At 46.2% G+C, this 288,358-nt stretch overlaps 2 protein-coding genes and 1 long non-coding RNA gene across 11 annotated transcripts in view; 2 read left to right on the top strand and 1 right to left on the bottom strand.

Annotated features, from left to right (window-relative positions):
• The window catches only part of LOC144136632 (uncharacterized), a 176,446-nt gene extending 100,558 nt beyond the window's left edge, over positions 1 to 75,888 (top strand). The window contains exons 2-3 of the long non-coding RNA XR_013315648.1: positions 34,502 to 34,684; positions 75,846 to 75,888. This is a non-coding gene — a long non-coding RNA (uncharacterized LOC144136632). The remainder of the gene's footprint in view (positions 1 to 34,501; positions 34,685 to 75,845) is intronic.
• Positions 75,889 to 167,353: 91,465 nt separating this feature from the next.
• Positions 167,354 to 230,156, bottom strand: LOC144114045 (uncharacterized). 2 transcript variants are annotated; one of them, XM_077647488.1, is made up of 10 exons: positions 229,692 to 230,156; positions 228,760 to 228,983; positions 226,040 to 226,158; positions 217,280 to 217,449; positions 212,202 to 212,441; positions 206,978 to 207,050; positions 201,924 to 202,126; positions 194,810 to 195,061; positions 190,416 to 190,666; positions 167,354 to 170,992 (listed from the first exon to the last, which is right to left on the bottom strand). In XM_077647488.1, the coding sequence occupies exons 1-10, from the start codon at positions 229,705 to 229,707 to the stop codon at positions 170,636 to 170,638; spliced, it is 1,905 nt and encodes a 634-aa protein (XP_077503614.1). In that variant the 5' UTR covers positions 229,708 to 230,156; the 3' UTR covers positions 167,354 to 170,635. The 2 variants fall into 2 exon arrangements, with proteins under 2 accessions (XP_077503614.1, XP_077503615.1); XM_077647489.1 differs by having other exon boundaries at positions 167,354 to 170,986.
• Positions 230,157 to 230,174: 18 nt separating this feature from the next.
• LOC144114046 (solute carrier family 66 member 2) lies at positions 230,175 to 280,281 on the top strand. 8 transcript variants are annotated; one of them, XR_013310945.1, is made up of 7 exons: positions 230,175 to 230,288; positions 238,638 to 238,911; positions 247,994 to 248,130; positions 259,181 to 259,249; positions 267,736 to 267,952; positions 271,646 to 271,763; positions 277,575 to 277,712. XR_013310945.1 is itself a non-coding variant. In XM_077647491.1 (7 exons), the coding sequence occupies exons 3-7, from the start codon at positions 238,673 to 238,675 to the stop codon at positions 277,771 to 277,773; spliced, it is 861 nt and encodes a 286-aa protein (XP_077503617.1). In that variant the 5' UTR covers positions 230,192 to 230,288; positions 233,536 to 233,787; positions 238,638 to 238,672; the 3' UTR covers positions 277,774 to 280,281. The 8 variants fall into 8 exon arrangements, 7 of the variants coding, with proteins under 7 accessions (XP_077503621.1, XP_077503616.1, XP_077503623.1 ...); XM_077647491.1 differs by lacking the exon at positions 271,646 to 271,763 and adding an exon at positions 233,536 to 233,787 and having other exon boundaries at positions 230,192 to 230,288; positions 277,575 to 280,281; XM_077647495.1 differs by lacking the exon at positions 271,646 to 271,763 and having other exon boundaries at positions 277,708 to 280,281.
• The last annotated feature ends 8,077 nt before the right edge of the window (positions 280,282 to 288,358 follow it).

Below are 288,358 nucleotides of genomic sequence, written 5' to 3'. Positions count from 1 at the left end.
TCGCCAGCTTACAACTTGTTATTGTGCCCAGCACAGTTTTTTTTTCGCTAAGTAAAGGCTTCAACTTGAATCCTGAAAACTGCGGTAGTGCAAATTGTTATATGAATGTTTTACGTGCATTTTCTACGTTATTAAATTGTTTCGTAATGTTAGGATACTAATTGCAGCCCTTTGATTTAAAAATTCAGGGGGCACTTTGTTGACCTGAAGTGCCGTGAGGCGAAAGCCTTTAGCGCGGTGTTGCCGCTTGTGTCACTGATGTGTGTTTAAGATGTTAATTAAGTACACAATTGTTTGGAAATCTTAAATGTTGGAGACACTGTAGGGCATTTGGGAGGCATCCATCTGATTCAACGCCTTTCTGCAAATATTCTCCAGCGTCTTAGACAAGGAGAACTACATATGCGTTGGCAGGAAGATTTGCTTGACTGTGTCTTCCCTGAGCCAATATATCGGTCTCTGTATAGTGGAGGCCAAGGAGGAAATGTTTGAAAAAGGGTAAGTAAAATGGTAGTGCCAGCGGGTGTGAAGCCGTTTTTCTTCAAGTTGCACACGGGTACGTTGCCGATTAAAACATGGATGGAGGAGAAGGGATTGTTTTTACCATGGGGTGCTGACTGGTTGTTATGTCAGAAACCAGAGTCAATAGAACATGTCTTTATTGATTGCTGGGATGTGCTGCTCTTTTGGGACGTGCTCCAGCGTACAGTAAAGAAAGACTTACCCTTGACGCCGTATGGGATACGATTCCTGGACGTTGAGCCGGATCTTTATAAATACGATGTAATTTTCCTTCTTGGCCTGCACAGCCTTTGGCGAAGCAGGATGGCTGTACGACACTGCGATGAAGATGCGCGGTCTGTCCGAAATTACTTCAAAGAAAACATATTTAAGCTGCGTGAAGTGTACAAGGAACTGTTCTGGAGCTGAAGTTATCGAGTTGATGGGAGAGTTGTGTTGTTTGAAACAGTTTTGATTTTCTCACGTGAGTGAAACTTATGTCCGCTCTTGATGTTTGAGAATGTAGCGCAGAACATGTTTGTGATCTGTTGTAAACTGTCGAAACAGGCAATAAAGACAAGAAAGCAGGAAGTAGCGTAGTCGTTAGAACGCTCAGCTGCGGAACGAAAGTATGGTGGTTTCAATCCCATCGTGCAAAAAGACTTTTTTTTTTCTTATCGAGTCGAAGAGTGTACGGGCGGGCGGGCGGACGGACGGACACTACGAGTATGAGCCATTAAAGGCTTTCGCCTTAATATCGAACGATTGTGATTGACGTTCACGAGTGAATGCTCTTGAGTTTCGGTTTCAAAATTTGTTTTCGATCATGGTTTCGGGCTGCTTAAGTGGATTTAGCTATGGGATCAAGGCACTTAAAGCAAAGAGCCGCATGCGACAAAGAGCCACTCGCGCTCTCCTGCACCGCGATGCCACCTTCGTGCGTTGTATCAAAGGTAAAAGCTCCAAAAGAGTCGGACATCTCGCATCACCTGTGAGTAAACGTGCTGAATGATACATCTGCAGATTTAACGCACGAAAGGTTTTACCTGTTGTTAAATGTGCAGAGTACACAAAGGTGCCACTTATAAAGGCTAATGGGTGATTGCGCTCTAGAGTACGTCAAACGGCTGTTACGATCGTTCGTGATGATGCTGCGAGCGTTGCTACGGTCGAATAACCCTGTTATGAGCTCGCCCCACGCCAGAAAAGACATGCGATCCTCGTCTTTGGCGAAAGAGAAAGATAAAAAGAGAGCGTGAGGCCCGAGGCAGCTCGTGAAACCTTCGAAATTTACTATAACAAAACGCTGACCATCTAAAATGAACCAGGCAGAGCCTCTTATGGGTACATCGGAGCCATTTCCGTTGGGTATTGTGTTCATCCTTTTGCGCCAAAGGAAAAACAAAGAAGAGGACATGCATATTCCTGCGCGCTCAACGGACGAAATGCACTCCCAGCGCGTCATAGCCGCGGTACTCGTCTTAAAATAACAATTTAGAAGAAACAAGGCCCCATGTTAAGTTACAGTAGGCCAACAGCTACGCTGCATGTCGCCATCTTCCAACCAAGTACGTTGCCAGGTTTCAACTCAGTTCTTTGCGCAGATTTAGCAAGCGTCTAAACAGCTGGTAACACACAAACCTTTGGATCATGGCGGCGTTCATGCGTTGCCGATTGGCTTGCACAGGCTCAATGCGCAGCTTTCCTTCTATAGTCTGTATATTAACTCTCAGTATATTAACAGTATATTAATAGTGAGTATATTAACTCTAGAGGCTGTGCCTGTACTTAGAGGGAAAAAAGTCATTAAACGAGCAGCACATGCAATTTGCAGAAGCTGTTGGCAGCCTCTTTGTACAAAATGTGCACTTCAACGCTTCACATACGAATCATATACAGCGTATTTTTTAGTGTGATCTCTATTAATACCGAAGGCTGAAGGCGAGGCGAGGAGTCAGTCTGGATGAAGTCGGTGCCAGAGACGATGGAACGCTGCATAAAATACGTCTGGTAGTCATTTATGTAGTCCACACTTAATCACAGTTTCACACAGACCTGATTGGTCTCGCATAAGTTCCAGTGCTGCACGTTATTTATCTAGAACAACAATTTATTAGATATGGGTCAGCTTGTACATATTGCAAAAACCAGCGTTCTCTAGCATAATACAAAACTAGTATGTTCTTCGTGCCGGTTTGTACAGAAAGACTGGCGCTCCGTGAGATGCAAAGGAGTTGCACTGGGGGGACACTAGTTGCGCTGGCATTATGGTGGGCCACACTGGAACTAACTTCCCCACGTTGGATGAGCAACCGGTAGCACTGGAAACTACTGTAACAAGCCCTGTATGCACTGGAACCCCACTGGGCTCAGTATAGTGTCGGGAAAAGCCGGAAGTCCAGAAACGCGGAACGAAAGACACTGGGAAAACGAAAGATTTTAAGCATGAAAAGCTTTTATCTCCAATTCCCGGCATATTCCAGGAAAAATTGGCCGGAAACTACAGCGAACATAAAGCCAAACTAATTCGAAAACTTGCGAACTTTTTTCTTTAGAATGGTAGCCAGCAGAAAAAAACTTAAACCCCGAGCAGGGATGGAACCGGTGCCGGCGCCAGCAGAGCAGCTTTTTTTCTTTCTGATTCCCTGTGGCGTACACCAATCGCAAATCCGGAACAACACTCCGAATCTGCGAAGGAGCAACATACAAGTCGCGGTCCAATACGAATTCAGGACCTGAGCCCGATGCGTCCACTGAAACACGAACTCGCTTCGGATCACAGACTGTAATACGCCATTAGGCCACTCGACGATCGCCGCGCCTTTTCGCGCGGTGTGTTCTAACAAGTAGCATATCGCACTACGTGATGTAAATAGACCGGATTCTTCCGAGCAGCGCGACATAGAAGCGCTATTCGTTTTTCCCACCTGTACTCTATCAAATGCGGTTCATGCATGTGAGCACCTGCTCGGAACACAATTTTTCATTATTGCTGCAATGCCCGAGTGGCCTAACGTGTCATTCTTGCAAGCTACTGAGTGTGAGCTGGTGTGGGTTCGAATCAAACTGAGGGTACTTAAGAATATTTTCTGGATCGCAAATGCCTATTTTTCAGACTGAAATTCGCGTCGGTTTCGGCTTACAGTTCTGCCTTAAGTTTTGGCTCCAGTTTTGCTGTGGTTTCTGAGAAATTTTCAGCTGCGATTGTCGAGTATGATAGCTATAAGCGTTTTGCTTAAAAGGAGTTTTTATTCTGACTATATTCCTGCAGTGCTTGAAAGTAATGAGCAATTGACATTCTTCCCGCAAGGAATTCGCCATCGGCAGTTCCTGAACACAAATTCCCTCACCTCACTACTTTTAAACTAGGATAGCGGCATTACATGCACGTGGTTTCGATACCCGACACTGCCCGAAATACTATATAGCTGTGAGTCGGTAAACCGTGGCTCCGAACTGTCAGTAAATTGCAAATATATGGCGGGACGGGGTCGTTTGCCGGATTGCTCCCGGCGTGAGGCCATTGTAAGTCCCCAAGGTCAGGCTGCGCTGAACTACAACTAAGAGTGGTTGAAAATGGCAGCGAGACGTCTGGAAAAATTGGAAAAAGCAGGGACAGCTGAGCTGAATGACGCTCTGAGGAACGGATACTTCGTTGACTTTGGAATTAGTTCGGTTTTTTCCTTTTTGCCATAATGTATGCTGAGACGAAATTAAGGCATGCTCGTTCATCGCCAGGGGACGGCCATGCTGATATTCCTGATATTGTAATGCCAACGACACCATGGTGACGCTTACGCTTTTTGTGGGCTATGATATAGCGCCGTAGTGGTTACCAATTTTAATGGCCGCCAGATTGGATTCGAGAAACCGAAACTATGTCGCCATTTCGTCCCCTGGCGTCATACTCACATAGTTCCACCTCTATCCACCATATTGAACCGTGACGTCATCATTGGCACGCTGCAGGGGGTGTTTCTACAATGCTATTCTAGATGATGCTACAAGTCTCAATGCGAGATGCGCTGTTTTCTAGTTGCAGCCACAGATGGCGCTTTGATCTCAGGGGGGTAGGAGACCTCACGAAATCTCTTAACGTGATGAGTAGTTGCTGCCACAGATGGCGGTGTGATCAAGGGTTGTAGCAGACCCCACGAAATCTCGAAACGTGATGAGTAAGAGCTAACGCTCTTAAAAAAGGTACGGGAAAATGAACAAATACGAAGAGTGAGCTTGCAGTCATAGGAAGCATTCAAACAAGCACTTGATTAAGGAGATTACCCATTAAGATTTCAATAATAAAATTGACCTCAATAAAGACTGCACTATGCCTAACACACAAATAGAAATAGCAGCTGAGCATGCGAGATTTTGCAAAGAGAGAAGACCATGACATGGGACATACAGCACTCTCTTCTCTGATCTATCATAATAAAAGGGCAGTTACACGCCATCATAACACCTACAAAATTGAATGTGTGCAAACTCCTTTTCATTCATAGTTGTGACTGCTCAGTAACATGTAAGTAGCGCAAACGCTCAAGGCAGAATGTACTTCGTATTTGTAAGAGATAGGGCTATAGATATATTTCATAATAGCGTTTCTTCACCACGAACACAGATAATTATCATGCACTGTTTCACTGAACACAGTCAGCACTAAGCACAATAATTTTGTCCTACTGCAGGTGCCAAGAAACTGGCACAATTCCCTACGGAATACGCGCTTTCGTACAAACTACCAAGCGACCATCCGAAAGTCACATCAGACACCTCCCACACAGACGTTAAAAGATGCCTTTCTGACTGGTATAGGCACTCAGTGACAACCGGATGCCACAGTACCAAAGCGTCTGTAACACCCTACCGTTGCAATGTGATGCCAGCGAAGCAGTTCTCACTTTGACGCTACCCCACGAAGCATCAGTTCTTCGCGTGCCATGCCGTCTCAAACCACGTATCGTCTTTTCTAAGGCAGAATCGTCAAAACCGTATGACGGAAACTGTGGCTGATATGGCAGAAAGAAACGCGCACACGTAGTCGACGAGAACGCAGCACCAGAAGAAAAAGTAACCAAGCACTTGAAATTAACGCTGATGAAGGCGAACAGCCGCACGCAACAAAGTCACGAGATGAAGAGATACGCCGGCTAAGACCGGCAGCTAGCGACAAGTAAACTGAAGAATAGTGAAGTGAAATGGCATAAGGGCATGAGCCGCTGCCCATTGCTGCTAGGGAACGCGAACATAAATATTTTTTTTTATAAAAGCGCGTTGTATTTTCCAACATTTTTTAAAACAAGTAACTAAAATCATCACCCTATCATCAGCAGTCTTCACATCTCACATTTACGACCTTTACGCTACAAATGTTTTGTGATCAACTGGGACAGTTTTCGCTCCTGTCTGGACAATCTCTCCTCAGATTCTTCGCCAATCCTTGTTGAGCGCATACAAACAGCGGTCAGCAGTGCTACAGCTACCACAGGGACTGATGTTGGTCGACCGGCACCACACCTCGGCCTTCTTAGCTTGTGGGTGGCACGCCGTCAAGCCGAGCTGGCTGCTACGCGAGACCCTACTTCGTCGCAGGCACGTACGCGATTGCACTATCTTACACCTAAGGCAGGCAAATATGAACGCGACCTCTCACGACGGCAGTGGCATGCGTGGTGCGAACAACTTTCAGCAAAATCCTCGAATGTCTCTCTCTGGCGAACATTCCGTACAATGGAACGCGGTCGTCGTTCGACTGACGCAGCGGTAACCGCATGCCTCGCGGCTAACTTGCCGCCAGATGATTTCGCCAAAGAAGCAGCGCAAGTTTTTTTTCCAAAATACGATGCTGTGCCTTCTTCAGCCGCTAATTTAAATATGACAAGTATCCCAGCGCAAGTATATCAAATGCCGTCTGATGTCGACGCAGATGGCATTGCATGTCCGTTCTTTATGCCTGAGTTGCTGGCTGCAATAGATGATGCGAAAAGGAAAACAGCGCCCGGCCCGGACAATATTCAGTACGAGGTGTACAAGAACCTGAGTAGCGCTGCACTCCCTCAATTACTAGACACCATAAACAAAGTATGGCTGGATGACGTCGTTCCCGAGAGCTGGAAATCCGCTGTCGTAATCCCGATCCCGAAAACAGGAAAGCCTCCGACGGACCTTGGAAACTTACGATCTATCTCCTTAACTCCTACGCTGTGCAAGCTGGCGGAGAAAATGCGAGCCACACGATTGTCATGGTGGCTAGAGCAGCACGGTTTTTATCACCCAGCAAAAATCGGCTTTCGTCCATATATTGGTACAGAGGACGAGTTGGCTGTCTTGGCATCTGAAGTTTTGTCACCTACCGGCAGCCGTAATGTGCGTAGTGTTTTAGCAATGAACGTTGAAAAGGCATATGACAACATCAGTCATGCAGCCATTCTGAATTACATTGACATGCTTCATCTCCCTCTGAGAGTGCGCCAACCGCTGGGGACGCCGTAGAACTTGCTGCAAGTCCAATCCGTCTTTGTCTATCAGGCACCCCACTACAGGAAAGTTCGAGCGTAAAAATCCTTGGCTTAACGATTCACCAATAAAGATCAGCCACTGCAAAAAGAAAGTAACTAAAATAGTATTTTAAATGGTTATAAAATAAATGTATAAGCAGTTATTTTTCTTTATTTGTCAACTCATTACATTTTGGCGCTCCAGCTCCGCAGCCCTAAATCATTCTTGGTTCCAGATCGCATTCGAGCGCCTCTTTAGCGACCTAACTAAACTGACCTTGTGTTATTTCTTGAATGTGGCAAACCAACTACCCCTTGACCTTGCTCTGTTGCTTTCCCGATGATTACGTATAAGATGGCATCATGAGAACGCACTGATGCCGAATGACACAGAAATGTGGCTTAGAAAAAGTGGATGCTGATGACGGAAATTTTTCTGTGCGTGTTCATCGGGGCGTTCCCCAATAACAGTTCGCTTGACTCTCCTTACATTTGTACGCCTGGCAGGTACATCATCATCGTCATCACAATTAACCTAACTAAATCTACTGAAGGCCAAAGACCTATCGCACTGACCTCCAATTAACCCTGTCCTGCGCCAGCTGCGACCATGCTGTCCATGCAAACTTCCTAATCTTATCCGTCCACCTGAGTCTCTGTCGCTCCCTGCTATGTTTGCCTTTCCTTGTAATCCACTCCGTTGCCCTAAGTGACCATCGGTTATCTGCTCTTCGCATGACATGCCATGCACATGCCCATGTCTTCTTGATTTCAGCTAAACGTACACATCCCGCTTGTTTCTTGAACCCGTCTGCTCTCTTCCTCGCTCTAGACGTTGAACCTATCTTTTCCTTCAGCATAGCTCACTGCGCTATCCTCACTTCAATTTCAAGCTTTTTCGTTAGTGTCCACGTTTCTGCCCCATAGGTGTGTACCGGCGAGATACAACTATAGGCTTTCCTCTTATGGTAAGCTGCTATTTATGACCGGAGAGTACCGGCCCAATGCACTCCAGGAAGTTTTGCTTATCCTAACTATATATACCTTCCTACGGTAGTCCGGACCTGCAGTCAGCACTTGCCCTGGATAGATGATACCCTTACCACTCTCAGTAACTACTCGGCCTATTGTAAACAGTTGGTCCCTTCCCAAAAAATCTGGTGAGGACAAAAATAGTTCTAAACCACGGGACGGAACTCGTAATACACATGCAAGACTAATTTTGTCAAGTGTGTGACATGGGAAAACTTTCGAAACATCAGTGAAGGCGATTTACACACAAACGCCTGAAGATGCTACAGCTATCCATGCTCGTGGCTCCGAGTTTTGATAAAATCTGTATGGACTAACTAGGATGGAAGTTGCCGAGTGGGACTTGTGATTGGCGATATAAAACGGAGAGCGGCGTTCAATACAGACTAATGGGAGGTCACCACTTTCAGCTGTAGTCGCGCACAAACTTCGAGTATTTAAACAGCTGCACTTGAGGCTACTGGAGGACATCGTATCCCAGCCTAACAAATGAAAAAAAAGGCGAAAGCCCTAATTGTTATTTGAGTAAAAAAAACACGAAAAGTTGAATTAACAGTCTTCTTTTAGCCGAGGTATGTTTGTACCGCATGCAGGCAATACAAAGGAAGCATGACGAGAACGGAATTCATTGTTGCGAAAGTGCATTTAACAAGTAGGCGACTTCACAGACGGGCACTGAATGCAGCAAAACATTAAATAGAATGGCAGAAGCCATGGGCCCTTGTGCAGGAGGAGGGGAGGGGGGATAGGGGGCGCTGCTTCGAGTAAATCTTATTACATCCTATATACACGGTTCGTGGCCTGGTCACCTGCAAATTTTCTCAACTTTGCATTGTCTCTCGTGACGAGTTTTTGTTTCAGCCCGCGACGATGCAAGCATGCTTTCAAAGTGGAGGTCTTCCGAGGTCGAGTTCCGTGCCATGGCGCTGGGCCTGTGCTGGCTTACTTCTTGGTTGCCGCCTGGAATTGAGCGAGCCCCGTGACGGCGCAGTGCCGCGCATCGGTCGAGTCCCCGCGGCGCTCGACAGGCGCCGGTCGACTCCGCCGATTCATTCGCCGATTGCCCGAGTCCTGGAGGAAAGCGGCCATATCGATTAACAATTAGGGTCCCGGGTCCAGCCGTCAAGAGAGCGGCCGTCTTAACGAGCCCCGGCGAGCGCGGAGAAAGGGTGCGCACGCACACGCGTGGTCCACCGCGGCACGCGCTCTTCTTGCCGGACATCGGGCCACATGCGCTGGCTGCACGCACTGACGGCGTCTCGCTCAACGGACGTCGGCCACCTTTCCCGAGAAAGGGGACCCTCAGTTCCTGCTTTGCGCTGCCTCTTTCGTCCCTGCATAGTTGAGACATATTCGACCGGGGTGAGCTTTCAGCAGATGCATTTCGCAATGCAAACAGGGGCACACATGTGCATTCAATGGGCAAGGTGTGCCTTGCCGTCAAGACGGTCCGTGAATTTGGTGGAAGTATGGCTAGACTGGTGAAACAATCTAATCTGACATACGTACTCTCAGTACACAGATCGGACTTGATAGAGAATGTCGGGTGGGCCGAAGACGGCAACAAAAACACTCGTACGTGTTGCATCAGATTTGCCTTCTTCCTTGCGACATTGTGCAAGGAAGGTTGAAAAAGGCCTACTGCCGTTGATCCACAAGAAAAAAAATGCGAGGGAAGCTTACTGTGCGAGGCAGCTAGGAGAAAAAGCAAGGTGTCTTATTATTATTTTTTAGGGGTGGCGAAAAGAACGAAAAGTGTACAAAAAGAAAGTAGAAGAAAGGGCGCCATTGATGGAGGCCAAGCCAACCATAGTCGTGCTACCGCTTGCGTCATGCCGAGGTCTTAGGTTCACCCCCCCCCCCCCCCCCCCCCATGTCGCGTTGTCTTTTTGCCGTAGTTTTACTTATTGTAGCTAGAGCTCTCCGCTTGCTCCCACGCACGCGCATACACGTACACATGTACGCCTATGCATGCAAGAATACCTTAGCTTCGTGCTTCATTTGAGTACTGTATTGTGCTTGTACACAGTATTCGTCATCTATGGATGTTGACTTTTTTCCTCGAAATGCTTCGCAAACCACGTATTTCTCTAGTTTGACTTAAGCGGCACTGAGACAGTTGTAAATAAATGTAGTGAGAGATTCGGTCTGTTATCTCTCAAGGAATAATCGATTGCAATGAAAAGTGATCATTGTAGTTGTATATGAAAGACGGCGATATAAATATGGCTCCACAAATCTTGGCCACTGCAACGCACACCAAGTTTTTGAAGAGGTTCATTCAGTATGAAGAGTATCAGTTATGAATATCATGCCGCGCAAATGAACTCGCCAACTAAAGTCCAACAGACATTTTGGAGCTTGAAGAGGCTGAAGACGGCATCGGGTTCTTTGGCTTAGCTAGTTTGTAGCCTGTTTATTTTATAATTTCCACGGAGTGTTCTCATTACTTAGGAATGTTATGGCAAAACATTCCTAAATAATTACAAAAAAAGGTTACGAACGAGCCAAGACAGTGTACGTCATGCTGTCTTCAACCTGCTTCAACATCAATGCGAACATAGCCACTTAATATTGCAACCGGAATGATCACGACAAAAATAATAATGGTGAATTTGTAAACGAAGGGAAGTGAGAACAGTGGAGAATAATAAGACGGCAACGCGGCGGAGCGAATACTAAGGCTCCTTTTCATCAGAGGCAACCAAAACCAGGGGCGAATTTATGAGTCGCTCGTGGAAGGGGTGGTAGGGAATTAGGCGGGCTGGGTGGGGGGGGGGGGGGGGGGGCGGTACCAGTTGAACCATGTATTTCTTCTACTTTTCTGGTCGAAATTATGGGGTTCGGCATGGTTTTCTAATGTAAAATTTCTCCCTTGAGGTGGGGGGAACCACCTCCATCAGCCCCCCACCCCCTCAAATCCACTCCTGATCAAAACTTCTGAATTGAAGCTTAAACACACTATTAGGCAAGACAAGGATGGAATTTCTTCTGACTTAAGCTTGGCTGACGACGTTAGACACAGTTCAAATGTTTTTGTGCTTCCAAAGCTCCAAACCCTTTGTGTGTACCAGACACAGGATACAAGAAGCTTGAGCATTGAATTTTTCGAGCAGAAAGTCAACCAAGCTAAAGATTTCATTCTAACAACATCCGGAAAGAGTGAGTAAGAATATATTTAAACGCACAAGAAGCATGCTGTTGATAGGTATACCAATAGACGACTATGTCACTTAGAATTTTTCGAGAAGCATGTCAGAACCTTTACAGCGGTCATTTCACCTATTAAATCGGAAATTTGGGCTAGTTGGAACTTATCAAACGAGTTCATAAATACTAGCGCTTATTTAAAATCATGAGACAAAAAGACCCCATACGCACAGAACAGAGTCTGTCGCGTGTGTATGAGATCTTTTTGTGCCGTATCATTTAACCAGCGCTGAAACTTAGTTTGACCTACTGTCACGATTTGTGCACTAGTGTCTAATTTGCGACCTAAAGCACTGCTTCGACCTAAAATGTAATTAATCATCAGTTATCATAATCGCCATCCAAGTAAATTATCACTGTAGGAAAATGTTCATCAGTGGTCCCCAGTTAACCTTCTCCTGCTCCAACAGCAGTGACCATATCTCAGTGAATTTCATAACCTCACTTGTGAGTAATTACCTGGTCCAGGCACGTATCCAAGGTGGGAGGGAGCGAGGGAGGAAACCCACCCCCTTCCCCCGAAATCAAGTTCTCCCCTCCCCCTTAAAAAATGACCTTGGTGCCTCCATGCAGCAAAAAAAAAAAATCATGGATACGTGGCTGCCCTGCCCTTTGCATTGAATGTTATGCCTTTGTAAATTTCATCCTCTGTGTCAGCAAGAACATCAACTCGCGTTTGATCTCAGTCCATGTTGCCGTCTTTCTGTCTCTTATCGCCACGCCTATATTTTCCTTTCCAACGCTTCTGTGCATTCCTTAGTCTTACTTTAACCTTGCTAATTCGGCAACTTATCGGCGGCTATATAGTCGGCCTTGTATGAGTACCAGTGTAGTCCGCAAATACACTTATCCTGTATTAGCCAGCTGTGCTGCTATACTGAGGAGCTGTACTAGATGGTAACCAAACTGGATAGAACAGCAAATCTAAGTGAGACCATTATAAATCGTGACAGTATTGGCAATATGTTCTGGTCACAGTGTCAGAAGATTATGCATAGTGTTTCCCAGGTACTACGAAAAGAAAAGAAGGAGAAGAACAAAGAAAACATATTTTCCAAAGGCAATCTCCACTTTCAAATGAAAACGTCGGCTGTCACTTCAAATGAGAACCCATCTGACGACAACTAATATCCATGAAAGTTGGCGATGTGTTGCCAATGGCAAAAGATACGACATAGGCAAAACACAGGTACGACATCAAGAACCTAACAAACGCGTAAACTCGTGATCTTATGTAAAAGAACAAAGCCAGCGGCAACATCATGGTGTGTCGTGCCTTTTGTAATGCCGTGAGAGATGTAATATAGATATGACCTAGCATCCAGCTCTGCTTGATCAATACCGATAAATATACCGCTAAAATATGAATAACCCTAAGCTGAACAGTCAACAAGATATCTTATCTTTTTAAACACCTCTGCAAGCACTCGCTCAGTAGACCCCCTCCCCCCCACACACACACACACACACAGAATTTCCTTGAACAATTCTTCCTTACATACTGCAGCAATTAATACAGTATAAGTGCTTTGGATCGTGAGATAAAAGCGCCCGAAATCTCTTTGAATGAACCAGTGTACAAGGCGACGTCTCGTCACACCCACAAAAACTTCATTTGCTGTGCGTCACAGGTTACTTTCTGAAGGCGCGAGAGCTGCGGCAAAACAGAAAGCCTTCCTTTCGACAAGATGACCGACTGGTGGACAAAGTAACAACAACGAAGGCCTTCCCTGCAGGAAGTGCCCGGCAAAAATAAAAGAACTAGATGGCAGCTGGAAGCCGAGGGGCAACCGAGAATGAGCGAGGACCGTCCAATAACAACAGTGGCGAGGCCTGTTTTCAAATTGATGAAAGACACCTTATTGCCCGTCGCGGCTAACAAATGCCCCGTCCACTGAAATGTGGCGGGCCGATAGAAAACCAAAGAAAGCATTCCAGGCACAAAAGAATGGGCAGCAATCAAAAGATTCGACGAGGGGAGGAGGGCCGAGCACTAAAGGCCGAGGCGCTTTTTCGACGCCAAGAGTCGCGCTGCCGTTCCTTCTTCTTCCGCGTAGAGGAACGGCGGCAAAGAATTTGGCGCTCTGCGTTACTGCACACGCCGGCCGCGGCTCGCCACCGGACCAACGCGCGGCCCGGGCCGCGGCGGCACTGGCGTTGTTTTTGTCGCGCCGCGTCCAACCGTTCTCTCCCTCTCTTTTCTCTCTTTTCTTCCGGTGCTTTTGTGTGCCCTCTGCGCCGTTTGAAGCTTCCTATTATTCTCGCCGAACCGCTCATGATGTCGCGCGTTGTTCTATGGCGGCCGAAGTGAGGGTTCTTAGGTGACCACGATCTTTTGTCGTCCATCCCAACAGTATGCCACATATTGGCTCCAGGGCAAGGAGCGCACGCGGGTGTGTCCCGAAGGAAGCGAGGCGATAACGTGGAAGAAAAGAGCAGCTGGGGCCAGGCAGTTCCCGGAGACTGAATGCACACGCGTCCGAGAGGTGCCATGGCAGCAGGGGCCACGTGATCGCTCCGCATGTGGGCTATTAGCCGTGTCGCTCTCGAGACCGGTTTTGATGGAAGATTTCGGTGGTACTTCGTCGCCCTCCAGAATCGGGATGAAGGGTGATGGGTTTCACTCTTGTCCCCTTTCCTTTTCGTATATATGTCCTACTTATAGTCATCTCTGGTAAACAATTGACGGTGTCACACTCCACCTTTGCCAACAACAGCCAACAACAGCAAGCTATTTAGCCAAATTTTCAACATCCCGGATACCAACGATGCCACAGTACATGTAAGCTGTAACCGTTACTGTAATTCCTTATATGTCCCCACCCTGTTGAGTACAGAGCGCATCATAAGCGGAATGAGCTCAACGAACAGGCATGGAAGGAAAGACATCAAGTTAATGCTACACACAGCGCTGAGGAGTCCTAAAGCTCTTGCGCTTGATGGCAAGAATAAAAATAATTAAGGCTGCGCTCCTCCATGAGCATAAACCTAGTTGCAAGAATTATTTCAGGTCTTTTTTTTTTATCAAAGATGCCACTTCTTTTCTTTCGCAGAAAAATAACCGGAGAAGGAGGACACAAGAAAAAAGCGCAGGTGTTCACCTCGAGTAGCCAATTTTTAACACAACCTTTTCACTTAGCAGTCACAAAGGGACAAAAGGCACAATGAAGAACGCTGTGCATTATGAAGCACCCTGAAGGAGGAAAAGACTTCCACCTGTCCAATTCTTTCTATTCCCCTTTTTAGGCACGTGCAACATGATTCCATAGCTTTCCCGACTACCTACTGGCCATATTCATTACTCATTTTGACATCGAATATCCTTCGGCTTAGAAAAGCATAAAAAAAAAACCAAGACTCCTGGCATGGTGGCATCGCACTATGTGTGATCATAACAGATCCATGTCCATGTAAGATGGCCCGCTACTGTGCCCACGCGAGGATAGGGGAAATCAGTAAAATGTTTGTGCGCGTGTGTGTGCGTGTGTGTGTGTGCGTCTGTCTGTCTATGCGCGCGCGCGCGGGCACGCGCAATGGCGACCTGTATTCTTATGTAGAACTTCTTGCTGGGGGAGTTGGTGCACAGCTTTATAGGGATGGCGTTGGCGTTGCGCACACGACAAGACGTACACAGGAAAGAGCAGAAGATGACAGATAGAGCGCAAAGATAGAGCGATTTGCGCTCTATCTGTCATCTTCTGCTCTTTCCTGTGTACGTCTTGTCGTGTGCGCAACGCCATCCCAAGAAAGTTGTATCCTTATATCTTGACAGATCATGAGATGAATATATTCATTTTCAAAAAGTGTTCAACCTATTTGTACAGCACAAATAAAAAGCTCGACAAACTGTTTCTGCAACTAAAGAAGCATTGCTCAAGTATTCACTTGAGCAAGCCGGATTGAACTTAAGCGGAACAATTTTTTATTTGCCGAGCTCTTACAACTGCAGTCCACACAAACCAAATGAGAGAGAGAGAATACGTATGAAAATAATAGGGTTAAAACCTGTAACGAGGAAGCCATCTTGGTTTCTTTTTCGTGTTGCTTGTGTGCTTTTACCGTACGTTTGTATCATTTGAATATAATTTACGCGCGTTAAAATTTGTTTTCACTACAAAAACACATGCGAAAATTTACGCCTGTCATCTAGGTGGAAGCAGAGACCAGATGACCTGCTCTCCCAAAGCACCAGGTTTGCGAGTTGACAGCACCTCAGGACAACGACTTTCTGAAACCAAGAATCTAATATTGTTAAGGCGAAAAAAAAGCGTAAAAGGGAACCTAGGATGTCGAAAAACAGATAGCGTTTATTGCAGCCATCACCACCGACCGAGGCGGGGTGGTAGCTTGTAACGCTTTCCCAGTTGGCTGAGAAATGCGGCAGCAGCCGAGTTTGATTAGAGGCGAAGGTCATCACTCACGTTGTCCGCCCGAGGGCGTTATTGGACAGCCGATGCCCAGGAAGAGTCTACGAACGGCAGCGCCGGACAGCGTCGGGCCTTGCAAGTATGTACAAAAGAAAACCACAGAGGTGGCGGTATGCTTTGGGGGAATCCAGCGTTGGCCGCGGCTAGCAAAGCTTGTGGGATTCGCACACTCCTGTCGCCTCTTAGTGCTCCCCGTCCGTTTGATGTAGCCCGTTGTTCCTTCGGAGGTGCGGACTGGGCCTTTTTAGTTTTAGTTTTTGGCAGCCCACTCTTCTATCTTCGTTTTATTTGACTTTCAAGTCTGGGAGGCTGTAAGACCAAGCGAGGAAATGAAAAGGAATGGACGGAATAGATGAAACATAGGCTTACGTGGCTTCGGCACCAAGTTTATTAAGCAGAAGCCAGGTACAAAAAAAAAGTCAATGTTTTCTACTTCTGTAAGCACCATTCAAACCGGACTTCTAGATCGTAGCCAATTAAAATAAATATCTTCAAAGGACTCTTAAACACTTGTGACAAAAAGTCGGTTTGCATTTGATGTTGAATGGCACTCCTTCGCAAATCACTTCGAGCAAAAATTTTCAAAATTTTATAGAAGCGGAGTTGTCGGGAATTAAAATTCACCCTTCGTGCTGTTCGCATCTTTTCTTCTCCTCGCGTAGTCCTAGCTTCTGAACAGGTCCTGCTAAGTGAAACGTCATTGTTGGCGTAATCATGTCGTCCTGCTTTTCTCAGGTTTTTACTGTTTATTTATCTTGCGACCCCGTCATTGCCCGGGCCGCCGATGCTGCGTGGACGCACTTTGACAGCTCGTTATTCTGCTCTTTTTTTTAGCTGCAGTTGTTGGATGACGTTCATGCCTGCAGGCGTCTGACGAATAGCCGTTTCAAAATCCATGCCCGTGGACAAATCAAACGAAGAGGGCGCGCGTTTTAAAAAATCGATGGAAAGAGCTAGCCAATTTTCCTGCGCAATCCTGCGTACTCCACGTCGGTTGGGAGGAGGGGGGATATTTGGCTGAGATATCCATGACAATACGATCTAGCGCTTGGGCGAGTTTATTTACAACGTTCGAAAATTGTAGAAGGGTTCTTTATCGATTTTTGATGCATAGGACAGAGCTATTCGTAAGGTTGACAGCGTAGGCGTAATGCCCGAATACTGAAATGTAAGAGTAGGTTTCATCTACGCATTGGTTCACCGTCATCCTCATAAACGCCTGCAACGCACATCCTCCGCCGAAACAAACTTTTTTCTGCGGTCGTTTTGTGAGAAACAAAAGCGCGAAACATTTACGGCTGGTGTTCTTACTAGCAAACTGATGTCGGCACATAGTTCCTACACTCGTTCTCAGATGAGCGCCCTCGTACAATAGCGTCGGAAACCCCATGTAAGCGTAAGCTTTCTGTTTTCTTGTTCTTTTTTTCGAGAGGGGGGGAGGGGAGGTAGGAGGCTGCTGTGCACTGAGTGGAGGTGCAGGAATTTAGCGGCTTTCAGGACAAAAAAAAAAAAAAGTGAGACCCTCTAGGTGGCCTCCAAGCGACCTTGTTAAAATTAAAAAAAAAACAACAACAGGGAATGTGTGAGACTTTACATCTTTCCCCACCTCTCAAATTTGCCGTTTTAGTGGGCATGGATCCATCTATGTGATCCAATTTTGCGTATAACGCAAAGAAAGAAATAAAGAAGTAAAGAAAGAAAGATTATCGTAATATAGCCACCTCCCATGCATAGCTGTGGTCTGCCTCGCGAAGGCGAGAAGGGAAGGGTTGAAATTCAGCGCCTAAGTTAGTAAGGACAACCATGCTGCTTTAGTATGTTGCTTTAAGTTTCAGGGTTGTATAATTGTGGAAGTGTTGCTGTTTTTATTTGCATTGAGTGTGCGAGCGTTATTATGCAAGCAATGCGATGAATAAACCTGTGGTCCATCTTCAAATTACCTGTTGCTACTAACTTAAAGGGTAACTGAAGTAAAATAGGAGTTTGGCCTGCATCGATAGGGTACCGCGTTCTAATAACTAAAAGACCTCTCTCAGCGGAAATTGGGTGTTTATAAGCTAGGAAATACCAGAGAACGAAGTACAGGTGTCGCCACCACCGGGCGATTTCGCAAGTGAAATGCCTGCGTGGACAGAATTATTTTTTTTTAGCGCGGATACCAGAGGCTACGCTGCACTGCCATTGACTTCAAAGCGCTATCAACCCGTTCTTTCCTGTAAGGATGTCAAGAGTTTGAAGCGACTGACGGGAAAAATTTTAAATCCAGTTTTCTTGGCGATAAATGAGACTTTTTCTGCTGAAAAAAACATCAGCATTGCCAGAAAGAACCAAGGAATCAATTTTTGACTGAGAACAGTAACTCGTTGGAGTTTTCCTCAGTGTCCCTTCAAGACAAACGCGAGCCTGCTTGTTATTGGCTGATATCAGTTCCGTACCTCTACGTTAGTGTTCAGTTACAGTTCTATGCAAAGCTTCTGAGGTCATGTCTTTGCAACAGAAATACTAATTTGTCGTTTGACTGGTATAACTTGTCTAGCTTAATAATATCTGACCGTTTTCTTTGCCCGAAACTATCAAGCGTCGACGGCGCACCCTCATCGATGTAATATTATTATTTCTTCTCTCGTTTATGCGAATTCCTTGCTCCAGGTCAGTTCGCTAATTCTTCTTTGGCTCGGAGATATGGAGAAAAAGTTTCAAACTCAGCCCGTACCTCTTCAACATCGGTGCGGTGCTTGGCTGCGCTTTTCAGGCGAAGTAAATAAATAAAATGCTCAAATTTGTTCTTCATTGAGTACATTGTAGTCTTGCGGCTGTACTTATTATGCCGTACTTAGTGGCATAAAACGCGTGAGCTGAAACCACCTCGCGCTTCTTGAGGGCACTTTCAAGTAACCATACGAGTATGCCTTAGCAGCGCGCAGAAGTAATGGAAATGGAGATAACGCAAAAAAAAAAGAACGATCTGGGCTTTTCAAAATTCACGAGACGGCAGCGCTATGCTGGCAAATGCAGGCTTATTGCGCATCATGGCTGGCGCTGTTTCAAATGCACAAATTATGCTGCGGCCTGCCGCCGCGCGGGACGCGAACTCGGGCGCCAGCCGGCCTCCCACAGCCAGCAGGCGGCCGCGTTCGATCGGCAGGCGACGACGCCGTATTTCATGCTCGAAAAAGTAATCCCTTATTTGCCTCTGTCTCATCGGCGACTTCACGCCCGCTGCTGTGCTGCTTCTATAAGCAGACAGCGCGCCCGCTTAGAATACGGCGGCACGCGTGGAGTCGGGACAAAAGGAGGGGAAAGAGGATGCCGGCGAGAAGGAGAAATATGGTGCCGCGGTGACGGCAGCGCGCGAAGAAGTCGCACGCCCGACGAGGGAGGACTCGAAAATGGAAAAGTGGGTGTTCCGCAGTTGGTTCGGCTCGTCGCGTGCCATTGTTTCGCGCTGGCTGATTTGTTTGCCCGTCTCCTCGGCGAGGACAGGCTTGCAGATTCGCCCGGGACGGAAGGGCTGGGCCACTGCCGCTGCCGAAATCTGCATACATATAAATATTTCGCGGGGCGCGGGCATTGATTTGCGGAGCCGGTCGACGCCGCCGCCGACGGAACGGGGCTGGGTTTTCCCTGCGGGCGCGTCCGCAGATGCCAAGACGCGGGGAGGCGCACGAGGAAATAAAAGGAGAGCGGAGAAGGAACCGCCACGCCACTTGGGTAGTGAGTTTGCAGCACTCCGAAGTCGTTTAATAGAGGCACCATGCGGAGGCAATATGTAATCCTCAACAGAAGCAGCTTGGAGGCAGGGACCAATGAGATGAGACGTCTTCAGGCGCCCCCGTTAGGGCGCCGGAAATGAATGTCTCTGAAGAAGGTGCTTCCTGTGAGAAACCGCCGAGTGTGTCGCTTCCCGCTCTCGGGCATCATTTTTAATTAACCGAAGTTTTGCGAGTAGGCGACTCGACTTCCTGAGCTGCTTTGCTGATCTGTAAAGGAGGTGAGCTGCCCGTAGACGCGCTCACAAATGCGCGTTGCACGCGAAGCAACGTCCTCCCGTTTCTGCCTACGACTGAGGGGCACTCGGTTGATTGAAGAAACATATTAGGGTACCTTCTCAAAAAGATTAAATGTTCTCATTAGTCGAACACAAACAATTCGTTCTAGTTTTACTAAACCGAACTATAAACTCTTTTGTTTGTTTTTTAGTGCTGAAAAAAACTTGTGGCCGTCAGAGCTTCCACAGCGGCGATGCAGAAAAATGCACGGCATATAAGCACCAGAGGCTGAAGCATGCGTAGTAATAAAAAAAGATCACAATCTAGTTTTTTTTTACAGCGACAGCTGTTAACTGCATATATGCAGCGCTCTGCTATTTTTTATTTTGCATAATTTGTTCATGCCCTTCCTTATGTGAGGTAAGAGAAAACCTTGATAGCTTTCTTGTAAAACCTGTGCGTTCTTCGCGCAAGGTCTCTAATACCCAGCGCGTCCCGCAAACTTCCACATAGCTTGTACCATACTTCTTATGAAAGCTGGATTGCTCCAGCAGCATAGCAACACCAACACTAATTATTACTGCCGCTCCTTTTCCAACACGTCGCCTACACATGTTTTATCAGTTTTGTATATCCATGTGATCACCCCATCGTTCGTTTATCAACTTTTCAGTAGAGTAACAAACTTTCTATTTCAGTGAAAAAAAATATCACGAAATGGTATAGGTGCCAAGATTGTGCATCAGCGTGAAGGAATACACGCACGTTGGTAGAAAAAAAAATTGAGGTATCTTTCCTTGCGTTGTTTAGCCCGTCAGATTTCACCTTAGTTTCCGGTGCTGTGGGCGGTGCAAAAAGTATCTACAAAAGCGTGCAGTCAACCTCTAAGGCACCTATAGTACTTTCCGGGATGACCGTCAGAAAAGGGGAAGATAGTGACATCCGGAACTTCTTGGTTAGAGCTAGATTTGGACATGAACCTCGATTTCGATGCGCAAGCTAGCAAATAAATTGCCTTGTTTATTAACCAGGGCGCCAAGAAGGAAATCTTTGGCTGACATAGAATGCGGGTTACCAAGTTACGCCACGAGTACTAAGAAAATCAAGGCATAAACATCCCAGAGAGCAAGGCGTGCCGGAATAACTATCTACTGGCTATTCCAAAATGGTGAATATACAGGTCGAGACACGAACAGACATTATAGCTATTGAGTACCTGCCACGGTGGCTTAAGTCTTAAGGTATTACAGCGTTCGGCAGCTGAGACCAACAGCGCGGAATCGAATCTCGGCCAAGCCGCTGCGGTGACTCAGTGGTTATGGCGCTCGGCTGCCGGCCCGAAAGACGCGGGTTCGATCCCGGCCGCGGCGGTCGAATCTCGATGGAGGCAAAATTCTAGAGGCCCGTGCACTGTGTGATGTCAGTGAACGTTAAAGAACCCCAGGTGGTCGAAATTTCCGGAGCCCTTCACTACGGCGTCCCTCATAGCCCAAGTAGCTTTAGGACGTTAAACCCCTATAAACCAAACCAAACCGAATCTCGGCCACGGCGTCCACATTTCGATGAAGGCAAAATGCAAGAGACTCCCGTGTGCTAGGCCTTGTTGGTGCATGGTAAGGAACCCTACTGTGCCTAAATTCATCCGGAGCCTCCCTTACAGCGTCCCTCATAGCACATGCGCGGCCTAGCCCCACATAGCACGTCAAGCCCCACATACCAAATATCAGCTTTCGAATCTTCACCACAAGCTGGAGACACAACAGCTCAGCCCCTACACAGCACACGCACAGTACAAGAGAATCGATATAGGCAGTGATTAGCGAGCATGCATGTTGCTGCGCACTAACTGAAGGAAGCGTCTTGGAGTGTGTGCAGAGGAGGACAATGAAAAGCTTTTGTGCAGAAAAAAAAACAATTACGATAGTCGGTAATCGACACTCAGCCTGTCCTAACCTTAAAAGAGACGCGCACTGCCAGCATGACGATGCGGAGGAACTGTACCAATAGGACATTTCATTTGAGAGGCACCGTTACCCCAATCGAGTTACTTTCACATTGCATCGGCATAAAAATAGCGATTACGCCCTATTCTAAATGTAAACACTGTTATCTCTTCTCTTTTTTTTTTCCTGCTTACCATGTTTAGGAAGGCAGGCAGGTCTGTGCAGAGTGGCTGGCTTACACTCAAAGCGAGGTGTCGCAAAATTTTTCGCAAGAAACACGAACTAGATTTGGTAAAATGCTGAATACAAACACACAAACGCAGGTACGCACACACAGTTTTTGGTTGCTCACTCGTGCTGTCACCGAATAAATCCTTTGCTCCACCGCTGTAACTCTTCTCGGTGCTCCCGCGCCAACAGCAAGTTTTAATTCCAAATCTGGGCTGGGAGCTTAGAGTGGAGAGAATGTAATGAGTTGCTACCAGTTAACTTCCTGGACAGACGCTGCTTTATTTTCGTTTTATTTAATTAAGGAATGGTTCCGTGCACTGCGCACTCATTTGAAAACGATTTCGCTGGAGCCCAGCGCTACTGATCCGGAGTTCCCGGGTTCGAACCCGACCGCGGCGGCTGCGTTTTTATGGAGGAAAAACGCTAAGGCGCCCGTGTGCTGTGCGATGTCCGTGCACGTTAAAGATCCCCAGGTGGTCGGAATTATTCCGGAGCCCTCCACTACGGCACCTCTTTCTTCATTTCTTCTTTTACTCCCTCCTTTATCCCTTCCCTTACGGCGCGGTTCAGGTGTCCGCCGATAGATGAGGCAGATACTGCGTCATTTCTTTTCCCCCAAAACCGATTATTATTATTATTATTATTATTATTATTATTATTATTATTATTATTATTATTATTATTATTATTATTATTATTATTATTATTATTATTATTATTATTATTATTATTATTATTATTATTATTAGCCCAGCGCAGCTCGCGGCCTATAGGGCCGACTAAACGGTACGTCACGTCGCCGTTGCACGGGAGGAGTAGGGCCAAGATTTACGAAGCTGAGCGTTCGCCCCGGCGTCTGGACAGGGACGCGCATTCATCAGTGCGCGTCGAGCGCAGGCGGCCAGCGCGGGGTCCGCTTGTCATTCTCCCATTGACGGACGTCGTTCTGGTCGGCGACCACTGACCCCCGCCGGCCGACCCCGCGCCGAGCCTGACCCTGCCCGAGGCAATGGGCCGTGCGATCAGGGCCCGCACTCAACACAGCCCGGGTTCGCTGCTCAAGTGCCGCCGGGAACAGGCTCGTAAAAGGGGCCCCTTGTCGCGGCCCTCCTTGCAGGTGATTCACCCCGTGCGTCCGCCGGCTGCCCGGTTCCCAAGAGGAGCGCCCCGGGGACACAACCGGTCCACTTTGGGCCCGCTGTCCGCCGCACGCCTCGGACGCCCGGCCGGCCTGGGAGACGCGCCCTGATCTTCGCGGTGGTCATTACACGCGCCGGGGAAGAACTCGGGCGCAGTGGACGCAGCAGCATCCCAACGATGTGCTTGCATGGCAGTCTGTATCTATACAGCCCGCTTGGTCGCATGCGAGTTTGGTCTGCTCATGACTTAAAACCTTAAATAGCAGTGCGACATGATTCCGCTGATCCTAGGCTTACAGAGCAAGCTACGATTATCCCCTTAGAGTTACGTCCAAGAAGCGGGTGGTTCGACAATGCGGAATTCCTCGCATAGCGATGACTTCGTAAGTTACTTCAGCCGAGGCGAAATTATTTATCCTCCCGTAAGTGCATTTCATGATTGTACAGAGCACGAGCGGTGAGCTATCATTATAGCCACCGAGCCGATAACCCTAATCATGACAGCCAAACCGAAAAGTCCTGGTCGATCACAGACGTAAAACGATTTTGTAAATACAGTACCAGGTCTTCAACAAAGCAGCCACACTGTTACGTGCAGCAAAGTTATTATGCCAGAACTGCATCTGAAATCCGGCTCCTGCTTATATCTCCTGGCACACGGTTATTCGCAAGGTAGAGGAAGCATTCCAAGTCACTGTCGTCCATGTTGTCAGTTAGCAATTCTGTCCACACGTTCTCTCTTCCTTCGCATGGCGCCATCCAAGTGTTCGAATAAATAACACTACGACTCAAGGAAATTTCATAACCAATCGTTTTTCGACGTGGTGGCGCAAAAGTATCCGGATGTGAAACACAAAGCGCGGATGAAGGATTTGACGGAGTCAAACCTTCCACCCGCCAATACCGTCGGGCCGACAAAGGCCGTTCACGTGGATGGCGCCCACAGCAGCGGAGAGGGAGCGGTGGAGGGCGGGAAGAGCAAGTTATACACGACGACGCGAGAAACTAGCCGGGACGTGCGTCGCTAATAACTGCAGCAAAGTTTGGACGAAACTTTCCCGCATTCGCGGCGCCGCGTATCGGCCGCTATGATCAAGATATTAGAGCCGCCGAGTCGTCGTAAAGCCTCGCGCCGCGTGACGGTGCGCTCTTCTCTCCCGGGGTGGCATACGCGCCGAGGCACACGACGCACGGAGCAGACGCGCGCCCCCTAAATCCTGAGCATTATTATCGTCCCCGTATCGGAAGCTGGAAATCCGGCGACAACATGCAAATGAGGGCCCCATCCCCGCGCCACCGGGAAGAACTCGTTACAAGCGCCGATGCGTCGCAGCAGCGCGCAGGGCGCGACCCGGTCTCCCCCGCCCGCCAACGAGGGCGACGGCGCTCGGAGCGCTTACAGCGGCGGCGCGTCTGGCGAAGGACGCTAAATCCCAGGCACTCATAATTTATATGCCGTTCGAGGGTCGCCGTCGAGATAATGGGCCTCTATGGGGGATTCGTTTTGCCCGACGCGTGTCCGAGCCCCGAAATCGGCCCCGATAAGCAAGAATCTCGCGGGGAGACTGCGACGCGGGCCCTCGCCAAAAATGCATAGCGCGCCCGATAGCGCCGCCACGCCGCGGCTCGGCTTGTCGCTGGAGAGTAACGGGCTGGGGAAAACAAGCCCCCCCCCCCCCCCCCCCCCCCCCCCCATCCCGGCATGGGAGCAGAGAATTCCTCCGAATGCAAAACTCCCTTTCCTTTCTCCTTCTCGTCGTCTTCTCTGCTCTTTTCCCTGCTTTTTTTTTTCGGAACTTTTTTCGTTTTCCTTCCTTCACGAAAAGCCAGTAAAGAAGCGACAAAAATCGCTCCACATTTACACAACAAACGTGCACAAAAGTGGGGGAAGGATGATGTTAATTCGTCGGCAAGATGGGGCCGTCGAAGTCGTTATGGGACGCGTTATGCCCTGCGTCGCTTTACTTGCCCCCCCCCCTCCCCCTGTTTCGACGGGTGCGCGCCTGTGCGTCGTGCGCCAGAGGTGCTGTGCACGTTCAAGCGGGTTCGCAGGCCCTGGTGATTGAAATTAAGAAAGAACACGGGAAATTTATTATGCAAAGGCCAATTTTAAAGCGCGGGGTACTATATGGGCGCGGTTCTTCACAGGTATATAGTGCATGTGGACGTACGCCATGAGCGGGGATGATATCATTGTCGCGTATTGTAACAGGAATGATAATTACTCCTCTTCGGGCTGTACATTCTGCTTTCCCACTCTTAAAACAGGTACCGGCTGGTTCGCGTCAGCGACTGTAGTGGAGCAGTAAATTTACCACGCTTTCTCATAAAGGAAGGGGAAGTGTTTTACGGTCGTCAATAAGTCCCATTCTGCAGTTTTACTCATTGCCTATGCAAATGACTTACTGTCCTGGCCGTCACGACCTCCATCATTGTATGGCTACAGTGAGGCTATGTTCCCAAAGATGTAGCACCGTCGTGTTTCTCCAGCGAGAGCTAACGGAATTGAGCTGATGCATTCTGCCAGAGAGCAAATACACGGCTGAGCGGCAGCTTTGGGCATGAAAGGACAACCGACACGATCGATTAGCTTGAGACTAGCAGAACTCACATTGAAAATTTGTAACGCAAGCTATCAGGCACGCGTGTGCGATCTTTAAGAGCATTTAAATGTAACGACAGCTTGCACATGCGAACTTTAAATGAGGCTAGACTTTCCGCATCTATCATGAAAAACTGTCGAGTCACAAAAAAGGAACCAAGTGAGAGTAAAGTGAAAAAGAATAGAAGCGTGTGCATGGCCGTTGTTCGTAATTACGGTTGTCGTATTGCGTGCACAACTGTCTGTTGTTGCCAGGAAGAAAGAAAAGGAAAGTGCGCAGGCCTGCCCACTGGCTCAAGTCTAGCCACAATCGCTACCACGTGCAGATAGTAGGAGAGTAGAAAGATGGGTTAGAAAGACAGGATAGAAAAGACGCGCGGTATAATGACCCAGACCGATCCTGGAGGCAGTGCAATACCGGGCCAACCGGTGGCGGAAGTGAAGCATCCTTCAAACTCCCCGCCACATTTCCAAAAACGAGTCCAATTGGACTCGTAACAGATACTCTACAGGGTCCGGACATTCACACAACTTCCTCTGTTGATTTTTTTTTTTTTGCTACCCTTGGCGCATGTTAACTGAAGCACCCAGAATAATCCACAGCTTCCTCAGTCGATTATTCAGGGTGCTTCAGTTAACATGCGCCAAGGGTAGCAAAAAAAAAAGGTACATGTTGAAAGAATAAAAATGTACCACTATTTTTGGCGGTTGCTTAGGTCTAGCGTCCTTTTATTTTAGTTTCTATTTATTAAGTTGAACCTAAATGATCATACACTTCTGAAGCGCTACAGATACGAAAAAAAACAGGCTTGAAAGCAGACCGTCAAAAGTGACCCCCAATGCAGCAATCAAAAAAGAAAAAGCTTGGTGGTGGTGGTAGTGGTTTTATTAAAAATAATAGTAAAAAGGAAGGAAAAGATTTTTGCTAGCCCCGGCATCTGCCATCGATACTGAAGCACCTGAGCTGGGGCAGCGGAAATAAAGGACAGCAGGCAGAATGGAGAAATGAAATGAAAGAGGTGAGGGGACAGGAATAGAGGACAGGAGGAGAAGTAATATGTACAAACTATTTACACAATAAGTAATGTGTCCAGGTTGTGCGCGTGATTAGTTCATTTAAGAGGAATTAAATCACACACGCGCACAGCACTGTGTAGGTTACAACTGGAGTGGGGCGTCCAGTTATTAATCGTTCAAGGTAGAACTCGCGGAGCGTTCGGTCACTCGTGTAACTACCTGACGGAGAACAGACGGGACGTCAAGCCCGTGTGTTCGAGGAATGCACAGAGGCTCACCAAAGTTCGCTCACGAGTGCGCGCACTGCCCTTAAAACGATATTTTCTGCGCTCTGAAGGAGCTACAAAAAATGAAAAAAAAGGAACACGATAACGGATGCTCTCGCGCTGACACAACTACGGTCACGCATAACTTCACGCGCTACGTCAACGGCTAACACACGAGCCCTGCTAGGCGTATGATTATAGGAACACGTGATCCTGCCGTAACCACTTCGTATTTCGTGCACATTCTTAAGGGCATTAAAAGCAACTCTGCAGTAAAACTTGCGCAACAATATTTACATTAATTGTGGTATGTTATGACGCCCCTCCAAGACTTCCAAATGCAAGCTTTTGGCTGGTATCCAGCGATTTAAAACTTAATAAGTTTTAATGCGTTGGCATTAGTATTGCCATCATCGCAAAAATTGACAACGACGTGTGAAGCCTCGAGTGAAAATGAAAAGGAAAGGAAAGGCGCGATTCCCCGTGAGTTCCCTTCTCGGGGGAGATCGCAGCCGCGCCTTGAGGGAAAGGATGAAGGAGGGAATGAAATATGGAAGAGAGAACGAAAATCGGCTTTGAAGAAAGGAAAAGCGCAGTGGTATATAATATAATTGGTTTTGGGGGGAAAGGAAATGGCGCAGTATCTGTCTCATATATCGTTGGACACCTGAACCGCACCGTAAGGGAAGGGATAAAGGAGGGAGTGAAAGAAGAAAGGAAGAAGAGGTGCCGTAGTGGGGGGCTCCGGAATAATTTCGACCATCTGGGGATCTTTAACGTGCTCTGACATCGCACAGCACACGGGCGCCTTAGCGTTTTGCCTCCATAAAAACGCAGCCGCCACGGTCGGGTTCGAACCCGGGAACTCCGAAAGCGCAGTAACGGTCTCATTTCTCGGTCGTGGAGATGAGGAAAGTGGATAGGAGGGTGGAGCTCTAATGTGCTAGCATTAGTTGGGTCAATATGGGCAAAACCCGGTGTTGTTGGCGGTTTGAAAACTCGGTGTAAAAGAGTGAAAAGCTCCGAACCACCACCAAAGAGAAAAACTGATGGAGAGTGTACATATGATTTGAGCTAACTGCGCAACATGAAAACAAATCAACCGTCATATCGAAACTTTAATTGTCGTTGGTGTGAGGGAATTCAGTTCAACACAAATCGGTAACACAGTCGGAGTCGCAATGCTAACTACACCCCTCCGCATCAATCGCATTAATCGTCTGTCACTATTGCTGCCTGTTAAAACCATCGGCTCGCGATAGCTTCACACTTTTGTCGTCACCGATTCAGACTCGATTTTAATAGTTTTTATTTTCTCAAAAGAGAAATTCACCACGTGGAGGTTATGTGGCTACTCTGTGTCTACTCTCTACGTCCGTGTCTACTTGAAAAGAAAAAAAAGGTTTTTGATGGAAGGAAATGGCGCAGTAATTGTCTGACATATCCCGGTGGACACCCGAACCGCGCCGTAAGGGAAGGGAGGAAGGTGGTAGTGAAAGCATTTCTTGTTTTGTGAGATCAAATTCCGCCTGTCCTAAGCTACACGTGATGCAGTATGCGTACAACGTCGACTTTACAGCGAATATAATGCTTGCTTGGTTCACGTTGCAAAAGAAATAACTAAATAAAAAAGAAAAAGCTATTTTGCATCCAATCGTTACACTTATGGTTCTTCCGTGTACTCTTGCATATGCGTAGAATGTGTTCTTGATCCCCCCCCACAATCTCCCCCGTACAAGCGTTTTATAACATTGCTGGTGTTAGGGCAGATAAAAATATATATGTACATAAATTAATCAACTTCCACATAATTTCACAATTGTCTTCAGTGGCAGCGCAGGTAGAAAGAAGGGAGGGGATAGGACACAAGAGTAAAGAGCGCTGACTTCCAAATCTAGTGTCCTCTTGTGTACTCTTGTGTCCTATCCCGTCCCTTTTTTCTACCTGCGCTGCCACTGAAGTCATGTTTAACCAACTAGCCCAACAAGCATCAACCCACAATTGTAGAACTCTTTTCAGCGTAGCAAAAAAAAGTCGCAGAAAATTCAAAAGGTCTGTTTAACGTCCCAAAGCGACTCAGGCTATGACGTACGCCGTAGCGAAGGGATCCGAAAAATTCGATCACCTGGGGTTCTTTAACGTGCACTGACATCGTACAGTACACGGTCCTCTGGAATTTCGCCTCCAACGAAATTCGACCGCCACGGCAGGGTTGGAACCCGCGCGTTTCGGGTTAGCGGCCGAGCGCCGTAACCACTGAGCCACCGCGGAGGCCCAAGAGGCCGTTCTTGGCAGTAGTAGTGTGATGCGGAGCCTACTCTCTCGTTTGATACCACTTAGCAGGCGCGAAAGGTGCGAAGTGGCGGCTTCAAAATAAAAGTAAATTACAAACATAGCAAATGATAACCAAGGTAACTAAATTTAAAGCTCATATTTAATGAAAACACGAAACAGTTTAATGAGCCCACTTTTGCGACACCAGTTGCAGATAGATAAGCTAGAAATTACTTCACGTTTTCGTGTGAAAATGTAAAGTAAGTTTTTAAAGTGAAGTAGGTTTCCGTATATATTTTGGCGTTAAGAACAAAGAAATATATGCATTATTAAATAAGGTACCGCATTTCTTATGTAAATTATTCTGATGCCTAGCAGACGATTGGGACTGTAAGTTATTTTCAAGAATGTGATCGACGAGAAAATGACACATCTTGGCTGTAAATCGCATGTTATTGGCCCGCGCTACAGCTGAAAGCACGGATGTACTCATATTTTTACATAGTGTAGGTTTATAACAACGGGCGTCATACCTTGTAGTCTGTATTTCAAATCGGCTTGAGAACGTAAGCAGCTGCTGACGAAGCATGTTGATGGATTCGTTATAGGCGAGAGGGGCAAGTGTATTTTGGGGCTCGTAAAGGCATAAATCTCTTTAATGACAACTGATATCTGCTTTGAGCCATTGTGGTACAACCCTCTTAGATTCTGCAACATTTTTCAATTAGCGAGAGGAGGCAAGGAAGATGAAGCTTGCATCTTTCAGATTCATACATCAGACAGAAGCCCATCTCGGAAGTGCACATTCATTGCTATTCACTATAGAGTAGTGGTTTGGGCTATTTGGTGAAGCATAATAAAAGGTGCTCACGAGGTGGAACTTTGCAGGCACGTAACCCGTTCTCCCACACACCTAATAATCGTCCCTGTTGCCTTTAGTTATAGTTGTTTATCATTCCTTCTTCATTACCTCAATGAAATTATTTTTCTGCTCAAGTAGCGATTAGACTGAAAAGAACCTTGGTAAACTTTAAAATCACAGTGTGCCCCTAAATAGAGAAAGAATTTAAAAAAAAAACATTACACCTCTTCACAATGCGAGCCTCTTGATGCGTTTGCGTGCGCGTACGTGTGTGTGGGCGCGAAAAGCACATCTGCAAATGTGCTTTTTTTGTAGTTCCATGCTTCGCGTTTCATTACATTTGTTTCACAAAATGTCTTCTCGAAAAACAAGGCGACGTAGGCGCACAAATAATAAAAGAAGCTGGTGTACAACGTTTGAATTTCAATAGACGTGTAAGCGCTGAACTAACTTCACGTGTAATAGCTACAAACACTCGAATGGACGCATCACTTCTACGTCCTTCGCGCAGGCATCCCGCAGCAGCCGCCAAGCGTAGGACCACGAGCATAGATGGACGCCGCGGTGGAACGAAGACTGCCCAGCGCGAGAAAGGCCAATTGCATTAGGCAAGAAAACAGAGCCGTAGCAGACGGGCCGGACAAAAAACAGCCCCTCGGGCAGACTGGGGAAACCCCTTTTTGGACGCCAGCGAGGGGACAGCGGCAGCGTTGGCGTTCCGCGATGCAGAACACGACGCGCCGACGAGCGAGCACTTGTGTGAATCACCTTCCTGAATCAACAGCAATTGAAGCGCGCCTCCGGAGTCCCGCAGAGCCGCGCCAGTCGGCGGACGTCCCCGCGCTCGCTGCTCCCAGAGGAACGCCGAGCGGCCCCGGCAGGCGAACCCCCGCGACCCGACCCACGACCCCGACCTGGGGTTACGGCTACATAATAGCATAACTCGGTCCGCTAGATATGTAAATAATAAAACCCCTCGGGATCCGCTTCCCGGCGAGCGTGTCGCGGCCCCCTCTTGCAGTGGCCGCCATAACTGAGTTTCATAGCGACGGGGACACGAAATGAGATTGGCCGTGTTATTATAACTTTATCAAACGGCTCCTCTAATGGAGAAAACGGAGGCGGGTTGGCAGGTTGCCCCGGCACTCTCTCCCCCTCGCTACTAGTATGGATAAATGCGGCGCCCTCTACCTCCGGCATCGTGTGCCCCCATTCTGCGAGCTCCGATTCTCAGGTTCGTGGCCCCCCTCTTTCCGGCGGCTGCACGTAACTGGCGTTGTAAACAAGTGATGAGATTTCGCACTATGCTCGCGACCATCCATCTCAGTTAATGACAAGGAACGAACGCAGTTGCCGTACGTCCTGCAATTCGAGGAAGTCCACTCCCCGTTGCCACACGTCTGGCATCGTGCCGACTGTCGCAGTGGCAGTTGGGCACCGTGAAGGATGGCCAAACCGGTAACGTTCACGTTCTTTAAACTACGTAAACTTATGCTTTGGTATCGTCCGTCCAGACTACCCCTGCGCGCACGTTTCTGCACGAGTACAGAGAAACTCAAGCACTGTGTGCCCCGGAAGAAACTCCCGAAATTTCCCACCTCCTACGGGCAGTACCGCAGGGTAGCTTGTAGTTCTTGGCGTGAAAAATGCATGCCCAGAGGCAAGCACTCATTAGCCTATTTTGTAACCACCTTATTTTGCGTGTCGCGTAAACAGCGCAGTTCTTTATGCGTGTACTTCACGTTACTCTGCAGACTGTGGAATCTAGATTAAGACACAACGCCAAATTTCAAGTCTCGTTTACAGCCCAACGGAGAAGAATACGCCTCGGAATAAAAGCAACACACTCGAGAGCGGAAAGCTTGAACAGCAAACAGCACTACGGCAGAGAGGCTGGCACACGCGCAAGAAGCCTAGTTTCAAGGATAACGTGCCTGGCGGGCCACTCGCAAGCTCTGCCCCCCCCCCCCCCCACACACACACACACACACGCAATGACAGGCTGGGAGCTGCCAGACAGTACTGCGTACGAACGAAGAGAGCGACCGAGCAAAAAGAGCATGCGCGTGGCGCGGAATGCATTATACGGATTGAAATATTTGGTCGCATGCGCCTTCTTAAAGGGAAGAGAGAATTTCCATTTTTATGAGCAGCAGCAGACCTCACTCGGGGCGCATGCAGTCACCAATTCGTGTTCCGGCACGAGCCCGGAAAGCGATTATACTCGCGTAATCCGGGCCCGCGTCAGAGCAACGATGCTTCTTGCCTGTGCGGGTGGCCACAAATGCATGCATATTCGCAGCAGCTCCATGACTTTCCACTCTTTGATGATTGCACATCACTACACTAATAAAACTGGCTTTCCGCGAATATCACGGACAGCGCATATCTAATACTCCTTGAGCGGCATGTAACCGCTATAAGAACGGATCACCTCGTAACGGGAGAAAATGAAGCCCGATGGGCGCAACTAAGAAACAAAGTGAACCGAACCAAGGAGCATCTGTCAAAATCGAACAGTGGCTTGATATTTGTTGTTCAGGTACACGTGCTTCGGCGGCAGCACATACGCTTGTTCCGACGGTTTCACTTCATATTATTACCTAACAAGACCATCTTGACTCCACCCCCTAGCTTTGAGAGGAAGAAACTCGCAGTTGTATAAATAACAGCCGGATTTATAAACCGACTTCTTTCGGAATGAGTAAATGACGGGAAATGTTCGCGGGCCGCTTGTTTCGTGGCTGATATGAAAGCTACTCAAGCCGGTGGCGAACAATGGATTTAGACTCTTAAGCTCTTGTAAGCAGACAATCACTCTAAGTCCCGATTTCTCTGTCGTAGCTTGTGGGGGTAACCAGTGGAAAGGCGAGCACCCATACTAAGACAACCCTCGGCTTTTTCATGGTTTTAGGTTGGAAGCCAAAATGCGGCCTAGAATCATGAAAACGTATGAGAGTTTCGCTGCAGTTTGACTAGAAGTGAAGGGAACTTTCGACCAATAATTGTGTCTCTTAGAGCACCAACCATAATTACAAAAAAAAAACAGGAACATTTCTGCAGTTGGTAAACCGAGACTCTCTTCATCATATGCGGCAGCGTTTCTTAGCAACCAACTACGTTCGCTAGAAGAAAAAACAAACATCAGGAGCAGGAGAAACTGCTTTTACGTAAAGCCATTCGCGTCATCAGCGAGCGTTGTCATGTAATTTATTGGATCTTTGCTCATACTGTCTTCTCTTTTCCACCGTCATGCATACCCGCAGTCCCAATCTTGTCTTTTGAACGTCCACGTAACGACTCTTTGCTTTCGATTCACATAAGGCAGGGGAGCGTGCTTTATTCCCAGCGGATTTTGACGTCAAAGTGACGTTAGAGATCCGTTAGAGGACTGTGCAAGAGTCCCCCCTCGGTGTACGCAAACGCAGCAAGCCGTCATCTTGTGTTCCTTCTCGGGGATCTCAGCTCTGATGTGACGCTGCGAAATACGAGGCGGACTAACATGATGCAACTGTCCTCTTGGGCAATGCCGTCAGCAACCACCACTGAAGTCTTTACTGGTTCCCCTGTCGAGTGTATGTAAAACTAAAGATTCGCGCAGAATCGTCACGCGCATTGCTGCATAAAGCTTATGAATGTCATTCGCTTACATACCGTACAAAGGAAGCATGAGGGGCAAACATCAAGGATTAGAAAAGACGCGTCACGTAAACGTGCAACAAGAAAGGCTTAGGCAGGTCGGATTGAGGTGGTGGGGGGGGGGGGGGGACCTCCCTCCCAAGCGAGATATTTTAAATAGCAAATTCAAGCTGAGCGTCACTTTTTTTGTGCGAAAAATATCCAAGAAATACATGAAACTAGACACGGAAAAAAAACAGAGAGAGAAATGACACGAGGCTACAGGTGCAGTAGTCTTCGCGAGCAAGTGCATGTCGTTTCTGTCTTTTTTCTCCAGCGTCTAGTATTGTTCTGAAGTCAGCGCACTCATGTGTTAATATTGCTATTACTAATGGCTAGCTACAAATCTCTAATTGGAACCAAATACCCATCCCTAATAGTTAAGACGCTAACTATTAGAATTGAATTAACCGCGTTATCATGATTCACTTCTTTCTGACGTTCGCCAGCACTGATTTTAATATGCCGCAAAGGCCATGCCGGAGCCCTCCGCTACGGCACCTCTTTCTACCTTTCTTCTTTCACTCCCTCATTTATCCCTTCCCTTACGGCGCGGTTCAGGTGTCCGACGATATATGAGACAGATACTGCGCATTTCCATTCCCCCCCCCCCCCCCAAACAATTATTATTATTATTATTAAAGGCCATCTTATTACCTGAAAACGACTATCTTACACAACTTATTTGTGGGCTTGTTTGAAACACTGCAGGTATATCGTGTTTTCTTATGCTTTTTATTTCCACCGGGAAAAACTAATGCGTCACTGACTGTTGTGTACATATGGTACACTTCTCGCTTAGTTTCTCTGAATAATTTGTTTTTTTTTCTCAGAATGGATGTCATATATCAAGAGGTGCTCGCAGTCACCAGTAATAAAACGTAAATGACAAGCTTCATAGGGAAGCATTTAGCGACTGGCGACTTGCCACTGACAAGGAATGTACAAACGATATTTTGCCATGCCGTATTTTCTGGACATCCGCCTCACACCGCGAACAGTGGACGAAAGAAGCCGTAAGTAAAAGTAGTCATTATCAAAATCAATACCTCCTTCATAAATGCTTTTGTAGTGCCATAAGATTATGATTTTATCAGCCAGTAAGGCGATAAAATTCTTAGCAATTTATGCTTGATTGCCTCTTCATACACCTGCTGTAAAAGACTTTTGCAGTTCCAGCAACTCCCATATCAGGCCGCTTACACTACCCGCTAATCGATGAAAATGCCCAGATTGCAAACTTCAGTGCTCGTGACCGGTGCTAGGCCTTAGCAGTTGCAGACTTTCCTTTCATAAGGTAGCACGTTTCAGATTTTTGGTTTTGGCGTCAACTTGAAGCAGCAATTAAACGGTAACTGAAAATTTCAGCTGTTCCTTTCCTGAAATGTCTTCGGAACTGTCTCGCATGTCTGTGCACACGTTAAAGACGTGCAAAGGACTGAGTACCAGACCACACGCGTGCGCCCCTAGGTGTAGTCGCTTGGGTTGAGTTCACTGTGCTGCATTTAACGCGATAGCGTTAAGGAGCTCGTGTCGCCCAAAAGCCGGTGTCGTCAGCGACGGCCGTGAGCGAAAACTCTCCCTCCTCCTCCTCGCAATGTACGCCACTGCCCCAACAGGTAGCGCGCGACGGCAGCGCAAGGAAAGGAAGGGACGTCTGTCACATATCTCGGTGGGCAACCCGAACCGCGCCGTAAGGAAAGGAAAATGAAATGAAAATTGATTTTAAGGAAAGGAAGTGACGCGTCTGACATATCTCTCGTTCGGGCGCAGTGGGGCCGTGCGGGCACGCAGGATTCACGCGGTGAGCGGCGAACAACGCAGCGCGCATCCAAAGCGCGTTCACCACGAAGCGTGCGGCTTGCTGCCCGTTAGTTCGGCGCGGAAGCTATGCTGGCGTTCGTGGCATTGGGTTTGTCGGGAACGATGTGCCGACGAACTGCAACTTGAGTCCCGCGCGTTTTGGCAAGGCGCCTGGCAGCGCTTCTACGTGGTTTGCCGCTCCGCGCGTCCGTTTCACCGTACGTGGCAAAGCGATTTGTTTAACGGGCAAGGCGCCGCGCCGAACGGGCGATGGCGTTCCGTGGACTCCATGGCAGTGCTGCAACACGCTGTCGCGTTCCACTCTAAAAGGCGAAGCTTAAGCGTCCTCCAATTTTTTTAAAATTAGGTTGAGAATAAGAACGTTCTAAGTGTTCAGATTGTTAAACTTTTATTACGCAGGTGTACCATATGATTGTAATGCGAGCAATCAGTCCAAGTCGCTTTTGCCATGATCACCTTACGAGGCTAGTGTCACAAGTACGCCACGTCAGTGCAAATTGAAAACTCCTGCAGACGCCTGTTTCTTTGTTTTGGTGAAAAAAAAAAGCGTAAGTCGAAAGAAAGAAACCAAAGTGCGAGCCTATTCTTGTATTCTTGCTTCTACCCAAAGAAAAAAAGAAGGCGCACGTGCGCTACTAGGCTTCTTTCTCAACATTCTAAAGCTTCGCTTCTGCTGATGGCAAATTAACTGAAGGTATGTGTTAAGAATGAGTACGAAAAGCTAAAATGATTATAAACCAAACATTTTGATGAAAATAGGAAAATAGGAAGTATTAACGCAAATTAATCATTTTTAATTCGTCTGCGTCTTTTTATACCTCTTGTTACTTTCACTAGGTGCAAGAAAACCACAAACATTCATCACACAAAAGTAATAGTTTTTGCTACCAAGCAGCAAGACATCTATCCACAAAATAAGGTCAGGATTTTCCCTCTTTTTTTGCCTTATCTGTTTTTAATCCTCGCCTGTTCCTAAAACAAACCAACAACTCACTAAATCCGACTACTTGTCAGCTACAATGTTACACGGTCTTTTTCTGGCTGACTCTCGGCTTTCCGCTGAAAGTCCATTATCACTCCGTAAGCTTCTGTACGTACGTTATCGGGCCTTAAGTAAAGCAGAGCCCTACGCTTCGCATGGGGCGTGTTTGGTGGGTGCTCTCATTTGTGGCACTCGATTCGGAGGCCACTCGAAAGACCGGAGGTGTTGAACCACTCTGCACATGCCCAACGGTTGGCTGTGCTGTGCATCGAACCGAGCCGATCTGCTCGAGCCAAGTCTCGGACTGCGCCCTCTTCGGCAGCGTCGCGTCGGAGGCCGGTGCAGGGCCGTGACTCGCGGCCGCATGAAGTGGCCAGGCCGCAGTCCTTCGAGGGGCACCCTTCGACGTCACTGCTGAGGAAAGCGAGGAAGAAAGCAGAGTAGGCGTTAGGTGTTCGGAAAGCTCCCAATCGGAGAGCGCCGTCCCGACCGGCACGAGTGACCGGCGGACTGCGACTGGCCATTGGCCGGCCGCGCCCGGGGCGAGGGCGCCAGCCGGGGAGGGCAACCCGTTGACGCGCTCTTTCCCGTCCCCCGCTTCCTGCACTTCTTCGCCTCGGAGTATCGCTCACTTTCTCCTGGCGGGGACGCCGTTCCTTCTCTCCGCGTCTTTCAGCCGCCCCTTCCTCGCTTTGCCGCGCTTTTTCCTTTTCCGACTGTTTCCTCTGCTTTTGTTTTATAGGCGCCGTCTTTTGTGCGTTGCGGTGCCAGATCTCAGCCGGCCAGGCCTCCGCCAGCTCTCGCTGCTTTCCATCTTTTCTGCAATCTCCTTCTACATTCGGCAGGTCCTCCAGAATGAGGAGAGCAGGTCGCAAGGTTGTGTTGTTCTCCCTTCCGCAGCTCTCCTTGCCACCAAACTTCGTCCATGCAAGGATGCTTTGATACCTCCTCCTTCGTGTTGCCGCTGTCTCCTTTTCCTTTCGCTCGCGCTTCCCCTCGTGCTCGCACTTCGCAACTCCTTCGCCTTGGAACAATGAAAAGAGGACATACCGCACGAACGCTCCTGCAGCAAGCAGAAACTATGCCCACGGCGGTGGCTGGGTAACACAGACAAGGACGCAGCGGCCACTTCTGCCTGCTGAAGGAATGGGAAAAAGAACACAAAAAAAACCATTGGCGAGCTGAACAATAAGTACGACCAAGTTTGTCTATCAAATTATACGGTGATGACAGCTGTGCGTATTAAGGCAAACGCAACGCACGTACTGTCGAGGGCGTGATGGTGCGGAGTGGCAGACGACATTACAGTCGTTGGTTCATTTTTTTTGCAAGCCCCCGATAAGTTTCAGAAACAAAATCACCTTACTCTCTTGTGCTCCTGACACTTCCTTGCCTGTCTCATTTACTGTCTTCCCTGCCGGTCATCACGTCGGGTGCTTTTAAACAACCGATAATGCGGTAACAGCGGACATTATTGAAATACAAAAGTTGTTGCGCGTCCGAACGGCTCGTTAATACATGATTGCGCCTCCTCCAGATCATTATTTGGGATGATTTCTGCAATTAGCACCAGGCTCAGTTACCTGTCACATTATTTTTCCAGATTTTTTCTCGTTTTGCGCTCCCTCGATGTGTCCTTCGTGCCCTTTTTGCACACCTCCCTCGAGATGGACGCTCTTCCGCTTAGTTTTGCTTCCACTGCCTCGCTTTACCCTCGTCCAGCCCCTCTTTGTCGCTGGCCATCTCTGTCCTCTTCGAATCTGTAGGTCCCCTCCGTTCCGGCTCTCCGGAATCAATCTCTCCAGAGACACTAAATAAATTGATAAGAGGGCAGCTGGAAAATTGGCCCCGGTCCCCCGCTGCTAATCTCGAACGGAAAGGTCAATAATGGCGCCGCTCGCTGCCCACTGTCCGAGATCAGGGAAAAATAATAATGATAAAAAAAAAAACGGGGGACCGGCGAACCACCGTCCCGGCGTCTCCCTCCGCGGTTTCCCGCCCTGTGCGTCCAGCTCGCCGCTGCGAGCTGTTCGTCAAAGCGGGCGGCCCTACGAGGCGCACTCGGGGCCCGTCCAGCCAGCAGTACTTACACGCTTGCTGTTCACTTAAATGGCCAGTTTGCTTTGATCGGGGAATCGCAAGCGGGCCTTGCATTCTGCCCTTCCTCGACTCGGCTGTTTTTGCACCCATCGTCGCCGCGGAGTTTAAAATGTTTGGCGCCAAACGGCTGCTGCTTGGGCCGTATTGTTCTTGAAGGACGGCGGTAATGAGACCGGCTGGAAATAAGCCGATCGGGCGCCAAAATTGTGTGTTGTGCGTGCGTGCGTGCGTGCGTGCGTGCGTGCGTGAGGGGGGAGAGGGTTGTCGTGAAACGTTGTAGCGAAGCGCGAGGAAAAGAACCTTACTTCCGGGTGCACGTGCATCTCGAAAACTGAAGAAAAGCTGAACCTTCTCTCTTATGTGCATTAGCTGCAATGTACCTTGATGAAGAGCACCTAATGAAGGTTTACTTCTGTGCAGAGATTACGGCATGACTGTAAGCAAAGCGCTCTTAGTTAGCGCTGGTCACCTGTTCTACTTTGACCCCGCGTGCTTGTCGCAAATATTGATTATGCGGCCCCTTTATAGTTCGGGAGCACGGCACAGGCTACAAGAAACTGCAAATATAAACGTAGGAGCCCGACTGCGGTAATTTTTGGGGAATATTCGGAAATAAGACATTCTTTCTCTTCAGTAACCTGCAGGGCTATTGTCTTAATGGACACTGGCTATCTGGAGTTAGCTCTGAGGCGAGTGAACGCCATGACATAAGAAATAAATGTTAGGGCAGATATACTAGATTCTTCAGGCTTACTTCTTGATACGGCTGTTTATAGGAAGATATGGGCACAACCACCACCCAACACAAGAAGTGAGACCATGGAACAGTACGGATCGAAACTGGGTAGCCTGCCTTATACGTCTATTTCGTATTGCATTGAAAACTGCAAAGGCCTGAAGGCTTGGAACTAGTAACCATGATGACAGACTGGTCGATTCGATACCGGTGCATAGTAAAACAGCCCCAAGGATGCCATGAGGCCGGCTGAAAAGAGGCACAGCGCGTCCGGTCATGTTAATGGTGTCGTTGATTATTTGGAGCCATTTTACTGTGGCGTGATCCCACTGCTTTCTTCAAAAGGAAGACATGCCTAACTGATTACCTGCTCGACACAAAAGTGACCTCGCAGGCTTCTCAGTTTGTCCGTGTAGGGAATTGAAGGAAATAATGTTTTTATTTCATATAAGCGCATAAGAATTTAGAGGTTTTTCTCACTAACATGAAAACTAAGTATATATATCTGCGCTGCAGCTCTTCTGGCAGTGTACTGTGCACGAACTTCATACCCTACGCATTTAGCCACGCAGTACAGAAATAATAAGATGGCTACTTTTAATTATTCAGCGTTATTTAAATGGTGCATTTAAGTAACGCCAGCCAAGTATATTAACCTGCGTGTGCAGTAAGTCCCGTCTGCGTACCTTTCTTATTCCCCTGGCGCAACACAGTGTGCTCAGCTGAAAGGAGGAGAAGTTCCGAGTCTAATGTCAACTCAACAAGGCACGAAAAAAAAACTTAAGGGACAAAAATTGAGTCTGAAACTTAGTTTGATGCGCCGGGCTTCACATGCCACAGGTTTGTACCTTGCGAGAATGTTTGATAAGCTAGGAAAACCTAACAGCATTAACCGGCAGCACGAAATGTTTTCAGTTTCCCAAGCACGCCTTTGTTCGCTTAAGCAAACAAATATATCTAAATTATCGCCAGCAAGAGAAAACATTCTCGCTGCACCAGTCAACGCAAAGTTTGGCCGAGAAAGCAACCTCTGCCTTCTGCCGCTACAGACGATGCCTGCCATCAACTTTCTGCGGGACGTCGCCTGCTTCGCCTACAGAAAACATCTAACGACGTTAACTGTTTACGCAAGATGTCGGCACCTCCCCACGCATGACAACGTGCCTTGCCTGCACAATGCTGTTTCCCTACCGCCCGCGGAAACTTGGCTACAACTCTTGTTGCTTAAAAAAAAAAACCTCCCCAAGCCTTTGCTTTGTTTACGGGAGCGGCAGCCACAGAAAAAGCGGGCGCCTACTTAGACATGTAAATAAGAGAGAGGCTCGGAAATCTAATTGCACGCAGCCACTCGGTGAACCTTGGCCCTAACTCCCGGTTTCTTGCGCGCCCCAAGGTTTCGCCGGTAGTCGTTGCGGCACTCAGCCGCGGCGGAAGGCGAAGTAGCTGGCTCTCTAAAGACTCCCGCGTCCCTTGAAGTCTCGACCTGGGCGCGGAGAGGGTAGACCGCCCTCTTCCAGGCCCGCCACACGTGTGCCGCCGCGGGCTCCGAGGAATCGGCTTAGCGCCGCCTTGCTGTTGCTAGCAGGCAAGCCTCGCTTAAGGATCCCGCGGATTAGGAAGATGCGGGCTCGGCTGGAGCACTTGCCGAGCACCGCCGGACGCACACTGCGGGCGCCGCAGCCGTCCCGCATCTCTCAGCGACGCACTTCACGAAGCGCTGTGCTTTCATTTGTGCCACGGAAATGTACGGAGATGTTTATGGTGGGGAAATATCTGCAGCGCCTTGTTCAAACAGGTGTGCTGCAAAAATGTGGTCCCTGGCACAGTAGAGGTTCCTTCGTATGCTTTGAATCCGTTGATAGTTTTAGTAAAATGGCTATCTGCACACATTCAAACAACCACACATTTTCTGGAAAATTTAATTTCACTTAAAAAACACTAAACAATTGCTATACTCTTAATTTTAAACTAAGCTGTTAAACATAAATTATGCTCTGAAAAAGCTCTGAGAGTCGAGGTTAGAAACAATGCTATTTTTTTTAACTTCGCTTTTCCTAAGCTGTTTGTATTAGCTTTGCCGCAGTACACTATTGCTTAACAGGTAGAGCACGCTCTACAGGGGAGAAAGGGTCAGATGATGGATGTAAGCAAACGCTTGCCAATTTCTTCCTCAAGACGAGAGCCTAAATTATGAGGAGTGTAAGGGTGTCAGAAAAAGGGCGAGAGAGAAAAGAACTGTTCCTACAATGAAATAACACTACAATGAAATGATGTTATTAAAGAAGCGTGCAGGCTCGTCTAAAATATTTAGCAAGAAATTTGCGTTGTTATTCTTAAGTCACTATTTAAGAACATTTTAAAATCTTACGGACATCTCAAACAGAGATGTTAGTCATCTGCTACTGTCCGCGGTTCGTTATCGTGCTGTTTGAGGGCTGACTTCAATGTAAACCTATCTTGGGTGTCTAATTTCAACGGCAGTATTTGCGAGGAAACGTAACCCACGAGGCAGCGTGTCGGACTGCACGAAAAACTTGCGCGATTCGGGGAAATACCCAGCGGATAGAGCGCTTTTTGGTGAATGCCCAGCTTCACAGCCCACATTTATTGTGGCGTTTTAGAAAGATAGCCTCAAAATGACGCAGCATACTTTGTCACACTCTTCTTCAAAGCACTCGCAGAATGTTAACAAGCAGCCGCCTCCATGGGTACTCTGTGAAACGAAAAAAAATATTACTGAAAGTTTTTTCGCATGTGTTTCTGTAGGCCATGCTCCCGTTCCGTACTCCCCAGCCTGGAGTCGTTCCCATGCGCAGGTGTTTTAAATAGACATCGCCTTCGAAATGACGTTGCATACTTTCCGAACCGGTTCTAGGATGAATTTTCTTGTTCTTCACGAAGCGACGACATCATAGGTGCACTTCGAGATAAGAAAACTGCTTTGAAAGCTTTTCCTTTTATGTGTTTCTATGGGCGATAAGCATACTTTTTACACCCAGTCGGAAACGCCTGCCGCGAGCTCCCTGTATTTTTGTAAATGTCTATAAAAGCAAAGGTGTTAAAATAACTGAGCGGCAGTATGGCCTCGAAGAGGGGCTTTGCACGCATAATTACGTAACAGTACCATTACTAGCTTCATAGCCGTTGCAGCCAGTGCACTGCGATAAAGGTGTGTGATGGTAACTTAATTTAGTGTGTTCAGAAGTCAAAATTTTTAGTCGTTATTACTCGTCCATTCTTTGCATAATTTCCACATTACTACTGACCACTTTTTCGGTTCCGGTTAGGACTGTCAGCACCTCCACATTAAACAGGAATAATTAATATTAGTGCGCTAGCCAGAAAAGCTATAGAATGGCTCGTATTTGTAAAACCTGTGAACCTCATTGTTTGAGTGCACAAAGCTTTTCGCATGTAAGTCAAGTTTGGAAATGGTGGGTGGTCGTGTGCTGGCCAGTAAGGGTTTTGAAGCAATAGAAAATACTGTGAGAGAGAGAGGAAGAGGGGATGGAAAAGGGGAGAGGGTTAACCGGCAAAAGTAAAGGCCGAAGAGGAAACCCGGTTTCCTTCACCTTTACATCCCCTCACCCTTTCCCCCTGATTGGCATTAGAAAAAGCGCAAGAGATGAGGACAAGGAAACAAATAACACCAGAGCTGCCTTGCTCAAAAGTCAGCGCTCGTGTTGACCGTTTTCTATTTTGTCCTCGTCTGCAGTGCTGCTTTTTATATTGCTACAAATGAACCAGCTTGCCCAAACTGCCACTCTTCACAAGTATGGATTGTTATTGAGGCTATTGCCAGTCAAGGACTTATATACCTATGCAAAGCGTCGTGAATCAAGCCGCATGCTTTTTCCTTTCGTCAGCTGGCAAGCTTGGTGGTCAGGAAAGGGGGTAAGCTGAAGGGTAAAGGGTTTACCATTGGATGCTATCTTTAAGAGGAGTTATGAAAAACTGGAAATCTTACACGTGCCTAGCATTTACACAGTGTAATTAATTGTCTGTTCTCCTTAGTGAAGGTGTACCTTCCACGTAGACGAAATAGCCAAGAAATGAGGAAGAAGAGGAAATTAAAAGATTTATTGAGGGGCAGCGCGCTTCTCGGGTGAAAGGAAAAGCACTGCTTTAGGACGGTTCCCGGATTTCACGATATACACAGGAGCACAATAGTGTTGATTGTGTTCAGGTACGAGTGCAGGGCAGCAACGGCACAAAATCTGCCGATTTACCGGACAAATTGAGATGCGTACGGAACATAAAGCATTTGCTGGTCTTAACAATGTGCCGGACCATCTACAGCTAACCTACGGAAATGCCCTTCATACCAAACCAACAAGCGAAATCTCTCTAGGTGGTTTGAACCATGACGTGATTCTATTTATGCTCGCACTCTCAGGGTTTTGACGCAAGTCAGGTCGGGCTTTCATCAAAACCTTAAGTGGAGTGACAGATGATGTTGCCCCTTTTTGGGAAGTCGCGTGGTTGGAACCGAATCACCACTCGATTACTACGGATGCTAGACGTTAGAGAAAGGGCTTTGACTCTTTGCTTACCAGTGCCGGTCCTCGAAATAGCAATAAAAAATTTGGCACTTTCACTGAACCTTTATGGCCCATGCGGTTTATCCATAGAAAAAAAAGCAGAACGTAGAGGATGGCCACATCTTACGAGTCCTGGCCTTCACACTAGAGTATCCATGATGAAGCGCTATCATAATGAGCCGCGTCTTCGTTCGAGCCACTCAACAAGCACCGCGTAGCAAAGTAAGCTCGCAGCGTAGAATAAATGGCCCAGAAATGAAGAAAACGCCGACAGAGAAAAGAACTAAAAAAAGTAAAAAACGGGCAATGCAGCACAGCCACGCGTCGTGGAGTTTTACAAGAAGAGGTAATCTATCAGGATCCTGCGACCATTATGCGCGCGAGCGCGGCGGGCGCCCGCTCGCAGCGCGGGAGCAAAGCGCGGGCTCCGGAGTATGGGGAATTGTATGAAATGAATGAGGCTAGAAGAGAAAAGCGAGCGTCAATATTCTATCGCGCGCGCACGCGCGCACTCTCTCTCTCTCGAGCTTCCTGGTGAACAATGGATCGGGTTGGATCGGGCTCCTTTCGCTCGGCAAGCAGCGCACAAGACTCGTTCGGTGGCGAATCAGCGTAGACGTCGTGCGAGGTTATTACCTGCCCCGGCATACGCGGGGGCGCGGGACCCCATTGTGCGGCCCGAGTGAGAGCGCAGCGGCGCCCACTTCGGCCCTGAAACGCACCACGTCTTGCAACGCCCGCTGAAGAACGTGTGCTCAGAGACGTAGCATTCTATTTTTGCGTCGTCTTCCCTTTATTATCTTTTAAGCATGTCTGCTGCTGCCGCGTGCCCAAGCGCGGAGATTTAGTTTACGTGTCGCGTTCTTGTGTCCTGTAGTATCTAAATTTTTATGCGCCCACGCTTGCGTTAATTTAGAGTTGCGTTCATTTACCTACACTACTTCGAAACCGGTCTTCAGAGTTTCAATGCTCCTCCAAGGCTATTTCGAATGGAAGCACCTAAAGTCAACTGAAAGAATATTTTTCCGGAGCAGTTTCTGTGTTTTTATGCTTGGAGACAAAATGTTTTTTCTAGTATCAATATATGGGGGATAGCGCAACACGCACGTACGAGGGCAGTTTATTTTGCATGGCGGCTGCGGATAAGCTCGCGTAGGCGCCACATTTCGCCAGTACATTCGGAAAGCGCCGAGTTCACGGTTAGAAAGAGGTGAAAAGAATGTTAGAGCTACGGTGACGGTTGACGATACGCTTGTCACGGGGCTTTACCCTACTAGTCTAATCAGTTGTAAAAAAAAAAAGAGCAGTATTGATATATCAACGCGGTACAGCGTAGTATACGCTTATTCAATGCTGAAAAAAAAAAGGAAGTGTGTCATCTTTAATTCCTTATTTTCTAGTATAAATCTGTTTTGGGAAGATGCACAACGTAGGGTAATGCACTCTGCGTGAAGTGGGGGCGGGGGCAGATTTACGCGTAATTTTGGTAACAGAATGCGCCTTCTTTTTTGCCTGGTAACACGCGAACAATATTTGAACGACTTTTCAAGACTGCACTTTTCGATTGTTAAACAGTACATAAACTGACTTTTCTCTGCTCACTTCTGGAGTAGCAGATAATTATCCGGCATTTACGTGGTAGAAGGAATATCTCGGCAGAACTATTTCTGCTTTCCCGTTAAGTATCTCATCTCTGTACAGTAGCGCACTGGCGCATAAAGAAAGAAGCAGTTGAGTGCTACAAGACAGATCGGCCCCAGTCATTGTCGACTGTTTCGTGACGCACTGCTAACTTATGCATTGCATAACATCGCTGATAATATGACCGTGTGTAACGCAAATGTACAAATCGAGCGTATCACGCAAGTGACAAAAAGCAGGGTCTGCTATTAAGCCAGAATGAAGCGCGAACACTAAAACGTGTGACTTTATATGCAGTCAGCGCAGGCACGTAGCCCGAAATTTTTTCCTGGAGGGGCTCAAGGTAATTTCTTCTAGCAGGCGGGAGGGGGGGGGGGATGATGGGCCCCTTTGGGCGTCCTCTTGGACGGATGGACGGACGGACGGACGGACGGATGGATGGATGGACGGACGGACAGACGGACGGACGGACGGACGGACGGACGGACAGACAGACAGACAGACAGACAGACAGACAGACAGACAGACAGACAGACAGACGGACGGACGGACGGACGGACGGACGGACGGACGGACGGACGGATGGATGGACGGATGGACGGATGGACGGATGGACGGATGGATGGATGGATGGATGGATGGATGGATGGATGGATGGATGGATGGATGGATGGATGGATGGATGGATGGATGGATAAGGCTGAACCCTTTAAATCGGTCGGTGGCTCAAGCCACCTCGCCGTGACTTATGAAATGCATGCCTAAGTCAGCGCCACCTAGCGAGCAATCATGAGCACGAGGCTGCTTGGCCGTAGCTCCGAGTACCAGCGTTCTCTGTTGACGCCACTATCCTAGTAGCTGCTAAGCCACGACTCGTTTTCAGGCACACTGACAGCCTTTTCCTGTGGCGATGAGGCGCTAACAGGCTTCCTTGCTGCTGCTGTTGCTAGTACGGTAGCGCAAGCCGAAAATCCAAAAACTATCAAGTGTTCACGCTCTGCTGCGTAACGAGCTAAATTCGGCGAAAGCTGCTACCATGCTGCTGGTTGGATTTTGCTAATGAACTGCAGTGAAGTCTAAGATCTACCGACATTGTGGCAAACTGGGTTACCACAACGATCGCAACGGGCGCACGGTCACGTGCCTGGCGCTGGTCACATATGCGGGGCAGGTCACGTGACAGTCACGTGTTGGTCACGTGACCGGACTTTGTCGATCTGTGCGCTGACCGCCAACATTCGACGGGAAGGGCTCCTCACAACAACTTTCATTGAAAAACAAAAATCTGCCGGCACCCAAAAACGCACCATCACCATCAACAGCTTGGCAAGGACGAGCGCCTATCCTACGTTCAGTGCCCGAACGTGCTGAGAGGACGGCTCCGCTGCGGCGTTGCTAATTCACCGAGGAACGGCCAGGTAATATTACGGCTGGAAGCGAACCCTGTCGCCTATGGGTGCTCGCTAGATAGCGCCGACTGAGCCGAAAGCCACACGCTCCGCCATTCGCGTTTCATTCTAGCCCGATAGCACAGAAGTATGTTGAAGACTGATTCGCTTCTATAAAGCGATCACTAATAATAATAGTAATAATTGGTTTTTGGGAAAAGGAAATGGCGCAGTATCTGTCTCATATATCTTTGGACACCTGAAACGCGCCGTAAGGGAAGGGATAAAGGAGGGAGTGAAAGAAGAAAGGAAGAATAGGTGCCGTAGTGGAGGGCTCCGGAATAATTTCGACCACCTGGGGATCTTTAACGTGCACTGACATCGCACAGCACACGGGCGCCTTAGCGTTTTTCCTCCATAAAAACGCAGCCGCCGCGGTCGGGTTCGAACCCGGGAACTCCGGATCAGTAGTCGAGCGCCCTAACCACTGAGCCACCGCGGCGGGGCGATCACTACGTCAAATCCATATTTAGCGCTGCATTCATGGCGTAGCATTGTCAGGAGACGCAAAGCAGATTTTGCTTACGTAGTTGACGCATAGCTAAAGTTGACTTCAAATTTTGATGTCCTTCTCCTTACTGCAGAAATTGGCTTGAGAACGGTGTTGAATCAAGTATAAGTATAAACATTGATTTGATTTGATTTGATAGGCAAACTTGTTTGCACAGACAAAGCTGTACTAAACGGTCGTAGTTTTAAACCGAGCTTAGTGGCGGAATCTATGCGACCAGACGAGGCGAAAATTGATCTTCATTGAAATCTTATACGAAAAAAAATGATTCATTGATATGCGATAGCGCATGCAATGACATTGAATACCCTAGAGCCCATTTCACGCATTACACGGAAAGGAATGGCGCTGCTCTAAAAGGAGCTCAACGTCCAGGAACGTATGATGAGGAGTCTAAAGCACTGGGTGCGATCCTTTCTTCATCACACCCAATGAACAGAGCCTTTGTTTCTCATTGTTTTTTTGCAGAGAGGGTTCTGGTACTAAATATGGCTACGTCTTCATTTATTCTGGGCGCTGTGACGCACTACCAACCATCGTAGGAATGAAGGCCTCGTTCTTTGCTTGCGGCCAATTAAGCTGCGACCCCACTTCCTCCTCCCTCTTTCACAGTAGTCTTTTTCTAAGGTGCTGCGCCCATTCTATCGTATTTCATTGAGTAGCAGCCATATTTCTTCCCGCTTTTAAAGTTTTTTTTTTATTTTCTTCCCAAAGCCCAAAACCCACAAAACACTTTTTACTGCTTACGCTTTTGTATTGACTATACCAGCACCATGCTTCATACCATCTTTACGCTTTCCCACAAGTTAGAAAGTGGAGTACCCACATTTTTCTGGAATTGAAAGAACGTGCAGTCAGTGCTTATTTTTATTAAATGTAAGCATGCGCGAGAAAAATAAAAGTATTCGTAAAGCATTGCAGCCTGCTGTCATTTTTATAGTGTTCAATGGTCAGCAGCTATTCTGCGCATTCGTGATAATAATAATAATAATAATTGATTTTTGGGGAAAGGAAATGGCGCAGTATCTGTCTCATATATTGTTGGACACCCGAACCACGTGAGCAAAAAAAAAATGGGGCCTTCTTAACCGAATTCTGAGTGAAGAAAATGCGATAGCATTTATTCTAAAGTCCTCTACAGTTTAATAATTCTCTAATGTTCTTGCGACTTTCCCGCCGAAACTGCGGTTGGAACTGGTTCTGTTGCCCTTATATGCTATGCATGAGTCATCACCTTCTATAATGTTCGAGTACCTTTCATTGGATCATCATATGAAATTATGCTAATCCGACCCACTAATCCACATTAATTCATTTTCTGGGGTGGGCCTACTCCTAAGATTTTAGGGGTCCTTAGGAACCTTTGTTGGCAGCCTTAATTGCTACCGCGTAAAAAAAAAATAATTCGCAAGTGAGCCTTCGAACTGTATGTGTTATGCGTACATAAAGAAAAAGACTTCGAGGAAAGTTAATGAAACGTGGAACTTGAGCGGCTTTCGGCGTTCACAGGTTATGTATTGTAGTCCGGTAATAATGATGTGCATCCAGGATCACTGAACAACCCTGCAGCGTTCTGCGCCACTAAAGCTCCTCTACCCTGCACCACTGAAGTTTTATAGCGTCGGAGAAGTTGCTCGCTGGCTGCGGCTAATCAAAGGCTAAATCCTCACAGCTGTTCGCATAAAAAAAAGAGAGATCAATGCGATTGATGCGGAGGGGTATGCGTTAGCATTGCGATTCCGACTGTGTGACCGATTGGTGTTAAAGAACTGAGTCCACTCAGATCAACTAAAACTAAAGTTTCAATTTGAGATTTCATTTATTTGCATGTTGTTCTGTTAGCCCAAATAAGGTGTCCAGTAGCCATAAGTTTTAAGCGCTAAAGATCAGTGTTGAAACACGCCTTCTAAGAGAGAGATTTGTTGAAGTGCGTTCAAGAATTTTTTTTTTTCAATCTGATAGAAATTTTTCCAAGCCGTAAGGCGCCATTGCAGAGATATAGCATAGCGCGATCCGCTACCGTGATCCGCTACCGCTGAAACCGAGCTGCGCCCATGCAGTGGCAGGGGTGAGCCTCTCGGGGCCATCTGCGCATGCGCAGCTGACGCATCTAAGAACCTGTTCGCGGATCGCGTTAAGCTTAATATCTCTTATGTGCCTGTCGCTGCTGAAAAATTTTTAACTTACAATAGGTTTTGTATGCTTCGTAAATCGCATTATGCATCACGCTCAACCTTGTTTCAGTGAGCTTCAGCTACGACGTCGTAGGAACATTGATGAATACGTGGCGTTACGTGTGTGCTCGTACGAACACAAGAAAATAATGACGGATACTAAATATTTTAGCCATTTTTCTTAATTTACTGCGCCCCTTGTCACGAAAAGCGGCTGGCCTTCATGGACATCCACCATCATCGAGTATTTTGGCGGAAAATACGAATTAAAGATCCTGTAAAAACAAAATTATCCTCGAGAAAGCTACAGAAACGCTTCTACACTTATTTATTTTTTTTTACCTGGGAGATGCGAAAAAATCCCTATGTATACAATGAAATTTGTACGCTAAACGCTCGCAACAAATTTTCAGCACAGTTGAGTTTCAGCACAGTTGAGGCAGAAATTTACAAAATATTCATATCTTGAAAGCCGTACGTGACACCGGGCATCAAATTAACATATGTGGGTGCAGTAATTATGAGGCTTCTGGCCCGAAAGACGCGGTTTCGATCCCGGCCGCGGCGGTCGAATTTCGATGGAGGCGAAATTCTAGAGGCCCGTGTACTGTGCGCTGTCAGTGCACGTTAAAGAACACCAGGTGGTCGAAATTTCCGGAGCCCTCCACTACGGCGTCTCTCATAGCCTGAGTTGCTTTGGGACGTTAAACCCTATAAACCAAACTAAACCAAACATTTTTCTCAAAACCTGCATCTCGGTTTTCATTCGGCATGAAATCACGCAAACTTTCCGTGGGCCAGCAAACGTTGTTGCTGCATTATAGAAGGTACCAGTTTCCGATACGCGCGTGGACTGTCCCGGAGATCATCCAATTTGAAGCTGTGCGACATTTGTTCCTTACCTTCATCTTGTCTTTCTTTTTTTCGGCCGCGTGCTGGCGAAAAGAATCCCTCCCGGCGTAGGCGGGCCAATCAATACCCGTCAGTTAAAGCGAAGGCTTTTAAAAGCCGTTTAATCTGGCGGTGGCGGCGGCCGGCCGCGGGGCGCGCTGCGCGGACGCCTTGGGGGTGCCTGGGAGCGGGGTGAGTCGTCAAGGTGCCGCCCTCCGACAACTGTTTGCCTTGCAACTTTGAGCGGACACAGGCGCGCGTGACAGGCGAGCGCATCTCCTCGGGAGTGGGGAGGAGGGGTCCTCTCCACCTGGCGTCTAATTATGCTTCGTTAGGCATCCATATTTAAAGCGGCCGGCCTGTCTATCGGCCGTAATGGGGACAGACAGCCGAGCCCACGCGCTTCGGTCCCGCTGAATTATCCAGCGAGGCTCGGACAAAGAGCCTTCTTGATTGTCTCCTGCCAGTCAGCAGCGCTTTCCGACCCAGGGCCTGTTTTACTTTGCTCGGACGTCCATGTCCATGACCACCGCAGGTCTCTTGATTGCGTGGATGCCTTGTGGCGGCCGCAGGCGTCCCCGCTGGACGGTCGGCATCGCGCCGTGGAGCTCTCTGCTGCCGCGTTCGGCAGCACGCTTTTGTTTGGAGCGCGCACCCAGGGACCGGACCGTGTTGGGCAGTTCGTTTCCCTCGTTTACTCTTTTTTTCTCTGCCTCTTTTGTGAGCCATCGAGTTTCAACAAAACGCAGAGAGGCTTTGTGAATAGCCCCGACGAATACGGAGATGGGCTGAGAAGTGCGTTTGTACAAGAGCGTCGACAGGCCGCGCTGTTTCAAAAGGCGTCACAAAGAGTTCCGCCGAAAGACAGCCGCTGAGCCGACGCTCATCTAATTTTAACTCCTCCGGCAGGACATCAGCACACGTCGCGCAGATCCGCTTGCCGTGACGAGGTTCAGGTGATTGGTTATTTTTCTGCGGGCCGGTATTATGCGCGGCCGCGATCGATAGGTGTTCCTTTCGTTCCTCCCGCGTAGCATACGCTCTACGGACGACAGCGCGCGTCCCGGCGGTGCTTGCGCGCGGTAACACTGCGCCTCGGACTCTCCCTCCCGGTCCCGTGCCTCGGCCCGGTATGAAGTGTCCGGCGGCCACGCGCCGCTCACACCTCCCCGACGTCAGAGCGCGCGGGCCGCACTCATTGGCTCGTCGGCGGCAATCTCGCCGCTCGGCCGCAGATGCGCGCGCGCGATGCCACCTATTGCGACACGGGGGAAGAAGGGCCACGCGTCCGGCGGACAACAAAAGATCGGGCCACAGATAAACGAGGGACGCATCTAATGAGGCGACCCCGTTTAATTGCGATTATAAATAATGTCTGACACAGCTGTGCGCTTCCTTCCCCCAAGTAGGCCTGGTGCCAGGGCATGCACTGAGCTGCTGTTCATTACCAGGACATCGCAAACAAACGACGCGGCCGTTCCGGTCCATTTTTCTCGGGCGCCCCGTGAGTTACCGCGCGGCGTAGCCGAGCGGGGCTCCTCTGGAGGGCGGCGGGGCCTCTCCTCCGGGAGGCACCCTCCCTTCGCCCGCCGATGGTCTGCTGACGTTGGGGTGGCCGAATTTATTTCCGGCAATCATTCCGCTGCTGATATCGGGTAACTCGTGCTCGGAGCAAAAGTAACGACAACGCGCTAGAGCCGAGAGCAAAGTTGGGCCCCAGGGCGTGACGCAAGCAAAAAGGAAATCCATCTACAAACCATAAGCAGGTTTTGTAATCTTAGCCTCATGTCGAATCGAAGAAAAAGAAAGACAGTTACAAAGATTTTGTCCTCATTCGCGATTTTAACGCAAAGCGCGGAATGTGAACGGCCATTGGAAGCGTTCCATTCGATTTGAAAAAAAAAAAAAAAACCCTAGTGGTGGCTGCAGCTCTTCGTAGCTCTGCTGCTGATCCAAGGTTGCGGGTTCGAATCACAGCCGCAGCGGCCGTATTTTGATGGAGGCTAAATGCAAACATGCCCCTGAACTACGCAATGTCAATACTGAATGATACTGAATGATGTATTTTCGAGCTCTTTTTTCAAGTGGTGAAACTACGGATTTCCCTCAACTGGCTCATAACAACTTCCTCCCAATGTACCCTGTAGTCATGCGTCCTGACGGTATAGTTAAAATAATTGATAATCTTAAGATATCCTCCAGTACTGATGTTGATTGCATTACTACAAAGTTCCTGAAAAGAACTAAAATGTACTCATCTCTTGCCTTCACTAAAATATCTCAGCAATCATTGGAAAACGGTGAACTACCGGCCGATTGGAAGCTAGGTAAGGTGGTTACTGTGCATGCATAAATCTGGTAATAAACATTCGCCTTTTAACTACCGGCCCATATTTATTACCAGCATTCCATGCAAAATCTTAGAGCACAAACTCTTTTTACATGTTGTCACTTTCCTAGAATCAAACTCGTTTTTTCATCCTTCTCAGCACGGTTTTAGGAAATCCTATTCATGCGAAACACAGGTACTCTTATTCACGCACAAGCTTCACGCAATTTTAGACTGCCGCTCGATCGCCGACTGCATCTTTCTAGATTTCGCGATGGCATTTCATAAGGTTTCCCATCATCTTTTGTTAGTAAAACTGCGCCCATGGTAAAATTAGACACTAACATTCTAAAATGGCTCGAAGTTTTTCTTACCCATCGCCAGCAATTTGTTGCCGTCAAGAACGTTAATTCCACCATTCACCCTGTTCTTTCCGATGGGCTTGTGTGCCCCTGCTTTTTCTTACATTTATCAAAGACTTACCCAGTAACCTTTCTTCTTCTGTACATCTTTTTGCCGATGACTGCTTCCTTTTTCGGGAAATAACAAATGATAGTGACAAGCACATGATTCAGTCTGACCTTAACGCTATCTCAACATGGTGCCAAACTTGGAATATGAATTTAAATGTTGAAAAGTGCAAACTTATGCGCATTTATCGTGTTAATAGGGAATTGCCCGTATATACTCTTAATGATGTGTTACTTGATCCAGTTACAAGATATAAGTACCTCGAAATTCATATTACGTCTAACCTTAGCTGGCATGCGCACATTGAGCACATCACTAACAAAGCTAATCGCATGCTCGGATATCTGAGACGTAACTTTCACGCAGCCCGAACACCAAACTTCTACTCTATACCATACTCGTACGTTCACAACTAGAATATGCTTCATCAATCTGGGACCCTGGTGTTAAGAGTTTGATCGACTTACTGGAGATAGTACAACACAAATCAGTGCGGTTTAGTCTCTCTGACTTTCGGCGTACATCAAGCGTAACCGCTATGCAGACTACCCTGGGCCTAACTTCACTTGCATCACGACGCAAAATTGCATGCATGTGCCTTTTTCACAAAATATTTCATCATGAGTCTATTCGCTATGAGTTACTTCTTCCCCCTTCATATACTTCACGCCGCACAGGTCACATACATAAGGTAGGCATTTTTACAGGCAAAACTAAAACATTCTCGGATTCTTCTATTCCTCGCACGTCATACGACTGGAACCACCTTCCTTCCTCAGTTGCCACAATTCCTGACACTGTATTGTTTTGGTCTGCTGTTACTGCTTCTATTGAATGATATATTGTATATATTCTAACTTATCTATGTTTCGGTAATTTATTGCTCTCTGTTCTTGTTTGTATTTTCAATGTTATTATGTATTACCCACTCCCCTCTCTAATGCTTTGCCCTGAGGGAAAAATAAATAAATACGTGTTAAAGAACCCCATGCGGTGGAAATTAATCCAGAGCCCTCGAACTACGCCGACCATCATATCCACGTGCTTCTTCGGGACATTAAACGCCACATAACTTACCATAACACAACATAATAGAGACTTTTTGAACATATACAGCCACGGTGGCTCAGTGGTTACGGCGATCGGCTGCTCGCCCGAAAGACGCGGGCTCGATCCTGGTCGCGGCGGACGCATTTCGATGGAGGCGAAATGATAGACGCCCGTGCACTGTGCGATGTCAGTGCACGTTAGAGGGCTCGAAGCGGTCGAGATTGCCCGGAGCCCTCCACTACGGCGGCGTCCCTCATAGCCTGAGTCGTTTTGGGATTTTAAACCCCATAAACCAGAGAATAATATAAGCTTCAGTTTCTTTTCCTTATTGCTTGTCACGGCAACACAACAAAACAGAAATATTGTCTTTAGCAGCTAATTTCAGCATCTGCATTTTATACAGTAGTGCACCATCCTCAGAGACCAAAATATATTACAACAAAGCTTCCTATCTCTCTGCTCTCTCTCTCTCGTGCGCCAAAACCTTTCTGGAGCTTTGTACCTCTTGTTCGGGGAGACTATGTTGTGGCAAAAAGATTCGCGACAAATTAATCTCAAACGCGTTGGACGCTTAAGCATCAACAGTAACGAATACGAGAAAGAAGTGCATGTACATTTTAATTCGCTGAATTCTTCCACATTATTTTTATTCGATTTTTTAAAACTTGTTTTATTTCGCAATATATACCAGATTTCACAGTGAACTGAACTGTTCCGACATGTGACCATTCTACAGGCGAGCAGTGAGATTAAAGCAGCTTCATATTCGATGGTTCATCTCATATTCTTTTTTATACAGTTTATTGGCTCACGAAATTCCAGTTTGTGACTGTGCTGCGATAGTGGCCAGAACTCGAGCTATAGTAAATCATTGTAGAAAATGAAACGATCGTTATAGCCAATATGCATCCGCCAATCTGAAGCGCGCTTACTTGATCTTTCTCTGTCCGTCTGCTAGTTAATGAGAATAACAAATGTCCAGCAAGCGAGAAATTTTCAGAATTGTACATTTTGTCTAGTTCTCAATTGGCCCACTCAGCCTGTTCCAGGACACCACATTTTAATTTTATGGTATCATGTTCATCGTATGCCACTGAAGGGAAACTTGTTCCGGCTGGCGATTCTTAACAAGGTGAGATATCTATATTAACGCTGGGAAATGGCATTGGCGACACTTTCTTTTTTTTTTAGCAGATTCTCGCGAAGTGAATGAAGCGTGTGTGTGTGTGTGAGTGTGAGAATGGGCATGTATGATTGCCAGAAAGAAAAGAAACTTGAACATTAAACTCACATATTTTGCACCTAACTATGGTGACGCTGATTATAAGGAGCCATTTGGTACCCAGCACCGCCAGTCTAAAATTAAGTTCTTGTTATCCTTTCTGCTGTCGTATATATTGCGTCGTTTCAGCTTCACGAGTAAATTACACAGCGTCGATCGCGTGTGTTGCCAGTCAGCAAATTTTATCCGCCGATGCTACACGCGATGGCTTGGCTTTGATGGAGGCGAAATGCAAAGACACCAGAGTGCTTTGCGATTTTAAGGGACGTTAAAAACTCCATCCGTTCAAAATTATCCGAGAGCGCTCCGCTACGGCGACTCTTCCGTGGCCTCATGCATGCTTCATGCATAGACTTCGCTTTGGCGTCGCTTTCACACGAAACTACTTATATTTAATTGGACGAGCGGACACCCCAGACTGTTCCACTTGTTGCATGGCTGAGACTGTCGAGCATGCGCTAGTGGCCTGTCCGTTATATGCGCGCCAAGGACTAACTTTGGCTGCTTTCATGAACCGTATGGACAGCAGGCCACTCCCGTAGGACTTACTGCTAGGTGCTTGGCCGCAGAGTTGGCAAGCAGCCCAGCCAATGCGAGTGTTTTCACGTTTTTTGAGTGACATGGGCCTCGACTCGCGGTTGTGATGCCATCGAATGTGTGCGCACAGAATTCCATCCCTCTTACCATATCGTCACCCATCATGACCCCCTTTCTTCTCCACCTCCCCTTCCCCAGTGCAGTAGCAGGACAGATATCAATATTTCTGGTCGACCTCTTTGCCTTCATCTATCTATCTATCTATCTATCTATCTATCTATCTATCTATCTATCTATCTATCTATCTATCTATCTATCTATCTATCTATCTATCTATCTATCTATCTATCTATCTATCTATCTATCTATCTATCTATCTATCTATCTATCTATCTATCTATCTATCTATCTATCTATCTATCTATCTATCTATCTATCTATCTATCTATCTATCTATCTATCTATCTATCTATCTATCTATCTATCTATCTATCTATCTATCTATCTATCTATCTATCTATCTATCTATCTATCTATCTATCTATCTATCTATCTATCTATCTATCTATCTATCTATCTATCTATCTATCTATCTATCTATCTATCTATCTATCTATCTATCTATCTATCTATCTATCTATCTATCTATCTATCTATCTATCTATCTATCTATCTATCTATCTATCTATCTATCTATCTATCTATCTATCTATCTATCTATCTATCTATCTATCTATCTATCTATCTATCTATCTATCTATCTATCTATCTATCTATCTATCTATCTATCTATCTATCTATCTATCTATCTATCTATCTATCTATCTATCTATCTATCTATCTATCTATCTATCTATCTATCTATCTATCTATCTATCTATCTATCTATCTATCTATCTATCTATCTATCTATCTATCTATCTATCTATCTATCTATCTATCTATCTATCTATCTATCTATCTATCTATCTATCTATCTATCTATCTATCTATCTATCTATCTATCTATCTATCTATCTATCTATCTATCTATCTATCTATCTATCTATCTATCTATCTATCTATCTATCTATCTATCTATCTATCTATCTATCTATCTATCTATCTATCTATCTATCTATCTATCTATCTATCTATCTATCTATCTATCTATCTATCTATCTATCTATCTATCTATCTATCTATCTATCTATCTATCTATCTATCTATCTATCTATCTATCTATCTATCTATCTATCTATCTATCTATCTATCTATCTATCTATCTATCTATCTATCTATCTATCTATCTATCTATCTATCTATCTATCTATCTATCTATCTATCTATCTATCTATCTATCTATCTATCTATCTATCTATCTATCTATCTATCTATCTATCTATCTATCTATCTATCTATCTATCTATCTATCTATCTATCTATCTATCTATCTATCTATCTATCTATCTATCTATCTATCTATCTATCTATCTATCTATCTATCTATCTATCTATCTATCTATCTATCTATCTATCTATCTATCTATCTATCTATCTATCTATCTATCTATCTATCTATCTATCTATCTATCTATCTATCTATCTATCTATCTATCTATCTATCTATCTATCTATCTATCTATCTATCTATCTATCTATCTATCTATCTATCTATCTATCTATCTATCTATCTATCTATCTATCTATCTATCTATCTATCTATCTATCTATCTATCTATCTATCTATCTATCTATCTATCTATCTATCTATCTATCTATCTATCTATCTATCTATCTATCTATCTATCTATCTATCTATCTATCTATCTATCTATCTATCTATCTATCTATCTATCTATCTATCTATCTATCTATCTATCTATCTATCTATCTATCTATCTATCTATCTATCTATCTATCTATCTATCTATCTATCTATCTATCTATCTATCTGTCTGTCTGTCTGTCTGTCTGTCTGTCTGTCTGTCTGTCTCTCTGTCTGTCTATCTATCTATCTATCTATCTATCTATCTATCTATCTATCTATCTATCTATCTATCTATCTATCTATCTATCTATCTATCTATCTATCTATCTATCTATCTATCTATCTATCTATCTATCTTTTCTGGGTCATTCCATTCCTCCTTCATCACTCCACTCACGACGCGGTTGCGGTGTTCGTCGTGAGCGAAAAAATTACTGCGTCATCGTTTTCCTTTTCAATGCGTTAGCATTACAGCCCCACCTTGAAGAAAAAGTCGTTATCCGGCGTAGCGTTGCGTACACCCATTACCACATGCCAGCCACTTGGCATGGTTGGCAAAGTAGAGAGAGAAACCCCTCTCCACCTTTAGGGGATAGGAAGGAGAGGCCGGAAGGTGGCTGCCTTGGGAAGATACCACAGAGTGGCTCCGCAGGCGGAGGAGGTTCTGACGCGGGCGGAGGAATACACAACCTGAGGTTGGCAGTTTGCTCACAGCCTGCTCACCGGATTGCCCACCATGGTAGGTGGCACTTAATGACCGATCGCGAGAGGTTGCTTGGAAAGAGAAACCTGAGTTTCACAAGCCCCTCCGGTGGCTTTGTTTGAAATAGCCACCTGCCGGGGCAACGGCGTATCGCTCAACCGCTGCACCACTGCGCCAGGAGGGGTATGGGGACTCTCCGCGATCACATACCCAATAATTCTGTACAAAAGCAGTTTTGAGCGGGAAAGCGTTTATGAATGCAATTTTTTCAAGTAAGATTTCGCTATCACAGCCAATATACACGCGGATCGGCCGACGGCAGTCTTGCATTTTTTTCTATTAACGTTTTGCTATCATCAAAAGCGGTTCCCATTGGTTTTCTATGGCAGTCTTAACTGTTCGATCGATGGAGACACTTTAAAAGAAATATTTTTCTGCATATCAGAAGAATGGACCATTACCTTCAATATTTCCATAAGAGCATCTTACAATTTTCTAATTTCCCAAATTTTTATCCTAGAATGTTGGACATTGAATGCAAAGTAGAGAATGACCAATGACGCATATATGGGCATGTATGCAGAAGCTAGGGGGCATAGAAGTACTCTCGTGGGGGAGATCTCTATTCCTGTCGCATTGTACTATTACGGTTAGGTTAAGCGTTAAGTGATGGTGAAAGAAAGAATAGTGTCCGTGTCTGCGAAGGGATACGCAAGAGGGCCCTAGGCCGCTGATGGGATCCACTAAAGCTTCACGTGATACCTCTCAAGCGGATCTTAAATGATCGTAATATCTTTGCTTACAGTTTCCACAAGAATACCGCACGTCCAAGCGTGCCCTCTGCGCTAACGCAGAATCGACTTGGAAGCTGACGCCATGGTTGTTCATCTGTAACTTAGCCCTGAAACGCATATCGACGCACAAAATATTTCTGAGAAATAACTAGACACCGTGTAGTGCTTGAGCATAGGCTGTCCAAAGTGGGTTCATGATGAATGAACGATGGAAAAGGTCGGGGGAGGCGGGGGGGGGGGGGGGTTATTGGTGTATTGGACAATGTGCGCACGAGTGCTTGCGCCGTACACCAAGAGCGAATTAGTGTTTTGGCGCTTTTTTAAAGCAACCCAGCAAAAAGCATTCCAAACAAAGTTGAAACTCTGATAAGTTGCAAGACTATGCGTAAATTTTAAAAAAAAATCAGTAGCCGAGTGCAACGCTCACAGAAGACTACAGCAAGGTTCTAACATTGAATAGCATAAGAAAAAAAGAACTCCCGAGTCTTTCTTCAGATATGCATATGCGTGAAATTTACTTTCGCCACACCAGCCCCCTGACATCCGCCCCAGTGGCGCACAGCAGCGGAGCGCCGGGCAGAAAAGAAACCATTTGGCCCGCGCCACCCCCGGCACAATCGAGTCGCTCTCCTCCGAGCCATCCAACTTATTCATTTCTGGCCCAGAAGGAAAAGGAGGCAGGCAGGCCGTCATCGCGAATGGCCACTGAATCACGGTAATGCAATTACTCAAGATGAACTGTCCCCCTCCTCAATATGCCGCGCGCCTTTCCTCGCGGCCCACAATGCCACCCCTCCCTCCCTTCCCATCGGGCAGTCGAGTGAAAAACCTGTGCTGGAAGCCCGAGAGAGGCGACACAGGGGCCAGCGGCGGCGGCCGGGATCTCGGCGCATCCATTCCCCGGAGGAGAAAGCCCGCGTGGTGCGCGCGGGCGTTCGATCATAATATCCGGAACCGCCCTGTGATTTGAAATTGAAATGAGCCGCGCGCTCTGCTCCGATGCTCCGGGGGAGCGGAAGACAATGAACGGACTCTCCAACTATGGAGCGCCGCCAAGCGGAAGCGAATGTCCATGTCGGCGGCGGAGTTCCCCCAACACGAGCGGGCCGCGCGCGCGAACGCCAGCCCGCGTTGTCCCGTTGCAGGGGTCCGGACAAATAAACAGGGCGAGCAGCGTTCGCGCCGCGCCCGCCAGAGGCTTCTACTCGCCGTTGGGACCCGTGGTGGAAGCGTCAGTGGACCTGGTTCGGAAACACGCTCATGAGGCATCTGCGTGTCCGAGCGCATCGAGAATTCACGGGAGCCTCCTGGTGGCCTCGCTGTGAAGGTGTCCTACATTTCCAACACCTTCTGTTACACCTCAAGTGCTGGCTCATTTCCAGTACCGACCCACGCTGCCCTTACTCAAAATAGTCTGCTCGAATAAAAGGGGAAGCCCTTGATAATCTTCAGCGTAAAGTGTGTGTCTGAGGCTGCGCTTGCACTTAAACGCTGCACCAGGAACATATATATGTTTCGCTCGCATGAAAAGCACGAGCAGCGGCCAAATAAAAGTAAGGGGGAGGCGGATGACATAAATACGAAACATTATTCGGACAACTGTGATTTCGACGCAAATAAAACGGAGAACAAACATGCAAAATCATTCGGTGAAAAATTTTCAAGTGGGCCGAGAATGCAATTCGCAATATTTTGAAGACACCTGTTTCAGGTCGACATTTTCAGGAGTGACCATTCTACCTCCCCTCGTGTGCAGCTCAAATAGCCGTGAACCCCTACGTATAGTTGTAATCTCAAATTTACCTGACCTTGTGATGCTCTAGCTCGAAATTGTATCTTATGTCCATTCAGGAATGATATTAGCCAACGTACGCGCGTGCTAGATGATTACGACGAACGCAAGATGGCTTCGGCGAATATTTTGTTGCAAACCTTGAGTAAATAACTGTTATATGCTAGTACTGAAGAATGCGGTACATTGTAAAGGGAGCCCGATTCCGTGTTCACTAGGATATGCGGTAAACACCACGAAGACGTCTTACGGGAATGTTTAGTGACGGTGTAACGTAACAAATGCGACGCTAAAGTCAGTCCGCGTCCTTCAGATATAATTGCGCTTGGAACTTGGAAACCTCCAGTTCTTTTTTTTTTCTGCAGACAGCAGGGCGAGAGATCTCCGCAATCTTTCTACAGCTTCCTTCCCTTTTTCTCCCTCTCTTCCTTGTTCTTGCCTTGCCCAGTTTTACTTCCTCGCCTTGTGGGCTGTGCCTGCACCGGCCCTGTCCCGTTCCTTCCTACACCGCGGCCAGTGGTGGGAAATGATCAATCTCGACAACGGTTTTTGTTTCCCCTTCTCTCGACCGCCGTCCCTCTTCGGCCTCCGCCTTCGCTTCCTTTTCATCTCTTTTCTTCACTCCTGCCACCGCCTTTCATTTCGTCGCTGGAGTCTCAGCGCTGCGCAGCGGGGCATCGCGCCTATAATTTCCGCCCAGACTCGGCTCGGGGTCCCAGGTTGGCCGAGCGGCGACTTCAGGAACTGCATCTTCATCCAGCCGCGCCGCCGACGCTCGCTGAGCTTCGCAGCTGCGGGGCCGCTTTCATTTCCGCCCCCGCCTGGCGGGCGCCCCACGGCCGCCTTCCGATTGTCGCTGCTGCAGCGTCCATAAGGAGTCGTTTACGCCGCCGCCGACGTCATCCCGCGCGGGGGCCGAGAAAGCGCGCCAGCGCCGCACGCGGACGGGACGCGCGCCCGCCTCGGCCGGCTGCTAATTTGTGCCACGGCTTAGCCGTGCTAGGAGCGGAAACAGAGCGCGTGCTTGGAGCCGCCGATCGGAACCGGGAATGAATTCCTGGGAAAAACACGCACGCACGCCCAAAAAACAGAGAGAAAGAAAGTTATTTGTAATTTGGCGTGCACAGGCCGGACTATGATTGAAGTTCATTAAAACGTCTAGGTGGCAACCTGTACTCCCGGTTATCTTAAGTGAACCTGTTTCCTTGGCGAGCAACTGGCTAGAGATATTATAGTTTGGGGTGTGCAAATATTCGAAAATTTTCAACACGAATCCAACACTATTCCTCAATACTTGTAATCATTTTGGAAGCTCAGATTCCGTAAGTTTTTCGAATATTTCAAAGGACACGAATACTCACACAACTCTAATACCCAATGGGGCGTAGAAAAGTGTGTGTGTGTGTGTGTGGGGGGGGGGGGGGGGGGTCCGTGCACCCCTCTGTAGGTGCGAAAATTTTACATTTATTTTTACATGACACGATATCTACCGCTGACAGCGTAGGATCTTTTATTATTCCCATTACTGTAATCATATTGAAGTGCTTCAACAAGAAATATTTTCTTCAGCGCAACAGGGTGTTTGCAGTTCCGCTAGGTCACCGTGCTCTCGTAAAGATGGGCTATGTTTCAGCCTGTTAACTTACTGATTCGAACAAAGTTCACTCCTAATTAAAGTTAAATTTTCCAACGAGCATCTCCATCTTCCAACAGGCATCTCCATTTTCAACATACACGCTATTCTTATTTACTGCATCTGTGTTTAATTATTCTACATTCAATTCGATATTGGAAGACAGTTTTTCGCATTGCAAAAATCTGATACTCGCACACCCCTAAAGTCAATGGCTTTCAAGGAATTAATTTTGCATCTTTAAGACCGCTCAGCGCTACTAGGAAGATTCTAAGTGTAAGGAAGCCCACCTACGATGATCATTTAAGAAATTATTCAGCAAAAAATGACCTCAATAAATAACTTACAGTAAATACGTAGTTGCGTAGCGCATCGCATGTGCAGTCCGCCAACCCGCATAGGCCAAGCATTTCTTCATATTTTTTGCTGCGTTGGAATGTGACTATCCGCGAGTGCTTAAAAATTCAAGAACTGTGCCAGTAAACTTTTAGCAAGGGAATAAGCTTTTACAGCATGTTCTTTAAAACTCCTTTTGGCGTAATTCACAACTACAGATTTCACTTTTTCAGAGCGAACCGTAACCAGATCGTTAATGTGAGACGCGAGGCGCGTCTAATAAACTGTGAGTTATTGCTTCCTTGATTTTTTCAAGCGAATTTCAAGCGCATTAAGTGGCATCACAAAATTATGTGCTTCTTTTGTGCACATATACAAGGAATAATTTCGTCCTAAAAGGACTAATGAATTTAGCTCACCAATTATTCGGTAATTATGCAAATGAAACAAGCATGAAAACATACTTTATAACAACTTTGCGAAATTACAAATTACTTTTGAATTAGTATCTAAACAAAGATAATAGATGTGATTAACTTCAATCATGGTTTAATTACTTATTTATTAGCCCTGAGGGCTGTACATGCACTGCAGAGGGGAGTGGGTTAAACAAAATGCAAACAAACAACATGAAAGTGTCAGTGACAGAGAGCATTCTTCCTATTTGTACAGTGTTGGCTAACTTTATCAAAAATAAATATTTCCAATAGGACAATTCCAACTTAAATGTGGGGCCAAGGGGCCACCATAAATGCGCATGAATGGCCCACGCTCATGAGTTCCTCAGACTTGTAGGGTATGCATGCAATGAAAGTATTCGATATACGATCCCTATCTAATCTGCTAAGCGTTGCTTGAAAAACAAACCATCTAAAAAGCACGAAAAATGGTCTGGTCATATTGCTTATTTCAAGCGATTCAGGTTCCCTTCCTACAAAGTGATTCAATACACTGCAGCAAGAGCGATAAGAGCCGGCATCTGTACTTTCGATAAAACCTAAGTCTGCGGTGGAGCTCCGCCCACAGCCGTTCCCGCCTCCAGTTGTTATTCTGCGGTACACAGATAGCCTGCTGTTAAAGATTGTCTTGTTACCTAAAACAAAAAGCTAATCGCAAGATGAAATTACAAGCGCAAGAATTTTTAGGCTTTCGCTTAATCAACAGAATAGAACAATCAGCTGCTATTTTTTTTTTAACTTGATGCCGTGCCACAGACAAAAATCTCAAATTAAGCCCGCATAGCGCATCTTGTGGAGTCCCCTCCTGAGAATCTGTGACGGAAGACTTCAGGCACTGGTGACGAGATCCGCTGCCGAATTCTCAAGCCCAACCATGGAGTGTTTTGGGGGCAAGCTCGAAATTAGACGCGAAGGTTGCGAGTTTCATGGAGCTAAACCAACTCGACCAGCTGCTAGGGGCTGAAATCACAGCACCGTTTGTGCTTACGTTCAGCTCGTGCGGGATCGGCTTTCGGGAGCCAGCCAACCACAGTGCCCGTTGAGAGGACAGCCGATGCATCGGGCGGTCGCAAAGCTCTCTTGCCAACGAAGTTCTTTAGAATCGGGCTCAGGTGTATGCTTTTTCTTCTCGTTCCCGGGAATAAGTGTACAGTCGGATGATATAAAAAAAAAAGAACAAATTCGCTCTCACCGAGCTTCAGGCAACTGGAGGCTTTTTGTTCGTCAAAGATCTCTCCTAGTTGCGAAAATGGCTTTACACTTTTCTTCATCGCTCGTCGCAGAAAACGTGCAGCTTCCCAGGTTAACAGTGCCGACGCCCTTGCATTCTTGCTTCTGTTCAGTCACAGCCTGTTTTCGAACTTCCTTCTATCCGCTTCTCTTTCCTCTCCGGTACCCTTTCCCCAATAGCTGGTGGTCAACTGCATGCCTCCTGTGGTTAGGATTGAGCCTTTTTTTTCCTTTCGCTGTTCTGCTCTGGCCTCCAATGTTCTCGAAGTATTTAATTCACTTATCTATTCCCCGGCGAGAAGAGGTAAATGATTGGAATTCAATGAATGGGGCCACGAATGCCAGGAAGTTCCAGCTCAGCGCCCTGTTAATGCCGATCGAAATGAAGCCAGAAGCTCTCAGCGCATGAGTCGCTAAGTATTCCGGAAATCAACGCCACTCAGTAATAGCGCAGTAACAAGATTTATTTCAGCATTTTAAAGCAACGAAGAACTAAAGAAGCACGCACATACTGTTTATTACAAACTGAGGAAGGTGTTTGAGCGCCCCACATCGCTTACCCCCGCGAAAGCAACGGCAAGGCAGCAGCGGCCGCAGCTCAGTGACGTATGCACCTGCGCGCAGCGCGCCTGGTTAACGAGCTCGGCCGCAGTATGCGAGTGGCGCAGACAGCGTGCGTGCCCCCGGCGCGTGCGCTGGGGGCCACCGCTCACCGGAGCCCGGCGTCGGGATGCGAGCCCGGACCGTGGCGACAAACCGTCCCTCCAAGGAGCGGAGGGAGAAAGGGGAGAACGCGGCTGTTCATTTGCGGTGACCACGCCTACCGAGTCCGGCTCGTCCAATTAGAGCCGTCCTCCCGATTTCCTTTCCTTTAATCTCCCCCTTCGCCGTCTCCCTCCTCAATCCATCTACTCGCGTCCCCTCGCCCCTTCCGCCCACCGCGGCCGAAACCAAAGAGAGAAAATAAGCCCGGCATCTCTACTAGAACACATCTCGTCCATCCAGCGCGGCAGACAAAAAGTTAATTACCAGGGTCCATTAAAAGTTGCGGGCCCCTCCAGCCCCGGAGACCAATTGCCGGCAAAACTTATCATAAAACAGACGAGGGGCCATGCGTAAAGAGAGAGCAGGGTGCGTTCACTTTAACACCGTCCGCCTTCTCGCCCTCAAAACCGAAGCGTCGTTAGGGCCCCGGCTGTAACCGGCGCTTATATCTATGTCCCTCCCTTCGGCGTCTTTGCTTTTTGATAATGGGCGCGCATCGCGGGGCCCTTCGGACATCGATCGGCGCCCGACGACTGATGATGCTCGTCGCGATGCCCCTCGGGCTGCCTGTGTGTTTACGCGCCTCCTCGGGCCGGGGCCGCAATTAAACACCCCTCTCCGGATCGGGACCCACCTCGCAGGGCCCATAACGGCTCCGGTTGTTTTCGCAGCGCGCTAACCCATTGGCCCGTAAAAGGTGCGCGCAGATAACGGTCCGTCTGTCCGGGCCACCGGCGGCCCGATAACGGCGGCGGCCCTCCCCCTTATCCGTGCCCCCCATTCACTGGCCCGGCCCAGAAGATCGTGCTTTTAATTTGTGGCTTGTCTCTCCGCGGTGCGCAACTTTTCTCCCCCTGGCTGGCCGAATTCCCCCCCCCCCCCTCCCGTTCACTGCAGGAAAAAAAAAGGAAACGTCTTGAGGGAGCACTTGGCCACGCGAGTGTTCCCGCCCGTTTGCCTGCGCAATGCGTGAGCGACGGCCACCGTGGCGCATCTCGTCAGCTGCCCAGCCGAACGGTTGCGAAAAATGCTGCGAGGTGCCTCGGCTGTTTAATAGCCGCGTGCATATTATTACCTACCCACCAGATGGTTGCTCCCCTCCGGAACAGCAACTGGTTCGAAAGACATCAGTATATTTTGCAAAGCCGGAACTGTCAACAGGCTACGACAACTTCGTAATTTTGTTTCCCTATACACTCTGCACTGTAGCACTCAACGCTACTAAAGAACAAAGTAATAACATGCTGGCGTTGCCAAAGCAAGAAGTGACACGATTTGTACGAGCAACACAAATATGCGCAGGTTCTTTTTTTTTAGGATTTCATTCAACATGAAAAATTATGCTGTCAAGATTATCCAAGATAAGGTCTCTAGTGCGTCAGAAGTCATAAATAAAAATATCCACACTATAGTAGAATACAAGTCAAGACGCAGCGGCATATTCCCCTCGAGGGCGGCCCTCCAGCCAATGATATCAACCGATTGTCATGATGTCGCTGTTAATCCCATTTCACGTATCGATGCACTTGAAAGTCACTTGAGATTTCATGCTAGGGGATTAGCAGCGATGCAATAGGAACCGGTCGACGCCACTGGCTGGAGTGCATTCTTTGATGGGTATTCGCCGCTGCATTCTTGAGTTGTACCCGACTAAAGAGAGAGAGAGAGAGAGAGAAGTGGTAGAGGAAAGGCAGGGAGGTTAAACAGTAAAATGTTCCGGTTGGCTACCCTGCACTGGGGGAGAGGGATGAGGGGGGCATAAAAGAATAAGAAGTAGAGAAATGTGGTACGTAGCAAGCACGACAGGCGATGAAATAAGCACTGTAAGTCACAGGCCACCACAGCTGTAGCCTGCACACCTTGAGGGCTGCCGACAGCTGCGACCTGAGTAGAACAGATCAAAGGCTCCCCATCACAAGGCAGCGCAGACGTTTCAGTGTCAAGAAAGGCTGCTTGCCGTTGAGGCTGATAATGTTGATGACAACGTATGCATCGGACTTCTCGGAAAGATGAGGCTGGAGGATGCGTTGTGCCAGCTATTGGACAGCTGCAAGCACTGGATTCAACAAATCCAGCATCTGCAGTGCATTCTGTGCAGCTGGCATGTGCATGCTGGAAAGCAGCACACGCATGGCATTCAAGATTGGCCTTAGCATTGCAATTACTTGCTTGTCTGCGACCTGGTCCGGTTTCTGACCTACTACCCAACCAGCAGTAGGCTCAACAAACTGGATGCGCGGTGCAGGGGTGGGTGCTGTGTGCTTCAGGAGCGATGGCCAAGTCACTTGCCGGTCCCGGTCTTGGACCGGAGTTGTGACTTGTGTTTGATTAGCAATGGGCTCGGGACTCTGGGTACGCAACACCTGCTTGGTCACTGCGGGTATGTGTAGCTCAGGCAGGGATGGCCAAGGCCCGTCTGCGACAACCGTCTGTGCCTCGCCAGTCATATGGCTCCCAATCCTTAAAGTAGTATGCGGCGGGGGAGGACAAGTTGCGGAAATTCTTGGACGATCCTTTTCAATGCTCGCTGCACTTTCAGAAGGTCTGTGACGAGGGCGACGACGACGTCGCACCTTAGCGGCAGCTTCTCTGTGCGTGGAATTCCCTCTTGTCATTTGTTTAAGTATCGCCCTTTCCCTTTTCAAGCGAGGATAATTTTTTGAGGCAGCGTCATAAGGGCCGCGACAATTGGCACACGTAAGGGCTGTTGCCCGGCAAGAATCGCCGCTGTGTGGCTGAGTACACCGTGGGTATACGATGGGGAAATTGCACACACTACTCACGTGTCCTATCTTCATGCATTTCCGGCACTGGAGAGGCTTCGGGACGAAAGGCCTAACAGCATGCCGAAAGTGCCCAACCTTCACGTACGTTGGAATGCAGTCCCCTTGGAAGGTCAACTTGACGCACTTTGTCCTTCCAAGACGCTGAGCTTGCAGTATGGCTACACCGTCGGTAGCTGGTTGAGTCAAAATGGGCAGATCAGAGTCATGGATGGCTATGTTGACGTCGCGAATGACGCCTGCCGTAGTGCCACTGCCTAGAAGGACATGGGAACGAACGGTGATGCCGCCGAGCGTTCTGATGTTGCTTAAGTTCTCAAGCGTGTTCCGGTCCATGACGTCAATGGCGACGACAATCCTAAAGCGAATCACCCTCACATCTTTAATTGCTCTCGGGACGCGGGCTTCCAGTAACGCAGACGTGGCTTGCCTATTGATGTGGTTGATATTGTCGGTGGGAGCTTCTGTAACAAGTAGGACAGTATGTGCCGATGATCCCCGCTCCGTAGCAATCGTGGACGTACTCGACGACGACGAGTCGTCACCTTTTTGCAGTCTCCGCTTGGCCTCCTTGCTTACTACTCTGATGAAGCCGTCGTCAGCCAAAGAGTCATCACTGGTGGCCGAGTACACCACGGTGGCCTGGCTGCTTGCGTCATTCGGGATGCCAAGACGTTTCCTCTGGGCGGGAGCGGCTAACCGAGTGGACTGAAGTTCAACAGCGTCCACTTCCATCACCGTCACCGAAAAAGAAACAGTGGTTTCATTATAATGTCGTAAATCAGGAAAAAACTGAAGAGGCGAAGGGACGGCGTTCTGGTCTAGAGCCACTTCATCGTATTCTTCCCTAGTGCACTAGGGGTACCCGACTAAAGTTTTTGAAGGTATAATGAATAACTAATAGCCACTGCTATTATGTCCACAGATCAGGAACGGCTCACAAAGTCGGATAGCCGGAAAAAACGGACTTACCCAGGACCGCAGCGATACTCTGAATCGCTTCTGACGAAGGATCGCTTAGTGTTGAACTTGACGCTGGTTAGAGCGTACGAGCTTCACTCTTCACTTCGGAGTGAAACTCTAACCACCTTTGCACGCTGAGTGTTCAAAACTGGGTTTGCCCCCGAAAGGGCACAGCGGGATTTGCGGAGCCTCCTCCAAGCACACACCCCTGAAAAAGACGGGCGCCGGGCCGGGGGTGCCTTGTACCCATTTTTACAGTTGGGTGTCCTGCGATGGGTTTCGAACCAACCACCTCCCGCAGCCGAAGCGGACGCCCAGACCACTAAGCCACTCTTCATGAATTGTCAATGGCTGTGTAACTGGCTGCAAGATTCACAGAAAAGAACTATGCTTACTCATTTAGTGTCATTGACACAGCTAATGATGCCGGGCTATGCGACGCCGCGGTTGCACGAACGAGACGCATGATGGCGTTGTTTCAGTGCGTACGACTAGCCTCAAAGCAAAAATGGGGAAGAAAAACATTATTTTTTGTGTGTGCAGAATGTGTGCTCTCATACCGCCGTCCTTCAAGAACAATGCGGCCCAAGCAGCAGCCGTTTGGCGCCAGAAATTTTAGCGCTGCGGTGACGACGGGTGCAAAAACAGCTTAGTCGAGGAAGGGCAGAATGCAAGGCCCGCTTGTGATTCCCCGATCAAAGCAAACTGGCCACTTAGCGCGCGCGCTCGCTCTCTCTCTCTCTCTCTCACACACACACACACACACACACACACACACACACACACACACACACACACACACACACACACACACACACACACACACACACACACACACACACACACACACACACACACACACACACACACACACACACACACACACACACACACACACACACACACACACACACACACACACACACACACACACACACACACACACACACACACACGCACGCACGCACGCACGCACGCACGCACGCACGCACGCACGCACGCACGCACGCACGCACGCACGCACGCACACACACACACACACACACACACACACACACACACACACACACACACACACACACACACACACACACACACACACACACACACACACACACACACACACACACACACACACACACACACACACACACACACACACACACACACACACACACACACACACACACACACACACACACACACACACACACACACACACACACACACACACACACACACACACACACACACAGAGGAAAAGTTGAACCCCTTCTCTTCGCCCTTCGATATGTCGTTCGGCAAGGCTTTTTAGGTGGCTACAAATCGGAGAGATTTAGAGGATGCTTTCCCAGGAAGGGCTCAAGATGGCGGCGCGCGGAGTATCGCGATTAGAAGCCTGGTGCTCACTGCTGAAAAGAAAAAAAAAAGAACACTGATGCCGTCTAGGAGCGGCGAGTACCGTGCGCTGTCGCCGTGCGTATCCGATGGTCCCGCGCCAGCAGAGCGCGATCCATGTGGAAGCGATGCGCTTGCGCGGTATAACTGCAGCGTGCGCCGAGCGGCGGCGCCCGCAGGAGAAAATGACGCCCACGTCGGCGTCCTCGGGGAATTCGCCGGCGGCCATCCACTTTGGGGAGTTTGCGTCTCGCACTCGTTAGGGTCGTTATCGGCCGAGCCCTCGTTCCCGCGCTCCGCCGGCATCGGAGCCACGTCTCAGGCCAGCGGGCGCGAGGCGCGCGCGCCCCACCGAACGAACGCGCTGTCACGGGTAGAGCCAACTTTTAATTATTCTTCAATTAGCCTAACGAGCCTGCTCCGTCCCCAGCCTGCATCGGCGACGGCGAAGCGAGGCCCCGTTTTTGGTGAGCCAGGAACGGGGGCGGAGGGCAAAACCCGAAAATTACCTCCGCCAAAGTTTTGATCCCCCACGGGGAGAAATATCCTCTCCCGACTCCGCAAGCCAGCGCCGCTCGCTCTCGCTTGGTTTTTTTCCTCCAGCGCACCCTCCCGGCCTTTGTTTCCTTCTTCCTTCGTTTTTTACTCCCCCTTCTCTCCCTCAGTCGTCGTTAATTTTGCACTTTCCTGCCGCAGGAATTCAGAGTCTAAAAAAACGTCAACAGCCTTCGATACGTTCAGCTTTTCAGCCTTCGTATGAGTTGCACTTTGCGCTTGGTAGGGAAGAAGGTAATTTGCGGCCCCCCTCCACCACCAGCGCCTTTCGCGCCACCCTCCTCGCTTCCTGTTTTTCGTTTTTTTTGCATGTTTCCGCTTTCAGCGGTGAAGTAAATGGAAAGATGCGTCTCCCCTTAGAGCCGAGCTCCTCCGGTGCGCCGTAGGTAGTTGAAATCCTTTGATGTGTGTTCACAAAAGAAAGCATCGTCATGCAATGGTAAATTTATTAGGCATGTTGGTTTCTGGTAGTGGAAATTTAAGGGAACACTTGCAGAATCGCGACCCGTTGATAAACGAGGAAAGTAGTAAAAATAAATTGATAATTTATTTTTCCTCTTTAGGTTAAAGGGAGTTCTTTATACACATTAATTCTTGAAAATCTTAGTCGCATCACAGAGAAATGAGCTTGAAAACATATTCAACACGTGTGTGCGTGCCTGAGTGCGTGTTTAATATTCAACGGAATGTCAAAATATTTAGAGTTCAGTACTAGTTGGGAGCCCGTATATACAAACATGATTCGGTGAATATTTTTTTAATAAGAAAATTTTAATAGCGCTGCCGAATAGGCGTACAGCGGTCTTCAAATGAATGTAGCTTCTTAGCAAGTAAGAACGAAATTCAGTGAGGGGACGACACCCTTGCAAGCACTACGTCATAAGTATGATAGTAAAAACACGTTGCTTACTTCGCTGAGTATACGTATAATTAAAACAAACTCCTGTTTGAGACCAGTGCTCAAATTTCAACCCATTGGAAATTAGGGCATCAACCGAACTTACTGCGCAAACCCACAAATGCGGGCACACGGTAGCAAAAAGCCAAACTTTTTAATGCAAAACCATTACTAATCCCTTTACAAGAAAATCGAGCCGCGCGTGTGTGTGTGTGTACTTGCAGATGGTACGGAAAATCCTAGCGATGGCAAGAAAAATAGGGTGACGTCATCAAGGGGCCATATGCGCCACTTCAGACAATCCTATATATGTTGTTCGTCTTTATTATACCCAGAAATTCTGGACAAATGCATTTTTGAGCAGGAATCCGTTTATGAACGCAATTTTTTTCATATAATGTAAGGTTTCACTATAACAATCAATATATTCGCAGATCACCCGACGACCGTCTTCTATTTTTTTCTATTCACGTTTTTGCTTTCGTCAAAAGCGTTCCACATTGGTTTTCAATGCCAGCCTAAACTGTTCGAAGCGATCGCTGGAAACACTTTAAGAGAAAGATCTTGCTACATATCAGTATAATGTACCATTACCTTCAATATTTCCATAACAGTGTGTTATAAATTTCAAATTTTCAAAATTTTTGCCCAAGAAAGCTGGACTTGTCGTACCAAAATGGTGACGCAACCGCCTGGCGTACAACGTTCCTGGTACTTTCGTGCGATTTCTCGTTGCATATTGCTGATATGTGCGAGTCAAGTTAGAGGCTAGCTTGCCACAGGGATTCGAACCGACGACACATGCACCTTCAGTTGTATGCCTTCCAAGACTTTCGTATCAAATTTTAGATGCAACCGTTCGTCGTACGGCGTTCCGGGTGGTGTCATACGCACGCGTGTGTGTGTGGGCGTCCCAAACAACCAAACGTCTACGTCTTGCGTCCACGACTTGCAAATTCGGCCAATATCGTCACCGTGCAGCGAAAGGATCCAATACGGAAACACCTAAAATCATAGAAAAGAAGTTCAATGCATGCACAAACATTACCAGTAATCAATGCACCCAGGGACTGTAAAGCTTCAGCATTCCCACACATAAGCAGTCTAATGTGTTTCTGCCGAATTTTAACAGCTTGAGACAGCAACAGTGTAAGGTTCATGAAAGACTGAATACCAGAAATGTGCAAGTTTATCTCAGCTGCTCAGAAATATAAAAAAACATAATTAAGCACTCGAACTTAACGTGCAGGTTGCAAAAGTCTTAGAACGGCGGAGATATGGAGTCGATTTCATCAGGGTTTCGAAGCCAGCATCTTAGACCACTTGGCTTCAGCCGTAGCAGCTATATCCCTACGGAATCAAAAGGGCAGAACAGTCTGGGGCAAGCAAAGCTATAAAAAAAAGTAGCAGAATTCTTAGAGAAACAAAAGTGTGAACTCGTGGGGAATGCGACGACTAGCATGAACATATGGCGTCGCTAGAGCTCACGCGTATTCAAACGCGTCGGAGGATGACAATGTTCTGGCTGGGAGCCGCATGATGTACGCCGGCGCAACTGAACAGGCGTTTTGGCTCCCTTAAACCAGAGTTCGGTGCCCTGAGGTCAGCGTGATACGCTGGCCATCGACATCACCATGCCGCTGGCGTTTCTTGCTGCGATTAGCTGCAGATTACGGCGCACCCTGTCACCAACTTTTCTTGAACAGTGATAGTGAAGCCCGAACGTAATTCGATTCTGGCTTGGATCCCACGGCGCAGCAAGAACTGCCAGCTGCGTCTCTGTCGGTGGCTTTCCTACCTGAAGTGTCCTTAGTAATGGGTCGTCACTTTATTTCAGCGTCATGAACAAAAAAAAATAATTTAGAATATTCGTGGCGCTGCAGGATTGCTAGCAAAAAGCCAGCAATGGCTTGACAAAGGCCATCACTCCGTTCACAAGGCAGAAGCAACAATGGATTTTAAAAAAAGCCTTATATACAAGCTTCATGAGTATAGTGACAACATGTAAGTAAAAAATAGAGTTATATAACAAACCTCAATATGTAATACGACTGCGCTGCTGGGCACCACCACCTTGAAGCTTCATACCGACCCCACAGCTAAAACAATGATGATGTCCAATGAAAGACTACTTAGAGGCTCGCGCAGAATTTCAAGCTTCTCACCTGCTACTTAGTGTCTGAGAGACCTTTTAATTTGTGTGATCTCGCTTTAAATTTATGCCTTGTAATAACATGAGCTGTGGTAGAGCGCTAGGTGTAAGATAGCCTTTCCATTATATTCTGTACGCCGTTCATGATTTACCAACGTGTCAACGTGCCAACTAGTCTCTCCTCTTCCCGGGCATTCTGCTTAGCGGTACAATCGCTTATAAATTGCACGTTATCCTTGTAGCTTTGTTACACCCGCTGTTTTCTACGTCTGCTTGAAAAAAGTTTCAATGATATTTATTAGTTAACGTTTCGAGTGGGTTGCCTGGTGGCAACTCGTACGCGCATAATCGCCCTGGCCGCTGGTGTCGAACATAGCATGTTTTTTTAAAGTGACCTATCGAGATTAAACCTCGCGCAATTAAAGGTAGTATGTGTGGGTTTTTTCAAAACTTGTCAGGCCCACGAGGTTCACGGTTGAGCTGTGTAGAAGGGCACTTACGGCAACCCTGCAGCACTGGAGGGCAAACGGAGCTCAGGAGCTTACCACTGCATGGGTTGCCAGTAAGCCCTGTATGTTTGGACACTTTGATAAAGGCTGTACGCCTATAGACGTATGGAATTTTGTGGAGTGATGCTTGTGTCCGTGCATACTGGATTGATGCTTTTTGCCTGGGCGAGGAGTACCCATAATGTTTACGTTCTTCTTCCCTTTTTTAAATCAGCATGCTTTAGGCCTGAGACACACTTCGCTGCTACGATGGTTCTATGCGAAGGTGTTACATCAAAACATTGCCTTTCTAATGCACTCTCTCAATGAAGGCATCCGTATCACAGCGCTGATCGTATACGCCATAGAAGGAATCAAGTAGCGATGCTACGCGAACAACTTGGCAGATCAACTTTGGTGTCCCTTCCAGCCTTGCGGCATCATGATGCAGCCATTCTGCGGCATACAGTGGCACTACCTCCGCCACTGTAGAAACTGGCAGACACAACACTGGAAGCTTCTGCGCTGTTCCATGCAAAAGCCGCCAAAGTGCTTACCTGTTTTGCTTACATGACCACGCAGCATCTGCTCATGAATGTATAGCTCCTTCAGAGGACACACCCGATGTGTATCTTTCTGCGCTTTCAGCAAACCTACACTATGTGTCATAAACGTTCATTTGTAGATATTTACGCAAACGCTGTGCTCATTTCTGCTGCTCTGCCACATTTGAAAAGACGTCGCATTTTTCTCGCGTTCGGAGTCTGGTCTTTACCGCTAAAATGTGGAAGTTCGTTTGACTGGAGACGAACTCCATCTAAAGACCATCTGAAGCTCTTACGAATAGCCAGACGCTTGTTAAACGCTGTTTTATACTAATGACTTAGACGGGCGTGCGATTTTTCATTTTCTGCAACAAAAATCATGGAATCATGGATTTAACAGCCCAAAAAATTTTGCAGAGATGTCCTGCCGTTGACTTCAAGGTCAAGGGGCCTAAACAACCACCTGTGAGTGCGTGAATCACTATACTTACAAGTTAATTTCTCAGCTCCTTCATCTTTTCATATGAGGTGTAGGCGAATCGCGCGTAGTGCTAGTTAGATTTCTCGACCGCCCCCCCCTCCTCTCTCTCTCTGTTTTCCCCTTCTTACACTTGTTCTCGATCAGTTCGTGAACGCTATACGTCAGACAGAAGAGTTTCTACTCACTGCATTTGTAACAGCAGTGTGTAAACAGCAAGAACTAGTATCAAAAAAGCGCTAAGCTTGCCACAGTCATACACCAAAAAAGTAATTTTCTGCCGCTGTCCTTGGAAAGTTTGGTGTGTTAACCTGACATTACTGACTATGCACAATCAATGGCTGCGCTTACATGAAAAGCTGCCATTACCGGAAAAACTAAAATAACTTATGGTGTTAATTATTATCCTAAGGCGGGAATATTTTCAAATTATCAATTTTTTGCAAGAAACATGTCAAGCTTCCACAGAAAAAATTAGCGGCTTCTTTGCATAATGTTTCTGTAATTTCTGCGGCATAATCATATATCCACGCTGTGATAAAAAACTGCTCGCAAGGTCGTCTCAATTATACGCGTTTTGATTGATTCCTGTCATATAAAGCGTTACATTAAAAATAGCATTTTAAGCACTTTAAAGCACTGAAGAAATCAAACGAAATACACACTCACTGGAGGCGCACAAGAGCTACTTTAAAACATAGTGTTTATTTTAGAAACTTCTTTCTGCATTCATTTCGTATGCCTGCCTTTGTATATTCCTAACACATGATTTTTGAGGTTTTAGCACAATTGGCTCCCTATTATATGACATTGCACCTTGTATACGAGGAATTTAACTGTGTTCTGGGCGCGTCCGCACATGTGGGCGCAGCGCCTGGAGGGGTTCAAAAAACGCGCCTATCTCTTTATTTTTTATTATACACGTACGAATTTAGTCACTCCTGGTCTCATTCCTGCGTGTGCAATTTATTTAACTGGGTATTTAAGATAGCAGTTGCCTGTTATAGATCAACTTCGAGGTATCAAGGACCTGCATAACCAGGACTTTAAGACGTATTAGTTCACTTGAGACAGGTTAAACTGGAAGCATAAGGAAAAACTTCAAACTACTCTACATTTGGTTGTCTCCTGTCAGTTTGTTCATCATCAACCTCGTTTCCATTCTTCGCCCACTTCTCAAAGCTTGTCATCCTCAACTGCTACTGTTAAATTCTTTTCATCACCACATCGCAGAAACATGAATGGATCAAGCTTGCTTAATTTTTCTCTTAACTTCAGGCCTGCGCAAGCGGTCGTAACAAAAATGCAGGAGAATGATTTCAACGTAATCGGCCCAACGTTTCTTGCAAAAAGAAATAATCTGCGTGGCTCAAGCATCGCTTTTATTCTGAATACGTTTTGCTGTACAATGCTTTCCGTTGACTGTGATATGATTACTGCCGAAAATGATTCCTGTTCCTGCGCACTTTTCTTTGTCCGGGAACAGATCACCGAAAGGATTTTTTTCCCGGGGCTTGCTGTTGCATTGCCTCGAAGAGAGAGAGAGAGAGAGATAAAACTTTATAAGCTTTTTAAATGTTTGACGAGTCAGGTGGACGGACTTCTCAGGACTCCGGTGGCTTGCGCTGATGTCTGGACCCGTCGCATGGTCTGTCGTTGTTCCTCCAGACCATTGCTGGTGAGGACTGCCTCCCACTGCTCGTGTGATGTTTTGTGCTGTTGCTAGGTGGGGTGGTTTTCTCACGCAACGTACTCCACGAAATGTGGGATACTGTGGGCTTACCACCGCTCCAGGGACAGATAGGGTGATATCTATGATGAGGCTGTACAAGTACAGGTTAGAGAAGGTGTTTGTCTATATTCGCCTCCAGAATGTTGCTTCTTCTGTTCCGAGTTCAGTAAGGGGAGGGGGATATTTCCTTCGGTTCAGTCTTAGAAATTCTAGCCGTGCTCCACAGTTTAGTGGTAGAGGGGTGGGGTACGGGTAAAGATCCGCTCGATTTGTTGGCTCGGGAGCTAGATCGTTTGCCGCCATATTGCCTTCAAGCCCTTCATGGCCCGGAGTCCACGTAATGCTATGGGAGTGGTGTAAAGTGGGTGAAAGCCAAGATGGTATGCGCAGGGCTGCCGTCGTTTTTAGAACTTGCCCTGTAGTATAATATTGACAGGCTCGCTTCGAATCAGTTAGTATATGAACTGATTTATCCGCCAGATCACAATGCCTTATGGCGAGGGCGATTGTGGAGCCTTCCGCCGAGGAAGGAACCTCAGCCTGGAGTGATGCAGTTGTCAGTAGTAACTAGTTGTGGGCAAGTGCGAGTGCGACGAAGATGGTTTCAGTGTATGCTGCCACATCTACATGAACTGCTTCGTGATCTGACTCTAGGCGCCGGCGTAGACGAGCGACCCTAGCCGTCCTTCTGCCTTTGTAGATTTCTAGATGCGTGTGATTTGGGAGCATTAATGTAAAAATTTCGTGAATTGCTATCACGAACCACACTTTCGTGAAAACGGCTTTATTAATTTTGCTTCTGGCGTTCAATAAGCCACGAACATTCGAGCGTATCACATGGAAAACAAATAATACAGTATCCGTTGCCATTTCCTTTCCATTAACAAAGCTGCATTTGGAACACTGACCTACATGGGCAGCTGAAGAATTCGGTAGTTTCGTGTTGTGGCAAAGACAAGCACACCAAAATAAGAAGAGGTTCACTCTTGTAGTTACCAGGTGATCTGGTGCGACCTAAAACTCATCTTCCAAAAAGAATTACATAAAACAAAGGATACATCCTCGAAAGAACTATAGGACAGGATTGAAGATCCGCACAGCACGCAACTAGAAAAAACTGTTAGGCAGAATCATAAAATAATAATAATTTTTATTTTCATCAACCAGCGCAATACATTAGAAACAGGCCGGTCTGAGGCTTTAGTTGGCTTGTGTGACCGCGCTTTAAGAGGCATAAAACACATTGTGATGGAAATGCATGAATCCATGGGCGTATTAACAAAGCAAATAAAATAATAAAAACATAATAATTACGAGGAATAATAATATTAATGTTTATTTTACCACCATGAAAGTGCCTGCCTAGTTCTGACAAAAGGCGTTCGCTTGTTACCACGTCCCTGTGAATAGCGATGCATGCATGCATGCTTTAAGGACAATTTTTTTGAACATATTACAGAAAAGAGAAAACAAGGAAAGGCTTCGAGTCATTTTCGCGAGCTTCGCGCGACTGCACATTTTTCACCTTGCAACCTGATGCAATTAGTGCGAAAAACAAGGCATGCTTGAAAATCTTCGACATATACGCGGCTCGTAGGCGTGACGAGGAATTTTTTGCTCTTAACTCTGCTTGCTCGTTATAAAAGGCTACCTCCTATTTTGTAGAAAATCATGCGGCTCGGTTGAACTAAAACCACTTGGGATTTTTCACTCCACAAACCAAATTAATGAATCGGTGCAATGCGCCCAAAACATGGAAATCTAATCTATCACTCAAATAGAAGCAGAAACCGATGCAGACCTTTCAAATACCTCGTACCGCCGTGCTATAGTGATTTTTTTTAATTCACGGAAAATGCATGAATGAAGTAGCCAAGCAACACTGCCTCTCTTTTCAATATGTTGTAGCCTGCCAGAGTGGTCTGTCTGGCAGTTATTGTACCTACTGGTCAGTTCTCGGAGCTTCACGGTAAATGAAATATGCACGCCGCATAGGCAGACCAGATTTGCAACCTTTAAAGCGCGCGTCATGTGTGGCCACCGCTTAAACATCTTAATGCTTCATCACATGGAATCATTCGCACTGCCAAGTTTTAACTTCTGCAGCAGCCTGAGTACTGTAATGCTTACTAGAAACGAGATTAGTAGCAGAAAAAAAAAAGTTCGGAAAACTACAGCCCGCCGCAGTTTATTCACCTTTACCAAGGTTACGCAATAGCAAATTTCGAAAAACTATTTTTTTGTGAACTTTCATCTCGATGTGATCTTTATGAATCCGATTAAAACAAGGTGACCTCGTAAACCGTACGAAAAAAAAAATAGACAGCGCCTCTCTACAAAGATTGCCTCTTATCTCCGTGGCTTACCGAGTGTTCGGGCCGCATATCATGCAGCCTGCCAGTCATAAACGAATACCATTACGCTACAAAAAAATAAAGTAAAAGCGCACGCTGGCGTTTAATCGTCTGCCCTCCCATGAACAAGCTAAAGTAACAAAGTAACACAGTCAAACTGTGCTTCCGCTTCAGGTGCACCCGCAGAGGGAAGAAAGAGCAGTCGGCAGAGAGGGGAACCAGTGTTTATGACAGCGGCCCCTTTCCCTCGGTCATGTTCGCGAGGCCAGGCGCTGGCAGCGCAGGGGTACCGCGCGCGGTCGCAGCGCGAAGAGGCGCACCGGGCGGCGGCAGGCGCATGCGGCGCCAGGCGGCGGCACGCCCCTGCCTCTCGCCCGTCGCATCCGTCATCGCCGGCGAGAGCAAAATCGAGGCGGAGCCCGCCTTCATAACCGCTAGGAACAAAGCCCTGCGCTCCGTTATGTCTCCCCTCGGAGTCGCGATCGAGCCTTTCCATTGGCCCACGACCGCGCACGTGATGCGCTCCGACCAATAAGGAAGGAGAGCACCATATCGGCGATTAATAAAGGCTGCTCGCTCCCCCTTACGGCGATAGCGACCGCCGCATCAACCGACGGAGCCGCGAAAAGCCCTCGAGTGGAAAGCGAGAAAGGGCGGGTAATAGTCAAGGAGCGTGCGAAACACGGACAGACGCATCGGGAGACCGACCTCACCTGATGGCTGGGCGCTCCGGCGCAGCGGCTGCGTCGCTTGTCTGCAGAATCCGTCTTCATCTTCCTCGATGTCATTTCTCTGTCCGTTCGACGATGGTTTTCTGCAGCGCGGCACATCACTTGCGACGACCACCGTCCTTCGAGCGCAGTTTCATACCTCCAAATTAAGAGCGCAGAGCAGTTTGTTTCTGCTTGCGGCGGAGACGCCAGTGTTATCTTTCATCCACGAATAATTCATCTGTCGGACATCCGCAACCTTCACGCGAGGCGCGTCGAGACCCGGTGAGGCGAGCGGCACCGGCATGTCACGAGGCGCGGTTTCCCCCCGGCAAACTCCGCTCCACCCCGGCATCGCCAGCAGCGAGGCGACTCGGACTCAACACGGTCATTGGAGTTTAAACCCCGGGGCGCGGCACTAGCGGCCTCGCAGTGCCCGGGTGACCAGTTTAGCTTTTAACAGATCCCTTTGCCAGTCGCACTCCAGCCGGCCTCCTCTCCCCGACGCTCCGCCCAAGAAACAGCACTTTCAAAGAGGAAGTGAACGAACGAACACCCCAACTAGTCGGCCGGTCTACTTTCTTCAAGCGCGCCTCTTTTAGTGAACTTTTGTCCTTTTGTAGCTACTTGCTGCTCCTTTCGTTCTATCGCCCTGTTCCATCCCTCGCTCCTCTCAGCCGCCCTTTTACTTTTCCTGTTCCCTCTTTCCTTTTCTCCTTCGTTTCATCCAAGCTCCTCTGTTTTCACTCTTTGTTGCTCCTTTTTTTATCTCCCCTGTCCTCTGTGCTCCCAGCGCCGCTCGTTCGTTCTATCTAGTCTCCCCCTTGTTGTTTATTTTTTTTTCACTTTCACTTTGTTTTCTCGCTGAGCCTTTCTCCAGGCTTTGCTAGTCATTCGGGTTTCTCATTGTCTCGCAGCTTCACCCGCCGCAGCGACGCACTGGCTAAGGCGTACCATGAGGACTCGGGTTCGACCCCGGGCGCTGCGGCTGAGATCAGAGTGGAAAGAATGCAATAGCGTCATGAGCTCAATTTCTCAACACTTGAAGAAAAAAAAAGAACAAGTGGCGCAAATAAACGCGGAATTCTATACTACGGCGTCTTTTTTGCTTTCACTGTCGCTCTTCAACGGACTGATGGTTTTTCGTTGCTTTGAATGCACTTCTCAAGCCGCCTTTTGGATAATCTGTGAAGGTTAGAGAACACACACAAATTATGCACAAGCTTTACTCCTTTTACTTCAGGCCTTTCGCTTACCGCCGCACTGACCACCGGTGTTTATGAAAGGCATGACAATAATCTTTGCACCATTTCTGGAGATACTTTTTTAGTATTGTGTACAATAACGGGCGATAAAACAAAGTAGCTGAATTCCCAAAAAGTAACTTTATAGTAAGACTCTACTAACGTTGAAATCTTAGCAAGCGCAAGAGAACGAATGTACAAAAACAATGTCTTTATTGACGAGAAAATGTGCCTCGCTAGGCAGTGCATTCTTTGTTTTTCACTGCGTATCTTTTCTCGATGCAGCCGATAATTAAAATATATTTAACTGTAAAGACATGCCTGTTACTGCATGCGCAAGCGCATTTAACGAAGTGTAAGTAGAGCTATTGATTTTTAAAATGCTCTGGTCTTCGTCCATTCTAAAGGGCTTAAAATATTTGAATAAGTTCATATGGGAGACGAATTAATATTGCTCATTACTGGCTCCGAAAGCTAACAGTTTGAACATGATTCCTGTAAATGAATAACCGAAGATTTGACATCCACATTTCCCTTATGGAAAGACAACTTTACATCGTATATTGGCCTTACTCGAAGCTACGCGTAAGGTACTGATAATATAATAAACAGGATTTAACGCCTTTTTCCTTCCAGGGTAAAAAGGTCTGCTTGGGGAAATTAAGGAAAAAAAACTTTTAAATGCACTGGTCTGCTCCGCGTGTTTATTCTGTCGACTGTACTCTGTTTCATGCACTGATACCTTTCTTTGAAGTTGCGAGAAAGGTACCTGTAGCCAGAAACATTCGTTTGAGTAATTCTCGAAGAGTAGAGTTTTTACAGCCTGCTCTTTGTAGTGGAAGAGAAGTGCTCAGCTTATGAAGTGGGTATCCGCTACGTAAATTTAGGATGTCCTTCATAAGCTCACTGAGCTTTCTCTCAAGCTGATACTTTCACCGACTGGCTCGGAGTAAAAGGGAGGGTGAGGAGAGTGCAGGGTAGCATTGTAGCGCGACTGGCGCTCGACAAGACGTGCCCGGTGTCGCGCCGCGTTTGAGGCACACTTGAACCACTCGCTTTGAGAGTGCGTTAGGCGAGCGGGCTCCTGGGCGAAGACATGCCAGTGCCATTCAGAGCAAGACGGCAAAGGGCGCCCTCTTCTGTAAAGCTTGTTTTTCTGCGCACGTACCCTTGCTGCGGGAAGGCCGAACGCAGTGGGGCCAGCGCGCCCGCCGGCGCGAGTGCTCCCCCCTCGCTCCGGCGTCGGATCGCTAGCGGGGAAAGCCTCCCTTTCAGGCGGCCCGCATCGCCGCGCTTGCAGCGCTCCGGGGCCAAGTCCATTGTAGTCGAGCCGCCTGCCTCGATGTGTTTGCTGCTGCCCGACTGCCTGTTGTCGAGATCAAGCGAAAGCTTTCTGTGCCAGTCCCGTGACGGTTACCGCTCCTGAACAGCTTGCTTTTATCCTGCCCTGGCTGTGTTGGTTTTTCATTTCCCTTCCGCACCCTCTGTGCTTCCCTCCCGTCACCTCTTTTATCTTTCTGCAGTTTGGGTGCTTGCCACTCCTGCCGAAAAGGAGCTGTCGTTATCGGAAGGAAAGAGGCTGCTTAGCACGTCTTTTGTAACGCTTTCTGAGCCTTTAAGACAGACGCAACCTCCCAGTATAGCCGTCTTTGCGCGACCGTAGTCCAGATTATCGCACAAGTATTGAACCGGGTGGAAAACGACGAATCTACGCACAATCTCACAAATGCGTACGGGAATGTAGCTAGCACTGACTACGCTATTACTAACAGCATGAGTCGGCTTGTGAAGCTTCCACTTAAAACATTGCTCATCGGTACTGACTTTTTCCTCACTAGCCAAGACTCTTGCGTGAGTTTTCAAATTAAGAATCTGGGCGTCCACTCGGGTCGGCTCTCTGCGCGCAGGTTCAGAGATTTTGTGTTCTGTATAATCCCCTTGAGATATGTTAGTTTATATGCAGCGATGAGATTGGTAAGACATCTTGTTATTTTATTGCCACCGCACAAATGAATATTTTCTTGGTGGCAGTGGAACCTCTGCTGCAACTCAGCTAATTAGATGTGTGCCTCACAAAAAATGCAAACCACACAACAAAAACGCAGCTTTGTTATCATCTTAGTGCAGTGTAGCCTGATGCTGTTTCTGTATCAAGCTCTATGAAGAGTAGCTCGTGCATCATAGGAGACAGACGGCGCGCTGGAAACACCGCACTAGCCTGGTGGGGCCTTAGGCGGGACAGCTTTATTTTTTACGTTAAAGATAAGCAGGGACTCTTGTCGTGCGCTCGTGTTGGAGCAGACACAAATGGGTCAGTTATTACTTCAAAAGCTGCTCTGGCCAGCATTTCTGATTCAGTACTTAACATCGCGCAGCTGTAGCGTTCTTCTCTAGTTATTTACTTCTGAGGATTTGCGGAGCAAAATATGAAAATTTGAACCATTCCGTGGAGTTGAACAAAACTTTCGGGGTTCGTTTGTATTAGAGTCATATTCACTTCGCCTAAGTTTCGTTATCCTTGCGAAGTTTTGAAGGAAGGTTATAAATTGTGGAATAGGAAGCTAACTGTACCTAACTAAAGAAACTGTCGTTCTAAAACGAAAAGAAATTATCTCATTTTTATGTTATAGGTTAGTTTACAAAGGCTCCTAGTATTCAAATGGGAAAATAATGTGCCAATTTATAACAATTAAATACAAACTCTGTCCCATTCAAATGCTTACTTTTCTTTCGGAGTCTGACTATACTTAGGAAACAGTTTATAGTGAAGTAGAAAAGCGGTCAAAATTTAAAAACAAATTAAGCCCGAAGTTGAATTCCTCACACAGTCTTGGCCCAGAAAGCAGGCTAACTGGAGTGTTCGTTGGCCCCTGTAGGACTTATAGTTTTTCTAGACTGGTGGTTTAGCGCGAGCACACAAAATGTTAAAAAAAGACTAAGGGTGTCTGGAGACTACAATGTCAATTGAACAACTAATCTTTTCAAGAAAAGTTAAAAATTCTGCTTTAGAGTTATTCTTAAATTCAAGAATTTTTTCAAAACCTTCAATAAGTTTCTATTGTCCAAATTTTCTTTTGGACACGCTTTATTATATCAGGTGCTACGTTTTATTTAATGCAGATTTTCCATTAAAGTGCTGTAACAGATAAAAAGCGCTGTTTTTGTGGTTTGGTTTTCTAGTCAGGCGAACAGATTATTGAAGCATATTTCTGAAAAATAACTGTCAGCACGTCCCGATTAACCTCCCTGTAAAACTGCGGCGATCAGTCTGTATAGAATGAAATGAAAACCACCAATTTTATGCAGCAGCCGTCATGCATGTTAGAAAATGCGAAAACGGCTCCTTCAAACGAGGAAATTCATTCCTGAACAGTTCTTTGCAAACGTAGTAAGCGGGTTGGTTGGTTGGTTTTGGGGGGAAAGGAAATGGCGCAGTATCTGTCTCATATATCGTTGGACACCTGAACCGCGCCGTAAGGGAAGGCATAAAGGAGGGAGTGAAAGAAGAAAGGAAGAGAGAGGTGCCGTAGTGGAGGGCTCCGGAATAATTTAGACCACCTGGGGATCTTTAACGTGCACTGACATCGCACAGCACACGGGCGCCTTAGCGTTTTTCCTCCATAAACGCAGCCGCCGCGGTCGGGCTCGAACCCGGGAACTCCGGATCAGTAGTCGAGCGCCCTAACCACTGAGCCACCGCGGCGGGGTAAGCGGGTTTCGACAAGTTCGTTCTTGAGCAGTTTTTTCTTTGGCGCGCCATCAGTGCTTCAGTAAACTCAAATTTACCGCTTTTGCACTGCCTCGTCCAGAATGAAGCTTTTTTGGGCATGCAGGTTCTTGAGTGGTTGAATAAATAATTGCGACTATATGCTGAGAAGGCTTTTTTGTCCCTCATCTTTTTGTCACCTCTCCTTAATTGCTTACTATATGCTCCTGTGGCCGCATACTTTAGCTTGAATTTAATAATAAAGAAGACCAACCATGCACCCTTTTTTAATTACTAAAACATCGGCTCATCCCTCGATTAGGAAATTGTTGTTTCGGTCTTTTATTCTTCGCCGAGACTGCAGCATGTGTGCATTGAATGCACTTCCTATTATTTTCGGGTACATGCCCCATCCTCTGAGTTATTCACCTCTGCCAGCGTCATATTAGATACGGATATCAACATTTATATGCGTAGCCTAAATGTTGGAAGCAGTTGTAGCCAACTTAATCACTTGCAGGTTATTGCGAAAAGGTTCAGGTCGAAGCTTATGTTTATCTCTAAAGCCATAACTCGATGGCCACATCCTAGGAGCACGGACGGAGCGCCTACGTGCACGGGCGTACGCTGGAGCCTGTCTGCGCATGTGCAAGGCACGACGCGCGATCAGGCGCGGAGCTCTCGGAGACTTTTTTTTCATGGCTTGGAGTTCTTTCAGATTCCCCCCACGTTTCTTTAAACGGCCCCCAAACCCCTTTTGTTCACACCTTGAAATTCTTTCCGTCAGCTTGAGAGGGGGAAAGAGCCAGCACCAGGAGCATGGAGGTGCATGCCCCTTTTGGACGCCCGTCGCTGCGCAGCGCGCAGGCGCGCAGGCGCTCCGCACATACGCGAGGAAGTGTCCATGGAGTTTCCGCTTTAAGGCTGGTTCACATGCAAGCGACTGAGCGATTCAGCGGCGCGTCGCAGCAGAAGCTTCTAACTTGTCGGAACCTCGCCGCTCATCGCCGCGACGACTCAAAACAGGTTTTTCCGCCGCGGCGGCTGGATTCGCTAGCATTTTCGCTTGCATGTGACACAGGCTTTAGCGTCCGGATACCGTCGGCCCGCGGTACGCGCATAATTCGCGTCGGAGCAGCGGGAGCCCCTCATCCATCACACCTTAAGGCGCCGGCGGCTACCTTCTTCAGGCCGCGCCTAACAATGATTAATGGCCGCCCATCTCCGGAGTCCCGGCAGCGAACAGCCGACGACCATAGCGCGCCTCCTACCGACGGAATCGAAAATAGAAAAAAAAGGGTAGAAACCGTGAGGCCGTCGCTATAGATTGAGCCCTGCCACCAGCACTCAAAATTTTCGACCTTTTTTGCCGCTCTCATGAGGGTGAAAAAAGAGAGACTCTTGCAAGAAAATGAGAATTTATAATGATATTAATGAAGCTCGAAGATGACACATGTGAGCGAATGATTTATTTTACTTCTTTTTCTAGAATTTTAATCGAAATAGATGTCAAAATAGCGCTGCGCTTTATATAGAGATAAATGCTTTTTCTTCAGACAAAATTTTTCACGTTGATGTTCTCAGCATATAAGCTCACAGTCAGTAGCCCAGAAATGCACTAGTTAAGCATCGGCAGCAGTTTTTAAAAAAAAACAAATAAAGGATAGTATCAAGCGGCGCTTGCGGAAGAATATATCGTAAAGTGTCCGTATTCACAGCAGTCTTGATTCGCAGCTGTGTCACACGCACGCAGCGCCGAATTTATAGAAGAGACGGGAGGGCAATTATCTGCACGAAAACCAGAGGGACGCCATTATATATATATATATATATATATATATATATATATATATATATATATATATATATATATATATATATATATATATATATATATATATATATATATATATATATATTACGAAAAAAAATCGAGAAATGCACCGCGCCTTGGGACAGCTCTCCGCTTCTGCTCATTCGTCCGTTTCAAGAGTTGCCTTTAAGCCCGCCCCAGCTTGTAGGCCTGAACTATGTACGGTGCACAACACAGAATTAATAATAGCAGGTATTCAGAACTGGTTCGCGCACCGTTTACATGCACTTTTATAAAATCATCTTCAGTATATTTGCAAGCACGCAAATCTTCAAGCATGAACAAGAGCAGGTTGGTGTACACCGCATTGAATTTGCCTGATAATTTTGACAGGTCTCACCATTATCGACGTGATCAGTTATGGAAGGGAAAAGAATGTCGCGCCAAAAAAAGAAAAGCTCAGAAATTAGCCGGGAGTAAAAAGTCGTTATCCTCACTGCCATGATGTAAGTACGCTCGGGGACTACCAAAATTTTCGCCACAATGTTGATTTAGGAGAAGTATCCTTTCAACGCGCCAAATGAAGTTTCGTCCTTCTACATCGAACTTTCTGCACCAGTCTTTCGCTCTTTTGCTGTGCGAAAGGAACAATGTAGAAAGTTCATAAACCTTTTAACTAGGACTCTGCATGAATTAAACTCTCAGACGCTCCGTTTTAAAGAAAGCGATGAAAAACTGTGGAACTGAACCGTGCCCTAATAAATAGAGTGAATTAACTCAGATTTGCGAAAGCGAAATCATTGATGAGTTCAGGAGAGCGTAAATTTCCTTGAGCACATTTTAACCCCTAATTCTTTAAAAGCCGTGCGACGGCGTCAGAATCGAAGAAGCGCTTTGCATGACCTGAAGGAATAAGCGAGTATTAACAAATTCCGCAAGGCGAAGAATTTTTCCGCGACTCTCCCGGAAGAAGGCGGTAATGGTGCAAGTAAGCACAACACACCGGCAGATTAGGCGCCCCTTGAGTGTAGAGAAGTGACGGGCTAAAAAATGAGTTCATTTCGGGAAGCCCAACTCGGATCAGCGGCTCGGAATGCGACAGCGGGGCCGAATAGGGTTCCAGCGAAATTCGTTCCTTCTTGATGACGCAACCGCTCTGCGGACTTCACAAAGTTCACTGGAGTGCACACAGCAAGCACGAAGCAGACAAGAGAGAAAGCGTGGCAGCAAATGCCTTTTCACCTCAGCACTCCTGTTTCGATTCCGGGACTCTGTCTTTTCTGTTTTCTTAACGTACAATCTGCGTGCTTGCGATTCGCTGCCAGCAGTCTTGAAGTATGCAAAAGAGAAGACAATGCCAGGTGGAGGGTGATATTAGCACTCCAGCTGCTGTGTGAAACATATATGGTAAGAAGCAAGACGTACACTCAAAGACGCAGGAAAGGTGGCATGGCTGTGAAACAAATGTTGCAGTTGCTCTCTTCTTTTTTTTTTTAGCTAAACAAATTCTCCAGCCCGTGTCATTAACCAGCTCCGTAGCTGACATCTAAGAGAAATAAATGTTACCACACGCCTCTGATGCTTCCAAAGGAAAGAATACACATTTGGAAAATTGTTTTAGTGACGATTTTACTTTTGGGAACGATAATTTTCACCGTGATGCCTGGAGCGGTAGCGGTGGTGGGCGTTGGGGAGCCGAGAAGTAGCGGAGATGTCAGAGCTGGGAGAAAGAATGCGAAAAATCGAATGCGCACAAAAAAAAGTGAAGAAACGAAAGTGGCATTGCTGATCAGTTCAAATTTAGTTTTTATTTTGGCTAGATCGGAGTTTAAACTATGTATGACAAAGTGAGAAAATTACGTGTTTGCGCACATGGAAGCGTTAAGGCTGAACATCACCAAATTGTACGCCAAGAAAATGAAATGTTATCTATCCTTCTAGTTTCTATGTTGTAAAATATGGCGGCTGAGACAGAAATTTACGGCAACTGCATTTTCGAAAATAGTGGTGCCGTGTTGCAACGGCAAAAGCAAAACCAGCTTCAAAGGCTAAGAAGGCTCAGAAAGCTATACTATATGCATGTAAGTTCGATCAGCGGGATAATGCCCAAAGCACCGGCCAATGCTATTTACTGACACGTGGCTGATACTACGTACAAACAGCATGGCAAATACTGGTTCTGTCCCGGTTGTCTCCACTGAACAAAAGCGACCGTGTTCAGCAAAAGAGATTGAGTTTATATCAGATGCAGTCACATGCATTGCTTAATCTCTCTCCCTAGGGGCAGAATTTCATGTTGCAGGTAAGAAACATGCGACGACTATTATTAAGGCCGTCCTCGTATTTTCGGATGCAGTGTTAAATGTCAGCTTAGAATTTGACACGGCAGGTATAGTAGTAATAGCTTGTGAACAAAGGGCGAGATTCACACATCTATCGCGGAAGAGCGCAGTTAATGGCTGGTCGCAGCCTTTCTTGTTGGCTTCTGGGAGTGGTCTGCGCCCATGTGCGGATCAGCCACGGAACGCTCTTGCGCAAAAAAAAAAAAAAACAGTTATGCGGCTTGGGGCCTGCGGCCGTATTGTGTAAACATTACATTCTCGGTTCATGGTCTGTCGTTTTGCGTCTGCTTCATTTTCGCTAATGGCCCATCTACTGCAATGCAAGCATGCAACAAATGTGAGTAACCACAGCGTTATCACTACATCACTGTGAACAATAACAGAGAATAAGACAACACTTTCTCCTCAGTAGGGAACATTCAAAAGTCTATGGTGGTACATCTTTTATTTTTCGTTATAGATTTTTTTTCATTTGCGCACGGCGCATTTTTATTGGTGCAATAAAAAATATCAAAATAGCAAAAGCAGCTTGGGAGAAATGTAGCGGTGATAATGCGCGCAGCAAATATTTCCTTAGCGCCTGGCCGAATTGACGGAGTCTCTGCTCGAGACCCCGCCGACGAGTTACTGTCACCCTTCTAAAAGTAGCTGCGTGCTTAAAAGGAATCTGCAAAAACAGGCGCATTCCTGGGTTCCATCTGGAGACGAAGAACCCCTTGGCGAGTTTATTCCTTCTTTCTTTAGCACAAGTGAGCTTCAGATCGAGTTGAAAGGAAAACGAAGAAAACGCTTGGCTGATTCCAAAATTGTGCATTGTTCTCACGTGGTTCTTTGGCTTCTCGACCTCAACTCCCGATAGGTATTTGGGGCTCGAACCGAAGTTCTCTGCGTGTTTTGCGGCCGTCCGCAAAAACCTGTACTTTTGTGACGCATTGTCAGCGCTACGAAGTACTGGATATGCGTTCGCTTGTTTTGCTGAATATTAATTTCTCCAAAGTTGCTTCCGAAACTGCAAGATATTTCCGCCTGTAACTCACATGCAATTTTAATTAACTGCGCAGGCTTTTTTATGGGGGTTTAACGTCCCGAAGCGACTCAGGCTATGAGGGACGCCGTAGTGAAAGGCTCCGGAAATTTTGACCACCTGGGGTTTTTTAACGTGCACTGACATCGCACAGTACACGGGCCTCTAGAATTTCGCCTATATCGAATGCAACCACCGCGGTCGGGATCGAACCCGCGTCTTTCAGGTCAGCAGCCGAGCGCCATAACCACTGAGCCACCGCGGCGGATAACTGCGCAGCTGTTTATCTTTTGCAGCACCCAGTTTTACAGAGAGAGTGGCAACTTGCGCGTTACAGCTTGGTTTTTAACAGGAAAAAAAATACTTTTTTTTTGAAGATGTGAAAGGCTCGGGATAAATAAATAAAAATCACGGGCTGAAAATTTGCCGATCCTGCCATTTTTCATGACGACTCTTACTCCTCCACCTGTTGGCGCCTGTGCGCCAGTAGATGCCTAACATGTCACGTTAGCACCGCCGCTTCAAACTCGCAGTTAATTCGGTCACAAGTGCGACGACGATTGTATCGCTAAACAACGAATGGATGAAGCTATTCGGGGAATCCTTATTGCCAGCAGTACATCCCAATATACGCTCGCAACCTCCTGATCAGGAGGCTCAGTCATCTGGTGTCCCTGACAGCGAGTAAATGAATAAAATAGGCAATTTCAATTAAGAGAGAAAAAGGCAAACACGTGATCTTGTAAAAAAAAAAACAGACACGATAGTCATATTGCAAGTGGCCTTGTTCTGCATACAGGCGCACATCGCGTTCGATTTATTTTTTTTCGCTCTCATTTTTCATGGCAAATGGCCACTGACCTGCGCCAAATTTATTTCCCTTCTTAGACGTGCGTTCCTGATGTACAGTGTTGGTCAAAACTCGTCAGGACAAATCGTTCGCATTTAGGTCGCCAGGTGAAGCACGTGTACGAAACCTTTCAGACGAAAAGATCTTGAAAGGTGAGGATGATGGTTCTCCTTACATCGTGGCAGACAGATAGATCTTCACGAGCGCCATAAACGCTCCACTACAAGGCTGAAAACCAAGCCATGTGGCATGCATACTTTTGACCGGAGCTGTACGCTAGTGTTCGTATGTTGGCAACCTTGGCGGCAGCGGCCTTCTAAATCCAGCTCGTCAGCTGCTGCCCAGACCGAAGTCTTCCCTAGCACGCTTCCGTGATGGCCAGCTAATATTAACAGCAGCTCGTCCTGCGTGCGCACGAGCCTCGGCGGTCCGGGCCGGCAACCGGAGGCGCTTCGCGCCGGGATCCCTCGGCGGCCAAGCGCGGGCGTGAACTTGAGACGCGGACGGCGAAAGCGTGTCCAGAGGCGGCCGGTTCTCACCAGTGCCGCGTGTGCGGACGGAAGGGGGCAATCTCGCCGTTGAGTCAGCTCTCTCCCGCCCACAGGGGTTCCCATTCCGCCATTGTGCCGCGACCAACATGGCCGCCCATGGAGTGCGATGGCCGGCCGTCAAGTGGCGCGGGATTTGGTCGCCGGTGTCCCGGCGTCGTCCATGTGTCCCCGGTGGGGACTGATTAGTAGGGTTGGGCCGCAGGCGGATTGATGGCGGCGCTGTTACTGCACCCGTCCCCCCCTCTTTCCATTCCTCCCTCGCTTTTGTGCCGCGCGGTGACGACGTCGCGGACCCCGTCCGCGACATTTGATGGACGGTCCGGGTTAATCTTCCCGCGCGTGTTCACCGCTGCGGGTCCGCAGAGCACGCGCGCTCGCCACCGCGTTCCCCTCCCCCCTTCAGTCGGGCTCCCCGCGAAAAATGGTGCACGCACGTCGGCTCCGCCTCGCGCCGCCGGGACACACGCTCGGGTCGGTACCTCGGCTGTAAAAATGTGCCTCTTCTCAGCTCGGCGCTTCCGAGGTTGCCGCAGACGCTGCCCGCTCACCCGGCAGTGCGCATGCGTACGTGATATAAAGTGAGAAAGCACGGAAGGCCCACACGGCTGCGCGGGTGAAGTACTGCGCCGAAGTGTGAGGCGCGGCGCGGTCAGAACGCGGCGAAATCTCTCTGAAATAGAGCCTCCTGGACCACAACTGTTGTCTGTGCTTGTAAAAGCAGGCAGTGCGGCAGGAAGTGTTGATGCTAATTTTCCAGTGTGCTAAAACTTCGCATTAAACAAATAAAACACAACTAATAGCCAAATGCGCTTCCCAAACAAATGTAAAGTCATATAGCATTAAAATCATACCGCTGCGAGAGCAGCGCATAATTTCCACAGTTACCTTTCCACAGTTACTCTTTCTTTCCTCTTAGTTTCCACTGCATCTTTGGCTGCAAGTCGGACTTGTGACAGTTCTTTTTTTTGTCATTTTTTATCTAGATAAGCCCATCAACTACACACCCCACCATCTCTTTTTTTTTTTTTTGCTGAATGCGTCTCCTCAGGCTAAGAGCGGCTTTTTGTGCAGATGTAGTAAAAAGTTCCCACAGAGGCAAACGAAGGAGACCTTTTTGATTGTATCCCAAGGCGGAGATGACGTTTGCGGCGCAACGAATCAGCGTCTAGCACTGCTACCTTGATCCCCGCGCTAATGCATCATATGTAAAAGCGATGCTCCTGTTGTTGCAGCCATCAACGTGCTCTCTGATGGCACTCCTCTCGGTTTGGCGTCATCGGTGGCTGCTGGGTGACAATAGCTGTTATTAGACTTTCTCCTCACGTCACATGGAGTGCAGCAGCAAGAGTTTTGTAACGTCCATCTCAGCGGGCCGTTCTTACAACACCCTCCCGCAGCAGCCATCACTTCATAATAGAGGGCCCGAGTCGGTAAAAGAAGCATGATGCAGCATCCCCCCCCTCCCCCCTCCATCCTTTCCCACTCAGATGCTGTCCTCTCATGTCACGAAATAATGCGTTTTGTAAGCGGAGGGGTCGCCTCTTCTCCGGTCGGCCGCCGGTGTCCTGTGTCCGGCCGAGATGACCCGAGCTCGGGTTGCGAGCTCAATCTCGCTGCTTTGCAAAAGCTCGCCGATTCCCGGGGCTTCCGCGCCGGCTGCTGATCCGATTTCAAGGCTAAGAACATTCAATCGGCCGACGCGTCGTGCTCAAGCTTCGGCCAGGAGACACTTGGCCCGGCCTGGAGTGGGAGCGCGCACTTGGGCAGTGTGTATGATAACCTGCCAGCCCCCCCCCCCCCCCTTCCCTTGCTGAATAAATGAGAGCAGCGAGTCCAGTCAGAAAGTCTTTGCTGGATAAATTACTGTCTAGGGATGCCGCCTCAGAAAGACCTCAACAGAAATGTCTTTACTTTTATCCGGCATTGTCCTCCATTCCAGAGATTACGGACTGGCAGTAGGACAGTACAGTATTGACGTTGCTCCCCTCACGTTTGGAAACACTTTTGTCTTCTACGCGCATGAGGATAATCGTAGAATCCACGCGCGAAGAATCGTAGATAGTCGTAGAATTCACACGCAGGTACTGCTAAACGCATGCTATTGTAAACATAACGCCGGCTCCAGATTTGGAGGAACGACAGGACGAATTGGGCAGAAAGTCGCGGCGTTCAATACAAAGCAATGCGTACAAAGTTGTATCAGTGATTTTAATTAGAAGTTCAAGAAAAGGCGCAATTTATTAATTCGAGACTAGCTTCCTATTCAGCAATCATCATGTTGCTTTGCTTGTTCTAGCTGTTTTCGTTCGGTGGCTGTCTAGCCATCAAAGGCAGGAAGCTCGACTTTCACTTGGCGGGTAAATCTCGGCTGGCCAAAGCCAGCCGCTGACGCAGTCTGATCATTACGTGTGTTCAGCCGCCGCAGTGGCTCAGTGGTTATGGTGCTCGGCTGCTGACCCGAAAGTAGGGGTTCGATTCCGGCCGTGGTAATCGCCTTTCAATGGATGCGAAATGCTAGAGGCCCGCGTAATGTGTGATGTCAGTGCGCGTTAAAGAACCCCAGGTGGTCGAAGTTATCCGGGGTCCCCACTACAGCGTCCCTCACAGCCTGAGTCACTTTGGGACGTTAAACCCCCATAAAAACAAACCAAATCAAACCAAACCATTACGTGTGTTCAACGACGGCGTCCTTCCAGGAAACACCGAATCAGCCCTGACACGTGTAGCCAGCTTTAGTCTGAGACTTGACAGGAAACCCAACCTCCAGTGCGCGTAACACCGTGTGGCATTTATGTTCCACGTTAACGAATGCAAGCGCCCTCTTTGCATTGGGCAGCGGTGATGTTCACTCAAAGTGTATGAGTAGGAGGGCTTGCGTTTCGAACTTCGTGCCATTTGAGCACGCCCTAGCAACGACACGGAAATACTGCACACTTTTTAAATGGGCCAGCATTTATTGCTGCCATCCTGCGCTGAACAATGTTGCGGAGTGCATCTGAAAACGGAAGGCACGGCGCGTGCGTAACGGGCCTGACCCCGCTACTGAGGCAAGTGCGCACGGTAGGGCATGAACTACGGAGGAAAGAAACGCACAAAAATGGGTTCTCATGCAGGCCCATTGCAGGAGGCAGTAATGTAGTCAATAGGTGCGGGCTTGAGCGAATCACTGTGTGTATAGTACAAGACTGGGAGGACGGACGTCTACGCCTGTGCTCGTCAGCGGGACTGTCGGACCCCTTGGTGACCTGCAATCAGACGAAAACTACAGTTCGAAGCTCTCCCTGGTGGCTCTGATTAAAGCAGGGACCGTTCGCAAGAGACAGTTGCGACGTAGGACGAAGTCTTATAATCGACGACACACTCATCGGCTTGTAATTCGTCGTGCTCTCACGTGCCACGAGCCTGAAGCGACCCTTCAGCCGAGCATGTCTATCCGATTTTTAGGTTTCACTTCACTAAGAAATTCATGAGATTCTTTTAAGCGGACTCCAGCAGTCGCGCGGTGAGTGAAAAGGTTGCGAAATTTACCGAAAATAGCCCGCACTGCTCGAAAGAGGTGAGCTTCCACTTGCAACGCTGGACACGCACAGCTTAAGTTCACATAGCAAACGCGTGGCCTGCGAGGTCACTCGCACCAAAGCATGTGTCCTGCGCTCCAGCGACGCCTGGGGCACCGACGGAAGTCATCACCGGCCGCTGACACTTGTCGTCCCATAGCCAAGAGGTTACAGTGCCGCCACCGGGCCACGTGCGCGGCGGTAGCCTCCGCGTTGAATGCGGGAGATTTTATTCTTTCCCCAAATTTGAATGGTTGTTTTTAGCACCTCTTTTAATTGCTTAGCGTTTGTGGTCGGAAACATCACGGTGCTAAAAGTGCTTGTACTAAACACATCTGATTTTTCTGACATCGGTATGTTTCAGGTACGCATGTGAGCATGAACCGGTTGGAACCGATATTGTCCGCAATTTTTTCACTCCTCGGCTGAACCGGAGACTAACCGTTGCCGCTAGACCGTAATAAACATTCTGGTTCGACGTCTGTTCAAAAACTTCTTTACGGTGTTTTTTTTTCACCGTTCAGCTAAAAAATATCGTAATTACTCGCAAAATGAAAGCCTTTTTTTTCTTCCAAAAAACATCGGTGAAATTGTGGGGGGTGCGTTCAATACGCGGTGAAAATATTAGAAAAAATATGAAGCGGTAAAAACGAGACAAAAAGTAAGCTGGGGTAGTAATACTTCATCCAGCATCTCCTAAATAAAACAAGCAGTGCTCGCCAACACGGTGTACGTGCTCGAGAATATAGTAAACAATGTTTATATTAAGCTTGCAAGTGTAACTCGCGCAGCAGCCATGAATGCTGTACAAAAATAGCACATTAAACCTAACCATACCGCAACTAACAAAACTCAGCACGAAGCACAACCGCGACAAATTGCTATAATCCTTAATATGGCAGACCGAACATAGATATCCTTTGTGACCAGGCGTGGTTTCTATTGAATCTCGGATTCATCCTGGAACATTCTTATTGGTTGTTCGTTAAGTAGTGTCAGTTAGAGAGTCTTGAAATTCAACAGATTAAGCATTATAGTATTGCGTAGTTTTGTCGTCGTTAAAAAACGATGTTGCTAGCATTCACTAACATCATCGGTAAACTCAAAGAGGGAAAATGTATTTTTGGACAGCCAGAGTGGCGAGTGCATTCATTACGCTAGTAAGTACGCTATATTCGAATTATTTACTGTATATGGCACTAAGCTACTTGATACTCAGATATCCTCTTTGGATTGACTGATGGCCGCATTGGATTGCTTCAGAATGACTCGTAGCATCACCGTCATTTTTTAAATTTGTGGTATTGAACACTTCTGTCGGGTTAAGTGATACGGGTTACCTGCAGCATTCGCCGGAAGCGCTTCAGAACTGGGGCACCTCGACAAATCGAGGCATCAGCGTGGCGATGTGAAGCGCATGAACTTCAGCGTTCTCACTAGTGGGGAGCAAAAGAGCGTGTCCACGAAGCGAGAGCAGAAAACAGTATGTTCCTAATGTGCTCGAGTGAGCCGCGGCGGTGTTTGATATAGTGATACAGTATACGTGTTTAGCATCCAGCATGGGGGCCTTAGCGATAGCGCCGGAATAAATGAACATGAAAGCAAAAATTCTTGGAGAGACAAAGTTTTTTCTCTCCGTCTTTTCTCGTCGTCCTATACCGTGCATGCATTATTAGCGAATAAAGTTTCAGAGCTTTCCTCGAACCGGCCTTCATTCATGCTGCAATGAATGTCGGACGCATAAATGTCGACCTTCATTCATGCTGTCTGCCGCTGAAACGACAACGTGATGCAAGCAATGGGCGGAAATGTGGACCTCCGAGCAATACTCGCGTAGCTACTACACGTGCGAAACGGAGCCACGCACACGTCCGTGGCGTTTATATGAAAGATCGGCGCATCCAAGAGGACCTCCGGTTGGGAAACGGGCTTCCCGAAGACAAAGTGCAAATCCGGGGCCGTCTGGTAAACGACGTCAAGAATCAAGAAGAACTGGAATGCATCCGGCTTCCGCTGCTGCTGACCGCCTCTTCAAGGAAGCGGGGCCCGTTTGGGTTTCGTTTTCTGTGTTGCGCGTTCGTTTTTCTCCTTCTTCCACCCAGCCTCGAGTGTCCGTTGTAGGCGCCGCGTCGCTCGCAGCTCCTCCACTCGTCTCGGAGCATCGCATGCCGCGCCTGCTGCATTCGGAACGGCGAGAAACACGAACAGCAGCGAGAGATAGCAAAAAGAAAAGAAAAACAGAATGCCTGTCCTTTCGAGAGCGACGGTTCCCTGGGGATGCACAGCACCGGATGCACTCTCTGACAGAAAGGGAGAAGGACCTCGTTGGTCAGTCTCCGAGCGCTGCTGACCTCTCGCAGTCACCTGCAGACCAGTTGTCATGGCAACGTGCCTTCGCTTTTCCAGCAAACCGCTCCCGAGGGCTTGCTTCACTGTCAGGCCGTCAGTCGCATGCGCCTGGGTCCGGTTTTGTCGCACGGCGCCCAAGCATGAGTCGCTGCATTAGCAGCGCGGCAGAAGGCGGCCGTCGGAAGACGACTTTCCGTCCGCGCGTCCTCGTCCACCCCCCGAATCGCCGGTGCGACAACAAAACCAATCGGCAAATAGACCGAGCAGCGCAGCAGCTGGCGTGCCAGTTAATTAATGACACCGCTTCAGTATGAGGACAAACAGACAGTCACTTCAATGTGTGCGCCTGCTTTTGGGCCCGAGAGGTTACTGAGTGTATCATAAGTGTGTATCATCTTCCGAGAGCACTAAGATGCAAACCTAAGGGTGAACCAGCCTTAAGTGAAGCGATCGCCATTTCAGAAAAAGGCAAGGTGCAAGTTTTAACAAGAGCTTGGTCTTGAAGTCTACGACGTGCTCAACGTTACCTATAGTGGCTGAAGAGCGTGTAGCAAATGTTTTCTTTGTCTTCTTTTTAAAGCCTTAGCTGCTAAGAAAGCAGTTTACAAAGGTTGCACAATTGTAACTACTGGAGTATACGGACACGCGTCCATGCTTTTAAGCATAAGCGAAAAGTCCAGTGCGCCTTTCTCACAATCTCTTTGGTATGGGGAAATAAAAATACTAATTTATTTCCCCGTATCAAAGCGACATCTAGAGCCATATTTTGTAAGAATTATTTTCCAATCCGTCCCTTCGTTCTTTGCCATTGGTCATCCCCGCCTTTGGTAACGGAGCCAACGAATGACGTTGCTCGCTAACTGTCAGCAAAATATTTACAAAATACGGCCTTGGGGCCGTATTTTGCAAAGGAAACGCGCGTACTTCCATACACAAGGAACGCTCATCCGGTAGAGAGGTGAAATAAGCGTCTATTTTAAAAGCTCATGGACGAAGAGCAAACGCATTTGGAAACAATGTTCTCATTGTATGATGTTCTCAAGACGGACTTGCATAAACAGACATTTGTCGTCGAACTCATCTGAGCAACTTTTTAAAAAAATTGATGCACGAAAATTGAAGTGGCCTGTATTTTACAAATTACCGCGTTATAATGACAAACACCCTACTTCCCCTGAAAACGAACCTTCTACAGGCAGAAAGTGTAAAAAAAAGAAGCAAATACAGGTATCGCTACCTCTGGCCTTTTTCTCAAGCAGACTGCGGCGCGTTCTAACAATTTAAACGCGAATCTCTGAGGCTAGGCGACACCGCCAATTACTTGGAAACGGTGATCACAGAGTCCTTTTCGGTCTTTACGTCACCATTTTGAATCAAGTTGTGAGAAAATTTTAACACAGAATTTCCTCAGCGCCGATTTCTTGTTCCGCTGTCGGAGAAACGTGAGCATATCCAGAAAGGTACAATCGATTTTTACTGATAACAAAAATTGGATGTAATTCTTCTCAGTGTCCATTTAAAGTGAACTAAGGGCACTGTAGGAAAATCCGGAAAACCTCGATCAACCTATTCGGACCCTGTTACGTGTTACGTGCACTGGCTTGGGGATAAAGAATGCATGTGTAGGAACTGCTGCGTAAGTGCCGTCGAAAGGATATATAGACCGAGCATTCAAGGAGAAGGTGTTCTACAAAACGGTCTACTGTTTCCCCGCGACCGTAATGACGAAATGTCCATTTCGCAGTACAACACAAGAGGCCTGGCACACAGCCACATAAAGAAGAAGAGGATGCAGATAAACGTCCTAGGCGCTGTTTAGCTCTAGGTTTTATGAGAACCCAACAAAGGGATGGGTGCTGCACAAAAGCGGGAATCCTTTTTGTCAATGACATATTTATTTATTTCTTGCAAAGGGGAGAGGTTCCGCATGAAGGAGAGACTCGCGTGATTTTACAGTTTTACAGGGCATTTGCCGTGTCTATAAAAGAAGCGGCAAAGCGCCTATTTCATAACGGACAACTCGTTTTTCACATTCGGCTGCCTCCTGTTCTACAGGCGTCGTTATTTTTGTTCTGCTTGCTTCTGTACTCCAGTATAGCACGAAAAGGGCTTGGTAGTTTGTTCTTCGCACTATGCCAACTTTACTTTGACGCTGTCTGTCTCGAATCCTGCAGAGACAATCATGAACAACGCGGACAGCCTTCGCGGCTGTCTCTGTACTCACGCGGTCAACTCTAAGAAGAATGCGAGAGTCCAGTTGCGGTTTCCAGGGCAGTGTGGAAAAGTGCAAAATCGGATCATTGGAATGCCGATCAATCAGCTTAAGTGAAACGTACTTGTAGGTTGTTACCTGAAAATACTTAACCAACTTGGGCTTACAGGGCGACAATGTCGTTAAGCCGTTCTTACCCTCAAAGCATTCATGCAGTGCAACCAAGGCAACAAGCGGCGGGAGCCAATTAGGAATGCGAGCGCGTAAATTTGCCGCGGTCCTCCGTGGTGTCACTCCAAGCATGTGTGGTCTGCTCACATGGGCTTCATGGACATGACGCAGTAAACGTGCAGTGCTTCCGGGGCACAGCCGATGGCAAAAACGTTTGTAACAACTGGTCAATATGGATAGTAAATGCACTCGCATTGCCGTGTTGAACAGCAGCAAGCTTGCGGGGGCTGAAGGACGCGCGCTGTGATCGTTAAATGAAATTAAATCTGTTACATTTAGAAATGCAGAAGAGGGGACACAATGAAAAAAGCTGCCAGCCGCAGCTTGAAAAACCCCCTGTGTCCATTAGTCGCATGGCAGCCGTGGTTGAGCACTAGCAGGTTGGTACGAGGGATTTGCACACAAAAAGCAAGTTATCAGAACATAATAATTACACACAGCATAGAATAATCACGTTTTAGAAAAATAAAGAAACACTGCATGAAACTCGCAAAAACAAGACAACCATAATGCAAGACAAAAGAATTAAAGCGTTGCCGTTTCGTCAAAGAGGCAAAGTACGGCAGCTAGTTCTCTGCTTGACAGTAAAGTACCTGTTTTCCTCGCTGTTTTTCAAAAGGTGTCCAACATAAGCAAATATGCGAACGAACTGTAGTTGTGAAAAAAGACAGGTCTTGGAAGGCTGAGGTGTGCTCATTTTCCGTCGCAATTCTCGCAGTGGCAGAGACGCCAGTCGCGGTGGAGAGTACGTTTTGAAATATCAGGTACATCTTCTCATGATTCCAACGGCTGAATGCTGCAATTCTCGACGATGTACTGCATCTTCATCCGTTTTACGCATGAAAGGATTAAAGTCGACAAACTGAAAGCTGTCACAGCCGTGAAATAATGTTGTGCAAGATTATAGCGCGTTCATCTCACATACGTTCCTAAATAATCATGGTTAGCGAGCGAAAAAAAGACGAAGACGTCTTCGTCTTTTCTGCGCTCGTTAACCATGAATACGTACCAACTAGCCCCATGTCACCAAGGCAACAACAACTAGCCCAACTACTTACCTTAACGAAGTTCCTAAATAAAACTACATAATGTGAAGATAAATATAACTTCGAAGTTCTGAACTTAGTTGGATCGCTACGCAGTCCTGCTGCGCTTAGATAGATTTGTGTACAGAAATATTCTCTTTACGGTTTGTAAGAAATTATTATTGGCGTGCTACACGCGCTAGTTGAGACGTACACAGACAGACTGTGCATGAAATTGGCTAAAATGTGCTATCTATGCATGACAAAATACAGATGTGTGAACAGTGAATGCTTCAATAAAAAACGCGATGAACTTCATGAAACTATAGCCCCGCGCAGTGTTACCTGTTGACCTATACCGCCGCCATGATAATGAAGGATATTACACCTAATAAGTATTTAAGGCTAGGGTTAAAAAGACGTTTAGGTTTCGGTAAGAAGGAATACTATGCAGGCCAGAAAGTCTCGGAGCGCAATTCTTTCCAGAAATGACGATATTGACCAACCATGTGAGTTATAATCTGGCATTCCACCTTGTACTGCAGTCAAAAAAGACATATATTCGCGACATACCGCTGATATTTTTCGTCTTCAACATCATCTGACGTGCACAGCAAATTGTACAATCACTCTTGACGACAGAAAGCTCCATCTAGCCAACAGAGCGTTGCGACTTTCGAAATCAACTGTAGCGCGCCTTGTAACCGAATGTAAGTTTTTAAGGAGGTGAATTCAAAGCTTTGAACTGAGCGGAAAAACACCTATCTCTGCAGCACAAAATCTACTTACGCAAAAATATTCCGTACCCTTGAGGGGGAGTTCTGCCATTTCACCCTTTCGTGCTTTAGATGCGCTCTGGAAAAGGAGATGTTTTGCGGGAACGAAGCCGCCCGCGCTGAGCCACAACATCAGCATCTTAGTCTTAAAGTGAAATGGCTTCTTTCGGTGCTTCGCCGCATTTTCGCTTCACGTTAGCGCCGTCTTTTCGCCCACGGGGAGTGTACGCGACAGCCCCTGCCTGCGGGTATTCGTTCTGCAAGCACCGCATTTCTGCGGTGGCGGAGTTGATACTGATCCGAAGGTCTTCTAAAGGGCCAAACTATTCTTCTTTGGTCCTGCTATCGCGACATTTCCAAGTGCCGTCGTCCCAATAATTACCACTGTCGCTACATACGCAGGGGAGTCATGCAGTGCAGTTGCATATTAAAAAATGCTTTGGCATCATCGTCACTTGCTGCGCAGTTAGCGCATAAAATAAGTTGCTTTTTTCATCGAGCCCTCGCTGAAACTGGATAAACACATATAAAGCGGTAAAAACTTGTTCGAACCAACATTTTGTTTTCCTTTTGCCTCTTTACAGAACCTCAATCGCAGCAGCGTGAACGAGTGAAACTAGAACCTCAAAGTTTTTTTTTGTTAATTCGACACTTAAGCTCAGGTAACAGAACGCCTTATTAGGAAACATTAAAGCCCCAGTCCCATGATGAGAAGAAAAGGCACAACCGCTAAGTTGGTCATTAAGTAGTACGTAAGTAACACACGCAAGTATAACTTGGAGAGAAGAGAGGGAGCACTAAAGCACCCAAGGACTCATGAACGAAGAAAAAAAAAAGAGAAGTGCACGCTGGCAAAAGTTAGATGCACGCACGTAGTAAAAGAAAAAAGGTGCCAGTGTTCTTAGTAAGCTTCATACGATAGTTAAGGTAGCTTATGAATTGTGCAATAGCAAAACCAAACCAGGGTGCTTCTAAAAATTGCATCAGGAAAACGAAAATCTTGTTTGGAAGAAAAGCCTAAAAGCATTGCAAAGGAAGAAGAGGGAAAGTGGAAGTAAAGTAAGAGAGAGAGGAAGAGGAAAGGTTGGGGAAGCTTAACTAGTGGTCCGGTTAGCCACCCTGCTCCGGGGAAGGGGAAGAGGAGACTAAAGAGGAGAGATAAAAGGCGAGCCTGCCGTAAGAGCTAAGCACGTCAGTCAAGCATATTCGCGCGGTAAAGTCCTGGCAAACCTTCAAGGCTAACAGTGCCTGGCAAGCATTCAGGCCTGACGATCGATGTGGTCACCGTCCAGGGGTTTTTCTCTAAATCAGCGGACGAGGACCAGGCGTTCTACAGAGCCCAGCACTACGCTTGCCTTTCAGCTTTAAACGTAGGGCCTTTACAAAGCGGGTGTCCTACTGTCTCATCGCAGCCACATTTGGCACAGGGAGGGCTTTAGGCTATGCCAAATAAGGAATAATTAGTATTTTATGAAAGCAACACCAAATCGCAGGCGACATAGCAAAGTTCTTTCACGTCGCGGTAGACAAGGCTGAAGAGAGAACTACAGGCGAGAATTTTACAGCGACCGCAGTTAGGAGCCCATTCCTTGGTTCCACGTCGTAGTAGCAGCATGTCGTCGGCGAAACCAGTGGGTCCGTTGCCATGGTAACCCCTCGGAGGGTGGCTACCCTGGAAGGAGGAAGAGAGTTACCGCGGAAGGAGGAGGGTATGGCGAGAGTGCGAACCGTGCGGAAGGTGGTGGAGGAGGGTACATGTGATGAGAGCGGAGGGATCCCCAGCCGGTGGATAGATATCGTGTAAGGAAGAGAGTATGGCGAGAGCGTAAGAAGGCGTAGCCGGGGGGCGGTTGCCACGGAGGGTACTCATTCTGGAAGGAAAAGGAGGGTTACCGTGGAATGAGGAGGGTATGGCTAGAGCGCAGAAGGCCGTAACCAAAGGGTGGTTACCGCAAGAAAAATCCGGAAGGTGGTTACCCTGGAAGGGGGAGGAGGTTGGTTACTGCGGAAGGATGAAGGTGTGGTGAGACCGTATAATTGCGTAACCAGAGGGTGGTTAATAAGGGAACCATCCGTAGGATGGTTACTGTGGAAGGAGCAGGGAGTGTATGGCAAGAATGGAGGAATGTGGCACGGTCCATCTGCGGCGGCTGCTGCGAAACGCACCGCCCGAGTAGAGCGTCATCGGTGGCGTCGCGTGCCGAGAGCGGCGGAATGGGGAGGAGAGCTAGTAAAAAAAGCGAGCATGTGTTGAAAACTAAAAGTAGCGCTCTAGAGCTATCCGGATATGAAATGGCTGACATCTTCTCTGCCACAACACATCATAAAATATAAATACTTTGACAGCTGTCACTGAATCTCGCATTACACAGTGGTAACCATTCTGTAAATTTTTATTTATTTATTTTCACATACCTCAGCCTCGCATGAGGCTATGGCAGGGGGAGATAATAGATACTATAATACCAAAAGGAAACGCGCAGTAAAAACATGTCGGCTACAAATTGCAAAATCTGAAAATTTTTCGAAAGCAAAGCGTAAGTAAGGGTAGGAAATAAATTCCAAATTTGTATAGAGCGCAGAAGAAAACCGTGTTTGAACAACTCATCATGATCACCAGCCTGTATACGCCCACTGCAGGAGATAGGCCTCTTTCATATCCCTCCAATTAACGCCCTGCTATGCCACCTGCGGCCACCTTATCCCTGCAGACTTCTAATGTCCTTCGCCCACCTGACTTTCTGCCGCCCCCTGGTTATCTAGCATTCGCATAACACACCCTCCCCATGTCCATTTCTTCTTCTTGAACTCGACTAAGATGTCATTAACTAGCAATTTTTTTGTGACCCAACCTGCTCTCTCCTGTCTCAACGTTACGCTTATAATCTTCCTTTCCATCGCTAGCTCCGTCGTCCAAAATTTAAGTTCAACCATTTACGTTAACCCCATAGGTGAGTACCGGTAAGATACTGGTAAACGCCATTCTCGACCCGAGAGTACCCGCACAATTACACTCCACCCCATTTTTGATGCGATAGCATTAGAGGTCCTGTTCCGCCGTCACCATTGTCTGTCAGTGTCACGAAAAAGCGCCATTGGTCGAGACAGTGGTGACGTAGAATGAAAAGTAGTTCCGCTTAAAAGAGGCGGTCAAGCGGAATCAAACCACTGTTCTTTGGGTCGTGAGCGGGGCACGCTACCTCTACATGAATGAGGACGCTATTGCATTGTGTACTCGCGAGGTCGTCCAGTTTTATTCTCCTCGTCATTTCACTCTCTTGGTCCGGACCTGTGGTCACTACCTAAGTAGATGTGCAGAGAACATGTCAGTACGAGGACTAAAAGGGGAAATGTTTAGTTGATGATCATTCTTAATGAGGACGGTTAAACGTTTAAATAGTTTCCAAGTGACTCAAATCGCAGAGAGTTAATTAACGTGTGCAAGGACTTTAAACATTCATGGCGAATGTGCGAGGAAAGTGGAATTAACCCCAGATCAGACAGAGAAGGCAAAAAAAAAAAACTGTCATATCGTTCAGGGAATGGAGGCGTGAATTGCTACACCCCGCCTCCGGACGTTACTGATAAATGTGGCGGTTAAGCATACAGTTATATACCACAGAAATCCGCAGAGTCTTTGAAAGTCACTCGTTGACCGAACACGTAAAGCCAAACGAATTGGCGCCGAACTGGCTCTCAATAAACGCCCGAGTGGCGCAATCTTACAGTTCGCCTGTCTCATTCGCCCGGTGGCTGGTGGCTTCGACTTCGCGAGCGCGCACTTCTTGATCCTGGTGCCGTTGTCATCATCTCGGCACCGCCAGCTCACACGTATGGAGCCCCTCGACGTTGAATTCTTCGCTATGCTTCGCGGGCGTTCAGCTCCTGATCTTCGCGTATTCGTCGCTTGCGCTTTCGATTGTGATAGTGGTGACGTTCGCGAATTTATCCTAGTACGGCTTCGAGCGACCAATGTTCTTTGCCGCAGTAGCGAATGGAAAGAGCCATGCGCCACGAGCCGTGCAGAACGTGACAGTAACCTCATAGAAGCTCAATTCTCCAGACGAGATGAAACTACCACTTATTCCACTAACAGCTGGCGCTGCAAACATGACCCATGTTCCATGCGGCAAGTGTGAGCTCCCGCGCAAACATGCGTGGCCTATCCGGTGCGCCAACCATCGAGACAGGGGTGGTTGCACAAAGACTTCTACTGTGAGCACATCGGGCATTCTCGTTGGCGTGAAGGTTTCCTGTGATGAAGCAATCTAGCGGCACCCATTGAAAAAGTTGGTCTAAGTTGCGCCCTTTCACGATGGTACTAGGTTAAAGTTCTCGGATTTCGGAGACAAGTCGTTCATGCGATCCCCGGCGAGGTGAAGCTTGTAGACCTTGGAAGGCCACTTGAGAGTAATAAAAATTAGACCATCGCTGAGGGTCTTCTTGGCTACCGAACTGAATAGCAATGCAAAGAGCAGCGAGTTCAGCACCTGTCGATGTCTGCTAAGGTGACAAAATCTCTTCACCTGCGGCAACGGCATTGTGTTTGGAAGGATAGTAACTTTTTTATGCTTAGCGCGTCGCGACGCCAGAAAAAAAAAAACGCCCGAATGAAAGTTAAAGCAGTTTTGACTTGCAAGAAAGATGCTAGTATTAAGGATCTCGAAAATTACTCACTGTCCTGTCGTAACTGCAAATATAGATCAGAGCAAAGTAAGCCGAAAGAACAGGCTTGGTTTGGGAAGGGTTGCTAAACAGCAGTTCACATTCACGTAGTAAATCACGCACAGAGAAATTTGAGAAAGCAAGGGGTCACTACACAGGCTATTTTAGCGAAGGTGAATCACAACTTCTAAAAATACGTTTTTGAGGTCTCCTTCGGTACACATTTAATACTGTTTTGTTTCGGAAATGTTTTTATGTAATGTAATGCGTTCCAATTTGACGGTGTAATTTCTGATACCTATGGATGACAGAACTTTAAACAGCTAATTCGCATTTGATGCTGTTAATTCGAGAGCCAACATGCCGGATCACCTTGAACCCTTAAATGATGTTCGAAAGGCAAGCACCACACCCTAAATGATAAGAGACGTGTCCAAGCGACGTATGTAATACAAGGTATTCGCAAAGCCCTCGAAGGTAACAAAATTCGATTGAAGCCGTGTCGCTGGCCTTTTGCGCTGTCTCCAAAGTTTTTTGAAAATGAGAGCGGAGAGTTTGAGGCGCGTGATCGCGTGACGAAAACTCAGTGTGACAGCAGTGCGTCGCCGGTGTCAGTGTTATGCAAATTCCCGCTGCACGGGAACACCCGTGCACTTACCCGCCGGTAGCCGTGAATGTCAGCGCGTGTATCCTTCCGTCGATGTGGAGAGGCAGCCACGCGTGGTCTGGCTTCTCAGGCAGATCGCCCCCTAAGAAGAGAGCTTCTAATTTCCCGTTTCCTCATCCTTGTCCAGATTTTTTTTTCCTTCCGTGTAAGTTCATTGCGCTTCAAAGGCATACCTACCCTTCTACCGCTGTCCGTCGACACCAACGGGGCGGCGTTGAGATTCGAGTTGGCTCACTGCGGCCGTCTACGGTTGGCTGTCCTCTGTCGAGTATGTAGTCCATGCACCACTACTGGTATAACAGTCAGCGCCGCGCTGCTAGGTAGACTGACTGATCAAGATTCTCCGGTCTTTGTATTCTGGCCGCGTGTTTGGGATTTTTTTTTGCGTGCGCATGTGTGTGTGTGTGTGCGTGCGTGCGTGTGTGCGTGTGCGTGCGGGCGTGCGTGCGTGCGTGCGTGCGTGCGTGTGTGTGTGTGTGTGTGTGTGTGTGTGTGTGTGTGTGTGTGTGTGTGTGTGTGTGTGTGTGTGTGTGTGTGTGTGTGTGTGTGTGTGTGTGTGTGTGTGTGTGTGTGTGTGTGTGTGTGTGTGTGTGTGTGTGTGTGTGTGTGTGTGTGTGTGTGTCGCGCGCGCGCAGCTGCGAAGGAAGTTGGTAGCCCCGGTCGAGGAATCTCCGCTCCAGCTGAAATAAATCAAAATTCCATGACAATTTCCATCAAAGGACCATATATAGACTTGCCTTGGGGCCTCATACCGCATACATAACTATTTAATTTGGACCTGATTAACACTCCAACCGTATCATTTAAGCTAGATTATGCCGGAGTCAGCCATAAAAACTGCAAGATATTACTCATGTCTGTATGAGTTCTTGGAGGTTCATGCACCTGTGTGCAATTTTGAACAAATAGCATACAGTTAATCAAACTGCAGTCTTGATTACCGGCGCGCTATTTGTCCAAAGCATGGTCCCGACAATGAACCGAAAATCAGGGCACAGCACTTTATCGTGCCAGATGCGTAGAAGAGGCAGGAGCTCATTTGAAATTCTCCCGGACTTCCACGAAACTGCCACTACTTGACACGGGCCGCGTCAAACCACTCAAGTAAAAGCGCGAGGTGTCTCCAAAGTCATTGCCTACTGCCTACTGGACTCCTCTGTCGAAGAAAATTTCAAGCTCTCCGAGCAAGACCCTCTTGTTAAATCGTTGCCACTATCCCTTTCAGAACCTGATTTTCTTCGTTATTGTTTTTTTTTCTAGCGCAAATCTTCTCTGACTACCCTTCGCAATGCTTTACAAGCCAGGAAACCGTCTTTTACACCACGGGTGTACCTTTTCGACCTCAAAGAGGAAGGTTGCCTTCTGCACCCGAGTGCGCCACCCTGCGCGACGCTGACAGGATCCACCCATGGCAGCGGCACTGGGCGCAGGGAGCTAGCTTGGGGGAAGGGGGGGGGGGGGGGATCCCACTGCGAGGCCCCTAGCGAGCGTGTGTCCCCGCGGCTCATCGCACGCGCTCAGGGGGAGATTCAATCTGGCCGGCAGATGGGGCGACGGGGGGTGCGCGTCGTTGGCCGAGGTTAAACGAGGTTAATGGGATCAGCGCCGTGAAATCGGTCGCTGCGTGCACCGCGACGCGGCTCGTGGGCGGCCCGGCCGGAATGCGCGCTGCTCATTTGCATGGCGACACGCGCCTCAAAATCACCGCCACCGAGGAGGGCCTCGAGGTGGCGCGCGACCATCGCTCATGGCCGCTCTCTCGGTCACGCGCCCATGGCTGCCGCCGCTCGGTGGCGCTGGCTGGGGGAAGAGGAGGGGGGTTAAGCAGTCCCTTCTCTCTCTCGCGCTTATAGTTATATTCTCTCTCCTTTTTTTATTATCTTCGCCTGAGCGTCTGGAATTCTCGGGGTGGCGAGCAGGGACGCATATTGAGCTACTCCCGACCCCGAGCATCAGCTTCTTTCAGCACTGCAGGAGCCGTTCTCCCTCCTTGCAGTGAGGGGAAATATAGCGGCAGGGGGCCCAACTGTCAGGAGTAACCATCCGAAATTTAATCACGAAAAACACGACGCAGTTCCGCTGTCGAATATGACACGACCGGGATCCCTGCAGGAGAAAAGTTCCGGGTGCTCGTCTCTAAATTTTGTGTCTATTCTTTTAATGTCAAACACGCATATTGTAAGAACTGGGTACGCTCAGTCAAAAAAGTGTGTGCGCGCGCATGTGTGTGCGTGTGTGTGTGTGCGTGCGTGCGTGTGGTGTGTGTGTGTGCGCGCGTGTGTGTGCGTGTGTGCGTGCGTGTGTGTGTGTGTGTGTGTGTGTGTGTGTGTGTGTGTGTGTGTGTGTGTGTGTGTGTGTGTGTGTGTGTGTGTGTGTGTGTGTGTGTGTGTGTGTGCGTGTGTGTGTGTGTGTGTGTGTGTGTGTGTGTGTGTGTGTGTGTGTGTGTGTGCGCGCGCGCGCGTGTAAAGAGGGGGCGGCCATATAAAGGTGCCAAAAACACCTAAAGAATGGGTAGCGCAAAAATGTAAGTGACTAAATAACGACTTTTTCCTACAACTGGTGGCATGAACTTATACTGTCGCGCAATAACTGAATACGTTTAGTATGCCTAGCTTTTCAGACAATAATGCAAATGCTTTTTCTGACGTGAATACGTAATGAGGAATTTGTGTCTAATAGTGGCGCCGGCATATCCTTGTGACACAACCAGACGAAAACGCCCAAGAAGTGACAGATTTAGATGGAAATCATCATCATCAGACTGACTACGCCTATTGCAGGACAAAGGCCTCTCCCCAGTTAGCCCTGTCCTTCTTGATCTGCTTAAACTTCTTAATCTCATCCGCTCACCTAAGTTTCTGCTGCCCCCTGCTACGCTTTCCTTAACTTGGGATCCAGTCTGTTACCCTTAAGGACCATCGGTTATCTTGCCTTCGCATTAACGTGCACTGACATCGCGCAGCCCACGGGCGTCTTAGCGTTTTTCCTCCATAAAAACGCGGCCGCCGCGGTCGGGTTTGAACCAGGGAACTCCAGATCAGTAGTCGAGCGCCCTAACCACTGAGCCACCGCGGCGGGTCGCTTTTCGTTAGCATCCACGTTTCTGCCCCATAGGTGGGTACCGGTAAGATACAGCTGTTATATACTTTTCCTTTGACAGATATTGGTAAACTGCAATTCATAGAGAACCATAGGAGAGAAACATGAGACAAACTAACACCCGGCCGTCAGTCTCCAGCGGCTGCGGACGAATTGACCAAAGCGGTGGTCAGACCTGTGACGCAGCGGAGGGAGCTAAGAATCTCTGGCGCGCCAGACAGGCTGACACTGGAAAGTGAACCTGGCAACTTTTAACGCTAGAATTTTATCCAGCTGAGGCAAGCCTAGCAGTAATGTTGGAGGAGCTAGCTGGTAATAAATCGGATGTCATGGGGCTTAGTAAGGTTAAAAGGGCGGCCCCAAGCTATGCTATCGTGGCCTAGCGGACAGACGAGAACTAGGTGTGGGATTCCTGATCAATAAGGACATAGCTTGTAAAATGGAGGAATTCTATAGCATTAGCGAGAGTGTGGCAGTTATAGTAATTAAGCTTCACAAAAGGTACGAACTGAAGATGGTACTTACCTCTGCGCCTTCATTGTCATCAAGTCCAGTAAGCCGAAAGCTTCTATGAAGACACGGAATTGACAATGAGTAAAGTAAAAAAAATGGCTCCCAATTTACCTAGCTAAGCTTAATGCGACTTAGGTGCGCTGGCACATTTGCCCTTGTTCAGATTGGTTCCTCTTTTTCAATGAGTTTGAAAATTCAGGTTGCACCCAAATGTTCTTGCAGTCATTCCTCTACTTTCCTCTTGTGACAAGCCACCTGAGCTACTCGTTGCGACTCAAGTGGCCATTCCCTCTGTTCGGCAGTCTCTGAAGCCGGTTGTGCACCCCCCTTCACTGCACCTTCCTCCTCCATTATTCGCTTCTTTCCTGCTCTTCGCGTTTCTCGCTCTTCATCTGTTTCCGTATCCCGTTTAGCCAGGTTATACTGTCTTCACCGCTCTGCTTCGGCCTGTCGCCTCGCTATATAAACTGGATTGGTTAACTCACGTTGGCGCTCTCTTCTTTTGCGTTACTATTCAGCTCGACGGGCATATCGTTCGGCTTCGGAATCTGTCGAGGGACCGGCTTCATCCATGATTTACCTTTTGCTGCGCTGCACGTTCCTCCCGCGACTTCATCCTTCGCCTCTTCTTTCTGGCATCTGCATGTATACGCAACCGCGTTTCTGGCTCTTCTTCTTCGCACCCTCTCTCCACTGGGCTGCAGCTGGCACGACGCCATCCCCCCATTAGCTGCAGCTGGCGTGACGCTCCTCCGAGCTTGCTCGAGTTACTCCGCGGCTTCATCCGCAGACAGGACGGCTTTTTCGCTAGCGAGGCATCTAATGCTGACGCACTAAAACACAGTACACTGTACCGATGGGCGCATTCAAAGCCAAGGTAGGAAAGAAGCAGGCAGGAGACCAGGCAGACTGGAAAAGATGCTAGGAATAGCAAAGAGAGTTATTATTAGAGTTCGCAGAACGAAATAATTTACGGACCATGACTACATTCTTCCTAAAACGGGAGAAACGCAAGTGGACGTGGAAGAGCCTGAATGGCAAGACTAAAAATAAAATAGAATCCCTATTGTGCGCGCATCCTGGCACCGCTCACGATGTGAAGGTACGTGGAAAGGTGAGATGTGGTGACCATGGGAGGGCAAGGTCTCGAATCAGCCTATACTTGAAAAGAGGACGGAAGAAACTAGTAAAGAAGACTCCCATCAACGAATTAGTGGTAAACTGGAAAATAGAGGAAATCAGGATCTCGCTGCAGTACGAATATTCCGCTTTAACCCAGGATGGCAACATTAGTGTTCGAGCAGTGAATGATAGTCTCACAGATATCATTACGGAGTGCGCAATAGGAGCAGAGGGTAGGGTACCTACAGAGGACATATACTGGCAAGCTCTCGCCGGAGACGAAAAACCTGATAGGAAACGCCAAAGCATGAAAGCCTATAATTCCATAGATAGAACAGAACCGGAATTACTGTCAAAGCAAATCAATAAGCGTAACATGACCGACATGAAGTATAATATGGACAGAATCGAGCATGCTCTCAAGAACGGAGGTAGCCTAAATGCGCTAAAGAGGAAACTAGGCATAGGCAGAAATCAGATGTGCGCACTGAGAGACGAGAGTGCAGTGTCATTACCAGTCTGGATAAGATGATTTAAGTATCCGGGGAATTATGCACAGATATATACAATAGCCGAAATAATCAGAACGATAATAACGGAGATAGTGGTGTGGATGAATTGGACAGCCTGCCGTTAACGAAGGAGCAAGCAAAGAAAATGTTGCACGCAATTCAAAGGGGAAAGCGGCTGATGAGGGTCAGGTAGCTGGAGATATTTTGACAGACGGTGGAGAGATCTTGTTAGAAAAACTTGCCACCTTGTATATGCATGCTTCTTGACCTCGAAAGTACCGAGATCGTGGAAAACCGCTAACATCATCTTAATTCATGAGAAGGGGGACGCCCAAGGACCTAAAAAATTATACACCGATCAACTTACTGTCCATTGCCTTCAAGGCATTCACCAAGGTAATTGCTAATAGCATAAGGCGAACCTTAGACTTCAATCAATCAGAGGACCAGAAATATAAGTCGCTGATCGAACAGTGGAAACATGAGCAAATCGGAGGAGGACAGCGAGACCAAATTTGGTAGTGAAAAAAAAAAGGGCAGTGAAGCAGCCGTCCACTCATGACACGTGTGTTGCGTGCAGAGACTTGATCCGACCGCTGCGTTTTAATGGAAGGATGCATTTGACGGCTGCATTTTCACCACTCTTTGCTCGCAGATTTCTATCCGTCCGCCCGTCCATCCACACCACGAGAAAATTTCGGACAAAATTAACACATGCGGAAAAGTACAGGTTTGATTAAGATTCGAAGCCGCGTCTTTTAGGCGCCAGTACACGAAGCGACACGAGCTGACAGCGTTGCTACTCTTTTCGCATGGCATGCAGGTCGTAGGAGCTTATTCAAAGGGAACTTGCGCATGTAATTGCTTGAAATCAGTACGAAATGAACAGCAGAAGCGTTGCTGAATGCTGGCGTGAATTTCGTGCGCAGCGAAGCTCAAGAAGGAAACGAATATTATATAAAGACCACCGTACGAGAGAGAAATTTTATCCGCTTATGAATGCACAGTACCCTCACGGGATTACCAAAGAGAGACTCATTGAGAATGTTTCACGTTTCTCACAGCGAAAGCCGCATCTGCGACGGCCCCAAAAAAGCTTCGGGCGCCAGCCAGCGCACTCTGGCCGTGCTTCGCGCTACGTGCCACCTTCGTTGTCACCGGGTAGGATGCGCGGTAGATGCCGTGAAAACGCCGGCCACAGATTTCGCAGGTCGCGCAGTGTGGCGCGTTTTGCAGCGTGATCGCTCCGAATCTGTTAAGGGAATGCTAAACAGAATACTGAAGCAGCACGTGGATATGTGTGCACGCTCGTAGAACATGCCGAACATTAAAATTCATAGCATATCTATATGCTTGCCCTCAGATGACATGCTAATATCGGCGTTTATTAGTCTCCAAAAGGTCGTTTCATCATTGTTCTGTTCTTTGTGACGTTAGAAGTAAGTAGCAATTAGCGACTTTTAGAATAGGGAGGCCCTGTTTAGGGCATAGGGGAAGAGCAGGGGGCCAGTGCGCAGGCGCAGGACAGTAACGCCCCTCCCTCCGGTTATTGTCCTGCGCCTGCGCGCTGGCCCCCCGCTATTCCCCTATGCCCCTAACTGATAGCGTCACCCTGTTTTAAAAGTCCCTATTAAGTATGGAAGACTTAAGGCGCCCTATTCGAGCGTCTCAACGAAAAACTGAGTCATTGGAAAAATGCTGTCACACTTGCCACCATCCTAATATTAAATGTCAGTGTTTTTCTCGTCTGCCTGACGATTTGTGGCTGTTTCCTGGTGCCCTGCAGTGAGTGAGCAAAAATGAATGCTCGCGAGGACGGGGCAATTGGCTGACCCCCAGAGTCAGCATAACTCCTCTTAATCGCCACGGTGGCACTCTTCTTCCGCCCAGCTTCCGGGGTGGGGAAAACAAACCGTTCTGCATGAACCCTGCAACTTCCGGCTGCCGCCGGAAGAAACCCCCTTCAGCGCCCCGCTGAGCGGAAGCAATTGCTACGAAATGCGCTTTTCCCTTGGCTTCTTTCTTTTCTAGCAACACGCGTGCTGCCATCTTTGAACGGCCTGGCAAGATGGGCCTGTAGCCTCACCAGGCACCCCTGGCCGCCCCATCTGCCGACCCTAATCCGAAATACGCGGATCAAGCCCTGGCGCGCGACCCATTGCATTTCGGTTAATGAATTTATCGCGACCCAGCGGGGCATCCGAAGCGGTGGGCACGGCGGGCCGTTAAAAGGAGAACAGCCTTCCAGACCGTCGGCGATGTGTCCTTGTTTTCTGCCTTTCTGATTAACATACGGCTCCGCCTAGACTACGACTTGGCTACGACTTGTCTGACTGCTAGGGCGGATTGAGCGGTCGACTAGATCGGGAACTGAAAGCGACAACTTTTTGCTTGATTGCGCGGCACGAGCCGGGGCGCCAGTCGCGCGCCATTTCGCTCCGGGACAGAAGTGGAATAAGGCGGGCGTCTTCAGCCCGACGTGGTTTTACGGCCGCTGTGGCGCAGACCACACATCTTCTAATTAGGCCTAGCCTACCGTTACGACCGGCCAAGGCTAACGGCTTTCCTGGGGAGGCATGCGGGAACACAAAACGACCCGTCAACCGCTCAACCAACCACGCGACCGCTCCATCTGACGTGTGTCGTCGTTAGTGGGCCCCTGACCAATGGGCTCGTGCAAACAACCCTTCCAAGACGATGGGGGAAAACAAAGCGGGAGCTGTAATAAAAAGGAATAAAACGCCGCGACCGCCTCGTGTGCCTGTCACTGGCGCCCGCGGCCATGAAGTGTGCGGCGAATAAATTACGAGGCGCCGAAACGACTTTTATCGCTCGACGCTGCGCGTTTTGCCTATGTCGCAGCACGCAGTCAGACGGCGTGAAAGGTTGAAATCCTCCCTACATCGTGAGCCCGCAAAGATATTCTCGACTGCTTCAGTGGCAAGACAGAATGACAACACACAAAATACAGCGGGGATCAAGTATTGACAAATCGGTCTTATCCCGTTATCTGCTCTGTGAGTTAACCGTGGTGGTTGGTGGTACATATAAGATATGCTACCACCAACCGATTCAAATCAATGGCGCAAATCATAGAGTTTCTCAATATCATTCTATCGATGTTTCGAATGTTTCTATCTGTTTCGAATGTTTCTATCGTGTCATCTTCATGCCTTCTTCCTTAACTATTCTGCAAGAAACCGCGCCAGACTGGGGGCCGAATCACGGATCGCTTTAAGTATCAAAACAGTCTAAAAAAGCTCTCAACTCCCTGCTCCTATTGGTCGGCCGTGACCAGCGGACATATTGATTTTTTTTTTTGCGTTCACGGCAACGGTTTACGCCGTGAACGTGGTAGAACTGGATGTTGCACACCTAATTATGAGACTTTTTTGCTAGCGAAAACAATTGTCTCAATCGTTTGAAAGCGTAGATGGTGGCAGTATACTATGCTACACACCGGTTGCGTCGGCGCGAGCAACGGCGTAGGACGGTGCACGAAGACGCTTTTGACTTGGCCCCAGAAGGAGACTGCGCAGTGGCTGTGCGAGGAACTCGCCGATGAATTGGAAGGTTTGCAGGCGAGTGTGCTGTCAGTGCGGCGGCAGGTGCTGTAAAATGCCAAGGCATACAAAGAAGAACGACTAGTCTATTCGTCTTTCTAATAATTCCCTTGTGTATGTCTTCATCATTTGGTAACCAGTTTTCCACGGTTTCCTGTGCAACTAACAATCAGCAAGCCCCTATCTTGCCCTCTTAATTTATCATGACTCATGTAGGTTTTAAAACTTCGTCTGGAATTTCACAAGGTGTTTTGACAACGGCTGCCTTAGACAAGTATTATAGCTCTTATCGTGTAACATATTAGTTTCCTACGTAACGTTAAGATATACATATACCGCTTCCTCAAGGATAAGTCGTATTCAAATCTGCTGCAATCCATGGGTATTTCGACCAGACAACATGAAAACATGCAAGCTATCGCTTGCAGCTTTCCACATCCACAATTGGCACCGCGTCGTCTGGCGATCGTGACGTTTAAACAACTGCAGGCGTGAAGCAGGATATGTGTGCTTTGCGGCATAGCACTGATGCGCGGCGGTTCAGTCCTCCTCCTCCTCTGAATCAGCTCGCACGTGTTCACGGCGTCGCAGCTCACAGTGTCGCATTGTGTTCCAACCACGCGTTCTGGTGACCATTCATTTAAGGCAGGGATCTTTTCTGAAGAGATAACCCGCTTTCCTCCATCTGCACCTTCACTCCGCCACCGATGACCCTGCTCCAGAAAGGAAGCAGTCAATCACAAATTCCCTTGCAACGTTAATACGATAACTCAATCAGTGAGCGGTAATAAAAGACGAGAATGTTAAGGTACGCTTAACCTACAGCAAAAGCACGGCCGATCCCACGAACTGGAGGAAATCAGTTTGATAAAATTTCGCATCCAAACGCGACTGCCGCGGCCAGGACTGCCTTAGCGTTGCGTGCGGGTTGAGTGCAGGACCCGACTAGAAAGTGCTGTGCACGACGAGGGACGCACGTCTGATTCGTAGCGCTATTCTGCGTCGTGGACTGTCCCTTTCAATCCCTTCTTCCCGGCACAGTCCACGACCCGCTTGCACGAAGCAAATTAGGCAGTCTAGCTCCCACTACAGCCTTATTCGCAGTTCGGACGACGGTGCTAAAAGTGGTTTAGACCCACCGCTGGATTTGAGGAAGGGAAAGGCGCACAACTGGATCCCTTTGCCGATGGACAACTCAACCGCGCCATGAGATAAAATTACGAACGCTAGCTGGAAACACGCTTTTAGTCGGAGTACGTGCTTTTCTCTCACGGCGTGGTTGAGGTGTCCGCCGGTAAAGTGTAACGCGTGATTCTGCGTGGTGTGACATTGACTCTGCCGTTGTACCCGTTATGCTTGGCTCTTTCACTGAGCTATTACAGTTTTCGCAGCAATAGCAAACACCTTTGTTATGTGGCGGACCGCTTAAACGCGTAACACTTAATGAGACATTATTTTCAACAAGAGCTGCAAGCACATTTTGATGACGCACAGATCCGAAACTAAATAGCAGACAAGAGCAGCCTCACTGAGAATAACCAATACCTTTCCTGAATAAGGCCTAGAGAAGAAAGAATAAAATCGGCGAAATAAAAAAGCATGACCGAAATGAACATAGACTCTCCGTGCCCTGAACGTAATACGTTCCGCAAAACCATGTAGCAGTTCACATTGAGTACAGATTTTCTTTGCATTAGCCAAGCAGCCGTCGTTTCGGCGTTCTGAATGTTGCTTTGAGAAAACGATAAATTGGGCGTTAGTAGAAACTTCGTAAACTTCAAAAGTTCTCAGCCAGATCAATTCCTGTTGTCATTGTTCAAAGTTACAAAGGCGTGTTCATCACCCCGCGAACAACCACATAATCACTTCGATCTGTGTCACCCGTCCCTAGCCACATTTGCTTTTGCGTTGTATTAATAACTATTGCAAGTGATGCATTCAACTGCAATTAAAGAACAGCTGTAGTAGTAGAACACTTTATTTCAGAGCATAGCTCAAGGGCTCAAAGTGTGCTTCGCTAGCCACATAAGGTAGAGCTGATCCTCTTCACGAGAAGAAGCCAGCGAGGTATTAACTTTATCCTTATTTTAGAGGTAACCTGGTAGTAATTCCATTAGTTTTTAGCAGCACGAAAGCTGAAATACTGGCGATTACTGTAGAATTAATTACAAAGAAATTCAGTGCAATTTCATAGCAATGTAAGTGCGTATAGTAGTTAATCGTATAAGTAATGTATGCAGTAAATTGTAATGCAATTTGAGTGCCCTCTGTCACCACCAAAGAAAAAACAAGAACTTATATAATCTGCATTTCTTTAACGGCATCTTTACCTGTACGGCCACTGATGTTCCACGCCGTAACCGAAAATTCCTTCAATTAGACCTAAAAATCCCTATTTAAAGCCCTTTTTCTTTACACAAGGTCGAAAATTCCGTCGGTTTGGAAAGAAGTGAGACAATTCAGGTGTTTTTTAAGTTACCTGAAACATCGCCAAAATTCCTCTTTCGCCAAATTTTAATCTCAAATTCCACGCACGAAATATCGCTGTTGACGAAACGTAGTGCCCATCGAGGTTTTCGTATCCTGGATAACGAGCTTAAGGTACTAGCTTATGCGGATGATCTATGGTTCGTATCGTGAGAATCTAAACCAGCTGAATATGCCGGTGTTGCAGGGGCGTGTGTGCCACGCAAGAGCCTTGGCGTTCCATTAGGCGCATACAAGAATAGTGTACACTTTTGGTAAGACCGCATATCGACTCCACAGCGTCATGCTCAGACTTTTGTCCCACATGATCTGTCAATATTCGGCAGAGCCCGCCTGTAACTTGTTTCTTGCAACAAAAACTGTACTAAGTTTTGCAGATTATTCATTGTTAAAGGCTGTATGTTCACCGCTTTCACAGATTATTCGCGATTTGTGTTAGGGGTTTGCCCTTTGAGCCGATGAGATCTTCTTATCTTTTCAGACCTTTTACCAATGATATCCTTAGTTTAATCTATGTTTACGTGCGGCAGATTGTTTCCGCTTTTGTGTTTACCCGATATTTCTTGCCTTCTTGCAGACGAGTTTAGTTAATGCCTTGGCCACTCTGTTTCTTAAAACGTTTGTGACCGTCCTTATGCATGAGATGTATTTTGTTGTACGCTTTCTAGTGATCCGCTTTTCGACTTAATGTTTCCGCCGTGGCCCAGTGGTGATGGCGCTCGGTTGCTGACCCGAAAGACGCGGGTTCGACCACGGCCGCGGCGGTCGCACTTCGATGGCGACGAAATTCGAGAGGCCCGTGTACTGTGCGATGTCAGTGCACGTTAAAGAACACCAAGTGGCCAAAATTTCCGGAACCCTCTACAACAGCGTGCCTCATAGCCCGAGTCGCTTTCGGACGTTAAGCCCCATAAACCAAACCACTTAATTTTCAGGTTTAGTGCAGCGAAAATGGTCGTACAAAGGCATAGTTTGAATGTTACTCCATTCGCACATTTACCTGTCAATGCACTTCAGATTGCCGGGACATGATGTACTTGTAAGGGAGCGAAGAGTGTCACTTTCACCGTTCAAAAGGATTTTCATCTACAAGCAGCACACTGTGACATGTCCGTGAAGACATGGCTCCAGAAAAAGGACATTTTTGTGTCGTCGGTAAATTGCCGTCTCTGCGACGCTCTAGAGACATTTGAGCATTGCTTCGTCAGTTGTTTAAAAAACGCTGATGAAATAACTCGTGTAACGGAACGGCATTGTTAATTTGTTGTTGCAACAAAATTCCATTTGTGCCAAATGATTGTTGATCTTTGCGAACTGTATGACCAGACTTCAAACCAGACCAGTTTAAATTCAGGGGCACTGAGGACATATTGAAGTCGGTCTGTATCGATAGGGTCGGCATTCTGATCACAAAGAGACCACCCTCACCAGGGACCTCGGAACAGGAGGGGGGGGGGGGGAGGGGGGGGGGGCGGCGGTCGCCTCCCAACATTTTTCCAGAGGGGGCAGCGCTCCCCCCCCCCCGCCCCCCCCCCCCCGTCTCCAATTGCTTGCACTTGGATCGGAAGATTTCTGACAATCGAAACACTTCAGTTCTAGGACTCTTTTAATGCAAAGTACAGTGAGGCTGAGCTACTTGGCTTCGTAGCCAGTTGTAAAGCATTTCGTATATGAGTAACCTAAACCAGTCATGTCCCAACAAAAGTCGACTGTCTGACCCGTGTACATAATCATGATTACCAGAATTTAAACAAACTATGCACAAACTTCTTTAATCAATTGATCACTCCTCTTGTGTACATTTATAAAGCTGCCCATTTCAGTTCGTTTGATATTGCCATGAATCTTTGCACCGTTTGATCATTCGCATTCAAAACCGCCGGCACATGGCGTTATCACTTTGTTTTGTAATGCTAGGTACAACCAGACTTATCTCTATTGATCAGTGGCCCCGTGCAAATGCTTCCACATTTTTCCAGATTGTTGTAGTTGCTTTTGGTTCTTTACCTAGAAGGTTCCTTGCCAGCTTTAAATTGAGCGCGGCCAAGAACTGCAGGCGTTCACTTCGATGACCGCTGAACATACCTGTGGCCAACGCCGCCACTGGGCCATTCAGTTTTTAGTGGGCGCGAGTCAGCCCCTTAAACAGGTTCTTTTGGAAGCCTTTTAGTTGTCTTCCTGACTCCGCTAGGATGTCGACACCCCAACGTGGCAGTTTAGATTAACCGTTGAACATTGAAAAATAAAAAAATAATAAAAATGAAATTTGTTATGTAATTGTGCATTAAATAAATAAATAACAAAATAAGCTCGAAGTCTTGCCCCCCCTCCCCCCCCTCCACACACACACACTAAAAAAAAAAGATCCGGAGTCCCGGACCCTCACCGAAAATGGAGCTTTTATAAGCTATAGGAAAGACCAAAAAGAACGAAATACAGGTGTCGCAATCTCTGAGCGAATTTTGCAACTAAAATGCATGCGTCGCCACCGATTTTGGTGGCGCAGGTCCCAGAGGCCTGGCTACACCGCCATTCACTTCAAAATGGCGGCAACCAATCCTTTTCGGTACAGACGTCACGAGTTGGAGTCGAGTGCCGGGAAAAAATTTTTTTTGAATTTTCTCAGCCATAAATGCGTTTATCGCTCCCGGGCGAACGTAAACACGCTCGTTATTTTCCTGTCTGCTTCACGTAAGGCAATTTTTCTGCACATTGCTCGTTACAAGGTTATCAGGGTGGTTTGATATTATAGGTCGACGTGTTCTGTAACTGTCCCTTTTATTTTTACCTTAACTGCCAATACCAATTTACGAGGCCACTTACTCGGTTTTGATACTGCCGGTCGGTGCGTCTTGCGCTTTTATTACGCGCGAATTCTGTCCGCTGTCAGTTCATATGCGTAACAACTGCAGGCAGATGGGCGTAAAACTGAAGCTGCAATTCGAGTGTGTCATTTATGAATCGATCTCGTCTCAAAGAACTTTTCAGAAGGTAACAACACCGTGACAACTAGACGGAATACAGAGCCGAGATGTGTTAAACACTGACGCTGACCTGCAATTAGTTTGTTAAGCGGAAAATCAGTCAACATATAGGGCAACAGACTTCTGCTTTGCAGAAAAGAAAAGACTAGCATAGACTCGGTAGACAACTAGCCTGCCTCCAATAAACTGAAAATAGTACACCTCAGCAAAGGGGTTCGTGCTACTTCCTGCACTCTGGCTCGTCGAGTGGCATTGAAATTATAAGTATAGCCCGAGCAGGATTTTTTTACTAGGTAGAAGCTAAAGTGCCACACAGTGCCCGGCGAAAAGGTGGTTAGAGGCGACCCAGAAGAAAAAACAATGCGCCACTGCAAGGAGTTGAATCCGGTTATAACTTGATCAGGACACAGGATGAAAAGTGCACGCGCGCCTTTTCTTTTAAAGCGATGTTTATTGCCTCAGGGCATGTAATGATGGATGATGAGGAAACTTGAATAAATGAAAAGAGGTTCGCTGTTCTGACGAAGTCAAGCTGAGTTTGACCTGGCAGCTCCTTGCCTGCCAACATTTTTGTGCCGCGTGGCTTCAGGTCGTAATGACCGCGAACGAAGCCAACTTCACCAACAACAAACTTGAAATCATCTCACACCGTCTTTCCTGTGCAGGTACTCTGGCAGTGGAGCCACTTTCCAGATTCCTGCCGCGCGGTGTCAGCGATATCACTCTTCCATCGATCTGGGAGCGCGTGCCCGAGGGCTCCCCGAGATTAATCCTCTTTTCTTAACGGGCGCCGAAGGCATCCCGTGCGGCTCGGGCACGAAAGGGGTTCGCGCCTCCGCCGCCACAGCTCGGGGCGGGCAAGGGTTGGATGGGCGACTGTTCAAGGGTTCCTTTGGGAGAATCAGGGGCACGCAGCTGTAACCCCGGCAGCCACGCTTCCGAGCAGTTGGGCCCTGTTTTAATTCGGCAGCTTAGCGCCGGGCCGGAACTCGCCGGCCAGTCGGAACGGTTCGGTCCTCGTCGGGGAGCCTCCAATTAGCAGCGCCACCTCGCCGCGGTTAGCCGCGCGGCTTCTGTGAGCTGCCATACAATCCTCCCGGACCTGACCGGACTTTTGCAGGGCCTGCGGGAAAATCTCCTGGAGATAGGAATGCGGACCGGCTCCTGCGGCCGGCTCGGATTAGGGCTGCGAGCTAACAAGGATAGTTTCCAACCTGCCGAATAATATCTCTTCCCGGCAACAGCGTACTCTCTGCGGCATCGGTACAGGTCAAGTTTTCCTTTCCCGCTTCACTGGGGAGTTGGGCCGGGAAAAGCCGGGGCGTTGAGAGCGAATTACTACTTTCGAAACGAGCTGCTGGCCTGGCATGCTATAGCCTGCTCCCCTCTGCAGCGTCGGAGTGCCTGGCAAAAAAGGAAAAAGATAAAGCACGAAATGTAAGCGTATATACGTAAAGCAATACGATGGACTCTAAAGAAACAGTTCATCCTTCGTGCTCAGCCTCGACAAATCCTTTGCTTCATTTTTCTTGCGCGGTGAGGGATGTGGCGTCATTATTGAAGATTATAAGCTCCCACTGTACCACAAAACACCGTGAAGCATTAATTCGCAATGTTTCAATGACGGTGTTAAACGAAGTTTACTAAGACGAGCCGCACCTGCGCTTCGGCCGACAACCGTTCGTCTGGATGTAAATATCTCGGTGTTGATATCACTGTCAGCGAGCAAGTTCTGTCCTCTCGTAGCCCTTGAGCTGTTAATAGGCAGTTTTAGCATAGCTGGACAGGCGTCCGGTAACAACGGCGACGCGCTGACGTTGCTACCGTTGCCAGGCTTGCCTAGCCACATTTGCCGTACGGTACCAGTTGCCGTAGTTGTGTTTACCGTACTGTGGGGCTAAAACTCTCCAACAGACGTTTTTAACGTACCGGGGACGTATGCGCAGTGATATGGTTGGGACCATGGTGGAGTCACTGTGCGTGCGCAGCCGGCGTCAGGTAAACCGGTACGCGTCTCCGCTAATACGTCCCCGGTACGCTAAAAACGTCTGATAAAGCAGAACGATTGCTACTGCTATAAGATGCTGAGCGAGATGAGCTGAGACGAAAGCCCGCCAATCTTAGACAGCACACGCATGTACAGCCGCGAGTTAAAAAAATATTAGCACTAGTGACGTGCCACTGGGGTGGCATATAGCAACACTCGGCCCTGCGGTTACGAGCACGTCGATAACAAAAGTTCCGGGCGTGTTCGCAAAGAACGGCGCCACGCCAGCCCGGCGGTGCGATTATGGCTGCTCCGGTGACGTCACAGTGGTAATCTTTTTCACTCTCGACTGTGCCACCGATTACGCCAAAAAATACGCATTCTGCGAACTCGAATGAAACGAGAGGCAACGTATCTTAGCACGTACAAAAAGAGGCAACGTTTATTCCATAAAACGCCGCTAAAAACACACGCTTCATAAATAAATTCATTTCAGTCGCGCTCGCTCACTACTCGCTGCCGGCGTATGCGCTATCTTCCGAAACAGCCCGCTTGGTTGCCTCTACCAAAGACCGCCACCTTCTGTGCCGCGCTGCAAATCGAACGAAACATCAGATAACACGACATTCCAACTCTAGATTCCCGAGATGATTTTATCGTTTTCGAGCTGCCTACCCTTATACTGGTGGTGGTGATGGCAAAACTTTACTGTCATCAAGACAAGGATGGTGAGGGGTTTGGGGTCGTCTTGAAATAAATTTCGTGGGCCCTCACGACGGCGCCAGGTGGCGGTAAGTCCGTGCTTCCGGGCGACATCTGGGGTCCAGCTCACTGCGCGGAGTTCTTTCTCCGGATTCGAGCTGAGCAACACTGTCTTCCACTGATTGTGGCTAGAGAGTTGGAGTCCCTGAGGGGGTAAGCCCCTAGGGCACTCGCACAGCATATGATTTAGATTAGCTTTAAAATGATAGCAAAGCATGCAGCGGGATTGATACACCACGAGGTAGTATATGATGGAATATTTATTTATTTATTTATTTATTTATTTATTTATTTATTGTACCCTTAGGGCAAAAGGCATTACAGAGGGGAGTGGGTTAATCAGGATAAACAACAATGAATAGAATACAGTGAAAATAAATATTACAAAATAAATTTCCTCCAGAATAAAACAAACAACAACATCCAGAAAATGTAAATAGTATAAAAATAATGTACACAATACAGTGGAAGCAGATATAACACACAATCAAATTTCTGCACAGTAAACAATATTAGCTACAGCGTCGTGAAAGATTTTGTCAACAATGGCTTCAATATCGGGGAGAAGGCGGTCCCATTGCACAGATGTGTGGGGAAGATATGCCTGAAAAGAAGATTTGGTGTGGCATGTTGGCATGCCAACCTTGTGGCGGAGATCAATGCGACGTGAAATGTATTCGGGGGGTGACATGAAATAGTCGTGAAGCGCAACGTGATGACATAGGTTGTGAAATAGTGTTAGGCGAAACATTTTGCGGCGAGATTGTAACGGTGGGAGTGACACGTTAGATTTCATGGTTGTGATGCTTGCCGTACGGTTGTAATTTGAAAGAATGAAGCGAACGGAATTTTAGACTAATTATTAATAATAATAATAATAATAATAATAATAATAATAATAATAATAATAATAATAATAATAATAATAATAATAGCTTTATTTCCATCAAAACGATGGAGGGGCCGTGGGTAAAAGCTGCTGAACAGCTTGACTAGAGCCCACGGTCCCCTTTACAAGGCAGTACAGGAGCATACATGAAACATACAGGAATACAAACATGCAGAAACGCAAAATTGATTCGATTTAATGTATCACAAGGAAATCAATATTAGAATTGTTCAAAAACATGACATATCACGTGGCGCAGTTCACGAACTGTAGTGCGACCTAAATCAATTCCACATTTATTCAGATCATTAAGAAGTTTAGGCAAAATGTACGATAGTGTACCCATAGAATAGTTAGCACGGGGAGTGACCACCTTCCAGTATTCAGACTGACGTATAGTGTAGGATGTAGGCTTTATTTCTAGCTTGGCTAGGTTGCGAAAGAAGTTTCGATTTTCTTTTAATTCGTACTTAAAGGCAACAATTAGTCTATAGCTAAACAATTTCCAGACAGGCATTATATCTGCTTTAATGAACAGAGCATGTGTATGAGAATTGTAGGGGACATCAAAAATAAGCCTAATTATCTTTTTTTGTAGGACGTACACCTTTGTTAAGTTTGTTACTGTGGTAGATCCCCATACCAAAAAGCAGTAAGAGAGGTGAGAGTAAAAAAGAGAATTATATATCAGCTTTTTTACGCTGAAAGGTAATATAGACCTACATCTGGATAAAATACCAACGACACTTGACAATTTAGTGCAAACAGAATCTACATGAATATCCCACAGCATACTTTGCGAAAACGTGACCCCAAGAATTTTATTACTACTTACTATTTCTATTTTTCTGGTGCCATAGATAAGATCTACGTTCATATTTACCTGCTTTGATTTCGGTCTAAATAGCACAGCCTTAGTTTTATTGGTGTTAACTTCTAACTGATTTGCTACAGACCATTCCAGAAGTTTTACAAGGGCGGAGTTTGCTATATAGCTGATTTGATCACAGTCTGTAGCGGAAAAAAATATGCTGGCATCGTCGGCGTACAATATATATTTGGCTTCAGCGCATGTATTTACCAGATCATTTATGTAGATATTAAAAAGAAAAGGTCCAAGAATGCTGCCTTGAGGCACTCCTCTTGCAAGGAATATACAAGGTTGTCATGCATAGGGTCCCATATTGATGCTGCGTATTCTAGTTTAGGACGTATGAGTGTTTTATAGAGTATAAGTTTGAGGGATGAGGGAGCGGCAGAGAAACTGCGACGTAAGTATGCTAACATGCGGTTAGCGTTATTAATCACGTAGTCAATATGAATAGACCATGTTAAGTTTTGAGTGATATGAATTCCTAGGTACTTGTATGTTTTTATCCAATCAAGAGTAGTGCTATCAAGATAATATAAAGGAAGAGCGTTAGATGTCCGGGAAACACGCAAAACTTTACGTTTTTTAGTGTTTAATTCCATATTCCATGTAGTGCACCAGTTTGACACCAAATTAAGGTCTGACTGGAGAGTGTCAGCATCGTTGACGTTGTTTATTTCCCGAATATTACACAACCGTCAGCAAAAAGGTGAATGTTAGAAGATATGGCAGAAGGAAGGTCATTAATATAGATTAAGAATAGGAGTGGTCCAAGGACCGATCCCTGTGAAACACCAGATAGTACGTTAGCAATTGGTGAATTAGTGTTATTAGCATGCACAAATTGCCAGCGGTTTAGAAGGAAGGATTTAATCCATTGGAAGACGTTTGGATCGAGATTAAGACGGCTCAGTTTATGTAGTAGCCAATTATGGCATACTTTATCAAAGCCTTTGGAAAAGTCCAAAAAAATGCAGTCAGCGCAAGATGAGTTGTCAAGTATGCGGTATAACTTATCAGTAAAGGCAAGTAATTGAGTTTCACAGGAGTATGTTTGACGAAAACCATGTTGCGCAGGCGTGAAAAATGAATTCTAATCGAGAAAGGTAACGAAATTCTTGAAAATGATATGTTCTAGTAATTTGCAGCATGTGCTGGTGAGCGAAATGGGACGAAAGTTTTGAGGGGAGTGCTTACCACCGGACTTGTGCAATGGAACCACCTTCCCAATTTTCCAGTCGTTAGGAAGGCTTGCTGTGCCGAGTGACTGTTTTAAAAGTTTGGTTAGTATAACTGAACTATAAGCACAAGTATTTTTTAGGAATTTAGCACTAATCTCAGGGGAAGAATCATTTTTCAAAGATTCAATTAATTTGGCTACACCAGGTGGATCGACAGTTATAGGTGACATTTTCGGGAACTTGTGGTGCGGTATGAATGGAAGATTAACGCTTGAAATGGAGGATAAGCTTTCATCGAATGTGTCATTCAGCACGGAAGCACAAATGTCATTGGGGATAAGTTTACCGGAGGCGTCTTGTAGTCTAATTAATGGGTCGTTCGCAGGATGTATAACGCGCCAAAATTTTCTAACACTCGTTTTCAAAATAGTTGGTAATGTGCAGACAAAAAGTTATTCTTTGCAAGTTTAATCGCGTTGACGTAAGCGCCGGAAGAAGACTTGTACTTCGCCCATCGCGCATTAGATCGTGAAAGCTTCGCGCGGCGGTATAGACGTTTCTTTTTGTTAGATAATCGTCTGATGTGAGAGTTGTGCCATTGTGCTTGTGGATTAGAGGTGGCGATGCGCTTTGGGATATACTTATCAGTTAGTTCGTGAACCTTCGTTTTGAATGATATCCAGATATCCTCGACAGAGCAGAAGTCTGAGTTTGCAATAAAGTAATCAAGAAATGTGCCCAGTTCATTGTTAATAGCGGTAAAGTTGGCGCGTTTGTAATCTAGTATGATTTTTTTCTTTTATTCACTTTTGGACGTGGTATATTAATGCAAAAATTGAGCAGAACGTGATCGCTGATGCCTGAAAGATATGTTATGTCAGTAGCTAACTCTGGATTAGTTGCTAGAATTAGATCGAGAGTGTTCGAAGCGTTATTTAGCGTCCTAGTAGCTTTTGTAACTAATTGAATTAGCGAAAATGTGGTGCATAGTTCTAAGAATTCTTTAGCTTGATGCGAAGGGGGAGATGAAGAAGGCGGCTGAGCAGTCCATAAAATAGTTGGGAAATTAAAGTCCCCAAGTAGAAAAAGCGGTGATGAAGGACATCGTGCGCGAACAAGATTTATAGCGTCGTGAAGTTCGTTAGTGAATGTAGACGAATAAAGAGAACGGTAACCGACGCCAATAACCAATTTGAGATGACCTATCCCTATTGACGCAAAAATTAATTCTAGTTCACTGAAGACTTGGATACATGAAGATGGAATGTCTTTGGAAATGGCAAGTAAAGCACCGCCGCCACGTTTTGCTGTTCTATCGCAACGATATACCGAATAGCAATGAGCGTTGCGGAAGATTACGGAATCAGACGCATGCGGTGGGAGCCAGGTTTCCGTTAGCGCAATAATATCAGCTGAGCATGTGTCTATGGCAGAAGATAAAGAAGTATGCTTGTTAAGTGGGCTCCTGACGTTAGTATAAAGAACTGATATCGACGATGACAACTGTACACTACCCCTTGCGATTCCCTACGGTGCAGCGGAAGATCCAGCTACGGAATCCAATGCAGACGATTCCAATGCAGACGATTCGCCACGTGCCACGATTTCTTCAACAGTGTCCGTGGTAGAGTTATACATGAAGCATTTTTTATTGATGTGCCGCTTCTTAAATCGTATCTTAAAAGAGCGAGGACCAGCGCGATTATATTTGAATTCAAAAAAGTTTTTTTTCGAGCGTGGCGCGTAGCAGGTGAGAAATCTTCACTGATAGTGATGTTATCTGTTTTATATGGTTACAAAAGGTTAATATCTTGTCTTTCATTTTAGTGTCCGAAAATTTAGCTATGATTGATATATGATTGATGATTGATATATATATAGGTGTTCGGGAAAGTATGGATTTATAATGCCTCCAGGCAACTTGCTCCGACTTGGTTAGAGATTTATGCGCGGGGGGGGGGGGGGGGGGGGTATATTTTAATCTTTTATTTCAGTAATGGAGTGTGATAACATGAAACGTGACCATGGGCTCTCCCGTCGATCGCAGGCCGGGTCACCCACTACACGGTCGTTATACCGAAACAAGCGTCTGTTAAAAGTCATATCCGAGCGCGGTGCGCGGTAAACGGTAGCGGTGGCGCTACGCTAAAGATCACAATCTTTATCTCTCACACGGGCCGCCGCAGTGCCTCAGTGGTTATTGTGTTCGGCTGCTAACACGAAAGATGCGGGCTCAATTTCAGTCGCGGCGGTCGCATTTCGATGGAGGGGAAACGCTAAAGGCCGTTGTAATGTGCGATGTCAGTGCGCGTTAAAGAACCCCAGGTGATCGTCCAAATTATTCGAAGCCTTCCACTACGGCGTCCCTCATAGCCTGAGTCGCTTTGGGACGTGAAATCCCATAAATCCAAACAATCTCTCTCTCTCTCTCTCTCTCACACACACACACACACACACACACACACACACACACACACACACACACACACACACACACACACACACACACACACACACACACACACACACACACACACACACACACACACACACACACACACGAAATTATGTGAAAGTTGTTCCAGATCCAGAGCCCCGCCGCGGTGGCTCAGTGGTTAGGGCGCTCGACTACTGATCCGGAGTTCCCGGGTTCGAACCCGACCGCGGCGGCTGCGTTTTTATGGAGGAAAAACGCTAAGGCGCGCGTGTGCTGTGCGATGTCAGTGCACGTTAAAGATCCCCAGGTGGTCGAAATTATTCCGGAGCCTTCCACTACGGCAACTCTTCTTCCTTTCTTCTTTCACTCCCTCCTTTATCCCTTCCCTTACGGCGCGGTTCAGGTGTCCAACGATATGAGACAGATACTGCGCCATTTCCTTCCCCCCAAAACCAATTAATAATTATTATTATTATTAATAATAATAATAATAATAATAATAATAATAATAATAATAATAATAATAATAATAATAATAATAATAATAATAATAATAATAATAATAATAATAATAATAATAATATTAATAATAATAATAATAAGATCCAGATTCTGTCCAGAAAGGGCGCAGGTGCATTAGAAAAAGAGAAATAGAGACGTGAGCTTCCGTAGTGTGCCCTTCACTCATTGACCCTGAGAACTGTTCTCGCCTTGACACTGTCCCACATTGCAGTAGAATTTATACTTCGGAAGGAACTTTCCTAGAGCATTTGTTGTGGCCAGGAATTCGCATGCTCGAGGCGTATGGTCGCTCTACATGCCATGCCTGCTTTCGCCGCAAACACGCCGGAATTACCTAGACGCTGCCACGAATGGAGACGTCCTTGTAAAATGGGGACCCCCGTACTTGACGGTATTAAGTAACAGCATTTCCCAAACCGCCAAACTGAAAGAGCCCCGAGATGTGGCCGTGCAGCAGCGAACCATATGAAAAGGCCTCTCTACTGGAAAAGAAGAACATGTTGCCGCGTTATGATATGAAAGTGCCTTTTTTCAACGGATAAAGTGAAGCATAGCTACGTTGACTCTAGTGTACTGGAGGCATAGTTAAAAACTCAAATTTCATGGAGGCTACTGAGAACTACGGCTTGTTGTAGTGCTTGTTTCCCAAACGAAAGAAGTACGTCAGCTGACGCATTTGACGCTGCCGGCGCTGATGACACCATTGACCCACGTGTGGAGGAATTCGTGACTTTTATCGTGCTGACAAAGTCAACAACAAATGTTCTGTGAGCTGCTGGCACGATGGCGAAAGTCTTGCATTTCTGCTGGCCAACACCTCAAGTTAAAATAGGGTTGAAGGGGCGTTTGTAACACAATCCTGAGCCTTTCTCCTCGTCCATTCTGTTACTGAGCGTACAGAAAAGCAACATAAATGTCGTCTGTGTTTTTTTAGGTAAGGTGGCGGTGTCTATATTCTTGTAAAAGAGAATGTTATCTGTGATATTGAAGAACGTTTCTGTGCTGTCACACCTGATTTTGAGGTGCTTACTCTACGCCATCTTGATAATCTGTTTTGCGTGGTGTACAGGCCACCGTCTGGTACTTTTAGCCGATTTTTGGCCTTCTTAGATGAAGTTTTCGAATATGTTGTGGAACAGAAAGTGAATATCTTTTTGGGTGGAGACCTGAACGTGAACATGCTTATACCTACGCCTAACCAAAATGAACTCAGCCTTACTCTTTCTGCATATGGGCTGTCCAATGTTATCACTTATCCAACACGGATAACAGAACAAAGCTCTACTTTATTGGATGTATTTATTACTAATATTAGTACTGACACAATATTCGCTGGAACTACGTATACTAGCATGAGCGACCATCTGGGAATTTTTCTATTGGTAGATAGGCCCTTTCCGATCAAGTGGAATAGAGAGCAAACTACTTATCGCCAAGTAATTAATCCTGCTCGCCTTGAGTCATTCCGGTGCGCAGTTGAACAGCAAACATGGAATTCCGTCTACACATGGAGTGATAGTAATACTGCATATTCAAAATTTATAAGCATATTTAAAGATATATACCACCTACATTTTCCGTTAGTACAAGTGAAGGAACCGAAGAAAGCGCGAAAACCCTGGTTAACGCGAGAGTTGTTGAATATGATTAAGCATAAAAATGCGTTATTTGCCAAATTTGTAAGAACAAAAGATTTAGCAATACTTGCACAGCTTAAGACCCATCGAAATAAAGTTACATCTAAACTAAAGCAGGCTAAAGATTCTTTCTTAATAAACGTGTTCCGTGATGAATACGCACAACGTCCAGATATTGTATGGCGCAATTTGAACTTGTTGTTGCATCCCAGCATTAATGCATCTACACTTGATGCCATTACGCATGACGGAAAGCTACTCTCCGGTAGTTCTTTGGCCGATTCTTTTAACCGTTTCTTTATTGAACAAAGTAGTGTAATTAACCAGAATGTGAGTATCTGCCGAAATTACGCTCAGTACGTACAAGGAAACGATAGTACGCAGTCCCTCTTTTTAGCCCCAACTGATTCAGCCGAAGTTTTCGCTTGCATAAATAACATCAAAAATAGCAAATCACAGGACTCGAATGGTATGCAAATACTGCCTGTCAAGTATGTTCTCGACGTCCTGTGCCCTGTTATTACCTACATATTCAACTTAATTTTATCCACTGGAATTTTCCCTAAGGAAATGCAGATTGCCTGAGTGGTGCCAATATATAAGCGTGGAGATAAAAATTTACTCAATAACTATCGACCGATTTCCCTACTTCCTGTGCTTTCTAGTGGCATTGAGAAAATAATTCATACCAGAATAACTTCATATTTTGATTACAATCGCTTATTCCTTGACTTTCAGCATGGGTTTAGGAAGCATAGGTCTACTGAAACGGCACTTCTAACACAAAAAGAAATTATAATACAGGCATTTAGAGAAAATAAACTCGCTATTGGTATTTATATCGATTTTATTAAGGCATTTGACCTCATTAATCATGATGTCCTTCTTTTTAAATTAAATAGGTAGGGTGTACGTGGTGTAGCGCTAACTTTATTAGAATCCTACTTATCACACAGAGCTCAGTATGTAGATATAAACACAGCAACTTCTTCTACTCTCCCTATAACATCTGGAGTGCCTCAAGGAAGCATACTTGGGCCATTACTGTTCTTAATTTATATAAATGATATTTGCTACAGCACAAGTAGCGCTCATGTACTATCATATGCTGATGACACATCTTTCTTTATCACAGGTACCTCCGAAACAGACGTCGAAAAACAAACAAACAATGCACTTATTCAACTCAATTTATGGACAGAAGCAAATTATCTACGAATAAATCCAGTGAAGACTAAAATTATGTTGTTCCGTCCTAAGGGAAAGAAAATATCACGACCTATCAAAGCCCTATTCAATAGCCAGCCTATAGAGCTCGTTGAGTCCGTAAAAACACTGAGAGTTACCTTTTCAAGCAATTTAACTTGGAATACACATATTGATTACATACGTTCAAAGATCGCCTCAGCCCTTGGTATACTTGCGCGGTTTAGGCACATTCTTCCAATAAGGGTAAAGATCATACTTTACAATGCGTTAGTACTTTCTCATTTGCAATATTGTAACATAGTGTGGGGCACAACAGGCATAACAAATCTTAACAAGACAAATCTGCTTCAGAAAAAAGCAGTGAGATGTATTGCCAATGTACCACTCTTTTCTCCCACCAGGAATATTTTTGTAAAGTATGAAATCCTTCCAATATTTGCGTTATATACTTATAGACTACTATCATGTTACAAATCTCACCTAAAACACCCCGACAACCTCATCATTTTGCTTGCACAACTCAGAGAAAACGCCAGCTGCCGTGACACAAGACACAGAGAAATTAGGTTTACCCCAACACCAAGAGCCTATTATGTGAAGCAATCCATATGTTATAACCTTCCAATCCTGCTGAACAGATTAAACGAAGAAAATTTTGACATAACCCGAAAATCAAAACACGAAAATCGGGAATACTGCCGGGAGAATTCTTTTCCTTGAGAATTTCAGATACAATCTTTCTGATTATTATGCACCATTCTTTGTATGATTATCTATGACCTTTTCATCGCATCGCATTTTATTTTGTCATTTTTGCATGATGTGCATAGGTGGCCTGCGAAGTGTTGATTTATTTACTTTTGCTTTGTATGTATGTATGTTTGTTGTATGTATAGCCGTCGCTTTTCCTCCTGTACTGCCGGGTATGTAAACGAGCCGGGACCATTGTCAAGCTGTCGCCACAGCTTTTAGTCCCGGCTACTCCTTTGTAAGAAAGGAATAAACTTCAACTTCAACTTCAACTTCAACGTCCCAAAGCGACTCAGGCTATGAGGGTAGCCGTAGCAGAGGACTCCGGATAATTTAGACCACCCGGTATTCTTTAACGTGCACTTACATCGCACATTACATCGGCCTCTAGCACTTCTTCTCCATCGAAAAGCGACCGCCGCGGCCAGGGCAGAACCCGCGTCTTTCGGGCCAGCAGCCGAGCGCCATATAACCACTGAGCCACAGCGGCGGCTTCATACACAGTTGTCCATCTGCCAAACAACGAATAGGGAGATAGCAGACTGACTGGGCCAATGGACTTGACACTGTCTCTGGCTAATTCTGCTACGTTCCTTTCTTTTTTCAGCGCGCTAGACTGAGAGAGCGCCGCTGGTCCAAAGTCTGACTCACAGCAGCCCCAAAGTCTGCGGCACATTTTTTCTTACTATCGGGCATCTAAAATGCATGATACACTAAAACGTATGTAGAACTGTAAATCTTCGATACCGATACTCTGAGATTTTCGTTTTTGATGCGCGATACCCAATACCGTACATTAATTGCATTGAAAGATAGTATCGAAGATACGTGTATCTTTGGTACTGCCCATGCCTGCCCCAAGGCGACTTGTTAGCAGTTGGCTGGACCTGAATCATCGGATGTCTGGCGTACAAGCCTGCTTTCTCGTACTGCTTTCTCGGATTCGCATTGGCATGTTACTGCTCAGGCTGCATGCTGCTCGTAGCAAGCAACTGATGTTCCTATACCTTGCGAAAGTGAAACGCTGTATCATAGCAAAAAAAATAAATAAATAATAACGTGGGATTAGCCAGAAGAGTAAGTGGCACATGCTTCCGGTCAATAAATGGCCCACCGAAAAAGGCGCAGCCCACTTTCCTCCTCTTGTTTCCGGGGGGCCGCGTCAGGCCACGCTGCAAGCGAAGCTGGACACGTCCGCCCGTGATGCCGGCCGCGATGAGCGGTGCTTTCGCCCGCAGCGGCCGCCCAGCAGTTTGAGCAGCGCTTGATTCAATTGTCGGTCAGCAACGCCGAGACAGCGCAATTCCCCGAAACGCCCGCGGACTTCCACGGAGGCCTGTCGGAGAGCGCAGCACTCATCGGGAATACGGAAGCAGAACATGTGACCCCCGGCGCCGTGCTTAAAAGAAACAAGTCAAGTTTGTCACAGGAAAAGAGAGAAGCACATTGTACGCGTCTTTTCCTGTCTTCGTTAGTTTTCTATGCGTGCGCACAGCGACGCTTGAGGCAAAATTCTCTAGTTCGATCCCCTGGCAAAAATGCGGAAATCAACTGCATCCGTTTCGAGGTTCCATCCACCGAAGACTATATATCTTAGAATGTTCAGTGGGATGCAATTTGAAGCGTGTATGCGGGGCAGCCATAAAATTACCCAGCCTTAGTTCGCGTTTCGACGCAATGCAAATTGTCCGCGCACTTTGTTTTTCTTCAATATAAAGCGACGACTGCGTACACCAAGTTGAACTTTTACATAATTTTTTTTGACATTTGGTCGTGGTCGCTCAGCGAGGACGGAATTGAGGCTCTTAGGAGAGATCATGACTACACTGGGCTCGCATTTTAGTTGGTAGAAACGCGAAATAAACAGGTCCTAGATTCAACGCATGTCGCGAGTCATGATGGGCTGAATAATATGGAGTCATCAAACGTGTCGTCATCTATTAGACACGTGGTGCCATATAGCGCCGGTGACTCACTGGCGGGGCGCACATGGCCATGGGTGCGAACTTGTCAAGATCAGTTCTGATGTGGGAATGGATCAGAGCATTTGACCCCATGCTTTGAAACGGCACTATGGTATCTACAGCACCCGCGTCGGTGCGCTCAGACACGCAGTCTTCTTGTACTGGCCCACAATCCGGTATCAGGAATATCCTGCGCAAACTTCCTGAATGCTTTTCAAGCGCTGACATGGCCAACTTCGCACCTTCTACAACTCTTGGCCGGTGCTATATGAACATGTGACAATGCATGAACGAAAGTGTTATGTGTTTTGACACGCATGAAAATGAGTGAAGTCATGTCAGAAATTGATAAAAGGCGATGTGATCGGAGATGCGAAGCGTATTATCACATTTGGTTAAGACGTGCTTATGATCGCTCGTATTCTTCGTTTAGCAGCGCCGAAAACAACGCGGAATCCTGTGGCTGATATGCCCTACTTCGTCACGCGTTCCTTGCTGGCGCTTGTACATTGACATAAACAATATCGGCAAAACATCCAGAGAGTTGTGCGCGAGGGAAGCCAGGGCAACGTTTGTGGTAATCTTTATAGAGTTGAGTTGTCGGCAACGCCGAGGTAGATATTTCTAACGAACTTCAAGTTTTTGTTGTTTTTTATAGGTTGAGGGGAGGGGGTTGCGTTTTTAAGTAGCAATATGCGTGCACACTATCGGCAGCAAAAGTTTACGGGGTGCCAGTTCTTGGAGAAATTTTGTGTAGCGATACCTCGCGACCCAGTCGCTTGGTGCTGCTGCCAGCGGATGGAGCATGCACGTCCCCTCAGACCTTCAGACACCACGGGAGTCAATTGCCTTTGCATATTCACTTTCTCCCTCTGCTATGATATAGTGTATATTGCACTATGTGCATAATTTTTAACAAGCTCCGTCCTTATTTTGCTGGCTCCGGCAACACCGTCGGTAGTAGAGCATTGTACTGAGCTGCCTTCAGTTTTCTCGATCTTCAACTGTAACCCTGCAAAGTTCAAACAGGGGCCTTATACTCTCTGTCATGATTTTTGAAGCGAAAAGCTTCACTACGCCAGCTTTTCGAGCCGTCAGCGGGGCCGCAAGTTTGACCTTGAATGTAGCTAGAGGTAAAACCGTGAGCATAACTGGTTGTAGTCAGGTTCGACACATGACGTCAGCTACGGCAGCGACACCAGCGGCTGTTGCATCAACTATCTCGACATTCACCTTTCACCTTGACCTTCGACCTTGATCTTCTGTCAAGCGGGAAAGCGTCTGCCGGCATCGCATGCGCAGGGCATCAAAGTGGGTTCTGGATAAAACACCGGTGCACTTTGATGCGTTCAGCATAACGCTGGGTGTATTCGATGCGACTCCTGCCGTAGAGACCGCCAGTCGCTCAAACCCCAAACGTAGCCAGGGAGATGCAGCTTTTCGCTTTCGACCAGTGTTAACCAGAGCTAAACTACCAGCATTTTTTTTTGCGCTGCGAACGGTGTCAATTCCGACTCATGCATCTTGTATAGTTTCCTCAGTCAAACGTACCGACAGCCTGGTTATTCACTGTTTTCTGGTTTGCAAAAAAAAAAAACTAAAACAAAATCATCAGGCGAACAGCACAGGTGCTTTTAGAGCACTTTAAGAGCTAGCCGATCGCTTAACCCCGCCTTCCATGAATGAGGCGGTCAGGCATTGAATTAAATTAGCAGCGTTCCTGGGTGTCTGTCACTCACAGAGGTGGTATAGGTTACATGCTTTATTATTTATATACAATTTATGAAGAAAATCGCCAACGTACACGTATGACTGCGCTAAAATTTCACGAACTGTACCCGAGTAAGACGTTCAGCGGACAGCTACTTTGGAAACGCCTCTCGCCGGCCCAAATCTTGAGAAAGAAATCCTGCTTTGGTAACAATAAAATTATTTGTCAGTTAAGAACTGAGACATCTATACTCCGAAGTAACTGCTGAAGCCCAGAGCTTGCAGTATTGTCTGCGTTATACCCAACACCCGGCATTATCGCATGCTTTGGGAGGATCTAGAGAAATATGGCGCAGTGTCTTGGATTCTGCGCCACAGAAGCTGCATGATGCTGTCGGGCGCACCACATCTAACAACCCGTTCTGAAACCGATTTGTCTAAGGGCCAACAGATATTTCTCCGAAATTAAAGGCAGAATGAGGCCATTCAACACCATTTATATGAATACAAGAAGCTATAAGTTAATGAACGTGGCCTGCAGCTGTTGTCTAAGTCGCATCATTCGCCTTGTTTCTCTACAAGTGGTGTTAACATCATAAGTCTGATTGAAAGAAGTTTTTCCTAGGCGGGTTTCTAGTGCATAAGTCCTGCCTGCACCCTGCATTCTATCATATCCCCGTAATCAGTTGCCCTTAAATGCCTTTATTACAAACACTGAATTTTTATTAACGCCTGCTAGCACCAGAAAAATGCTTATCCGTTTGTTCTATGTCCCTACAATCAATAAATCAGCAAGGCCGGACATTCAGCGTTCTTTAAACCTGTTTTAATTAACATAAGAGCGCTGGTGACCGCAGAACCACGATATCAAAGACCCCAAGGCGATCGCTGCTTATGGCATAGTGAAGAGTCGACCAAGAAATTGCAGAAACACCAGTATTGAAAACTGTTGTGTATAATGCTGAGCGAGACTGGCCACGGGCATAGGCAGCAGAACACTTCATTTGCGCTAAGCTATAACAAGCCAAGTTCTGCAAGCATGCATCACGTGTGTTCGTACTGCAAGAACACGGTGCCGGATTCAAATTTAAATGCCGAGTAAAAAGCGAGGAGGGTGCCAACAGGCCGCAGATCTTGTACTTTTGCAGAAATATAAATACTACTCAAGAAGGAACTTCGATAACGAGAAGGACTGAAGTCCAAAGCTTGAAATTCACTTGGAGGATTCACATATTTGAAACGATATTCTTGACCCGGGGCAAAACTTCAGAGAACAACAGAACACGGTGTTCCGACAGACGGTCTCATCAAGATGAAGAGAAACTTATTATTACATACAGTTAGACACGTTTATATGATTAATGAGGTTGAAAATGAAAGCAGCCCGCTCGAAAGAACGCGAAAGTTTAAAAAAAAATTAATGTGGATTAGCCAAGCTGATCCAGGATATACCAAGCGAAAGCGAGATTGAGGTCTCTAGTGGCCCACGGAGCCGGTTGTGCGCCTTTCCTTTCCTGAAAATGAACGGCCTTTGCAAAGTTTTCAATGCCAATGAACTCTATGAACGCCGTTGGCTCGCTTGTTTTGTTTGGCTTTTGAGGAAAGGAATTGGCACAGTAGCCGTCTCACATATCTCGGTGGACACCCTAACCGCGCCGTAAAGGAAGGGATAAAGGAAGGAGAGAAAGAGGAAAGAGAAAACTGAAAATCGAAAGTTGGATTTTGAGGAAAGGCGCGGCGCTGCGCCGCGGCGGAACACCTGTTGCTCGGTGCTACTAGTGGTGCATGCGCAGTAGTGACTAGGGACACTGCGCCGTGCGCGACGTCACTCGTGCTCCGACATAAGCCGGCTCGCGCGAAGCGCGGTGTTGACTAGCCTAGTGAAGCTTTTCGCTTCAAAAGGCAGAAGCAGCTTCAAGTGAAATTCTGTTGAAACTAAAAGGCGCATGCAAATATCTAAGCATTGCGATTTTACTGATACGAGTGCGTCATGATTCCAAAGGAAACGGGTGAAACCCTCCGTAACACTTATATGAACCCAATACATCTTCCTGCTTTCTATAAGACAGCATAGAGGTACAGCAGTGTGCAGGATTGTGTGTCATTAGCGGTATTTGACGCGTGTTCCCGTGGCGCAGACACACGCGCACAGCACTGTGTTGGATACAACTGGAGTGGGGCATCCAGTTATTAATCGTTCAAGGTAGAACTCGCGGAGCGTTCGGTAACTGCGTGTAACTACCTGACGGAGTACAGACGGGACGTCAAGCCCGTCTCGCTTCTCGGCCTCTTAAAGGGCTAAGATCAAAGTGTAGTATCTGTTCTAGTGTGTGTGAACTCTTGGGGGATATTTCTGTACTGTGCGAGTGAGGGCTCCAGTGCTTCTCGGCCTTTTGGCTAAGATCAAAGTGTAGTGCTGGGGGCACGCCTTGCTACATCTTGCGATTCCGTCTTTCGTGCTGCGACCTGTTTTACTGTTTTTGTGTGTTTTTTGTGATTCTGTTTTCAGACGCTGCCGGTGGCTTAGGCCTAACTTGGTTGCTGGTGACCCGCTGCACGTTGGTTCTCTTCGAGCTTTGGCCCTCACCTGGCGACTCGGTTCCTGCTGTCTGGCCGAATCATCTTGCATGCCCAATTGTTGCATGAGCAAGTGTGCACGATAAATCTCTCTATTTTTTTACCTCTAAGGTTTTTTCGTTTTGCTCGTCGTAGCGACGAGAAGTGTGCACGTAATTTAGCAGTCTCCCTTCCACTAGTTCTGTTCTCTTGCTCTCGTGGCGTGCCCCCAGGCTACTTTTTTTTTTCTCTCTCGTGGCTTGCTCGCCTGCGGGGCTCTCACCTTTCTGCACATTTGTGTCGCCATTTGCCCGTCTCTCTCGCTCGCTGCAGGCACGTTCTGACAAGCTTGGCCTAACACTCAGCTTGATTGCTAACCCTTTCTATCTCTAACCACCACCCTTGTTTCTCTCCTCCTTACTCTGCCGCCGGGGACTGCCTGCTACTAGGGGGGAAGGAAGCCACGTGTTCGGGACCGGCGTCGCCGCTCTGAGGGACATCCCTCTTTGCAGCTAAACGCCCGAACGGCTTCTATCATTCTTGCTTCCACAGGATGGCATCGCCAGCATCAAGCACCACCTCCAGCCCAAGTCGACCCGGATCGCAGCCGCGCCTCGAGGGAAGCACGCTCACGGTGTGTTTTCCGCTGGCACGCACGTTCCGATGCACCGAGAAGGGATGCGCTACCGCGTATGCCCCGGTCACGTGGACGTCCAGGCGGCAGTCCCTCCTTCGACACCTGGAAAGCGACCATGGCGTGCGCGTCGACCGGGTCATATACTTCTGCACCTTGTGCGAGAAGGATATTGGCCTTCGTCCGACTTTGCACGGATGCCTCGCTGGAGGGAGGTTCGAGGAGACCGCTCCTGTGGACCATCGCCACAAGTGCTCTGAGTGTGCAATGTCTTTTACCACAAAAAAGGGATTGAACAATCACCACATGTGGCACAGCAAGAAAGCGGCTTCCGAGGCTCTGCCGCCCCGTCCCGGGCCGTCGACAGCAGCTCGCCCGAGGACACGCCGCTCGCCGACGCCATCTGAAGACTCCCTCCCGGAAACGGAGCCCACAGACTCGCCTCCACCAAGAACACCGTCACCGTTACTAACGCACTCTCTTTCTCTAGGTATCTTCGAAGCAGCCGACGAGCCACCGAGCCCCGCACCAGCAACGGACATAGCAACGGACATCGCCCTGTCACCGATAGAGCCCGACGTCATCATCTCAACGCAAAGCGAAGCACCCGCCCGGGAAGAGTCGCCGATCCCAACTCCCGAAGACGAAGAGGAGAGCCCGACGCAGCAACTAGAAGAGGAAGACGGCGGCCACGAAGACGAGGAAGCCACCGACCCTGCGGCAAGACGGACTGCCATATTACTTGAGGAGAAGAAGAAGAAGAAGAAGACTGACGACGACAACGACGGCGCCGGGGACGAAGCAACCACCGACCCCCTGGCAAACCTGACCGAGGACAACGGAGTTCTCGCCGAGCACGCCAGGCGCCTCCGGCATTCGCTGCGGGAGCCTGTTTCTGATGAGGGTTGGGATGACTTCCTTTCCGTTTTGCAGGAGGCCATCGCGGAGGTTGCGAGGGAGGTAAAGCTGCCGACGGCTCCGGCCGGAGGTAAGCCGCGCCAACCGGTCAACCCCGAAAACGCTCAGCAGATTCAGAGACTCTACCGCAGGAATCGCCGCCGAGCGGTACGCCTGATCGTGGAAGGCGAATCTTCGCTCTGCCCGGTCCCGCTGCAAGACATCCAAGACCATTTCAAGGCCACGTGGGGACCCAAGGAAGTAGACACGACCATCCTCCTAGACAAGACCAGCTGCATCGAACCGGCGGAATTCCCCCTCGACGCGTTCACAGAAGAAGAAGTCCTCAGGAAGCTCCGCAAGTGTGAGAACAGCGCCCCCGGGAACGACCGCATCACCTACCAACACTGGAAAGCCACCGACCCGGAAGCCAAGTTCTTGACCGCCGTATTCAACACCTGCGTCAAGTTCCAGAGAGTGCCCCAAGAATGGAAGGAGTCCCGGACGATACTGATCCACAAGAAGGGAGAGGAGCAATACATCGGCAACTGGCGCCCCATCGCCCTCGGCTCGACGATCGCGAAGCTGTACGCCGGCTGCCTAGCGTCCAGGCTGCAGCGTTGGTTCGGAGAGCACGAGACCCTCTCGCGCTGCCAAAAGGGGTTCCTGCCGCACGACGGGGTGTTCGAGCACAACTTCGTGCTGCAGGAGCGCCTTGACGCAGCGCGGGCCGGCCGTGGGGAGCTCTGCGTGGCGTTCCTGGACTTCGCCAACGCCTTCGGCTCCGTCGCCCACAACGCCATCGTCGACGCCCTGCGAGGAGCCGGCGCCGGAAACGACTTCTGCGCCATCGTAGCCGACCTGTACCGCGACAACACCACCCGCATCGTGGCAAAGGACGGAGCAACGCAGTCCATCGACATCTCTGCCGGAATTCGCCAAGGCTGCCCCCTCAGCGGACTACTCTTCAACCTGGTCATCGATCCAGTGCTACGAGAAGTTCAAGGAGACGAGCGACAACACAACATCCTGGCCTACGCCGACGACCTGACCCCGCTGGCTAACAGCCCGGAAGAACTTCAAGCCCGGATCGACAAAGTAACAGCCCTCTCTTCCAGGTTGGGACTTCAGCTCAACCCCGGAAAATGCAAGACCCTGCACCTCAGCGGCCGGACGCCCGTCGGAACCAGGCCGACAGTCTTCGAAATCAACGGGACGGCCATACCGACGATCAACGACTTCGAATCCCAATCTTTTCTAGGACGCCCCGTCGGATTCAGCGTGTTCCCGGACACCGCAACCGTCGACGACGCCATCGGCGTAGGCCGCCGCCTGCTGACCTCGATGCTCGCCCCATGGCAGAGGTTGGACGCTGTCAAAACATTCGTATATCCAGCGCTCAACTTCTCCATGCGGTGCGGGTTGTTGGGGAAGGCAGAGTGGGAGCGCCTCGACGAAGCCCTGCGACCGCTAATCAAACGCACTCTTTACCTTCCAGCAAACGCCAGCAACGACTACATCTACGGCAGCGCAGCAGCGGGCACGGCGGGAATTCCCCTGGCAGCGGAGCTGAGCGACATCTGCCGCATCGACAGCGCTTTTAAACTCCTTTCTTCTCCAGACGCAGAGGTTCGAGACCTGGCGAAGCGAGCCGTCACCGAGATCACCACCAAGAGACTGGGACGAGAAGTGACCGAGGCGGACGTCGCAGCCTACCTCAGCGGGGAGACGGAGGGAGACTTCAGGGCGCGGGCCTCGCAGCTCAAGTCCGTATGGACGGAGGCGCGAAAGGCGTCCCGGCGTCTCGAGGTCACGTGGGAAATGCGGGAAGATGGGCCCCACATCACCTGCGCCGACGTGACTCTGGCGCCGAAGCACCGAACGAAGGTCGTGAAGAAGCTGCGCTCGATCGCCACGGCCGCACGAAATCACTCTCTCCAACAGAAACCCAACCAGGGGAAAGTGATGGAGTGCGTCGCCGCCGATCCCAGCAGCTCTCACTTCATGCGTTCAGGTCTTTTCACCCGTTTCTGTGACTGGCGTTTCCTTCACAGGGCAAGGTTGAACCTCCTGCCACTCAACGGGGCCAGGCCGTGGGCACGTGCAAGCGACCAGCGGTGCAGAGCGTGCGGGCACAACCAGGAAACCCTACCCCACGTGCTCTGCCACTGCATGCGTCAGAGTGCTGCCTACACGGACCGGCACAATAAAATCGTGAACCGGCTGAAAGCGGCCGCTGGGAAGCGATTCACAGTCACCCACGAGAACCGTCCCGTGGGAACGACTAACCTCAGGCCAGACCTCGTTCTGGCGCGAGGGGAGTCGGCGATCGTCATCGACGTCACTTGCCCCTTCCGTGCGGGATTCCGTGGGCAGGGCATTTCGAGCTTTGTCTCCCGCGGCCGCTTCCCCAGCGGCCGTTTTGCTCGCCTGTTAATTGTTGCAGGTCTTTTTAGTTTATGGCGCAATCGATGCACCGCGGTCGCTGGTGGCTTTCGACGCCGAGCTGTGTGGCCAATACTTGGCCGTCTTAGAAGGGAGCTGATCAGTTTCTTGTCAGAGGAGCTCTTTTTCTTGGGAGAGGAAGAGTTTCTCCGGCAGTGGTCATGCCCATTCATTTCTGTTAACAATGAACGTCTTGTTCTGGTCTTTAGACCAAACTGGCGCTAAGGTCTTCTTCTTTATTCCCCCCCCCCCTTTTTTTTCCGTGTCAGATTTTTCCGGTATCACTCACTGTTAATAATCATGCCACGCCGCTTTAAATCGCACACAAGAAATTCCTGTTAGTTATTCAAAGATGTTTTGGCACTCTAATTGGCTCGCCTTACATGCTGAGCGTCATGTCAACTTGTGAATGTCAAATGTATCCGGTAACCTTGGCATGTGTACATATGTAAATAAATTTTTTTCTAATCAGCTTTCACGGAAGCTTGATAAAAAGACAGGGCGTGGAGATGATGCAGGCAAAGACACCGTCATCATATTTCATTGCTTCTTGCGCGGAAAAAAAGTCTGGATAGAGGAATTGGGGTCATAATAGGAGCACGATCTTTCGGCAATCGCTGTGTAGTGGCGGCTGAGGAAATTTCTTTCAGCTTGATTGTAGCAAAGTGTAAAAGAGAATTCTATCGACTGTTGTGAGCTCCCTATCGTACACAAAGGTCCACGCTCCGTTCGAAGCGGCAGAGCCATGGCGTTCAGAAGCTGAACCTCTGCTCACATTCGCGCTCTTCATTGAAGGAACAGCCCTCGAGTTGAAGGGCGCAGGCGTTACGCTGGTGCCCGAAAGGTACAAATACAAATACCTTTATTTCAACATCAGGGATGTTAGGGGTGCACCCAAAAAGCCTATGACTGGCTTGACAGAGGGGTGCACCCCCGTACACAAAAACCGGCAGCAACCGAACACAGACAGAACAATAAAAAAAGACTACAGTGCATAGGTAAACATTATATTCAATAAAAAATTAGTGAACATCCTCTTGCAATAATAAATAAGTGAAGTCGGCAGAATTAACACGAAACGCTCAGGAACACTGAAGAATGCAAAACGAAGAATAACAAAAAGAAAAGAAAAAGGAAGAAAGGAGGAGAAAACTAGCAACAAGAAAAAAAAAACCCGTATCATCAGGTCCTCAGGGCTCATTGCGCCGATTAAGAAATGTTGGAATTATATGTCGGAGCATTTGACGACCGTAATTAGTACGAAAGGATGGCACATACCAGACGTCGTTGTTACGTGTTGGATAGTAATTAGCTTTGGGCCGTAAGTTAGCTGTGCCATCAAAGAATGCGTCATGATTTTTCCGTTTTCTTTCATATCGTTTACTCTGCAATAAACTATATAGGTCATTAATTGGAGTTACTTTTAATGATGCGAAAAGAGGTTGAGTGTGAGCAGTAAACGGGGCATTTGCAATGATACGAATTACCTTTTTCTGTATTTTCTGTAACCTATATGTATTTGACCATGTTGTACCCCACACCAGATGACAGTATGAAAGGTTAGATAAAAATATCGCATTATAAACTAGAACTCTGACACTCAGAGGTAGTAAAGAGCGTACTTTGTATAACATGCCTACGCATTTTGCAAGTTTTTTAGCCAGATTGTCGATGTGTACACCCCAGGAAAGATTGCACTGCAGTGTCACACCTAGACACTTTACTGACGCCGCTATTTCAATGCTTTGAGAACCAAGCGTGAAGTGTAGGTAAATGTTCTAGTGGTTTGTTCTTAGGTCTAAAAAGTACAGCTTTAGTTTTGGTAGCGTTAATTTTCAATAAAGATTCAGCGCTCCATTCGACCAATTTGCGCAGAGTTTCATTAGCGTTTAATGTCAAGTCATTAACTGTTTTAGCCCTAAAAATATACTGACGTCATCTGCGTACATTACACATTTAACGCTGTTGTCAATGTTCACAATGCCGTTAATATAGATGTTAAACAGTGTAGGTCCAAGAATACTGCCTTGCGGCACGCCGGAATGAATGGATCTTAAGTGCGATGAAGAATTGTTAATTACAACCCGTTGTTGGCGGTGCTCTAAATATGTTATTAAAAGCTGAAGGAATCTGCCACTAAATCCATAGTGCTCAAGTTTAAGGAATAATATTTTGTGATTTATGGAGTCGAATGCTTTGGAAAAATCCACGAAAACCCCAAGAGTTAGTTCTTTTTCTTCAAATGACTCTAATATAATTTATTTCATGGTTAATAACGCTGTTTCTGTTGATTTTCCTGCGATAAAACCAAACTGGGAAGCTGATATGACTTCGTGTTTGTTAATAAAGCTTGTAATGTGCACTTGTAGAAGCTTCTCAAAATATTTCGAAAAAACTGGCAAGATCGATATAGGTCGGTATTTGGAGAAATTATTTTCGTCTCCTCCTTTAAAAATTATGGCAATCTTGGCAATCTGTAGCTTTTTGGGGAAAGTTCCTGAGGAAAACGCGAAGTTTGTTATGTATTCCAATATCGGTGCAAGTATGTGGGATGTGTACTTCGCTGGCAATATTTGGAGGTCGTCAATGTCCTTACTTTGACTATTTTTCAGCGACTGTAGGACCGACAGAACTTCGTTAGTTGTAACAGGAGTACGACTGAAAATGTGCATCCAGCTAAGTGACTACACACGCGCATGTACAGTATTCGTAGCTGGCTTGCATAACTCGCTACGGCTCGATAGTGCGGGGGTCACTTGTCATGCTTCTCATTTCTAAACACAGTCGTTTAAAAGCAGGCTCTGCAGGATCTAGTTGAGCCGCCTCGAGGAACGCCGGGTTTTGCCAGTCAGCTTTGGAGTCACGTCTGTCGCGTGAGCGAAGTTATACCGCGGCATTGCATGGCGTTTGAAGGCGAACATTTGCGACATATCTGAGGCACTCAGGTTTATATACAGTGACAAATATTAAAGCGAAACCTTTACCGGCCGCGAACTTGCGATTTCGCCGTGGAGGTGCTCCGAGGAGGCACATGACGTCACAACGCGCGCCTCGCCGCAGACATTTCTCTCTCTCTCTCTCTCGCTTCCTAGTCACTACTGCGCATGCGCCAATAGTTTGGTTTATGGTTAAGGGGGTTTAACGTCCCAAAGCGACTCAGGCTATAAGGGACGCCGTAGTGAAGGGCTCCAGAAATTTCGACCACCTGGGGTTCTTTTACGTGCACTGACATCGCACTGCACACGGGCCTCTAGAATTTCGCCTCCATCGAAATTCGACCGCCGCGGCCGGGATCGAACCCGCGTCTTTCGGGCCGGCAGCCGAGCGCCATAACCACTGAGCCACCGCGGCGGCTTGCATGCTCCAATAGTAGCACTGAGCCACAGGTGTTCCGCCGCTGCGCCTTTCCTCAAAATCCAACTTTCAATTTTAATAATTGGTTTTTTGGGGAAAGGAAATGGCGCAGTATCTGTCTCATATATCTTTGGACACCTGAACCGCGCCGTAAGGGAAGGGATAAAGGAGGGAGTGAAAGAAGAAAGGAAGAATAGGTGCCGTAGTGGAGGGCTCCGGAATAATTTCGACCACCTGGGGATCTTTAACGTGCACTGACATCGCACAGCACAACTTTCAATTTTCAGTTTTCTCTTTCTTCTTTCCCTCCCTCCTTTATCCCTTCCTTTACGGCGCGGTTGGGGTGTCCACTGAGATATATGAGACGGCTACAGTGCAATTTCCTTTCCTCAAAAACCAAACGAAACAAGCGAGCCGACGGCGTTCATAGAGTTCATTGGCGCTGACAACTTTGCAAAGGCCGTTCATTTTCACGAAACGAAAGGCGCACAGCCGGCTCCGTGGGTGAGTGGAGACCTAATAATAACAATAATTGGTTTTGAAGCGAAAAGCTTCACTAGGCTCGTCAACACTGGGCTTCGCGTGAGCCACACTACAGATTTGCCACAGCTGCGCATACGCCAAACCGAGTGACGTCACGCGGAGCGCAGGTGGTCGCTGCTGCCGCAGCCGTCGTAGCCACCGCGCGCTGATTCCGTCGTCTGACCGTGAAACCGAGTGACGTCACGCGGAGCGCTGGTGGCCGCTGCTGCCGCAGCCGCCGCCGCCGCGCGCTGCCTCCGTCGTCTGACCTTTCGCCATGGAAGGAGAAGACCCAGAAGTGGTAGCGTGGGAGTTGGAGATTTTAATAGCCTTGTATAACGATTGTACAAGCTTTGTATACCTAAGACAACACGTTTTGGAAAAGCTAGAAAGGTATACCCAAATTGTAACCCTATGTATGAAACCTTAAGCGAAACCACGAGCATCGCCACGAAGCTTTTCGCTTCGAGATATCCAGGCTTAACAATTTATCTAAGCTTCAGCCCAACTTTTTGGGGCAAGGAAATGGCGCAGTATCTGTCTCATATATCGGCAGACACCTGAACAGCGCCGTAAGGGAAGGGATAAAGGAGGGAGTGAAAGAAGAAAGGAAGAATTAGAGGGGCCGTATAGTGGAGGGCTCCGGAATAATTTCGACCGCCTGGGGATCTTTAACGTGCACTGACATCGCACAGCACACGGGCGCCTTAGCGTTTTGCCTCCATAAAAACGCAGCCATAGAAAATGTTTTTTTTTTACAGAAGACTTGTAATTTTGTTTAATAGCACCCGAATAAGGGCATTTACGTGAAGAGGCACACAGGCGATATGTATAGCTTCCTTTTGGCAGAAGAAAAAGGTAAGCCCTTCCAGCAGTCGAGTTGTCCTGCGATGAAGGACACAGGATTAATTTAGATGTGCTGCGGAACACCTTGCGACGACTGAAGGAGGATTTGTCATCTACAGCATTTCTATCTTGGCATCTCGTTGTTTCCCACTTCGTCGCTATGCTCTCCAAGTTGCGAGATGTTCGTGGTCATCTTTAGTTGCTGTCGATCACGGCAGCCACCGTCGAGCGCTCCCCTCCAGCCCTCAAGGGGGTTTTGCCGTCAGAAAAAAGTCGCCTTCTCCCTAACCGACTGAATTGGCTGCTGGTTATCACCGTTTTGGGTCCGGAACTGCCAGACGGCCGGGGAGCGAGTGAAATTGACAAGTATTTTTTTTTAATTTTATCGCAAAATTGGTGAGATGTTATCGCAAAAAACTCAGGCTAATGTAACTGTTAGGAATGTAGTTAAGAAAACGCATATATGTTTGAGGCGGTTCAGTTTCTGTAATAATTGGAAGTACATGAATGCACGCGACCTGGTTTACATTTCTTTGACTGGTTTAGTTACTTGAGGAATGGTAGGTATGTGGAAACTGCCCGTGCTTGCACATATTCAAGAAGTTGTGTGTAGCATCTTCGATACCAGCGTCGTGGCTGATACAAAGCTCCGATAAATATTCTAGCCCGCTCTAAGAATCTGACGGTCACGTGGATTCCGTTCGTTATATCGAATGTTAGTAGTATGTGGTCTCCCTATGCTGAAGCTGAAAATGTTAAGTCCTTCAAAGGTGGCGTTTACGTCACAAAAACTCCGTTATGGGCGTCTGTTTCTTGAAAGCAGACCCCAACGCGGCGCTTTCCCGGCTTTCCAGGATGGCCATGCTCTTCACGCCGAGACTCCTGCTGCCAACAATCAGATTTAGGGTCGGGATATAAATAACCACGGTTGAAGCGTCCACGGAAGCTGGTGCCACGTCCGGCAGATTAATCTTATTCCTAGAGGTATGGCCGAGCTCTTGGCGCTCAAAGGCTTCCTGAGAGCCCCACGGCTCTTCGATGTTGTCGTCTGCACAAACGTAGTCATCCGAGGAGACACCTGGCGAGCTATGCATCGACAAAGATTTCATCTGTCGTTACTGGACCCATGCAGCGACGAAAGAAGCGCAACGCTAGTGCACTTGGTGGCAGCAAAAAAACATGCAGCCAGCGGGGAGCAAGGAATTCAAACTTCGCAAATCGCTGCTGCTAGTTGAGCCCCGCCCATGCAGAGTAGCTTCGCATTCGACGCTGCCCTTCTGCTTCCACCTGAGATGCTTTGGCCACGCTGACAATGATTGTCCTTGTAGGCCATCGGCGCGCGCTTAGCACGCGATTACTCACTGCTGCAGTGCCACCTTTTTGTTGCTTTCTTTGGTTGGCATGTGCTTGACAGGGCGGTGTGGCGAGCGCTGAGAGAAGCTCCTCGCTCTTCGCGCTTGACAGAAGCCGTGCTTTTCAACTTCGGGGCAAGGGTTTACGGCGTCTCCTCGTTCGGTGTAATCGAGTGGTGTGGTTTAAGCTGCTCGTCTTATCTGAGACGAACTGACAATGCCATAATGCATATTTTGAAGGTAGCACCGCACTCTTTGGTAATAAGCGAGCGTTCGTTATATCTGCGGCCGTAATAAGTGAGCTTGACTGTACACCATCCGCGCGTGTGTGTATAATGTTGACCATGGATACGACTTCGTTGTTTTGTGTTTAATTATTGAGTTCATCTGTTATGCGAAGTGCCCAGGTGTGCGTGGTTCATAGCGTTTTCCACGTCTGCGTTAGCAAGTGGTGTTGAATAGCTCGTTTTTTTTTTAAATACAGTTTATTGCTAGCAGTCTGAACTACCGCGTAGTTTTTTGATAGATTTGGTGTATTCCTTGTTCTTTAGTTTCGCCTGTTCATAAAAAATGTATACGGGTTTAGTCTTTGTGTAAAATCAGGTAATTGTTCGCAATCTTTGTCATTAACGTTGAAATCATAAACATTGCTTGTCGTAAGCGACACATCAACGACACGAATCTAATGCTTAGAGCTAAACTTACTGGCTTCGCCCATTATTCAGCGAAAGCTGGTTGGAACCAGCAGAGTTTCCGGCAGGCAAGATCGGTAACGCATGTAACGATGACAGTAGCGCTGGCACAAGCATAAAGACATTTCAAGTACGCGACGAGCAAACCTTACACACAAATAGCTACTTTGCGTTGATTTTCCATTTCACGCACGTTTAGCTAATTGGCTTCGCCCCTCTTTTCGACCATGTATAGCTACTTGGCTCTGACCTGTTTACTTCGAGCACATTTAGGTATACTTGGCTTAGCCTCTCTCTTTCGAACTCGTTTGGCCACTGGGCTGAGTCGCTTTATCAGCCAGCACCACCGCTAGCGGTGTGGTATTGCACGTTAAGCTTGGATATCAACAGGATTTCTACTTTTCCGTCGCAATGAAGACCACCCATTTACGCTCACACTGTTCGCGAACATCTGTCACGGACTCCTCCTTTTCGCACCTCGCCATCGTGACATTGAAATCCGCCGCCGCGTCTTTTGAGGAAACGAAAATGCGCAGCAACTGTCCCATATCCCGGTGGACACCTCAATCGCAGCCACAGCTGGCGCGGCAAGGAGGACAGGGAGGAAAAGAAAGACGCAGAACAGGGCCGGGGGGGGGGGGGGGGGGAGGAAGAGTGTAGGCAGCAAGTTGGGAGCGAAAGAAGAAAGAGAGAGAGGTGGCGCGGCTTGTCGAGGTTCTGACGGCGAGTGCGTCTGGGCGTTCGAGAGTGTCTGGGCGTGAAGACTCTTCAGGTCTTCTCTTCAGAAGTTCTCCGAAGGCCGACCGACGCGGACTCCCTTCTTCGGTGAGGCCATTCCACGTGTTGGGGTTTTGGTGAGGTGTTTTTTATTGCTGTACCGATAGTTAGGGGCAATTCCTCCTTAGGCCTAGTGCAATGTCTTTAGCTTCGCCGAAGGGGTGGGGGGGGGGGGGGGGGGGCTCCTTGGTTCGCCACCCTGCCGGCTCAAAGTTTGCCCTTGGATTCTTTTGGTCGAAATGACGTCAGTGACATCCCAGTGGCGCTTGTACTCTTTGGAGACGGGGCCGTAAAATTGAAAAATTCTAAAATGATCCAGGAGCAGCTGAAGGCTGTTACCAGCCGCCACGTGGAAACGTCTGAAGTGCGCCCTTTCGGCGGTAGGGGCATTCTGTGCAGATCCTCGGATGTGTAGTGCGTGTCGGAGTTTCTGCACTGCACATCCTTCGCGTTATTTCTAGTAAAGCCTTTTATTCCAGAGCAACTCACATGTTCAAACGGGATCATCCGCGGCGTGGACCCATCGGCCTCTCCTCAAGAACTACTTGACAACTTTCAGGATGCCGGTGTTGTTGTGTTATCAGTTTACCGCTGCACCAGAGATGCTAATGCCTCACGTGTGCAGACAGAGTCTGTGATTGCAACATTTGCAGGATCTTCATGCCCGTCTGAGCTAAAGGTTTGGCCCATAGTGTACCGAGTCGACCCGCTACATCCTCGTCCGTTCCAATGCAGGAACTGCTGGCGCTTCGGTCATAGCAGCAAAGCTTGCAAATCTGCGACGCGTTGCCGACTATGCGGGGAGAATCATTCCGCAGACCTCTGCACATCTGAGGGTCCCATTTGCAGTCTCTATGGCGGCGTTCATCCGGCTGATGATGCTGGCTGTCCCAAACGTTCAGAAGAGCAGAATGTTCTGGACATCATTCAGCAGGGAAGGTGATCTAGAGCTGATGCTTATGCACAATTAGACCGGAAGAGGCAATCTTATGCGGGTCTTGCAAGGTCATCTGGTTCTGAGGCAGAGGCGTTGCTGACAAAGTCTGTGGTGCCAGCTGTCGAGAAGGCGCTTGCAGGTGTTGTGGACCGCATGCTGACTACATTCAGTGAAGCTCTATCCCAGGTCATTTCAAGTCAGGTTGCTCATTCAACTGTTGGCCTTCCCGCTCTATCAACTAGTCCTTCCCATAGCCTCTCTGGTGTCTCTCCCCTGGCTCCTATTCCTGCTGCGTCCTCGTCTGTGCCTATACATAGTGCCGGGGATACCAGCCTTTCTACCGTTTGCACTACGGACGTCGAGATAGGGAATCCTTCCCCATCTGTTTAGACAACTACAAACTGGTTCTTTACCAACCCCGGTGTTAATGACTCATCTATACTCAAACTTATATGAAACTGATGTTTGTCGCGTGTGCCAGCGGGAGAGGGCAACTCTGACGCACATCCTATGGGACTGCACAAAATTCCCCGACGAGGCTTCTAAAAGCATAACGATTCCGCCGCGACTCGCGGCTGCGGCGGAATGCTCTGACCGTGACGTGCAAACCTGGCCGTCCAGCAGGTCTCGGCGGCTCTTGAGCGACAAAGGCCTCAGATCCTCCGCTGAGTTGCCGCCTGGGACCCCGTCACGGCGCCATTGGGTCATGATGCCATTAGGCCATGACGTAAAGTTGTTCCTCCTCCTCCGAGAAGTGTCGAGCTGTTTCCTCTCCGTTGAAGTCTGCCCTCCCAAGCAACAAAAGCAAGAAAGGTTCTCCCAGTATTCCACATAAAACTTGTGTGTTAAAGGAGGCTGTCACAGCCTCTCTGCTTTTACAGTAACAATGGCGGGGTTAAAATTACTACAGTGGCATTGCCGTTCAGCCTTAAGCTTGAAGCGTAATAATATTCACATAAAGCTAGCTGAATCGATATACCAACTAGATCCGTTGAAGGTTTGAAGCATCCTTTCAGGTTAGATGATTCGTATATTAAAAAGTATTATGAAAGATGAACGAAAGTGGTTTTCTAATCAAATATATTTCCAGTGTCACAAGGTTAGGTACGTTTACCCCTTCTGAAATCGCAGGCTCGAAATTAAAAGAGATATCTTATGCCAACGGATAAAACCCATATATGCACTAGCCCTAACGGAGGGTCAATTGTACAGAGGTGAAAAGGCTTCCCTTTAGCGTTGGAGCGGTGTGCTGCGGGACAACGTGAAATCTTTACAACACGAACTGGTGGGCAAGTTAGTCAGACATGGTTCTTGTAAACAAGCGCAACGGCTCGAAGCCAAACAAGGAAGGGACAAAACAGCGCTGAAATGTAAACCTAGCAGGTCTTTCACCAAGCAACTCTTCTTCATACATTGCCTGGACGCAGGGACCGTGCCATCGTTCTCTACTGGACTTCATCAAATCAGCTAACCTTTTTCCATTCATTTAGATCATTCATCACACCTTCACCCATCATTGATGCCCTGGGGCAATAAATTTCGCTTTCAAAAAAAAATGTAAACCTTACTGCAGTCGCTTTGTTGCAGGCACTGCGCTTGTGCTTTTAGCGTTCGTGCTATGCAGCAGCCTTTGAGTGCAAGAAATACCTGTGAAAATCAATACCTGCTTTAAATTTTTGCGTCTTTCGCTCCGCCGACCACAGCTCGAGTGCACTAGCTGAAGCCTTTAAGAGCGACCAGGCATTCCAGCGAAGGATCCGGCTCGGGGTTGCTCTGACTCCTACCGTCACTACGGGTAAGCGCTGCGCTGACTTTTGCGGCAAGGGCCTCCTGGACATTGCAGACTCCTCTTCTAACCAGCCCCTTCTGTCCCGCTCACGCCAGAGGCGACTATAGGTCATTTCCAGACAACTTGCCCTGGATTTCGGGCGCCGCGCAAGCTGCACCGCGGCAGCCAAGACACAATAATCTGGACACATAGGCCCCAGCACCACGCCTTGTTGGCATTTGTAGCTGCAGGTATGCTTACGTACATTTCACTTATCCCAAAGGGCACATTTCCGCAATAAAAAAAATCTGGCTTCAATTCCAAGGCTTGTTTCCATGCCGCAGATTTCAGTGTGCCAATCACAGGAAGCAGAAGCCGATACTCACCATCTACTGCGGGTCTGCCCAAGTTTAAAGCCGACAAGAATCCAGCACCTTGCCGCAGCGGGTCTTCCACCGGACAGTTTTTTTACCATATGACGCTTGCACGCACGTACCGCACCATCGGTCTCTCCTAGACTTCGTTCGATCAGGCAAACTCTTTTAATTTACATAACAATCCTCGTTGTTTCATTCACATAACCATATCCACTTTATGCCATGAGGCAATAAACACCGCTCGAAAAAAAAATAAACTCGTCAAACACGTCATCTTGCCAAAGCGCCTTGAAGACTGTCGCTGAAATGCCATGGATGAAACAGGATCTTAGACCCCAAAGCGATCCGGCGAGGTGAACGTGGGGAGCGAAAACGATTAGCCCGCCAAAACAATCCTGCCTGACGTGCCACGGAGGCAGCAGCAAAGCGACAAGCGAGAAGATTCATCGGTTCGGGCCGTAGAAGCAGAAGAAAAGCGGCGATGGTTTTGCTGGTGGGCGATTTAAAGGGGCTCTGAAAGGGGCTCTTACAATGTTACGGTATGCCTGGGATGTTAAAGGACGCCGCTTCACGAATATCCTCCAGCAAGATTTTATTTGACGCGCATTGTAGAAGCTGAGTTATCTGAAGTCAAATTTCAATTTTAGCGTCTCTGCGCCTTTACCTCTCCTTTCGTCACTTTTTGCACGCTGAAAGGTCGGCGCTCCTCCGCCAGCCCCACCGCCGGGGGAGGAGCTTCCTGAACTGTCATAGCTGCGCCGCTTACTGGCCGCGGCCATGGTAGCCGCCGTACGCCTGGAAGAGTCTAAGAAGAGCTTCAAATGGGCCTAGTTGGTTTGTCGAATAACAATGTCGAAGAAAGAGTCTAGTCGCCGGAAAGGGCTTGCCAACTTTCGCGCGTGATTTTAGGCTGTGTGCTGCCTGTAAAAGTGTTTTATTTGGATCACGTGTTCATGCACAACACAATGCAATGATTGAGCGAACTGATGTGCCCTCCTCGAAAGGTGTTTCAGAACCCCTTTAGGATAAAATTATGCTGAGTGGCTGTCAGTATTTTAGATTTGCCTAATATTTTCATACCCCATTGCTTGACGACAAGAAAGAAGGGATCTGCCATTACCTTTTTTATTTAAAAAAAAAGTTATTTCGAAGCGTAAGAAATCCTTCATCGCGAAGAGATAAACTCCCGCGCTCACATGCACTACTGCTTTTGCCAAGTTTAGTTACGAATGACTGGAAAAATATAGCGAGGAGACGCCTGAAAATTTATACAGTAAGTTTATGACTACTCTAGAGGGTGCGCAGTTATTTTGACGATTTCTAAAGCCTTTTTTTATTCTCTAAAATTTCGCTAACTTGCCACACGGAAAGTTTTTATTGCTAACTTTGCAGGTATTTATCTAAAAGTGGATATAAGCTATAATTGGAAACGTTTAGCGCTGCATTGTATAGAAACTTATGTACTAACTAATGTAAAATCAGCACATATATTTTATGGTTAAGGAAATATTGTTGCACCAACTTCAAGAAAGGACAGAATCGCAAGAACTTCGGCACACAGCGATTCGAAATGTCATTTTTATAATTTTATATTCTATCCCAATATTCTGCATTATGTAAATATGCTACGTAATATTGCTGGTGGAGTAGATAGAGCACCTCTAAACAAAACCTTTTTTACGCGCACTCTTCTTTTGCCGACTTTGGTTGTGTATAACTTAAAATACCTTGCGAACCGTCCCTTAAAACTAAAACAGGACACGTCTAGCTACCATAGAGGGTGACAAGTTATTCTTGTCAGTTTATCAGTTAATTTTTTCTAAAATTTCGCGAACCTGGCGCGCAGGAAGTTTTCTTGTTTGCTAACTTTGTGGTTATTTATCTTATGAAAGAAATAAACCATAATCATACCTAGTTGACACAGCATTTCATCATCATCACCATCAGCCTGACTACGCCCCACTGCAGGGCAAAGTCCTCTCCCATGTCTCTCCAATTAACCCTGTCCTTTGCCAGCTGCGCCCACCGTATGCCCACAAACTTCTTAATCTCATCCGCCCACCTAACTTTGTCGTCCCCTGCTGCGCTTGCCTTCTCTTGGGACCCACTCCATTACCCTTAAGGACCAGCGGTTATCTTGCCTTCGCATCGTTGACCTGCCCAAGCCCATTTCTTCCTCTTTATTTCGACTAGGATGTCATTAACCCGCGTTTGTTCCGCCACCCACTCCGCCCGCTTCCGGTCTCTTAACGTTACACCTATCATTTTTCTTTCCGTAGCTCGCTGCGTTGTCCTTAACTTAAACTGAACCCATTTCGTTAGCCTCCAAGTTCCTGCCCCGTAGGTGAGTACTGGTACAGCTGTTGTATACTTTTCTCTTGAGGGATGTTGGTAAACTGCCATTCATGCACAGTTTTCTAAACGGTACAAAATTTACTGAGACATATTTCATGGATAAGGATATGCTATTGCTGATATTTCACGAGAGCACAGAGCAAAAAAAAAGACATTGGGTGACGGCTAAACACTTATTTAATATTGTTTTCTATTCTGTCCAGGTATTCTGCATTATATTAATATTCGTACGTATCATAAAAATGCATAATACTGCTAGCAGACACAGCACCTCAAATCAGGTCCTTTTGCATAGCTCGACTCACCTTGTAGATGCGAAGAAAACCGTTTTCTGCACGTATATGAAACACCGGCAGCTCTTCATAAAGGGCACAGCACATGAAACACCACCGTTATAAACAGCTAAGGCTTCATTTCATGTATTTGTATATAGTAAATTTCTATAAGGTAAATAAATCGAATATGTCGACCAGCCACCAATAGCATGATCTTATTTGAAATCACCACAGATTTATTTGGCAACTTTGACCATCGAGTCGGCGATGTATTGCTGGCCTATGTTTTACCAGTCTAAGGTCGGTGTCAATCCCCAAAGTTGGGCCAGGCTCGGCAGCCGCCCTCGGGCCGACCTTGACCCAATATGTAGGACCCGTACGTGTTGTGACAAGTATTTCTGTCTGCTTCTATGCGGCTCTTCTATCCCCTTCACGCTGGACTGCTCCCCCTACCTCGTATGATGATAAAAACATTTTAAGCCGAGATTGGGAGCTGAAAACATTTTAGCTTTCATTCTCAGTTAAATATGGCGAAATGCATCGTCCGAAGCTGGCGCTGAACATGAGGGCGAACTTATCCGAAATATTTCCAAACTTTCTGTCTGTATCCAGCATCGAAGGACCTTCAGCCTCGAGCAGGATTTGAACCGTCGGTGGCACAAATAGATCAACCTCGTTTCCTGCTGCCTTGGCCACTTGGCCATTGCGACAGCCACTCGCGCCACGTGCGTAACTGGCAGCCTCTCGCGCTGTGTTCTGGACATTGTCGTCTTCATTATCTTTCATTTGTTCGTTCTGCGCCGCGAATGTCTCAGAAGGCCGCTAAGATGATGATGATTATGATGGAAGCGTTTATTGAAAACCAAGAAGGCTTGGGTCACGGAAAGACTGATCGGGTCCCTATATTTCAGGACACCGTTGGTAAAAGCCGCTGCCCATGCTCTTTCGACGAGGGCTCGTTGTTCCTCGAGGTGCGAGCTGGACAGGGCCGCCTCCCAGCCCTCCCTCGTTCGCTGATTTATTATGCCAGTACTGCTATTTTTCTGACAAGCCCATACCATATAGTATACGTTTGCCTTTTGGCCACAAAATTTGAACTGCGCGAAAAAAACAAAACAAAAAAACTCGGGCTCAGTGGCGCGAAGCGTAGCTGGATTATTAAACGAGATAGTTTGTAGCCGTCAGAGGTGACACTCTTTTGATTTTTTAAGACCCTTAGAGGCCGCTAAGCGAAACAAATTTTCAAGAAAGGGAAGGCACAATCGACTACGCCGCGATCTGCAGCGCGCACTGACGTCACCTTTTCGTCACAGGCCGGCACATGGTCACGCGGCGCCCTGGACGCCGCACACCAAAAGCGGCGAAGGCAGCTTTCTTCTTTTCGTCCCTCCTTTATTCCTTCCCTTCTGGCGCGGTTCAGGTGTCCGCCGATGTGTGAGACAGATACCGCGCCATTTCCTTTCCCCAAAAACCAATTTCCCATTTCCGAACCGACTGTCGCTCACTATGAAAAGCCAAGAGAGAGAGAGAGAGAGAGAGAGAAGCTTTATTTGGTCCATTAAGGGTATAGCGTTCGGTCTTCGTCTGCATCGCTGCAGACTCTTTACCTTCGAAGCAGGGTTGGGCCCCTAGTCCAGGGCTCCACTGAGTCGTGCTGCTTCGCTTGCGTGCTACACCATTGCCCTTTGGGCGGCGATCTCGCAGCTGGTGAGCCGGCTCTCCCATTGCTCCGCACTCGGGGTTTTGTGTTGGTGGAACTTGTAGTTTCGCTTACACTCCCAGGTTATATGGTAAACCGTGGCGGTTGCCCCGCACCACGGGCATGTGTTCCTATACTGTGTAGGATACATCTTTCTAAGTATATGTAGGTTAAAGAATGTTCCCGTTTGCAGCCTCCGCCAAGAAAAGAAATGAGCACGCAACACTCGTGTGCGGCTACCACCCCCTACGAGCCGTCCTAGAATGCGCTACACCTTTTCTGCAATGCACTCCATGTTCACATCTGCGCACTGCGACCAGACAAACTGAAATTTTTCACACCGGCATTGACACACACTACTTTCTGACAGAATCAGGTAAGTACTGCACTCACAGTATTAAACATCGCTACCAAACACGTCTTTTCGAGCTCGAACACTAATTAATTTCCCACGAGTCAAATTACAGTTCTCCGAAGTCTATGTTGTTTCCGTGCGGTAGATATTCTTAATATAAATAGTTTTTCCTTTTCTTTTTGCAAACAGCTTGCTGGTCTGGCAATTTTTAACCGCTGACGTAAGAAGGGCATGCATTTGCCGCGCGCTGTTCACCGTGATGTGCTGGCACGCAGTGGATGGGGGCCACTCGAAAAGTATTTTTTACTTGAGAGGAGCAGAATCTATATATTTTTTTCAGGAACCTTCAGCGTAGTATGTGAGCTCAGTGATATCCTTGGAGGAGTAGGCATATGTCCTCGGCGCCCGTCTCGAGACTGTCGAAGAAACAGAAATCGCCAAGCCATGCTGTATTTTAAATAATTCGTTTAGAAGTGCAGAAATTGGAGGGGACACTTAATTAAGCTGCGCCTTGAGGGTATGACGCGGCAGCTAATGGGTAAATGCCCATATATGCAGAACTGATCTTCCTCTACTTAACATTCACAGATCCATGGCGGTCTTCATACCACTCCTGGCGCAGTGGTGCAGCGGTTAAGCTGGTCAAGCAATGCGCCACTGCTCTGCAATGGCAGATGCTGCTACCGGAGGGACTTGTGCGATCCACGTCGCTCTTCCAGAGCAATCTCGCGCGACCAGTCGTTAATTTAACCGCCACCTGCCACGGTGCCAAGTTTGCTCACAATCCGGTGGGAAGGTTGTGATGACGCCGCAAGGTTACGCGACTTAGCTGGCCCAGCTGCCCCCTACGTTGCTTCTCTGGAGACTTTTCGCTCACGACGAACGACGCCGGCCACGCCGGATTTTCTGCGACACGCTCCTTAAGGCTACCGCGTTAATATTCACGTGTTATGAGTGCAGCATTTTTCTGGCAGCGAAGTGCGCGGAATATATAACGCGCGGGACATTTCGTGGCTGCCTTCGCCAAAATGCTCCTCGAAGAGCGTCGAGGGGGCATTACTGCTGTCAACTGCCAAGTTGTTGCCCGCTATGCTCCGCCGGCTAGATAACTGAGAACTCAGATAACACACGAGCGCACTGTTAACTCTTTCACCACGAAAGAAGCCGATACAGAATTGTCGCATGGGACGGCTTCATCGCTGCATACATGATTTAGGAAAAGCTGTGTGTGTGTGATTATGATGAAGAATTTGTATGGCGCAAGGGCAACTTTGGCCAAAGAGCGCCGGCCATGGCACAAGGAGTTCTTTGTCTACTCAATGTGGGGTCAAATACCTACTTCCCAAGCATTTCATACACGATAAGCAGAGCACCAGGCCAGGGGAATGCTAATTGTACCCAGTGGCACCGGATATCGGACCCCTCACCTCCTGCATGCGAGGCGGATGCCCAAACAAGTAGGCCACCGCTGCACGCGCGGTTGTGTGTGTGTGTCTGTGTACTGATCGAACATGCAATCTTTTCCTCTGATACAGCCCTGCTGCAAAGCACAGAGTCTTATTTCTTATTATGGGCCCAATATGCCGCTAGTAACTAGCGGCATAGTTATCAGGATGCAGATTTTGGAATGCTGGGTACTGGGACGGAAAAGCAAGACTTGGAAAAAGAAATTGTGGAAGAATTCCAGACACAAGCCGAAGGTGTCTGGTGCCCACAAATTTATTAAGAGAACTCGTTGAGCCAGCCAGGAGGGAGCGGAGCCGCCGGCAAGCCAAGACGGCGCACCACCGACATTTGATCGCGTAATAATAATAATAATTGGTTTTAGGGGGAAAGGAAATGGCACAGTATCTGTCTCATATATCTTTGGACACCTGAACCGCGCCGTAAGGGAAGGGATGAAGGAGGGAGTGAAAGAAGAAAGGAATAAAGAGGTGCCGTAGTGGAGGGCTCCGGAATAATTTCGACCACCTGGGGATCTTTAACGTGCACTGACATCGCACAGCACACGGGCGCCTTAGCGTTTTTCCTCCGTAAAAACGAGCCGCCGCGGTCGGGTTCGAACCCGGGAACTCCGGATCAGTAGTCGAGCGCCCTAACCACTGAGCCACTGATCTGCGCGCGCCAGCCGAGCGTGCTGGGGCTACAATGCACGCTACAAAATCATTGTGAAATATTACTGCTCACACTTCAAGAAAGCACAGAACCACAAGATTGATTGATTAAACTTTTATTGACGAGGATGGCAGCTGAACAGCTTGTGGGCGGGCCCTCAGGCCAGGGCTCCGGAAGCTTCTGCCGACCTTCTGGCGATGACGAGGTGCGCTGTCTGGACGTCCAGGCGTGCGCTGGTCAGCTTCACCTCCCACAACTCCAGGGCCGCATTACGCGGCTTTCGATGGTGGGGTTTTCGTGGACATGTCCATGTGATATGTGTTGGGGTTGGGGTGTCGCCGCACTACATTTATAATCGTACAGTGTTGGTGTAGGCAATGTAAGTGGTGTAGGTGTTTGAAGACGCCGTAGGAGGCAGGAGTCTTCAGGCGAGAGGGAGGGATGACAGGGGGCATAGGGCACGAGGGGATGACTCCGCCCGGTAGGTATATTCTCGATCTAGGGTGTCTGCCCTGACATTGCCATCGAGGCCCTCGTGGCCGGGGACACAGGTGATGAGTGTGTCCCAAGATGTGTAGCGCTTGTCGTGGGAGACGACCGCTTGTATATATATGCTCGACAGGCGGAGTCGGTGAATATGTAGGCGTTGTTGGAGTGGGCGTCGCTCATTTTTATGGCGAGGGCGATGTTGATCGCTTCAGTGGCGGACGGGTCTGGGGCTCGGACAGAGGCTGCCAGGAGTGGGCCGTGTGTTGGTGCTGTCTACGGCTGCACATGCGAATGTCAATGGGTGTGCGTAAGAGGCATTGGCGACGTAGACTAGACAGCAGTGGAATCTTGTCCGTACTGTCTTCGCAAATGCCGGAGTCGGGCTTGCCTCCTAGCCTGTTGGAGTTGGTGGTACATGTGTCTGGGGATAGGGCTTGGGTGAAGGTGAGTGCGAATGGTGAGGGCCGGTATTCCTGAGAGGGCGAGTTTAGGTTGAAATTGCTTTGCTGCTTTGCTATCCCCGACATGAATGAGGATGGCCCGTCCCGCGGAGGTAGTGATCAGTAAGCGCATGCTTTCGGAGGAGAGGACCGCATCTCGGATTTCATCGAAGGTCTTGTGGCTACTGTGGTGGCCAGTTGAGATGTTGGTGTACGTGTAAATCCATGGGGAGTCCGAGAGCACTTTTAATGAGTGTGGATGAGGACTTCAGCCTTGTATTGGTTGGTCTTGGTGAAGTGGAGGTATAGAAGGCTGTATTAAATGCGACTGACGGCAAGGTCCTTGACAAGTCTGAAAGTGTCCTCTTCGTTCATGCTCTTTCTGTGCCACGCTATGCGGTGGATCATGCGGGTGATTTTGGGAACCGAGGAGCGGAGGGTTTGGAGAGTGTGGATAGTTTGCTGTCGTGGATGTTTTAGAAGTTTGGACAGCGTTAAAAAAAGCACTATTGATTTTTTGTATTTTGAACAGATAATCGGAATTATATGAATGTTCATAGACACTAAAATATATGTCGCATAGTATTGCTGGTGAAATAGATACAGCCCCTAAACAAAGCCTTGTTAAGCATGCTTCTGTTTCTGCCGACTTTGTGGATAACTTAAAATGCCTTGCAAAGTCATCCCTGAAAATTTTTAGAGGACATTTCTGGTTACTTTAGAGTGTCCCAAATTGTTTTCAGTTTTGCAGTGTTATTTCTTTTATAAAATTTCGTAACCTTGGCGTACCGAGGGGGGGGGGGGGGGCACTGCTGACCTGTATCCGGCCACGTGGCCCATTTGTGTTGGTGCTCTACGCTGTGAAGAAATCTGCACCCTTAAAAGAGCATGGACACCTAATATGTGTGGGATGTTTTCTTCTTTGAAATGATGCTTAAGACATTATATAGAGCATCACGTGATATTGGCCTATGACTGCTAAATAATTTATAATGGAATTTTTCTTTCATGCTGTTTCGGTTTCAACAGCTCTGTGACGTCAATGTTCCTTATAGCTCACGCGAGGCATAAAAAGACAGCAGTATACTCGCTGCTTCTTCATCGCTGCTGCCGTTTGTAGCGAGTTAACACGACGACGAAGCAGTGATTATATTGCAGTTATTTCATGCCCCATGTGCCTTATGCGCAACTTTGACGTCATAGCCATCGCCCTACCGTTGAAACCGAAACAGCATGAGAGAAATTCAATTATAAATTATTTAGCGCTCATGGAGAATACCACGTGCCACATGGAACTTGGATAAAACTTTAAAAAAAACAGCAGTTGCTAACACTGGGCCACATTCCGCGGCGTCCTGTATTACTCCGCTGGCCAATAGCAACAGTAAACGAAATCAGCCTTTTAATGTCTCACTATATTAAACAACCCAAGTATAAAAATTCTAGAGCTTATATTTTTTCTTGTGATAAGCTTCTTGTTTAATTAACAAGAAAAGTTTCAACAACGGACTACTTTTTCGGCGTGGAGGAATTCTGTGCGGCGGTCCTGAAGGTGGCGGAGCCTCACTCCAGACTTCAGTTGCATAAAGCTATAATGCTTTACGTATCATTATGAAGAAGAAAACATGCACCCATAAACTAGGTGTCTATACTCATTTCAGGGTGCGTTTCCGAGTCGATTGGTCGCACCTTGCACCCCCTAAAATTGATGTAAAGTATGGCTGTCACACCCAGACAAATAGGTATGATAGCTATACAGTTTTACCCTTTTGCCGACTGCTTTGATCTCTAAAAGACGCTGGTCACTTCTGTTGCAAGTGCCCTCTCAGATCGAGGCGGCTGTACAGTTCATGAAAAGGCCGACGACCTGTCTCAACATGCACTAGAATTTCATGGTGTGTCTGCACCCGTCTGCAGTGGTGCTGCATTTCTTTCCGATGTCCGCATGAGGTTCACGGGGTGATTTTTTGGAATAGTAGAATCTCGGTGATACGGAATCTCACAGGGTCGCGAAAAAATTCGTATAATCCGAAATTTTGCATCATCCAAACGAACAAAATTCTTACGCAGAAACATGAAAAATGCATTCACACAGATCTGTTAACAGCTGACGGGATTTATTCACTGCTGTGCGGCCACAGCTCGCTACTTGCTGTGCGTACCGCGCGATTAGCGATCGCAACTTTGGAGAAGTGCGGGTCATGCCCCGCCGCTCACTACGCGCAGTGTGTACCGCGCGATTAGCGATCGCGACTTCGGCAATGTGCGGGCCGCACTCCGCCGCTCACTACCGCGCGATCACGACTTCGGCGATGTGCGGGCCGCGCACCGCCGCGCACTACGCGCGGTGCGTACTGCTCGCGACTTCGGCGACATGCGGGCAGCGCTTAGTGCTCGAGGGTGTGGTCACGGCTCGCGCGTTCGTATTATCGGTAGAGGCGAAAGAGAGAGTTTGGAACATCCGATATTCCACACGTCATACACAATGCACTCTGGGCGGGGAACTTAGCGAATTCGTATCGCGAAATTCATATCAACCAGGTTCGTGTCACCGATTATCTATCTACTATTCGAAACACGAAAAAGAAACAAAAAAACGCCTCCAAAGAGCTAGGCCAGCCCTCGGCAAGCCCGCTAGCCACGTAATTATGCTTGAATATTCAAATGTGTCATATAACGATACTGTGGTTAGAGTGGCATACAAAAGACACCACCAGTGCGCGCCCACCAATGACAGGCATACTTTGTCCACATTAATATGTGCCATTTGAGGAAGTCCCCATTTGGAATCAGTGGTGCTTAGCCTCAGTATTGAAATGCGTCTTACAAAGATACTGTGGTCAGAAAAGTGTCACACAGAAGAAACCACGGCAGAGCGCCGAGATCGGGCCGAAAATTTTTTAGTCTGTTGACGCTGGCCCTACTTTGTGCCTAGTCCGTTAGGCTACGACTAGTTTTAACAATGTATAAGAAGCGTTCTGAAACCAAATGGTCAGGGTAGCCTGCCACGACTGAAAACACCAAATTTTCAATTAGAGTCACGTGCCTTTAAGTATTTCCGGAATCATCAAAGGTAAATATGGAAGCTCCAGGCACTTTATATAAGCTTAATTCCAGGAAAACTTGTATGAGCTATATAGTGTGTCTTGCAGCATTAAAAACCACCCTGAGCCATTTCCTGAACAAGCTCGGGGCGGTTACACTTATTCGCTCCAAATAAACTCGAGTTCCACGATAGCAAAAAACATTTTGCAATTCAGCCTCAATTCAGAGCAAAAATGCAGGTACAGTTTTGGTGTAGATCAACACCCTGTTTGTGGAACACCGGGCTGCAGAGAGTTTCGGTGGTTGGAGCTCGTGGCAAAGCTAGCTAGCTGGGGAAATTTATTTTTTCCTTTTTGTTGTCAAGTTTTTTTTTCGTAAACAAGTTCATGCAGGTCGAAACATGGAAGGAAAGACTTTGTTAGCATTCTTTGTTTTTTCAAAGCAGTTTGCCTGCAGACGCACGACATCCCCTTCATGCCTTTTTACTTTCTTCACTGTAGTAATGTTGTTTAGTGCAAAGTGCTTCCTTTCAAAATTACTGTAAGTACATGCATTTGCTGCGGTGCTTTGAGACAGTCATATGAAATGTAAAGTGAGAGGTGCAGCAGTGCCATTAGGCAACATTTCTGAACTTTTTGTTCTCCAGCTGCAGCCACATCTTTGTGAATTACCCCAACTCATCACTCCCAGAATTAACATTGTGCTCTCTGCCATATTAAAAGAGCATGACACTGCAGCAGTGCTCTACGTCAAAATCCCGACAACGGACATATGCTTGTGAACGCAAAGGTTGCATTGGACAAAATCTGTAGCGCATATCCAAGCCTTCTCCTGCCATCACATGTTAACAAAATACCATGCAGCTACATCACGCAGCTGGTGTGGCGGAGCCAGCCACTGATGTGATTTTATGAAGTCAAGGCCACAGCTGACACCATAGCTGCCAGCTAATGCTGCCATGGCACTCAGCACCAGCACTCAGCACCGTTGCCACACCTTTCCTTTTTTCATAACCTCCTCTTTTGCGGCTGCCGCAATGCTGTGCATAAGTGTTCACATAGGGGTCCACCTCATACAACCCCAATGAAAGAAACTACTAGCAATCCTTTCCTCTGGTCTTGTGATTTTTAACAATACAATTTGTGTCTGGGTTGGGTTCAGTCATGTCTACTTCAAAACTTTCCTTTCCACACTTGAATCTGAATGCAGCACCTTCGAATCCCATGACTTAATAAAGTAACAACCCTGAAGGCAAAACTCACGGTACATCCCTCATTACAGTAATAGCTACACCCATCTGTTCGCCTTACAACGCAAGCTGGTGAAAAAAAAACAAAAACACAGGTGTGGCATTCCAAATAACCTAAAAGTTAAAGCTACTCAAGAATTTTGTTCCATAAAAATGTGAGCACAGTTAGAAATGAAATGTGTGAATTTGAAATCAGTAGAATGCCTTTCTCAATTTACCACAACAGAGACGGCATATGTTCATGCAAATAAACAATGCCAATGAAGAAGATAGAAAGAGCACTGTGATTCCATTTATTGGCAATGTGCAGTATACATATTGATTTGCTCATCATGAGGTACAAGTTGCAAACAAATGCAAAGCCATGGCATTGTAAGATAGAAATATCACTGCTTGATAGATATGATGTAGCAGCACTAACAGACGGGACAGGAGGGAAGGAGACAGATGCATGCACGTGTTTGTCTTCTCCCCCACTCCGTCCGTTTGCCTTATTACATCGTATCTGTCAAGATACGATGTAACAGGGCCAGTACCCACACCAGTGGCTATTGCACTGGAATCAAACAGGCAGTGACATTTCAGTCCATCCTGCGCTTTTGTGCGGCAGCTAAACGCAAAACTTGTCACCATTTATTGGCTTGCACTGCTTAATGAAGCAAGCTCTGTCCACAAGTTGTGCGTTGTAGGCGACGTGAGTGTGACTGTATTTTCTTAACAGCTGATATGTCTCAGCTAAAAAACATACTGTGGGTATTTTGCTACACATGCAGCTTTCAACTCCATTTTTCAGAGAACTACAGAAAAGAGGCTTGGCCTACTTAAACCCAAAGCAGCGATTATGATCAAAAAAGAAAACAAGAGGTAGGTTCTGCAGGGTAAAAAGCTGCTCCACCTAAGAACAAAAACTTCAGTAACCTGAATAGCCAACATTATTCACGTGCTAAAAGAAATTCTCTTGGCATCTGGGCTGACCCTTATTTTTGTGTCTGTGTGCCATTCCAGCACTGATTCATGACAAAAACAGCCAAAATGCAATAACACACTGGAAATTGAGAAAGAGAGTGTAAAAGGGGAAGGACATGTGCGCAAAGTTTTTAGAGAAAAAATATGTGGTCAGCCCAGGCCATTCAAAAACTGCATTCCAAAAAATAAATATTTATGCGGCAAGCAATACCTGAAATCATCTGCACTGAATTCTGCAGCAAATGAATACTGAATTCTACTGCAACTGAACTCTTTAGCAACATCTGTTGCATTCAATTTCTGAAACATGAATATCAATACTCAGTTCAAAAACTCATTAGAATCACCAGCCTACACAAAGCAAGAAGCAATATTTACAAATTAAAAGAGCAAAAAGAAAACTAACTCCACGTCATTAAAAGTTACTTTTATGATTCATCACGGCAAAAGTATAGTTTTGCTAGCACAGCCATATATGCAACAATAAAACCTAAACACAGACACCATTATTTTTTAGAAAGCACAAATTACAATGAACTTAAGTAAGTAAAAGAATGACCCATGCAAACTATAGTTTAACAAAAGAGCAATCAGCATTGCAATCATACTCATAACAAACGTACACCCCTCATCAAAAGACATCAGGCCATAGGATTTGCTTTTCAGCCATGTTGTGAAGCATTCAAGGCACCCATCATGATGTAAACTTCTATAAGGCTAGAAGAACCCTTTCCTAGCCTCTTAGGGACCTTCGGTCTTTAAGGGTGCCATGTGTGCTCCAATATATGGCTCAAAAGCAGACTGTCCGACTGAAGGTATTTTACCAAGACTGTACATGTGATGACTACCGTATTTACTTGAGTAATTTGCACACTTTTTTTATTAAAATTAAGACTTTAAAGAGGGGGGTGAGCAAATTACGCGGAGATTTCGCGAACACGTACTAATAAACTCAACAAAGGCCAGAACGCACATTGTGTACGATATATTGCCGTGTATAAGCCGTCCCCGCAACTCGAGCCCCTCGGTGGCCAAACGAAAGTTGATTCCAAATGACAGACTACGTTATGTAGTTCCCCGCGCAATGGCATGACGGCGCGTGCGCAGTCCAAAGCAATAAATGTGGAAGGATAAATTCGGAAAGCCAGCAGTCAGAGGCAAATGGAGATACCAGGCGATAAAAACGGCACGCTCACATGCAGCCCGGCTGAGTAGCGGCACACAGAACAGCCAACAATTCAGTAGTTTCAAATTCTAGCACGGCGCATGCTTCGGAGGTTACCGGAAATTTTCTCTCTCAGCCGTTCATACGGGAAAGCGACCGTTGGCGCTTGCGACCCAGGTAATTGGCGCGAAATTGACTTTTCTTTACCGGAACCAATTTACAAACAATTTACCTACTTTTTTGACACCACCCACTCACCTTTCGCAGCTGCAAGCGGCAACGCGGCCGTGCCCACCTTCCCTAGTCTGCCCTGATTGCCCCCACATGCATGCACCCCTAGCGATCTTCCCTAGCCTGCCCTGTGCGCACCCGCACGCATGCACCTGCATGCAGCAAAGAATGCAAAATATGCAAGCGAAAGTTTTTTTGTAGAAATCCATGTAATAAAAATTAGGGGTGCAGATTACGCGAGTAAATACGGTATTTCCTTGTCTGTACTCCACTACAGCTGAAAGATAAATGTGAATACACCTTAAGGGCTGATAAAACAAGAATGCTTACTAGCATACATGTTCTTTGCCATGACGACACAGATAAAACAAACACTTGTCAAATGGAATAAAAATGAGCTAAAAAAGATGACGCTTTGGGACCCATACTTGGGGAGTGGTTGTTTAACCCATGCTGTCATTCCTTTCCCTAGCCAGACGAGTTTACAGCGCACCTTGGACCAATGAAAATCAATAGCCATAAATGCTTTCTTCACTATTCTGCGGTTTTAGCGGTACTATTGTGCAAGAAAGCAGAGGACTAAAAAGCAGCTAGGGCAGCATGTGCATATTCAGAAAGCACAGTAGCATATGTAGGCCAAACGCTTGCAAAACTACAGAAGTCATACGGGTTGTATTTGGCTTGCAAGCCACATAATATCAAATTCTGCTTGTGGCTGCACATACTGCCCTAGGAATATGAAAGGCATATAAGAAAATTAAAAAATGTAGTGCTGCACTGTCAGGCTAGCCATTTTCTACAAGACACGCCTGGCAATTTCAACATCCACTGGTGTAAATAAACAAACTCCACATTGACACATAGGTAAAGTGTAAACAAAAATAATTGGCTCCAAGTGCAAAAAGCAGCAATAAAAAGAGAGCATTATGCGCAAAATCAGCAAAAGTCAACAGAGAAATAAAGAAATAAAAAGCAAAAAAGCAGCTTTCCAAGCCCAGTTTCCCGACACCTCCAAGAAATTCATCATGTCATGAGATGTAGCTGGCTATATAAAATGACACGTATGAGTACAACAAAAATATCAAAACACAATGTTGGCAACTGCAAAGTATATTAAAAATAATAATGAGGTTATAATGAGGTTGCATTTTTCTTTCTCGACACTTTCCATCTGCTGTTTCTTAAGCTGAATTCTCAAGGGTGGCGACTGGTGGTGATGCCCAATAAGCTGGTTGTAATGCCGACTCTAGCAGAAAGAGGTTGGTAGTAGAGGCGGCAGTCGAATCTTGTCCAGGAGCTAAGAGTAGCAGCTGCTTGTCTGGAAGAAACTCTACCGTCACAGGGTCACGCACAAGGCACTCAAGCACTTGACTTGATACAGTGGCATCCTCTGATGGCTGGCACAACGGCTGCACTTCATCAGATGCCGTGCACACTGTGAAGGTAGTCGTGCTTGTGGTGGTAGAGATCAGGCATGCTGAATCTATACCTTGTTCGATGCTCTCGTTTGTGGATGACTGTACAACTGGCAACTGCTCCTGATAGAAAAGGCACCACAGAAGCAATAACATAAGAACCAAACCTTTGTGCTAACCCAAAGCAGCGAATGAAGGTTGCATTGCAAATTTCATGTCCATGGCTGACACAGGTGCTATTAATCTAAACAAACATGACCATTCCAGCGCCATGTTTATAAAAGTGCAAAAGGAGTTCTCTTCTAACAATGCATATTAAAATGAAATACCATCTTCTATGAGGTGTTTACTGATCCTATCACTTACCTACATTTGCAGTATCTGCAGTCTAATGACTACTGCAAACCGCAATGCCAACTTGAATAGTACGCATATTTTACATTTTCTGTGCAGCCTTTCACTGCTCCTGTATGATGGTTCGTAGGTATAAAGAATGCTTGCTTAATATTAATGAGGTGGTGCTACCATCAAAATATGCTTTAGAGTAAAAGCAATTCATCTCAAATACAGCAAACAACATTGGCCACACCGTTTGGTTATAGCGAATGAAGAGCCGCTGCTAAATCTCCCCTATGGTTGAAAAACTCGTTTTTCCTGCAAGCACAGAGACTGAAAGCTCCCGCAACACCACAAAAATGAGGTGACCCATGAAGGCAATAGAAAGGTGGAATTGAAACTGTAGGTAACCACCGGCCAAGCACATGCCAATGGCTTACTAGGCCAACATTGTGTGCATGTGTGCTGCATAGGCAAAGCCTCTAAAGTGAAAGCAGAAGCGTGGTGTGTGAGCGACAGGGGCAGCATGGAAAGCGAAGCTACTGCGCGCAGTCACAGATCAACTAACGCCAGCGATTTGAGAAGGTTGAATGCCTTGTGGACATGCTGGTTATGTAGTATCTCTTGCCTGCCCAGTCCACTCTCCACCGTTGCACTGCTACCAAATGCAGGCAGCAGGCAGCATGCAGATAGCAGACAGCAGCAAATACATTCTGTGCACACGTGTGCTGCACTACTTTCGTCGTTGCATGGGCCAGGAACAACAGTTCACGCCGTTGAGAACCTATGTGATCTGATGCATGTGGATTTGTGGCAACCTGTCATTGATGCATAGCTGGCCGAATATCTCCTGAGATGTCATTTTGCTGCAGGCACCAACGCTGAAGAGCTGTGCTTTAAAAAAGCCACTGTATGCGAAGTACGAGAACTCCTCATCCGTCAGGAATCTGATTAAGGGCGAGAAATTTTACATCGGAAAACTGTGCAGAACTTTATGAAAAGAGTCCACCCCCAGACCACCCACTTGTCCCTGTCCCTGGGCCTTGCCTTGAAGTTACTCAATATCATAATGTGGCAAGTTTATAATGCAACACCTGAAACATTTCTTTCACACGTCTCAGTGCTACATATGAAAATTCCAAAGTAAATAGTACTAGACTATGAAAAAATTACGTTTATACTTGCCATGTAAACCGTGAAATTCAGTGACTTTTCTCTGCCATATCTGTCAGCAACAAATCTCTGCCCCCTTCACTCTTTAACACTTTCCTTAATGGTATGGTTCAGGTGTCCACTCACTGTAGTAGGACTACTACTGCGCCTTTCCTTACAACTGCTTATAACCGCTACACAGACGCGCGCTCCCTGTGGCTTTAGCACAGCAAGGATGCTCGTGCCTCGAGCTACACTATGGAACAAGTATGAAGCACCACCACTGCAAACAAGCAATACTGCTATCTGTGAGTTTCCCGCATTACACAGCATGGTGGGGTGCGTCTGGGCCAATGGTGCAACAGATAATGCATCTCATTACAGAGCAAAAAAATCCAGGTTCGAATCCAGGCAGCCTGTTTTTCTTTTATGGCCGTGTGCAGCAGGTGGTCACATGGGGTGCGGACATCTGAGGTGACACTTGATTGTGCGAAGTCACAGACACAGCTCTTGCAGTAAAAAGTAAAATTTTAGAGTACTATGAATAAATGGCAACCATTGCATGATATGCTGTATGTGACACCGCAGTCCTTGACATTCCTGGAAGCAAATCAGAAAAACTCCCAATTCCCAGCAAGTGATGTCACCTAGAGAAATAATTGTATGTTCAGAATCAGACACAGGTCCCTGCAATTAGCAAAAGAAATGTGCTTTCTAATACATGCCTATACAGTAAAGCCTCGTTAATTCAGACCTAAAGGGGCCAGGAAAAGTGTCAGGATTACTCGGAAGTCAAATTATTGAATGGCCTGCAAAAAATGTCAGAAACTGTTCTCACCACAGTAAATGTATTTGCTGAAAACTTGGGCCATGGTTATCTGCTTATGAGATGAAAACTGTGCAAAAACGAAGTTTTTTTGCAGCCCTGTGAACTGCTTTACCATATGCTCACCGTGGGAAATGCTGAAGCAGACCTACTCCAAGATGGTAAAGGCCTCCATGGCCTCCTTTATGGTGTGACAAGGTAGCGGTGCAGCCTCCCCATAAGTGCTCTCATCACATGCGAGGATGCTCCACTGCACTAACTGCGAACAGTGCCTGACAAGTGCGCAGTTTAGGAGCCGTGGAAGAAAGGAAGAAGCACGCGGAACGGAAGCACGCGGGGCCCTGTCGTCTCATAGGTTACAATGTTCAAAGTGTACGTGATAAAAGGCAGTATGTTTTCTCAGTTACTGTGATCCGAAACTACATACATTGAAAGTGTTTTGGTTAGAGTTCTGTTGATGCACACAGTCAAGCCGTTCGTTTGTGGGTGGTAAGGCCTGGAGTGGCGGAATCTTGTTGAGCATGGTTGCAGGAGTGCCTCCACAACTCCCGCAGTGAACTGACGGCCTCGGTCACTTATAACTCGCGGTGGTCTATGGCATAGGATGATGGTGCGGAGTAAAAACAGCGACACTTGGTACATAGTAGCCGATGGGAGGGAGGCTGTTTCACAGTAATGAGTAAGATGATCGGCACAGACGACGATCCGGCCACTGCCATTGCAAGGCTTTGGAAATGGACCCAGGAGATCTATGCCGACTTGCTTGAATGGAGAGCTGGGAGAAGTCACAGGCTGCAGCAGACCAGCTGGTGCAGCCGCAATGCGTCTGTGGCGCCGACATTGTGTGCAACTGGCCACATACTGTTCAGTCGTGGATTGCATTTTCAGCCAGAGACAGGCTATTGCTCGCCGCTGTGTAGCATTAGAGCAGCACCAATGCAAACACCACTTGCAACTAGGTGAACATCGGTGTAGAAGGATCCAAGTGCTAGAGGATAGGATGTGACATAAAGAAGAAGTCCAGCTGGTGAAAGGAGGCGTAGCACTCGGCGACCCAGTAAAAAGGTCCGCCTTTGTGTAGAAGACATGTCAGTGGGCAGGCGATGTCAGTGAAGTGGCGTATAAAATGACAGAAATAACAGCACAATCCCAGGAAACTGCAAAGCTACGACGTTCTGTGGTGGTTTAAATGACGCAACAGCCGCAGTTTTCTGGGGATCAGGCTGCATGCCCTGTTCATCGACAATATGTCTGAGCACCAAGGCTTGGTGCTTGCAAAACCGGCACTTCTTCGAGTCAAGAACTAAACCAGCATGATGCAAGAAGTCCCAAGAAAACAGCTAAGTGTTTGTTATGCTCATTGAAAGTCTTATAAAAAATAACGATGTCATCAACGTAGCAAATAAAGTCCCATTTTAAGCCACGCAAGACTGTATTCATAAACCGTTCAAAGGTTGCAGGCACTTTGCAAAGTACGAAGGGCATAGCATTGAATTCAAAAAGGCCGCTTGGAGTGACAAAGGCCGTTTTTTTCCTTATATGAGGTAGCAGGTATATGCCTTTTTTTGGTGATGACATTCAGACCGCAATAGTCCATGCAAAATCTCCATGTACCGTCCTTCTTATGCATCAGAATTACTGGAGCAGCACAAGGGCTGGAAGACTCCCGGCTGATTCCATGAGAGATCAAACTGTCTAAATACTTCAAAATTTTTTCTTTCCTTGAATACTTTATACATTATGCACACATTATTCAGTAGGCCAAAAGTGCGTTTCATTTTGTGAAAATGCTAATATATCGGGAGAAAAAAATTATGAATGACAGTATGGCAGAGGCAGTCTTCTAGCCCACAGCGCTATTTTGCAACTTTGCAATGACATACGAATCATGACAGTCAAGCTATGATAGATACATTTTGCGTGCTGAAAGTACGCTTCAGAAAGAATACGTCAGGTTTATTTCCGCCACTGTGAGGAGGTTACTGCTTCCTATAAAAATCTCGAAAACGCCACTAGCCTCAAATAAGGCTGCATTCAAGGATTTTTTTCTCTGCAATTTATAAGTCACATCTCCTTCAAATTCGCAGGATCGATAAGCATCTAATGGCTAAAAGAATGTATCAGTCACTGTTATACAACCTTTGTCCGTAAAGTTCCGAAACTGAGTGCATTAAAAAAAATGCATTTAACATCGAAATCATTTGTGCAGCACCTCTTCGAAATAGTCTCCCTTGCAGTCTATACACAGCTTCCAGCGCTTCTTGAGGTCTTGAAACAGTTGGAAAACGCTTCTTTTAGCAGAGCTGTCAGCTCCTTTGTCGTGGCGTCTTGAATGGCCTCCACGCTCCCCATCCAGCGACCTTTTAGAGCTCTCTTCACACGAGGAAACAGGTAAAAATCACATGGTGAGAGGTCAGACGAGTATGGCGGATGGGGAAGCCCAGTAATGCTGTGCTTGGCGAGAAATTTTGTCACGCTGAGAGCAGTGTGCGGCCTTATGTTATCGTGGGGAAGGCTCCATTCTCCAGATCACCATAAGTCAGGGCGACGGCGTCACAGTGCATGTGTTAGAGCACGCGGATATAAAACTCCAGATTCACCGTCTGCCCTTGTGGGACAAACTCATGGTGTATGACACTTCTGGCATCGAAAAAAAGTATCAGCATCGTCTTTGTTTTGGTCTTCTGTCGCTGCACCTTTCTCGATGCCGCAGAGCTTGCGGACTGCCATTCGGCACTCTGCCTCTTCGTTTGAGGATCGTATTGAAAAAACCACGTTTCCGTCTTCAGCAATGATGCTGACGACAAATGCAGTATCCTTCTGTGCCTCGGAGAGCAAATCAGCGCTCACTGATGCCCGCGTGTCCTTCTGGTCATGTGTGAGGGAGTGCGGCACAAGTCTGGCATTCAGCTTTCGTTGCCCCATGTTCTCACGCAAAATTTGGTGGCATGTTGTCTTACTAATGTCGAGAGCATATGATAGCATGCGCACTATAAAGGTGCGGTCTTGCCGCACGATTTCCCTGATCCGAGCCACGTTGTTTTCATACCGTGAGGTGGAAGGGCGCCCCTGCATTGTGTCGTCTTCCACCGATGTTCTCCCCGAAACAAACCTCTTGTGCCACTTGAAAACTCGCGATACTGCCTCATTGCCGTAAGCATCACGAAGGAGCTCATTCGTCTATGTGGCTGCCTTGCCAAGCTTCACACAGAATTTTATGTTTGCATGCTGTTCGAGGTGGACGTCCATCTCTCCACATTCACTCACATCAGGCTTCGCACCGGTTACAACATTATAATAGTGAGCACGGCAAGCGAGATGGCCGCCCAACACGTGAGACGCATTTCCAGTCTCACTTTGGGGGAAAGTTCATACGAAGTAAATGCTTACGTGGCAGCCCCGGAAGACACTCGCCGCGGTGTGATACACGGAGTGGACCCCGGGACATCGCCGGAAGAATTGAAAGCCAACCTACGAGTGCGCACTCAAGGAGTTAAAATCCACAGCGCTCGTATACTAGGACAATCCAAGTCGGCCGTCATCACCTTCGACGGTCCCATAGTCCCGAAGCAAGTCATCTATTACGGAGGCGAGATGTGGTGCTACCCGTATCGCCCCACGAGGCTGGTATGCTACATCTGCTGTCAACAAGGCCATCGGTCAGACGTGTGCCCTAATCTGGAAGCCAAGGTGTGCAAGCAATGCGGCACGCAATACCCGGCGGAGGGCCACCAATGCACAACCAAATGCTTGATCTGCGGCGGCAGCCATGTTACCGGATCCAAGGAGTGCTAAGACAAACTGAAGACCAGAGAACTGCGCAACAACCACGGCAGCAGCGGAGGCGGCGGCGACAGCCACGACAGCAGACGATGCAGTCGGGACGACCACGGAAAGAATCGGTGGTGGTTCAGCTCTGAGAGGGAGACCTCGCGGAGCCGTTCGAGATCCCGGGCGTCACGGAGCCGGTCGAGGAGCCGTTCACGGTCCTTCCCGCCCCTGGTGCCCCTGGTTGGCCAGCAGCAACAACAGCAAAAGCAGAAGAAACCCGCAAGGAACACCGGAGTCAAGGTGAGCTGGGGAGCAAGAAATCCTTGGTTTGCTCGGCACTCGGGTGGGGAAGCTAAACAGAACACAAATACAAACAACAATAACGCGCCCAAGCAGCAGGAGGACGCGAACAAAGTTATCACTGCCCTAAGACGCGAACCAGAGCTCGCCCGTGTCAGACAGAGCGAGCTAGAACGCCAGGTAGCCGAGCTCACGAAGGCAGTTAGGGAACAGAGACCAAACAGCCCTCCGCAGCTGCAACCCGACCAAATCCAATCGCCACCCTCGCCACAAGCAGGCAATGAGGATTTCAACAACTTCAAAGCTGAAATGCAGCAGATGATGCAGCAGATGATGCAACAGATGCAACTACAAATTATAGAGATACGGAGCACAATCCGCAAGCAAAAATTCACTGAGAATATTAGAGAGAAGGCGTATCACCGTCCCGCGTTGGCGGCTCTCGCCAACACGACAACAACCAACACGGAAGCTTAAACATGGCCAACAAAACCTTAAGCAAACAAGAAAACCTAGAAATTTGACAATGGAACTGCAGAGGCTATAGGAGGAAGCAAGGTCTACTTCAACAGTACATTCACACACAGCAAACGCCACCCGACATTATAGTGCTTCAGGAAACGGGCATCATCCCAACCCTAGGAGGATACACGTGCTACGAAACCCAGAAAAAAGGAAGGACGGCAATCCTAGTCAACAAAGTGATCATAGCCATAAGCCACGACAGGATAGCTGAAACGGACATAGAGGATGTGATAATTATTCCACAGAAACAGAGGAAAAGGGGCAGCATTTTCATTGTTAATACCTATAGCCCGCCGAAACAGAGGAAAGTCAAATTCCAAGAGCTTTTTCAAGGCGCCAGCAAACTGGCAAAGGGCAACACGCTAGTCGTCCTAGGCAATTTGAATGCCCGGGATAAAAGCTGGGGATACAAGAATTTCAATGTTAAAGGAAAGACATTAGCGGAAGCGGCAGAGACTGCAGGCTACAATTTACTCACAGTCCCAGAGACTCCGACCAGAAGAGGCAACAGTGTCAGTACCGACACCTGCCCGGACCTCACCTTCATTAAGGGTCCGGGACAGGCGCAATGGGAAAACCTGATGGAAAATCTGGGGAGTGACCACTACATAATCAAAACCTAAGTGGCCTCCGACCGACTCAAGCGGCAACTAGGCACTAGGCTAAAATTACAAACTGGAACGCATTTAGAGAAGCATGCGACGAACACCTCATCAAAGGAGGGATTCAGTCGATTGAAGAATGGGGAAACATACTCAAGCAAAGGCAAAATGAGCACACCAAAGAGATCAAGAGGACAACACAGACACCCGAAGTAGATGCCAGAATCCTTAGGCTATGGGAAGCCAGACGTGGTCTAATCAAGAGGTGGAAGAAACAGAAACACAACAGGAAGCTCAAACTTAAAACAGCAGAAATTACAATGAAAGCAGAGGAGTATGCAGTACAGTTGGCAAAAACGAACTGGCAGCAATTCAGTGACTCCCTCAATGGAACTTTGAGCACAGCTAGGGCATGGCATATCCTGAAAGCACTCATCGATCCGACCAAAACCAAAGGAGAAAACAATAAAGCAATATACCGATTAATCCACCAGTTTGAAGGAACCGATGAGGAACTCCTGGACAAAGTGCGCATCAAGTGCTTCGGGGACACAAAACCGAGAACCTATGCAAGAGATTATCGGGGGAAAGAAAATCCAAACCTAGATAGACCCATCACACGAGAAGAAGTCTATGCAGCAATTCGAAGCACAACTAGGAATACGGCAGCGGGTGCGACAAAATCAACAACGCACTCATCCGCAACCTCAGTGACGAGCTAGTCGCAGAATTGACCGATTTCCTCAACAAGCACTGGGCAGTGGAGACCGTTCCCGAGGATTGGAAGCATGCAGAGGTAGTTATGATTCCAAAACCGGGTAAAAAGCTACAAATCGAAAACCTAAGACCCATCTCCGACACATCGTGCCTCGGCAAGCTATACGAGAGAATAGTAACATTAAGGCTACAGCAATACATGGAGGACCACAATCTCTATCCCCATAGTATGTTCGGATTCAGGGCGAAACTGTCGACCCAAGACGTACTTCTACAAATCAAAGAAGGAGTTCTAAGTAACGTCCCTAGGGACGGAGAGAACGTAATAATGGCACTGGATATCAACGGAGCTTTTGACAACGTAAGCCACGAAGCCATCCTGACAGGCCTGGACGACCTGAACTGCGGCAGGAGGGTCTTTGGTTACGTCAAAGCTTTCCTCTCAGATAGAACAGCGACAATAGGGCTGGGAGAACTCCATTCGGAGAAGTTCCACACCCCTAACAAGGGAACTCCCCAGGGCTCGGTCACCTCACCTACGCTTTTTAACGTTGCAATGATCAGCCTTGCAAAACAACTTAAGGAAGTCGAAGGAATACACCATGCCATGTATGCCGACGACATCACCATCTGAAAAAATATGGGCTCACTAAAAGAAAAGGAAGAAACACTACAGGAGGCCGCGACCTGCGTAGAGAACTACGTAAAAGCGAGAGGGCTAGCATGCTCCACCGAAAAATCAGAACTGCTCAGAGTATGGAGAGGGAAACAATACCGCACAGTCCCGAACAGCGATGAGCTTAGGCTCAACGTCTACCTAGAGGGAAAACCCATACCAGAGAAAACACTCATAAGAATCTTGGGCATGTGGATACAATCAAACCAACGGTGTACACATGCACTTGCTCTACTGAAAGCTTCCACCCGCGCGTCTCCCATAAACGCTCGGGCATGAGAGAAGAAGACACGCTAAAGCTGCTCAGGAGCCTGGTGATCAGCTGAGTCACCTACCGTCTTCCATACTACAACCCAATCAAAAGCGAAATCCAACAGATTGATGCGATTATACGCAAAGCATACAAAACAGCACTCCATCTACCGCAATGCACATCCACAGAGAAGCTTTTAGCACTAGGACTTCATAACAACTTTGAAGAACTGAGAGAGGCACAACACATCGCCCAGTTGCAGAGACTACAGCAGACTCCGTCTGGCAGGGAAATTCTGCAGAAGTTGGGATGCAACGAACAAATACAAGAAATCCAGCGAACCGCGACTATCCCGGACGGCATACGGGGCACAATTAGAGTGACCCCCATCCCCAAAAACATGGACCCCAACCTACACGAAGAACGTAGAAAGGCGAGAGCCGAGTACATCCAGAAATCACAAGCCCCCCAGGTAACAACGGTGTATGTGGACGCAGCCACATACTCCAGAAGGATGGGACAAAACAACCCCAGCGCGGTAGCGGCTGTGATAAACTCGGACATGCGGGAAATCATCAGCGCGTCGCTACGGGACTGCACGGTAGTCGAGGCTGAAGAAGTGGCCGTCGCTCTAGCGGCAGAGGAGGGCTACCGGACTAAGCGATCCTTAACAATACTAACCGACTCTCAAACGGCATGCCGAAACTTCATGTTAGGCAGAATAGGTCACAGGGCGCTCCGCATACTCCGCTCTGGGGATCGACCCAAACAAAGCACAGAAGAAGAAGAACCAATAAAACATACGATAGTATGGACGCCGGGACATGCGGGAGTGAAAGGCAACCAAGCGGTCGACAGGGTAGCTCGAGGGTACACTTTTTACCAAGCTCCTCCCACAAGCGACCTCGAGGAAGCCGAACCTGTCCCTAGAGATTACTTGGCAATCTTAAACCACTACAAGGGCTGCAGGAAACGGTACCCCCCCCCACATAAATCTCTCTCCAGGGAAGACGCCGTCACCTGGAGGCTGCTACAGACGGGCTCATACCCGAATCTGAACACACTCAACAAAATACAACCTACACAATACAGAGACAAATGCCCATGGTGCCATGAAACACCCACGCTCTATCACATAACGTGGGCCTGCCAGAAAATAGAGGTGGCACCAAAAATACCAAACTCGAGTGCTGAGCAATGGGAAGGAATGCTCTCCAGTGACCGTCAGGACGTCCAACTTGGGCTGATCCGGCGAGCACAGCTGGCAGCGGCATCCAGCGGAGCCCTGGACTAGGGGCAGACGACCATTGCTAAGAAGACGGAAGACACATCTGACTCCGCCAAATTGCTCACTTACTCTCTAGAGCTCAATAAACGTTTTCCTTCCTTCCTTCCTTCTTGTGCCACTCAGAAACTCGCGCCCGCGATAATGTCTCGTTGCCGTAAGTGTCACAAAGGAGCTCATACGTGGGTGTGGCTGTCTTGCCAAGGTTCACACAGAATTTTGTTTACACACTCTTCGAGGTAGAAGTTCATCTCTCCACATTCATTCACAGTAGAATGTGCGGACGACTAAGGACAATGTATTTCTCTACATGCAGTGCCATCTAGCGGCTGCCACAGCAATTAACATAAACAGCTCAGATTAGCTCGAAAAGATGGCGCTACACATACGCACCATTTGTTTTGGTGAATCATTTCTAGAGAATAAAATAAATCAGTCTCGAAACTTTACGAACAAAGGTGTATAAGATAAGGAAACGTAAAAAACATTGCCCTAAATCTGGCATTCTTGAATATAGTAGTCTTTTTCAAAAATCAAGGGAAAAGAAACCTGATCCCTAATTTTTCTTAGAACTTCTGAAACAAGTCTCTAGAAGGAGGCATAAAAAGGGAATGAAAGAACATGATGCGTTGTATTGTTTCCAATGATGTTATCCAAGCTCAAACCTGTAGCTTCTCCAACACTGGCAGGAGCGCCTAAATGAAGGTGTGGAAGCAGCAAATTTGCCCTTCGCTGTTCTAAATTATCCCCCAATGCCAAGACTGCAACCTTTTCCACCAAGAGTGAGCATACCTAATTACATTTTTATAGACAAGCACTGACCTGTGACATAAGCAGGATTCAGTGGTGCCGCTATTGCCGGGCGCAGGTAACAGCTGGGGGTGCAGCCCATAGGAATGCATGTAAACAAGAGTTTTTAATGTAATTTTTCTGACTTCACAGTGCACCTATGATTTTGCACGTGTCCCCAAGCCACCGCTCTGTTGTTCCACCGCAGGCATACCATGTCTTGTTTTCTTCTCTAATTCGCGTTTGATTTAAAAATACAGTACATTCGGGGCTTTTCTTTAGCCCCTCTTCATTTATTTTGATTGGTTTAAGCCTGCAATAACCATGCTGGAGCAGGGATTCCCTCAACTTTTTTTTATTATTTTTCTTTTGCCTATCAGAGAAACTCCCCAATCAGTAAGTGAAGTTCTCTCCCTTAACAAAGGACAATAAGAGCCTAGTATAGAATGTGGATTAGCAAAACATCTCTGGCAAGCACGTACATATTGGGACGTTTTAAAAATGCAATGGCTTTGAAAGGATCTTTTACACTTGCGCATTCTGTTCAAGGATGTAGTCAGCATTTTTTAAATGAAAGACAACCTCATAGATGCACTGTGAGATCTGAAAATTACATGGAAAGCTTTTCTTTACATGCATTCCTATGGGCCGCACTCACAGCTGTTATTCGCATTTGGCGGTAATGGCGTCACCAAATCCTCCTTGCGTCCCAGATTGGTGCATGTCCATAAAATGTAATTAGGTATGCTCTCTCTTCATCGGAATAGTCTCAGTCTTGCACTAGGGGAAAATTTAGAGCAGCGGTGGGCGAATTTGCTACTTCTGCACTTTCACTTAGTAGGTACTCCTGCTGATGCTCGAGAAGCAACAGGTTTAAGCTTGGATAACACTTCTTTTTGACCTCCTTTTAGAGACTTGTTTTAGAACTTTTATGAAATATTAGGTATGGGGCTTTTTTCCTTTGAGTTTTGAAAAAGATTACCGTATTTACACGATTGTAAGTCGACCCCCCCCAAATCACATGTCCGAAAAAAAGTTGACATGAATGTAAGTCGACCCCCCAAATCGCATGTCCGAAAAAAAAAAACACCGGCGGATGCGCTAAAAAACGAAATTTGATTGCATAGATGGGCTATTCATCCTCACTTCAGTCATCTTCAGTGGTACTGCTGTCGTCGTCGTCACCGCTGCGGTCCCACAGCCCATCGTCCTCCATGGAAAGGCCACACTTCCTAAATGACCGCATCACGACATTGCGTGGTGCGGCCACCCAAGCGGAAATCACTCACCTGCACACAGCCGCCAGGGAGGCTCTCTTCACGCGCCCCGTTGGTGTAAGTTCCCGCCCTTCCGCCGCCAGCCACTCGTTATACTCACGTCGGAGTAAGTTCTTGAACGGCTTGTTAATGCCAACGTCTAGCGGCTGCAGCTGCCCCATCAGACCGCCGGGAATCACCAACATATCTGTATGTTCTTTTCGTCGGCTCTTCCAGCAAACATTGGCATTCCCCAGAAGCGCTGCCGTTACCAGTATAATCATCTAGCCCCCGTATTACGCAACCAACTGAAATAGCGGCTCTTCCGTCAGCTAGCGACACTCTCGGGCGCTGGCGCAGACTCCGCGATTGGTACAGCGGCCCTTCCTTAACTATCGATACTCCCGCGAGTGAAATGAAATGAAATTGGTTTTGGTTTGGGAAAGGAAATGGCGCAGTATCTGTCTCAAATCTCGGTGGAAACCCAGCTGTAAGGGAAGGGATAAAGGAGGGAGTGAAAGAAGAAAGGAAGAAAGAGGTGCTGTAGTGGAGGGCTCCGGAATAATTTCGACCACCTGGGGATCTTTAACGTGCTGTTCTGACATCGCACAGCACACAGGCGCCTTTGAGTTTTGCCTCCATAGAAACCATGCCGCCACGGCCGGGTCTTAACCCAGGTATCCTGATCAGTAGCCGAGCGCCCTAACCACTGAACCACCGCGGTGGGTAATGGTGTGTGCAGTAGAAGTAAAAAATGAAAAATCCTTGCCAAAAAGCCTACGGAATACCTGAATGCAAAAAAAAAAACTTGTAACCTCGCAGTAGCGTCCCTGATAGATCGTTTTTCTTGCTTTTATTGGCAGTTCAAGGTTTCGTTTTTTGATTGTAAGTCGACCCCCCCCCCCCCCACTTCGGAATTTTAAATTTCAAAAAAAGGGTCGACTTACAATCGTGTAAATACGGTACTACATATTAAAAAATTCCAGATTTAGGGCAATGTTTCTTGCATTTCCTTATCTTATATAACAATGAAAGTTGGCACACCCTTTTAGCCGTTTGATACTTATATATCCTGCGAATTCGAAGGAAATGTAACTTACAAAAAAAAATCTTGAATGTAGCCTTACTTAATACTAATGACATTTTCAAGATTTTTTTTTAGGGAAGGGTAAACTCCTCATAATGGCGGAAATAAACCTGACATATTCTTTCTCAAGTGTACTCTTAGCGCGCAAAACGTATCCATCATGGCTTGAATATCTCGATTCGTATATCATTGCAAAGTTGCGAAATAGCGCTGTGTGCAGAACAGCACCACTGCGATGACGTCATTCATCCTTTTTTTTTTCTCCCGAAATATCAGCATTTTCACAAAACGAAATGAACTATTGGCTTACAGAATAATGTGGTGCAATATATAAAATAATCAAGAAAATTAAAAAGCTGAAGTATTTAGGCAGTCGATATCTTATGAAATCACACTCCTGAACTACACACTCTTTGAGCATATCGTGAACTTGTTCATCAATCACCTGGCACTCTGATGGCAACACACGGTAGGGCTTTTGGTGGACTGGGCAAGATAGAGGGCAGCCCATATGGCTGGGCGAAGTCAAATACACACTAGTGCTGGAGAAGAAGGTCCACCAGTGTTGGGCGTTGATGGGGAGCCGAATGTGGTGTTGACCATGCAAGCAACTCTACGTTCAGTGGACGAAGGCTGCATACAGTCAGCTGGAGCAAACTTGACCTACAGCGGAGAGTGCACTGTGTCCAGAGGCGGCAAGTTACAAGCCGGTTGGCAAAAAAGCGTGTTCTGTGGAGGAATTATTTGTCCACAACCACGCGCTGCCGTGCATAACTGATATCACACAGTGTGGGATAATAACATTCCTCTTCACCCAGGTCGAACAACTAAGAAGGTTGCACTAGAGCCTCAAATGTACCACTGTTGTGATGTGATGAGGGGATCGGGACACACACTGAACACCACAATGGTAAGACTCCGTCTTGGGACACCCAAAATAAGATTTCGTTGTTGCATGAACTTTCTAGCAGGCCAGGCGCAAGGGTTCTCTCAAAATGAACCGCACCACGCTAACAGTCAACTCTAGCACCACACATTTTCATAAAGTCAAGCCCCAAAATTATGTGATGGACAGAGTTAGAAAGAATGATGAATTCTGCTTGAAAAACTGCTCCACCCACTGACACCTCCACTCTACATACTCCATGAGTACGCATTGACACCCTGCTCACTTCAAAAAATCGTAACTTTGGGTCCCGGCAAGTGTTTAAGCCAGAGTCTCATTACAGAAATAGTTACACCCATATCATCAAGAGCCAATGCAGGCACACCATCAACGGACACAAGAACTTTGTTCTGCACCATTAAAACAGGTGGACATATATCTGTACACAGTTGATGTCCAGTGACTTCACCTCCATTGGTCACACTGACTAGTTTTTCGGATGAGGTAAGGAGCAGCTCCAGCGTTGTGATGTGGTGGTAGGGACAAGCGCATGTGGTGTGCTGGAGCAGGAGTCATGCTGTGATTCGATGCCGGAGAAGGAGTCCGAAAGCCGAAGTGCCAAGGGTCCACTGCAGAGGTCAAGTGTAGAGACCGCCGGGGAGCAGTCTGGTAGGCTGACCATGCAGTGAAGTTTGTGGATCCAAAGCAGGATGGTAAGCAGCAATGGCAAAACCACGATATGTGGCCAGGATTCCCACACTGGATGCAAATCACAGGGGAATGAATGAAAATCCGTGTCCTGAAGTTGTCATCGTTGCCTGGACCAAGGCGGAAGGCACCAAGGCGGAAGGCACCAAGGCATGCGTTCGCTTCACAAAAGGCTAGTGGCCGCTCATTGTAGTGCACATGTTCTTCCTGATGCGTCGTATGTGGTGCGGTCATGATCGCTGGGGAACCCGGTATCACACCAAGTCCGCTGCGTTGACAGATAGGGGCTGTGGCTCATCCAGCAGGTATGTAGACGAGAGCTCAGTGGGGCGACAAGTGAGATCCTAGCAGCGGACTAATTCTTTGCAGACAATCTGGCAAACAGTGGCGGCAAGATAGCTGGAAGCAACTGTATCAATGGCTGCCACCATAGACATTAGCCAGGCAACCAAACCTCGCTGTTATTCGCCGCATCTTTAAATTCTCATACGTGTGGCAGTGCTCGACGATATATGAGACAGAGGCCAGGCTCTCTTTGTTGATCAAAAAAGTGCACGTGTCCTCAGCGAAACCCTTGAGCAAGTGGCCCACTTTGTCCTCGTCGGGCATGCGAGGACTGACAACCTAGCAAAACTTAGGATCTCCTTGATATACTGGGAGCAAGTCTCTGTAAGGAGCTGTGCCCTGTGAGCCAGTGTCTGTTCAGCTCGCTTCTTCTTCATAGCGGAGTCACCACAGAACTTGCTCAGCTCTTCCACAAAGTGTGTCCAGGATGTGAAGGCATGTGAAGGCATCTTTGTGGTTCTCGTACCAGGTAAGAGCAGTGTCTCAAAGCAAAAACACCACGTTGGTGTTCCACTTCGTTATATTGGCTGACCTGTTGGTTGCAGGTGAGCCACTCATCCACATCCTCACCAGCTCTGCCCATGAAGGAGTGGGGCTCACAGTAATGTGGCCAGAAGCTGCTCAAAACTGACCTGGGAGTGGCGTCTCCGTACAAGGACATCTCAAGCACAGAAAGTGGCAGATCGGCAAGACGTCAACTCCGGCGAGGCTTCACCTGAAAGGCCGTCTTTGGTTAGGTCGTGCACCTCCACCAAGTTGTTAAGAGCACAAGCCTTAAAGACCAATGAGGAGGAGTCACAGGTTTAGTGTCAGCTGCGAGTCGCTTGAGAGCCTAGTTCGAGAGAGAGCCAGGAATGTTGTTCTCTTTCGTATGCACATAGTGCTTCAACACCTTTGCGGCTGTTACACTACTGTATCTAAAACTCATGCATGAACAATGAAGAGGTTTATAATTTTCAACCCCACTAACTCAGGGAACCAGACTTAGTAAAAAAAAAAGTGTTTTTATATGTATGCCTGCATGAGCACCTGTACTGTGCCCGCAAATAATGTAGGAATAACTTATTTTATGTTGCAGAATCACGAAATAGACAAACTTTACTTAGCTACACATTGCCACTGCCACATCAAGTAGCACTGTATTGTATGACAGCACACACGGTGGTGGTGCTTTTGCATGTTCAGTCAATCTCAGTGGAACACAAGCTACCCACACCTTGTGTTCCAGACTGGTGTGGGCTCAACACTCTGGGACGCTAGCTTTCCTGGACTAATGATGTAGCAGCGAAGCTTGGTTAGGCTCAGGGGTCCACACCTGTTGCCACTCAGGGAAGCCAGTTCAGCAAACTGAAGGTAGTACATCAGGTTCCATGGCATCTTCCGAAAATATGGCCAATTACTGTTGTCCACCTGATTTGCAAAGCACGGCAAAGAGTCTCGATTCCTTTCTGTCTTACAGGTAGTCCAGATAATGCACAAAGGGAATAAAAAACACAATGTGCAAGGAAAGAAAGTGCAGGAAGAACAGCCATTTACATTAGTTAACCACAGAAAGGAAATGCGAAGCTGCAGGTGTAAAGAGATGAAGTAACTCATTCTTGTACCAAAATATTGTCCCCACAAAGGTGTAGCTGCCCAGCATTATCTGAGGGCTTTGGCCTGTCTAAGTTTTGATTTCATGAAATGTTTGTTTGTGAGCAGAACTTTTTAAAAATCTGAGGCATTTCTTTGATTGGCATTTCTGATGAGAGTACCAGCCTTTGTACAAAGAAAGAGAAATGATTTTTTTTAGATCAGCAAAGTTACAATTCATGAGCACTGCATGAAAAATTACTAACAATGATGCAGTCTTCACAGTGTGTCATAATCCTGATATTATTGGCATTTTTAGCTTTACAGTGATACTATCTGCATCAGGTAGGTTATGTAGTATCTAGGGTGGTGGCAAGGATAACAAAGTGCAACATTATCACATCATCGAGTCTAATAGTGTGGAGGCCACCACTCGCGCTGTGCATGTGGCATTATACACACATGCAGTTAGTGCTGTTGTGCAGTGCTTGTGCAAAGATGATGCAGCTACTGCTGCCACTCCTCAGCCTACTTTCTAAGAAAAAACAGGCCTAGTGGGGACAGCAAAGACAACTTCAGTCCTCAAAACCCACCGTTAGTCCAAAAGTTTACACACTACACGCTTCTTACCACAAGTGCATGCCGTGCGCAAACTCAATGGACTAACTGCTGAGAAAAAAAGACTAACAGGGTGGAATGAACCACAGAATATCAGCACCTGAAAATCGTGCGAGAAGATCCCGACTGCAATAGTATTCAATTTTTCGAAGTGCAGGATGTTGTCTAAAACCAGTAGGAGCACTGCTACTATTCATGCCAAAGCGGAGACTTTTCTGCATGAGGAAAAGGCTTGACCCGAAGCAATTGGCAGCTGAGAAAGTACACACACATGTACTACGTGCTTTATGCGTGTTGAATGTGAGTTATAAAAGTTAATGTTGAACAAGTATACATAATTTCATTTCGCTGCTGTTCGTTTATGAGCTTACTTACGTGATGCTGTGTAAGCATCGGTGACATTTAGCGAAACGGTGAGTGGCAAGCAGTCAATTCTCCATCGCCGTTGCATGCCAATAATAAAAAATGAAGTAAACCACCGGCTTTTATATTTGTTTTAAACAGGCCGTAATGTGCAGCTGCCTGCTGCTACAAATAAGACCATCTCATGCATAAAAAAAAAAAGAAGAAACAACGATTTGTGGTTGCGAAGCACTAAAAAAAAGCCTGTGCGAATATTTGATAATTTTGAATATTCTGTCTAAAGGATTCGATATTCCATTCGATCCAAGTGTTTAGTATCCAAAATTTCGAAGTATTCGTCTTGAGTGAATGATGTTTCTAAAACTCTTGCTGCATGTGGCTTCGGTCCAGTGTAGCACCTCTGGGATGGCACCATGGCGCATGCACAACCAAAGCCCCGATTATGCGCACCGCGTGCCTGCGTTCATGCGTGTGTGCCGGAGCCAGTCTGCGCATGGTCGCAGCAACAGACGCGAACAGGCGTAAGCATGGCACCAAGATCTGTACCTGCCAGGTGGCCGCAGCCTCGCTACCAGAGGAGCGCACGCACCATTACCAGCACAGCGGCATGTGCCAGTAAAAAAATTTAGCATAGCATGATCCGTTTCCGCACGCTGCCAGTGTGCGACGGTTCCGACGGAATTGGTTCCGACGGGGCAGGCATGCAAACAGCTGGCTGATGCTATGTGGCATCCTCTGGGCGATCTGCGCATACACAGTGGCTCCCCGCGGAAGCGGATCACGTTGTGCTAAGTCTCTCTAATCGGAAGATGTACGGCTCCTTCAACTTCCACAGAATGAGTCTGGCGAGCTGACTGCAAATGCCGCAGCCACTCTTCTTCATCTGAAATTCGCGAACCAAGTGCGACGGCACGAGCACCAACGGGAGCCAGCACGAGGCACACGGAGATGGGTTCACCTTTCCGATGCCTGACGCGGGGTGGCACTGGGCACTGGGCGCGCAGTGCGTAGGTCTAGCAGGTGTTCATAGAATCTTCGCTTGAACGCTATAGCAGCGCAATGACACAATCACAATTAAGACTTAAAACCAGCAGTCGGGGGTCTCATGGATAGGTCTTACACCCCACAAATACATTGGCTTTGGCTCCGCACGTAGGTCGACTCCCCCAATTTCCGATGGCCATATTTGCAGGACGTCGACAGAGCTTCAATGCATTCTTTTTTTTTTTTTCAAGTAACAGCCTTGTGTGCCCGAAAAATACATGATTTTGAAAATACCTACTGGGCCATTCAACCTTTTTTGTGTGCCAGAAGTATTCGAAAAATTCGCTTTGAAATTATTCGAAGAAAATTACTATTCACTTCAAACCAAAAAATCCCTATTCACACATGCCTGGACTGAACTAAAGGACTAGCAATTCAATAACCTTTAGAAAGTAAACAATAAGTTAAAAAACCACTCAAAGCAACTTCACTCACACTGGTAAGAAGCTCACTGGTGACTTGTACTGGTTCTTCGGGAGGTGGTACTAATGCAGCAGGCGGCAAAATACCTTTGCGGTGTAGCCGGCAATGTGAGCGCAGTGAGTCTTCTCGTACGAAAGCTTCTGGGCACTCACTGCACTGAAAGGTGCGACTGCATGACGCCACTTGACGAGCATTGGCTACTCCATTTTTGGTCTTGGATGGCTTCTTTGAGTGCTTGTTTTTTATGTGGCTGCGTAAGTTGGCTAAAAAAAAGAAAAAAGGAGAGAAACTTGTATTAACAGTTGCGAAATTTTAGTAAAAGACAGCATTCACACATGATAATGTTGAGGCTTAGGGTGCCTTCAGCTCCCAGTTGACGAACCCCCAGATGTAAAAAAACAACAAAAACAAACCAGTCTCTTGTGTTCTACCAACAAAATTAATGAATGCATATCATTTGTCGCATGCGACTGTGTCCCTGAGTGCTGTCCCTTGTCATACTGCATACTGAGTCTGTGGCTCCAAGACTGTGCAAAGTGCACTTTTCAACATGATTGAATCATAATAAACTATAATATTTAAATGGCAACTGAAGTTAGTTAGGCAAACTGCTGTACATTTGTCAGAGGTACCATTTTGGCCTCTCAGGTTCTAACATCCAGTGCTCGTGCTAGCACCGAAACAGGCCCTGCTCACCCTGCTTTTTTGCAATACCTCAACTCACATGGTAAGCATCCTAAGTCAAGCTTTCGTAACATTAACCCACGCTTTATTCTATCAAGTTACCATTGTAGGACCTCTTAAACCTGCAAGAAAAATGCATTTGTTTTGTTCAGTGCAATTCAAAGTAGTGCATCAAAATTGGCATAGGTTTAATTCTAATTCAGGTTTATGATTTATTTTTATCTACAGGTGCCAGAGTTTACCCTATAGGACGCACCGTTCACTTGCAGGGCAGGAAAAGGAGGCTGCTGCAAACGCATATCAGCTGTAGTGCACTATGTAAACTCAACATAAAAAAATCCTTGCACTAGCAGCTGAAAAGCTGGGTTAAGCCTTCTGTGAAGACCCTTGGCATTTATAAGAAGGGAGCCTCCCTGAACAGCTTTCTTAGGTGAACAGTGGAGCAAACTGTTTCGATACGCCAAGCTGCTCTAACTGTTGCACTGCTCATTGGTAGCGGCGTCCAGGAAGCTCGCAGAAATGCATTTCTGGGGGGTTTCTGCACTTGTTTGAACACCCCACAGCATAACAGTTGCTTTTTTTTCATAGTTCAGGCATTATGTGAGGCAAGAGCTCCGATTTATCATGATTACCATTCACCATGCATGCCCAACTGCTTATAAAAGAACGGAGAAGGGGCGTTGGTAGCCACAACGTTTCACGTTTCGTACGACAGGCGACACACCCCCGTAATGCTTGGGGCAAACAACAAACCCTTTACGTCATTACAACTAGAGCTGACCACCCCCCTGAACTATGATGGACATAAGTGAATGAGACAAGACAGAATGGAATACGTGCACAATTGAACTCTGTGCAAAGACTTCGGTTGTTTCTTAAAATCAGCTGCGTGTATGAATATAATCTTGTCTAATGTGCCATTTTTGCGAACATTTAATGCGACCTTGGCAAAAACTTATATGCAACCATCATTAAATTGAACAGATTTTATTTGGAAGTGATGCGTGTGATGGGGTCACGCTGGTGACCGTGGAAACTAGCATGAACAGCTTTCACTCTATAGAGGTTCCAGTTGGCTGCTACCGTGCACTGGTGAAAAGAAAAACAGAATGCAAAAAAGAAAGAGGATAGTGATAACACAAGGATGAATGACATGCATGTGAAATTATTGTATCACACAAGTCCAACACCCCCGAGAGGTGGAACAGTGCATGGCCAGCCTTCAGGGCTGATAATCGCTGCAGCCACAACTGAGGTTTTGGTTTCTGTTAGCAGGTAAATCTCTTTCACTCAGGTCAGAATCACTTATGTCAGTGTTTCATTGGTCTCTTACTCGTATCTTGTGCCAGTACTATTAGCTCCCAGCAATATATAGAGGGCATACACAAAGTATATGTTCTATCCCCTCAACACAGCCGCAGGTGCTAGAGGGAAGGCAATAGGATTTTCAACATTAGAAGCAAGCAAGTGAATGAGCATGAAAAAAGAGAATCAGCTTACATAGCCACATTCTATAAAATAAAAAAGTGAGTTACTCTTTGCATTATGCACGTGCTTTTTATAGTGCCTCTTCCTCGTTCCTGCTATAGTCTCAAGGCATAGCAGTCTCCATGCTAAAGCCTATCTTACATCGGTATAAAACTTCAGCTAAGTGCCTTCATGTTCGACTTTGTCCACCAAGCATAGTATGTACAGCCGGCCAAACCTTTCGCTGGCGTTCATAACAGCCGCATTTTCCATGCTCCTGCAGCTTATGAGAGAGCAAACTTGCGAAGATATCAAATCTAAGCATGGGCTCAGTGAGCCTGTGCTTAATGTTGAGCTTTCGGCAATTTTGAAACTTGGAAAGAATCCACCTTGGCGCAAGTAAAACCACACACACAAAGGAAAGACAAGGAGACAACGGACAGGCGCCAACCAAAAACTGTCGCGTATCACTGGGAGTAGACACACAGAAAGAAGGGCCCGCAGTACTAGAAATATAGCTCAGTAAGGCATGTTGCTGGGCAAGTTTGAAACTTGGAAAGAATCCACCTTGGCGCAAGTAAAACCACACACACAAAGGAAAGACAAGGAGACAACGGACCATGCTACTATGATACTATGCTTAACCAACTTGCCCAGCAACATGCCTTACTGAGCTATATTTCGGCAATTTGCTTCACTGTAAAGCGTAGGAGAGCCGAAAAAGCATCCGTTGCGCAAACCCACTAAACATTTGGCCGGCTGTACATACTACCTAGAAAGAATAAAAGTGCAATTAGAAATGAAATGCCTGCACACATCTATAGCCTACTCTGGTCAGTAGCTTGTCTTCCTTCCAGGTAACACATGACAGGCATGTTTGACCATTTGCTTACTCTACAGTTACTATGCACCAAAATGAAACACCGCTCAATTTGTCTTCAAGGCCTGCCTACCTGGCCACTGTACAGGAACGGCACATACTACAAAGCAAGCAGGCAAGAGACAACAATGACTGCTCAAAAATCAATGAAAAAGTGCCTGTACCATCACCACTTCAGATGATCACAACTAAAACATTTTTGCTCTGCAATGTTGCAACCAGTGTTTGCATCAGCTAATTCTGAACCAAATTCTGCATAAAAATGAACAGCCCACTCTGAACTGGTCTGCACAGATAGGCTGAAAAATAGCCCTAATAAATGACGGGCTTTCTATTCCACTGTATTCACACACGGGTGCTGAGAGTACTGAAAGCATGCTATGAAACTACCATATTTACTCACATAATGAATCCGCCGACATAATAAATCCAACCCCCAGTTTTGATGTTGAGAATTTACTTCATTCTTTTTTTAAGCGTTACCTTTTCTTAGCTTGTTCCTCAGTTGTATGCTGTATGCTGCGCATCAAGATGCTGTGCACAATAACATCACAGTGTGTTTATCTTTTGACAGCTCTTGTGAAGGTGGCACGCTCGGCGAACTTGGCAGAATGCCAAGACGCTGCGCGCCCTTGGCAGGGACGCCGGAGCCAGTGGCTTGCTCGGAGCACTGCTGCGCGCCTGGCTGCACCAGTGTATGTTTAGAAAGACGGCGAGCACTCAAGCATCAGAGCCAAGTGTAGCAGTTTGAACGAGAACACTTTTATTATAAAACATCCTTTACACTGAAATGCTATGGAGGAAGCAGGACCTTCAGACCCCCAAGCAAACTTGAGATCGGGAGTGACAATGCATAAACCCCCTGGCACCACAGCTAATGCTTAAACACTCACATTACACACTCGTAACTGTCCTGCGAGTTTTCTTTAACCTCACGTAAGAAACGCGCACCTTCAGGGCCGGTGTTCAGCACGTTCGATTTATCTCACAGTGATTGGCCAGCGCCGTTGGCTACCACAAAATGGTCTGGTCACGCCGTGATACAGCAAATACCTCTTGAAGCGAATGGTGCTAACACTGGTGGCATGAACGCAGCTGACAGCATGCTTTTGTCGCTGACGGATGGATCGACAGATGGGTGGGCCGGCGGACATATGATATGAAATTTCAACTATCAAAAAAAATCTGTAGAGCTTTTTTTTCCCCGCATAATAAACACTCTCCCAAATTGATATCAACTTTTCTGGAAAAAAAGTGGGTTCATGATGCGAGTAAATATGGTATGTAGCTTTTCGGCATTGATTTCTCATCATCACTTCATTTTAGGCACAAAATAAAATGCATTCCACATTAACAAAATGGTAAAAAGACCAACCGGGGTGCTTGGATGCATATGAGCAGGTCTGGCACTGGTATGGTCGAGTTCCATCATGGATTCTCATGTGGCTGGTCAAGGAACTGCGTCGCTCACATGTGTATGGGCACTCGGTGCAATGCAAGCTGGCTTCCCGATGGCTTGCCTTATGCAGCCGCAGTTCTCGCTTCGATGAGCAGGTAAACGAGCACTGGTTGCAGTGAGCAGCCTGCTCGACACTATGCATTGCCCGCTCATGAGACCGCAGGTTGCCTGTTGAAAGATGAGAGTACCTTTTGTAATTCCATGTTAAGAATACAAACTAAAAATAGTCCATCAAGGCCAGTTGATAACATGTGCAGTGAAACACCAATTACATGGCACCTAAGTGAGTGCACAAACTGCTGTATAATTTGAAAGAAAAATGTTGCACAGCATCACACAGAAAGAACACAAAGAGCTTGTGAACAGTCATTAAGCCAATGATCAGCTTGACTTGGAAGAACCTCCAGCTATGAAACAAAAGTAACATAGCCCTTTCTTTCTTACAACCCCTCATTCGCATCATCATGCTGTAATACTGTAACCACTGTTAGTGAGCAATACCACCTGCACTAACCCCACCATGAAATGCTTTATAATAGGGGGAAGTGGTTGCACACACTAAAACATATAAGACGCTGTTGAATGTAGTCTGTGTTGCTCCCGTTTCCTGTAATCGTACTGTCCAGATCCTCATGTATTGCTCATAGCTCTGTTGAGTAGTTTCCCTCATTCCACAAGCAACTGCATGCACATCATGCTTGCTCCAAAACTAATTTTTTGAGGATTGCCGATGAAATGTGGGGGTGGCTGCTATGTGCTGAAGGTGTGCTTGCTCCTTGGCTGCTTTGGCCACATTTCAATGAGCATCCAGTACAAGTGCCCTTGCTTCCAGAGACCTAATACTGATTTTTGCTTGTGTCAAATGCAACACTCAACAGCAGCTCTACCACATACACTGTGTGACATAGCATAGCTTTCCTTGAATGTGGCCGAATTCAACACTTATTAATTAGCGGCTCCGCTTACTGCAGCAGCAGCTGTCCACTGTTTGCAGTGAAGGGTGCTGAAAGTACAAGCAAAAAAAGAATTTTTCTGCTGCATCAGCACTATGTATTGCTATACTTTGCAGGCCTGTTTCAATAATTAGTAGAGTATGTTTAAAAAATTTTCACTACGAGTGCAGTGAAGTCTCTAAAGTGAGATGCTGAGAGCTACCTGTAAATGCCGCATCATACAGTATGGAACCATAGCGCCCAGTGTACCAGTGAAACAGAAATGTTTACAGCTAATTTGATGCCCACTTGACATCACGGCTCCAGAACACTGCTTGGAATGAACTATGGGAGTCTTGCTACAACTGTAACACAAAACGACACAAATAAACACTACCGAAATTTATGAGCCTTGTTTCTAGTAAGCCATTCGAAGTGCACTGCTAAATGTACCTTATGCTACTAAAATTGCAGTAAAAATGAACTCGCATTATTTAGAACCCAATTTCTGGATCTGCAAAGCCAAATGCAAATAATGCAGTCATCAGCTGGAAGAATCAGCAGTTATTGAGGGAGATACCAATTGCAGACTGGCAAAAAATAAAGAAACCGTGCCTGCCCTACACCTATGAGTGCCTCTAAAATTTGTGACACAGCTACACAGCTCTCATATTTTAGAAGCTTTGTGTCGTCTCTCAGTGTCAACATGAAGCCAGTCATAAATATTAACATTTAAATTGTGAGGATAATTCAAATCCCATTTTCCTGTTCGCACGTGGCTACTATGCTTAGCCACCCAACGTGGGCCCTGACAGTTGCCACCTTCAGCAGGTGACGTCAGCGTTGGCTCATGTTACTTGGTATGTGACACAACTGCTTTCACACCCCTTACACTTTGTGTGGACAGTGCTGAAGGAGATGGCACAAGTGGCCCTTCAAGACATTTGCTCTGCAGGAAAAGCCCATCCTCTCCCTCACTTGGAGCAAGCATGGTGCGCTATAATGCCTGTACCCCATTTCTCTTCTCTGTGCTGTCTACAACCAGGCTGGTCAGATGGTTTAAGGGTTTTCCTAGAATTTTTAACTGCAAGCCGAAACAACCGCCTTGAGCTGGTGTATATAATTTATATATATGGGCATCATGTAGCCTATACCCCCACTTTTAAAAGAATATTTTTAAGGATAATAAAAGCAATGCACTAGAAAACAGCAGAGTCAAACGATGCGAGGCCACATTGTTTCACAAAAACTAACAAGTCTGTGCCATAAAGTGCACATGCTTTCAACTTAAATACCTCTTTCAGCAGGTTTAAAAGCATCCTTTCAAGCCTTTTTATCCACCTCAAGCTGTAATTCAACAATCTAAGCCAAAATTTCCTTATTTGTGCCATAATTTCTTCAAGCTACTCAGTAAGTTTTATACACATTTATACTTTTCTCGCACCTTTAGGTTTTGACATACTTCAATACTGAATCAAATATTTGAGCACTTAACTACCAATGCACCAGTTTAAGTAATATACCAAATATTTGACTAATGAGTTTAACTGACAATGCACCCTTAAATTGAACTACATATTTTCTCAAACCACCTGACAACTGAATGCAAAATAATTTACTGCCTTATTCCTTTGGAAGCTTGTAAAGGGAACTCTGAAACAGGAAAGTTTTAATGGAATAGTAAACCATTAAATCACACAGGTAGCACTAAAATATATCTGAATCAACAACTTCATGGAACGTAGGGGTTAAGCACAAGCCTTTCCACACTACAAGCAATTAGCAGCACCATTTATTTAATTTTCTGCCTATTTCAACATGCCCATGAACGAAAATCTGGTTCATGACAACAGAAAGACTTGAATCACATTTAAATATCTGATTTCATTTTGTTTTGCTGTTATGCACTGCCTACTATCTAGTGCTGCACATCATGTGCACACACCCATGCTCTTTTTAATTTATCTTGATACGCGCCACCGCATGGTTCAGTGGTAATGGCGCTCGGCTGCTGACCTGAAAGACACGGGTTCGATCTCGACCGCGGCGGTCGAATTTCGATGGAGGCGAAATTCCAGAGGCCCGTGTACTGTGCGATGTTAGTGCATGTTAAAGAACCCCCGGTGGTCGAAATTTCCGGAGCCCTTCACTACAGCATCCCTCATAGCCCGAGTCGCTTTGGGACGTTAAACTCCCACAAACCAAACTAATTTATCTTGATAAATCATGAAGACTACAGATTCAGCAGTCTGACAACACAGTGGCATTGTGGCTATCAGCCACCTAACCAAATTTACTTTTTCCAACTGCACTGCCATTTCTGTGCCAACTACATAGCAGTATAGAGTTAGTACTTCAAATTCTTAACCTTGCAGTGTTTATACGGTAGACTCCCATTATTGCTTTCCTTATCATGCTTATTCAAATCGTTAAATTCAAATGATGGCACGAAATGGCCCATTTTGAACAATCCGGGCCGCTTCTGGACAAGTCCAGTGAGTTTCAAAAAGCCTGTAGTTCAATATCGGACTCTGTTTTTTTCGTTAGTCGCACGTGGGATTATTTTTGAAGTTCCTGTGAAACCTGTCAATGTGGAGTGATCCCGATGACCTTAGCATCCAAGCTGGCATCCTCATCTCGCACCGACCCTGCTTAGTAATGGCAGTGTTCTCGCAATTCTGCAGCATTTACGATTCACTTTGTAGATGTGTGCGGCAGCTTTGTGTGAAAAAAATGACGTCCATTCCTGACTTTAGCTCGAACAAAGATGATTGCCCCACCCAGTGCAAATCATTGACAGGTACTCATCTGCAACTTTTGTTTTTGTCGTTGCCTAGGAGATTTTGCTGCTTTCTGAGCCTCTCTGAAGGTACCAGGCATGTTCTGAATGATTCAGTACCACCAGCAGTCTAGGGGATCGACTTTTCTCGCAGACGGCCCGGTCTGGGGTAGACTGTGGCACTGCAGTGCGGGGTAGCCCAAAGTACTTTGCACAAGCAATTGATTTTGTTTTTTTACCGATCGGAAAGCTAAGCATGAAAAACTATGCAACTATGAATACTTGCTTCTGACGTCGCAACGTGCAAAAGATATATTTAAAATTTTTCACTCTCATATTTTATAAGACAATAAGGCAAACAGTGTGAGAACATTTGGTCGGTTTCCCAGTGACACAATGCAAAAAAAAAAATCCGGTTAAGAAGAACGGCTTCAGTTGTCCCTTTGGTTAAGACGAACTTTCGCAGGAAATTTTGAACCTCGGTGACTCCATCTATGATACTTGTGAAGCATCTGTGTGGCACTTCTAAGGCAAGCCGGGAGGAAAAAATACAAGAATGCTTTCCCGAAAAAAAGCACACCACTGTAAGAAAGCTTCCCTGCACAGTTGCGCAAAAGTGCGGCAAAGCTTTCTTGCAGGGGTGCGCTTTCTAGCGGGGTACCGTCCTTAAGGGGGTTCTTTCTTAAGGGTGCGGGGAAGGTGGGGCACCAGCTTGTCTGCCTGCACGCGGTGTGGATTTCTGACATGGCTTAACCTCTGCATCATAGACGAAAAGGCACGCAGTGCACCTGCTCGTTCACTTGGGGGTTAAGTAGTTTTACAACTTATGCGGCACTGCAACATGCTTTCTTTAAAGCTTCTTTCTGAATTAGTTGGTGCCTTCTGAATCTAAGAAATATAACAGTGCTAACACATGCACTGCTAGCACATGTGGTAGCACATGTTAGCGCTGTTATGTTTCTTAGACTCCCAATATGTTTTCTCAGTGCAGAGATCCGACATGGCCAGATAACAGTGCCGCATGCACGTTGACTGCGCTGGACAGAAGGACGAGTGGTGCACTTGCTGTTGAAGAAGTGAAATAGAGACCAAGAAAGAAAGAAAAAGGTAATCGTGATGTCAGAGCCTATACTACATGGCTAGCCAGCTGGGCACCTTTAAAGTGCTTGGGGCAGGGGGAAAGCCAAAGTGTAATAAAATAACACAAATAGAGGTCGCTTTGAAATAGGAAAAAAAAAAAAAGACTAATGCCGTTTTCAAGTGGAATGATGTGATTAAAGCTGAAAGCTGGGCGAGCTGGTAAGTATTCATTGTCTGCTAACAGCGCACAATGAATACTTACATGCAGTGACTGTGCACTTTGATGCACAATTAATATTTACCAACTTGTCCAAATTTTATTTTTAATCAATATGGTTTCTAGTACATTGGGCTCTCGTGTGTATCAATATCACGCATAGTGCAATAAATGCTGTCTTTGCAATTATTTTCTCACTGCAAGGTAATTTTATTGATTGTTCTCATATCTGGATGCACCTTGCATACTCACATAGCCTTTTTTTTGGGGGGGCACTTCTGATAAGGCAAGCATATCTCATGGTCCCTTCATGTTCATCATCTCAGAGGGAGCCTAGGTTTTTTTTTTTTTTTTTGATTCTGTAACAATGTGCGCAATCATGGCATCTTCAATGGTAACTTCCAAGTACTACAGAGCACTCCAGCCAACAGCATCATACTTGGCCAGTCAAAATAAGGTGCCCTTGAGGCATTCAACAGGTTCTTTCTGAGCACTTGTCTCTGCCTCAGAGCACTTTGGGGCACTCTCAGCCTGCAACATCAGAGTCGCATGCTCTGGGTGACTCACGTGGGTGCTTCCTACCAAAACCAGCGCAACACCAGGATGCCAGCAATGTACAACGGTACAATCATACGGTGGAAATCAGCTGAAATTTCATGCACTTGAGATCCACAAAAGCTTCAAGTCGACTAAGTTCACCACTATGCAATGGCATCTCAAGATGTTCCTTCATGGTGAGCAGCAGCAGTGATCACAGTGCTAAAGTCTATGACTGCCCCACCTGCCTTTTCAAATATCAAAAAGGCTTAACGTAACGTCACTTCTTCATGTCTGTGCTGCTACATTTTTGTGCTTTTCAGTTGCAGTAAATGTGTGCCATATAAAAAGCGTATATGTGCATTGTAAAACACAATATTTTCATTGTTTAAATTGGCAGTGACAGCTGGCTGAAAGTCCTAAGGGCAACATGCTAGATGAGCTTGAAACATGCTAGCTGAGTTATGAAAAATACAGCTGTATGTCGGCAAAAAAGCTCTTAGATAGCCTGCTCTTACAAGGACATACAGATGTGCATTAATGAAAAGGTGGGATATGGAATAAATAAAATGCATTAAATATTGCTACCAATTGGTGCCATCCAAAGAGCTTTGAAAATTGGTCCTTGAGGAAAGAAAATGACCCAGTATCTGTCTCGCATCTCATTGGACACCTGAATTGCGCCGCAAGGGAAGGGATAAAGGAGAGAGTGAGAGGAGAAAAGAAGAAAGAGGTGCCGTAGTAGAGGTCCCTGGAATAATTTCGACCACCTGGGATCTTTAATGTGCACTGACATCGTACAGCACACGGGCACCTTTTGCGAAACTCCATTGAAGCGTGGCCACCACGGCCGGGTTCAAACCCGGGAACGCCAGCTCAGCAGCCGAGTGTCCTAACCACTGAGCCACTGTGGCGGGTCCAAAGAGCTTTCACACTGATCTATTTCTGTCATGTGGCCGTTCTGAGAGTGGCATGTGCCCATTCAGCTTATAGGTACTTCCTCCAGCTCAGGTTTAGAATTATCTGTGCATTATGAGTCTAAGGATCAAAGTGACCAGCTAAAGGTGCCGTTAGACACTTCCACTACAGCTCCTCAATATCTAATGTAGCATACTGTAATTTGCAAAGTGAAAACATCAAAGCAATAAATTTCATATACACACACATGAATTATGCAGCTACATCTTCACATTGACATTATTACAAGCTAGACTTATCTGAAGCATCTTTATTTATGAAAAAAAAAGAAAGAAAAAGCAGTCCTCTCATTCCTTTCTCCATTATGAATTCTGGCAAAGAACTACATATAAAACCCGAGTCCGAAGCATCCTATCTTTTTTTGTTAACAAATTACAGACATGCATCAAACAGGCGTGACAGTCTTGAAGCATGAAGGACATGGAAATAGCAATTCTGCAGGTAGAAGCACTAAGCTAAGTTTTGATGACACCCAAAAATACAAAATGTAAATACTGAATACCCAACTGAGCACAGAGGCCTGGTATGAGCAATGGCGGCATGCATAGGGCCGTTCGCCTGTGTGGGTTCGGAGGTGACGCTGCAAGTCGCAGCTGATGCGGAATCGAGCAGAACACTCGGGGCACTGGAAAGGTGCATCACCAGTGTGCGTTCGCAGGTGTACCAGGAGCTGGTTCTGGTGGCGACCTGCAAAGGGGCACATCTGGCACCTGCGCATGGGGGAAGGCCCTCCTGATGAGGACTGCCGAGCAGCTCGCTAAAGTGACCAATGAAGTAAGGCTTACTCAGGGGAAATTGTTTAAGATTAGGTAAAACAGTTTCACTCAGAATAAGCTGCACAATGACATAATCTCACAAATGCAGACCATGGTAATAATCTTCTCGTAATACAGCATATTAAGCCGCAACAAAGCAGCATTATCAGTTCTTTTTCTTTCAGCCAAAAATCCTGAGCTGAATGTGCCTTGCACTTTGAAAATTCTCTGCGCTGACCTACAAAGGGCATGAACCACTTGAAAGTGATGCCTTATTTTTGGGAGTGCCAAGAGCCCCCAGTGAGTTATTGCATTCTGCTGCTTTCTCAGGCTGCCAAGAGAAGCCATTAGTGACCTCAAGTTTATATTTTTCATACGGCGCCTGAAACTTGTTCAGCAGCCCTAGGATCTGCTCAGGTGACACACTCCAGACATATTATTTACTTATTTATTAGACATCCTCCACAGCCCCTCTGGGCATCACAGCAAGGCCGAAAGTTCCTGATGCGTTTCTTTTAAGTTACAAAGTTTGTATCTTCTGGACTGAAAAGAGAGGTGCCACTAAAGTGAGCAACTAAAAATACCCCTACTAGCCTATGTTCAGCACATACAGTTGACCATGGATATACGAAACTTGGATATATAGATAATAGTGAATATCAAACAGTAACAACACTTCCCTGCAAATCTCGTGAAAAAGCATAGCACTACTGTTTGTGTTTATCGAACACTTATTCAGGCAAGCCATTCGATATATCGAACAGCACAACGCGCCGCTGCAAGTGGCGCTCCTCCAAACAGCACTTCTGCAATGTCTTCTTGTGCACAGCTGAGTCAGTTGCAAGGCTTTGGACACCTGCTGGCAGCGCTAGTGCTCTAAAACCGCCTAGTGAGGTGAACGCAGGGTGTACTTGAGGACAGCCTTTGGTCTCTCGTACTCATTATCCATGCGACATCTCTGTCATGCAAAAAAGCCGCCATTCATTACACCGCTTCTCATGAAATGAAGCCAACCTAATTGAGCAAAGCCTAGCAGCGGCCCATGCCTGGAATGCTTTGCTCGCTTTGCTGCCGCAGGCGTTGCAGAAACCAACGGTGCCTCGACCTGAATGAGATTATTCCAATCATAGCGTACCAGTAGCAGGATTAGACCTTTTATAATAGGTGGTGGTTAGTTCCAAACCACTGTCCGCTACGGCTTCTCTGCGAACCGGACTAGGCACCTAGTGAGCAGTGCGTTGCCAGTACTCCAGCACGTGGCATGTCGCTGCAAGAGGAGCATTGCTAGTATGGGCGCACTGTACTCTTTCTTCTAGATTACAAACAAGCTTACCTAGTGCCATGTTTTATGTATTGAATTGCTTCATGATCCCCTTCGAGTTTGATATATCTGGGATCAACTGTATGCATCTCATGTGATGCATTAAAGACATCTCCACAACATGAGGATGAGAAAAAAAAAATTTATACTGTTAGAAATTCCAAGCTTTCTTCAAACTTTACCTCCCAAAACTTCACCCACTCTATCAATGATTGTCAGACATTCACGCACTATTTGTGTTGAGCATAGAAACATGCCAACAGCACAAATGGCATCCTTGGAAAATTGCCACAATGGAATGACCTTTACTCTGGCCCCAATGAGCTGCTACTTCCATTCATAAATGTCCCATCCATGCATCATTATCATCAGCCTGATTATGCCCACTGCAGGACAAAGGCCTCTCCTATGTATCTGTAATTAACCCTGTTCTTTGCCAGCTGCAGCCACCCTATCCCCGCAAACTTCTTAATCTCATCAGCCCACCCAACCTTCTGCCGCATCCTGCTACGCTTGCCTTCTCTTGGAATCCGCTCCGTTACCCTTAAGGACCAGTGGTTATCTTGCCTTCCCATTACATGCCCTGCCCAATCCCATTTCTTCCTCTTGATTTCGACAAGGATGTCATTAACCCACGTTTGTTCCCTCACCCACTCTGCCCGCTTGTGGTCTCTTAACGTTACACGTATCATTTTTCTTTCCATAGCTCGCTGCGTTGTCCTTAACTTAGGCTGAACCCTTTTCGATAACCCCCACGTTTCTGCCCCGTAGGTGAGTACCGGCAAGATACAGCTGTTGTACACTTTTCTCTTGAGGGATATTGGCAAACTGCCATTCATGATCTGAGAGAATCTGCCATATGCGCTCCACCCCATTCTTATCCTTCTAGTTATTTCCATCTCATAATCCGGATCAGCTGTCACTACCTGCCCTAAGTAGACATATTCCTTTACCACTTCAAGTCCCTGGCTACCGATTGTGAACTGCTGTTCCTTAGCTAGACTGTTGAACATGCACTGTTCTTGAATTTTCGATGCAGGTCCACAAAGCTTTTTCGAGTGCAGGCACGGCTATCCTACATACTGGCCCTGTGAACCTGCGGGCATTAGGTGAGGTCTGATCTCTAGAGGTCTGCAAATGTTCAGTGTTTGTTATTCGGCTCATATTCGATTCGAGAAAGGGATTTCTGAAAATTCGGCAGCCACCAAATACCACCAACTTTCATTAAGGTGACCAAGGCAAAACCAGATTATCTAGGCAAACTAACCAAAGATCAAGTTTACAAGTTTAAAGCGTTGGAAAAGCAGTGCAAAGGAGTCCTTTTCACTTTCCTTGCCATCGTTTAGCACTTGGGCTGGTCACGTTCAGGTGCTGCAAGGCTTGAACCTCACACAAAATTCAGCAAGTGGGCTTTCCCACATACCACACTTGATAAAAACAAGATAGCTGACCATTCACTTCAGACAATCACAGCGTGAAAGCGCACAGTTTCCCGTTTGATCGATCCTTACATAATGTCCTTCATACTTCACGCCCACACCCATGGTACTCGTCCTGTTGTCTTCACAACTCCTCTAGTGTTAGTCCCGCCATGCACCGTATAATTTCATGTGAGCATTGCACTTTTTTTTTTATAAATTCGGGTGTGAATTTTGATGGTGCTGTGCTGCACATACACGAATTAAAAAAAAAAACATAACCGTAGTTTCTTCTCAATTATCTAGTCCAAAACAGGATGTGCAGCCCATACATGGGTGTGGCTCTTACATGAGATTATACGATAGTAGTACTGGTCAAGCGTGATACAGGGCAACGCCCACTTGCAGAATTTCGCGTGATGCTCCTTAAGGGGGATCTAGTCGAGGTGACGCAGGCAGGGCAAGCGATTGAGTAAAAATCCTTGGTGGACTGTAGTTGTGCACTTTTGACATGCACGTAACATAAGGTGTGACGATGATAGGTGGGCCCCTGTCGCTAGGCAAAATATATTGCCTGGCCACACAGATTTAGTTTCCGAGCTTTGCTGCCAGCCTGCGGCAACGGCAGCTACTGGCTGCACATTCACTAGCCGTCTGAACCATGCTGTACACCACTTTTAAATGTTGACTGGCGCGTCACTGGTCATTTACTTTACTTTTTAGAAGCAGCGTCGCCATTCCGACGCAAATGTGCATTTCCCTTCGCTTACGTCCATGCTGTCCTTCCAGCCCACCAAAACAGCGTGCTCATCACAGACTGTTTGAGCAATGGAGTCTCCTGACTAGGCTTCATCACATTTTTGCATTTTCAGCAGTTTGTTTTTTGTAGGAGGGAAGGCACTGATAACTTGATTTTTGAATAATTTGGGCATTTCTTCCAATCCCTTGAAAACAGAATAAATGAGGTTTTATTAGCCATCATATTATTTTTGGTTGCCAGTCATATGCCATTTCATGGATTTCATTTTGTCATTCTTCTTGCACGACCACATTGCAGTTTGTAAATTTTATCCTGTCTAATCAACATCAACCAATATACATTTCTGTGCACATCATGTTTTTGTATAGTGCTGAGTCAATCTAGCTTTGCTCAATTTCAGTTGCAAAATTCATGTTATAGTGGAAAAATAAAGGACGTTCGCCTTTTTATCTTTTTCAGGAAACTTATTTTCATATTGAATAGATATCCGATTTTCGCAGGCAGTCTTTCTCCGTATTCGTATTCTATTCATATTTGAAAATTTTAGTATTCACACACCCCTACTGATTTCTCATGATGCATAGCAGGTCACTGGTGGGCTACAACTATCCTATCTAGGATAATGGCTGGCTCTCTTCACAGAATCAAATACAAAAGTAGTTTTCGCATCTGTTCTCACACTACAATAAAAGGTGGAATAATGCAGCACAGCTGAATTAAGCAATGTGATGCAGCGAACACACTAAATTTATGTGATCAAGAGCACCAAAAGGACTTTTCCATAGAGTGATATCACAATCAGCTTTTTTCTCCAGGACGCGGTGCCCTCTGTGAGGGGGGTATACAGAAAATGGTTGCGAACAAATGCAAGTGGCCACTGCTGTGCCCGCCACAGGTGTCTGATCCGCTTCCGCAAGGCGCCCACTACACTTTACACCAACATGAACCACACTTCCATGGCTAGGCAGTGCTTTGTTTTCAACCAGTCCAGCATGGAAGGGGGCTGAGGAGGGCAGGAGGACAGCACACATGCACAGTACAGCCATGTGAAAAACAGAAATCGTCTGCTGTATCTTGGCTTCTTCCAAGACACACTAACAAAGCATGACACAATAATGCAATATACAGCCCCTCTCTGAAATCATTAGTTATTGCATTTGTTTACTCTGAAAAATAAATAAATTAAAAAAGTGGGCAAGGAAGAAAGGCACAGCTTAAGTGCAAACATATTCGTAGCATTCCAGTGCTTCTTTAAATGCTTGCAGCTTGAAAGAAAAGATTGGCTTCAAAGCCCAAACGGCACAAACCTATATGGTTTGTCATCAATGTGCACCCTCTGATGCATCTTGAGAGTCCACCTATCAGCAGCAGCGTAGTCACCTGCATGAACAACAAGAGCCTTCTTGTACAGACCATATTCACTGATAATACCTAAGCACAGCATGGGGGAGAAGCATCCAAGCAATGCTCTTCTCCTCTCAATGACTGAAACAAAGAGCAAGCGACAGGCTGGGTGTACATTACGCCAATGTCAAAAATGGTGCATTCCATTGGACCTTTTGCCCAATGGGCACAGACTTCATTCTCTGAAGGTTTCCAGCAGCTCATTTAAAACTCTTAATACCAATATGTGTACCAGCCATTCAGACAGAGCAAAGGCAGTCTTACTGCCTTGAATAAGCTGCTTAACCCTAGGCTTCCTCATTTTAGCTGAAAGTATGTTTCAGAATGACCTTCTGTGCAGTGCTTTATATTTTTCCATGGCTGAATTATGCACGTTTTTTTTTCACACAGGATGCGCTATTTCGTACACAATTATTAGACTAGATTTTTCTTGTGTTTGTATTTTTTAAAGTTTTAAAACTTTTTTAAGGCAGCACATAAGTGCTTTGGAGCTTTGGCATGTGCTAGGGTTCTGTGGTTCTGTTTACAGGGTGCTTGGCAACATAGCATGGCTGCGTTCTCGCCGAGTGCTCTCTATTGCAAAAATTTCCAAGCTTTCAGCAAAAGTGACGATGATTTCAGTGAAGAAGACAACTATGTGCCTCCATCAGAAGATGAAGACAGCGATTCCACAGAATCAAGTGGCGGCAGTGACGACGACGACTGCACTGGAGATGCTGGCTCTGGAGACATGCCAGCAAGAAATTGTTGAGGAAGCTGTTTTTCTGCCTTCTGGAAGTTTCCATCCTAAACAACTGATCAGTGATAGCGGGGCCTATCTGTACATGTGAATGATGATAAAAGGCTGGATGGCAGGCCTCACTTCATATTATAAGCTCTCTGGCCGAAGCAGCAAAGATTGCGTGGTTTGCACTGACCGAAAAACCAAAGGGTGTAGGGACGAAACAACATTCTTCTGCCAAATGTGCCGTCAAAATCCCGAACTTCACCCAGGAGAATGCTTTGAGTGGCTCCACACGCTGCCAAAATACCACTGAGAGGCATGGGCAGGCACTAAATTCTCAAAAATAAACATTTGCTGAAGTATTTTAAAAATGCACAGCTGTCGTTTTCTCCAGTGGCAAGGAAAATGGGCAAAATAGTTACGGATTGGTACGGTCGCGAAGCAGGTAAATGTTTCAGACCGCAAAGAGTTAAATGCAAGCGCTGTGTAGAGGAGCCCTTCTAACCTACCAGCAGAGGTACAAGCATGCGTGTGCGTTATTATACTGCCTTGTCTCTTCCTCTCTTGAGCTACTGTTTCGCATCTTACTCACTGGTGACTACACCAATCTATATGGCTTGTTGGACTTACTTTTTCAAGGTTCAACTCATAGACAATGTCAAATTTCTCTTGCTACTGCATGAACCAGGCAAGTGCTGATGACAAAAGTATTAGCATACAAACTAACCGCAAAAAAGGATTTTTATGCAAATTTTGAGTTTAATCAACCCACTAAGAAAGAAAGAAGGCAGTAAATAATTCTAGCAATGTTCAAATAAATATAAAGGTTACTGTAATTAACCACTGTGAAAATCCTCTGGTGAAAAGAGTCAATGAAAATAAGCTTTTATTTATTTTTACAGTAAACCTTGACAGCAAGAAGGCATTTATGAAACTAGTGAAAGAAAATAATACCAAAACCACGAAGATGTGTACGAAACATTCCAAACATTCTTTAAGTGCTTCATTAACCTTCACTCTTGTGCAAAGCTAGGCTTCAAAACATATACTTAGTAACACCACGAAATTAAAAACTTATTGGCTTTAAATAATCAGATAAAATGAGCTTAGTTTAGACATGTCAGAGGCCATCATAATAGAGACCACAAGCAACATACGACGCAAAAATTTAATGTTTTTTTTTTCTTCCATATGTTCTTTGTTTACCGCAGCCACCTATCACTTTGTCTGCTATGTGGGACGTGGCCAGAGTGCTCTGGAAGAACCATAATCATGCGGAGTAGTTTCTACGATGTTGAATATTGTTGTCAGTCCTTCAAGGAGGATATGGATCTTTAGGGGCTAAAAATCACAGAAAAACCAATTTTCAATTTCGTCATACAGTCGAGCATGAATATATCCAACCCGGATATTTCGAATTATTGGCTGTATCGAAAACACAGATTATCCACGTCATGGAACATCATGAACTCATATGAACGAATAGTGCAGTGGGGTCGTGCGGGGACCCAGGGACCTACTTGTCACAAATCCCTTGGTCATTAAAGTTATTTCTCTCTCTCTCTCCCCTTGAAAATCCTGTGTAAAAGTATCGGAAAGTCACACAGTATACAGAACTACAATTTTGATGGCTGTTCGACATGTCAAACTGAGCGCTACGCCCCTAGATGAAAGTAGCACTTCTAATGGCGCTCTTTGAGTGCTTTCTTTGCACGGCCTTCGGCACCTGCTGGCAGCGCTATGCTCCATTTCATACATCAGGCGCAACGCTGTCAAAGCTAGCGCTGTTGTTTGCGCTGCCTACATCCGCGATCAAAAAGTTGTGCATTCCTTGGGGTGAGCAAAACATAATAAATGCTTTGCTTGCAGGCTTATCACAGGATACATTTGCCGTGAGCTTGATTGAATACGCTCTTATTCCGATGACGGACTGTGGCTTTCTCATGCCTTAGACCACTCGGCCACAAGAAAAAAGCGTGGAGTAACATGTCTCCCTTTATTTTTTCATGCGGTCTACTTCTGTACCTTTCACAGTGTTGCATGCGCCTGATGTATGAAATGGAGTATTGTGCTACCAGTGGTGGTCCATCAATTTCAAGTTCTGCAGCAATTTTTGGAACAGAAAAATATTTTGGAGCAGCTTTGTATCAGAACAATAATTGTAGAGCAACCTGGGAGTAGCACAAACGTAATAAAGAAGAGTGTGTTACTAATGAGATCAGGTTCAGCCATGTGTAGCTAGTGTGTTGTGTTGTGTTTTATGGCACATAAGCAACTAAGGCCATCATGCCCCAAGCTCAAGGTATAAGAAAAGTTTCCTGCAGAGTTCTATAGAAATGTGAAAAATCATTTTTTCTTCCATGTGCAGCCAGGAAGAAAAAGAAAAAGAAAGAAAAGTGCTCACAAAAAAACAATGACAAAACATTTTATTAATGTTGGCACTGTGTTGTACACAAGTTCAGCCAAGCGTGCTTGACCAAGTCCAAAGGACATTTTCGCTAGAATTATTTTTTTTACACTGGCATTATCTCAATGCTTGGAATTTTTTACAAATTCATCAAGCTCGCGAAGTGAATCAGCAATAACGAAATCCCCTTGTTCCAACAAAGCTTGACCTCACTGAACCTGCCCCAAGCTTTTGTTCTTCAACCCAGAAGATACTTCTTCAGCCCTCTTCAGGGTTGACCGACAAGGTGCAACCTTTAGATGCAACCGACATGATGTGCGAACATGGGGGAAGGAAAACTCAGGAGAGGCCCTCACTATCTGAGCTGCACGTAAAAAAGTGTGCCGGAAGTCATGCGCTTTCACAAGGATTACTGGGAGTCTTTGGCCAACGGCGCAGCCAATAGTAACGCTGGGAGCAGCGGCGTCATCTACTGCAACGCCTGCTGCGCATACACAAGCGCGCTGAGATGGCGGCCAAGTAGGGAGCTGGCTTCAAAAAATGTAACTTAGCTGCCTTTCCTGAGTTCTTTCCTTCCTCCATGTGCGCGAATGAACTGGTTGCTAAATTCTACCACGAGCCAGCCCACCAGCGCCCTGGGTTGCCAACTGCGGAAACGTTTTAGTAGGTTGCCAACTGAAAGCCGAAATGGTTCCAAAAATATTAGTTTTCCCGTGACCGTGTCTTCTTTTTGGAGCAGCTACGGCGCAATATTGATCAATTTGCCGCTTTTGGAGCAGACTGGCGCAGTAAAATGTAAATGTATCAGAATGGCGCAAATGGCACAGCTGGAGCCACCACTGTGCTATGAAACCGCCTGATGAGGTTAATGTGGGGTGTGCTTGAGGGTGGCATTCGATCTCTCGTACTCATTTGATACGCCACATCGCTGTCATGCCGTGAAGACAACCTAACTACAGCCTAGTTGTGACCCTCGTGTGGTGTCCTTTGCTGCCGTAGGCGTTGCGAAAACCAAATGCCCTTCAATTTAAACGCCCAATTATTGTATTTATAGCGTACTGGTAACTGGATCGAACATCCTAGGATACACAGTGGTTAGTTCCAAAGCAGCGTCTGCAGCAGCTTCGATGCGAAGCAGGTCAGACCTAGCAACGCCTGGCGAGCAGTGAGCTGCCAGGACAGCACGTCACTACAAGAAAAGCGCCACAACCACGGGTTGGCTACCTGATGCCACATGGCAAATCCGGCACTTTTTATTAGCTAGCTCGAACTTCCTGCCACTCCCAGCCATCGCCATTTTAAAAACTTATCTGCATGTACACCCGCCTTACCTTAGTACCCTAGTACTCAGCGATTCACCGATGACTTTTCCTAGCTAAGTAACTCAGGGGATGAACCACAAAACATGATCAATGACCTAGACAGACAAAGAGCAGTGGGCCTAAAAATTAATATGCAGAAAATTGAAGTAATGTTCAACAGTCTCGGAAGGGAGCAGTTTGCGATAGGTAGCAGGGCGCGCTGGATGTGGTAAAGAAATACATCCACTTAAGGGGCAGGTAGTGACTGCAGATCTGGACTATGAGAGTGAAATAACTAGAAGAATAGTGCTCGTCAAATGTTTTAGGGGAATACCTCAAGGTGGAGTAGATTTGTAATAAGGGAATAATTATTAATTACTCATTGGTATCCACCCAAGCGCAGCCATACGGTTACAAAAGAAAGCTATACAGCTTTCTCAGAAACTTCGCAGTTGAAGAAAAATTCGTCCTGGTCCGGGGTTCATGTTTTCTGTTTCCTGGCACAAGATATAAGTTGTGGGTCAGTTCATCTCTGTCTCTCTGTCATCTATGACCATTCCTGTCATCATATCCACGTGACAATATAGATGTTGTTCGCTCTTTTAGCTTCGGCATAAATTTTTTTCTATGCATCAGACTGCACATATTTCAGCTGGCATTTAAATAGTTCAATGAAAAAGAAAAAAGCCACTTACATTGCCCGCAGCTGAATGGCCTTTCTCCCAAATGTCTCCGTCGGTGGTCAGCCATTTTATCTGACCGGCTGAACTCTTTTGAGCATTCAGGACACTTGTAAGGCTTCTCGCCAGTGTGGATGCGGCTATGCCTTTGCAGATCTTTTCTGTAACGGCACGTGAAGCTACACCCTGGCTGGCTGCATCTCAGGGAGGCGAGTTCTGCACATGACTGCTTCTGTCCATGCCTCTTCAGGGACTCTGCAGGAATGATCACGAGAAATACCAATCAGAGGCAGCACCGAACGAAAAATTTACCACCAAAAGCGTTATAGTATACAACATGTCAGAAAAAAGCATATAAGCTGACCTCCCAGTTAGCCTGCCCTCTCCCACACATGAAGACATATGGATACACATGGGCAAATACACCTCAGCCTTAATAAATAGCAATTCAAAAGAGCTGCAAGATATTTTGTTAAACCAAAAAGCTTATCAAATTGAAAACACAATAAGATGCATGACTATCAGTGGGAAAATTTACACAGATATTTAGTTCTTTCGAAGTCCTGGCTCTTATCATGGGTGTGTGTCCAAGCCAAGTTATAATAGCAAAAACACAATGTGAACGGATGCCGGACAAAGAGAAGAAAATGACAGGCAAATTGCTGCTTTTACCATGAACTCAAACTGACTTGCCCAGCTTTCTGCCATCCTGCAGGTTAATAACACGCCAACTTCTTTAGTGCAGCATAAACCATTTAAATATGCACCATCTGTACTGCTACTAGCTTGCATTCAGTACAGTTTGGAGAACAACAAACTGATTTGAAAAAAAGTACAAATGCAACAAAATCTTTTCTCATTTCTCATCAACATTTTGTTTGGACCCTCACTTGTCCCCTTTTTATCTTTTCCAATTCTGAAACCAAGTATACTACTTGCAGAAACCCACTCATAAGCAATGACTTAATTTAAACCCGGCCCAAAGAACACTATAACAGACTGCTTAACATTAAAAACTGGCTGAGTACAAAATAGCCTACCAATATCTCACATACATCAGCAAACTAAAATGTACTGGAACTCTGTAATAAGGATAAAATTGTGAAGATACTTTCCCAAGCACCTTCAAACAGAAGCCAACTGAAAAATGAAAATGCCTACCAAGATCTAAACAGCACGAAATCTTAATGAACATGAGTTTTTCATGGTTAGATTGCTGTGTATTGTTCTGAGTGGAACACAGCCTCTAATAAAAGGGCAGAAAATTTTAACTGCCTTATAAATTCAACTGCTTATAGTTAACATTCAGTTAATGTGTCTACGGTTGCATCTGAAGAAGTAAGATTAGCTAGACCTGAATTCTGAACAAGGGTTGAGACCAATAACTTCTTCCAAATACATAAAAAATTTATGCCCCAATAAGTAGCTAAAACATGTCCCTTGGCATGATTGTTTATGTGTACAGTCAACCCTCGTTTATATGAAATAATGGATATAACGAAGGAATGATGATTCCCCTCGGGAAGCTCGGTCAACACGGGCTATAATGAAGCTGGGGCTATAACGAAGTAATCACTGGGCCCCTTCAACTTCGTTATAATGAGGTTCATCTTCACTTAAATGAGTATGCATAAAGTTAAAATTGATCATAGACAATATGCCTAACAAAGAAGTTAAATGGCGAAAAGGGTGAAGGTTGAAGTAACATGCACCATGAAATGCAAAAAAGTATAGACTGGTCTTTGTAGCTAGGAGAGTCCTTTAAAATAAGTAGGCCTGTGCGAATTTTCGATTATATCGAATATTCGGTCGAATAGGAAAGTATTCGATGTTCAATGCAAACCGAATGCTTGGTATTCGAAATCTTGTATTCGTCCCGAGCGAATGACGATTCTGTAACACTTGCTTCGTACTCCGGGATCACAATGCGTCACGCGCGCAACCAAAGCCCTGACTCTGCGCCGTGCGCCTGTGTTCCGGGATCACAATGCGTCAAGCGCGCAACCAAAGCCCCGACTCTGCGCCGCGCGCCTGTGTTCCCGCGTGTATACTGGAGCCGGTCTGCTCAAACTCGCGGCAACAGACGCAAGCAGGCAGAAGTGCGGGGTCCAGATCTGTACTTGCCAGGTGTCTGCGATCGTGCTATCCGCGATGCGCCGTAACCGTGGTACTGTGGCATGCACCACTAGAGAGATTTAGCATAGCGCTATCCACTTCCGTGCCGCCAGTGCATACGTGCTGACTGGTACCAATGAGGCAGGTGTGCAAACAGCTGGCCGACGCCTCGCGTTTTTTGGCATCCTCAGGGCGATCTGTACATGCGCAGTGGCTCCCCGCGGAATCGGATCCCGCTATGTTAAATTTCTGCAATAGGAGGATGTACGGTTCTCGATTTCCACGGAACGAGTTTGAGCAGACTGCATGTGCCACAGACGCTTTTCTTAGCATGAAATTCACAAATCAAGTGCAACGGTGTGAGCATGAGGGGAAGCTAGCACAAGACACATTACAACGAGCGCCCCTTTCCGACGTCTGACGCGGGGTAGCACTGGGCGCTCTAGAGTTGCGCATTCGTTTTCCCTGAGCTGCTCGAGCCTCTATTGACCAAATGCAATCACATGGTTTAAAAGCATCCATGAATTACGGAGAAGCAAACTCCTTTGCATAGGTTGAAAAAAAATGAAAATTGGTTTTGACTGAGGAAAGGAAATGACACAGCAATTGTCTCACATATCTCGGTGGACACTCGAACCAACCGCGCTGCAGCATAAGGGAAGGGATAAAGGAGGGAGTGACAGAAGAAAGGAACAAAGAGGTGTTGCAGTGGAGGCCTCGAGAATAATTTCGACCACCTGGGGATCTTTAATGCGCAATGCCATCCCATAGCACACGCGGCTTTTTTGCACTTTGCCTCCATCGAAACGCGGCCGCCGCGGTCGGGTTTGAACCCGGGCACTCCAGCTCAGTAGACGAGCGCCTTAACCACTGAGCCACCACAGCGGGTTTTACAGAGTTTAGCACCAGCCCGTCGCCGACAGTAAATTTGTAAACCTACTGTTCTCGTGCTTTGCGGCATTTTTTTGTCCCAGAGTGCATGTTCGCTGCAAACGATGTTTTCTTATCAATAACATGCAATTTTATAGCAAGTGTTCATTAATTGTTAAAAAGAAAACGCTTGTGATTCGTGTCATTTACAACAGCTGGCATCACCCAACCACATGGCAAGAATTTTATTTGCAACTCACTGCCGTAGGCCTCGGTGCAGCTGACACATTACTAGCAAGCTATGAAATTCAATGCAACAGTAATCTGCCTAAAATGAAGCAAGTTCGGCAGCCATAAACAAGCGGATTGAGCATGAACTCACTCTAACCACTGGACCAAGTTCCCCTCGTGCATGCGAGAGTTGCGGCTTTCCCTCGTAATTTGGATGCTTTCTGCGGCAACTCGGTAGACCTATGCACAACTCTAGGTATATATACAGTAACTCTAAGTGTGTATGCCTAGCAGGCATAGGTATGCGCACAGGGGGGGACCCCACTTAACATCTAATGGGGGCGCCAAGTTTCCTCCATGCCTTTACTCTGTTGGACCTGATCAGTCATTGTTTAAAGTGCAGGGTTATGGCCATGCAGCTTTTCTGAGGACACTGCTAACAACTACTGCACAATAATATTTTGTGCATGTTGCAATACTATCACATTTAAACAAATGTTTCATAACCATTCATCATCTTTGAGCTGTGTTTTGACCGTAGGGGCCTTGATAGGAGGAGGTTGAGGGGGGGGACCCTGAGCATGCCTATGTTAGCAGGTGTTCATGGAGTCGTCGCTTAAAAGCAATAGCTGCGCAACAATGCAATCGCAATTAAGACCAGCACTTGGGGGCCTCATGACAGGTCTCACAATCCCCAAACAGGTCAGCTCCGCATGTAGGTCAATTCCCCAATTTCCGATGGCCCCCTTTGCAGGACACTGACACAGCTTCTATGAGTGCAATAAAGTTCAATGCTTTCTCTCTTATTTTTTTTTCAGGTAATGGCCTTGTGTGTTTGAAAAATAACATGATTTGTAAAATGCCTATTGTGCCATTCAACCTATTTTGTGTGCTAGAAGTATTCAAAATATTCACTTCACAATTACTCAAAGACAGTTACTATTTCATTTGAATTCGCTTCGAACCAAAAAACCACTATTCGCACATGCCTACAAGTAATTTGAGCAAGCTTGTTTTCTACAGGTTACAGCCCGTGTATAGATCTTAATTTCTCCTCCTAAATGGCATCTCTCCATATATAAATATTGTGCTGTGCGCATCCAACTTAAAGCAGCTGCACACATCAAAATAATACACAGAACAGGTGGTGAATGAATACTTTCAATAAAATTTAATAAAAAAAAGCATAAAAGAATTCATGGTATGTTATATGAGATTTGATTTTAAATTCCGCAGCTGCAAATAGGCTAGAAAAAAACGACATCTTAGCAAAGAGCTCCAGATTAATTTGACCACCTGAGGACCACCTGAGAGACGTGCACTGACATCATACAGAACAAGGTCGGTTTTGCATTTCTCCTCCATTGAAATGCAACTGCTGAGGTCACGATTTGATTTTGAGACCTAGGGCTCAGAAACTGAATGCCAATGCCAAGAGCCACTGTGGTGAGTCTAAATTGTCAAAAAGAATTGTCAGTGAAAATGTGCCAGACAAGTTTTCGAAGAAAATGTTGAGGTCAGATCATCAGGTATTTGCCTGCTGCCAGCAATGGATTTGGCTCAGCAAGAAATATTTTGTGAAAAAAATAATAAAAAACCATTTTTCTGACAAGAAAAATACTGTGTAAATAAGATTCCACGCTACCCCCCCCCCCCCCCCCCCCTCCTTGCCCCCCGCCCCCCAACCACCTCCTCCAAGAGTCAGTCGTCAGTTCATAAATATGTCCCAGCCTCCCTCCTACCTATTAGATTAGCACGATACAAAAATGACTCCCAGAGCTTTCTACTTGAACATAAAAAACAGCTTTGCAAATGCTAAGATCAATTCATTCGTTTACAATGAGAATGTCACACCTGTATGAACAGTAGCCACTGACCTTCATTCTGCTCTGAAGAAGGCACGTCTAAAGCAGTTGTAGCAACACCATAGACGACAGCAGCACCAGTGCTAGAAGTACTGTTCACTGTGGGGTGGGCTGGCCATGAAACGTCTGCAGGCAGCCCTGAAGCCTGCTGAACAGGTGCAGGATAGGCTTGCCCAGGTGACCTGCACATAGGGAGCGCGGAGCTGGAATGGTCTACAAAGATGCTGCAGCTATTCATTAAGGCTGTAACAAACCAGTGTTTTGTGTTCAGTCTATCCAAGAATTATAATGAAACAAAGGATTGTGCGAATAATTGAACGTTTCGAATATTGGAGCGAATAATGTGGTAATAGATCCAGGCTTCTAAGTGAATAGTAATATTTGGAAACCTCAAATATTTTCGAAGTATTTCAAAGTTCGAGAATGCAAGAAAATATGCCGTTAATTAGGACAATGAAAAATCAACCATAAAATAAAATCACCGACCGATTATTCCGACAAAAAAAAAAAAAGGCCCTTGCACTCCAAATTCCAAAGCTGCTAGAAGCAATCGATGGTCGTATTTATTGTGCACGCTCTGATGCTTCCACACGATTGCATAGTGGCTGCGTCCTCCGCATCCACAAACTGGGCCTTGGACTGCTGCTGAACGGCACATCGTCGACAGGTAAATGCCAACACGCCACAGCATGAATGGTGCTCTGCCTGCCGTTCGGAGGGCCCAAAACGGAAAAGCGAAGGTGACGAAAAAGATAAGAATGCTGATCTACTAACATGTCTGCGGCAAGCGCTATGTCGGAGTTGGCTTTCACATCTGCGGTGTTGCTGGCAACCAACTTTGAAGCCGGAAATACTTCATTCTTAACACCATTCAATGGCTCATATTGGCTTTGAGGCGAAACACAAATTATTTAAGGTACTGCGATGAGAAAGTCAGGACCGAGAAGCATTTTCACACGGACCGCATTCTTCACTCAGAGTACTACCATTTTCTAATGCTCATGGCCTCGATGAGGGGTACGTCTCCCAAATGCTTCGTAGCTACCTTTTCGGTTTGGTTTGATTTTTGGTTTTATATGGTTGAACGTCCCAAAGCGACTCAGGCTATGAGAGACGCCGTAGTGGAGGGCTCCAGATAATTTCGACCACCTGCGATTCTTTAGCGTGCACTGACATCACACATAGCAAACGGGCCTCTGGCAACTCATGTCATTCGGGTCAGCAGCGGAGCACCATAACCATGTAGCTACCTTTTCGTTTGTTTGGACAAAACGTCTCAGCTCATAACGTCTTGTGCTGGCCTATGCCGATGACGTGCCTTTGCCCGAAGTAGCGCAGCGTGCAACGTTGCGAAGTCTGTCTGCCATAAAATGCGGTATCCTCTGATTGGTGTACGCCAACATACCGCATGCCGCTTCTGGCATGTGCGCGGTGCTTCGCCATCTTTCGACACCGTGTAGCAGGCATAAATGTGCGATTATGCATGAGCAGTGTGGTCATGTGACCATATGCCACACAAGTGAAGCTGGATAAATAGACCTCTCCCTGTTTGCTAACAATGTGATGTCAGGGGAGCACGTGGGCAAAAGGGGCACCGAAAGAAAACAGGCTTGGTTGGCAAAAGCAGCCTTTCCTGTCTGGTCTGCCTGCTGTGCAGAGCGTCGCGAGCTGGCCGACGACGTGTATTTTCTGCCTGAAATTGTGCATTAACTATATTTAAATAAGGCCAAAGTATGCGGCACTCCAGTACCCGAACCCATTAGCAACTGACAATTGGAACAAATTAATTTAAGTGTTCGGCAAACATGTATGACTTTGGAGATATTTTCGTGTAAACTAGTCAGAACAAGCCCGACCCGTGCATTGCACAGGCACTGAAATCCTATCAGTCGCTTGAAAACTATAGGGCCTTGTAATGGAAAAGCACGATGGCGAGCAGGTTATTTCAGACTTCGGCATTAGTGACTTAATCCTAAACGCCCTTCCCAGAGGTGGCTGCAGAGGTTTACGAAGTGCACGATGGCACTCTGGAGCGAAGACAGCAGTGGACACACGAGCACCGTGCTTGGCTGGCCGATTTTTCTCTTATGTACGGCCATTTCTAGTTTGTCTCGTTTAGATTGCGTTATGACTAACAAACACATGACATCATTGCTGTATACCTTCCAGGGTAAGTGCAGTGCGGAACAACCAATGCGATGCGCATCACTAGAACCAGCTGTACGCAAAATAGCAGGGTAATTAGGCGCGTTTTGTACAACATTGCATAATATTCAAGCAGAGCACACTAGTATTTAAAAGCGCACTTAAATTATGCGAGCAAAACCGCTTTTTGACTCGGACATGACAGCGCTTGATCGAGCGCGGTATGTTATGATTCCAGGCTGAAATATGACTGTACTTGAGTGGCCAAGGCATTGGCATACCCCAGCAAGCTATCTCGTGACAGAAGCTATAGCTTCTTGAACGCAATCTGCTACACTGGAATAAACTACAAATGCCTATCTAGAAGCTCTTTGAGTACTTTTGGCGGTCACATGCCATTTGGACCTTTGAGCGCTCGATTGGTCATGATTTCAGTATGAATCGTTCGGGAGGATAATAAAGCAAACGGTTGCTTGTTTACACAAAAGTACCTGGGACACAAGTAACCGAGTACATCTGCTTACAACCAAGTGCATGCCGCAGATCCTGACAGCACTCGACGTCGGTCACTTTTGCTCTTTGCACAGCTCCAAAACCCATTTTTCACCGGTTTTCCACATTCAGGAAGTCGAAGGAATAGTGCATGCGGCTAGTCTTCTTCGATCCAGTAGCTCATACCATCGCACAAAAACTCAATGGCACTAAAAAAACACAGCAAACTGTCACTACACAAGCCCAAATCCACTGCACCAGCACCAGGCTGCCAGCAGCGAAATGTTCTGCCAACCACTCCAAGTCACGCCCATCGTCCCACCTTCGAAGCACCATCCGTGACATCCGAAATTTGAATCACGATTCCACGGTGAAGCCTCTTTCACAAGCAAGCGAAAACGCTCGCGATTTCTGCCACCGGGGATGCAAAAACCTGTTTCGAGCGGCCAGAGCAACGGGGTTCCAACAAGTAGGAAATTTTTTGCCGCGCCACTCAGTCGTTCAGTCTGCCCAGTCGCGAGCTATGAGGGACGCCCCGTTGTGATGCCATACATTCATAACATCTCCCACAGAATAAGGAAGACAGCGAACAAGTACGGAGTTGAGGTGGTTTTTTCAGCTCCCAATAAGCTCATTGGAATGTGCAAAAAGGTCAACGAGAATGAAGACCACAAAAAGAAACCTGGGTGCAACGTCAAACACGACATCACCTATCGAGTGTGTGAAGAAAACGTCATTTACAGCATTCCACTTAGCTGTCAACGAACCTACGTAGGGCAAACGGGTAGATGCCTGAACAAGAGGCTCAGAGAGCACGAAAGATTATGCGAGCAAGTAGCAAAATCAGGAAATCTGGCACCACATTCGCACACTGCAAATGCACCCCAATGCTAAAAAAACACCAAGGTAATAGGTCGGGCCAGAAACAGACGGGAATGCAAAATTATCGAAGCTCTCGCTATGCACGTTGCTCCAGATAACCAATGTATCAGCTCCCCTTCGGTGATGCTAGGGAGAACCGAATTAAACTACCTCAGGAATAGCAATCTTCGGCTGTTGTAAAGGCACGTGTTGATATTTTATTATTATATATTTTTCCTTCATTTCGCTCTTGTCAGCGTCATGTGTTCTTCCCTCTTCTGTGTATGATTTGACGTTAATATATGTATATAGGCATGCTTCTTCAGATAATAAACAGTTGTTAGAAAGCGCTTGTCTTGTGTGTTCGTCCCTTTCCGTATTTTGGTAGCGCTTTCGTCCCTTTCTGTATTTTGGTAGCGCTCACCAATACCTTCAAGGATGCTGAAAAGGACTAAGTGTCCACATCGAAAAGGTTCAGAAAAGGAATCAGGCGACCAAGTGAAGCGAGGTCTGAGGCGGTAAGCTGCTGAGGGACGGAATCAACTCGTGGGCGTCTACCTTCCCGGGAGCCCGCTGTCATCATGCCGAGATTGACAGTGCTGCCGTCGTCGGAGCATCGGAAGAGGTAGGACACCTTTCTGCTTTCTCCGAAATTGCCATGTCTGTGTAGTAGTCGTACGCTATATGGTAGCGCTAAAATGACTGATGCAGGGATGGATGCCGTAGGGAGGATTGGTCTAGAGCCTGTTGAGCAACTCGTGGCATCAGAGCAGGCACTAGGAAATATGACGCAAGATTTGCTAATAGAAAAAGAGCATAAGGCTCATATATTTGAAACTGAAAAATTGAAGCTCCAAATTAAGCTGGAAAAAATAAAATTGACGCAAATGCAACTTCCACCACAAGCGGATGCATAGCATGGACAATGGTCAGGTTCAAAGTTGGGCGATTACGCAAAATAACTGAAAACGGTGCTGGCTCCTATGCCAGAAAAGAACCCATTAGTGCCCGCATGGTTCAAAAGCATAGACACAATGACAGAGACCCCTAAGATTCCTAAAGAAAGTTGCGGGGCTATCCTACTGCCATTTCTGACTGAGAAAATGAGGGCATTTGTGGCTAGCGAGTCTGACGGAAGGGTAATGCCGTACGAGGAGCTTAAGGAAAGAGTTCTAAAAGAGCTTAGAATGACTCCGAATGAGTACAAATGGTTGTTCATGGCGGTACGTAAAGACCAAGGTGACTCATGGCATCAGGTAGCGACCAAGCTCGAGACAACGTTCATGTACTATGTGAATAGGTGAGAGGTCGAAAGTCTGGAGGATTTGAAAGATTTAATGATAGCAGATCGTTTCAAACAAGTGCTGCCAGACGAAGTGAGGACATATGTCATGCAAAATGAGAGCCGGAACTGGCTTACGGCCGAAGAGATTGCCGGATTAGCGGAGATGTTCGAGGAAAGTTGACAGGTAGGCAAACCGAGGGAGTGGTTCGAAGGTCTTAAACCACCACAGCAAGGTGGGGAGAAACGGAAAAAGCAGACGCCAATCCAAAGCCCTAACTCTGGAATCAAAAATAGACACGCAGAAGCGAAGTGCTTTCGCTGCAAGAAATATGGGCACATCTCTATTCACTGCCCAAGTGCACAGCAAAAACAGGATGCAACAGACTAAAAAGGACGCAAGCAAGCTAGTAGCACGAGCTCAAATGTTGGTTCCTGATAAGCTAGAACCCGAACTGAAAAGGACGGCTAAACCCGAGCAATTGGGTAAATCTGACTCCCTTACCAGGGTAAGGTTACAAATCGGAGATAACCAGGCAGAAGCTTGTGTAGATTCAGGGGCGAATATTACAGTGTTGAGGTAAGACGGTGCCTGTATCGTGTCGAGATGACTGTTCCAGTAAAATAAAACTGAGAGGTGCTTTTAAACAGATCGTGGATGCAGACTTAATGTATGTGCCTATGTCTTTAGTATCAAAAGGAGAAACAGTCACGCGAAATAAACTTCAGTTGTAAGTTGGCGCTGGTCCTGTCGTGTTTGCTTCTCTTTTGTCCCCGTATTTCGCGCCGCTTTCTTTGTGAATCATGAACCAACTAGCCCAAACTAGTGTTCTCTTTGAACACTTTACAAGGTTAGTCGTGTGAGAAAGCTGATTCAAGTCGCACATCACGTCGTCTTATCTTGCACTAGCAATCCGATATGCCTTATCGGCCCATAAGTTGAGAACTGTGGACGATTAGTTCCTCCCCATACTTCGCGCTTTCAGCCGCCGTAGCGCTGCGTTTTTACTTGCCGGGTAACAGGAGTGGAGAAGCACCCGATGCAGCGCCCCGCCTACTAATTCCTTCTGGCGAACAGGCTGAAAACGTGCAGAACTACTCTCCGAGCATTAACAAAAATGTTTCTAACCACAATTAAGCAATGCGCACACTTTGAAATATTCGCATACACCAGTTGGTTTCGAAGGCAGCGTCGCTAGGCGCAGTGTAGGTGGGCTGCGTTTTGCCTACACCCCGCATCGCAGCCGACCACAGCGCCACCTTTGTTTACAAAGATGACGCTTGTTTTTAGAGGATAAAAATTAGACTAAAATCAGTTAAAAATAACTAATCAACTTTCTTATTTTTGATTACAGGAGGCAAGATTATACTATTGCGAAATTGAAGGCTGTCAACATCGAAGGTGAGCTTAGTTTATTATTTTTATTAATCAGCAATGTGGTTCAAAATATCAAAAATCAAAAACATGCATTTCAAAGCTCGTTGAGTTGGCTTTCTTGCATTGCATTATTCTAATATGGCGTTCGCATTTCTTATGCAGCAAATGCAGAAGCTATTTGTAATTGATGATGTAGAAGGAGCTAATTTGATCTCGGCATCGATGTGACATGCAGCGATGCCATTTTAGAAAAAATTACGAGACACTTTGGCAACTGAAGTGTTGAGAGGCGAAAGCCGACCATTCTGTGACAATTTTCACTATGCCGTGACGACTTCCGGTGGACATGACGTCACACCGTTCCCGTGGCTATATCGATACCCAAATTATACATCTTTCGGGGATCTTAAGTATTAATTATGCTTAATTACACATTTTTCCATCTAATTTGACACAAATCCGATGTTTTTCCGACCATTCTGTGACAATTTCCACTATGCCGTGACAACTTGCGGTGGATGTGACGTCACACCGTTCTCGTGGATATATCGACATCCGCACTATTTAGACATTTTTGCCTATAATTAACTAATTACCCTACAGTTATCAAACTTGGCTTCTAGGTTCATTTTTCCTCCTCTATCTGAAGCAACCATTCTTTTTCTGCTATCTTCTTTAGTTCCCGAGTTGTGACACCCTCTGCGAATGGATAGACGATAGTATGAGCCATTAAAGGCTTGCGCCTTAAAATGCAATGCGTAACAGCCAACTCAACAAGCTTTCAAATCCACAGTTTTGGTGTTGGATATTGCAAATTTAAATACAGGGCTCGTCTTCAATGCTGATGGCCTTCAATTTCGCATTACAATATTGCCCCTTAAAATCAAAATAAGAAAAAAATCAGTGATCGAGTGGGTGAGTGAGTGTGCGTGCATGTGTAAGTAGAATTGCATGTGCTGCTGAAAATATTTACAGAAATGATCAATACAGGCAATAATTCATAATATCCATCTTCGTCACGGTAAAACCTCATTAATTCGATTTCAAGGAAGTGGAAAAAAAAGTCTGAATTATCCAAATGTCGAATTATCGAATGGCTCTCAAAACTGCCAAAAACCATTCGCGTGAAAGCGATATTTATTTTATGGGAACCTGGGCAATTGTTGTCTCCTTTTAAGACGAAAACTGCGCGACAACAGCGATTTCTCGCAGTTCCATCAAATTTTTTAATCCAAGCACACTATCGGTATTGGCAGAAGCAGAACTGCTCCGTAATGCTAAGGGTCTCAGCGGCTACTTTCAGTATCCGAACGGTAGCGCTAGAGCTTCTTCGTATGTGGTGCCGCATGTAAGGAGGCTTCACTACATAAATGGCGAACAGCACATGACGAGCGCAGAGTTTCGGCCCGCTGGAAGAATAGAAATATACGACGTGAATGGATGCGAGGGAAGCACGCATTGGCGTCTTCAAGAACCAAATAAAAAAAAAATTCCAGCAACAAGGCAATCGTCGTACCAAACAGTATGCTTTTGCAGTGGAGGATCCCGGTTAATTTTGACCACCTAGAGTTCTTTAATGTGCACTGACATCACATAGCACATGGGCGGCATTTTTTGCATCCCACCTCCATCAAAATGCGGCTGCGACAGCTGGGTTTTAGTCCTGCATCCTCGGGCTCAGCAACTGAACATCCTTTAGCCACCGCGGCAGGTTGTGAATTGTTCAACTTTGGCCTTAAAACGCAAACTATTGTGAATATTGGGCCTGTATTCGGAAAGTGTACACATCAGACCACACTAACTGGCTGCAGCCCCGGATGCGGACGTGACGGCTACATGACAACAACTGACTCTTCTTTTTTGTTATGCCGTCATGGCTGGAACTGCACTTACTGCTGCATCAATAATTGCAGTGCAAAAGAGAATATAATGCAAGATTTGTGCTATAAATACAACTTGTATTAAAGTGTTCAAAAACAGAAATGGACGGCTGTGTTAGATTTCAAGGCGGCACAAATTTCTATGCAATCACCTCCAACCAAGACGTTGGGAGCAAGAGAATGTGCCACTTAAAGCCACGGCCATATAAACATTTCCAATAAGTAGACACTTCCAGGATATGGGCCCTAGTTCTATAATTTCTTTTTTCCGTTAATGATGTGCACACCTGAATAGGACACACTGTGACACACTTCAAAAAATTGCCTTAACAGTGCCTTGTTACCTTACATCTATAAAGATTTTAAGAAAGTTTGCTTGGTTGACATAAGAGCGCACCCATCTATTTTTTGGTACACTGCAATGAAATTTTTGTTTGAATATTTTTCTGGGTTCCCAGAGCAATTCTGTTTTGAAAATACATCTATAAAGATTTTAAGAAAGTTTGCTTGGTTGACATAAGAGCGCACCCATCTATTTTTTGGTACACTGCAATGAAATTTTTGTTTGAATATTTTTCTGGGTTCCCAGAGCAATTCTGTTTTGAAAATAATAGATAGAGTATATGTCAAGTATCGTGTTGACTTGCCATTTGTTTCATTCCACCAGTTAATGAAAAACCTTCAGTGCTGAACTGGGCCAAGTTGAAGCAGTGCATACCTCCCTCAGGTTTTACCTTATATTAGTGAGCACGTGGGCTGCTGAAGCATGGAGTTCATGTCCCCGCTCAGCTGGTGGTCCACTGCCTTCTTGGTGGAGGGGCTGGCCATCATGTAGTAGGCTCTGCTGAATGCCCTGAAACAGTGCAATCCAAATGTCCTAAGTAGCCATTTCTGTGCTCAACACACCACTGGCCACAGAGGAGTGAGGTGCTCTGAAAACAGGGCCCTTTACAACAAACCAGAGAGAAAAATTGAGTTATGGCTTTTCATTTATTTTTGACAGCTGGAACTGGTCCAGCCTAGGTAACTCAGGTGAAACACCCAATGTGTCCTTTTATTTTATTTTCTCTACTTGCCCCCCTACCATGAAAATAAAGACTACCGGTAAGTACTAGTGACACTTATTGCTGATGTCTACAGAGACAAACAGAATACAAAGCATGACAGCACAAGAGGGCAGCTCATAAGTTACACTGCTTTTTCACCATGCTTTTGATGCGTGACTTGCAATAAAACAGTGTAGTTCTAAAGTTAAGCCTTCTGCTGGCATGCCTTTCTACCCCCCCTTATTTTACTGGCAGCTGCTGGCATGCTGAGGCATGCTTGAGCCAAATACAAACTGAAAATAAGAGAAGTTTAGCCTGGAGTAGTTTCAGTAAATTTACAAGCAAATTTATTTTTAAATTCAATTTTAAAACATGCACACACATAAAATGAGGTAAACTTGAGTACCAAGCAGAATCCTGTTTGTGCACCATTACAGACATTGGTGACGAAAACAAATCAACATTCAAAACAACACAAGCCTCTACACTCAACACCATGCACATGTTTAACCAGCTGATTGATACATTGCAGTTAACAATGCCGAATGTAACTGTGCACCTTGAATGATATGAGCATGTACTAACGAGATCAAAAATTTATGGGACGCAAGTCCTCGGAAAGAAGTTTATTGTAGCTCTGCCTTACGACCAGGTTGCGTGAATCATTATCAGCAGATAAAGCATGCACGTCCCATCATACCTTGAAATATTTCACGAGACTGGATTCACATGATTGCGTCGGAAAATGTTTTTTTCCGCACACTCCCGGCCCATAATCTTTTCATCATGATCACAGTACCTGAAGCAAGTGTGAACAAACTGGCAGGCTCTCTGTCTGCCTCCCCGCATTTGCACAGAACCCTCCTATTTTTTTTTAATAGCCCTCATGTGGCAGTGCACAGCATTAGTACTTTTGAACAGAACTGCACAGCATGCATCTCAGCTCACTGTGATGTGGTGGATGCATGTGAACATAATCTATGCAATGGTCTAAGAACTTGTTTAGCTGGTTTCTTACTAAAGAGATAATAAGAACCAAAGTTGGCCTCTATCAATAGATTACTGTGTTCTAATGACGAAGATGCTACTTTCACTGAAAACGAAGCTTTTATAAGCTTGAAAAGGTTAAAAAAAACAAAACAAATTTAGGCGTCGCTATCATCAGACATTTTTGCACGCAAGCTGCGGTGCATTAAGAGTGTTCTTTTCACACAGATCCCCGAGGCTAGGCTACATCACCGTTCACTTCCAAACGGTGATCTTGATTTCATGATTTTGAAATGAGCGGAGGGGAAATTTTTAAAGTCACTTTTCTTAGCAATAAATCTTTTGCTGCCAGACAAACATCGATGTAGCCATAAAGAGCCACAGAATCAACTTTTACTAAGAAGAAAAGTTCAATGTAGTTGTTCTAGTGTCCCAAATAAATTGCTACGCAATTTGTTTTGAAATGTTCTGCACACAGTGCCTGCTTTTACCATGAGAGGTGACTGCAGAATCACTAGTTATGGTTTTAGAGCACAGCTCTTAGGTGCCCATTCCTGTGTTCTGCATCGTAGTTGGCATCAGCAGCACAAGACACCACCTGACAAGTGGCCTGTTATGGTGTGTGACAGGTGGCGTGTTGGCAGGCACTAACACAGTGAAACGCCACCTGCCATGCTGAGAGTGGAGGAATGGGCAACCGGAAGGTGACTGCCATAGGAAGATGCCGGAAGGTGGATAGCTGTGTAACACACCACCTGCCAGCCGTGAAAAGCTGCACTCAGATTTCATCTTACTATTGTAATCGTTTGTCAATTTTTTAAAATACAGGCAGACTGATCTTATTAGAATTTTAAATAGTGAGCCTGGAATTGATGTGATGGCACATAAAATGTTTTAACTGCAGTTGCACTAGCTGCCTGGTCCGTACACAGCAATCCTGACAGCTAAGGAGATGCAGTTTAACTGAACAGGACAGCCGCTTCAGAGGCTTTCATGTTTCATATAGCACAAAACAAAATGAACAAGGGTCAAAGGGAAACCTCAGTCCGCTAGTTTTGCTCCATCAAAAATCCCATCTTCCTTCCTTCCAACTACCGTGGATGCTTCATATAAGAAATTTTTTTCTTCATTGTAGAGACTAGTAAGGGCACTGCTTTAGTTCTCATTGCCTGCATGTGCACGTGGACAAAATAAGAGCACACATGTAGCAGCTCATACAGTTGAGAATAAGTGCGATGATGCTATTGGAAATAATTTGCTATAAGCATTGCAGCCGTTTTAAGACCACAGAAACGCGGCAAGTGGCAATGGGCAGGCAGCGGCTAGAAGTATGACCGACGACATTTTGTGCATACAGAAGTGTTTTGTAAAGCTATATCAAAGATGTCGGAACAATATTTCATTTGAGGCTACGCTCTCACCAGTTGGGCATTGAACTGGCTCGTGGTTTTATCCAAGCTGCTTGGTGTAGTTCCCGTATGCTGGCTTGTCAGAGGAAGCAGGGCATCTGCACTTTGGGACAGCTCTTCTTGTTTTTTATGAGCCAGAAAGCTCTGAATGTCAGAGAAGGTAGCATGGCATCTGCCACATATGTGGACATCTCCAGATCCTCCTGGCGTAAGTGGCATTGTAACAAGTGCTGCTCCTGCAAGTATAATATTATCCTGTGTAAACACAGTTTGAAATTTCTCGTCACTTTGCACCAAAGTAGTTTCACACCCGTGACAAAGACTCATACACTAGAATGCATGCTGTAAAAGCGTATCGGTAAAATTCTAGTGCACAGAGCAAAAAGCAGAGAGAGCCTGCAAATGAAGAAAAATTATGCATATCACAGTTTTGTTAGGCATGAACACACAACATATGTGGCTCTTTTTTGCTTCATGTGTAATGACTCTTACAGTCCTACATATGCAAGTGCTTTATGTCCTTCGCGATGAAAACAGGTTGAAAGTTGTTTTCGTATGATGTCGTTATAACATCCCGCGCGCGAATTTATCTGCATGGATTCTACTAAAAACAAGGGGCTCCAAAACACCAATGCCACACACACCAAGACAAACATTACGTGCACAAGCGCAAACAGAGGATGACACCACAGAATGATAGTGTCGCACGTAAGGCCAAGTGCACTAAATGCCATTAACAGCGCGAAAACGCGCAGAAGAAAGCAGCACGGGCCCTTTCATTTTGGACTGCTGCGAGCACGGCTGCGCCTTTTATGCGCAGCTAGGGTGTTTTTTTAAACATTCCTTTGACGCGAGATACCGAAAGCAGAGTCCGAAAATTGCGAATAGCAACGGCGACAGTCCATAACTGAGATTGATCCCACAGAATTTATCAATTTATTTACCGGATCTGTCAATCATATTGCTTCCTAGCGTCAATGCAGTGGCGAGATTCGAGGACTCGACGTCTGTGTTTCCGGAACTTGCAGTATAACATGATGAAATATCAAATCACAGCCTGAAAAACACGTAACTAAGTCAACGAAGCTTCGTCCACATACTGCCACTGCAGACACGATGCACGACTCTGACAGCATATCTCTGCAAATACGTGAATCACGAACTTCGCGAACTGGATGACCTGTACAGCCTGCGCAATGCCCTGCCTGTCGAGCTGAATTTCTATGTCACAGCCTCTTTGCTTCGCCCTTTTCGCTGACTCTATGCACAGGGATCGACCGCCCCGACAAAGCGAGCATCGGGCTAGGACGGCGTGTCCAAGCCAGCCGAGCCAGACACCCATGCCCCATATCCCCACGGCTCCAATGCGTCGGCGTCCTACAAGCCGTGACGTGAAAATTGCAAGAAGTGCACATAGGCCGTCGAAATAGCGTCACCGTATGGCAAAAGGCGGAAGCACGGCGAACGGTATCCGCACCACCTGCTCTGCGGAGCCCGCCTACTCAGGGATGGCAACATCGCAACGGAGCCAGTTATCATTTGTAAGTGCAAGAAAAGCGCTTCGTGTTCTGAGTGGCTTTATGCCGCGCAATGTTCGTTATCTTCGCCTGCACTCAGTTGCCACTTGCACCGTACTATTCGTACGTGTGTCGATCATATTTGTGCGCCGCTGCAAACAGCTGTTGATTTCCGAACAGCGAAGCATGGTTTTGACTTAGTAGCTTGACTTATATTTCCATTGCATGTGTAACCGTGTACGCACCAGTAAATATGTTGCATTGTAATGTGAAATTGGTGTTCTGTATTGTTAAGAAGTGCAACTGTCAGTTCATTCAACTTGAAATATTGCCACGTAACCATGTGATTAAAAATCTCAGAGCCTGTATTCAGTTCGTGCCTGCTGTTTTATACAAGCAAAACTGATCAAGCAAATATAATTGAGAAGACTAGTGGAACTTGGGTGGTGTTGCACAAGTTTACTGCTGCGTTTGACACCGCTGCCGGCATGCCTGCTTTGTTTTCAGGGTGTGTGTGATGCTACGTCAGTTAGGCTCCGACTTATGAAGGCGTTTATTATTTTGTCTGACTTTTCATGCGCACTCAAATTAACAAGGATAATCAGACATCAGTTATCTAACTTGGGTTAACTCACTATAAAACTTGGCATTTACACCCGTGCATTTACGTTTGTCTGCCATCTGCAGTTCAACACTCATAACATGTGCGAACGAGATGCATTAAAATGATTCACTATATTTGTTCGCTTGAGTTTTCCGTTATTTTGTTAAAACTTGTAAACTGTGTTCTTGGTTTGCCTCCTACCACTTAACAACACTTAATAGACGGTAGTAAGGCTGAAAACCGTTTATCTCATGTTCATGATTCCTATTCTATTGACTGTACTTAGATATTGTGTTTTCCATGTTGCTTCTTCTGCTACGAGTGCTTTATGTCATGCTTACAGTAGATGTTGCGACAGTGCGGCTCAGTGCGCAAAATGTGACCATGAGCTGGTGTGCTCAGCCTGTGTATGTTTAGAAGTTTTTATTCAAAGTGTAACTGAAACCTGTAATGAGCAAAGCGTGGTGTACCAGGACATTTTGTCATCTTGCATCAGTCGGATGGCTGCATGCAGGGTGCCATTCATTTGTTATGACCATAGCATGATCACTTACATTGAGCTGTTAACGATGAGCAGGAAACTCGGCTGTTTATATGTGGAATGTACCAGATTTCACAGAAAGGGATGCCCCAGCCCTGTTAACTTGCCCTTGCTACAACTGCAGCTGCTTTATATCCCTGGCACATGGGCAGTCTCAATGCTTGTTGAGTTAGGGGCCGTCGAATTTTTGGAGGGATATTCACACATGCCACTGCCATACAGCCAGCTTCAGTGGTCATTGCGAAGTGAACATGCGATCCGCCTGGTGGTGCAAACCTATGCACCAAACTAGCCAAGTTCTGTTCAGTGAAAATGCTTGGAGTGAAGCAGTGAGTGGACCAAAAGTCACATACTGTGGTAATCACCATTTTAATCACAAGTTAATTGTTTGTGAAAAGCCATTCAAGTACCAGTTGGCACAATTCACAAGCAGCAATACCCCACAGAGGGGCATCTGCAGCATGCAGACATTGGTGAATGGCGACGCCACGGTTCCTGAGCATCCGCAGGGGCATCCCCACAGGGGGATGATGGTGAACAGTGCATCACCACGGACCCGAGCACCCGCGCTTAGCCATTTTTTATTTTATTTTATTTATTTCAATACCCTAAAGGCCCAATGCGGGCATTACATAGGGGGGGATTCATCAAGGAAAACTTAAATATACAACACAAAACATAAACGGCTGAACACAGAAATAAACAAGTTAAGAAGTAGGGTACAAGTTAATAGGAAAAAGTGGCTATGAACAGGTGCTTGGAAAAATGCACATGTAACAAATCCCACAAATCAAAATAACAAAAATTACACCTTCAGAAGTTACAAAGGATGGCATCTAACATTTCGAGGAACGTTTGGGCCGACACGCACACACATGCAGGGCATCGCCGCATCCGGGAAAAAGGGGATCCTGGTGGTTGAGCCGATGCCGAGCGTTTGGACCTTTAAGGCCCCTCGGCGGAGGCAACACACCACTTTGGCCCCAGCTTCCTCCGGCCTGATCCGACCGAGGGAAATCAGTAGTCGCCTTTTCCTGTCCTCCCCTCCAATTTTCACTTTCCTATCATCTTTCTTACAACTACAACTTTCCTGTCTCCTCCTCCCTTCTCAGTTTTTTTACTTGTAATAGGCGTCGAGGGTTAACCTTGTGTGGCCAACTACCCTGAGTTGTGTCATATTTGGTTATAGTTAGGGTGTATAGCTGGCGAGGGCAGGACTTGCAAGTTCCTGTCCCGTCCCCTAGTTGGGTTCGATGGTGGGTGGCTGGCACCATGACCGAAAAACTAAATTTTTTTTTGGCTCCCCTCCTTTCCAAACATGATCACTCTCTCAGAAGAGGGCGGAACAAAGCAGAAGATTTTTTCCCAAAAAATAAACCGACATTCTCAAAGTTTCACGTAATACACAGTGAATGCGAAGAAAAGCAAGCCCGAATAATGTCCCAATTTCTTGTGTCCAAATGCTTAACAGATTCCTTGGGCCCTGGCTACAAGGTGTCAAAAATGGCCAGCTGCGACCTACCCCTTGAACTGCGCGACAGCATCCAGTGTTCAAGACTCTCAACCATTGCTTCTGTAGGGGTCATCGCTGTCTCCTTGACTCCCCACCGATCTCTTAACACAGTCCGAGGCGTTATCTCAGAAGTTGACTTCATCCATTTAACAGAAGCCGAAAGGCTTCAAGGGCTCACCGACCAAAAATGTAATTGACATTCACCGAATCAAAATCCACAAGGATAACAAAGAAATAGATACCAAACACATGGCACTCACATTTAACATCAGCACCTTGCCTGAAACTGTCGAAGTTGGATACCTTGAAGTTAATTTCATACACTACATACCCAATCCCCGCCGATGTTTCAGTTGTCAAAAGTTTGGCCATGGCTCACAGAGTTGCCTTGGCCGCAAAACTTGCACGAAATGTGCTTCGAAGGGCCACCATTCTGAGGAATGTGACGGAGCCCTACGCTGCGCAAACTGCGAAGGAGACCACGCTGCGTACTCCATAGCGTGTCCGTCCTGGAAAAAGGAAAAGGAAATAATCACCATAAAGACCAAAGAAAGCATTTTATTTAAAGAAGCGAGGAGGCGATTTGCACTCACCAACACAATCTTCTTCACAGCGAAACCCAACTTCGCTGATGTGCTGCGCAGGGGCGTAGCACCGCACAGCACTCCGGCACCTGCCGAGGCCACTTTCACAGAGCCTATGGCAGGGCCATCCACGCCCCAGGCAGGGTCAGTGAAAGCTGCTGATGGATGTAACCCCCAACGACGTGATGGATGTAACCCCCAATCTGCCCGCTTTGCAGCGGTGGAACAGCTCTCTTGAGCAAAAAAGAAGACAGAGCCTTCATAACGGGCCCACCACATAAGTAAATCCCCTTTCATTCTCTCCCAAAAACATAAACATTGCTTTTTTAGTTCAGTGGAACTGTAGAGGACTGCTGTGGAATTACAGTGACATAACACATTGACATAACGTCAATGTTACTCATAGTTTTATGTCTTCAGGAAACCAATCTTGGTCCACAACATGTGCATATCCTGAAACATAAAACTTTTAGACATGATCGCGAGCAGGCAAATTGACTCTCGAAAGGCATTGTAGTTGTCGTTCAAAGCAGCGTCCCTGCTCAAGAAATCAAACTCAAAACAAAACTTGAGGCGGTTGCAGTCAACATCGTCAGCTACAAAACACTAGCAATCTGTTCTGTATATATTCCTCCACATTCACCATTAACAGTCCATAATCTACAAGAACTGATCAGTGAGCTTCTGGAACCATATTGTTAGTTGGGGATTTTAACGCTCACTCCCCTTTTTGAGGAAGTGAATGCTGTGACTAGAGGTCAAATAATCGAAGATTTTATCCTTATAAATAATCTGTCTTTTAAATACGGAAAAGGCCACGTACTGTTCCCCAACCTCTGGGAAAATGAGCTGTTTAGACCTGTCTTTTTGTTCGTCTGTTTTTAGAGATTTTAAATGGGATGCTTTAGATAACCCTTATGGGAGTGATCACCTGCCAGTTTTTATCAGCCTGTCATCCTCACCTGCAATCATCCCAACTAAACGACGACAATGGAACCTTCATTTAACTGACTGGGCATTGTTTAGAGAAAAGGCCAGTTTAGAAAGCATTTTCTCAGAAACACTTAGCATAGATGAACTCAATGAAGTTTTCACGAAGTGTATCACCGACGCTGCACGTCTAGCTACTCCCTAGTCCACAGCAGTGGTGCGCCAGAACCACAAGGTATGGTGGACGCGAGAATGTAGGGAAGCAAAAAAAAACAACAAAATAAAGCCTGGGGTGTATTTCGTAGGTATCCTGCTCACGAGAATCTTATAATTTTCAAAAAGGCAAAAGCTAGAGCCCGATATATATGTCGGAATGCCGAAAAAATGTCTTGGCAAAATTATGACTGTTTTATAAACAGCACAGTAACATAAAAAAAATGTGGGAGCAGGTCAGAAAAATAAATGGCAGCTACTCCCCATTCATTCTTCCTTTGCTGACAGACCCTTGTACGTATACAGAAAAGTATTAAAAGAACAAGCAGACATTTTGGGTTAACATTTTTTTACAGTTTCTAGTTCCTCACCTCACACAATACACAGTCATTCTTAAAATACAAAAACACAACCGAAAAACAAAGGCTCCCTATGGCAGGCAGTACAAGCGAGCCTTACAATAATTTGATTACACTTCAAGAAATAGAGAGTACTGTCTATAGGTAAACTGCACCAGGCGCCGATGAAATTCATTATGAAATGCTGTCCCATCTATCTGAACACTCTGTAGAAGTTCTGTTAAAATTTTTTAACAAAATATGGGTACTAGGAAAAATACCAGTGGCTTGGGAAAAAGCCATTATTGTTCCATTCCTAAAACTAGGAAAGCCACCAACCTCCCCTTGTAGTTACAGGCCTATAACCCTTACACGCTTTCTTGCCAAATCTTTTGAAAGTATTTTCAATATTAGGTTAATGTTTATTCTATAATCCCGTGAGCTTCTTGATGTCCATCAATGTGGCTTTAAAAAACATGTTCCACAGTTGACCAATTAGTCTGCCTGGAAAACACAGTCCGAGAGGCCTTTATGCACAGACAACCCTGCCTTGCAGTCTTTTTCGATATGGAGAAGGCATATGACATGACCTGGAGGTTCGGGATTCTTCCTGACCTGGCAGAGCTTGGCATCCGTGGGAGGATGCTGAAATATTTGAGCGACTTTCTGGCCAACCGTTCATTCCAAGTTCGTCTCAGTGCTACCTTTTCGAAGAATTTCACTCAGGAAAATGGTATTCGCTCAGGGATGCATTTTAAGTACTACATTGTTCATAGTAAAAATGAATTCTTTAGCCAGCATAATTCCACAGTCTATTATGTACGCAGTCTGCGTTGTTGACCTTCAAGTTGCGTGCACATCTTCTAGCTTGTCAACTTGTGAGAAACAAATACAACTCACAATAAACAAATTAGCAATTTGGACAGACAGAAATGGATTTATGTGTTCTTCGCAAAAAGCAGTTGCGGTTCTTTTCTCGCTCCAATGAGGACTGCAGATTGATCCCACCCTCCACTTGAATGAAACCGTGCTTCCAATAAACGAACACAAATTTTTACGCCTAACTTTTGACAAAAAGCTCACGTTCCTACCGCACATAAACACCTTAAAACGAAAGCGACCCAATCCCTGAATATACTCACAGTACTGTCACGAAGGCGCTGGGGGTCCGATAGGATGTACAGTACTCACGGATTGAAATAGGACATTCGGAGCACGTGGCCGTCGCTTCATGGAGCACCGCCCGTAGATGCTCATGGAACGAAGGTGGTGCATTGTGGTATGGCGCGAGGGGGAGAACATCTACAAAGCAGAATTATTCCTTCCAGTCGCCAACGAGCCGGCCTGTGGTTTACCACATGCCTGCGTGGCACTGCAAGGCTTGCACTTCGAATGTCCTATTTCAATCCGTGAGTACTGTACCTCATCTATCGCTCAGTAGTACACTCTTCCATAGACTATGGATGCATAGTGTATGGGTCTGCGAGGCCATCATACCTTAAAAGGCTGGATCCAGTACAAAACCACGGTTTGTGCCTTTCAGCTGGTGCTTTCAGAACGTCCCCCGTAAATAGTCTTCACATAGAAGCAAATGAACCGCCCCTAACAGACAGGAGAACAATGCTTACCTGTGCGTATTTACTGAAAATAAGGTCGCTACCAAAACATCTCTGTTACTTCATAATTACTAAATGCCCATCCAGACCACTCTTCACCAAAGAACCCCAAGAGGTCAAACCACTCCTCCTCCTTTGCTTTGAAGGAAAATGCCAAGAAATAAACATGTGAGATGCATTTACCGATGTTGCCCGGAGACCCGATCAGTTGCCACCTTGGTAAAGTTTCCTGCTGTATGCGATTTCGCACTGACACACATTCATAAAAGGCATACCCCACAGGAATATATACAGCAAGAGTTTTTTCGAGTAAGTTAAAAATACAAGGATTACACCGATTTATACACAGACGATTCTAAAACAGCACTCTATGTAGGGAGCACGATAATACAAGGGAAATGGGGGATAGTCAGGCTGCCTCAGTGCACTTCAATTTTTACAGCAAAATTCTTCGCCCTTGCTGTAGCTGTAGAACAAATAATGAAGAAAAACAGAGAACAGTGTTATCTACACTGACTCCCTCAGCGTAATTACAGCAATAAACCCCAGAAATGCAGTCGAACCCATAATAGGAAACATAATACATAATGTAATACGAGCTGATACACAAGGACGTAGAATAAAGTTCTGCTGGGTTCCTAGTTACGTGGGGATCAGCGGGAACGAGAGCGCTGATGCATGCGCCGCACTTGCCCGAAATGGTAAAGTAAAGCCAGTGAACATACCGCATAAGGACTGCATCAAGTTAGGCAGGCTTCATGGGACAACGAGGTTAACAATAAGCTGGACTTAGTAAAGCCCTTCCTGGGTGAATGGATGACCTGTCGTTTTATGTCCTCTCCACATTGAACATACACACATTACACTTAATTTCTTACTGACGAAACAAGACAAACCTTTTTATGAAAGATGTGGAGATGAACTGACACTAAACCATATTTTAATCTCTTGTTCAGAGCTCGCGAAAACTAAGAAAGAAGCACTTTACTAAATTTTATAATGAATACATTCCTTTACACCCAGCGCTGCTCTTAGGTGAAAATGCCGTTGTTAACATGTCTTGCATTTTTAGCTTTTTAAAAGAAGCAGGTGTTCTTGAGAAACCGTAAATTTTGATCCAGGGCTTTGATTTATTATATGATACACTTCAGCCATTTTCTCATTCCTGAGAAGAAGGCTGAGGTATTTATTTGATTGGTTGGGAGCCTCAAGATCCTTGCCCAGCCAAGGATGGCTGCTGAGGTTACCTGGCCTTCTTTAAAGCTTTTATTATTAGCAATTTATAAAACTTCTTTCGTCTCTCATTACTACTAGAACGAATTAACCTTTGAAGTCCTCTACACCACCATGTTTGCTCCCATCTACAGGAAAATTTTCCTATACCTTAAGCTTGGCTCATGATAGCCTGAGCTGCTTCTATGCCATTAAACCCAACACAACACAATACAACTTACAAGCAACAATGATGGGGAAGCAGTGGGCCGCACCACTTAATTTTGGAATCATTCCTTTTTGGTTAGTGAAGCTGGCACAAATTAGTTACCTGATCACAGCTGCTATCACTACAGTGCTTGGGGGTGCTCCTCGTTCTCAGTCATGGCAAAGCACACTAAAGGTGAAAGTTATCAAAACTCAGGGACAGTCTGCAGATTTGTCATTCGTACTGTTGGCTAAAAATCTGTGAACAAATTAACATAGTCTTCAATTTATATTATGAGATGGGAAGACTTTTACTGTTTTGAGCTTTTATATCCTTCTTTTTCAACCTATAGTGAGTGCAAAGGCTGTTCTCAAGGGCTCTTGAGATTCCAATGGCCATTTCAGAACCTTCATTGAATCAGTCCCCATCGAGTTGTGGGGTCATTGAAAACTGCCGTGTGGCACCATTTGGTCCTTATTCAGTTCGGTGGCCATTGACTCAATGGAGATTGGAAATGCCCACATGAAAGGGGTATTAGAGTGGCAAGCTATGCATTCTGTTGAGGAGAAATGTTGCCGAATGCGTTGCTTATCAGCATTGTCATTTGTGTTTAGCCACTCTTGCAGGTTATGCTTCAAGCAAGACAAACATGACCAGTGTCGCCGGTACTGGCCTGTTTGGGGCTGTGCATCCTCTGGGCGAAACACTATTCATGGCTTCTCCCAGCCAATGGCTCTCATGGGGTGCATCAGCAGCCATCATTTTTGGGGGAGTGGTCCCTTACATTCCCCAGTACCGAGAAATCAAGAGGACCAAGAATGCAGATGGTTTCTCAACGTGGGTCTGCCTGGCTTTGCTTGTGGCAAACACTCTTAGGATGCTCTTTTGGTAAGTACTGTATTTGTCTATTTAACTGCGATGCTTGCCTTAAGGTGTAATGTCAAGTTTTCAGTTATGAAAGACTGAATAATATGCATTGCTTTAGTCAGGATTTTAATCTGTTATTAGTTCTGTATATAATTTGATTATTTTTCATCATCACTGAGATTAAAATTTCTTGTTTGCATTTCTTTTGGCATTTTTAAGAGCATTAGATCTTTACACATCACGTTTGGAGATTTTGTGGGGTCTGCTACCACCCTTAGATCACAGCGTCATCTGTGGCAGGAACTGCTCATCACGTTTCGAGATTTCGTGGGGTTTCCTATCACTCTGAGATCACAGCGCCATCTGCGGCAGCAACTAGAAAACAGCACATCTCGCGTTGAGACTTGTAGTGCCGTCTACAACGCATAAATTTGTTCCATTATATATACTCCTACAAAAAGGGGCACCCATTTGGGGACAGTTATGTATCGAATTTGGTAGGAAAATAAAGCCCTACGGGTTGTGGTATAGAAATAAAACCATAATTAAATAATAGGTAAGCCTTGTATACATGCAATTGCTAATTGAACTGTTACCATATTGCACTGCAAGTAGAATTCTAGGTCCACCTTGACCCGCCAAACGAAGCAAATTCCGTTTGGGACGTATCCTTAGGGGGTGCAACTCTACAACGGGTAGACATGCATCGTAATTTCTCTGATAGATGGCGCTAGGCATCAATTTCTCCGCTAAATGGTAAAGTTGGTTTACTTTTCCGAACTGCTCAGGGTTTTCTTCACTGGCCCCGCTGGATGCGGAAAGACTTTTGTTTTACGCATGGCAAATAAAGCTAACGCTCGTTACTTCAACGTCTTCCAGACGGTGGCGGCGTTTTTTTTTTCTGGTTCTTTTGTATTATTCATTTTTGATGACAAATTGCTTTCGTTTTTGCTTTCTGTCTTCCTTTCGAGATGCTTGATGCTTTATATGCACCGTGCATCTGGCAGATACTTCCATTATTGTGTTGTAATACACCGCTGTCCATGTCTGTAACACCTGCTCTTCAATTTAGGCAATGCTGTGGGCTACAGAGGCAACATTGTTTCTTCATAGCTTGTGTCTTACATGCCTTCTCCTGTTCTGACTTAGTACACTGGACAGTAGACAAATTGTGTAATTGCACAACTGAATTTCCCTAAATGAGAAGGTTAGCAAAAGCAAGTTGACCTTTCGTGCATTAATGCCACAGCCAAACTGATATGTAACCTGTCGAAGGCAAGACAAACCCACAGAAAGAATGCAGTTGTTTATGGAATGGTTTGAAGCATAGTAGTAAAACTACTGCGAATTTTTTTCACTTTTTCAACATTATTTGCCCTTCAAGATGTAATTTCACCCAGACCTAAAATCTATCTCAAGAAGTACTTAGTACACCTGCCCCTAAAGAAAAATTTGTTTGGTGAATCCCACCAAACAAATTTTAGAAGATTTCCAGAAAACTGTTGGATGGAACTTTGCACACAACCTACCACCAAGCTTTCTTTATCAGGCCTTCCCTCCACCCCATAATCAAACATTCCCTCCCATCCCAATAGTCAAGTCCTGGAAACATTTTCAATGTATCGGTGCTCCTACATAAGCTTGTGCAGCCCCTTTTTCTCCCTCCATCCCCTTCGTTCACATTAGTCATTGGTAGCACTCGCCTATGGCACTTAAACTTGTCTGAAAGAGCCTAATTGCGTTTAGGCTGAGGACAGTTCAGTGAGTTATAGTGAAATAAATAAATAAATGTGGATTGGGAGAGAAATAAAAATTAATGATATCCTTGCTGAAACCACGGAAGGCAAATGGACTGCATCAGAACGTGCAATGTTGAGAACAGATAAAAGTAGTCTGTTGGAGTAACACCACAGTAGATACCAAGAGAAGTGAAATGCAGACGGGAGGGGGCAGCAGAGAGTAAGCTGGGGATACAAGAAAATTTGCGGCCATAAGGATGGCTGCAGCTGGTGCAAGACGGGTTTGATAAGGAGATGAGTGCTAGAGGCTGTTGTCCTTTAGTGCACTTTACCTGGCTGATGATGATGGTGGCAGTTGCTTCTGGGGAGTGATCGTCCGTGTTGCTGCAGGAAATACTTTCCCTGCTTTCCTTCTGCCTTAGGATATACAGTCGAACCTCGTTATAAGGAAACGGTTATAGACCTCCTGCATGTTTGCAAACAAACGAGGTGGCACTGCAGTCGCTCGCGGTAGGCAAAAGGTCAGGCAGTGCCGTCGCAGAGAGGGGTTTAGTGAGGGTTTTCAAGGCTTGTAGGCGCGTTTTCAGTTTCTGCCAATCACAGCAATGGTTGAAGCTTTCAACTTAGTAATTTCTCGAAGTACACGAGCTCGCGTTGGTCACGTGTGGCGTATTTGGAGAAATAGTTCACCGCTGTGTATTGTATATATGGTTATTAGTAAACAGAAAGCGTTTCTCCCATTGATTTCTAGGCATTGAATAAAGTAAGAAGTTTTTGACACTTTGCTCCAGCCAGAATGATTTTACTTCGGGACTGTAGTGAGAGGAAGTGCTGGCGTTGTTTCGGCGGAGCAGGCGTGCGCTCACCGTCTGCTGATATACGTACGTGTCGCACTGTGCGAAAAGTGAGGACAGCATCGTGTCCCGATTCTCCTCTGTCTCACTTAAGTGCTGTTTTTAGCCTCAGGATCGCGCACCAGCCAGGCCGACTTCTCTCTCCCCTTGTTAAACTGGTCGATTTGGTGAAAATTTTTGATCTCCAGAATTATTTTCTTTCTTAGCCCTGGGGTCTTCTGTTTCGTGACGAAAAATTATAGCAAAATATTAAGTAGAAATTAATAAATTACGCTTTCTAGATGTGTGGTCGTCGAAAATCGTGAGGTGATTTCTTTGATTTCTTTGAGGCTTTCTTTGAGTTCAGTGCTGCATTTCTTTGACCAAAGCACAAGCGAAAAGGCCAAATATGAGGGAATAAACATTAAGGTTCGTTTTCTGACTTTTCACATTTTCTGCGATTGGCATCACTCCTACCTTCATAATTTCGTAAAGCATGAAAATAGAATGATCCTATTTGTCGCAAACGATTCCTGAGACATTGAGGAGTGTAATAAATCTCGATTTTTTTTCTACACATGCGGTACTATGTTAGTTATTTTTGTAAGAAACGTTTTCATGTAGCTATGCATGCATAAGTACATGATCATCTAAAAAAAGAACTAATAGCGTCATCATATAGAACAGGGCATTGTGAACATACTGGCATAAAAAAAAAAAATTTGCACTCTTCCTACTCAATTATTGAAGACCTTGGGGTGACTTGACGAGGGTGTTAATTATAATTGCCCAAGAACTGCACCAGGTATAGCTAAAAATAAAAGGCATTACTGAAACTAGAGTAGCAATTTCATATTTGCACCAAATTTAGTTGCATATTGAATGCATAAATAACGAAAACACTTTTCATTGCCGCGTCCCCTCTCAATCTCGCCACGTGTCTGTTAGTAGCACGCCTGCGGCTGCTTCTTTTCAAACAAGCTTCGCGATCATGGACAACATCATGAAACATGACACATGAATGATGCAATGAAAAAGCAAGTGGCTTTTAGCACACTTAAGGTACGCTGTTCTAAGTACGCCAACGTGACCGCGCAATAACTTATAAGACTTCTTTCTACTTGAATCAAATAATTACGTCATTCATATTAAAAACACTTTCAATGCCATAAAACGTGCCATTAAAACATGCTGTGCTATTAATATTAACAAAAGAACGCATTCCATGGGGGCGAGTGAACCTGCAGGTGCCTCGTGCACACCGGCTCAAGGTGATAAATACGTGTGCAGCTAATATGTGCTTTTTTTCCTTGCGCAATTAGTTATAAGCGCACTATGCATATGTTCAGGTGAATGGACTCCCAGACTTCGCACTTTGCTACCGTAGCCCATTCCCTGTTAGCCAGTTTCCTAATGGGGTGTTTTTCTGCAAGAAACCTATCAAGGCTAATTTAAATATCCTTTTATGCTACTATGCGGATCCAGCAGTGACTCAGCTGGTCAATACATGCTACATACTTCTTGAATGTGCAGGTATGATGTAGCAGCCGGTATCTGCGGCAGCTGCGGTAGGCACAGGCAGGTGGAACCTGTTTTACCTACCATGCGAAACTCGCTGCTGACATCAGTGCCTCCGCATCTTTGTGACGTCGCGGGGTGAAGGAGGTCTATAATGAGTAATGGATGCAACAAAGGAATGACGATTCCCTCGGTTAACACAGGCTACAACGAAGCTAGAGCTATAACAAAGTAATCGCCAGGCCTCTTGAACTTCATTATAACAGGTTCAACTGCACCATTCTTGTTCATTATTGCTAAGACATCACAAACCAGGAGGAGAGGGCAGAATGTCCTCTCTTTTACCCTTTAGTGACCCACATGTGTATGAATGACATTCGTGTGCCGGTGCTGGCTTTTATAGGAAATGGGCTACATGTATTTAACTCACCGATCTTGTATTGAGTGACTGTAAAAGTTGATATGTGTATTGAGGCATGGGGGGGTATGGACATGAAGTGCAGTCATAGTTTAAAGAAGGTAGGGTAAAAGAATTGCGCCCACTCTCCGTGAACTTTAGTAATGCTCCCAAGTGCAAATGTTTTAAACAGAATACTTGTTTTCTTTGTTAATTTGCTATAAGGGTAGGATGTGGTTTAAGCTTTTTAATAAGCTTTATGAAAGAGATGTTTGGTAGCTTTGATATGCCTGCCAGCCATAAAATTTCAAAGTACTGCTGCTTTGTTGTGCGGCACTCTTTAGGTGCGGTTTACATGTCCTGTTTTTCGTCTTAATGGAAAATAAGTTCTAGGGGGTGTGGAAATATTCGAAATTTCGAATACGAATCGAATATGTTTGATATTCGATTCGTATTCATACTCGAGAAATTTGTATTACAGAATTTACAAATATTCGCACTTCTTTTTATCCTTATCCTTTCTGTAATATATTCCATACTTAATGCTTACCCCCATGGCATTTGTCCTGTTGCCTTCACAGCTCTCTGAGCGTGACCTCCGCCATCTCATTTTGGTGAACTACACTTTGAGGAAAAGCCTACTTGCGAAATTTCGCGTGAGGCTTCCGAAGGGGCTAGTCGAGGTGTCACAACAGAGCAAGCGATCCTGCAAAAATCCCGCCAATTGTATAGTGCATTGTAAATCATGCACCTCTTAAACGCGTTTGACCGCATACATGGTGACATTTGGAGGTCCCCTGTCGCTAGGAAAAAAATAGCCTGACTGCAGTGGCGTAGCCAGAGATTTTGTTCGAGGAGGGCTCATGTTGCAGCGCTGCCTCCTCCTTATAGAATTTGTAGAGGGATCAAACACATTAATCATAATTGCATTGCCATTGTTAATGCTATTGCGTATTAGATGCTGCAAACAAATTCTTCAACGCTACGCACTGTCAAGACAAGTAAAATATGTATTTTTCATGAAAGAGTATATACGTATGACCCAAAAACTGTGGCAGAAATAACTGATATCAACGCTTCAGTCTTTTTTGTTTATTTTGTAAGTAAGGAAAATGTATCATGAATTTCAGAACTGTATCAGTTTGGAAATCAGCAAAGTAGTGCATGTCCCTGATGTGAATAATCAAGTTGAGGACAAATATTTTAACAAATCTTTGTCATTCAAGAACCTTGTTTACAATTTTGTACATATGCAATAGCCAGGAAAAAATCTCAGTGACGCTGTCCTTCGTTCCAGTGTATTGCGCGGGAGCAGCTGTCACTGGTCGAGTACTGTAATTGCACTGAAATTATAGTCGCAACAGAGAGCACATATAAACAGCAGGAGTTTTGCAAAATATACAATATAAATGTGAAGATACAACAGAGTATCACAAATGCGAAGATGCAGCTTGAGAAAGGGCAAAAAAGCGTCTCTGGAAACGAAGTTCAGTGCATGTATACACAAAACATGGCAAGAAGATATTTAAATATATGTACATTCTCTAATAAATCTACATACCTAAGTTAAAGTTGCTCTGTAAGTAATCCCTCGTTATAACGAAGTCAGCGGGGCGGCGAAAAAATTCGTTATAAGCGGTAATTTGATATAAGCAACCACCCGAGAAAATCTGAAGCAGTCGAGCTTTAACTGCGCCGCAACGGCGAGGAAGTCAAAATACAATGTATTCAGTGAAGCAAAACTTTATTCAGGTGCAAAAAAGGCAGTGAGCTGTGGCTGTTTCGAATTCTTGCCGGGCGCTTGCAACCCCTGCTCTAATCTGACCAAGCATTGCACGAGGCCGCGGTCGCCGCCCATGCATTCAACCTTCTGGGTATTTCGAATTTCGCGAAGGCAGTGGCCGCTTTCATGCGGGAGATGGGGAGGGGGTCACGGAAATGCCGTGGCTGAGTCTGCGGTTGTGTTTGTTGTGGTCAAAAAATGATTAGCTGCTCATTGTAGGTACGCAGCGCGATCGTGAAAACTGAACGGTTTTGCAGTAGGGGCTTTGCATGATTGCTGGGCAGTTTTTTTCCCCGAGGTGTACGGCTGTGAAGCTTGCAATTGAGCTTTTTAACGCGAGTTTTTCGGTGCACCGTTGTCGACGACACTGTGCTAATTCTACGGTTCGAGTGTCATTGTTCACGCAGCATCGCATCCGCGCCATTGACAGATGTCTAGGAACAAAATTCAGTGACCCTACCACGCATTTAGACCGTTTGTCTAGTCGCCTGGCGTGAATCAAGCATGACCGGCTCGAGAAAATCGCCGGGGAAACACAGTGGTTTTGTTAACCCGCCATGTTGACAGCCTGACTCGCCGCTGGTGACGCTCGGATTTTTCGTGTTTTCAGCAAGTTATTGGTCGATTTGCACCGTTAAAAGTGCAACGAAGCTAGGGGCGGTGTTTTATTGCGATGCAGGCCGATTATGACGAGCGGCAAGCAAATTTCTATACCGACTTCCCCAAAGTCGTCTTCCCGATTTGTTAACGTAGCTCCTCGCGCCGAACACGGCAAAGGGCGTGCGACCAGCAGTCGCTTGTGACCAGGCAGCAGCTCGGCAACGCCGTTGTTCATGCTTGCAAGCACGACCTGCGGGTTGCCTTCTCGTTTGAAGCGAAAACTCTCGGGAATGACGTTGTTCGCGAACTTTAGAGAGTTTCGTCTGCTTTGGCCGATGTGAAACGGTTAGGCTTAGTGACGACTACGGCAGCCAGGGAGCAGCTCAATTCGTTGCCGAAAGCTCACCTCGCTTATGACTCGCAAGCGTGAATGGGCTCATAATCGGAGAGACACTTCTTTTGTGCTTTTTGGCGCGTTTCAGTGCCAGAAAGGTTCTTTAGAGCAGTAAAATTTTGCTCACTGAGCACACCCCTTGGAATGCTACGGCGCAAGTCTGCCCACGGTTTTTTGGGCACTTTTTGGCATCCAGGAGACCGCAGTTTTCTGGCATCGCAAAGCGTCACGAAAATTTTATTTTCATTTGGATTCTATCACGGGGGCCACCAGTGATGCGACTGCGACCGATTCGGGCGCGCTTCCGTTCGCATCCTCTGTGAACAGCTGGGGGCACTCGGCACTCGCTTGGTACTCGTTACTAGGCAGGTCATCGGTCGTAGGTTTGGCACTTTTGTGGCCTGTTCTGTGCGTGCCTGAGACTAATTTGTCGGCGGTATTAATTTGTCACTGCATGCGCAAAAGGGTCGCCACCGCCGCGGCGATGCGTCCGCCTTTTCGCTTTAAGCGGGTCAAGCTCTTCGTGCACTTCGAGTAAGGCCCGTTTCACATGCTGCGACTGGACCGAAAATATCCGGTGTAGTCGGTGAGGCCGCAGTGCGATTTTCGGTCACTGCTTTCACATGCGACACCGACACAATGAATTCGGTCAGAGGAACAGGCAAGGTTCCTTGATGTTTGCATAGACAACCCATTATTAAACGCGACAGTGTTGATGATTTTATGACCAGCATATTTTTAGATGCAAGGCATTATTCCGTATGTTTTGATTATAATAAACCGGCCACTTTCACATGCATGCGATTTTCACCTGCGACACTGCGAATTCTGTCAGTCTGCGACTGGGGAGGCTAAGGCCCCTTTCACATGCATGCGATTTTCGCCTGCGACACTGCGAATTCCGTCGGTCTGCGACTGGGGAGGGCCGTCGGTCTAGTCGCAGACGAGTTGCGATCGAGTTCCGTCTGGTTGGAATTCAGCCGCAGCGACGGGGTGTTCGCTCTGCAACTGACCATTGGGGAGCGCCAAGACGGCGTGCGACGTGCGGTCATGTGGGAACTGCTACCGCGGTGAAAGCAAAACTGTTTATCCTAATCAAAACATACGGAATAATGCCTTGCATCTAAAAATACGCTGGTCATAAAATCATCACATTCTTTGTGATGTAGGTTGCCTATGCAAACACCAAGGAACCTTGCTGGTTCTTCCGATCGAATTCGTTGTGTCGGTGTCGCATGTGAAAGCAGTGACCAAAAATCGCACTGCGGATATTTTCGGTCCAGTCGCAGCATGTGAAACGGGCCTAATGCGGCTTAAAATGCTTGTGTTTGGGTTAGGACTGGAAGAAATTTCGAGTAAAGCGATTTTGTTATAACGAGGGATTACTATATGTCAAACAGTCCAAATAAACATGTTGCGCAATCACAAATAGTAACCTTTACGCATAGAAAGAGAGACTATCCTGCAAGAATAAAACTTTGCATGACCACATTACAGGTACATATGGTTATGCGATCTAATCAAATAGTATGCATTTCTGTGCACATCATGTTTTTTATATGGTGCTGAGGCAGTCTAGTTTTGTTTATTTCAGTTGCAAAGACTATACAGTATTTAAAAAAAACAAAGCCAACAAAATTTGCTTGTTTACCATTTTCTGAAATATATTTTTTCTACTGAACAGATATTTGATATTCCATTCAATATTCGAAGCCATTTTTTCTTCATATTTGTATTCGATTCGTATTAGAAAATTTCAGTATTTGCACAGCCCTAAAGATAACCTTAGCAGGGGCATTTTTGCTTGTGCCCAAAACTTTTTTTTTGTTCTGTTTACAGGTTTGGACGTCCCTTTGAACTACCCCTGTTGGCCCAGAGCGTTGTTATGTCATCATGCATGCTCCTAATGCTCCAGCTTTGTGTAAGGACACGCAGCCTCAGCACCATTGTGCCTCAACCAAAGCAGAGGTTTACAGGTAATTTAGTTTTATTCCAGCTGAACTCGCCTTTTTTTTTTCATCACCACTCATCTAGTCTATGCTTTGTGAAGGAAGCCTGGGCTTATGTTTTCATTTTTATCTTTCTGTTAATTGATCTGCAGCAATGTGCCTTGATTGGCTGAAGCAGTGGCGGTGGTTTGGCTGGTGCAGTTGCAATGAAAACATTGGATCAGTGGGGCTGTGGGTGCCGGTACCAAGGCACGCTCATTACGACATGTCTGTATAGCTTGCTTCATTGCTTTGGAAGATAGCAGGGACAGCAGCAGTTGTTTGCAATCTTGGAAGTGGGCTGTTTTCAGAGAAAAAAACCTTTCATTAAAACGTGTTAAGTGGCACATAAGGCATTGTGGTGGCACCGTTTCTACTGCTTTCACTTACAAACAGCATATACTTCCAAACTTATTTTATGAAACACATGGCCTGGGTTTGTAGTGTGCTTTGTTTTTATTGATTTCTTAATCATTCTGCACTGCCCTTCAGGGCATTACATTAACGTTAACCAAATACACTCCATCAAGCGAATTCGTAAACTTGTGCACTACCTTCGGTTTAACACAGTTGTCACTCCTACTCATGTCACAGATCACTCTCCCAATATTTTGGACCTTGTTCTAACTACTCATCCTGACAACTTTTCTTTGATAACATGTATGCATGGCGTTAGTGATCATCTGGCAGTTCACTCTACATTTTCTTGCAGTCTGCTTCATCACAAAAGAATTAAAAAGACAATTACCCTTTATGATAAAGGCGATTATGCAAGCATAAATCATGAACTAACAACCTTCTTCGTTGACTTCACGCCAAGTTTTCTGCTTCGCTCTATCGAATCAAACTGGATTCTTTTTAAATCAGAGCTGCAACGCCTCATAACACTTCATATACCAACTATTGCCATAACCGAGCGAGCTGGTTCTCCGTGGTTTAATGTATTGTTAAAAAGACTAAATGACAAGAAAAAGCGCATATTTCGAGCAGCTAAGCTTACGAACTCTTCCTCAGTATGGGCTAAGTATTACAGCGCCGAAAAACAGTACAATACACAAGCAACAGAAGCCAAACATAGTTTTTTTCCAACACTTTATTGTCAGTGTTGCAAAATTTGGAAAACCGTTATGCGTCACAAACCTAATGTCATTTTCTCCTGTGATGGCTCCGGAAATCCTGTTATAGAATCTGATGTCACAAGAGTGCTTAATTCTGCATTTTCTTCTGTATTCACCAATGAACCTATTGATAACCTTCCTGAAATCCCATTTTTTAACCATCCGGTCATGGGAAACATTTGATTTGAACCCCTTGGCATTACTAAAGTTGTTAGTGTGAAGGCACTATTTCGATGCGTAAACCCCGATTAAGATCTTGCGATGTTTGTGGGTTTGTGCCGAGGGAAATAAATAAATAAAAATAAATAAAAAATATTGCCACAACTGGGATTCGAATCCGTGGCGGCTTGAACAGATCAGCTTCGGTGGCCAGTGCTTGAAAGCACTATGCTATCGCCACAGCAGAACATACTTGTGGAAAGAAAACCAGCACAAAGGACGGAGATACAGAACAGGAACACAGGATGACGCTGTGTCATGCCTTGTGTTAAACTGCAACACACTCTCGCGCTGTGCATTCCACATCGTCATCTTCAACTTCCATCTGCGGCGCAAAGACGCAGATAATTCTCTGTCTTCATCATAGTTGTTATCGTCATGCAATTCTGCTTTCGTGCGTTTATAGAATTTAGGCGAAAATTCTCTGTCATTTTTAATTTCTGCATCTGGATGTTCTTCATTGTTTTGATTTATTAACAATACTTCATCCTCGGTTATTGATGGCATTAATGCAAAAGTGCTCAAGAATACTAAAAATGTCTGCAGCGTCATTCTGTCACTCATCTTCCAGCATTCGCTTACAACAGGATCATTGCCACGTGGCTGGTGGATTGGTAATGTCATCCCTGTATTCAGAAAAGGTAACCGTTCGTCACCGTACCATTATCGCCCGATTTCACTCACATGTGTTTGTTGCAAAATCATGGAGCTTATTTTATACTTGCGTGTTGCGACGTTTCTAACTTCTGTAAATTTCTTCCATCCTAATCAGGACATTTTGCTCTAAAGTCGCTCTTGTGAAACTCAGCTTGCCCTCTTTCTACGTAGTTTGCATTCGTACTTAGACCACCATATACCATGTGTTGCTCTGTTCCTAGATTTCGAAAAGGCGTTTGATAAAGCTCCTTATGGTTACTTAATTCACAAACTATTCCATCTGAATCTGCACTCCTTGACCACTGACTGGATCCGGGCCTTTTTAACTGGCCGCTATCAGTTCGTCCATGCTAACTATCATTCATAAACCCTTTTACACGTGAAGTCTGGCGTCCCCTGGGGCACTGTACTAGGCCTCCTTCTTTTTCTAATATATTAATGACCTGCCACTTATTATTTCTTTGAACATATGACTGTTCACTGATGATTGTGTCGCATATTGCCCTGAAAGAAATTCGTCAGATATCATCACTCTTCAGAATGACCTTTCTCAAGTGCAGCATTGGTGTGACAAGGGGCTCATGTCTCCTAATATTTCCAAGACCTCACTGATTTTCTTTCACTATCGTCCATCTTTTGTTCGCCTGTGTACACTATTAACTCCACAGTTTCTTCCGTCGATAATTACAGGTAATTAGGCATTCATATTACAAGCGATCTAACTTGGACTTTCCATATCAACCGCATCACCAGCTCAGCAAACTGTTCTTGGGTACCTTTGGTGCAACCTTGCATTAGCACCCAGTTCTCTTAAATCATTCGATTACAAGACATTCATCAGACCAAAACTCGAATATGCCAACTCTGTTTGGGATCCCCATCAAACTAATCTAATTAATACCATTGAGTCAGTCCAGAATCGTGCTGCCAGGTTTATCTCATCTCACTGTTCTTATCATACGAGCATCTTAGGACTAAAATCACGATTACAGTTTCCTACACTACTCATCTGTCGTAACGCAGCACGTCTGTATTTATTTCATATATTCTTTCACAATATTCCACCAGCCAGTGAAATCATTCCATGCGCCCATTGCATTTCCCCCCATAACCACCTGGACACTGTACACCCTGAACGTGCCCATACCACAACATTCCAGCAATCGTTCCTTTAAAGCCTGCCTGCAACTGGGATGACCTCCTGGCTGAAGTGGCCATCATCACCAACCGTCGACTATTCAAATTCACCATCGAGGAAGCTCATTCATCACTATAAACCATTGTCCATCATTTCAAATAATGTATAATGTTATTTTTGTGGTGTTATCCCCACCCCGTCATGTAATGTCCCACGAAGGGACCTTTGAGGATTAATAAATAAATAAAAAAGGAGTGAGAAAAACACACAAAGGGACACTCACATACATAAATGCAAAGCTTAGAAAAGGTATCATTTGAAGTCAATGAAACAGCATTCGGCTGAAGAACATTTCATTCCTGGATTGTACGAACAACAAAAAATAACATGAATTAATTTTAATAGGAATTTCACGCACATTGAAATTATGCTTTCTTCTTTTGGAAATATATGTATGGAAACCTATAGTATCTAGTTTCCTTTTTAAATCTGTATTACTATCAAGTACAGTATTGTGAAAAAATATCCGTCCTAAATTTCTTCTGCAGTCTTTTCATAACGGCCACTAAGTGAATGCTTGCTTTTGGTCATGCTGAGTAGGTTTGCTATTAATTATTCAACACATATCAGGCAGCCGCTTTTTTTTTTTTTCCAAAGGTTTTCAGTCAGCTGTGTAGCATGCAGATCCCAGCACCAACAAGCATATTTGAAGAGCAAGTGAACATGTGAAAAATGCAGCTGCTGTTAGAGATTGGGGGGGAAATTACTTCAGTTTTGTCATGAGTCATGAAAAACATAAAGCAGGAGCTGCCCACCCTGAAATGCAGTTTAGTGTGTTTATGCCATCTGGGGTCTGAACTGAAAGTAATTTAATATTTTAAATAAGTGGCTGTGTCTAACCAGTCATATTAGTCTGGGACAGATTTTTTGGACTTTTTTGGAGAGATCCGAAAAATGGTTAAATCATTTTTGGGAAAAACTGGCTTTAAAAATTGCGAGCTTCGTTGTTTTCTACGTTCCATTTGCAAGCGATAATATTGGATTTTGTTTGATTTCATCACGTCTGCACAACCTCACATCACCAATACCAGATTGTGCAGCGCAGCATGCCGCAAACACGCCACAATGCACGTAAAGCTAGAACAGCATGTTTCTTTGGGCAACGACGGTCGCAAAGAGCGAGAGAGAATCCATGGGAAAAAGCGAGAGGAAGCGAGTGCTTCCGACTGCACTGCCACCGCCACATTCCTTTGCACCAGAGGCAGTGTCGGACCACAGCGGACACTGCAGCTCTCCTGTTTTCAATATGTTCGCGCACCGTAGCTCGTGTGCTGTTCTTTGCTCACTACCTCGATGGCAACGAAGAGCATGCCATTAAGCTGACAACGGTGAGGAACAAATGGTCGAGCTTATCCAAGCCAGCCCATCCAATTGACTCCGTTTAAATCCAAGATGGCACCTTTCACAGTGGCTAAGAAGTGGTTGGGTGTGACAGCGACGACTGCTCGCATCTATATTGGGCCAAAAATTTGAACTTTTGGTCGAAAAACTGTCGCCATAGTATTGTTGTCGTCTATTTTGGTCCGGAAAATTGAACTTTTGAATTGCACAGAGTCCAAAATATTGGTTGGGAATATGTTGACATTCCTATGAGGTGCGTGACAGTTCTCCGAGGAAGTCCAAATTAATGAAGTCAGAAATATTGTCGACTACTGTATATGTATGAAAGGGATAAGCTCGTCTTTTTGTGAATGCTACATGGACGTATATATCTTTACAATCAGTTGCATTTTTCATTGCCTGCAGCATGCAGCTGGAGAAAATCATGCATATTGTTTTTGACCCTGTACACTGCATACTCAAGAGCACGCATTTGGAATGTTGATGTCGAGCCTAATTTAATGCTGCTTTTGTGCTATGGCAAGTAGAGGATTGGTCTCTTACACTCAACTCTCTTCACTAAACAAAAAAAAAATTGATTTATGAAACTGATATGCACTACCACTTTTTACTGCGGAGAGAAGCAAGCGCAGGCAATGCTAAGTATGTTCATGTTACAAATGAGTTCTGAGGCTGCAGCCAATCGTGGATCCTGCTAGTAATCAATCCTTGCGAGGATAGAACTCTGAAAGTGGACCCTGCTTTGGTGGTATCATTTCAGCTACCTAACCAATCCAAAGTCAAGACTACAGCAATTCAGACCTGATAGGAAATATAAAAAATGCCATAGCTGTAGCTAACTCAAGCCAGGGCTATTCTTCTTTGCTCTTTACGTTGGGAGTACTTTGACATAGTCTGACTTGAAGTAGTGAGGTATACCATAAAATACTGAGCATCCACCCATGCTTGAATGAGCGCCCGCCATCCTTTTTCTTGAGATTTTGAATCTTCCTAAAAAACCGAGCAACTGCCAATGCGATTATGTCCCATGTCCAGGAGTAGTTTAAAAAACATGGCAAAGACACATCAAGCACCCATTGCTTGGTATCTCTGCGACGCTTATTGAGGTGGGAGGGGTGGGGGTGTGAACACGGCATTGAGATCATTCAGACGATGCGCCGAAGCTCAAGGTCAAGCAGTCTGCAATAGAAACCCCCGGAAGCTGTTGTGGCAAGATGTCGTGAACGTCATGTTCAGAGCGTGGGTGGCTGTATCGGAAGGTGCAATGCGGGAATCCTTCAAGGGCTGCGGCATTGCCACTTTTTGCCTGGACGGCACCGAAGACCGAGCGCTCTATCGACGCCTAATGGAGGATCCTGGAGGATCGCGGCTCCCTTTCCAATGAGTGCTTGCACATCATGTTTTGTTTGGACTCTGATTCAGCGTTCAGAGGATTCAGTGATGAAGATTAGCTGTGCTTTAGTTGCTTTAATCACCCAGTTCTTCATGTCTTCTAATAAACTGTTCGAATGCCTCCTCCGGTATTTGCTGTGTTTACACTGTACTAAGGGCACACTCCACCATATGCCTGTTTTGGATTTTCATACCTTGACCTAACAAGTGCCAATCTCACAATATTTTGTGATTATCGTCTAATTTTAGGTGGGCGCTTTCTTGGTATTTTACAGTAGCTTACTGTTGTTTATATGTTGTAATAATTTGTAATAGTTTACCTGTGTGGCTGGGAGCATCGTATGTTTAAAGGAACAGTAAGGAGAACTCTATCAAATTTTTTTGTTAGCAAAATCTGATAGTTCGGCATTTCATGGCTTTGTTGCCGCTTGTCCGGGAGCGAAAGATGCATTTATTTCAAAGAAATTTGGATTCGAAGTTGGGAAAGTTTTTCCCGCCGCTCTGATTCAAACTCGGGGCACTCTTATGACGTCACAGCGTCCTCTTATGACGTCATAGGACGGAGTGACGTGAGATGTGACGTAAACGCAGACTCCGTGATTTCTGGTGGCTAGCGGTGCGGTCTAGCAGCTGCCGAAATGAAAGTTACCGCTGCCGCGCGTTGAAGGCATCTATCGGGGGTCGCTACTGTCGCTTCGTTTATATTTGCACCGGCGTCTTGCCAGCGTTATGATGGATCCCGTTCCCGAACCCGACGACGAAGTTATCGCAAAAACTCCGACCTGCATTTCAGCGACCTCAGCCCGACAGAGCGTGCGATGCTTTCAAGGGAGTATGGTTAGGTTAGGCGCCGGCGGGTCGTTTCCCTCTTCTGCCGTGAGCAGCCGTTGCTAAATAAATATCGCGAGGGGCGAGGACAAGGTCGGCGCGTCGCGCCCATTGGAGGCTGGCCGGGGCTTTGGTGCCAATGGATTGTGATTCCTTGAACGGTGCTGTTGCACGGTGCAGCAGGCGGCGTCGAGGTTTAACACGGTTGCAAGGGCCAGGTTCTTTATTTATTTTTTTGCCACAAAAAAAACGGATGGGTGCTCAAGGGCGCTCGCGTTTAAAGTTGGCAGCTTGAAAGTAAAAGCCGACGTACGACGCTTCAATGGGTTCCGCGCATTTGCGGAGGTACGGGGTCCACTGGATCAGGCTGTCTCGCCCACTTACATGTACCTTCAGATGTGTACTGTGAATGGATTAAATTAGCCGAGAGCCAGAATAGAACAGCTTCGCCCAACTGCCGAAGCTATTGAATGGAGCCGCAAACAAACGAGTTGGAGGAGAGCGGAGTCACGGTCTCTGCAGGTTCCAAATCTCTTTTCATTACTGCCTTGTATCTTGTCTCCCGTCCTGAATAAACGATTTCCGTTAAGTAGTTTGAAGTTGACTGGCACAGCCGGAAACGTTTCGCCGGGCGAGCGTACGAAGACACAAGTGCTCTTTATACCGCTAACTGCCTTGTACGATCACCGACCATCGTGCCATCATGGTTTTTCATCGACCATGGTGATCATCTGACCAGCCTTAACAGGCTCCTTCGAAGGTTAACTAGCACTTGAAGCGGCACTAGCAGTTCCTCTGCTGTTCGGTGCTTGTAAATCGAGGCGCGTCAAAAATAAAACCACGGGACACGCAAAGCTCATAGACGCGAAGCACCATAACAAATCGAAACTCTCCTGGCCGCCAAGCATCGGTTTTCTTTGCTTCCAACATTCAGGTTGTCTTTTATCTGCTTTCCTTGTGTGATAAAAGTGCACTATCGGTTTCAAAACAAAGCAAAATATTTGACCGCGCAGCCTTCTTTTGTCAGCCTGAGAGATTCGTAGCATTCATGTAGGAAGGAAAATTACTCCAAGGTGGCGTCTCTTGTCCTATGACGTCATCACGCTTGTACGTGCGAGATTGGCCTGTGGCGGCGATACCTGTATTTTGGTTCTTGCTATTTTCTACCTTACAAGAGCTTTGTGTTCAGTAAGAGTAGCATTTTTGTGATCAGGAGCTGGTATTCTATCGATACAAGCCAACTTCAATTTCTCCTCAGTTTCCCTTTAATAAATAGCCTGTAGGAGGATCGCATGGTTTACTGTGAAAATTTTCAAATATCCTGAACACCTTTTTTTTGTAACACTAACTGCTTATAATTATTAGCAGTAGTTGTTCCCCAAACTAGTGCACCATATGATAGTTTGAGAAAAAAGTGTGCGGAATATAATTTTCTTTAACTATAGAGATAGAGGTATAAGTTCACTAATTTCGTATATGTACCTAACAGCTCTACGTAATTCTCCAGCTAATTTATGGATGAGGATTCCCAGACATGTCATTTTGGAACGAAATGCTCAAGAATTTCAGCACTTTTACCTCTTGTAATATTTTTGCTATAGAATGCAATTGTGATATCAGTATAGAGTGGTTTGTTGTGACATACTTTATTTTATTGATGTTTAGTTGTAACCTATTTATGTGCAACCAACCAGAGAGACTGTTTAGGTAATTGTTAGTGCTTTGTAATAACAGCAGTGACGTATTTGAGGAAAATATCTTTGTACCATCTGCATACATTATGATTTGTGGTGTAGAAAGTATAGAACAGAATATATAGGTATAGAAATGCATAGGTTAAGTAATGAATGTCCAAATACTTATTCTTGTGGAACACCATTTGAAATTATTAATCTCGGCAAGGACCGATTATTGAAAGACACAAGTAATTCTTTAAGATATAATGATTCCCGCGTATTACATAGCCATAAAGCTTAGGTAGAAGGACATGATTTATGTAGTCAAAAGCGTTTCGCAGGTGCAGAAATAAACCTATTGTATATAATGCTTTTCAATATTTTGTAATATTTCATGTTTGATATTTAATAATGCATGCTTGGATGACTTCTTTTTAGTATCTCATGTCCCACAGTAAAACTAATGCTGAGGATGAATTCTCTTAATTGTAAAAGTGGTAGCAAGAAACCCTGAATTGCAGAACAGTTTCGAGGAAAATTTGTTTATCCAATTTTCAAATGACAAAATAGTGCACAACTTTTACCCTTGAATTTTGGAGAATATGAAACCAAGAAACGAAGGCCCTTATATATAATGTATGCACTTGTGGCCCACAGGTTTTTTCACCTTCAATGTCTTCAAAACTTACCTCTCTTATTTCTCTTGTTTTTTCTGATAGCATTTTATGGGAATATGTAAAGTGGGAAATAAGTTGTGTTATTTTGATACCTCATGTAGCAAGAGACAGCACCAAGATATTCGTATATTCATAGTGGGGTGGCATAACAAGGGGGGAGTCATATTTGGTTGACCTCTGTGGCATTGCTTCTCATAAAAATAAAATAAATGAAATGAACAAAATGCAGTGACAAGAGTCTCATATACTTTCCAATGCGGGGTCCTAAATACAGGCTGCATAATTGGTATTTCTTTTTGTCAGGCTCTGAAGGAGTTTTTGGCAAATGTTTGGTGTGACCCTGCGAAGTTTTTTGTGTTTTAGCAAAATCAGTGTTTTATTTCCAAGAGTCTTCCTCTTTATTATCATTCTGCAAACAAGCATCTCTAAAGATTTCAATAGAAATTCTCTTAGTGAATAATTGATTATGTTCTCTATCTTCAATTTTATGTACTTTCCAGATAAATACCTGACAAAGCACCCATGCATTCAGTTGGGCTGGAGGTGTGAAGCTGAAATACCTTTGCTATGAAAATACATGGTGTTGAGATTAAATGCACAGGGGAAGCACCATAAATCTCGTTCTGTTGTAGCTGTCTTGAAAAGGGAATAGTAATTATAATTATATAGCAACAGTAGTAGCAACAATGGCAAAGTTCTTTCACCGTGAACACAAATGCAATGCTAAGCCTATAGAGAAAAGCTGCTAGACTGATGACAGGGTTCACAGGCAACTTCGCAAGAATCATAACATGGAAGAGCACATACAATGTCACAGTCAGAGAGCCCCCTGTACAGGGTGTTTCACCTAAGACTTTACACAATTTTTAAAAATACGCTTTTTGAGTTAGAAGAGTGCTTTTTCAGCATAGCATTGTCAGTGGTGAAGTACATCGGAATATAGCTAAGACGTGCTAACTAGCAGGCTGGTTAACTAACATTGAATAGTTGAATTTTTAGCTATTACCGTTAGGCTCCTTAATTATTGAGAGGCGTGTAGCCCACCGTAATTAATATCCATATCAGTTTTTAGAATTTCAAACATGTGGTTACCCTCGGCGCTGCGGCCCAACAAATTTTGGCTATTTTGACGAGTTACGTGCACTGGAGAGGTTGCTTTGCCTGCAAGCTTCTCGAAAGCGGATGCATTTTTGTGCGCTGCAGCCAGAATTTGTTGACCCACAGTGCCGAGGTTAACCATGCTTTAGAAATTCTAACAACTTCTATGGATATTACTTACGGTGGGCGACACGCCTCTCAGTAATTAAGGTAAAAAGTTAACTATTCAATATTAGCTAACCAGCCTGCTAGTTAACATGCCTTAGCTGTATTCTGATGTACTTCTCAGCTGACAATGCTATGCCAAAAAAAACGCTCTTCCAACTCAAAAAGCCTATTTTTAAAAATTGTGTAAAGTCTTTGGTGAAACACTCTGTATAAATCACACTGGTAGAAAAGTTTGTTTTTTCATTGAGTCCACAAAGCAAAGTTTGCTTTCTTCTCGCACTCTCTGTCATCGTGATAAAATTATGAAACAAAACTTCCTACACTGTGTACATCACTGGGGCTAATGCCACCAGTGGTTACCTTTTTTGTATACTATGTGGGGGGGGGGGGGGGGGGGGGGGGGGGCACTGTTACTGTTTTCGGACACATGTGGGAATGTCTGTCGCCATGTGCCTGATTGATGCCCTTAACTTGAAATAGTGAAGTTTTTATTTAGTAAAGCTTTTCTCACATGTTTTCGGATTGCAGTGGCTCCTGCTCACCGCTTGGGCTGCAGGTTTTAGTTTCTGAGATGGGGGGAATAAGCTGAGGTTGCTAAATGTCCCAAAGCATGGTGCCTGTTGCTGTGGTTCTAACCTGGTGTCTCTGTGTTGGTGGTTGGTTTAGAAAGCCTGAGCGAAAACCCTCCCTGCCTCCAGGCGGCGGATGTGGCCATTCGGGACCTCACCCTGTGGGGTAGGTGTACCCAGTCTTTCTCACGTTGTCGCACTGCCGTACCTCTCACTGCACACTGTGGCATGATCTATGTGCCTCCCTTCATTTTCCTTCCTGTTCAGTGTCGAGCCCTTTTCCTTCCTGTCTGCACATCAGTGTCTATTGTCACCCTTTGGGTGAGAACAAAGTTCTCTCTTCTGTGTTGGACTTATGCAGTACCTTTCTTTTTTCGTGTGCATGTTTCTTCCTATTCATTTCCCAGGCAGTCGTTTTCCTTTTGGCCACACCCTTCATTTAAGTTCATAACTTTTTTTGCTTTGAATTCTTAAAATAACCAAAAAACAGTTTTCACTGCATGTAGGAAGTCATGAGAGCTTTACTGGCTTCACTATTCATATTAATTCCAAAATAATACATGAAAAATGCTTTGCTTGGTTTGGGGCTTGCACTGGTTGCAGTGGTTGCATGATGTGCTCTGGAGAAGGTTTTGAAGCAAAATAAATTTTGATATCTGAGCCCAACAAAGCTTGGTGTGCATGTAATATGCTTTAGTAGTTATAATATTATAACTGATTGTGGAAATTATAAAATTTCTGCGCCTAAGGCACATGAGTGGTGAGGCCATTGAAAAACTGCATGATTCCTAAAGGGTAGAATCTAGCTAAACTGAACATTATTTCAGGAAGCACACCAAGGATTGAGCCAACAGCTGTTAGTGTAGGTTCCATTTTGGTTTTGCTTTTTGTCATAGTTCCAGCTTTACTTGTGAGTAGAGATTGAGTGACCACTTAAATACTTTTTTTTTGCCTTCTTAGTCCAGTGATGTACAGTCTGCGTCACCCTTGGGTAGATCTACCGCTCGAGCAGTGCCCTCCCCTCCATAAAAGTCGACACCTCGTTGTAGCATCCAGCTTTTAAATGCTACGCTTGCACGGAAGTAGACTGACATGAGCCTGCAAGCAAGGTGGGTGCAAGCAATTTGCCCGAAAACCAAGGACTGCTTTTTAGTTTCACTTTTGACTGCGTGGTACAGGCTGCTTGGGTGCTCTACACAAGGGTGACGCAGACTGTACAGATCCTGAAGGTCATTGTTGAAAGGGAGGGGGCGAAATTTTGGTGTTGTGACCAAAAGGACCTTAAACAGTTACAGCCGACGTCTGTTTAACCCTTTAGGTGCCAAATTAATTCCCTAAAAATGTACCAAAATTGCAAAATTGTTTTGGCGATTTTTTGGCAAAAATGGTTGTTAAATGGCTTGAACATGTGCTAAAGGTGCAAAACATGTTTCATAAACAGCTACCACCCTCTAGTGTGGAAAATTGCAGCTAACGTAATTGCCAACCGTAACATGTTTTTGGCGGTGGGAGCAATGCAGCATCAGGCCGGATGAGTGTGACTCGTCATTGGTGATATTGGTATAATTTCCCATGGCTAGTACAGCTCGGGGTTGGTGTTCAAAGGGTTGGCTTATAAAAGTGGGCAATCTGTGCTTCCTTTGAATTTCACCTTTTTCAAAACTTTACACAGATGTCCATGTTTTTCTGTGGAAGCTAAAGGTGACTATTTGTACATAAAACGTTGAATACCATTAAGTCTAATGTGAGAAATTGCAGACTTCTCTGTCATAGGCACCACTAGTCTTACTAATGATGACAACAGTAAAATGTTTGTGTAAGAGTTTTCTGCCTTTGCCGATTGACACAGCCTGTCCAGAATAGACTTGCTCCAAGCAAGCCATTTCCTTGCATATGGTTCTGGCATGGAGATGTCGAAGAGCTGGGACTGACCATAGTTGAAGGGGAAGCTGTGGCTTGACTTGTGTCTACAAAGCACTTACACTTGTAACCTTTATAAAGTTTCTTGTTCTGTGACATAAACTGAATGGATTAAAAATTATTTGCAGAGTAGTTCTTTTGAGTTCATTGTCTTTGTGCACAAAGACAATGCTGACCAAGTTTTGTAGTGCATATTGTTTTTGCAAATTCTGTATTCCAAGGGTGAATGCAGACTACCATTGTAAGGTTATTTTAATTAAATACAAGTCTAATTTACTGCAGATTTCAAGCCAGTTGTTTCAAATGTTCTGTAAGTTTAATTTTTTATAATCTGAATTGGCCAAATTAATGTTTCCAGTATTGCTGTTATGAAAGGAATGAAAAATTTTCCCAGGAAATTAGGGATGCATTTATCACAGCATTAAAAAGACATTGAAATGAATTGACATTGGCAAAAAATTGGTGACTAACTTCTCATATATTATTGAACCGAGGGCAAGATTTGCATTGCTTTTTAACTCTTTCCTTACCGTAGAAAAATGACATTTTTATATTAAAAATATTTGTTTAAAATAAAAATTATTTCAAGAAGTGCTAAATGCATTGCACATTGTAATACATCAAACTGTAGCTTATTGATTACACTTCCTGATGGAAAAAAAAACACCACAGTTGTGTGTGCAAAAGTTTTCAAAAATTTATTGTCTAGGTTTGCTGGTAACACAAAAAAGAATACAAACAAATCAAAAATAAGCCACTGCACTGAGCCAGAAATTTTTACAAAAAGATTAAAATATACAAAATGGTGCACATGTTCCTAGCTACCATTTTTGCGATTTTCAGCTGCATGCTGAAAATACACTGGAAATACACTGCATTTTTAGTGGCTTTTCAAGTTGGACGATGCAGTCACGTGAAGACATGAAGTGAAGGTAGATGTGGGATGCGCTACACATTACACTTGTTCCGAGTTCTGTTCTTGTTTTGTTTTGTTTTTTTGTAGCAGAGCTTGCAGTTCCTACTTTTTATTCTTTTTTTTTCAGTTGGTTGTGAATAGAATAGGTTCTATGGGTGAAAAGGGGAATGGCCTTTCTTGACATCATCATAATAAATATCTGCTGGTGCATTTGGTAAAATATCTTGACAGTATGTTGCCAAGACCCTAAAGCACCAAATAAAAACACTCATAATTTACAAATCAAGTGCACTGCACAAAATACAATTTGAACGGCAAAATGAAACACACGTGAGCACTGTCACGGGCCTCTAAGACGAAGTTTAGCAGTCGACACTGAAATCCGACCATTTCACGTCAACTCACCATTACTGCTTTAAAAAAAATTAAAAAAAAAACAGCATAAGAACCGACAAAAGTGGTCAGTGTAGCCTTTTGCCTTTGAGGAGTGTGCAGCGAAACGGACTCCATAATCAGCAACTGGAGGACTACGTCCAGTCGATTTCATTTTTTATGTTGCCTCCTCGCATTAGAAAATAAAAAAAAAAAACTGAAACAAAAAAGGTTGTTACAGAAGCAAACTAGATGGTGCAGCTTGTCCAGGAGCGCCGTCTTGAATTTTTGGCAGCAGGTTGTAAACGTCGCTCATATACAGGGTGTTTCAGGGAAGATTAAGTTATTTTCAAAAATAGGCTTCTTGGGGTAAAAATATGGCTTTTGCACCATAGTATTATCAGTGTTGGCAGACACCAGAAAACCAGTGAATCGTTTTAAGTAGCTAGCTGATTAAGTCATTTTTAATAATTAACTTTTTAACTATTAGAGTAAGGCACCTAGTTGCAATCAGAGATTTGTAGCCGGTAGTTAGTAATGGCCATATCAGTTTATAAAATTTCAAAAATGCGATTATCCTCAGCACTGTGGCTCGACAAAATTTGTCGACATCGCGCCAAAATACTTGCGCTTTCAAAAAGTATGCAGGCGAAGCAACCTTTTCTGTGCATGGAACTAGTCAAAAAAGCCAAATTTTGTCGAGCCACAGCACCAAGGGTAATCACATTTTCTAAATTCTAAAAACTGATACGGCTATTGCTAACGGCCAGCTACAAATCTCTAATTGCAACTAGGTGCCTAACTCTAATGGCTAAAAAGCTAATTATTAAAAATTTGTTGACCAGCTTACTACATAAAACGATTCACCGCTTTTCTGGTGTCCACCAACACTGGTAATGCTATGCTGAAAAAGCCATATTTTTACCTCAAAAAACCTATTTTTAGAATTAGTCTTCCCTTAAACACCCAGTACAAATGATGGCCTATGGCATGGTATGGAAAGAGTTAAAGATAAGGTGATCTTTATGGTTCGTCTGTGCCTGTCAGCTTTATGATTGGCTAGTACATTCAAGTTTACTGGTTGAGAACCAATTTTTTATGCAGGTGGCTTTTTCAAAGCCTGGCCTTTGATTTGCAGAGCAACAGCAGTGGAGTCACTGGCATTGGCTGTCTTTGCAGTTTAATGTTAAATACTGTAGGGATCCCACTGCACGTGAAGAATGGGCCACAATTTTATAACAGTAAATGCCAGATGCTTAGTGTCTTCTGTAATGTCACATAATTCTGGTTTAAACAGATCGAGTGTATCAGGTGTGCACAACTTGAACCCATGCCAAACTTCTTGCCTGACTTGATCTTTTTTGCTTTCTTCTGGAGCTGGCAGTTACTCATGGCCCTTCCTGTCGGAAGAATGGTTTCATGCATGTGTTTCTGCTGCAACTTATTTTTGGTCGAATCCAAATCACCAAGTGGCCTTATGGACTCGGATGCTACTGTTCTTATGGTGCTGAGCAACCTGTACATTGCTGTCATGACAGCTGATTTAGCAAATTAAATTGTTTCCTGTCTAAACTTATTGGGTGAAACGTGTGACCTGTAAGCAATTTTAAGCTTCATATTCTGCTTCCAGAAAGTGCTTGCTCCACAAATATGTGTAATATACAAAGCTAATATGAATGATCTCCATGATTTCATTCTGCTGTTGTATGCAAGATGTGGGATGTGTATCTCATACGAGTAATCAAATGTGCAGAGGCCTTAGCTCTCTTTCCTTATTGCACTTGTTCAAATTCGATCAGCAGCGAGAAACGGCCAGTTAAGCACGCTTGCGGCCATTTCCAGATGTGCAGTGCTGTGCTATGCATAGAGAAACTACTACAATTTCAGGTACAGTTTTATTGCCCTCTGCAGAGCATTTCTTTTTTTAACCTCTTTTTGAAGGCTCTCCGTGTGGTTAGATCGTATCGAGCTGGGCGTCTTCATTCTGTGCTTACCACGCTCAAAAACAGCGGTTATCTTGTGATCTCAGTGTATTGGTTCTTGACTTCTTTGATGAAAGTGGTAGTGACAGGTGTGAAGATGGCAACCATTCAGCAATTTCTTGACATCGATGTCCAGGGTAGTAAGCCTCAGTTGACTCAGGAAAAGCTTAAACACCAGCCTTGTGTCATGAAGAAGCATATAAACTGCAAGCTTTGCTATGAAAAGGGCAAAGCTGAACATGAAAATAGCATTTTTGGCACTGCCTATGAAATGTGAACTGGCTTTTTATAGCCTCCAGGGACTCCACAGTGGTTCTATGGGGCTAACTTTTTTTTTGTGATCAATAAGTTTTGCACCAAGCATTTTATGACTTTCTACAACCACTTCTTACATATAACGAGCTTTAAAATATATATTCTGGAATTTTTTACTCCTGTTTTTTTGGCTCTATAAATTGGCTTTTGTTTTATAATGTTTTTGTTTTGGTCACCTTAATTTTTCCATTGAAAACAGTTTTTTCATAATACAGTCGAGCCCACTTATAACGGCCGCAGTTATAACAAAATTATTATGAACAAGAGTGGTGCTACCGTTTAAGTATGTATTAGGGTAATGGCACTGCATCTCAGATACGACAAACACCTGTCGCTGCACAACTCGGTTACAGTGAACGAGGAGGTGCTGTAAACTCCGCCTCGCAGTCAAAAACCACCGCTTTTTGCAGGAGCGTTAAGCGACAAGCATCTCCTAGCCTCTGTGTCATACCATCCCCCCTTCCTTCGTAAATAATGTGGCGACAGAACAAAGAAAAAACAATAAAAATGAATAACAGATAAGAAATACGGGACATATGGAATGCCGACAAGACCTTTACCATATGCGCCGTTAAAAATGCATGCCTTCGGCAGCGACTCGGAAAGATTCGCAAGGCATCAAGCTTTGGAAACTATGTTCTCATATGGTACATGCACGACACAAGGGCCTAAATATGCGCTATTTTTTTTTATTTGACGAGTGTGCCACTAGGCATGAGTTTAGAGAGGGCACCTATGGGGATAACAGGCAACTTGTTCGCCGAGTGGCTTGTTGCGCTCTACCATGGCATGGCGAAACAAAAAAACATGAAGGTCCTTTTCGCGCTTCACAACCATATGGCTCACCACGTGCTGCCTTCCCTCACTGCGTGGCCCCACTCTTCTGCCACTGAACGCAATAAACAAGGCCATTTGACATGGGCATAATTGACGTGCCTGTCGGCAGCGCGTCACAACTGCAAACTGATAGCAATTGAGCGACCAAGCACCGCGACGTCCCATTTCTAGTTTTTTGCTCTCTGCCGTGGACTAATAAGGTCCCCTGGATGAAACTGACTGCGGTGTGCATCAAGATTGTTTCTGTAAGGCAGCATGTAAGAACCCAGGAACAATGGAGGACGCTGTGGAACACCACATTATCGGACACATGTGGATTTGTGGCAATGCGTCATTGACGTGCAGCTGGCCCGACCTGATGTCGCCTGGGATGACTTTGTTGGTGCGAATGATCATGCTGACATCAGAAAGCCATGAGCTGATGAAAATAATAGTATGCGAAGTACGAGCACTCTCGCACTGCTAGGAATCTGATGAGGACGATGCCGAGGAGGCCGACCCGACCTACCACCTGCTAGTGTGAGCGCTTCCACCACGATTAGTATTGCGTTCCTAAACCAGCATGTTGGTAGCAAGGGTATCGGCGAGGAGCATGTGATTGCGCTGGAAAGCTTGGAAAGTGTTGTAATAAGGTCTAGCTTGAATGAGCAGACACGCATAAAGGACTTACACTGTCCGACTTTGTATTTTTGGCTGTAACATGCTAAGTCCACCTACTACGAACCTCGGATACAACGAACGCAGTCCACACGACCGTCAGGTTTGTTATAAGTGAGCCCGACTGTATGCCATGACTGTACTGTTTTCTTCTTCAAATGTTTGAAAAGAGAGTTTTTTTAGATACGTTTTGATATCCTACAATAAACTAGAATATTTACATTTACAGCTCAATAAATTTTTCAAGCTTTTTTTTCCTGCGGCAAGGAAAGAGTTAAAGTAATTCAAGAAGGTCGGACCTGAAGTGTTTATTGGTGCTGCTTTTTTATGCTTCAGAGGTTGAAAAGGGGGAACTAATGCAGCAAACCTTCCTATTTCTTTTGCGCAAGGCAATGAGGAGTGAAGAAGCCGCCAAAGCTGCTCTTTGCTATTGTGGTCATGACCATACTTTTCTAACTTGCCACAAGGTTAGCAACATCACTGGTGACAAGTGCCAAAGGAGGTTTACAATTGGCAGTTAACTTCAGACACCCACAGTAGGACAAGTTCAACTCTTCCTTTTTTTTTTTTCACATGGTACATGCCCTGCCCTGGCAAGCTACAGTTTCTTAGAAGGGGCTTTTTTGGGTAAGAAATTTATTTACCCTGACATTTATGAAGTAACAATCAAGAGAGTTGGGGGGGGGGGGGGGAGAATGTTGGTAAAATAGAATAACTCAAAGGGCCTACTTATAAAATATCTAAATGTTGTATAAAATTTCTTGGTTTTCTGATAAGTGAAGGTAATTACTACTTGGTATAGTTTTACCTACAAATCGAGGAACTTGTGCAATTAACTCTTGGCAGCAACCATCTGAGGCACCGTTTTTCATAACTCATTCTTTGCATTGCATTCTACCACCTAAATTGCTTTTTCTGGAAAGAGAGATAGTACTAGTGTATGCACAGGTTGCTGCATTCAGAGGCTGTTGTCACCTGTGATTTTTCGTTATTAATGTTGCTTGATATTATAACAAAAAACTAAACACAAATATCCATTTAGCCACATTGTCACTTTGACTTACGAAGGTTTGGTAGGTTTTAGTAATTCTGGTTAGAAATATTGCTGTGACTTGAGATCAAATTCAAAGGGCTTAAGCATTAGGGCCATAGTAAAGCTGTAAAGTTAGTGAACGATTTTCAGTACAGTTGTTTTAGGCTGGAAACTTGTAAGCTGTATATCTCATGTGGTTCAGTGCTTGCATACGAGTACTACAGCTTGCGCACTCCATCCAAGCCATACTGCCACTTGCTGCTGCTTGCTGTTGCCTTTATTGCTTCATTGCTGCTTTGAACATAGACCATGACACCACTAACCAAGGCTCACTTGTATACATAAGGTAGCACTAGTATTTTAGAGAAGTTTACCATGTACTAGAATAATGTGATAAAAATATGGGTGGTGTGGTCACTGTTCGATTACTGTACTCTTCCTTGTAAAGTGAGTCGTCGCACTGAAGAGCCCGTTGTCATTGATGTGAGCATGGTAGTTTCTGTGAGCACTGAACTGTTCCTCTTGCTGTCTGGAGTGATGCTGGCCAGCATTATACTGTAGTCTTGTGTGTGTGTTAGTGCATGAAATTGATTTACTATGTTTTGAAATGAACTTTGCAGAGTCTCCCTGGGGCCACTTTTGGGCCTGGACGGATTTTCTGAGCTACGTCGAATTCCTGGCCACCTTTGCATTCTGCTCGGGAGCTCTCTTGTACCTGCTGCTTGATGTGGAACTTGTTGTTGAAGCTGTGGGCTTTGTAGCTTTGCTTACTGAGGCACTGCTGGGGCTCCCTCAGTTCTGGCGTAATTTGCGTAACCAGTCTACCTACGGTATGAGGTAAGCTACCTTCTAAACATTGGAAGAGTTGTGATCATTCTTGACTTTCAGGCTTGGCTCAGCTTCCATTACCAGGGAATACTGTGTAGTAGACTTCTTATGGTCCCATTTTCGTGGTGTGAAAAGGTCATGCAAGTGGGTGCGAAGAGTCATTTCTTGGTACTATATGTATAAAAAAAAACTTAAGGCAATCGGGCACCTTGTCTCTTTCGATCTTAACGTGGTGTAGCTTGGCTAATATGCTATGGGTGTTGTTTGAAACAAGGGAACTAACAGTTGCTTTGTACAGATTTTTGCTACATCTAGAAAGCGGGAGCTTACAGAGAGAACATTTCAGATTTGTTCATTATTTTCACTAATACAATTTGAAGTCTTGAGTGATAATTCTGATCCAACAGAGCGGTATTTGGCATCGACCAGTACTTTTTGAGTTCTTCTTTCACTAGAATTCTTTTACCGTGAACAGGGGCATCACTCTTGGAATAAAAAAAGGGGAAGGAGCGAAAGCCATGGCTTCCTGAGTCACTAGTTTCTCGTAGACACCAAATATTGTTTTCTACTGTGGCATGAACGTTCATAATGTGGTGAAGTTTAGGTCATGACGTATAGAATATGTAGCAGTCATAGAGTATGTTGCAGTTTTTGGGCCTACTTTACAGTGGTTCACTTGAATGGTGGTGCTTATAGGTTTAAAAGGCTCTGGCTGTAATGCTTGCATGATATATGTGAAGAATCAAACAGGGCACGCAGCCATTCCATTAAACGTGCCCTGTTTAATCTCCTCCTCTTCATCGCCTTCTTTTGGCCTTGCCTCTCTTGTGATTGTCGTCTTAGCTTTGAGCAGCACACTCCATTACACTCGGCCACTACTATGAAGGGTAAACTGCATCTTCACTGCTCTTCTGCAGTTGATGGCCTCCATAGCCGTCTCCTAGACCTTTGCGTCCTTTCTTGCAACCACCGATGACTGGAGGAGTAGGCACGGAAGCAACTCCTCAGAGGGGGAAGTCGAAAAGCAAAGGTGAAGACTAGTGACTGACGTCCGACTTCAGTGGCAAACTGCATCAGAAACACGTAGATCCATGTTGCGGCGAATATATGAGCTCGCTCCCTGCCTACACATGTCACTTGCTGGCATCATTGCAGTTTCCTTCCAGGAGCTTCACATCAACTTTCTCTCCATCAGTCACATCGAAATCAACAACCTTCCCTTCTCCAACACGACAAATCTTCCATGGCTTCTCATGCTCAATCATGGTACATTGAACGAAGATGTCCTCTCTGGTTTAGGTGTGGTCGATGAAGCCATAACCTCTTGTTACCTTGAACCATTTGACTGTGCCATGCACATGCTCCAGGGCACCATGGTGCATGATCAATGCTGCACTTCTCTCTGTTGATATTGGACGCATAGACCTATGGCAGATTGATCCAGATGAAGGGAGCATTCCGGAACAACTTGTGCAGCGAGGTGACCTGGTGCACAAAAGCGAGGATGGTAGTTTCGGTGTCATGGGTGGCCAGGATAGTTGCATGGGTGGGATCATGTTTCTTGTCGGAAACATACTGCTGAGCGACAGACAAGGACTATGTAATATTGCAGGCCTTGAAGAGCCAGTTTCTCATAGATGTAAGTGGCAATGTCCTCAACCCGAGCTTGCTTTCGTGACTGCATCCTTATGAACTGGACATCATAGGTGCTGGTTGGGTTGGCGAAAGCAGAAATGAGGGTTACAGTCTAGGCCAACCAGGTGGAGTAATAATGGCTCTTACAGAGGCTCCAAGCTTGAGCGGAACCTCAGAGATGCCCTTCCACAAACACTCGTGTGATGCCGGGAGGCCGTGCTGAACAAAAGGTGAAATTGTCCACAACCTGGACTCGCACGTTAGGAAAGCCATGAAATTTCGGAATTGCCAGTAAATACGCAGCCAGATGCGGCCAGCATGGAACAGTCAGTAGTGGCTGTGGAGGTGGACGCCAAGTCCTTTAGCAGGTGGGAGAGTGCAGAGATGGCCTTGCTGAGGAGGTGTGGATGCCGTTCTTGGGTTGTGTGGGGTTTGCCTCCAGCAAGGAAGGTAGCCATAGGACTTCCTGCTTGCACCGAAGCACAGTGGGTGTTGTGAAATCGTCTTTGGTCCCACTGTTAGGCCATTGTGAAGGATCAAACAGGACACACAGCCGTTCCTTCGAGCACTGTGTTTCATCTCCTCCTCTTCGTTGCCTTCTCTCCTTTCTGCCTTGCCTTTCTTGTGATTATTGTCATTGGGGCTTTGTGTGGCGCACGTCATTACACTTGCCACGACTGCAAAGGGTGAAGAACATGGTGCAGTGCTTATGGCAGACACTTTTTTGCACACCTGCACCTTTAGTACATTTATTCGAATGAGGCACTTGTTCCTAATGACCTTTGTGTGAACCATGCCTTAACTAAATTGCCCAACAGTGTAAGCATGCTGGCAGGTATCTGGTTTTAGCTATAAGGCATGCTGTTACCACCTTGACAGGATCACCTTTTGAATTCATCTGCTGCAACTGTAATGAACTTCATGGGAGCACAAACCCCCCACTGGGGAACATTGAGCATCATGTAGTTAAACTACTATGCTCCAACGTTTGCCTCTGGCACTTCTGCTTGGATTCAATAGTATGTGCTGTCAGTGCATTAAGAATGCAGGCTAAAGTTTATTTCATAATAAGGGAATAAGTACTTATTAGGGTCCACCCAAGCTACAAAGGAAAGCTTTGTTTCTGTACAGCTGCACTGGGTGGATGCTAATAAGTACTCCCTTATTACAAATCTACTCAGCCTTGGGCAGTTCCCCTAAACTTTGTACTAAGTGGATTCATGAAACTTGATTCTGGGTTTCTTGACTTTAGTCCAAATTTTGATTTCCTGGCCTTAAAGGGCAACTCTGATGTTTTTTTTATACCTCTACAGATTTTACTGAAACTTTCAGCATACGTTCTATGTAGCTTTCTGGTAATTTGTACCAAATATTGCAGCCAGGAGATGGCTTGTTGAAGCGCAAATAAGATTTAAAAATTTTCAATTTTATGACCTCAATTGCGGCGATTTCAATGGGAAACCTTGCGCATGCGACGTAACAGGTTGGCACGTTCGTTGATATTTTCTCTGCATTTGCTTGAAGAGAAATTTTGTGTTTGTTTTTAGTTGCTTCAGACAAATAATGAACCAAGCTATTGCTTGCAGTCGCCAGTTTGGCCAATCAATCTATGTGGACACAGTAAGTCTTGGGGCAGTATCCATGACGTCATAGTTTGGCCAGAACCCAGTTTCGGTTTCGGTTTCCTTATTTCTGTGATTTTAAAAGTCTTGGTATTTTGAAAAACATTTTTTTGTACCAATATGTTTTATAAACCCCTAGAGTTTCCCTTTAAGGCATTCAATTCTTGTACTTATGAGCGAAGTGAAGTAGTACAAAATATATTTTGCTTTCAAACATTTGAAAGACTGCCAGGAAAATAAGCTAAAAATTTTAAAATTTAATGTATGGACTAGCTTTTCATCCACTTGTGGAATGCAGGTAAGGTACCTAATCAGTGTGATTGAAACACCTTAAGGCCATCTGCATCATCATATGAAAGAATGAGAAGGTAGCAAGTTTTCATGTAATGTAGGATAGCACATCGTTGCATTTTTGCATTTGATCTTTTGAAATTCCTCGTTTTAGGGAGGAGCTGCTGTAGTGGCTCAGTGGTTATGGTACTCGGCATCTGACCAAAAAGACGCGGGTTCGGTCCCGGCCACAGCGGTCACATTTCAATGGAGACGCCTGTGTACTATGCGATGTAAGTGCACACTAAAGAACCCCAGGTGGTCGATATTATCCAGTTGCCCCCACTACAGCATCCCTCATAGTCTGAGTTGCTTTGGGACGTTCAACCCCATTAACCATAAACCAGTCATTTTAGGGAAGAATTTTGGTTCCCAGGGACCTAGCAAACCATGGATCAAGATCGAACTGCAGTTTTTTTTTTTGGTCAAAGGTGCACTTAACTATGGAGTGCTTTGTAATTGAAAGCTCCTTAAACCACCTGAATTTTTTTCTGTGGCTAGAGCTGCAGTGGTAACATCAGGGCAGAGCACCTGCCTTGCATTCAGAAGGCTCTCGGCCTAGTTGCAGTACTGATGGAAACTCACCAATTTTTTATTGAAAAGTAATGTCCCTGACCAGGTGCTCAGCTTTCCAGAGGGTTCACATCTCATTAGAGGGCCTGGGACTCGCTAACACTATAGGCAAAGTGCTGCTTGTGAAGGTGCTGGTGTTGGAAACTTTATTAGACACAGGGGAGTTTAGGACGCGCAGGTCCTTTGGCCCCCGCACGGCCCCACTGCACTCAAACATTCATGTCCTGGAGGCTCATGACGCTGGCAGCCCGGCCTGTGGCGATGGCTTGCTTGCCCGGGTCCTCGGAGTGCAGTATGGTCTCCCAAGCCTCCCAAGTGGTAAGGTGCTCCAGGCCCCGCGGTGGAGGATCCGCCGGGCAGAGGAAAAGGATATGATCGAGAGTGGCTTTGGGGTGGTGGCAGAGGGTACAGGAGGGGTTTGTGTGGACTTGGTGATAGCGCGAGCGTATATAAGGGGAAGGTAAGGTACGTGTTTGGAGCCGCCTCCAAAGTGTCTAGTGCTAATTTTCGAGGGAGGGATGGGGTGGGGGGTGCAGCCGACGCTCGGCTTTGCAGGCCTGTGCCAGTTTTCTGAAGGAATGCATGAGCTCCTGTGAGAACCCCAGATCGGAGGCCGCCGGTGCCCGGTTGAGAGAACCTCGGGCTAAAGCGTCGGCAGCCTCGTTTCCGGGATTCCCGGAGTGGGCAGGCACCCATATGAGCTCCATGTGGCGGGGCGGGTGTGCGGTGAGGGAGTTCAGTATGCGAAATGCAGGGACGTGAACTCTCCCGCGGGCGAAATTTAGTATGGCAGTTATTCAGTCCGATAGTATATACCGGGCCTCCGTGCGCGTGATGGCTAGGGCAATGGCTTCCTCTTCAGCCTCCTCCAAAGTGGCAGTGGGGGATATGTGAAGGGTGGCAATCGGTTGTAGGGAGGGGTTCGTGATGGCTACAACCGCGTCCTCGCCTGTGCATGCGGCATCCACCCACACGGCATCCGGTTCCATGCCATAGTGTTTGTGGAGCGCCCATGCGCGAGCTCTGCGGTGGGGTTCGTGGTAGGTGGGGTGCATGTTTTTGGGGAGAGGTGTAATAAGTAGGTCGTGGTGAATGTGGTGGGGACCTGGAGCTGTGTGGGATCCGTGGCTGGTATCTTGATACCGAGGGTGTGTAGGATGTGTCTGCCGTGGTGGTTCTCGTGAGACGCATGTATTGCGTCTGTCGGTGGGCCTCGATAAACTCACCTATCGTGTTGTGTAGGCCTAGCTGGAGGAGTTTTTCAGTTGAGGTATTTAAGGGTAGGTGTAGTGCTGTCTTAAATGCTGTTCGGATCATGGCATCCAGGGTGGAGATTTCTGTGCCCTGGAGTTTCAGGTAGGGGAGCGTGAAGAGAAAGCGGCTGAGGACGAAGGCATGAATGAGACGACACAGTTCATGCTCCTTCATGCTTCGGTGGTGTCCAGAAACTCGGCGGATTAGTTGGGATATCGACACCGCCGTCTGCTTGAGTTTCTGGATGGTGAGAGTGTTTTTCTCTTTGTTCTGGATGTGGAGACCCAGTACCCAAAGAGTGTGTACCTCCGGGATGTACCGGTTTTCCAATGTCACGGTTATCGGGGCTGTGGGGCAGTTTTGGGTTGTGGGGCGGAGTATGAGGAGCTCCGACTTCTCCGGAGAGCATGAGAGTCCGATACTCCGCGCATGTGTTTGGGTGATGGTAGCTGCCGACTGCAGAGTAGTCTATGTCTCCATCACTGCCATGGGTGGTCCATAGAGTGATATCATCAGCATAGATTGTATGCCAAAGGTGAGGGATGGTTTGTAGTTTGCGGGCAAAGGGATGAGTGTGACATTGAAGAGGAAAGGGGAGAGGACAGATCTCTGGGAGGTTCCAACCCCACTAAGGGTGTATGGGCGAGATGTGTGGGGACCTAAGTGAATTTCGACTGTGCGGTTAGTAAGGAATGCTTGAATATAGGTGTACATACCTCCACCTATGTTCAAGGGTGGAGAGCGCCGCCATGATCGCTTGATGGTCTAGGCGATCAAAGGCCTTGGAGAGATCCAAGGCGAGGACAGCTTTTGTGTGGCCCGGTATGAGGGGGTCAAAAATATCCTGTGTGAGCTGGAGCATGGCGTCCTGTGCCGACAGGTGGGGACCCGGAAGCCCACCATGCTGTGCGGGTAGAGGTCTTGCTCCGTCATATGTTGGGTGAGTCGGGCGAGTGCGACATGCTCCAAAAGGTTGCCCAGGCATGATGCTAGTGAAATGGGGCGAAGATTTGCAAGTGTAAGGGGTTTGTGGGGCTTGGGTATGAATAAGATTTTGGCGTGACGCCAGGATTGTGGAAGGATACCCTCCTGCCAGCATGTGTTGGAGTACCCCATGAGCTGGGCAATCGACTGATCGTCCAAATTGTGGAGCATGCTATTGGAGATACGGTCAACTCCTGGAGTGGAGTTAGAGAGGAGAGTCGGGAGGGCCGCTCTGACTTCTGCTTCCATAATCTCCGCGTCGAGATTGGCATTCGGGGTGCCGGCACAGGGGGGCAGGGGGTTTGAGGTACCGGGAGTTGTATGTGTGTTCCTAAGTGTGTCGATGAGTGCGTCAGGAGAAAGGTCGGTCCTGTGTATAAGGCATGTGATGTGGTGTTGTGCGGCTGTTTTGGACTGCGTGGGGTCAATAAAGTGACGGAGGAGTTGCCAACTGCATTTGGAGGACAGATTGCCAGCCATACTATCGCAAATCTGTCCCCAGTTGGATCGGCAGAGCTCCTCAGAGTGCTCAGTAATTTGTGTTTGCAGTGCGGCTAGCCGCTTTTTAAGGCTCCGATTGAGCTTTTGCCCTTTCCAGCGCTCTAGGATGCTATGGTGGGCCTCCCATAGGTGGGCCAGGCGAGTGTCGATGGTGGGCGTATCTGGTGTGGTGTCAAGGGTTCGAGTGTGTGCGGAGACATCGTTCATGAGTGATGCCACCCGCTGGTCGATGTCTGTAATGGGAGCGTCAGGAAGGGCCGCCCGTGCGGCACGGACCGCATCCCAGTTGGTGAGTTTGTGTGTTAGGTGAAGGGTCATTCTTTGTTAGTACGGTACTGCAACGGAGAGGATGTAATGATCGCTCCCCTAATGTGTGATGTGTTGTGTTCCATGTAATGCCCACAAGGTTGCGGCTTAGTGTCAACTCCGGGCTGGTGTCCGCGCTGACACTGTTGCCAATTCTCGTGGGAGTGTTAAAGTTGTTGTGTATTGTGAGGCGGAGCTCTTGTGCCAAGGACCAGAGTCGCCTTCCTCGTCCCGTGGTTTGTATGGTAGCCCCAGTCAGTATGTTGAGTGTTGAAGTCCCCTCCGATAATCAATGGATGCTTGCCTGCAATACGATGGAGATCGCACGGTAGCGTTTCCAATGAAGCCATCGGATGAGGCGGTGGGTGGTATATATTTGCAATAAAAATAGATGGTGTGGAGTGTGTATCTTGTATGATTTATGTGATCACGCAGGGCGTCTTGGAGGTGATCTGATGCGTTTGGTGTGCAATGGAGCGATGTATGAGTGTGGAAGCCCTGGGTGTATTCGTTGCATCCGAGTGAGCAGTTGTGTATCTGGGAAGTGTGGCAGGGGCATGTGTGTCCTGAAGGAGGAGGATGTGGGGCGTGGGAAGTGTGGGGAGGAGGAGTTGGAGGGGTACGTGCTTGTCCCGGAAGCGGCGGCAGTTCCACTGCAGAACTGATAAGGAATTAGGTGGTCGTGCCGCCATACTGTAGCTTGGGTGGGGTGAGGGCAGGTGGGTTGGGTAGGGGGTTCTGTGGGGTAGGTGGGCGGGATTGATGGGGGGGGATTGGGTAGGTGCAGCAAGGGAAGGGCCTGCTCTATTGTTTGGAGGCGGGTGTCGTATGGTGCAAGGCTCATCTCAAGGATGTCAGGTGCACATTATCATATGCCTGGTTGACTTTGTCTTTCACTATTATGATGAGTGAACCTAGGGCATCTGACAGTCATGCGCTTAGTCTTGGGCTTAGAAGATAAATGCTTACCAGACAGTGGCACCATGGGGTGTGTCCACAGAGTACTGCAAGTTTCTCTTGAAGAAGCGATCCATCTTAGATTTTGAAAGAACTTATAGGTGGTAGTTCACTGCAAAGAGCAAAGAAAGGTAATTTCTGCGGGCTTTTTGGCAATGCGTTATGCTTTCATATTCTGGCTGCTGAAGCCATCATGGTGGGGACCATGTCCTGGATTGCTTTGTAAAAAACAGGATTGTTACAGCGCAAATAAAAACGCTGAAAATGAAAAGGAAGCAATATGCATGAAGCTACGAAATAACACATTTCATGATACTTTCTGCTCTTCAGTGCTCCATAGTTTTGTTTTCAGCAGCCAGTGGCATCAGTTTTGCCATTGTATTGTTTTTGCTTTCTATACGGTGTTTCACCTATGACTGTCAGGACTTTTTAAAAGTAGGCTTTTTGTGTTAGAAGAGTGCTTTTTTCGGCACAGCATTGTCAACAGTGTAGTGCATCAGAATACAGCTGAGACATGCTAGCCAGCAGGCATCGCACATCGGCACACCTGTCAAGTGCTCTTTGCCCACTCACCGCTCCCAATCTGACACTGTGAAAGTAGCACATGACACCCGCATTGCTGTGTGACACATCTTGTAGGTGTGCCAAGCTCTCTTTCTAGGTTCATTGGTTTTGCTTTCACCCAAGTACGGCCCCAAAATTTCTTGCACTGCAGTAGCGACGAGAATGGCATTTTCGAAATTCTAAAAACTCATATAGATATTACTTACGGTGGGTTCCAAGCCTCTCAGTAAATAAGGAGCCTAACAGTAATAGCTAAAAAGTTAACTGTTCAGTATTAGTAGTTAACCAGCCTGCGAGTTAGCACGTCTTAGCTTTCTGATGCACTACACCGCTGACTATGCTGAAAAAAGCACCTTTCTAACTCAAAAAGCCTATTTTTAAAAGTTGCCAACAGTTTTACTTGAAACACCCTGTGTAGTGAACAATATGGCAGTCAACCTTATGAATATGCAGCAGTTTTCTTTGGTGTTATTGTAGCTGTTGCCTGTGAGAAGAAAGGTATCATTTTATTGCCAGTTAGTACCATGCTAAATTTTAATTTCGTGTTTGGTCAAAAGTACAGAGTTCCAAAGACTCACTGTATTCTTTCCCAGCTACATAAGTGAGTATTTAAGTTTAAAGGTACAATGTATGAATGTTTTGTGTGTTTTGTGTATTTTTATATTCTCTTATTCTTTTCCTTTGTTTTCTTTCAAAGTGATCAGATGACTGCTATGATTTAAACAGTAATGATCTTTGAGTACCAGATTTTTAATTCCGTGTTTCTGAAATCGCAGTTCTGGACTTCTATTTACTGTTGGTGAAGCCATATGTGCTGTTCATTTTTATTTTTTATCTCAGATGCTGATGTACAGTGCAACTGCAAACCAACAAAAATTACGCCATGTTTGTTTTGTTTCTTTCAGCACTCAGATGGTGCTCATGTGGACAGTGGGTGATGTTTTTAAGACAGCCTACTTCGTTATGCGCTTGGCACCAATGCAGTTCTGGGTTTGTGGTACTCTCCAGGTGTCCTTAGATGTTGCCATTCTGCTACAGGTGGTGTGGTACAAATACCAGCCAGCATCCGCCAAAGCATCCAAGCACAGCAGTCATATCAGCTGACAGTGCCATCCATATGGGGGCAGTATTCATGAGCCTGCAATTGTAGCTTTTGCTGCAGTGAACTTCTTTGCCATATAACTATATTCTGCTCTGCTTTGTTTGATACATAGTTATTTCACATATTTAAGTTTTTCTCTATTCTTTGTACCCCTAATGCCAAAAGTTCTGTGATTTTGTGATCGTCAACAATGCTTTTGTTATCTCTGAAAGAGGGGTATGTTGTAGTTTGAAAAACTTCTGCCAAACATGGAATGAAAGTTGCTGCAAGCAACCACAGCTATGGGCTGACAATAACATTTATCACTGCACTAGTAAGCTGCAGCCCTTTTCGCAAATTATTGACCTGGTTATTTATGCATTCTTAGGGGCCTTAATTTCGGCCTTCATTACAGTCTTTGGTGAAATGTGTTGCACTTTTTCTACCTTTTTGTTAAAGTAGCTTGATCTCACAGAAAGTAGAAGTGAAATGCCTGCATAAGGAGGAGGTTGAGGTCGATGGGCTCACTGTTATTGTTACTCGATTCATTGAGTGCCTCGGGTAGAAACCCTGTATTAAAGTGTGCATAAGCCATCTGGATCAGTTTTCGCTGATGTGGCTGTTCTGCCACCCCTGAAATGCCAAAGTCTGCCTTTTTCTCTACAGAAATGACATTGCAAGTTAAAGTTAAGGTCTCATGCTTGTAGTGTGCAGGATGTGGCACAGAGTGCAGAGGACGCTAAGAGTTGTGGAATTTTTTACTGTAGTCACTGGTATGTTCAAGCGTACCCTGTTTCATTTGCTTCGCACTTTTATGTATAGCATGTGAGTGATAATAACTTCAGACATATATCTTAACCTTTTTGTTGCTTTAGTCTTTGTGACAGAATGCAAATGCAAAAAAAAAAATTGCTTTGCCAAGCAGTTTATATCTGTGTGCCCATTATTATGATCTGTGTCAATGCTTGCAAAAATATTCTCTGCAAGGTTCCTTGCAACATTTTCTTCTATTTCTTTTTTGTGGGAAGCAGAAATGTTTTACTTCAGCTTATGTAGGTGTTGTATGATGTGATTTTCTTATTTTCTCACTTATTTCATGCAACCTAGCTGACCCTGTATTATATTGGACTCACTCCTTAAGATAAAAGGTCATTAAATATTTTATATAGAGCCTTACTTTGTACTGGTACAGGTTTCTTAGACTGGACCACATGGTGCCGGAAGTTTTTTTTTATATCAAACTGCCTACTTGACTAAATCCTGTGAAGCACACCAAACCTTTCTCTTAGCTGGGGAAGGTTTGATAATTTGCAATCGACTTGTTTTCTTCCTTCTTCATTATGATGAGCTTTTTTAAAAGGTAAACTTTATGTCTCACTGACCGATCTGCTTATAATGCACACTACATGTTGTGAAAACATATTGGCATCTTTGGTGTAGATTTTTGGGGTATGTTTTACCACACTCTGCAGCCTCTCCTTATAATGGTGCCAGATGTAATGGGGGTGTGTGTTCATTTTAGATTGCTGCTGATTAAATAAAAGATAGCTTGCAATATGGGTGTTAAATTCTGCCATGTTTTATCAGTTCTGCTTTTTTAACTCTTTTTGAAGTTGCTCTCACTAACACTGAGGCATGGTATACATTGGGTAGAAACTAGAATTTCAAACGTTTTCAGCATCTTTTTCAAAGTAGTAGTTTTTTTTTTTAATGGTACTTTAGTTTTATAGACTATGTGCAATAGCGCAAATCTTCCCAATTATTATAGGAAAAGATGTGTGGTTCCCACAAAAAGGTGGAGTTTTGCAAGAGTTTTACAAAACAGCCTTCATTAGCTTGACATGTGCCACACCAAACTTTGTGAAAGCAAAAAAAGTTCCTTGTGCATGCTGGACTTGCGGTGATAAGTGCTTTCACTTCTTTTGTAGAGCATGGGTACACTGGATGTTGTGGCAGGATTTACCTTGTGCCAGTGTTCAAGAGAAGTTCTGGTTGTAGCTCTATAAATGCTCATATCATCGAATAAGCTCTAGAATAGCAGTTCTACATTTCAGGTTGTCTGTTGTTGTACCAGTGGCACAGCCCAATTGTACATTATGTTTATTACTGTTATTAATATGTAGGTTCTATGGTTGGTTGTTAGCTGAGATTGTTGTCTGTCGTACTTGACAGATATGACATCAGATTTCTGGTGCTTCTACAGTGTGTTATAGCAGACCAAGCTACATGTACCTAGATGCACACTACTTTTCAAGAAGTATGATTTCTTGTGGCTCTAGATATATTCCTCTTGGTCCTTTACTGTGGTGCCTAAGTATTTCATTGTCACATGGATGAAATGTCTTGCATATGGTTAATATTCATTAACCCAGACTTGCGGTTGTGATGCTTTTATGCACTTTTTGCCCTGCCTGTAAAAGTTTGGTGTGAAGTGTTGAAAGCATATACCAAAGATAATATATTTGTTATGCAACTGCTAAGAAGCCTATTGTTGATGCAAACAATAAAAGCTACTGTATCATGCCTCTGAAGTATTTATTTTTACTGTCCTCGCTGATGGCGTTTTTTTTTTTTTAAGTGAAATTTATTGCCCCAGGGCATCAATGATGGGTGAAGGTGTGATGAATGGCCTAAATGAATGGAAAAAGGTTAGCGGATTTGATGAAGTCCAGTAAAGAACGATAGTACGGTCCCTGCGTCCAGGCAATGTATGAAGAAGGGTTGCTTGGTGAAAGACCTGCTACCATCAGGTGCCGGATCCTTCTAGGCTTGAGAGCTGGGCAGTCCCCAGTAAGTGATGAATTGATGAATGTCGGCCTCAATGTCCTCGTGTTTACATACCGGACACCCTGGCCGAGGAAACAATTCTCGGTACTGAGGCCACTTCCGAGTGATGGCTGGTGTGAGAGCAACCCTGACCCGGATCCTCCTAAGCGCAACCTCCTCTGCACGGGTAAGACCGCAGGGGAGGGTTACCGCACACGGAGGGATGAGAGCATGTGTGCGGCGCCGGAGGAGTTCCTTTCTTGATGAAAGGAGGGTAAAATTGTCCAAATGAAGGAGCCGAGGCGGTGATGAGTTTGGATTCGCAAGGCGGGTCGCTAAATCTGCCTGTCTTTGATAGGTCAGCAGATCCTGTGGGACCCACTCAATACGTACTGGCTGCGGGATGCGTGCCGCGAGCCGGTGGATGTCCTGACATATCGTGGGACAGCGGCTAACACGTAGTAGCAGCCGGACAGCTTGAAGGGCATCAGTGCGGATGACAACGCGGGCTGCAGGGAGCATAGTTATGTCGGCCACGGAGCAGAGTGCTTCTTGAACTGCAACGAGCTCAGCACAAAAGGACGAAGGGGGTTCCGTAAGCTGAAACCAAGATGTTTGATTCAGGGCAGGTCTGCACGGGCAGTAGATAGCTGTTGTTGCTTTGCAGTCTTGTATGCTTGCGTCTACGTAGAAAACAATGGATCCTTTAGGCAGGCAAGCATCTTGTTCCTCAAATTTCTGGCGAAGCAATGATGCTGAATGAGCAGATGTTGGCCGTCGATTATCTGTTGGCTTGTTGTCGCTGAGCTGTACAAACTTCCATGGGGGAAGAACTGGCGTTGGCAGCTGAAGAATGGAGTGTGACGTTGCATAAGTTCTCAGTGCATGCGTGGAGTGCGGTAGACGCCTTAAGGCTGCGCGCTTCATGGCGCTGCTGCACCAGCTCATCAATGGTATTGAGCTGCGCATTCTCTTGTAAAGCTATGACCGGTGTGATGCATGGAAGGCACGTAATGGTCCTCATAGCCTCTCGGTTCACGGCTTCAAGGCGATCCCACTGGGCTCTTGTAAGATGTTGAAACTGGGCTTGATAAACAATACGTGGCTGCAGAACTGCCCTCACCAATTGCCGTGCAACGAACGTGCCTGCGCCACCAGTTTTAGGGGCAATTCTTCTGATCAAAAATATATATTGTTTTTATATTGAATTCATTATTGTATCGCGCACAAAACAGCATTTTTCTTATTTCATTTAAAGCATCCCTTATAGCCTGAGTCACTTCTGGATGTTAAACCCCATAAACCAAACCTTATTCATTTGAAATGAAAACCAAGTGCTATGTGCTTTGGCAAGAATTTTTTGGTGCTGTTCTTCCTGGTTGCAAGCTATAAGAGCAGCATGGGAGAAACTGTTTGCAACAGCAACATAAGATAAATAAATAGAGTGTCCTTCTTGAAGTGGCCTGTTGGGCAAGCTAGGTGATTGCTCACATGGATGTATCGCAGACTACTTTGTATGTCTTGTTTTTTGCCTTTGACTCTTCATTAGCTCCAGTGAACACCATTGCCCAAATTCAATTGTGGCTTGGACCGCCGCGGTGGCTGAGTGGTTATGGTGCTCGGCTGCTGGCTCGAAAGGCGCGGGTTCGATCCCAGCCGCGGCGGTCGAATTTCGATGGAGGCGAAATTCTAGAGGCCCGTGTACTGTGCGATGTCAGTGCACGTTAAAGAACCCCAGGTGGTCGAAATTTCCGGAGCCCTTCACTACGGCGTCCCTCATAGCCTGAGTCGCTTTGGGACGTTAAACCCTCATAAACCAAACCAAACCAATTGTGGCTTGGCAATAGAAAACTGCATGCAGAGTAGCTTTGTAGAGCAGTACAGAAACATCAAATGTAAATATAAAATAGCACATGAAGTCCTGTAACTGGTGCCTTCGTTGGAAACAAAATAAGTCCATGAACCTGCAACATACACTTAGAATGCGGAAAGAAATGACTTATCTTTTAATGCAGGATCAAATACTACGCTTGAGTTTGCTGTAATGACTTGCCAGATGCCACATTCATTGTTCTTGACTTGCTAATGGTGCTAATGGAACTGCATGTTGCGAGAATAGATGGTGAGATTAGAACACTGTTTTGCATTCTTTTTGACTCTTCTAAAAATGATATCTTGCTCGTGAGCAAATTTCGGCTGTATTCACATGCATAGTTTTGCACCCAAGACTGCTTGTTTAGCAAGCTTGATGCATAGCGTGGGCATACCCATTGTAAAATGTGGTCCCTGCTGTGGTACCTAGTATGAGAATCATCTTGCAGTCTTTTAGTACTTGTGCTAATGATAGTGTTATGTTTTTCTTCATTGGTTCAAAAGGTGGGTACTTTCTTGCATTCTTAAGCAGGTACAGATTCAAAAGAGGTCTGGGCATGGCATGTGAATACAGTGGGAGGCAGGTGTCTGGAGCTGAGTTTGGGATAAGGGCATGATGCCTGCGCTGTCAGCTTGGCTACCATGTTTGTGTACATGGTTGGAACACGTATGTAGATTGGGTTATTTCAGTCTTACTATGAGGACTAGATGGATTGTTTTTCTTTTTTTGTGTTTCTCTTTGTCAAAACAACCGTCAAGTTTAATCTGCATGGCTCATTCGGCACTTGTAAGGAGGTGTGCAGAAACAGTCTAAATAATGGCAAACATCAGCAATGACAACAGTGCGATCATGTTTGCTTATTCCTGAAGTAATGCCAATTGGATCCATGCTGGTGTCCAGGAATCTATGCACTGTTCTCTCAATAATGAGGTGGCTAGCTGAGCATGGTTAAAAAGGGTTGGCAGTGCCACGCAGAGTTGCCAGCACTGTGTTCTTCCAAGGTGTGTAAGCGAAGACAATACAGGAGGCATGGGCACACTGTTAATGTGCAAATATATTGATATTAGCATACTATTATCTGTGTACAGTTGTATGCCAGAGATTGTAGAGGGTTTAAGTGTATGCCCTCCCCTGTTGCAAAGACGTGGCTGTCACTTCTTTGATAGAAGCAGTTTTTTACTGATACTGCTGCCATGGCTGCTGAAGTAATGTTACCATGGAGAGGGTCTTTTATTTTTGCGAGGGTCAGTAAACCCTTAGTACAGAAAGGAAAAGGTTCAAGGTAGTGAAGGAGTACATGACAAATATACTCACAAGTTATTCTTCCACTCACGAATGTAACCGTCAAAGGGAGGTGGAAAACTTTTCATCAAACATACTTTATTCCTGTATTCCAACCCTGTTTTTTTGCCCTTTGTCACTGGCTTGAGTGCTGCTGCACCCATGCTGTCGTCAGGCTGTAGTGGTGTAATTGCTTTGCAATTTGTGCCAGTGCCAAACTGCATAAAATTGCAATTCGCTCTACATGCTGCTACACAAACTAATTTTTGTTCAGTTCTTGTTCCACATCAACGCTGAAAGGTAACTGAAAAACTTTGGCAAGAACGAAGCCGAAAATGTCGGCGCTTTCAAATGTTATCTGTGCGCTCTTACCACAGCAGTGAAGTTAAGGATATGGGAAATATTGGAAATTTCATATAGTTTGTAAATAGAGTCAGCTATTCGATTTCACTTGCACCACGCGTTTTCCATTAAGTTCGAAACCGACCGCGGCGGCTGCGTTTCGATGGCGAAACGCTAGGGCGCCCGTGTGCTGTGCGCTGTCAGTGCGCGTTAAAGATCCCCAAGTGGTCGAAATTGTTCCGGAGCCCTCCACTACGGCACCCCTTTCTTCTTTCACTCCCTCCTTTATCCCTTACCTTACGGCGCGGTTCAGGTGTCCAACGCTATATGAGACAGATACTGCGCCATATTGTCTTTCCCCAAAAACCAATTATTATTATTATGGAGCTGCCCATTTGGTGTGGGTCGCCACACCACAAGTGCAAGGCGGACCCGAGTGCTCGAATGAAAGCATCCCACAACGCAGCATTGCGCTCGCTCTCTAGTGCATGAAATTGGAACTTTCAAAGCGGAAGCTTCACTACCATTGCGGCGCCGATCGCAGACAAGTGGTCGCAGACAACCTAAGATTATTACACGCTCCGAGTGCCGTGCTGAAAAATTCCGAAGCGGCGAGATCAGCCAAGTATGCATTCATCACAAACATGGACAAAAGATGTGTCCCATAGTTAAGAATGCTCAATAAACAATGCAAGAGACCCTTTACGCTGGGCTTCGCGTTCTTCATTTGGGGGTCATTCCTTTCCTCTGTTTTACAGCGGTAGCTCTCCGAGCTCATAACTCGGAGAGAACTTGTGGCCCTGCACTATAAGCTGCGAACGCCAGGGTTAGGCTTCCTGAAGCGCGCTATTCTCGCCAGCTTTACGAGCCAACGACAATGGCCTGTACGCTCTCAGGTCGTGCTCGAGGCTTCTACTGCTGTGCCACATAAAGTTGTTCCCGAGTAGTTACCCGGTTTTGTGCAGACGCCTGCGTGGGCAGCGCTCAGTCTCGCCCACACGTAAAGGTGTAAGCTATAGCCCGTGTTTTCCAGATAATTTGGCTATGTTCAAGCTTTTAGGCCTAACTATTTGCAATGTGTTTCGTAGGGTGCCTGGATTCCCGCTAGCCTCCGCTTTCAGGGTGGGGACACTCTTTGTATTACCCCGCGCCGCCGTTTCCCCATCGCAGCGGCATGTTGGGTCCCACGTGTCAGTTGTGTGCAGTGCGCTATGCGTCTGGTACGGTTTCTGTGCGGTCGCGTGGCGACTGTAATAATGCTACTGATCAGGAAATACAGTACAGTACTCACGGATTGAAATAGGACATTCGGAGCGCAAGCCTTGCAGTGCCACGCAGGCATGTGGTAAACCACAGGCCGGCTCGTTGGCTACTGGAAGGAACAGTTCTGCTTTGTAGATGTTCTCCCTCTCGCGCCATACCACAATGCACCACCTTGGTTCCATGAGCGTCTACGGGCTGCGCTTCATGATGTGACGGCCACGCGCTCCGAATGTCCTATTTCAATCCGTGAGTACTGTACATACTTGTTTCACTCGTGGCAGTAGTGTTTTTGCAGTTTTGAGCATATTTTATGCATGATGCACTCGCTCCTACTACACAACAATCAAAAAGTTATGACGGACTGCTGTGTTTCCCAGTCAACGGCTGCACTTTAAAAGAACAGCAGTTATTTGTGTTCCTTGATAGTGATAATATGGACTATATTAGGGTCACCGAATTCCATAGAATTATGCTGTTTTTGTTGTTTTTAACATAAAGACTGTTCACAAGGCCCCAAGTTTCTTTTGTATACAAGCAGCGCGGAGCATAAATGACCTGCCAAATATATTTTGCGTAGTCAACATCCACTTTCCCAACATTCTCTGAAGTGCCTTTGTCTTGCTGCACCGTATGTGAAAAATTTGGAGGACGCTCAAGCTTCGTCTTTAAGAGTGAGAGTCGACAGCGTGTTGCAGCGTTGCCAAGGGGTGCACGGAACGCCATTGCCTGTTCGGCGCGACGCGTGGCCCATTGGACAAATTAAGGAAAGGACGCCTGTCTCGCATACATCGGTGGACACCCGAACCGGGCCGTAAGAGAAAGAAAATGAAATGAAAATTGGTTTTAAGGAAACGAAATGCGCCTGTCCCACAATTCTCGCTGGACACCCGTACCGCGCCGTGAGGGAAGGAAAATCCCTTCCCTTACGGCACGGTTCAGGTGTCCATCGAGATGCGCCATTTTTCGCTCACGGCCAACGCCGTCGACGACATCGGCTTTTCTGCGACACGAGCTCTTTAACGCTGTCGCGTTAAAATTCCACGTAATAATGTCAAATTTTTCTTCCAAGCAATCTGTCTCCTCAACGCTCTGGAGTAAAAAGCTGAGGACGCGTCTGAAACCAAATGGTCAAATTTTCTGAACTGCTTCCCTTAGTGGCTTGTGCCGCTACAAAATCAGTTGTTTGCGTTTCCTTTTCAATGGTATTGACTACACGTAGACTCATGATGCGATGCGACGACGTCATTCTAATTCGTAGTGACTAAGTCGCTTTATTCGAGGACAAAATTAACGATTTATTTTTCCTTTCAAAAACATGAAGAAAAATCATCAAAAGCGACTGATCCACAAAGAGACCTCACGAAATCAGCCCCCGATAACTACTTATCTTCAATACCATTGTCCCTGCCAGGGTAAACGAAGAGGAGCCGGAGCAACACAGGAAAAAATTGAAAATTGGTTTTTGAGGAAAAGAAATGGCGCAGTAATTGTCTCGCATGTCTCGATGGACACCCCGAACCGCGCGGTAAGTGAAGGGAGGAAGGTTGGAGTAAAAGAGGAAATAGAGAAAGAGGTGCCGTAGTGGAGGGCTCCGGAATAATTTCGACAACCTGGGGATCTTTAACGTGCACTGACATCACACAATACAAGCGGTGCCTTAGCGTTCCGCCTCCATCGAAACTCGGCCACCGCGGTCGGGATCGAACCCATTGCTCGCTTCAGCGGAGCCCGCTGCTCCAGTTGCTGAGACGCTTGCTTGCTGTCTCACTCGATATTCGTCGGGCAAGGCAATAGATCTCTCAATAAGGAATGAGTCTGGGCTAGTTTTAAAACCACGTTTGAGGTAAAGCAAGCAGGGAGACGCCGGCTAGTGAACACCACTGACAAACTTTTATCCCGGCTGCTGCTGTCATCGAAAGAGGCAAAAAAAGTAATCTATAGTATATGGTTGCACAGAAACACGCGTGACGAATTTTACTAACGTGGCTGCGTTACGGCAATGAACAGAGCCCTTTTCCCCGGTTGTGGTTTCTTTAAAAGCGATACGAAAATGAAGGAAAATAGACTATTACTGGGGAAAAAAGCCGCCTTTCGATCGCTCGCGTCCCGCAGCCGCGGCTTCTTTGCTTACTGACGCACAGAAGATAGGTTTGTCGCCATGATATTCGTAGTGAGCTGGCGCAAATAAGTCCCTTTGTGTGTCGCTTTGTTGTGTGAAACGCCTTTGCGGTCAGGTTGTGAAGAAGCCGCTCGGCAAAGGTTGTGAAGAAGCCGCTCGGCAAGCAAGCAGGCAAGCAAGCAGGCAAGCAATCAGGCAGGCAGGCAGGCACAAGCAGGCACAGGCAGGCAGGCAGGCAGGCAGGCGCAGGCAGGAAGCAGGCAGGCAGGCAGTCACAGGCAGGCAGGCAGGCAGGCAGGCAGGCAGGCAGGCAGGCAGGCAGGCAGGCAGGCAGGCAGGCAGGCAGGCATAGGCAGGCAGGCAGGCAGGCAGGCAGGCAGGCAGGCAGGCAGGCAGGCAGGCAGGCAGGCAGAGGCAAGCAGGCAGGCGGAGGCAGGCAGGCAGAGGCAGGCAGGCAGGCAGACGCAGGCAGGCAGGCAGACGCAGGCAGGCAGGCAGGGGAAAGCAAGCAAACCAAGCAAAGGATGCAAAGCAAATGAAGCAAAAAGAAGCAAGCAACCATGCAAAGCAAACAAGCTTAGCAAATAAGCAACCAAGCAAAGTAAGACGAAAAGCAAAGCTACACAAGGAAACAAGAAAAAACATGCAAATAAGCAAACATGCAAATATATATAAAAACATACAAGTAAACAAATTAGGTAGGAAATTTTGGCGTGTCTTTACCATCGCGCTGTAATCAGCCCTGTGTGTCGGCGTCTGAGGCTCTTAGGTCTCATTCGCTTCTCTGCAACCTTGTGTGTTCGTTTCATGCACACACTAGAGGCACTTGTTGCTACAAATAGAAATTGAGGCGAAGTCACTGTTCACGTTGCGGCAATAATGACGACTCTTAGCGCAGACATGTGATGAGAGACCTCAGCGCCTCGGCGGCGCCCAGCCGAAGCACAGATTCACCGAGTGATGA

This window comes from Amblyomma americanum, chromosome 1 (assembly GCF_052857255.1).
Source record: "Amblyomma americanum isolate KBUSLIRL-KWMA chromosome 1, ASM5285725v1, whole genome shotgun sequence".
Taxonomy (NCBI): domain Eukaryota; kingdom Metazoa; phylum Arthropoda; class Arachnida; order Ixodida; family Ixodidae; genus Amblyomma; species Amblyomma americanum.
The sequence above is the reverse complement of the archived record's forward strand: the minus strand, read 5'-3'. Positions and strand labels throughout refer to the sequence as shown.

Excerpts from the sequence above, each read along its gene's own strand:
- LOC144114045 (XM_077647488.1), bottom strand. Across the intron at positions 226,159-228,759 it reads GCCAGTTCAATGCCCAACTG|GGCATTCAGCAGAGCCTACT; the intron begins GTGAGAGCGTAG and ends GCACTGTTTCAG. Across the intron at positions 195,062-201,923 it reads ATACCAGGCCTCTGTGCTCA|GCAACCTGCGGTCTCATGAG; the intron begins GTTGGGTATTCA and ends ATCTTTCAACAG.
- LOC144114046 (XM_077647490.1), top strand. The coding sequence starts at position 238,673 with ATGACCAGTGTCGCCGGTACTGGCCTGTTTGGGGCTGTGCATCCTCTG. Across the intron at positions 248,131-259,180 it reads ACCAAAGCAGAGGTTTACAG|AAAGCCTGAGCGAAAACCCT; the intron begins GTAATTTAGTTT and ends TGGTTGGTTTAG. Across the intron at positions 267,953-277,574 it reads CAGTCTACCTACGGTATGAG|CACTCAGATGGTGCTCATGT; the intron begins GTAAGCTACCTT and ends TGTTTCTTTCAG.